The following is a 249152-nucleotide window of genomic DNA, read 5'->3' as shown; positions in this document are numbered from 1 at the left end:
GTGGCAGTTTTTTTTTTCTTGGCAGTCTTTTTTTCAGGCACAGGAGGAGGTGTAAGAGGTTAAAGGGCTTCTGGAAAAACTGTGTTAGTCAATGACCTGTCAGCAAGTGTTGTGTTGTGTCTCAATCCAGTCTCCACCTCTGAAACATCTCATTAGCTAACGCAGGCAACTGAACAATCCTCTGCTGGGTGTTTTTTTCTTTGTGGTATCATCCGGCAGCCCCAGCCTTTTCCTCTGTTCGTAGTCTCTCTCTGTGTTTTGCTGCCTTTTTCATCAGATGTGGAATCACACCTCATGTGTTAACTGTGTTCGGTGCTTCTCCATTTCTACTGTCCTACATCGCCTTCTTTTGTTAGCGGAGGCCTTCAGCGTTCAGATTCACACAGCACTGAGCAAGAACCAGAGCGGCCCATCACTGTTTGGCTTTAAAGCGGCTTGCCTTTTTGACTTTGCCTGGACTTGTTTTCTTACATTTGTCTCTTCCTCCAAAAACTGCTTGTGTGTACTGTATGTGAGAAGTTGTTTACATTGTGGAAACTGAACTGTTTGTGTTTGAGAAATGTTTTTTCTAGAATAAAGAAATTACCAAATAATGCAGTCTTGGTGTTATTCTATAGAAATGTATCTCCATGCACAGTTTGAGACTCAAAGAAGTTAGTCCTCCACAGAATGAAGAAGAACTTGGACAAAAAAAAGCCTCTCTAATTGTGTGTTAACAACCGATTTGTTTGCGCTTCGTGTGCACATCATCTGTTTCCAAACACTAAGCCCTATCCAAACACCATCTGTTGACTCCCATCAGGTTTGGCCACCTGCAGCTTCCACATTCCTGAGCAGCACCAGGGACCAGCTCAGTGCTGAGCTTACCTGTGCACAAAAGGCCTGCACAGACTTGAGAGAAAAAACCCTGCAGTGGACAGAAATGGAACAGCTTCAAAGCATAATGTGAACAAAGATTTACTCCAGCTCAAAGAACCTGAAATGTCTAACCAGTGTGAAGTGACTTATTAGTTTTAAGAGCACCGAAACAAGGATAATATATTGACATGGTATATTTTTCTGAATCAGCTTCCATTAACAGTGATCCAATTTGAGACTTATCCCTTATGTTGGAGCATCAAATTACATGCCAGGAAATAGACCAGACCACCTGAATGTGCAAGGGCTAGGCAATAAGGTAGGTCTGAAATGACAGCAGTGTATTCTAATAAAGAACAATACTGTTAAATCAACTACGTGGGCACCTGCCTCAAAACCTTAAGAGCCTTAAAGAATCCCAAATATCTCCAGTATTGGGATCAATTGTATATGCAATAAAAAAATAGCATCCTTTAGCCCCTCTTTATGTGCTAATTATGAGGCCCACTCTTTCAGATGGGGGTAAAAAATGTTCTTCAGTGACCTCTATTATATTATATCTAAACTTGTTCTAACCCTGTCAGAGCACCTGGTAAAGGAGGTATTGTGTCATATAGGTTTTGATTTGTCTGGACAAAGTATGAAGTTAAAAGTTAAAGCCTCCAGTCTGAACATGGGAGTGACTGTGCTGTAACACGGCTGGTGTGTGTGGAGGTCTGCTGCCAGACTGTCTTGTACATTTTGGGTGGTTTGGAAAAATCAAGCGCTGCATTACGAACAGAGCAAATCCAATGTTTCATATCACCACCTAGTGGTCATTTTGATGAACTGCTTTCGAGGTAATAAAAACTTCCAGGATTGTGTTGAAGCAAACCTTTGGATAATAACTGGAAAGAAACACAAATAGGACATTTTATGTAGCTTCTACAGGAAACCCTAAAAGTCCTACATTGAAAACTTATGGTTTTGGAAGTACTCATAAAGTTATATTTAAATACAGCTCAAGTGGATGTCTAGCGACACATTAGTGAAAGTTAAAGCTACTCCTCAGGGCCTTGATATTTGTGAAAATATTCAGTTATTCAGCTTTCGTACATTAATTTTGGATATTCATGGATATCATTATTCATTAAAAAAAAGCATTGTTAATGATTTTTTGTACATTAGCATATAAAACATTGACATCCAATGGATGGAAGATAGATAATTCTAACTATTCTGCGCTTCTGTATATACTTTATTTTTATTTTATTTTATTCTATTTGAGCTTTAATTTATTTGTATTCTATTCATATTTATATATTTTTCTATTCTATCTCTCTATGAATATTTAGACTACTATACCATCTGTAGTAGCCATTAGTCATAAAAAAACTCAAAGAAAAATCAAAGTATCAAACTTTAACTAAACTTAATCAATGGGTCACTGATGCACCGTGGGGATGTGATGTACGAATGCAGGCAAAAGTTCAGCGATTTCCAATGGTTTATTTTGATCGCAAGTGAGCAAACAAAAGGAACAAAGAAAATCACGGCTCCTGCTGCCTCTCTTACGCTGGTAAAAAAGACAGGCCCACGCTGGCCTTCTGCTACCTGCCTATCTAAATAACTTCAGGTTCCCAAACTTCCTAATTACCAAACAAACAAAAGAAATACTAAATATACAAAAAATCTAAATATACTAAAAAATGACTAGCTAAAAATACATCCAAAAATCTAACTTAAATTACCTATAAAAAGAAGGGTTTGGATAAATCTAACAACTAATACTTCTTATTAATTCTAAAATAAATAAACAACTAAATACAAAAATAAACAAATAGCGCCAACAACATCCTTATAAACACAGAGTTTAAACATTCTCACCTCATTGAAAGTTTCCTTAGTTTGTGAGATTTTATAGGGAGACAAATATCGGTGTGAAATTCGACTAGTTATGATAAAATGTAGCGTACCATATAGTTTGGCTTCTATAAGTAAATACTTTATCAAGACTTGCAAGTGTGAGACATCATTCAATAAAACACAATCCTTGCTGCTATTAACCCTTTTTTATGTTTAGTTCTATGAGGGAAATTAATCTATGAATCAAAGGGCAAAAGGTTATGGCCCAGCAGTAGAGAACCTCCTCCTCTTCCCCTGCTCTCCCCTGTTGAGCCCTCTCAGGGTCTGTCGTCACTTTCCAAACAAGGAAACCGTATTCGCGCTATAGCAGTGATGCATTCAAATGCTGTCGGAAATTAGGGACTTGAAAGTTTTGACGGACACCGCACTTCAGAACGGTAGCGTGGCCGAGCGGTCTAAGGCGCTGGATTAAGGCTCCAGTCTCTTCGGGGGCGTGGGTTCGAATCCCACCGCTGCCAGAAAGCTTTTCTATGAAGACAGGGGGATAAATGCATTTGGGATATCCTGTGCAAACAACATAGTCATAACGTCATACCAGAATCTCAACCATGAGAACTAGAACCTTCTCTGGGATGTTCCTCATTAACTAAGGTGTGTTGGCTTGATTGGTGCTGTTTTCAAGGCAGCTGTAAGAAATGTGCCGCCTGGTTTATATAATGATCCAATGATTCTAATCATAGCAAAATACAGGGATTGTGTCTGAGTGGGCAATATTGTTCAGATATGTATACATCATGGTATACATACACGAAAATAGACATGGAAAAGTTGAAAAGAAAATAACAATACAGTTTAACTTTTGTAGGAAAAAATGAATTATGGAGAAGACAGTGCAAAAAAGTTTCTTGTACAAATACATATGAAAGGTTGATATTAAAAAACAGAACTTCTTCACATACAGTGCTTTGTACAGCAGACATAGTATTGTGAGTCTAGATGTGTGAGCAAGGGTTTCTCCTGATGTCTGTGGGAATTTTCATAGTTTCAAACATGATGAGTTTCAGGTTGTTTTCTCTTTTCCTGATCTTATGTCAATATGCAGAGTAGTCCACTGACAGTTGTGCCATCCCTAAAGTTCATGAATTGGGCTAAGAGTAGAGGGGAGAGCACACATCCCAAAGGTGTGCCAGTGCCAAATTTCTGGATGGTGGATGTGATATTTCCCACCCTCATACTGCCCCCTGTCAGTCAGAATGTAAACTTAAATTCTATGAATAGAATTTTTCACGAGTAATTGCTTTATTATGGTCTATTGCATGGTGGCCTTGAGGGGCGAAACACAACAATGTTTCATAAAACTCGTTAACATGTTGCCTATTCTCAACACCACCGGGCTTCTTCATTCCACGATTTGGATATTGTACTTTTAAAGCACAGTTCAGTGTGAGGAAAGTTTTTCCCCACTGGAATTTGAACCCAGGACCCTTGCATTAAAAGGCAGCAGGCCTGTCCACTTTGCCTCTGCTTGTCTCCCTAGGTCTTTTCATGCAAATCTTAATGGTACTTTAAAAGCTTAACTCGTCTCCTCTGTGATGAAAACATTTCATGTTTACCACCAAATAGGTCTCTGTCCAGGATTAGAACCGTTAACTATCACTGAAAGCATGCAATACCAACCACCTCATCACAGGCCTGCCTGGCAGTGCTTATCTAACTGAGATTTACGTGTTTTCATTTAAACATTTCATTGGGATGCTTTAAAAGAACATGTTAGAAAAAACACATGGAAAGCCTCAGTCCAGGATGTGAACCAAGAACCATTTTGTTGATGATCGTCGGTGCTAACCACCACACAATTGACATGCCTGTAATGATCAAAGTTCTTTCCCCAAACTAATCAGAAAGAATACAATCCTGTTACTGTTCCTAAAGTCATCAGGTTATATGTTATCAGAGTACTTTCCAAAGAGTTGTCGAATTACATGTAATCAGAACTGGGAAAAAGGGAAACATTTTGCTTCAGAAGTGATAAAGACCTGATGCTTTTTCATCTGAGATCTGACACCTGACTCCGAGACCTGAGGATGTCCTAATATGTAGGCTACATTACATGTGTATCCTTTATGTTTATTTAGAAACCAGTACTTGAAATCTCTAAAAACTATACCATGGAATGAAAACAGCAACTAAGTTACTCCAAACACAGATAACTTAGTTTGAAATGTTCACCTGGAATTAAACAAATGTTACGTAGCTCAACACGCTTTCTCAGGTTGGGCAGTAAATGTCTGTATGTTTGAGAAGAAACAGGGAGAACATTTCAAACGATACGTATCATTCTTCATTTCAAAAACCTCTAACATGGGCTGAAGATATGGCCATGGGTGCTCAGGTGGAGAGTTATAGCCATCATTACCACCTCTAAATGAACTGCCTGATCTGAGTGAAATGTGCTCTGTGTTTGCTCCACGTTCAACCGTGGAGACACACAATATACAGGTACGGCTAAACCACTGAGACAAACAGAAAAGAGAGGGAAACTCATGATCTGACATCAAAGCAAAAGTGGTGAGTAACTGGAGCATTGATAGAAATGTAGTGGAGTAAAAAGTACAATAATTGTCTTCTGAATGTTGTGGAGTAAAAGTAATATGTTTCCCCAAAAAATAATAATCAAGTAAAGTGCAGATACTTAAAAAATGTACTTAAGTACAGTACTCAATTTAGTACTCAAGTAGTCAATTTACTCTGTTACTGTCCACCACTGGTTATTTAGTTTTATATAGAGGCCTACTACTGTAGTGCTTATTTTATTTCAATACAACTTTAAGATGAAAAAGAGCTCGACTTTGTTCTGTTATAATAACGATACCTTAAACATATGTCAGAAATTATAGTTTACAATGTGTGTATTTATTTAGAAAGGTGATGATCGAAAGTGATGAAGTAACCCAGATTGACCTTTTTTTTTTTTTTTTTTTTGAATATTTTACAATATTACAAACTCTCAATGAGGATGGTAAACACAGATTACAATCAATTACAGTGCAATTAACAAAAAGGGAATAATTTAGGAAAAAACAAACAAAATATTGTAAAACAACAAATAAGGTGCATCAGGGCTACTGAATGAGTCAGGCATCCAAAAGCAATATAAAGAAGAACAAAGGCACAAAAAGAGGCAATCAAAGTTCAGCGTAGCAAATAGCTGATTGGTCAGTCTGTATATAGAAAACAGTTTGGGACAAGGGGACATTTCATTTCAATTTTCTTTCCATGTTTGTCTGTTATAAAAGTGGGAAAAGATACACATACATACAAATATACACATACCTATATATATAAATGTATACATATATACATATTTCAAATTAAAATAATAAATTATGAGCAATATCTAAATATATATTGGTTGCATTTTTTCTCCTCCGCAGTTTTTTCAGGGTCGAAAAAAATAACGTAAAACCATTTACCCAGATTGATCCTTGAAATCCAGTTTGAGGGTGAATGGATACTCTGATGTCGGAGTTTGGGAAGAGCACGCGAATGCATCTCAGTTGGACGACGGAGAGCAGAGGAAAGAAAAGGGCAAAGAAGGGACCTGTAATAAATTCAGCCTCTCACTCTTGGCGCCAATCCGATTTAAAGAGAAAAACTGAACATTTTCTTTTGACATTTTCATCAAATCTGCGCCGAAGTGCTGCTTCTATCCCAGCTATCGGTGGGTGTTGTAGCCAGTTAGCCTCGTTAGCACATTATCTATCATTGTCATATTAATCTGGCCCCCTTCTTCTCCCTCAGAGAGTCACGATACTAATAACTCAGAGAAACAGGGACAATAGAGCTGCTTCTGCGGGGGCATCCACAACAACACACCGCTGCAAAATGGGGGTGAGTGGACTGTGTTTCTCTGATTGTGTGAATGAAATGTGGATGTTTGTGTCTCGTTAATGTGTGATGAGAGTGAGAGGAGAGGAAGAAAGAACAGGGAGAGGAAGACAGACCATGGTGGATTGATTTAGTAGAAGGTGGTGGTGGAGCTAGCTGTATAGCATATTGTGTGGTTAGCCTGAGCGCACTCTCTCCATTACAGGATATTTTTCAGCATTATTTCTGTCCTTATTACAGTCCTTCCCTCTGCACACACTTAACTTCTGCTGGGCCATTGTTAGTGAGCTAGCTGTGTTAACCACTTAGGAATGCCACAGACATGATGAGTGCTTTGCTAGCTATTTACCTTCCTGCTAACAAGGGAGGCTGCTAATCCACCAGCCCACCTGGTTATCATTAATCCAGGCTATGAGTTCACATCGACACCAGCTAGGCCCACACTCATGCCTGAAAGCTGTGCCCTAACTTTAGCCAATGTTTACTCAGCCTCTGCGAGCAGACATGAGTTTATCCTCCACTTTCACCACCTAATGCACGTGTTCCCATAGTCTCAGCTCGGTCTGCAGCCCCCTGTCTGTGCTTGGTACAGAGGTACAGAGGTACAGAGCTAATGCCTGAAGTTGGAAAGGAAAGACATTCCTTCCTCACATAGTAGTTCCCTCTGCTGCTGAGGTCTGGATCTAACGAAGGGATTTAGGTAATACCTGCTTGTTTGTTCAATGCTGGTCCATGAAGCATTAATGCACTATCTGAGGGCTGCACAGAGCATACACATCTTTAAAAGCAAACTCAAGACCTACCTTTTTAGTCTCAAGTTTCATTCTTATAACAGCTTTATTTATTTATTTACTAACTAGTTCAAAATTGAGTCACTTTTATTCTATTTTATTTATTTATGTACTTATTTATTTATTATTATTACTTACTTACTTTCTTTTAATGGTTTAATATTTTAGAGTTTTATTATCTCAGAAATTTACCTTTTCAGTCTCGCTTTTAACTGAGTTTCATTCTTATAACAGATTTATTTATTCATTTATTTATTATCTAGTTCAAATTTTAGTCGCTTTTATTCTATTTTATTTATTTATGTACTGATTTATTTTATTTTTGTAAGTATAGCTTATTTTCTTTTAATGGTTTAATATTTTAGTGTTTTATTATCTTAGAAATGTATTTTATTTTGGTGATTTTAATTTCCTGTGTTGAGTTTTAACATCCTATTTTACCTCCAGTTTTTCCTCATTAAGATATCATGAGAGCGTTTGTTCAGCAACATTTTATTTATTTATTTATTATCTAGTTCAAATTTTAGTCACTTGTATTCTATTTTATTTAATTGTGTACATATTTATTTATTTAGCATTTATTGAGCGTTTCCTCTGTTCGTTCAGCAATTTCTTTTTTATTGTTTATTTTATTTTCATTGTTTTTATTTCTATTGTTGCATATATTGTGTTCTTAACCTCATGATGGTAGGGTGGGTTTGGGGTTGGGATCTTTTTCTTAGTTTATTCTATTTTAAGTCTTTTATGTTGAGCACTTTGTGTTATAATGTCATTGTATGAAAAGCGCTTTATAAATCAAGTATGATTGATTGATTGATTGATTGATTGATCTGCACACTGAAAGCTTGGAGAACATATTTCTGAGAGTCTTGGCCTATATGAGAGACGTATCAGGAGGTAAAGGGCTACAAGTGATTGTAATTTATATCAATAAAACATCACTACATTATATAACAAAGCCTAGGGTAGCATTAGCTTTTGTATAACCCAAACATGTCTTATATAAATATTTTACACAACAGGGATAAGCAGAAAATCCTCATATTTGAGTAGCGGGTTCCTGTTAAGTGACTTAAATGATTAATTTGTTGAAGTCATAGGAGCTTATTTTCTGAGGTTAAGCAACTTCTTCTTTCAGATCTGTCAGGACAGACTTCAGCTAGACAGAAGAAAAGATTATATTCCCTTCTTCTGATGCTGTGTGAAACTCCTTTCTAACGGCTGTGGAGGAGTGCCCTGTCTGTTGCACAGCACAGATGCAGTCAGGGTAATTTGTGTGGCTGCACCATTGCTGATACTTGCAACGGAAATCAAGCCAAGAGCAGGCTCAGTAAGAGTATCAGTTTCAGAGATTTTTTCCAATACTACAGTCTGACACTGAGAGCTATATGGATCATCAGCGAGACAAACACACCCCAGTTTCACTCAGTTTCACTCAGCACTGGCGAATATTGCTCATAAAGCTACTGATATGAATACGGATGCTTTCATTTTGCAAACCCGCTGATGTCATCTTTCCTTTGGTGTTTTTAAAACAAGATTACGATCATGCTTATCATACAAGTAAGACGCCTCTTTAAGGTAACCTTTTTATTCATAGGGTTGATTTCTTTTGCTGTGATGTCTCTGATTATTTGTCCTCAGGCTGTCCTCCTGTGTCCATGTTGTCATGTCAACATATGATATTATCTGCTCTCAATGAGGTGTTAGCACACGCGCACTCGAGCAAACAAGCTAACAAATAAAACAAACAAAGCTGCTGAATCCATACACCTGATTTCACATGCCAATGTCTAACCTTTCTAAGTTGCGTTGAAGAACTCAACTTAATTTATATTGCACCTTTCATACATATAAACAGAAATGGTAAAATGGTAAAATGGTAAAAAGGCATTATTATAAATAAAATACTTAAAAAATAAGATCAAATAAAAGCAATACAGTAAAATTAATAAAATAAATAAGAGCGGAAAGAAAAGTTACAAATAAGGTAGCGTTGACAAGATCAGATGATAACGGGGAATAAAATGGATAATTAAATAAGATAAATAAATGTTAAAGCAATGATTAAAATGATAATAATGCAGTCTAGGGCTAAAAATGAATTACTCTAAATTAAAAGCTAGATTAAAAAGAAAGAAGGGAAAGACAGTCAAAATCATGTTTAAAAACAAAAGAAGAAGCTGGACAGCTGTTGAATTTTTCAAAGTTGGCCCAAAGTGCACTCTTGCCTATCTTGGACACTGTGATGTCTCATGAAGACGTCGTGCTCTCTGACAGGCCGGCCTCTTTGCTAAATAGATGAAGTCATGTAGTCTTTTGGTTTAACATGAAAAGGAATTGCAGCACTTTGGTACAGAGACACAATGAAGACAAGTATCACGTCTTAGCAGAGCCAGAAAGCCTTAAATTATATGAGCAGCCTCACAGTGGAGATCCAGATGAAAAGGACTGCTTTGAATCTATAATTGATTACATGGGATTGAATAAGAGAGAGGATTTCCAATAAATTACATCAAAAGAAGAATCTTTGATTTTTTTCTTGGAGTGACAGCATGGTAGAGGATTCTGAAGCACAAATCTGATTCATGCTTTATTTTAGACTTTTTTTAATTTAAAAGATATAAGTAATTTTCTGTCATTGAAGGATGATCCACTTAAATGGTGTAGAAGAATAACGGTCTTGTTTCGACACATGCTTGATATATTTTCCCATTATTTTCTCCCATCTACCTCCTCTTATTTCATCCATTCTTCTGTCTTCCACACGTCTGCTACCACTTTAACATATTTCGTCACTCATCCTTTCCCTGTTTGTTTCCTGTGTCCAGAGAAAGTCCAACAGAGCAAAGGAGAAGAAAGCCCGGCGTCTGGAGGAGAGGGCGGCTATGGATGCTGTTTGTGCAAAAGTGGAAGCAGCAAATAAGGTAATCCTGCTTTCAGACTAACAGAAGGAGCTTTACGGCAAGGTATTGACACATTGCAACAACAGGTCCCACAGAAAAGCGTCGACCTCCTGGCCTTTCATGCGTTGATTCAGGCTTTCCTCTGGATTCAAGTTGCAGCCAGGCCCAGCACAGCTCTGAAAACCCCCCTTGTGCACTGCGGTGTTTATCATTTGTAAAGTTATAGTCACAGTCATGGGTCAGTGTAATGATACTAAACACCAGGGATGCCTTCATTGCCCTGAATAAACCAGCAGTTGAAAATCACATGACAGGAACAGCCAAATTCAGCGCTGTGTTTATTCATGCATCATTTATCAACGTTTCTAAGTTTTCCACAGCTGACAGCCTCTGTAGTCTCAAGGTGGGCTTCAGTTTTAGTAAACCCTACCCAACACAAAGCTCACTTGCCTTGAGCTGAGATTTATCCCCCTTTTGAGCCAGCCTTTCCCAGGACTGCCTGCTCTCCTTACTTTTCTGTGTCACTTTGTCCCAGAAAGGGCCACTCTGCGATGCATGCTGTTCTCTCTCCCAGCTCTCTCCCTCTGTAGATGTGCCAGCAGCAGGAATGTAAGAAATTCTCCCAAAGTAACATTTGTATTTGTTTATGCTGCAGCCAACAGAAGTGAATCTTGACTTAGATTAATGCTTCAAGAGAACAAATACTGTATTTGTTGACTGTTTTAAAAAGTATTTTAAACACTACTGAGGGGGTTTTCCGTGGCTTTAAAATAGAGAAGAAATTGGCAGACCTATTGGGCACGAGGCCTAAACAAGAGTCTCTTTTGTCGTGGAAAAAGTCAAATGACTTATGAAGGAGTTAAATATAGACGCATAGACTTCACATCATCTGTTGATGCGAAGCCTAAACTTGCATCCATTTGTATTATTATTATACCCTCCCTCCTAATACAACTGCATAACTCACATCTGTGCTCAGGGGCCCAGTATCTCATTGTGCATTCTAGAAAAGGGGGATATGTAATTTGAGATAACTCATGGGGCCAAAGTGCAGCTGATTTTGTGGGCAATTACTCTGAGTGACCAAGGGAGCCAGAACACTGGTAGCCCTACCATTTTTCAATCAATCAATCTTTATTTATATAGCGCCAAATCACAACAAATGTTCTCTCAAGATGGTTTTACAAACATAGCAGGTCTAGACAGTACTCTGTTAAATTATTAACAAAGACCTAAAATCAAGACAGGATAAGATCCAGTCCCCTCTCATCTTAATCCACCATGAGCATTGCACCTAACAGTATCTAGCTAGTTACAGCTGCAAGGACAAACTTCCTTTAACAGTCAGAAACCTCGAGCAGAACCAGACTCATGTTAGACAGACATCTGTTTGTTTTACTACCTGTGGGAGTCCCATTTGGTCTATTCAGATCTCAAGCCATGAGCATCACACCATGCAGTATTAAGCTAGTTACAGCGGCAAGGAAAAACGTAATTTTAACAGGCAGAAACCTTGAGCAGAACCAGACTCATGTTAGACACACATCTGCATGTTTTACTACCTGTGGGAGTCCCATTTGGTCTACTCAGATCTTGAGCCTGTTACGCTCTCATCAGGAGGACAGTTTCTGTTGTAGGTCCTGCAGTAGTAGCAGAATGAAAAAGTAAACACTGCAGCATGCAATCGCAGTGTTCTAAACATGGCGGGTCCAATGAACACGCTTCAAATCAATCAGAAACTTGCAGCTCCTGCAGCTTGCAGACCCCCCCCCCATGGCCCAGGGACTTTCGAAAAGTACTACCCCCCTAGCAGGGTTTTTTTAGGGGGGAGATTATCTACTGGTCGAAATGCACGTAGCTCTGGGGTAAAGTTCCTCCGGTTGAAAAACGCCCTTTATCCTCTGTAGTGGCGTTTCCTCCGGATGCCAAAGCCACGAAAGAGCTGTGGGCACGATAATTTATTTCAGACGCAAACGACACGAGAGGTGATCCAGTTTGAATCTTTTAATTAAGCATAGCAAATAAAAGTCACATGTCACATGTCGCATGGTAAAATAACTGTATGCTCTCGCACCTGGCACAGCTCTCTGCTCTCACTCACTCAACATGCACCAAGTGAGTCACTCTTTAACTGACAAGGGAGCCAATCACATTCCAACAACTCTAATTATTGTATTGTGGCTCCTACATTACCGGCCCCTAATGGTTAAGCAGAACGATTAAACATTATCAATTAACATAAATACTAAGAGCCACTTAATCTATGACCAAACTAACTCAAACATATAGTCATCAATCTTCAAAGAAACGTACACTATGATGTCAAATTCTTATTCATCAGTCCTTTTTCTCAACACCTCTTCGTGTTGTCCTTTGGTGTTTACACTGCTTCTTGTAGCAAGCACACTTTATTTACAGGTCTTTCCAGCACACTGGTTTTAGTCTGCAGCTTCACTCGGCGTACAGTTCCACTGGAGTCAGGTAGGGTTTGGATTATCCTTCCCAATGTCCATGTGTGTCGTGGTGATGACCCATCAACAACAATCACCACGTCTCCAGGGCTGAAGTTTCTCTGCTGTGTGGACCATTTCTGGCGCTCCTGAAGGAGTGGCAAATATTCACGGGTCCATCTAGTCCAAAATAAATCAGCCAGATATTGTACTTGCCTCCAGCGTCTCCTGGCATATTGGTCATCCTTGCTGAAGGTCCCAGGTGGCATGTTGGGCTGTACTTTCATCAGCAACAAATGGTTGGGTGTCAATGGCTCAATATCAAGTGGATCATCTGAGATGCTTGTGATTGGTCGTCCATTGATTATGCTTTCAACCTCACACAGGAGGGTTTGAAGACCATCATCTGTGAGAGTCTGCTCTTTCATTAGGGCACCAAGAATCCTGCGTACAGTACGTATTTGCCGTTCCCAAACTCCTCCTTGATGGGAAGCAGCCGGGCTGTTGAAAATCCATTTTATGCCTCTTTTGTGCATTGCCTTTTCAATGTCAGATTGGTCCAGGTCTTCAACGGCCTCTCGCAACTCCTTTTCTGCACCAACAAAATTTGTGCCGTTGTCAGAGCGCATGATGGAAACCTGCCCTCTTCTGCTTGTGAAGCGTCGCAGGGCGTTGATGCAAGAATTGGTGTCAAGACTGTCTGCTATCTCTATATGCACTGCCCTGATGGTGAGGCAAGTAAACAACACACCGTACCTTTTGACAGTACCCCGTCCACGTTTTACATCAAAGGGTCCAAAGTAATCAACACCTACGTTTGTAAAAGGTGGTTGGTCTGGTAAAAGACGATCTTCTGGCAGATTTGCCATTTTTTGTTGTCCAACTTGGCCTCGCAGTCTTCTGCAGACTGTGCATTGTGATATAAGCTTGCGAATGGCTGAGGTTGCTTGAGGAATCCAAAATTTCTGTCTTAGCTGTGACAACATGTAGTTGCGCCCACAGTGTCCAATCTTTTCATGAACATCACGCAGGATGAGAGTAGCGACTCTGGAATGCTTAGAAAGGATTGCTGGATGTTTTGCATCCACTGGCATCGCTGATTTGTCCAGTCGTCCTCCAACTCTCAGGATGCCGTCTTGCAAAGTGGGGTCAAGCTTGTACAGCTGACTATTCTTCTTGATGGTCAGATTACCATGGAGAGCCTTCATATCCACAGGAAACCACTGCTCTTGACTGTGTCGGATGATTTCTGCTTCTGCAGCCTTCAGTTCTTCCAAGGTCAGTGTTTTCTTTTCCATAGCAGATCTGTACTTCTTCATTTGCTGCCGCACAAATACCCTCTGTTTCTCTTGGTTTTTCTCTGACTGACTGATGGAGCATTGAAACTCCTTTCTTCTGTCTTTCAGGTGTATCAGTGTTTCCTTTGCTCTCAGAATCCATGCAACTGCTCTTTTTAGTCTGTCCCAACTAGAGTAGTACTTCAGCAGTTTGTTTACAGGATCTGACTTTTCTTCAGCTGTGATGGTATTTACTGTGATACCCTTGACCTCTGTGTCATTTTGCAGATTTGGTGTTGCATTATCTGGTCTCTGTGGCCATTCACTTTCTGGCTGGAGCAAAAAATATGGTCCGTTTATCCATGTTTCACTTTGCAACAATTTCTCAACTTTCATGCCTCTGGTGGCCTGATCTGCAGGATTGTCTGACGTTCTGACATATCTCCACTGCACAGAACTTGTAGCCTCTCGTATGAGAGTAATCCTATTTGCCACAAAGGTTTTAAAGCGAGCTGTCTCACTATCAATGTACTTGAGTACTGTCGTACTGTCAGTCCAGAAGATAGACTGCTGCAATGGGATTTGCATCTCTTCTTGCAACATCTTGTCTACCTTAACTGCTACCACTGCTGCAGTTAACTCGAGCCTTGGAACAGTGACCTGTTTAAGTGGAGCCACTCTTGACTTTCCCATCACAAGGGAACAGTAGGTTCTGCCTTGCTCATCTGTTAACACAAGATAAGAGGCTGTACCATAGGCACTCTCACTTGCATCAGAGAAATGGTGCAGACGTGCTTCCACTATGTGCCCCAATTCCTTCGGCTTAACACACCTCTTTATGCTAAAGCCTGCAAGGTGAGCCAGATCTTCCAACCACTTCCTCCATCTTTCAGCTTGGTTGCCAGTAACTATGTCATCCCATCCATGCTTCTCCTTACACAGGTTCCTCAAGAGAAGCTTTGCAGGAAGTACAACTGGAGCCAAGAAGCCAAGAGGGTCGTAGATGGAGTTTACAACAGAAAGGACACCTCTTCTGGTCATTGGCTTGTCTTGCAGCTTGATGCTGTATGCAAATGCATCCTCTTCTGTGTGCCACTTTACACCAAGTGCTCGTTCAGTGGATAGAGCATCATGAGTCAGATCAATATCTTTCAGATCGCTGGCTCTGTGTTCTGCAGGAATGGATGATAAGACCTTTCTGCTGTTGCTGACCCACTTCGTAAGGTTAAACCCTCCTTCCAAACACAGGTCTCTAAGGTTCTTAATCAAAGCAACAGCTTCTTCCTCAGTGGATACAGATTTTAAACAGTCGTCCACATAGAAGTTGTGCAGTACTGTTTCAACTGCTACTGGATCTGCCGTGTCCTTTCTATCCTCTGCCGTTCTGTGCAAAGCATACGAGGCAACACTAGGAGACGAAGTTGCTCCAAAAAGGTGCACAGCCATCCGGTACACCTTCATTGGTGCATTCAGATTACCATCCGGCCACCACAAGAACCGCAGCAGGTCTACATCCTCATCAGGAACTCTCACCTGGTAGAACATCGATTCAATGTCTGCCATCATCGCTACTGGTTCTTCTCGGAACTTTAGTAAGACCCCAATGAGCGTGTTGGTGAGATCCGGTCCTTGCAGTAACTGACCATTCAGTGTTACATCCTGAAATGATGCTGTGCAGTCAAACACCACACGGATCTTCTTTTTCTTTGGATGGTACACCCCATGATGTGGGACATACCAGACCCTGTTGTCTTTGCGGTCAAGCTGTTCTGGAGGGACTTCAACAGCGTAGCCATTGGAAAGTATGCTCTCCATGAAAGCCTTGTAGTCTTCCAGGAACTCACTGTTCTTTCTCAGTTTTCTTTTCAGGCTAACAGCTCGTTGCTCTGCCACACAGTGGTTATTTGGCATCTTGGCTGTTTCATGTCTCAGTGGAAGTCCTACACAGTAATGTCCTTCCTTGTACTTGGTAGTTTTCTGCACTGACAGCATGAACTGTTTGTCTTCCTGAGACATCTCTTCCTTGTCATCATAGCAACGCTCTGGGAAGTCAGTGTTGTACTGTTGTACTACTAACTGTTCTATTTCCATCACTGAACTTCGGTTGACAGTGTAATGAGTTGCTCTATCCATGGTACCATTGGTCTCACTGTTCACAGGTCCGCACACCATCCAACCCAGGACAGTCTTCACAGCATAGGGCCCATCATCTTGACTGTTAATGATGTGCCATGGCTCGATTGCCTTTGAGTTGTTTGCTCCTATTAGAAGACCAACGTCTGCATCAATATGTGGTAGGCTTATTTGGTTCAGATATGGCCACTTTTGCAGATGTTGTTGACTTGGGATGTTTTCTTTCTGAACTGGGATGTTGGAATGTGTGAACACCTTTGGTAACTGGATGTATACTGTCTCTTCCAGTCCACACACTTCCAAGTCTGAGATCCTGTAACTGCTCATAAGTGTTGATTCACCTGGTGCCTTCTGGCTCATTGTGCTAAGCAAGATCTGAGTCGGCTTTCCTTTCACATTGAGTCTTCGTCGTAACTCCTCTGTACAAAATGTGCCGGTACTCCCAGGGTCTATAAAGGCATATGTCTCTATGGACTTTCCACCCTTTTGGGATCTCACTTTCACTGGCACAACTGATAACAAACATTCTGTTTCTCCGGCCCCAGTATAGCCCACTATTTCTTGAGCAACAGACTTTGAAGCCCCTGAAACTTCCTCCTTAGTGATGTTATCATCTTTCGTCAACACAGATGTGCTCTTGCTTGCTTCTCTATCATCATGAAGGATGTCTGGATGTCTCTGTGAGCACTGTTTGCACACCAGTCTTTTTTTGCAGGTCTTGCTCATATGGCCTTGTGTTAAGCACCCAAAACATAGTCCCTTTGCTTTGAGGAATTCAACACGATCCTGGTGGGCTAGAGCTTTAAACTTGATGCAATGTTCCACTGTGTGACTCTTCTGACAGAAAAGACATGGTATTCCAAAAGCGTTAGCGTCTTGAAATGAACTAGCCTGCTTTGTTGTTATATCCAACTTTTTCTTTTCTGCTGACACGTTGGTTGCAAAGCTGCTTCCTTTCACTCCACTTTTCACAGTATTCCCTTTGTCTTTGTCTTTGACTCTTCCGGCTGTAGATGTGCGTAGATGGGTGTCTTGGAGGTCTCCAAAGAGTGGATCCATAGCTATTTTTGCTTGACGATCAACAAAGAGAACAAGATCTGCAAATCTGGCTCTATGTCCTCTCCTTTCCTTGATGTCAAATGCCACATTTCGCCACTTATCTCTCACCTTGTATGGTAATTTGGATACCACTATTCTCATGTTTGTCGGGTTATCCATTTCTTCCATAAACTCCACATCTTCCATTGTATTACGACAGCCAGTCAAAAATACTGCATAAGTGTTCAATGCCTTTCCGTCTTCAGACTTGATTGGCGGCCACTTTAATGCCTTGTCAATGTAAGCGCTAGCTATCATTAGCTCATCTCCGTAATGTTTTTGAAGCAGTCTCTTTGCTTCTTTGAATCCTCTTTGCGGAGCCATATGTTCACAACTACGCACAAGCTCTTGTGGTTCTCCTGCAGTGTACTGTTGCAAGTAGTACAGCTTGTCCTGATCGCTGTCAGTCCTCTGTTCGATGGCTTGTTCAAAGGATCTGATAAAAGATCTGTAGGCAAGCGGATCACCTTTGAACACTAAAACGTCTTTAACAGGCAGCTGAGCTTGTTTCTGTTGGCTAACTAGCATCTCTGTAATCATATTTTGCTTCTGCATTACTTGAAGTATGCCGTCACTGCTGTTGTTACCCTGGTGACTGTCAGTGTTGTGTGTCTGTCTTGTCCTCACTACCTGCGGCTTTGTAAGTTTCAAAGGCCTTGATGGAATCTTATTCGTATACGAAGGTACGGTAGCAGGTTGAGGATACTCCTGTTCCTCTTCCTCTTCCTCTTCCTTCGCTCTAAGTCCACCTACTACATGTGATCGGACATAGCTGTTCATGCCATCCTCTGATTTCTCATACTCTTTCAGTACTCTTACTTGGGCTCTTTTTTCTGCAATAGCTGACTCTAAAGTAAGTCTTTCCAGTTTGGCTTTAATTCGCGCTTCCTCCAATTCAAGCTCCTGTTTCGCTTGTAGAGCTGCAGCACGCTCCACTAAGACAGCTAGTCTTGCTTCTTCGTTAGCACAAACGGATGACCTGTTAGACATGACAGATGAGCGTCCGAGAGTTGAACCCTTTTTTCGTAAAGATTTTCTACCACCAACTGTCACTTGTGATGCACTATCCTCAGGGCTCACCTCATCGTTAACATCTTCATCCTGTACCTCGCTATTAACATTATCGTCAGCTGCATTGTCTTCGTTTGTTTTGCTTTCACTCAAAGCATTCATCCACTCTTCAGTTTCTTCTTCAAACTGTTTGATAACCAACATCTTAGGCTCGAACCAGTTATTGATGTCAGCATCCAGTTCTTCTTCAGGCAGAAGTTTTCCCACTTGCCGGTTAAGTTCTTCAAACTCACAAACAAGAGTATTGAAATCGTTGGACATAAAGTCTTGCACTTTTCTCAGGTTGCCAGAATCACTCCTCAAACTCTCAATTTCTTTCCTTTTGCCAGTTATCTGAGCTAAAACTCCTCTCCTGGCTCCAATGAATCTATGCAATTTGTCCTCCAGTGCTCTCTCTGTTAGCTTAACAGTCCTCTTGGATTCAGTGTCGACAGCATCCATAACTTCCTTTTCTTCAGTCATACTTTCAGCAAAACAATGCGTAAATTGCATGCATATCACAAAAAAAGGTATCTCCACTTTTTACATTAACATGTGCATGACAACTTCCGAACACGCAGAGTCTTCTATGGCTTCCGTCAAGGCAAGCTGTTTTCTTTGTAGGCAGAGAAATCCACTATTAAGCTTACGTTAGCACTTTGCATCAAATTAGCATCATCACTCTTCATACACTTCAGGAGTTGAAATCAAAACAATACTTTTGTTACCTTTCCTGGTACTTTAGCTCAGTTGTTGGCGGAAGTCTTCCACAAAAAACTCACATGCGTTAGTGAAAGTCCAGCTTTCCTTCGAAAAAAGTATTCCTTTCCTTCGAGCAGTTATTTTACTTAATGTAGTGGCGTTTCCTCCGGATGCCAAAGCCACGAAAGAGCTGTGGGCACGATAATTTATTTCAGACGCAAACGACACGAGAGGTGATCCAGTTTGAATCTTTTAATTAAGCATAGCAAATAAAAGTCACATGTCACATGTCGCATGGTAAAATAACTGTATGCTCTCGCACCTGGCACAGCTCTCTGCTCTCACTCACTCAACATGCACCAAGTGAGTCACTCTTTAACTGACAAGGGAGCCAATCACATTCCAACAACTCTAATTATTGTATTGTGGCTCCTACATCCTCTTTGTTTGGAGGGCAGAGGTTTTTCTGCCTTTACATTTGGAAACAGATGATTCCTGAATCCGAAGAGTAGAAGTGCACCTGGAGATATGTTCCATCAGCAAGTAATCTGCCTGCTGTTTTATTTATGACGTTTTTTGTTTCCAATGTTTAGACGGCTCAGTTTTATTTCCTGGAGCACACAGTGAACTCCTTTGATGTGTTCCTTTTTCTTGCCAATTCCATGAATCCAAAGGAAAAACAGCTAATCCGAATGTATTAGTTGGATCAAAAATACAACATAGAGGCACATTCAAAGCTGCAGTCCCATCATCTATTAAAAAGAACTGTCTTGTGGTTTTGAAAGTCTCTGGAGCTAATTTTGCCCCTTGTCCTCACAGCTTGATGACCCACTGGCTGCCTTCCCAGCCTTCAAAAAGTACGACAGAAATGGGTACGTATCACTTTAAACGCCTACAGAAGACTTCTTCAGTATCTCATGGAATACATATTGTTTCATTTTCTCCATGGGGGGGAGAGAGGGGGTCCGATGATAGTGTTTATACCTGTGATAAAAACAGCTATGCATACATATTTGAGATGTTATGACCTTGTTTTCTTGTCCCCATGTCCAGGCTGAACCTGCAGATAGAGTGTAAGAGAGTGACCTCGCTCAACCCGCTGTCGGTGGAGTGGGCCTTTGAACTAACCAGAGCCAACATGCAGACACTGTAAGAAGTCTGTTCTGTCCTGTTTCCTTTTTTAAACCGTAGATGAGGAACACAGAGATGAATGGAGGGACTCACAAGATATGAATGTTAGATTATAGTTCTGTGAAAAGTGCAAACAAGCCAGAAATTCTTAGAGTGCAGGACAATTGGAGAGGGACATCAAACAGCTACAGAGTAAGTTGTGGATCACTGAAGAGCCTGTGGAGAGGAGAAAGAGGAGAGGCAGACAGATTTAAGATTTAAGCAGAGATATGAGAAGGTCCCCTCTTTGACTTTGACTGAGTTTTACTTTTGTTTCATTAACAAATAGCACCAAGTCAGTCAAAACAAGATTTGTTCTATTCAGGGAAATGTCTTTTCTGAGTTGCACTGACGGACAGAATCAGGACAAATGTGGGATTAAATGTGTGTTGTTGTTTTTTCAAATCTCCAGGTACGAGCAGAGTGAATGGGGATGGAAGGAGAGGGAAAAGAGGGAGGAGATGAATGACGAGAGGGCGTGGTACCTTCTGGCCCGTGACGGCGACTCTGCCCCCGTTGCCTTCTCTCACTTCCGATTCGACGTGGAGTGCGGGGAGGAGGTTTGCTATTGGTACGCCACTGATCTAGGAGGATTTTGATTTAAGATAACACAGCAGCTTTTATTTTGAAAATTCCTTCTTTTTATTTTACAGCGTGTTCACTCTGATCTGACTTGTCATCTTTTGTCTTCAGCTATGAGGTTCAACTAGAAAGCAGAGTGCGGAGGAAAGGACTTGGCAAGTTCCTTATTCAGATACTTCAGCTCATAGCGAACAGGTAAAATGTTTTGATCATTTCTTCACCACTTAGTGACAGGAGATGAGATAGGATCCCAGTGTGTCAGTGTGCCAGTTCCCCTGGCATTTTAAGCCTATAGCAGCATAAATAAGAGCTGGTCCAAGCCTGATCTAGCTCTAACTATAAGCTTTATCAAAAAGGAAAGTTTTAGGCCTACTCTTAAAAGTAGAGAGGGTGTCTGCCTCCCGGACCCTGACTGGTAGATGATTCCAAAGGAGAGATGCCTGGTAAATGAAGGTTCTACCTCCCATACTACTTTGAGAGACTTTCCGTACGACAAGCAGGCCTGCATGCTGAGAGCATAGGGACCTAGATGGGTAATACATCACTATGAGCTCTTTAAGATACAAAGGTGACCATTAAGAGCTCTGTGGATCAGAAGAAGGATTTTAAATTCTAGTCTAGATTTTATGGGGAGATGGAGAGATGTGCTCTCTTTTCCTACTTCTAGTCAGTACTTGAGCTGCAGCATTTTGGACCAGCTGAAGAGTCTTTAGAGACTTATTAGAGCAGCCTGATAAAAGGGAGTTACAGTAATCTAACCTGAAAGTAACAAACTAGTAGACTAGTTTTTCTGCGTTGCTCTGAGACAGGATGTCTAATTTTTGAAATATTGCGCAAGTGATAGGACTTCCAGATTACTAACAGAGTTGCTGGATGCCAGACTGATGCTGTCTAGAGTCAAGGCTGAATTATTGAACTAATCTATTACAAAATCAAGTGATAAAAGAGTAAAATGTTGAAGATTTTAACACTTGGTACAACCCTGAAACCAATATCTGATCGACCACATGAACAAGTTTAAAGAGAGAAAATGTTTTGACTAAAATTAAAGACTGAAATATTTATTTACTAAAACTACAAAAGGTTCAAATGTGACTAAAACTAACAGGCACTTTGTTCTAAAGACCAAGACTAACTCCACAGGTCTCTTTTAAGGAAGCTGTCTGACATCATTCATGTGTTTTTCATCCACTCTCCTGCTCTTTGTGTTCAGTACGCAGATGAAGAAAGTGATGTTGACGGTTTTCAAACACAACCATGGGGCTTACCAGTTCTTCAGAGAAGCTTTACAGTGAGTACATTGCTGCTATCAAGGAGAAATTTAAAAAAAAAACTGGAGAAAAGGGTTTTTTTTGTTCATTCTGATGTCAGACTTTGAGAACAGGCTCATCTGATGTAAAGAAGCAAAACTGCTGTGTATTTGTTTCTGTAGGAGAATGGTTTCCAGGACTTATTGGCTGAAAAAATACGTATTTCCACAACTCAACAACTTCTATGACACTTCCTATAATTAGGCCTTGGTCCTTAAAAGTCACTGCATAATTATTGTCATCCCTTTTTTAAATAATGCTTAAATGTGTGCAAGAAGTGTTGTCGTTGTTTTTGACCTCAGTCTTCCTAACGCCCCTCCTTTTCTCACTTCCAGGTTTGAAATAGATGAAACTTCACCGAGCATGTCTGGGTGCTGCGGCGACGACTGCTCTTATGAGATCCTGAGCCGGCGAACCAAACACGGCGAGGCCTCGTCTGGACACACCCACGGGGGTGGGCACTGTGGGGGCTGCTGCCACTGATTGGCTCCAGCCTGCCACCTTTTATGATTGGTTTAATGCCAGCAACTTTCATTTGTGGGTGTGTGTGAAAGCTTGAGCTGCCTGCTACTCTGCAGACATTTTTTGAGTTTGGATGGCTGTAGAGTGCCGTTAAAAATGAACCAATGGTGAAACACCTGGCTACAGATGTTGTCTCATCAGGGGGAGAGATTTATGCTTTTATTTTTTTGTATTCCTGCGACAAAAGCAGTATGCAGTGTGAGCTTTCACACACAACTTCTGTTTTTTCTTTCCTACGTCTTGTTTTAATGTCCACCATCTCCTCTCATTCTCTTATCCCAGTCTAAGATGACAAGTTTTTCAGAGTCTAGATCAAGCTAAGGCATTGCCAACATTCTCAAACACTGCTCTCATCCTCTCATGTATTACACCTTACTGGATCATGTGCAGCACCTCTGACCTAAATTGGCAGCTGGCTCAAGACAATAATAAAGAAACACACCACCTCCTGTCCAAACTACTCATGCCCAAGATCGGATTTAGAAGTAGATGTCTGTTAATCATGCTTTCTATTAGATATCCAATAATGCTGAACTGATATTCAGCTAGTACAAACCCCTGATTTCTCTGGGACCTCAAAATGAAACTACAAGCCTGTTTGGGCTGAATGCGGTCCTCTTGGACTCCAGAAAACCAGCCTGAGAAGCCGAGCTGTAATGTGATGTAATGGCTGTTAGAGTTGCGAGTGACATGCATATAGCATGTGACATGCAAGTTCTCTAACAAGATCATTGCAGCTAGCGCAAACTGCAGGGTTTTAAATCACAGCAGTCCACTCACTACTGTTACAAGAGTAGTCTGCTGTAAGGACCGTCTCTTCATTCAGGCGACACCAAAATATAGAAGTATCTCATGTGCTTTAAAATGTTTCAGCCTACGAGACGAGTTGTCCAAGATTGCCTTTTTTAAAGTGTGTTAGTATTTACAATTTAATTGAAGTAAAAATGTTCTCTAAAAATTTGCCTCAAACCATGAAAATAATCCCAGTGTGTCTATGTGGCTCGTTCAGGTGTTAAATGCGTGTGGGCTAGAAACATCACTCAGAGGATCACATCATGAACTACAGCTCTGTGTTCTGCCTCACAGCAGACACGGGGCTCTCAGGTTCATGAAGGCTCCAGTTTTTGTAAGATTGTATCCTCCACCCCACTCTCCTGATCCTTGTGCCTCTGTTCTCCCTCCATGTCCTAAAAGCGCTGAACCTTCACTGCAGGCCTGTTTACGTTACTCTCATCTATATCCATCTTGTAAAATTGCATCACCCCTGCTTGCCTCTTCTTTCACTCGTTTCCCAAGAGGTACTTATGATAAACAAGTAGATGTTGACGCTAGGTTTTGCTGTATTTAAAAAAAGAAAAAGAAAAAAAGAACTAAAACCATCATCCATCTCTTCTCTTATCTATTCTGTAAGCATGAACAAATCATATTGATTTAATACGGACGAGGATTGGTAGGAGAAACCTCTTCCTTTGTGGCCATTTGAAGCTGATGAATGCTTTTAACTTGGAGGACAGACCGTAGATTGGGTGTATGAATGATGGATTGATTGCAGGACACTGAAAGTGTTTTGTTTTTTTTTTTAAGGTTGTTATTCCTCTTCTTAGTTGTCAGCTATTTTCCCGGCCCTCGGTTACGGTTTGCATGAGAATATATTTTCTAACTGAACTCGTAAGTCAAAAAACAGGATTCCACAAGAGTAGTGCTGCTTCTGAACTTCGGCATTACTGTTTGAACGCTTTTGTTAATCCTTGAATATGTGAATATTTCATACAACTCTCACCATCATGGCAAGGTACACATATGTGGAAGGGGTGCTTGTATGGAATATCAGAGTAATGTTGGTGTGAGTCAGCACAAACTCAATACTGTAAGATTTTGGTAAAGTTGTGCTCTACACCTCCTGCCGCTCTTTTTAGGATTTAAAATGCCACCCTTAAAAGACTTCTGCCACCACTTTGCTCTTTTCAATTTCATATCTGTTTACAAAAAGCCCCATTGTATTTTTTGACAGTTTTAAGTGGGAGTAGGCCGGGTCAGGAGCCTTCCCCTAACTCTTACTCTCTAGGACTCTCCTCAGAGTCTCCTCCTGGGCTGGCTGTAAAGACGACTGTTTCTGATGTGTCTGTTTGAGGCTCTCGGAGCGTTTTGTAATGTTTTTTTAGGCAAGTTCTACTTAAATGTTACACAAAGTAACGCTGCAAAGAATGTGACACGCAGAGAGTTTCTTAGACCGACCTAAATCTGGCGTAAAAGAACAATTATCCACCACCCACGCGAAAAACCTTCAGATGACTAATCCGGTTCTTGAGATGAAAGTTTTGGGTTGGTTCCAGAATAAGCAGGGACAAAAAAATAACAACTGGAATCGTAGTATTTGGTTCTCATGCTTGTTTACCCATAAACAAAAAAAAAGTTTAACGACATATTGCTTGTTTTAGTGCTAGATTACCTTCTGATAAGTACAGTAAATCATTTTTGTACTGCATAGGTTACAAGAAAAAGAGGACGTTGTACATAGTGGTAGTATATCAACCGACTGACAGTCTCTCTCTCAGGTTAATCAAACGTAATCAAACCTCATCTGTTACATTGAACAGCCATGTTGTCAGTTAGCTGTTGGATCGGCCAAAGCTCTGACTAAAAGTCAGTTTTTTCGTTTGTGTGTCATTTCATAATATTCAAAGAAACTGATTTAAAAGCATTGTCTTAAATTTAAGTGGTTATAATTCTTATAAGTTGCATTAATTGAAAGGCTGCTTATCCCATCTGAAATAGCTTAAAAGAAAAAATATGACGCAAAGTTAAAACTGACCCTGGATCAGTGCTTTGGTGTTACATTCATTCCAGACAGATGGGCTTTCTTTAAAAAAAAACCAACTCATTGGCAGTAAAACTGCTTCCTGAACAATTCTTGAGTTTGAAAATGAGCCAAAACTTCAACTGTTTATTTTAAGTCAATGAGTGCTTTCATTTCTGGAAAAGGTTTCATCCCCTCAAAGTCACAGGTTTCTTTCTCTTGGTCTTTTCTCTATGTATATAAATATATATAAGCTGTTGTGGATCCATCTTCATTTTCATTTCTTGGCCTTTTACAGGGAAGACACTTTTTTAAACATGATGTTAAAAAAACAGAACTCCATGTTTGAGAGTGAGTGTTACAGTCCTGTCCATAAACGACAATGAAAGGGAAAACTGAGTCATTATGCCTTGTCAGTGTTTTATTTGTATGTAACAAATAAAGGAAAGTTGTTTGACTTTTCAACAGACGCCTTGAAGTTTTTTTTTTTTTACTAATATACTGATGTTTGACTTGTGTTTTTTACAGGATTATATTAAAAAAATGTAATGTGGTTTCTGGGCTGGAAATATAATATTTATTAGAGTTCTAAAAGTTGAAACAGGGAAATGCAAGAACATTTTAAACACTTAATTCCTGCATCCTGGTGAATATTTTTGTGACCAATTGTGGTGGAAATTGAAATATGTAAAAGTAAAACACAAAACTATTATTTACCTTTTATATTATTGATTGGATTACATAATTAACATATAATCAACAACAAGGGCATCCAGAGGGCACTTCTTTTTTTTTACATTTTACACGTTTGAGGGTCATGCATAAGGCACTTTTTACACATATGAGGGTCATCCAGGGGGCACTTTTTTTATACTTTATACATTTGAGGAGCATCTAGAGGGAACTTTTTTTTAAACATTTTATAAATTCTGACTTCTGAGATTACAGTCAGAGTTCTGACTGTAATCTCAGAATAATAAAAAAGTATATATTGCCCCTTATTTTTTTATTTTTCCAGTGGCCCTAGTCCTCTTCCGTAGATGTAAGCTCCAAAATTAAGAAAAAGTAAAAGATGGTGAACACTATAACTTAGGATAACAATGTATTTTGGAAGAAACAATTTAGCAGGTTAATTATTTAACCTTTCCTTGACTTTACTTTTTTTTTTAAACCATAACACCAAACTTCGTATTTTCTTCATGCATGTTTTGCGAAAATTGGCTTCCGGATTAAGTAGTACGCCTGCGGAACTATTAGTACTTCATGAATTCTTCCGGAGCCTTTACGGTGTTGCACCAAAACGGGAAGTTGTTGGTACGTTGCTGCAAAAAAAATCTGTTCTCTCCTGAGCGGAATGAATGGATGTTCTGATGCACTAAGGTGCCTTTGCTCACATCTCTCCAAGATGACATGAATCTTTAAGCTCGTTTATTGACCCTCACGCGTTTGTCTTCCACGTTCTCCCTCCTTTGGTAAGAGCATGAAAATGTTGGGAAAGATATTTCATGCAAAAACAGATTATTTACCCTGCATAGCTTAGCTTGCACTGATTTATCATCAAGTGTGATTTGATTTTTTGGGAATAATGTTGACATATTTTCTGTTTAGACCTTCACAGTTAGCCTCAGAAATCTAGTATTGGTGAATAGGGATGCTAACCCTCCTAGCTAGAAAGGTGGAGAGCTAAATGCTGAACTGTGGCACTTTAAAACACCTTTTTGGTCCGTGGAGTTATAACCACCATTCCCCTAAGCAAAATCTACAAACAGTGAAAACACAGCTAGAGAAATGTCCTGTGACTGGTCGTGATTTATATTCTGTCTTACTTTCTGTTGCTCCGTTTGTCAGGGCACCATGGCCACAAGGATGAAGCTGAAGCTGAAGACTGTGTTTGTGCTCTACTTCATGGTGTCCCTCATGGGTCTGGTCTATGCGCTGATGCAGCTTGGTAAGTGGTCGCCACAATCCAGACTTGATTTCTGGACATTAGCTGTGTTAATGGCCTCAGAGGAGTTTCAGAGAAAGGAGTAAAAGGGAGAATTGAAAGTTAACAATCTTTGATGCTGAGAGTGTCAATAGAAATGAAAACAATAACTTCATAATATATTAGTAAAAGCACCTAAAATAACATGTTACACCTGTCTGCCTGCACAGTAAAAGGGGGAGATAGGATCCCAGTGTGTCAGTGTGTCAGTGTGTCAGTTCCCCCAGCAGTCTAAGCCTATAGCAGCATAACTAAGAGCTGGTCCAAGCCTGAGCCAACTCTAACTATAATCTTTATCAGAGAGGAAAATTTGAAGCCTAATCTTAAAAGTAGAATCAGAATCAGAAATACTTTATTTATACCAGGGGGGGGGGGGGGGGGGGGGGGGGATTCAGTCATTAGTTGCTCCTATACACGATAATTTATACAAATACAATAATATGCTGTGTAGAAACTAAATACATGGTTGAAGTCACCAGAGATCAGGAAGAGGGCACTCTGGTGGTCTGTCTGGAGCCTGGCTATGGCAGTGTTGAGAACGTTGGATGCCGTAGTCGGGTTGGTAGAGGGGGGGATGTAAACAGCTACCAGTCTGACATGTGAGATCTCCCTGTGCAGACAATATGGTCGGAGGCCCACAGCACTCTCTGTGCTATCCCGGTCTGCCCGGACAGTCAGGAAGCCGTCAATGGAGGCGCTGTGGTCGGAAATATCCTAATGCAGCCACGTTTCCGTAAAGCACAACATGCTACATTCCTGAAACTCCACCTGAGAGAGGGTGTCTGCCTCCCTGCAAATCAGCCCCTTTGTATCCAAACGTGCCTCATAGCAGATTTTGTTTGGTTCTCAAACAGCAGCAGCTGTAGTGACATCACGAGGAGGAATGTTATCACCATCTGCAGAGAGTTGTAGCAGCTGTGGCATGAGAGGTCAACTGCTCATGCGTTCTTGTGATCATGACAAGAATTCCAACTCTGTGTGACCTAACATTAAATTGTCTGTTAATGCCAATGTCAACATTCATTTGGATAGCAACACTATTATAGTAATCAAGGGTCAAATTAATCAAGGCTGTCTAAGGCTCAACAGGCTCTCCAAATGTTTGGGTAAAATCATTCACTCCAGAGACAAAGCTTTAATAGACTGTGAAACGTTATCACATCTATTAAGTCTGGACTTCACAATAAACTTGAAACGGATATTATCACGGTCTCCTTTGCAACAAAATCTATTGCTCAAGAAGTGGAGTCCACAACATACTGTATAAAAGGGATGCAACGGAAATATAATGATTCAACCCCAAGCTATATTTAGAGAAATGAAACCCTCCCAGGGCCTCACAGCAAGAAGATTCCTGGTTCGAATCCCTGGTCGAGCTGGTGCCTGAGTTTGCATGTTCTCCCAGTGCATGCGTGGGCTCCTCCTGCTTCCTCCCACAGTCCAAAAATATGCTCACCATGTTAATGGATCACTCTCAATTGCCCGTAGGTGTGCGCGACTGGTTGTCTGTCGCACCATCTTAGCCCTGTGATAGTTTGGCGACCTGTCAAGGGTGTACCCTGCCTTTTGCCTGATGTCAGCTTGGATAGGCTTCAGCCCCCCCGCATCCGTGAATGGGATTGGCGGTTAAGACAATGGATGGAACCCCTCCCAAATGTTCAAGAAACAAGGAAAACAAAAGGGACTAACCAAAACAAGGAAGGAACTAAGGAAGAAAAAGAAAAAGAAAAACTGATGACTAGACTTCCTGAAGTCTCCACCCCGAACTAACACAACAAACAAAAATATCAAAATCCAGCTGTCTAAAACATATTGTGGAGAAACACACCTAACCCTGCTCATCCCTGTGCTGCTCAGTGTGTCAGAGAACTACCCGCCTGCCCTGACACCCTGTATCACCTCCCCCTACCGGAGCACTAATAACACTCAAAAGAGGGAAGAGGTAGGAGGAACCAGAAAGACAGAAAGACAGAGCTAGAGAAAGATGAGCTGCACATAACCAATACTTTTCCTCCTTTCAGCTAATATCATGTACATGTGCAGATAACCCATCTCCACAAACAGAGAGCAAATATATGGAACTGCAAAACGTTCTGGTTATAATGGAACTTCAATATCATAAGTGCAACATTCTAATCAAACAAATATCAAACTGGTGATCTTTGATAAGAAGGATTTACAAACACAATAAAACTAACAACTGTGTGTTTCATCCCTCTGCAGGTCAGCGGTGTGACTGCACAGAGCATGACATGCCCAAAGACCGTACCATATCCCGGCTGCGGGGGGAGCTGCACCGTCTCCAGGAGCAGATGAGGAAGTCTGAGGCGACCAAGCAACCCCAGAAACAGCCAGCAAAGCCGTCCCAGCCCACCATCTTTGTGATCACCCCAACATATGCAAGGTAGTATCGACCTGTCTTTTACCTACTTCATCCTCACCCTCCCTCTTCACTGCACATTCATAAACAAACACACACAACTTATGATCTCTGTGTGTCTCTGTCCAGGCTGGTGCAGAAGGCAGAGCTAACTCGTCTTTCTCAGACCTTCCTCCATGTTCCTCAGCTCCACTGGATTGTGGTGGAGGACTCGCCACACAAGACACCACTGGTGTCTGACCTGTTGGTGAAGAGTGGTCTGGCCTACACTCACCTACACATGCCCACTGCCAAGGACCGCAAACTGCAGGAGGTTGGCAAAGATGTCAGATTTATAGACCCAAGAGTTATATCAACTGTCTGTTTTTCTTCTTAAGTTTGTTTATATGAATCCTGACTCTTGACCTCAGGGTGACCCGAGCTGGCTGAAGCCTCGTGGAGTTGAGCAGAGGAATGAGGGTCTACGGTGGCTCAGAGAAGACCGAAGAGCTCAGCCAGGAGGAGACAACCAGCAGGGAGTGGTTTACTTCGCTGACGACGATAACACATACAGCCTGCAGATATTCGAAGAGGTGGGTGTCAGAGTGTGAGATTGTTTAGTTACGTGATTTGCAGCAGTCAGTGTGTGGGCGTCGAAGAGAAGAGGGACTGGGGCTTAGTTTGTTCTCACAGTTTAGAGATCCTACAACGGAGGAAGTGTCTGGTATTAATGTACCGTGTCCTCTTATTTCAGATGAGGGACACCGTGCGGGTGTCTGTGTGGCCTGTTGGGCTAGTTGGAGGGATGAAATATGAGAGACCTGTGGTTGAAGGAGGAAAGGTAGGTGATTTCAAAGCCACTCTTTGTTAGATGTGAAACTATAGGATTATTTATGAGATCAGCAAAACTGGAGAGATGCTGTTTGGTTTTATTTAAGAAAGATATTATGAAACCTTGTATCTCGAAAATGAAAGCTTTCCAGGAAGTAATAAAACACTTTGTTTTTCACATAATTAAATACCAAATGAGATTCAAAGACAAGACAAGTAGCATTGATTCATGCATAAAAATGAAAGGTTGCAGGCTTAGCCTAATAATACAGTTGCGCGCCCATTTAGAGGTTTGCCTGGGTTCGATACACAGAAAACATGTTGATAAAAAATATGAGATTTTTTGTTATACTGAAAGCACTAAGCATAAATTAAAAATAAATAAAAGTAATGCTTAAATTGTCCATTTTAACATATTTTCCAAAATTCCAGAGAAAACCTGACGGTAAAAACATTATAAAAAAATAAACAAAATAAACAAATAAATAAATAAATAAATAATCTACCAGCAAAATTAATCACAACAAAAATAAACACATTATGAGAGAACCCTGAAGAGGCGATTATTACAAAATAATGTTAATACATATCAAGATATATTTTCTTTTGTTGTCATAAAAAAAGATTTCATGTCTTGATCAAACTATGAAATTAAGCTCTTAACATTTAAAAAAGTCACTCTGTTGAAAAAAGAAAAAGGTTTGCAGGTGAAAGCTGCTGAAAAGCAGTTAAGAAGACCTTGAGTTAGAATTCTCATAGAGGTAGAGACAAGTTGAAGGCCGCTATCAAAGCAACCTGGACTTGGATTAACACCTCAGCAGTGCCACAGACTGATGTGTCTATGCCACGCAGCATTTATGCAGTAATTAGTGGTTAAGGAGTCCCAGCCAAGTATTTGGTGTATGAATGAACATGCTTTTTAGAAAATGGGCCCTTAGTGTTATAAAACCTTTTTTCAATTCATCTCAGCCAGTTAGCCAATTACACCAGATCTGTGTCCAGTGTGTCTCCACTCTAACACTGCACCAGAGCTGATAAGTTTCACTTCTAGTCAATGTCTTTACTTCCACTAGCTCTGGCTACATTTCAGGATGCCGGAGCACGACCATCAACCAGTACAGAGCAGATCAAGCTGGACAGGAAGTCAGGCACTGAAACAACATTCAAACATCCGGTTTATTTCAGAATCAAACACTCTGTTGTCCCCAGGACGTATTTTACTACAACTATAACCACAAACCGTCATAAGTCAAGCCAGACCAGGAGTCAACAGTTTGGGAAAATCTTCGCCTCAGTAATTACTTCGTGGAATCTGTACTCTTCCTCAATCTGTCCGATGGTCGTGCTCCATGCTGCGTTCTGAAAAACACAGCCAGTGGGTGTTTATGTATTAGGGAGCATCGGGCTACACAGTTTTGGTGGAAGTCTGGCATAATCCAAAATCATCTAAATAAATGTAACATATTTAAAAATGAATTTTAATGCAGTTCCATGTCATTAAGATAAGAATAAAGTTTACCGTTTTGAATTCCAGTTTGAAAAAAGATTTTCATGATATTCTTAGTTTGTGTGATGCACCTGTATATGTTTGATAATTCTTCTAAGGTGGTTCGCTTCCATACCGGCTGGCGTCCCAGTCGCCCCTTCCCCATGGACATGGCTGGCTTCGCTGTGTCCCTCAAACTGGTCCTAGCCAATCCAGAGTCTTGTTTTGATGGAGAGGCACCAATGGGCTTCCTGGAAAGCAGCTTCCTTCAGGGTTTGGTTACCATGGATGAACTGGAGCCCAAAGCAGACAACTGTTCCAAGGTACAAGAGTCTATGTGCAGGTTACAGAGAGAGAGAGAGAGAGAGAGGATACTTTACCGATGTTATGATATGTGCAAGAAAGTTAGGATAGAGCAGATGATGCATTATCAACAGAGTATGTACAAAGTTGTATAATCCATAGAAGTTTCACCGCGTTCATCACCACGTTCTTTGTGTTTGTGTGTTCTGTAGGTGCTGGTGTGGCACACGCGGACAGAGAAACCCAAGATGAAAAGAGAGGATGCGCTGCAGGCTCAGGGACTTGGTTCAGACCCTGCTGTGGAGGTCTGAGGAAAACACACACACACATACCCGCACACTCTAACACATTGTAAAGCGTACTCTGCTGTTTAATGCTGCATATGTAACTGCGTTGTAAATACTGTACAAGAGAAAATATTGTTCAGAGTTTAACAAGAAGTTTACCTTGTTATGACTCTGTTGTTTAGTGTTGGGTAGTAAATGTAGGTGTGTTGAATGAGTGTGTGTTGTTACAACTGTGCTGGCTGTATATTAGTGTAAGTAAAAGGTTTTCTTTGAGTTCAGTGGGTAAAAAAACATTTCTGTGTATGGACTCTGGAGTTTAGACCCCTGCCTGATGGGGGCACCAGTGTTAATATTGGCTACGTCATGCTGTTACATCACTGGTACATTTTTGTTTAAAGATGGAGGCATGATGCATCTTATTACAAACGTCCATTCTAGTGGATTTTTACATGTTACTTGTTGTCGATGGAATCCTTCCGTGTAACTCATTCCACTTTGATATTTTGAGTAAACAGAGTCTGTCTCTGTCTTCTGTTTGAATCTGATCCGTTCCAGTTGCAACTGAGCACTTTATTCATGCATGGCTTTTGTTATTTATTGAGTTAGCCATAAAGACAGCATCATCATAGACATAATACTTATCTCTTCACAGCCTGTCTAATACACATGTTTGCGTTTGCTGTCAGAGTAATAGTATCCTGCAGAAAGGTAGTAGAAAGGTGCATTTATGTGACAATAATCAATACACATAATAAGACCCCACATAACTAACCAACTGATAAGAAATATGCTAAATAGTTGTTGCCTTATATTTAGTATGCTGTCATGCACCTGTGTTACGGACGCAAGTTTTGCAACTGTGCAACAATATGCTGCAACAATAAAGACATAACAGATACATAGAGGCAATGGTTCCACACCCGCTGCGGCTTTAGCATTAAGCTCAGAGCTCAAATACTGGTTTATGATAGCATCATAGCACGGCAACTAGTAGACATAGCCGGCATTTTATTGTGAATATTTTTAGACTTGCTTTTAAAAACATGGAGCTTGGTTTTGAAACTCTAACTATGAGGACAACACTACTGAATCTCATATCAAATCTTTATGCAATAATCAGATACAAAAACAAAGCTGTTCATACATTTCAGCACTGATGACAAGAAAAAGACTTGAATTTGCCTTGACAGGCAGGAAATCCCTGGTACTTTACAGCAGCAGTGTTTCTCTTATACATTTTAAAAAGCAGCTTTTAATGTAAATGAATCTACCTTATCTGTACTTGATAATCAGTTGTGACCTTCTCAGAAGTTAGAAGAAATAAGATCAGCATATTATAATAGCTCAAATAAGTGCTCCTCAGCTACTGTTGTATGATACTGTAAAAACATCTAGTGCCTGCTTAGTAATTAGTGCCTGCAAGTCAATTCTTTACCGTTGTATAATATATTTATTACTGTAATATTGTTCCTACAATGTACAATGTGATCATGTCTATCCTTGGCCTTGACAATAAACTCAGATAATGTAAAAAAAACAAAAAACAAGTTGTGCATTGGTCTTTTCTAAACATCTAATGCAACACAGGGCCCTACATCATCACTGCTACACTAATGCCTGCTTTAATAGAGTAACTCCTTACATAGACCTTTCTCGAGTCCCTGAGCTCCCTTGTTTCGTAGGTTCCTCTGAGACCCTGCTGTAGACGTCCTGCTGCTACGGATGTGCCAGACTCCAGCAGCAACAGCTACTACTATCCGTTTCATCACTATCACCGCTCTCAGCCTCTCTTATTCTCCTCTATCCCTCTTTCCAACCCCAACTCAGTCAAGGCAGATGTCTGTCTGACATGAGTCTGGTTCTGCTCGAGGTTTCTGCCTGTTCAAAGGAAGTTTTTCTTGCTGCTGTAACTAGCTAAATACTGCAAGGTGCAATGTTCATGGTGGATTAAGATGAGATAAGATTGAGTCCTGTCAGTAAGAGGGGACTGGATCATATCCTGTCTTTATGTTGGGTCTTTGTTAATAATTTAACATAGACCATCCAACCTCGAGCAGAACCAGACTCATGTTAGACAGCCATCTGCATCTGGAAGGGGAGGATAAGAGAGAGAGAGAGCGATGACATTGATGAGATGAACAGTAGTAGTAGTAGTAGTAGTAGTAGCTGTTGCCGCTGGAGTCTGGAACGTCCACAGCAGCAGGACGTCTACGGCTTCGACTCAGAAGAACCTACGAGACAAGGGAGCTCAGGGACTCAAGAAAGTTCTATGGTTGGTAACTTAAATGGGACAGGGAGAGTTAAAGTAAGTGATGGGGGAAGGGGGGTGAGATAGGATCCTAGTAAAATAAAAACAATGTTAAAGTTGTGAAACTGATTTAAAAAAAAAAAAAGAAAACATGACATACACACATCAGATAACCTCAACAGGAAAAAAACCAAACAATCTCTACCCAGTTAATGGCTGTCAGCTCTCTTATTCGTGCTTTGGCCGAGCCCGAACTGGAATAAACCATTGGGAGTTAGAGAAACCAGAGAGTAATTATCTCACTGGAACAAAACTCAAACAGTAAATAATGAAGATATTTCAAAGTGGGAAATCAAATCCATTTCAAAATACACAAATCATAATTAAAGATTTACTCCTGTTTGTGATGACACAATGAACTCACTCATCAAGAGCTCCACACTGACCAGCCAGGCACGGGTGGCCTCCCTTAGCCTAATCGCTCTACTGTGGGGGAAAGTGGGTCACGTGAAAAGACATGGGGAGAACTATTTTCACAACGCACATCAGTATTAACTAATCCCATTTCTACACCGCTGGCAAAGCCACCAAGGGCAGTTACGGGACACTTTTGCACGTGTACAGCAGAACCTGGGATCAAACCCCCAACCTACCAATTAAAAGAGATCCAGCTCCTCCATTTAACAGCCGCCCAAATACTAGAGGGAGTTTATGGTTCAAAGTGATGTAAGGAAGCAGACAAAAAAGGAGAACTAAGATTTGACAAACAAGTGGCCTCATTCTTGAAATAGTCAGATGCTGGCACTCTCGTGTGTCCCCATGAACGATGACTCACACAAGAGATGGACAGAAATAAAAATTCCTGTTATAAATCTTTGAAACTTGATCATTAATAAAAGCATTGCACATTACATTATATGTCTAAAGAACACAAAGAGACTACTGTCAAGGCAAAACAGCCTGAAAGCAGAGGGGATGAAGGACCTAGCAGACAAGACACTTAACAAGATGTGGTCATGTTGGGTGATAATCCCTTTAATTTAATCCACATTTCAGCTACTGTAGATGAAATGTTACAATGAGAAGCTATTCGTTTGTTGCAGGTGGTCCCTTACTTTCTTCAAATTCCTTTTTCTTTAGCGCACCATTTTTTAAGTGTGTGCTAAGCTAGTTTAGAACTGCTGACTCAGTGCTTTCTTCAAAATGAACCATCTGTTCTGTGTGTTAGGTTATACTTAGCAGTGTCACACTTTGCAGACTTGTCATACAGTATGTCTGTCTCGACCTCTCCCAGTATCACTACATCAAAATCCTGACTGATTGTCCAACAACAACAGATCATAATCCCTAACTTGTTCCTGCTTGTCAGTCACGAGCAGGAGGCAGTGTCCGGCAGTGTCATCAGTGGTTATCCATGTGGTTAAGGATTTTCTGACCTCAAAACAGCTGCCGTTTTTACAGGACATGTGATTGACAGCTGATCCACCCACCCAGAAAGGAGGTTGCCTGCTCGGTGACCATATATGGAGGGTTAGGGATTTAAAAGTCTACCTCATCAACCAACAAACACCCACACAGGCCTTGTGAGAAGAAGGGGCACTTGGAGATGAGTAAGAGGAGCTGAAGTCATCAAGTCAGACACACACCATCATTTGATCCAAACTGATTCATTCATTGACACACAAACACATGAACCTAGGGACTAGACTGCTTGTCACACTAGAAAGTCGTTTTATTGCCGTAACTTAAAACTATCATCATCTTCTCTGTCATGCTTTCACCCTCAAATAACTCTTATCTCACTCCACATAAGGCATTCCCCTCTGTTGATGTCTCCTAGTAGTGGCACAGTATGCATATGTACTTGTCTAGGAAAGTGTGTGAGTACTGTACCTACTGGTGCTGACTTGTAAAAAAAAACGGGCATGTAGATAATTACCAAACACACACACACATGCAGCTGAGCAGCTCACACTCCCTGTCCCACCCAGACACACTGTTTACCATTCACACAGTAAGATAATATTTAGTGACCAAGCTCCTCCATCTTATCTGCACACACATGTTCTTTCCACCAGGATACAATGGCTCATCATGAAGAGTGTTTATGACACAAAGTGTATGTAGAGAAAATAACGCAAATAACTATGACAAGCTTCAAATAAAATAAAATCAAACATAAACATTCATTAATCATCCCATACATATACATACGAATATTTAAAAGATGTATCCATTAAGGAATGCAATTATAGGTTTTTTAAACCATTTATGTATAGTTTGCGTTATTAATGGGTTATTTTCATCTATAAAGACATGTATTGTTGTAATATTCTTTAAAAAACAAAATTAAAGGGATCCCTACCAAAGCTGTAACATACATTTACATTTAATTACCCTATTATCTTCTAACATTCAAAACTCAGCTCAAATCTGAGCTTTAGTTGACTGCAGTTCATCGAGGATCCACTTGAGGCTGGCTCCGGAAGTACCGGAAACCACATACACACCAATTCAAAAAAGACGATCTTTACAGCAGAAATAAACATGTTTACAGCCTGGTAAAAAAGATGAGTGTAGTCTGGATAGCTAATTTCTCGATCGGCACAAACAGTACAGGGGGGTGAATTTTTTTCTAACGCCGCAATTTCAAAGATATTGAGATTACGAGTCTTCCAATGAGAGGCACAACTGACTTGATTGACAGGCGGGAACACTTAAGCTGTTGGCTAGGAGGCTCAAAGCCCGCCTCTTTACGTCACAATTGCTCAACAGCAGCAATATGGCTCTCGCTGACGATTAGCCTAAAACAGCACTTCAGAAACAGATGGGTGACGTCACGGATACTACGTCCATATTTTATACAGTCTATGTAACAAACTGATGCTAGCTTTAGCTGACATTTTAATATAAATGATAATTGCCTGTAAATATAAGCACATGTATGTTTATAAATGCACCAGTTGAAGAGTTAAGTTTTAATCAGGACCTTTTGTTCACAGCTTTTTTAGTATATCCTTTTTTTTTTTTTTTAACACTGGCTTAGCTAAATGCTAACCCCAGCATCCTAACAAACTGATCTTACTCAAGAATAATCTTGTTGACCATGTTCACCTAGTCAACATGGTGTTGCCCTTAATTTGGTTCAGTAGTTGCGCAAGCTGGCGGTAATGTTACTAGTGTAAAAGGCATGTAGGGGATAACCACAGTTAGATGGAATATTCAGCTCTGTAGAGCTCTTCTAAATACAGTATGTAAAACACAAATTAGCAGCCAAACAACCCAAATAAATTGGTATGAAGGTAAATTTTTTGCTTTGATTTTTCATTACTGTCCTGGTATGATTGGCATATATGCACTATAAATACATTTGTTTGTTTTTTTAATTTAAAAAAATCTCTCCTCTTAACATAAAGCCTGCTCACATAAGGACCTCAAGTATACCTTACATACACTGTGACCATGTTAAGTTTTTTAATTTGCTTTGAATATTTTTATGATTAACCATCATTGTGGTGTGGACACATAGGCTGTTGAAGTTACATTAAATGCTGAAGTCAGTTGAACACTTAATCTTAAAGATTATAGATGAATCTTGAGTCAAATATCTGGGCTGTGCTTTCGGTTAATGATTGATCACTTCTGATGCTAGAACAGGATATTTTGTTTATCCTGATACTTGTGTTAGAAAGTTAATGTATGTTGTAGGATGTTAAGAAGAAAACTATGTGAAGGTGAAGGGGAGAGAGAGAGAGAGAGAGAGAGAGAGAGAGAGAGAGAGAGAGAGAGAGAGAGAGAGAGAGAGAGAGAGAGAGAGACAAAGGACCCTTCATAGTCGGAGTGATTTGCCGTGTGTGTGTACGCTCTCTGTGCGTGCGTGTGTTTGCCTTGGTGACGACAGAGCTGCAGGTTGGGGCAGGGTGGGAGTATGACGCTGCGTGTGAGGGGAGTACCCTGAGCTCTCAGCTCTCAGTCATTCACTAACACACACTCAGTCACACACAAGAGGTATTGCTCACTGGTGCTGAGAGACACAAACAGAGAGGAAGGAGACCACAGCAAGAAATCAGGTATGAACTGCATCTTAATATAATGAAAGTTTCCTCTGTCTATTTTACTTGTTGCTAAACTTTAGTTATTTTTGAATATACTAATGACATGTAATTACTCAAGTAATAAAATAAGTAACAACTTTGTTGTTTCTTTGTGTCTCATTCTCTCAGGCATGTTTTGTACCATTTACTGACCTGCCTGTTGCTATGATAACCGTTTTGTAGACTTTTCTATTCTCTCCGTCTGTTGTCATTTAATACTTATGCACATCTTCTGTTGTCTTTCGTCTCTGCCTACTTTTCATCTGAACCCTTTATTTCTTTTTCAATTTACCTTCATTTTAAAGATCACATCTCATTTTTTTGTATTATCTATGAATTTGATCCTGTTATGTAAGACACTTACACCTGTTTATGTCTTTATCATTGAACCACTTTTATTATCAGAATGACTTCAGTGAACTAATTTTAAGTGATATCATTTTTAATTCACAGAAGTCCCAGGAAAGCTTTTGTTTCAATCTGTTGGTGCTATCTTTTAATTAAACATTGCCAAAAGGCAGGTTTACAAACTAACACAAGCCTATCTTTGCACTCTTAATCACTTTCTGAAAAGGACTGTAAAACGAATTAAACTAAATTAACATTTCACTAAAAAAGGTTTGCTTCCTAGGAGGAAAATACTTGAAATGTCTCTCTTGCACAAACAGATAAGAAGCTTAATATTCAACTTATAACCAGCTGTCTTGTTAGCTGGACTACAGACAGGTGGAAATGTTCAGTTGTGCCTGAAATCATTCCCTTGTTTACTTGATTATGCAATTGTTGTTTATTTCTTCTATATAGTGCATTATGGTATGTAGTGCTTGGTTAGTGATCACATTGAACCCTACTTTTCATTATGTATGGACAGTTTTTTTTAGAGTTAACCAGGGTATGATAATTCTCACTTAACACTGGACCAGCACTGTAATGGCAAACTTGCTAGATAGTGGACTACACAGTGATTAGTGAAAAACCTCAGGCTCACATCTGAAACTAAAACCTATTGTTGTTACACTTGTTGTTGCATTAATTAAACAGGTAAAAAATGTTAATAAGTAAGCTTCACAGGTGCCAAGAGGCAAATATGTAACCTTTGCACTGGCTGTTTCTCCTGTTTTGAGTCTTTATGCTAAGCCAAGCAAATTGGCTGCTTGTGTTAGTTTCAACACATTTGTGAACAATGAGCATTACAGTGCATGTGAACATTTACATATTTATGTACACACTCATTCATGCAAACATTTTAAAGCTAACACAAGGCTACTTTGTGTCTTTAACACACCCAAAGAGACATTGACATGTAGACAGGTGGAACTAGGGATTGAAGTTCAGATAAGGCGATGATCTCCTTGTATCAATCTTACCATGTAACTCTTGACTTGAATAAGCATACTTTATTGTTATTGTTTAAAGAAACAGAATAGAACACAATATATCGTAGGGTTTAAATCAACAAGTAAGGTAGAATTAAAATAGTAAATATGTTTATGTCTTCTAAGGATAGATCAAAAGTATCCTCAATGTTTATTTAGGCTTAAAGGGTAACATAGATCACATTGGAGAATACTTGTAAATATGTTCCTCTCTTCTAAAATGAAGATACTGGACACTTAAATGGAGTGGTACTTGTGCAGACTTGTCATCTTATGTAAGGTTGGATTATTAGGATTTAAAGGTTAATTATCACTAAATCTAAGTCCACATCCCTCAGTGATTAAAACATACTGTTTTTAATTTCTGGCAACACCCAATCAATGACATAATGTGGTTTACCCTCACTGGCTGATTAAAACAAACCTGCTGTGATACAGTCTCTCTGTTAACTACCATAAGTGATTAATTTGATCCTTTACTTTAACAGAAGGCTGACTTTGATAATGAGAGATCAAGAGTCAATATGTAGTCATTGATTTTGCCTGATGTACAGGGTCCAACTGGTTATGTCAGTGTCAAAGTCTGAGTCTGTGTGTGCATGTGTATGTTTGTCTTCAGTCGTAAGTACATTGCGTCTTTAACTTTGACATTTAGTTATCATCACAACCCTGATAACACTGACTTTGACCTGCAGCACAAACACACATACAACATGTTCAAGTTGAAAACAGAACCTCTGATGTTCTTTTTCTTCCCTCTTTTTTTTTAATACAGTGTCTGTCACCTATTTGAACTTTTGTTCACATGAAAATCTCTGAGAGCTACACGAAATGATTAGAACTGAGTGTAACAGAAGGAGACCCAAAAAGGGTAAGGTTTAGGGAAGGGTTATGTAACAGAATTAAACTCTAATCTCTCTTGCTCCTTCACTTTCAGAGGTTACAGAAAGAAGAGTACCAGACTGTCAAGAAGGAAAACCTGAAAACATGACGATTGGTAAGAGTTCCAGGAAAAGTTCTGTGAGGAGCTCCATCAGGGCACCAAAGTTTCTTGACAAAGCAAGTGGCTTTTACGGCCGCCTGGATGAGCCTGAGGTTGCTGGAGAAGAGGAGGAACAGGGGAGATGGAGTGTAACAGAGGAAAATGTCAGAAAGGACATTTCTGAGGCAGATCAGAGGGAAGAAATCAATGTATTTGACTTCAATGAGGGGATGATGGAAGATGACGGGAAGACTCTCCTCCAGAGGAATACCAGTCGCCGTAGCAGCAGGTGGAGAAGAAGCTCCAGGAGGAAGCAGAAGGAGGGTAAAGCAGAGGAGGATGCAACCCAAGATAAGACACCTAGCTTGGGCACAGAGAGTTCGTCTGACCCGCATGTCTTGGAGAACACTGGGGGGATGATGGAGGTGGAGATGGAGAAACTGAAGAAGATGGATGAAGAGAAAGAGCAGGAAGGACGAGGGACGGAGCCCACGCTTGTTCACTTCACAGTTCGAGAGGATAGGGACGACCAGGTCCTGATCAGGGACAAGAAGAGGGGTAGAGAAGAAGAGGGAGAGGAGGAGAGGAAGATGAAGAGGGAGCAAGAAGAGGGGATGAAGATGGTGAAGAGGAACTCTGTGAAGAATTACCGCAAGGTAAGAGGAATTTAAAGTGTAGATATACAAATTACAAACACTCTTTGTGTGTTGTTGAAAAAAATAAGCAGCTGCTTTTTGTTTCACATTAACATGAATTCCATTCAGCTCTTCCCAACCTGGTTAAAATTTAAACCCCTCAAGGTTACGTAACTGTGTCCACAGAGTTTGTAGAACAGAGGGCTAAAGTTCTCTCACATCATCCTTCACATACTGCACACAGGGCTATTAATCACCATGGAAACTATCTTCTTAATTACAGACTTCCACAAGGGTCAAGGTACGGCAGCCATCGGTGCATGTCACCAACCCATTAGATAACTTCCTGTGATAGGACTTTTCCTTTGCGTCACATTTAACAACATGAAAAATGAAACCAGAACAGAGGTTTATCTACCAAGTCTTGGCTGAGCGTAGTGGGAGCACTGCATGTACTTTGACATGATTCAAAGGCTTCTTAAGATTTTCTGCTACCATTGAAACACGTGCACTGAGGTGACATTCCTGTGCCTCCTATATCGTGTCCTTTGATCAGTGGAACCAAGTATGCCCGTGTTGACCCGCCCTCTAAGATCACACCATAAAAGCATTCCACTGCTGTTAACCAATCAGCTCCCCCTCTTGGGTCACAGAGTCTGACCTCCTGTCAAGCAGAGGACGACTTTAACAAGGAAAATAAGTTATCAACCTGTGTGCTATATCGATAAATTGGCAGCAATTTGAAGCTTAATTTCTACATGCTGACAAAATCACCTGTTACTATAGCATGAGTCTCACAGCCAAATTATTTTAGATACTTTAGTTTAATCAGTTACTAGAACCAAATAACTCTAAATAACTTTAATTTCTTTATTTAGCTAGATGTATAAACACAGTTTAGCAGACTTTATACAAAGTAGTAAATGCATCACTTGTATTCCTATAATCAGTATTAAACTACAACTTATGTGAAGTGTTACAGTGGAAGGCAAAGGAATTCATAAGTCACAAGACCCACATTCTTTGCACCTTTAGCCACGCTTGCTGCATGGCTTTAAGGATGGAGATGTCCTTTGGTTGGTCCCTTTGTGCAGACACTGGTGGCTAAAGTTACAGCAGCAAACAAAAAGGTGAACAGTACAAGAATTTCAACAAGAATATTTAAAAAAATGTTCATCATAAGAACTGATTGTCATGGCAGAAAGCATGTTTGAAGAAAATGTACTTGACATGTATTTTAATTTTCAACTTTCACCCATGTTCCATCTGTTATAACGGACACAGGCTGTATGCCCTGTAATGCAGCCTGTTGCTGAGTCCTGAAATGACCCTACATTCATGGAATGAAACAAAATTGCAGATACAATTTTAAATCTGTATCTTGCTTTCACTAAGCTTCTCTGCTGCTCATTTTCAGGACGATCAAAACTGACCATCCTTTCCTCCTGTCCCCACCAGGCCTTTGACCGAGCTTTTCGTCGTGGCTGGGAGGCTTTCATCACCAACCTCTACAGTGTCACACTCACACCTGTGACATCATCCTCATCGCAATCTTCATCTCCTGCGTCAAAGAAGAAAGAGCAGCACTGCTCTGTGTTGGCTGAGTTCCAGTAGACCAGGAGAGCATCATGAACAATAAAATGAATCTTATTCTAGTATTTTGCGTAGTATTTAAATCATGACTATTGTTTTGCGATGGACAATTCGGCGTGTGTGACACTTACTAATCCATCAATGTGGACTTTTTATGTCACATCTGAGTCATCCACAAGGCCTCATTAATTACTCATGTAGGTTACTGAGTCTTAATCACTTCTCATAAAGTTTACTGCTTTATCTTATAGTGGTGCACAGTAATTAGCACGAACACTGCAGGTACTTCGTTTTTTTTATTGTAGCCAAGCTGTTGATTTTACTTTGAAGTCAATGGGACTAGTGTGAATAGAAAAGTCTGGTCTTCGTCTGACTGAGTACGGCTGCTACTGGCTCCCTACTACAATGCTGCTGATTTCACACTTCTAGTCAGCATTGCAGGAATGTCTTAACAGCTCAACCTCTGAAATCAGGTCCACTATTAAGAGCTAGGTGCACTGATAATCTTTGCTTCCCTGTGGTTTGGCACTGTGACCCAAGTGAAGTGTTGATGTGTAACCAAAGGAATGGAATTTTCCGTATGGCTATGACTGATTAGTGGACTTGATGATGTGGAAACACTTATTTCTGTATGTTAATCAGTGCCGTTTACTATGGTTTGTTGGCTAATCAGTAATCAGTCGTAGTAAATGACAGGAGGAGACACTTGAGATTGTGATCTTTGCACCGTACAGATGCACAGATGCACATGTGTGTGTTAATATCTGGAAGAGATGGAACATTTCATCAGTATTAACAGTATTTACAGTCTATGGTATTAACCGCATTAAATGGAGATTTTCAATCAGTGTGTGAGCAGAAATACACAAAATCACTTCTAAGTTGAACTAATGATGAGATAGTGTTTCACCCTCACTGTGTGTTCTGGTGAAGGTATTTAACCTGAAGGAACAGAGCAGGAGAATGTATGTTTGAGATGTATATGTTTTAATTTGTCACTACATTGCAGCTGCACAAAATGGTTTTTTTTTTAAAACATCCTCATTTGAAAAGAAAAGTTGGCCTAAACTATCACTCATTGGCTAACTAAAGGTACAAACACATAATAACCTACTTCAGTGCTAATGCAACTGTGACAAGAGTAGATTATACTGTATGACTGATTCAGGAGATTTATGTTATGTTAATTGTTTACGATTGCTTAAATTAAAAATGATACCCTTTCATAGATATGTTTTAATTTTCCTGTTATCTGCTGTGTATTTGTTCTAGTATTACTACAAATGTACTGGGTAATTATTGCAGACAAGACTGAAAAGGCGGGAAAACTTGTTTTGGTTGTAAATAATGATTGTCACATGATATATATATATTTTTTAATAAAAAATCCTTTTGTATCCTAATTGAAGCTTCATGAATATCAAGAAGCACTTCTCTGTGTCAATAAAGACTTAATTTATTGTAATGGTTGTGTCCTGATTTGGTTTTAGGTTTATTACAGTAAAAATGATCTTTCATGATTTAAAGATGTGGATATATCAAGATGAATAACAGGTACGACATGCAATAAGCCACAGTGTGTAAATCCCATGGTTTGCGTTGTAATGAAAGGTATACAAAAAATTAAACATTTAACAATAGTGGAGTAGAACATCAAGTGATTGGTTGTGAAAGTGGGGGTTATTCTGTTTATGAAAATATAACTGTAATTGGATTTGCACAACTTAAAATACCCCCCAAATAAGCTAAATAAAAAGATGCAGCATAATCAGTTTTGAGTAGGCCTTTAACAAAATGTTGTCATGTGAACAACATGGTCTTATTCCATCAATCAAGCTTCATTTATATAGCACCTTTCACAAAAATAAAATGAAATTCAAAGTGCTATACAGCAATTGAAAAATAATAATAATAAAACAATTAAGGAACAAATCTAATATATCATAACTAAACATAAAGCAGAAATGGATATAGAAGTAGAGACTAAGTGGAGACTGATGCACATCGATTGCAATAAAATTTATTTGAATAAACAATAAAGGGAAATAGTTAAAAAATAGATCAATAAAAAAATAAAACATGACCAGTTAAGAAAATAAAAAAAGGAAAGATAAAAGTCGAAGATAAAAAGAATAGCAATAAACATAGTAATAATACAATAATGATTGAATCATTAAAAATAGATAAAACAATAGAATATTGAAATAAATACAAAATGATAAATTCGAAGTAGTTATCCAAAGAAAAGCCTGCATAAAATTATTTAATGAATCTAGAGGCGAGACAATGTGATTCAGATTTAATAATCATATAAACTTTCAATAAAACTCTTAAACTGGAGTGTGTGACCGACAGACTGGTGATTTCACACATGCAAAGCCATCAGCAGTATCTTTGCTGACACCTCGTGGATGCAACATGCACGAGGAGGCAGCATTGCTTGGCGGAAATGACGTAGAGAACTCTGGGCGGGAGGGAGGAGCCTTTAAGGCGGGGGTATAAAAGCCGAAGGACCCAGTCAATCCTTCCACTTCCTCTCCAACTCTGCCCCAGGTAAGATTGAACCCTTTACATTCTCCTTTACTAAGGTCAAACTTTTGAATATGATACTACTTTTTGTAAAGTCATATCTCAGGCATTAAATAATAAACCTGCACTTAGAATGATCCATTTAAGCTTGTCACCGAGCTACATGGTGTTTAAGCTAGCAAGTGTTTTTGCAGAGTACCCGGTGCTGCACCCACCCAAACTGGTCACAATCCTTCACCATCGACCAGCAAATCACTAATATATCACCTCACTTCTGATTTTAATAACAACTACAATGTGATTTCTTAATGTTTATCACATTATTTTTTAAAATCCATTCATTAAAAACGTGTCACAGACTCTTAAGAAATGCTAGCTGAGGCTGCACGCATCGTCTCTAAATGATGAGAACTTCACAGACCTGTACTGAATTACTGTGATTGCACTATATCAATCTGATGTGAGACGTGTTTGTGGCTTCTCAAATATTCGTGATAACTTGTGCAGAACTTTGCACACTGCACGGGGTGGTCACGTGTTAGCTAGTCGGGAAGTCCACTAGCAAAGCATGATGTAGCATTAATGTCCTGTTTTGTCTTTTTCCAGATGACGAAGAGAAGTTTTGAGACTACATCCTGCCAAGGTAATTATTCAACACCACGTGGTTCTTTATACAGGTAGATTATAAAGTTCTTAGTATTGGAAAGGCACAACATGTGCACATGGAGCCTCGTGCTGCTGTGATGTTTCATTTGAACTCTCTCACTGAAACCTTTTTGAGGAAAATGTCTCAAATTTCTGAGTAGCATGAAGCACCTGAAGTGAACATGTCTGAATGAATCGACTCCAAGTAATATTTTCTCCTGTCTTTTACAGGTGCAAGTCGGCACTGGGGATGTTCAAGGTGATTACTTGATATATTTTGTATTGAAATGTTATCGTTTTAATTTTAAGGAGCTCAGTGCTGCAGTGATGAATCCCTGAACTCTCTCTTACCGAATCAGCCTTTGAAGAAATGTTCTTTACCAGATTCTGAGTAGCACATTCAGGTTTTTTCTAAATGCAGTATGAAAGGAAACAAAATGGCTTTCAAGCTCTGTTGCTAAATTTAAGCTTTATATTCCCTCAGTTTTTCATGACTGATCAAGGAAGAGAAACAAAGTACAGTGGCAGGTGAGAAAGCTAAAGATTAAAAAGATGAGCTCAACTCAAAGGGCCTCATTTGATGAGTTTTTAAAAGACAAGCATATGCCTGACTTTTGTGATGCTAGAATTTAAATCTGATCAGCCCTACAAATATTCAAGCCATTCATGTGTAAAGAATGTTTAACTCACCACTCTTATTTCTCTGTAGGTTGACCTGCACTACAAACCTGATGTACTCGTCGGCACTGATGGTCTGTTCCCAAAGGTGAGCAATTTAAAAATGTGGTTAAGAGTTGTAATAGTGGGGAGTTGGTATGATGATTACAATTAAAGACAAGCATATGCCTGATTCAAGTGATGTCAACCTTAATCTGACTGCCCTCAAATAAAACTGTATATAATATTTCACATTTAAGCCTGTGACTGACATTAGATGTTTCTTTGCCAGAGGGGAGATTGACCAGAAACTGGGAGGATGCTGTGTGGGTGTCTCAAGGTGAGTCTTACAAAGAAGTTTGTGATTTGAGCAGTTGCCAGAAATGCCTTCCCTGAAGTGTAGTACAATATTATATTAAATGTTTATCAGTTTTGAAATTAAAGGCAAGATGTTTCTGGCTGTTTGAAAGGATGAAATGGGGTAAAACCCATCAAACACCTGGACGACTAATGTCACATGGCAATTTGTCACCAAAGCCCTGATCAAACATTTAAATGTTAATGCTGTAAATATTTTATTTTTTGCTCTGTACTGAAGATCTGTGTTCTCTTACAGCCTCTTACATGGAGACATGGAAGATGGAGGTGCAAATGGAAGTCTAACAGGTAAGATATTTCAACTGGTCTACAATTTAAAGGTTCCCTTCTATAATGCAGTTCCAATGATGATCATACTTAGCTCACTTTGAACCGATGTGAAATGACACGAACGACTGAGTGACTGCATCTTTAAATTACGTTCCTGTTCTAGTTTTCAATTTTGGTGCCATTAACATGTGAAGTAAACTCTTCCTCTGCATCAACAGATGATTGAACTGCCCCAGCAGCATGACGATGACTCTACTTAACTGAAGGTAAGCTTCCATCAGATGTGCAATAACATACACTGGAGTCCCACACTCGCTGTATATGATGAGATACATTTGGAATCTCGTTCGTCTGAACACCTGTTGAGAAATGGAATATCTGACATCAGTGGGAATGAATATTTAAAATATGACCTGACACAATCTTGTGCTCAACATGTCTATTTGTTTCTACAGGTTCCTGGATTGGGCCATTTCAGATGCTGCTGCTGTCTCACCATGAAATGTTTTCTGAGGTAAGTGACACTTGGACCTGAATGACATTACAAACCTCATGATGCTGGAACATAGACAGCCTTAAGATGTCAACTGATGGATGCCAGCAGCTTAATGTTTCCTTAGTGATGACACCCGCAAGCGTCTTACGCCTTGTGTTAACGCCAGAACCTGAAAAGGTGGACCCACTGGTGTGACCATGGCTGGAAGGGGAAGACCTGTTGGGGTTACCAACAGTCTGAATGGAAACATTTGACACCTACTGTGTTGAATTGTGGACATCCCTTAAATAAAATGTACCGAATAAAGGGCCTTTCAAGATGCGAAGTCCATTTTTTAAGTTGCTATAACCTTAAGTAAATGCACTGAGTGTATCATTTCTGTAAACCTTTCTTTTGTCTACACCCATTAGGATGAGGTGCCTGGTAAAGCCTCTATGGGGGAGCAAGATGACCTGGAACACAAGGATGTACACAAGTGAGGAAGGCGTGATCTCTCTATAAAGGGTCCAGATGCTTGTGAATTTAGGTAGGTACTTGATCTCTGCATTCAAATCTATCCTCACGCGCACATGATGATTTCCTTATTACCGCCCCAGTCTGAGAATTCATGACTGATTGGTATCCCCTCTGATCGTACAAGAAATAATAGTTTTGTCACTTTGATCCAACTAGAAGAACTAACAAGTGTTGCTTTTTTGCAGGTTTCCCAAAGCTGTTCTCCCAGGTTTGCTGTGGGGTGCACACATCTGTGAATGCAACAGGTAAAGAGACTTAACAAATCCCATATCTTGGTTTTGAAGTGCAGAATCTTCCCAAATTTCTGAAGTGATGAGTTCCTTATTACCGCCCCAGTCTGAGAATTCATGACTGATTGGTATCCCCTCTGATCTTGCAAGAGAGAACTGTTTTGTCATACTGATCAAACTTGGAGAACTAAGAAGTGTGCATTTTTTTTTATTTTTTTTTTTACAGGTTTTGCAAAGCTGTTGATCTCCCAAGATTCTGCTCTGTGAATGCAACAGGTAAAGACACTGAGCTAATCTGAACATTCCCACATTTCTTGGTTTTGAAAGACAGAAGTTAGTGTCATTTGTAAGCACATCTAGAAGTGATGAGTTTCTTATTACCGCCCCAGTCTGAGAATTCATGACTGATTGGTATCCCCTCTGATCATGTTTTGAAAGCTTTATTTTTCTTTCCAATGGTACCATGATTATTAAGACTTGTGTTTTTGCTCTCTTTAGACTCTTGATGGATCTGCTTCCAGCATCTCTTGGCTTTTTGGTAAGAATCAAACACCTTAAAATAAAAACACACACCTAGAAGTGATGAGTTGCTTATTACCGCCCCAGTCTGAGAATTCATGACTGATTGGTATCCCCTCTGATCAAACGTTCAATCCTACACTTGCATGTTTAAAATGAAGGCTGTTTCCCAATTTTAAAACCCACACGTTGTCTTTACAGATGGACTGGACCTCACCAAACACAGCTGCTGTTCACGGAAAGCTGAAGGTCGAAGCCAGTACGAGGCCCACCCTGTACAATGTCCTCTGTATTTCCAACTGATGTAATTTGTAGGAGTTTCAAATAAAGGCTGAAGTACAACATTGTGTGGAAAATTTTGTAAGTGTGTGTATATAAATTTGGGCAATTTTAGATGAAGGGGTTGTTTTATTTGGCACTTAGGTGGAGTAGAAGAAAATTATTAGCTGAATCAGTTGCTGTGCAACATTGTCTAGCGCCTCGATCTTGATTTCTATAACCTTGATTTGAGCATTTAACAAATCAAAACTTGGTGCCAAAGGGGGCTGATTATGACTGCAGTGATGCAGGGAGAAAAATGTCACTTGGCTAATTTTCTGATTCCAATAGTTCCAAAGGCTCCTATATTGAGACATGAACCTTAAGTCAAAACAGTAATATAGGAGTTCCTAGTAAACTTATTTGGAAATGCAGATTCACCATAGTGAATTGCAAGACATGAACCTGTGTCATCCTTTTTGTGAGTAGGCAAAGAGACCTAACTAACCCTGCAAACGCCGAACACACATCAGTCTAGCTCTATGTATGTAAGTATTAATTCTGGTACTTACAGTGGAGTTGGGTACATGTGGGAGATGGCTGCCTTACATGAAACCTGGTTTAAGGGAAAGGTTAAAAAGCAAAATTGGCACCTACCCAACTCCTGGTACTCAGTTTAGGGTGAATTTAAATGTATTGACGCAGCAGTAAGAAGTGGGTCTGTGGCTCCTTGAGAATTTGTTAGCAATTGTGTTGGAAATTGAATTATAAAGGGAAATTCAATACTATTTTTCTGAATTGATTAAAATAAACATAATTTACTACATGGGCAACAAGATTGCACTTGTGTTTTACATTTAATTCACTGGAGGGGCATCCAAAGGGCACTTTGTGCATTTAATTCAACAAAGAGGAACCCAGAGGTCACTTTTTAATTGTGTAAGGCATCCAGGAGTACTTCTTCACAATGAGTTCAATAAAAGGGCATCCAGAGGACTTTTTTAATGTTTTGTATATCAAAGGACATCCAGAGGGCAATGTTTTTTACATTTTGTATGTTTGTGGAGTATCCAGAGGGCATTTCCTATGCGTTCTCCAATGAAAGGGCCCCTGAGAAGGAAATTTGTAATCAGGTCCCGAGCACCGACAAGGTCGGCGAAGGCCCTCTTGTAACCCTAAGGATTATTATTCTTTATTTCTTTCGTCTAACTTTTGAATCCCCAATTTACTTGACTTAACGTGGCCAAAAAGCCCCCAAAAGTTGCACATGCATCAGGCCTGGCCATTGGCCACAGGGTTTTAACAGTGAGAGCAGTGGGAGACACTGTTGAAGATTCACCTTGAAAATTTGATGTAGTGTTTGAAAGGATACTTTAAATTGTAATATTTACAGATAACTATCAAAACGTACAATTAGTTGTTTAAGTATTTCTGACTTCCTCAGAATAAAACCATTGAATATGTTTCATTTATTCTCTTAAATTGTTTAATACATGCTCACAGTTTCAGCCTAGGCAGCACAGCAACACCTGCAGCACATCAGGCTGTGGCGTACATCAGGCAGTAGTGCACATCAGACGGTCGTGCACATCAGGCGTTGCTTGTACAAGGGCCCGCACACATCCGCTTGCAGTTTTAATGTTATATCTAATCCAAGAGGGCAGTTCAGCGTGGTTTCTGACATGAGGCAATGTTTTGTCATATTGCTGCACTGTTAAAAAAAAAGGAGTGCAGAAACCAGATTGAAGAGTGATGCATTTATTACAGAAAACATTTGAGCAGAAGATACAAAATGTAAAACAAAACTAAACAATACTGTATTCTGTAAATAATATAGGGTCAAAAAAAGTTTGATAGTTAATAGTGATGAAAGGTGGAAAATAATGGACTTAAAAGAATGATTAGACACAGTCATCACATATAGACCAGTTGTTCTGAAGACAATCTGCCCTCTGTGTAATCACTGTGTGGAGGTGCAAAGCTTACAGCCAGCACTCTTCAGGTGGGGACTCAAAAAAAAAAACCTTTATCAAGTGACATTGTTGTCTCTCTTCTACGTCGTCTGCAACAGATGCATATTACTTGTGCATCTTTAAGAGATTTTTAAGAGATGTATGAGAGCTCAACCGCTGTGAAGCAGTTAGAAAATAACATTTTATTTCTTTGCGTTGTATTCTATAGCCATGGTCCCCAACACTGCTGCTCTCTCATTTGCTCGTAGGAGCTGTAGGTTCAGAATATGAAAGCACATCTGTAGTTTTTCTTGAGCTCTTCAATACTTTTCAATACTACTGGACTTAAAAATGACAGACACTATCATTTTATCGTACACTGTATCAAAAAGTACTGAAGTATTGAATTTTAACTATATGTATTAATGAACTAAAATGTGACATTGGTATACGAGAGCACGGAAATTGCATTCAGGGTTGGATTAGTGTTGTATACAGACATTCTCAGTGTTGCATGTCACCGCAGCTCATCAAACAAAACACTAACGCTGCATTTGAACTCTTAAGATCTTCAGAATCCAACAATGATGCTGAAATCCAGTCACAGTTCTCCAGCTAGAAGTTTGTTAAATAAACAAACATGGATAGACAGACTCAGTCTGTGGTGAAGATCCTTGCAGCAATATCCTCTAAGAGCCAGTCCACTCCCGCCAACAAATTATCTCCTGTTACTGCACTGCAACCCATGATGCACCAGTGGTGACTTTTGATCTGGTCCAATGCCAGCGCCTGCAGGAGACACACAGGGAGAACACAAACTGTGAGATCAAGATTATTTCACCTGTAATCAAACATTTTACAATGACCGATATTAAAACTTCCCCCAAAACATCATTGAAAAAGAAAAAGAGAAATCACTGAGATGTGGATTCAGATCTGACCTCTTTTATTGCCTCTTTGGACAGGGCTCCTGGCAAATCCTGTTTGTTGGCAAACACCAGAAGTGTTGCACCAGCTAACATCTGCATGAGGAAAATAAATATTTAACTACTCCGATTGGAATTATAACGCAACAGCAATGGCAGATTATGTGCAAACCCATCATCAGGAGAGGTAGAGTGGAGCAACAAGATATGAGAGGTACAATTAGCATCCTTTAATGTATGTGTGTGTGTGTTGTGGTGTGGTGTGGTGTGGTGTGTGTGTGTGTGTGTGTGTGTGTGTGTGTGTGTGTGTGTGTGTGTGTGTGTGTGTGTGTGTGTGTGTGTGTGTGTGTGTGTGTGTGTGTGTGTGTGTGTACCTCCTCCTGCAGCAGTGAACTGAGCTCCTGCCTGCAGTCCTCCAGTCTCAGTCTGTCTGCGCTGTCCACTACCCACACCAGCCCATCTGTGCTCTCAAAGTAGTTCCTCCAGTAGGAGCGTAATGACTTCTGACCCCCTACATCCCAGATATTTAGTTTAAACCTAATAGAGAGAATAAAGAAAAAACAACATGAGGATTAGAGCAAAGTACAGCCTGATGATCAATCAAGACTAGGAAACGAACGGTCGCCTAAATGTGTGTGTGTGTGTGTGTGTGTGTGTGTGTGTGTGTGTGTGTGTGTGTGTGTGTGTGTGTGTGTGTGTGTGTGTGTGTGTGGTGTGTGTGTGGTGTGTGTGTGTGCGCGCACTGGTTGCTCTTAATGATAGAAAAATCTGAATATCTTTACTAAAGCCCGTTTTCACAACACACATTCTGAATTTTTATAAGAGGAAAAAAGCCCAGGTGTCACTCATACATTTATCATGGCCTCTGGTCCATCAGTGTTCCAGTATACCATTGTGGTGTAAGAGTGAGTAAATATAAGCATTTTTCTATTAACTTGACCAATAACTCTTGCAAATACAGCAGACTGCACTCTACAGATCCTAGATCAGATAAAACGGCAGATCATGTGCCAATCACACCGCCTGTCATCCAGTTACAAGCCCCCTCACACGCATCAGTTGTATACAGCTCAAATGCACCAAGTCCTGCAAAAAAGGTGGAGAGGATTTTCTCTCTGATGGCCATTACATGGTCAGACTAAAGAAACAGCTGCAGCACAGAGCTGATCAAAAATGAACTTCAAATATCTGTAAACTGTGACTTGTCATGTAAGGACTTCTCTCTGGCTGTGTAAAAAGCACAAAAGACTGCTTGAGTCAGTCAAGAGCAGCAAAAAGTATCCATGGAAAAAGTGCATTTGGTGACTCCTCTTTTGCATTTCATTTTTCTTTTGCCTGTTTTTTGATGTAAAGAGCAAAATGTGGTTTCTTTGAGGTTTAATCATATGAGGTTACATAATGACACAGTAAGGATTAAAGGGAATATACACACTTTCTGCATTTCCAGTTGAATCAGAATCAGAATATATGCTGAATTCACACATCATGCTCACACCACCATGGCACCGTGCACCTGTCCCTTATTTGGTAGTGAGAAATTTGACAACCCTATATAAGTCCCAGCTGTGACATACTGTGTGCATGCTTATGTGTTACCCTCTGTGCTCCAGCGTTTTGATGTTGAACCCCAGGGTTGGTGAGATGGTGCTGACGTCCTCTCCATTGAATTTCTTCAGGATGGTGGTTTTCCCTGCGTTGTCAAGGCCTCTGCAGGAACCGGGTTAAGGATGCTGACATGACGACCTGCATCATTGAAGTGTGTTCTACTGGACCCACAAAGGGATCCAGGTATGGTTTGATTTCTAACCATGTAAAGTTGTTAATTCAGCACCATATGCGCAAACACACTTACGAGCACACAATGTATATCATTGAACCATTCACAAAAACGCACTGTTGTTATTGACACTGATAAAGAAAAGATAAGCATGCTACTGATTTCCAGCTAAGCTACTAAACACATCGTTACAGGATACAACATCAGCAGCCGCATTTCCCGCTCCTTCTGCTTCATCTTCTTCAAAATCGTCAGTAAACCCATCGTGTCGGCGTCCTGCGTAGCTTCAGTTATATAAAAAGACGGCTTCTTATTATTTAGAGTTATGTTTTAACGATATTCACCATTATTTTCAGCGTTGTCAACCCGGAAGAGGCTAAATTTGCTAATCCCGCCCCCCATCAAATGTGATTGGGCGGTTTCAGAAGCGAATTCTGATTGGCTGTTGAGGCATTTGAAGCCAGTTGATTGGTCACGGAAAATGTTAAGGCGCGGCTGTGTTCCAAATGTGCTACTGGTATGTGGACCGTGGTTTTGGTGCCCCCACGTGGTTATTGTAGAGAGATAAACATGGAGTAAAATGAATCTTGTTATTTTCTCTATGTCTCTTTATCAAAAGATTCACCGAGTATAGGCTGTAGTAGGTTTAAAACAAACAAACAAACAAACAAACAAACAAACAAACAAACATATAATCCAAGCAAGCAGGGGTGTCGTAGTGGGGGGAAAAGTGGGACTGACTACCTAGAGCCCAAGTGGGGAGGGGGCCTGAAATAAAATATGTGTTCTACTAAACTTTTTATATGTTCTGTTATAACTGCAATACGATAACTAAAATTGTCTGAATAAATAAACAAACATTCAGAATTCCCTTCTGGAAAAAAGGGGAGTCTCTTCCTGTCAACTAGATTGACCTGCTCTGTGAGATGCTCATCTCATGCCTAAAGTGGGGAATAGTCATATTTTTATAGCATCCAGTGTGGCTGAATCTGACTGAAAGTACACTGTAGGTTTTTAGAGTTGTATTATACTTCATGAGGTTAGATTATACCAAATAAATGCCCCCTTGTTGTTATTCAACAAGTCACTTGGCTTCAAATAATCTTGTTTAAAGAGGTAGACAGTGTGAAGGTCAATATTGTACAGTTACATTTGGAAAAATTATTAAAATAAATAATATTGATATGTAGCTTAGATTTGAGTCAGTTAACCAGGATAGTTTTAAGCGTATATTTTTGTTTAATGCAAATAAACCAGCATTATAGCAGCAATGTTATATTTTGTAGGGTAGGCTGTGGTGATGGGGCCCACTGAGGTATCTTTTCAGGGGGGCCTGCAAGCACGCGCAATGATGCAATACATTTTCTACAAAGAGGTGTTTGAGAAGACAGTGTGGAAAAAACACTAAGTCCACAAACTCCGCGGAAAAAGGGAGAGGCACCCTACTGCAGGCAAGATGGCGCCGCCACAACATCCACACCGGAAGTCCATACCGGAAGTCCATACCGGAAGGGATTCTTTAACCCCCTCTCTACCCAATGCCGGATGCTTCGAACTGGAAGTTTCTTCTTCGTGTAGCGTATTGATTGCATTAGTCTGTCGCTGCTAAATCAATTAGCAGAAAGCTAATTGTGATAGAGAGAGTGAGTGAGAGAGATCCCGCTGTGTATGAAGAACAGAATAATGTAGAGTGTTAGTGTGTGTGGGGGGAGGGGATGAGAAGGAAAAGACTGTAAGTAAGAGGGAAAATACACTCAAGCTGTACACAGAGATCTATATTCACCACAAAAACAACAGAGGCTCCCCAGAAATGTGTACTGTACATCTATCATCAGTGGCTGACAGTGGTGCCTCAAGTTGAAATATTTTAGTCCTAATATTCTATGTTGATTTGGAGTTTGTAATAGTAAAAGTGCATTGTTCTTTTTCAAGTACAACATTATCAATACAAAAGGGTTAAGACATCATACATATAACATTAAAAGAACATAAAATAAAGTATAATTCTACATTTCAAGTAGGGGTTGGATGGAAAGAAACAGTAGCTATGTATACATTTGCAGTTTTTCTAGTCATTCTAATTGAAGGTTCCAACTTCAATGTTTTCATGGACGCCAAATAAAGTGATCTTGTTAAGACATTGGTGTACATGCATCAAGCATTCAATCTGAATAAAACTGTTTGACAAGCTCAGAGTGTTTACGCCCATCTAATGTCTCAAAATAGAAGGAGAAACCATTCCCTCCGTTTGTTCTTGTGGTTAATGAACACCCCTGTCACTGTGTCATTGTAACGTGTTACAAATTATGTTAAAAAAGAAACAGTCACCACACACCTCTACATTTTCCTCCTCCACTCGCCCCTGCACCATAGATAACATTCTGCTCTTCTCTCGTGACTGTGGATCTACTCTGGATCTGTATTTCATTCATTCATTAATCTATACATGTGATCACATAGGCAGACAGCATGCAAGGTAATTTGGAACAAACACTACAGCAAACTTAGATAATGTGACAAGTCCCCATGGAAAGAGACTCCTGCACGCTGCACAGTTATCATAATGAACCTGTGGGGAACAGCTGTGCAGGAAGGAAGAGGGGTCACTGGGGGAATCAGTCAAAGGCAAGCAGGTGTGCAGGGGCAGGACACACACCACAGGTGAGGTACAGTCAGGCTAACACAACATAAAATAACATATGACCCAGACAAAACAAGAGAGGCATATGCAGATGTCATCATGGCAGCATCATAATCAGCTTTAAGTATTTCAACACACACTCGGAACAAAAGGCTGTGCATGGCTGAGACGTTAACACTATAACTTAGTGATTCGTGCAGGCTTCTAAGTAACTTGAATTCTCAACAGCCTATACACTTTTGGAGTCAATCAACTAGTCAATAATACTGATACGATTAAAATGTAAGTGCAAAAAAGTTCATAGAATTACGCGTAAACCTACGTGTTTTTGAAGGCTTTTATTTTGCGTTCACGTTCCTGTTTTTTGAAGGCTTTTATTTTTGTAACTTCTGGTATGGACTTCCGGTGTGGGTGTTATTGCAACGTTTTTAGCTTTGTAACTTCCGGTATGGACTTCCGGTATGGACTTCCGGTGTGGATGTTGTGGCGGCGCCATCTTGCCTGCAGTAGGGTACCCTTGGAAAAAGGTGTTTCTTCAGCAAGACTGTGTATAAATTGATCAGTGCGTGGACAATAAAGTGTTTTTTACCCAAAACTCAATGAGATATGCTCTTTTCACAGTCAGGGATTTATTATAACAGAATAAATCATTTAAAAAATATTTTGTTTTTTGAACATTATCCGATTTGTGCTTTAATGTCTTCATTTCTACTCTGATGATGTTCTTTTCTAAATACAAACTAGATAAATGTTTTGATAACTTCCTCCGTGAGAAGAACTGTTTTGGTCTGCATCAAATTGTGATGACATCAGCCACAGCCAGTTTGTATTATACTTGTCAACCATTTGATATTTGTCCTCCCGTGTTGTTTCTACTTTGTCAATGAGATACAGTCTAAAACAACTATTATTTTTACCTTACACTGGAACCTTGCATCATTTCCTGTCGAAAACCGGTAAATGCTGTTGGCTACTATTTGGGGGCTTGTCCTACATTTCCTGGCAAAGACGATTGAGAAATACCCTTCACGCGAAGGGGGCGCGACCTTTTTCAAAATATGGTCATCCGGTCCTGAGTTGTTCCCATCCCAAAACTCTATTTCCAAATTCATTCATGGTGATGCGTTCAAGTAGAATTGTAAATACTATGAACATACTGAGGTTAACCATTCATTCAAAGCGAGACAGCATAACTTGATCACAATGGAAAATGTTCAGTTTGCATAGCTATATGAAGGCCTATGTAACAAACAGAAGCAAATAAGTTGAAAATGATAACAAATACAAATAAAGCAAAAAAATAAAAATAAAAAAACGATAAAGGACCCTATTTGAGATTTTCTTAAAAAATGAAGTGGGCTACAACAAATAGAAAATGTTCATACCAATGTGTTGTTTGTATTTATTTTATTTTATTCAAACATTTACACATTACATACAAAAGATCAACGTAAACGATTGAGGCAAGTGATGTTCTTCTTGTATAAGATAACACAATAAGTAGATAAGTGAATGAATGAATAAAAAACAAACAATACTGCCTGATTGTGATGACTGATATATGTAAATATATATATATATATATAATTTATTTATTTTTTATTTATTTTTTACATTTGGGTCTGACTCTCTTATTTTCTTTATTATGTGTGTAATTGTTGTATGTATTCTGTATTGTTTACACAATATTTTTTGAAGTACTAGTGGGTTGGGTTTGTGGGAGGGAAAAAAGGGGGAAAAATGGAAAGAATGGAAGTCTTCTGTACCACATTGTAGCTACCGTCCCTTTGCTACCTGTGAAACTGCTTCCAATAAACATTAAATAAAATAAATAAATAAATAAATAAAAAATAAACAGAAAAGCAAACAGAGTATTGTATGTGTTTATTATGTTCGCCCCTTGCGCATTAATCGAAGTTTTAAAGGTTATTTTTTCCCTCGTTATAATCTAAAACATTTGTTATTGAAACGACACAGACTCAGAGAAAGAAACTCGCATAACCTACGGCACTTGAATGCAGCATCGTTTCCGCACATTTGCCTTGCAATGGGTCAATTTAAAAGAAAGAGAAAATGAAAGTTGTACCGGCTCGCGTTGCATCATTAGCCGTCTGAGGCTCGTGCACCCGAACGCATCATCACACCCACCGGCTCAGGAATTCATTCCGAGTAACACACTTTCAGACTCAACAAGTTCATTAGCAACCACTTGACTTTTGCATAGCTTCCTAAGCAACCAGCACTCTCGTTCTCCCACTCCAGGTTATTCACAGGTTATTTTAAGCTGTACTCAGTCGCACTGGTGTCGCGCTAACTCCAGGATTTGAATGGCACCGGTTCTACTTGCGAATACACCGTTGATCCTGGCTGGGTGAAGGTCAGTCGGTCCAGCCTAGTCTTCTGTTCAGGACGAGATGTCCCCGTTATTGATGGACACCGGCTACGAGACCATAAGCCCCAGTTCCATGTCAGCTGAGGAGAACCACAGCAGCAACGCTGGTTCGGTAAGAACACCTTCTCCATCACAAATCATCCAACCACATCATCATCATGCCAAAATAGGCCTTAAACACATCATGTTAACTCATGAGATGTATTAATGTCAAAAGTGCAACTAAAACTATATCAAGAAGATAGTGTGGTTAATGATGGGGAATGGGGAAAAAATCAAGTAAACTGACCTTTCATATTATTATATACTACATTTATCTAATTTCTACATTTATTGTTGTCTATCAAATTAAAAGCAGGAATTTACATTTTTATTTATTCCACTTTTATTATAATAGAAAAAAACTATTCAAAGGTCAACCAAGCCCACAATTCAGCATAATTCAGTACGATAGATTATCTGGTGGTCACCTTCATGGGGAAATTTTTGGCTTATTGCAAAGTCTCAATTTCAGTGCCAGTCATACACATTTCACATGTCACTGAATCTCTTTCAGTTTCTTTCTCTCTTCTTTCTCAATAATGCCTAATTAGGACCAGAGAGTCAACTTTAGGGTTAAAATTTGCCCGAAGGTGCCTTTATTATGTGTTATTTATATGAGTTAAAAGAGTGCTTTGTATTTCAAAGTTTCAAATTACTTCCTACCTCCTAATAAAGTGGTGCTGTTATATTTGGCACCACTTCATCATGTCTGGAAAAGGATGGTCATTGGTCTTTAGCCTTGTGTTTGTATTTGTTTTTTCAGCTGCTGAGCAGCATGAACATGGTTTGTGGTTTATTACATTTTCGTTCACTCAAAGGGTTGAAAATCAAAAATAGTCTGACTTGTAGCTTTTGTTTTATGTTGCTTTGGATGGAAGTAAATGTAATGCATGCTTGTTACTGTGTGTTTTGTACCATTTTGAGTCAATTTGATCAGTAAAAGTTTAACAGTGACGAAAAAAATATATGATGCAACCTTACTGACATGACAATCTTAAATCTAAACTCTGTCGGTGCTCATCAATATACCTTTAATATGTTATTGACTGCTCCTTATTTTGATATCACACGCTACTTCACAACTTCCCGCTTACGCTTGGAGACCACATGCGTTTTCATGTGATAAGTATATCTCATGACCCCTGTGAGCTTTCAGAACACTCCGTGTCAAGAAGTTATACATGTGTCTGTCTTTGAGGAAAGCTGCTCTCATGACACTTCTTCACCGATTGAACACAGAATGTGTGTCATTAATCTTAAATGGTTATGGTCACATGTGTCTGTTAAATCTTTACAGGAAAGAGACGGAGAGGGAGAACAGGTGGGGACCAGAGGGGCCAAAAGACAGGAGAAGAACAGAAACGCTGCAAGGAAGAGTCGCAAGAAGCAGACAGAGAGAGCAGACGATCTTCATGAGGTTCAGAGCATTCACTCCTTATCCTCATTCTTTTGTCTCCTTCCTTACATCTTCATTATGACAGACACAGACACAGACACACACAGACACACACACACACACACACACATACACACACACACACACACACACACACACACACACACACACACACACACACACACACACACACACACACACACAGACATTCAATTTGGCTAGTCAGGTTTGTGTCTTGTGTAATGCAACAGCATGCTCTGAGCCGTTTCTTGTAAATACTCTGACTTAGGAGAAGGGCTTTCCCTCTCACTGCCCTCCCCATTGGCCCATCCTTTCACACACACACACACATACACACACATACACACACACACACAGTCCCGCCTCTGTTTGTGCGCCAGTGCCTCTGTGCTGTTCTTTCCCTAAGGATCAAATTCCACAGGTGGTGCTCCACCGCACATAATGAACTTTCTGACACACAAATTCCCATTTTTGATTAGATTAAATAAAATGAAGCATGTTCTGATTAAGAAACTTTGTAAGATGCACCTATTTATGAATATTTACTTCTTAAGTTTAATACTTTAAATATTTTATGTCCTCTAAAATTACTTTTATGTCTCTGAACATACCTTTAAAGGGATAGTTCAGGTTCTTTAAGGTGGGTTATGTGAGGTACCTCTCATAATAAGTGTACTATGCAGAATAGATAACTACACAGCTCCTGTTAGGACTGCTAGGAGCTGAGCTATATACTGCTGCAGACTAACATGCACTTTTGCTACAAGAATCCCAACCTGTAAAAAAACATTTTTAGTGTTTTCTATATTATTTTAACATTTTCATTGTGTCAATGTTACATGTTTTATTTTGAGACTTTGTTTTGAACTGTACAACTGCCCTGTGTTCTGCACATTCAATGCACCATATCAGATAAGCTGAGGTGATTAGAAGGAACAACTTTTAAAAAAATGTATGAAGCTACAAAATGATTGTAGATTATAGAACTTTTCATCTATAACATCTATAAAAGTTACCCGATGGTGTAAACTTTTGGTCGTTTGGTGAGTTCTTTGGTTATTTTTTTTCTATTTAGCTAAAGCCTTCCTTGTGGTTGTATTCAGTAGTGCTCTATTGCAAGAATGTAGCAGAATAATTTATCCTGGGTTTTGCATAATCCTCTCCAAAACAATAAGCGGTGCAGACTTTTAGTTGTTATTTACATTCAGTAGAGCTGTCTACAGCTGTTGTAGACCATTATCACTGAACAGACCTCAGTGTAATAAAAACAAGTAACCAGGACACTTGTTAAAACAGTGCAGAGAAAAATCCTAACTATCCCTCAATGACTCTTTACATTTGCTTTCAAAGTACTTTGAGACTTAAAGACTAAAAAACAGACTTTATGTTTGGTAAATGTACAGCCTTTAAACAGATGTAACCAAACACAGAGTTTTGGTTGTTAACAGAAGAGAAAATTTATGTTCTGTAATATTTTCTTTGACAAAAATATCAAGTACTACCCAATAAGTGGTTTAGCGAATAACCTGCTGTAAAAGTGCAATACCTTTTTTACTCCTCTGTGCTTCTGTTAAGGTTTGAGGTGTTGAATGTGAGCTTTAGAGGTGTGGAAAACAGATTTTGTTTTTCTTAAATGCTGAATTAAGCTAATCACCCAGCTCAACTAGCTTTATTTGAGTGTCTGGACAATAGTATGGCATTAGCTCAATGGAAAACAACTTTCATTTTGTTTCCACTAATAAATGCCGCTACCTGCAAGCTGCAATCACTGATAAAACATTGTCCAATATTTTTTTCCTATATTGTCAAATATATTGTTATCGCAAATTTCCTGAAAATATCATGATATAATTATGAGGCCATATCGTCCTACCCCTACTGGACATAATGTTGCATTTACACATATATTTACATATGAATATATGTATATAGAATATATATAGGGGCTGCAGGCTAGAATCACACCCACACTGCTCGCTATATGGGTGTGCAGTTTAACCACTAGGCTAAATCCGCACCCATTTTATTCTATATTAAATATATGTGTATGGAAATAATTGTTGTATTAATATTTTCATGCAACTCTCAACAAGAAGGTCAATAAGTTGTTTTGCAGAATTAAACTATTCATCCAACTCATCCTATGTTAAAGTTAATTAGGTGTTTAGTTTTATACCTTTACTGGTATGTAAGCTTAAAACGACATCCGTGTATAAATAGTAATATTTGACAAAGCATCATTTCATTTGATAATCATTGCCATTACAATGCTCTAAGAGGTTCAAGGCAGCTGAACAATTACTTTGTTTCTTGGTCATGCCTTCATTTTTTTTGTCCATATCAACATAAGAAAGTTAAAATAATTGTCTACTAAAATCCATGACTATGTCTTGATACAAACACCCATACAGTTTGTTGTAGGACTCTCATAATGACACCCAAACCTGTAGTGTAAGGTAAAGCACAGAATGTAAAGGCCGAAGATGTTTCTGTTGGATGTCAATTACTCTATTGTCCTCTTAACTCTTGCTTGTTATAACCAGGTGGATGTGTGCTTTTTAATGATTGATGAATTGATGGGTGTGTGCCTTTTTGGAAGAAGTCCAAGCTTTCACTTTGTCTTTTACTCTTTCTGTTCTGCTCACCGTGTCCTTCACTGTAATTTTGAAGAAGCTTTGTTGCCACAAACTAATTCGACTCCCTGAAAATACAGCTAGTGTCAGCAGTGTCTGGTTCAAAGTGCATGTGAAACACAACTGCATAGAACTTGTGTCGCGACCATGTCTCAGTACCTCTGGGACCGCATAAAGAAGGTAGTAAAAATTCAACCTTACAGACAGGGAATTACTTTGCCTGTTCATGTCTGTACTTCTACAGAAGAGGATTAGGGCTACTGAAAAAGAAAATGTAAGGGGGGTTAGAAAACATTTTTTAAGTTGTTTTTGCTGTGATTAAAGTCAGTATTCTGATTTATTTCTCAGAAATCTGAGAACAAAGTCAAAATTCTGAGATGAAAGACAGAATTATGAGATCAAAGACATAATCTTGAATTTTTTCTCAGAATTCAGACTTTTTTTTCCCTCAAAATTATGAGATTAATAAGATAAGATAAGATAAGATAAGATAGTCCTTTACTCGTCCCACAACGGGAAAATTCAAGTGTCACAGTAGCAAAGTACAGTGCAAAAAAAAAATAAAGCAAACAAGAGCCTATAAAGTAACAATTATTAAAAAGTTATTAGCAATTAAAATTAAAATTAAAGAGTTAAAAAAATGAGCATATCTTACAACATATATATATATTATTTATTAATGTCAGAATTATGACTTTTAAACTCGGAATTCTCAGATCAAAGTCAAAATTCTGACTTTTTCTCATAATTTTTATTTTTTTTCTCCAAATTTTGAAATTAAAGTCAGAATACAGATTTTTTTCTCAGAATTAAAAAAGATTACACTTTAAATGTTTTTGTTTTATGCTTGCCTCCCTTCCAAAAAAATGTGTTTTTGGTGGCCCTAATCCTCCTCCTAATTTCTCTTTATAGATTCTACATTAAAATGTGGTACATCTTGCAGCTGAAATCTATTCTTGATCAAATATGCTTGACTCTGTGTCGCAAAAGCCAGTCAGCATTTCTATTTCCTTAATTCCTGGAAAACATAAAAAATGATCAATCCCTCCACCTATTCACATGCAAGCACTGCATTTTGTTTCTCCTCTTGAGAACAGGCGTGATAAAGCATTCATTTGTACTTATACATTTGAACTGTGGTGTTATAGTAATGCAAGTAAATCACAAGCAAATCTATTTATTTTTGGGTTCACTGTAGTGAGACTTTGTGAAGCCTCTGTATGGCTCTGTATTTACAGTGAAACTAAGACTTATCAGAAACAAACGAGTAGGCTATACTTTGATGAGCCCAGAAAGGTCTGCATTTATCTTGCAAATGTATCTGAAGAGGGGAATTTTGCTTTGTCTGATCTGAACCCGCAGTCGCTTTACAAGTTGCTAACTGGACTGTTAACAATGGAGTGCATGGGAAATGGAGTCTGCTCATAGTTAGTAATCACTAAGGCCATAATATCATTTTTTCTGTACAGCAATGTTGGCAAAGTTGGCCGTCGTCCCAGAGACATAAGTCAGATGATAATAGATGGTTTCTGATCCTGGGGCATTTGTGCTTAAGGGACATGAATCATGGCTGTTACAGAGAACAACTGTTTTCTGACTGCACTTTAACTTAACAAGACCATAAAAGCATGAGTTCGGTTGATGATTAACCAGAAGAAACCTGTTCTTTATGTCTTCACTACACCAGATTTAATCATGTTGTTTGTACATTTACAGCCAAATATAGATTCATCTCTGTACTGATCAGTAGGGAGTCATCTCTTTTGCTCAGCACCACCCACCTATTAGTGCTAATCTTGCAGAACTGTCACATTAGGGCAGTGTTTGAGTTCTCCTTTGAGGTTTTGACTGAAGCCACTCATCATCCGCTCTGTGGCTGTCGTGCTTTCTGTGAGTGTCATTAGAATAGCTTGGCTGTATTGTTTTATTAAAGCACAAGGCAGGCCTGGTGTTGATATGTCTTTAATCAGTTTTTATGGCTGAAGATGGCCACTCTTCGGGATCATAAAGATAAACCTGACTCAACTCATAATTAGCCATTAGTCATATCTGACCCCCTCATGTGCACCTCTCTCTTTTCTCTCCTCTTTATCTCTGTCTTACCTGGCACCACTTTTTTTTCTCTCTTCTTCTCCCCCAGGAGTTGCAGAATCTAGAGCGATCAAATTCAGCCTTTCAGAAGGAGATCGCCTCGTTGAAGAAAGATCTCCACTTCTATACGACGGCTCTGGAGCGCCACCAGCCTCACTGCACCCTCAAAGCCTCTAAATCCAGCTCAACAACTCACCTCTCAGTTCCCCCTTCAGCTGAGTGTGAGACCGGCTCCAGGCCTCTTCAAGCCTCAAGCTCCACTCAAGCTGCTGCCCCCTCACACTCTACCCCCTTAACCTCCACCCTTGAATGTGTAGACAGCTCTTATCGTTCATCCACAATCCCTCCTCCGACAGCTTCATCATTAGATTCATCTACAGTCTCATCTGCTCAATTCTTCACTCCCTCCTGCTCAAAAACTGTTCCTTATTCTTCCCCTTTGTCCACAGTCCCGTCTCCTCTCTCTTTGTTTTGTGAAACTCTTCCATCCCTAATCACATCAAGGATGACAAAAGCGTCAACCATCTGCACCAGCCTGATTTCAAGCCCAGTCCACTCCAGCTCTGTCACCACACCTGCTCAGCCTAAATCTAGGAAACGCTCAATCCATGCAAGTTCTTCATTTTCAGCAAATGCTTGTTTCTCTACAAAGCCTCCTGATGCCTCCCCAATGAAACAAGCCTCTTTTCAATCTCCTTCATCAGATGCAGTCCCCACTTACTCCCCTTTTGGTTTGGAAAACACAGGTCAAACATCACAAGGATGTCCCATGAATTTATCACAGCTTCAACAAGGTAACAACAATGGAAATCCAGTGAATCCAAGTCCAATGTACTCCCTTTCACCATCAGCTTTTCAAGATCCTGGTCTGCAGTTCCTCTCAGTTTCCCCAAATCCTACACCTTTGCTTTCCCAACTCACTGTCCCAAGTCCCCTTAATGCACCTCAGACTACCTCTATCAGCTTTGAAGGACTGCTTTCTCAAACTTCACTTCAAACTTTAGTGGATTATCCTGTGGAGGATTCCCTTTCTGAGCTCCTGAACATCAATGAGTGGATACTACAGTAAGCAGGACTAGTAGCTAGCAGCACTACATGTCACATAGTACAGACGACCAGATACCCTGTGAATGGATGTTTAATAATTTATGTATTTCTATATTTTAATGTTATATTCAGATAAATAGTTACTAACTTTGGAGTTATTTTCAAACAAGTTGAACCAAGTGGTTCAAAAGACAAATCTGATTACTGAGAACTTTTTCTAAAACAACAGGGCAGCTTACTAGAATTGAAAAGATTTCACAGCTATATCTACATCTATAAAATGCAGGTTTTATGATTTATAAAAGACATGCTTATTTATCTGAAACCAAACTGAAAACGACCCAAGGGACGGGTCATATGAACATGTGAACTGTTGCTCATATTTACCCTTTTTCTCCTTAATGGGGTGCTTTAGTGATTTCGTAGTGCAAGTAAAACTTCTATCTGGAGTCCTATATTTGTACTCCTATAGCCGCAGAACTATCTAACTTTGTAATAACAGGCCGAACTCTCATCAGTAACAAACTACATGTCTAAAAAGCTGCTGGAGATCAAATGTTAACCATATATGAAATCGAATCCAGCAGTGTCCAAGTTTTTCATTTTGAAAGTCTCAGAGTAAGGCGTTCTGCCTTCCTGGGTCCACAGATGATGCACTGAAGAAGTGACTCAATATTCGATTAACACAGATTGTTATTTCAATCAGGGTGGGATACTCACTTCCCTGCAACTTCAAGGAAATGTCCTTGGGAGACACGCCCATCTGGGCCAAAAGCAAGTTGCTGTACGAGTAAAAATATTAATAATACATGTACCACACCTGCCCAGGCAACATGTTACAAACACCATAACTTCCTTCTTTCCTTTTTACTCCATATGCACCCCATAGAAATACTCACTTCACACATCTCACTTCTCTGGAAACTTGTTTATGCAATGCATGCACTACTTGCATGGTGAAGGTCAATCAATAAATCAACTTCCTTTAACAGGCAGAAACCTCCAGCAGGACCAGACTCATGTTAGACAGCCATCTGCCTCAACTGAGTTGGGGTTGGGAAGAGGGATAGAGGAGAATAAGAGAGAGAGAGATGATAGTGATGAGACGGATCGTAGTATTAGTAGTAACTACTGTTACTGCTGGTGATTTCATCACCTGCCAATTCCCTTGGAGTGAATTCTCCTGACCTTTACTTGATGTGTCCATGGATCGGCTTAATCTTACCTCTTGCGGAAATTTCACAATGTTCATAGGAAGATTGCAGATTAAGTCTACTTAACACTTCAATCATTTGCCTTCACACATAGTGTTCACCATGAAAAGTTCTAGCAATGTTCAGGGTTTAGTGCATATGTGAATACAGCTTTAGTCATTCCTACCTAAACTCTAGTTCAAAATGCCAAAAAACTAAAACAGTGCATTGTGGGTCCTTCGTGGTCAAATCTTGCTATGATTGCAGACACAAACATGTGACAACTTTGAGTCACTGAATGATCAAAGGCAGATAGATGTATCATTTAATACATTGCATAGATTTTAGGATAACCTTGTATTAAGATTGTAAAACTTGAATTTTTAACTATGTGTTTTGACCATAGATTGTATAATTAATGGATGTGGTATACGTGACATCACCCTTCTATTTCTGAAGCGCTTTTGAAGCCGATCGTCCGCGGGTGCCATATTGGAAATGCTAAACTCAACTTAACTGCTGTCGAGGTGGGTTTTGAGCCAGGCTGTAAACATGTTCAATTCTGCTGTAAAGATCGGCTCTTTGAATGCCTGTGTTTGTGGTTTCCTGTACTTCTGCAGCCAGCCTCAAGCCGACACTCGAGAAACTGTAGTTTTTAACACTTCTGCATTGGCTTCCCTTCTTGTGGCCAGAGGTTGCCACTTGGCTATGTCCTACATTGACAAATTACAAGCCTGTACTGATCTTTTCAGGAGAAATTGAAAACATCAGGAAGTTTTCAGGGACACTTGATTGTTCCTTTTGGCTTTTTCTAGTAGAACAGCTGTTTCATATTAATAGTTAAGTCAATGATTAACTATCTATTTCAATTATTATGAGTGGATTGACTTCTCTTTTATAAAAATGTAGTTGGGCTTCTGCACCATGTCTGTATTTCAACTGCATTTTTGTTTTTTAAGGATGATTTATGTAGATTATTCTGCTTTGTATTCACAATATAAACTGATGCATAGGGTTTGCTTTAATAGAGTTTTATCATGTGTTTGAGGCATTAGTGTGTGTGGAGGAGGTATTAACATTATGTATGTTTCATGTATTAGATTAACTTATTTGTGAATGATTACACCTGGTGATGGAGACGTTAAATATAAATGAAAGACATGCCAATAAAGCATTTTTTTAATCCATTGTTTAATTTGCACACCTCTTCTCTACTTGTAATACATATCTATCAGGAGACACGTAAATGCAGCACAGATACATATTTATTACACAGAGAGTTTTTAAGTAATGTTAAAGAGTCCTCAGTTGCCTCAGCAGCAGGGAGATATAATCCCTTCATGGAGTTCAGACACTGGTGACGTCAGTGTTGTCCTGATGATGTCTCTCAAAGCCAATGAAATGATGAAATATAAAGACATTAAGAGACTGGGAAGAAATTGCAGACTGAGAGGTGACGAGGAGGTGGAGGTCCACAAATTTAATGATGGCATGAATGATTAGGAACACAATGTCAGTATAGGCAAACAATGAAGGTGTTACAGTGTCCATTCAGTTATGCCAAGACAAAATGCTAAATCCTGTTCTTTAATCTATCCAGTGGGGGAGAGGTGTAGGAGAAGTAAAACAAGTGTCCCTGGTGGCTTCTGTGGGTGCAATCTCTGTTGAATTGGGAGGAAGGGGATGAACGACCAGTTAGTGCCATTAGACGACTGTTTACGGCTATAGGCCCAAATACAGAGCTACTAGATCGGTCGGTCGATCAATCAATCAATCAAACAATCATTTTTTTATTTGTATAGCACCAAATCACAACAAACATTATCTCAGTACGCTTTTACAAACATAGCAGGTCTAGACCGTACTCTATGTTAAATTATTAACAAAGACCCAACATCAAGACAGGATACGATCCATGAGACGGATAGTAGTAGTAGTAGCTGTTTCCGCTGGAGTCCAGCATGCCGGTAGCACTCGGAGTCTGGAATGTCCACAGCATCAGGACATCTATAGCAGTGGTTTAGAGGAACCTGTGAGACAAGGGAGCTCAGGGACTTCAGAAAGGTCTATGGTTAGTAACTTTAATGGGACAGAAAGAGTTGAAGTAAGGGATGGGGGGTTGATAACTGAGGGTTTTAACTCCCATACTACTTTTAAAGACTTTAGGAAGGATTAGCAGGCCTAGATAATCTTGGTAAATTGATGAGTCATTTCCTAATCTCCTTTTATGATATATTTTGTTTCAGACTTGTTGTCTTAAACTTAGCTCACAGAACATGATATGGATGTGGGGGTTGAGAGAGAGAGAGAGAGAGAGAGAGAGAGAGAGAGAGAGAGAGAGAGAGAGAGAGAGAGAGAGAGAGAGAGAGAGAGAGAGAGAGAGAGAGAGAGAGAGAGAGAGAGAGATTTCCCAAGCATGAGTCAGAAATGAAATACATGTTGAAACACAACACTACAGAACCCCTTTGTTCCTGGATGATATCCTTATGTGCTAGTAAGCAGTCAAAACCAAAACCTTAAGACCTAGCATAGATTTTCCAGAAAAAAATGACATAAACAGATTATTATTCACTTCCCTTTCCAGAGAAATGTGTTGATCAGGCTGGAGTAATGGAGTCCATGAGTAAGACTGATACTGAAGGTCTACTGCAGGTGCCCCTGTCAAAATGGGTTAAAGACAATGAGGCATTCATAACACCCTTAGGTCTTTATTTTTACCCTCTAATGCCCTGTGGATTAAAAATACATAATGCACCAGGGCTGGTTAGTTGAGTTTAAGTAGGAGGAACAAGAGTTCTTTCTAATGATCAACTCCAACACAAAAGAACAAAGAAAGAACTAAAACAGGTTCTTATCATGCATCTTTTAGAAATGGTGAGGTTCTACTGATAAAAAGAATGAAGTTTATCATTTGTTTGTTGCAACTGAGACCCCCTTTCTGCTCCTTAACTTACATTTTTTCTCAATTGCTAAGACACATTTCTCAAAACTCTAAACACAAATCCAAAACTGCACACTCAACTCCCCAAATTCCAAACTTTCAGGTAAAAGCAGTTTGCTCTTGCTGGAAAAAACAGCAATTATTATCATTATTACATGATAAAACACAATAGACAAAAATGCTTGCTGAACTTTTTATTCATAATATCTTCCACAGTAAAGATGTGGAAAAAACATCTTACTGTAAAAATATCCATAAAAAAATATTGTGCTAAAAATAATTTATAATCATCCCAAACATGGATTACTGGAAAATACAGAAAATACTTACTCCTCCTCCTCCTCCTCCTCCTCCTCCTCCTGTATTTGTGTGTAAAGTTTTGAAATAAAAGTTCAAGTGTGTTAACAGGTCAATACAGTTTACAGTTTTGAGAAATGGGTGTGTCTTTTGGAAGATGGCATTTAATATAGGGATATTTAGTTTATTAGTCTGTTTAGAGTCCGAAAGCAATCGAGAAAAACTCTAATGGGAGGGTTTTTGAGCTCCCTCTACTGACAGGCTGCAGTATAGCTCAAAAACAAAAATCTCAACTCCTCCATGCTATCAGGTGGGACATGGGTCAAACTGAAAAATGAAACTACATCTCAAATATAAAGTTTCTGTCAGTAGGAACGTTTTTATGCTATTGTTTTGTTTATGTCTATCTTTCATAAAGGTTTTAGTTTTAATTAGTTGTAAGATGTTGTAAAGATGTATAAAACCACTGTGTGTACTGGATAAGCAGAGTAGAGGAGGATCATCTACAGACAAACATAATGAACACAAAGGCAAGGCTCACTTAACTTTCCATAAGCAAGAGTGTCTGCTTCTAGCTGACTCAAGAAGATGTTACGCTGTAGACTGGGGTTCAGTACTGCAGCTCCACCAGCCAATCCATACTGAGCAGACTCTGGCTCCAAAAAACGTCAACATGCAAATATGACAGTTACTGTGTCAGGTATTTTGATATCACTTTTGTAAGGGGTGCCGTCTGTAAAGTTGTGCATACTGAAAATAACAGCAATAATTCTCCAAATTTAGCTCCAAAATGTCATAAAAATGTAGAGTGAATTTTTAAAAGTCACTTTTTAAAATCAGATTTAGATCAATAATTGTGATCTTCTTCACATTCACTGTTAAATCCAAATGCTAAATGTAAATATAGAGGTTAAATCTAAATGTTTAATATAAATCTAAATGTTGAATTTTAAATATAAATGTTAAATAAAAATATAAATGTTAAATCTAAATGTTTAATGTTAAATCTGAATGTTGATTTTTAAATCCAAATGTTAAATGTTAAATTTACATATTAAATCCAAATGTTAAGTTTTAAATTTGAATTTTAAATCTAAATGTTAAATGTTAAATTTAAATGGTAAATCTAAATATGAAATGTTAAATCTAAATGCTAAATGTTGCTCTGCGATCCTAAATATTTAGCTTATACGTAAATTCACACTGCTGCCTAGCAGAAATATTAAATAAAAGCTTCACAAGCGATATAGATTTAGCAATAGCAACTTAGCTTGTCCGTACCATAGACTGGGTCAGTACTGTCCCTTAGCGTTTTGAAATCTCTTAACGGCCTCTAAAACTGACTTTCCAACATTTTACAGTGGGCAGTCCTGCTAGTAACTCGTAGGAGAATGTGTAGAATTGTTGCTGTTATTTTCAGTGTGCACAACATAACAAAAGGCGCCCCATACTTACGTGCAAAGAGAAGACAACATAAACCATACGGAAAATTCCAGTGATGTCTTAAGGTGTGGCTCATGGGATAGCAATGTTGATATGTCATTCAGCTGATCCACCACTAGTCTATAACAGACTATCCAGGAACTGTTTGACAGACTGCTGTAAAATGTAGTCCAGATTTATACTTGGAGGATGAATCAGGATGATTCCCGACTTATGTTTTTGAGAGTCACCATGAGTTTGGTGTTCAGTTTTGCATTAAATGTATTCACTATTGGATGGATGCAATGACATTTTGTAGTCTGGACAAATACCATAGACTGTATAAAATATGAATGTAGTATCCGTGACGTCAACCATCTGTTTCTGAAGCGCTGTTTTGAGGCCAATCATCGGCGAAGCCATATTGCTGCTGTCTAGCGAGTTTGACATAGAGAGGCGGGCTTTGAGCCTCCTAGCCAACAGCTACAGTGTTACTGCCTGTCAATCAAGTCAGCTGTGCCTCTCATTGGAAGACTCGTAATCTCAATATCTTCGAAATTTCCGCGTTAGAAAAAAAATCATCCCACATTCATACAATGTGTGCCGATCGAGAAATGAACTATCCAGACTACACTCGTCTTTTGAACCAGGATGTAAACATGTTTATTTCTGCTGTAAAGATTGTCTTTTTTGAATTGGTGTGTATGTGGTTTCCGGTACTTCCGGAGCCAGCCTCAAGTGGATCCTAGATGAACTGCAGTTTCTAGCACTTCCGCATTGGACTCATATTTTTAGATCGGAGGTTGCTGCTTGACAAATACATGTCATTTTAAAAGACTGTAATAACTTCTCTGCAACCAGATCAATTTCTGAATTTGTTCAGTACACCACCAAATATATATACAAAGAAAATCAGAGTAAGTATAATAAGTAGCCCCAGTTTTACTTTGTGTGTTTTGCAAATTAGAAAGTCTTCGCAAATAAAGAAATACCTTTGAATTATACAGACTATTTTTAAATTAAGCTGGTTGCAGACTTGATGAAACTTTTGACATTAGCAAATAATCTGTTAGTTACGAGCTGTAAAGATCATGTAATTTATTAACAGCCTCTCTTGTCGTCAAATAGGAAGCGGACCAGCAGGGACTCAGCCACTCACCGGTCTCCCAGTGCTTTTCCCAGAAGGCAACCGGCTGAGCTCATCTGCGACACAACAAACAGTGAGAGGAGGAGGACTATAGGAGGAGAGGATGGGGCGCTAACGCATGGATTACGCACGCCCTTGTTCTGGATACAAGATTATAAAGCTGGAGTGAGTTTATTGCGAGAAGAGCAGAGAGGAGGGTTCAAGCCTATAGCAGCACATACACGCCAGCAATACACATTTACTGCAAGCCAAGGTGTCACTTTGAGAGGGAGATGAAAGCGCGTGGATAATTGCGCTTTTGAGTGCGCGTGTAAGAGAGAGAGCAAGAGAGAGAACAAGTGGCTTAGTGCAGAGAGGAACAATGGATTGGACTTGATCCTCTAAGCCAACTACAACCCCGAGAACACGAATAAACAACACACACGCACATGCGCGCGCTCACCTCAAATAGGAAGCGAGGGGAGGAATGGGGAAAGGGAGGGGAGGAATGGGGAGAGTCAGACTCAAACACCGATAACAGGAGAATGGGGTTGAATATTTCATAACGGGATGAAATAGCAGCCAGAGGTTTGACAAAGCTGATGCAGTGAGAGGCGCTAATGACGCATCTGTTTAAAATTAACCGGGCTTAAAACGCTTAGACATGCTACATAAATAAAGGTAAATAAATAAATAAATCCGTCCTATAGCGTCATCCGCAGTGTAGAGAGGCTCTTTCCTCTCTCTCCTTGCACCAGCGTCAGGCTGAGGTACCAGAGGCAAGGCAGCCGGAGTGAGATGAACAGGAATCCGTCACAGCTTTCAAAGTAAAACTGTACTGATGCACAAGTTTGAAAAAAATAAAAAGAGCCCCAATGTTTAAATCCATATCTTCTCGTTTCAAGGGGAGAATATGTAATGTATGGAAGATCTAGGTTTGTAATTGTATAAATGTTTGAACTATGAAGAAAACAATTTAATCTTTGGCTATTGTGAGCAAATGGAGCAAGTCATTCAATTTTCACTTTATCATAACAATTCATTTTTTCCCTAAATACTCAGAAAATACTACAACCTTAAAAAAGTGTTAAAAATATAAATCTTGTTAAATGTATAATAAATTGCTTTCTTTGAGTTTTTTTGACGTTCACTTTTGGTTCTTCGAAGTTGACTTTGCCTCCTTTTTGTCACTGCTGAGTTCAGTGGCTATGCTTTAATGTTGTTTAATTGACTTAAACAAATGGGGGGCATGTAAGTGTACTCACCCTCTGCCAATTCCACAAATGACCCATGATTGCTCTGCCAAAATATTTGCAGTCACTTATCAAAACTGGGGCCAAATTAGCAATAAAGATAAAATATCTAAACAGAAGCAACATAGAGCAGCTGGCACTTTGGTGTCAAGAAACAACCTGTCTCTCAATTCTTATGAGACAAAATAGATCACTAAAGGTGATACTGCTCAATACTCCCTCCTGCTTCTCATCATCTGACCCAAGCAGAAGAAAATCAGCAGCACCAGAACACTGCTGGTGTGTCCTCAACTGGTTGCACAACTGCACCTCACTGACCAAGATGATAGAACAACATCTGCAGTGCCTATAGGCCAAAGAGAACCAGTCTCCCCTGACCAATTATTCCCACCAGAACTGTCAACGGCATCTTATCATGGTCATGTAGAATCTGTAATGACAGAGGATGGCGTTAGCAAAGTCCATTGATAACATCTCTCCTCCTTACATGTATGACATTTGACCAAATGCCTCACACACTAGCGTCACAAACCGGCCTTCTTACATCCAAACACCTAAAACCTTCACTACCTGTTAAAGCTGTTATTATCTTGTGTATTATATGTTCTGCATTTTTATTTCACTTTATATTTAAAAGTATGCTTCACTGCAAATGAAAGATTCTTTGTGAATTCTGTTCAGCACTGGGGACCAAATGAAAGACAGTTCTGTTAATCTTATGAGCTTCACTTCTGGATAAAGGTGTAATAAATCCCTCTCAGCCCCTTTCTTAATGAATCAGGTCCTATAGAAAAATCATTGCCCTGTCTGTTTATTTTTAAATTAGGACCATGCAGTGCTGCCAGAAGGGTATCATTGGCAACTGACCCAGAGACGTGAAAAAGACCCATGCAGCTACACTGAATGAGTTCAATGAATTGTTGTAAAATTATTCATTGAACATTTCTTGTGTAATATCAAGGCTCCTAAAGCAAAATGTCAACCGTTGTTGTCATGATTTGGATTTTTAGTTTAATTGTTTAGAAGTCTGTTTCCCTGTTGTGTTTTTTTTTTTTTTTTTTTTTGTTCCCTGTGCTCCTTTTCAGAGGCTAGGCGTGGTCACCTGGCGCTGTGCTCTCCACTCACCTGTGATCCATCTACTCCTGATTAGCGGCCTCATATAAGCTCCGATTTTCTCCCCACATTCTGCCAGATTGTTACCATTCCTCTAGTCAGCTCCTTAAACATTGATTTTTGTTGTCAAATTTTGTTACCTGTAGCTTTATCTTAGGCCTAACATTTAGCTTTTTTGTCTCCAGTGCGTCCCTCCACTGAGCCTCAGCACCTCACCACTTACTGCCCAGCCTCAGTCACATCCAACGCCTCTCCACCGCCTCAACCCAGCCAGTTTTGCCACCTCCGTGCCTCCACAATCGAGCCTCTAGGTTTAGTTCTACTCCGTTCATCAGCCTCTTCTTAATAAATCCCCCCTGTCACAACCTCTACCCCCCATCTGTGGTTAGCATTTTGGGTTCAGTTTAAATACTTTGGTACAAACCATAACACATTGTGATACCGGCCTCTCACTGACTCTTTTTGTCGTACTTTAAAAACCTGGTTTGATAAGGTTGTGCTTTTAATTTTGATTAATTTCAATGTCATTTATGCTAAAAATCCCATTATTTGTTGTTATTATCAAATTTTCCACTCTACAAACCACAAGGCCGTGACAGGAACATGCATGAGTAAAGCATAAGGATAGCTTAAGGCATAAGAGGGCAGCTTTTTTTGCATTTCAAGTTCCGCCACAGAAGGAGGGAGAGCAGCAGAGATGATTTTGGAGCAAGAAACTAAAATGGGCTGACATAAATCTAGTGATTAAACAGTTTTCTGCATCACTTTAAATGGAATAGTTTCTTATTTTATTTTGAAAGCCGGGGTCCCTGATATCCTGTACATTCCGGCCTCACTGAGTGCGTCTTTACGCACGTCGGTGAGGCGCTGTACGACCGAATAACGGGATCCGAGAAGGGGGACAGGAGCAAAACGCGTCAGTCTGACAGACATAGACGGGGTGCTATTGTATAACACAGGCCTTCAGTGTTTTTACTTCAGGTTGCTGCTTTCAGGAGAAACGTCTCCTTTCTTTTCTTTTTTCTATTTTCTTCCTCTCTCACCGCGGAGGTAGAAACGGACCTGGCTCGGTGTTGCATCGGCCGCTGGCGGAGGACCTGCACATGTCGGCGCGGTGAGGGACGGTTCGTTTCCCCGCCCTGATACGGTTGGAGGACGGCAGGAAGGGAAGGCTGTGCAGAAACCGCGACCAGAACAATATTATCCACCTTTGAGGAAGGGGAAGCAGGTGCGGCCGTTTTATCAGTCGAAGGAGGATCCGTTAAAACGAGCGAGAAGGACAACAGTGATGCGGCAGCCGAGGTGGGCCCAGATTGATGATTTTATGATATCATCATCCACCGCCAGGACCGATCACTGATTTAATTGATAAGGAGCAACATCCAGGAGAAACTGACCTGGGATCCGTGTTTTTGTTTTTCATCTGGATAAACAGTAGCAGCCCATCGGCGCTTGATTGCAGTGATTTATTCACAAAAGGAGCCGCGTGATCAATTATAGAAATAAACATCCAAATTTAGGCCCATGACTTAGTGTGTGTGACGCCATACAGCAGCAGAGAGGCGTGTGTGTGTGTGTGTGTGTGTGTGTGTGTGTGTGTGTGAGTGAGGAGACGCGCCTGTCTGAGCATCATCTGGTAGCCTAGCTGTTCAGGCTACTCCTCCACGGGGATGGTACACAAGCGAGATTTCATCTGTGCGTGAAAAGCTGAAGATTCAGGGATGCTGCTGATGTTACTGCTGCCATTTCCTGTCCGGCTCTGATAGATAGAGACAGCGAGGCGCACAGCACGGGACTGGACACCGAGAAAATATCTTTCCTTACCTCTCCTCCACCTCTGCACCTTCTTTCCCCTTTCTCTCCCTCCCTCCTGCTCATCTTCTTCCTCCTCCACCCAACATCCAACACCTCGGAGAGTGTGTTCATTCTGATCAATTGATAACCCACTGTAATTCAGGAGGCCACCCACTGCTCCATTCTCTCCTCCATTCGCCTATACATCCTTTTGAGCACCTCTTCACAGCCCTTACACGCGCAAAGGCACGCACTCACTCACGCACGCACCACCACCGCCACCCCCTTTGCATCATCACCGCCACAGCCAACATGGAGACGACCAAGCTGCCTCCAACCAGCCCGTCCTCGCCGACCACCAGCTTCTCGGTGCCGTCCGCGGAGAAGGTGGATGGCTTCCCGCGGAGGTCGATGCGCAGAGCCCGGCAGAGGAGGTCCCACAGCTCGTCCCAGTTCCGCTACCAGAGCTCCCAGGTGGAGCTCACCCCACTGCCTCTGCTCAAAGGTGAGTACCTGAATTACCTCAGCTACCATGGGTCTAAACAGGGAGGTATTTATCATACCGATACTGAAAGGCCGCTTTGAGGGATTGAGAGGTCAGCATAAACTCACTTTTTAAAGTGGGGTGAAACATCTCTATGGAACTATAAGACACATCTTTTCTTTACAGTCTCACTGATCAGCACTGGGGTAGAGATGTATTGATGTTCGTAGTTTCTCTTGATAGTTGTCCATTGATACATATTGTCCTCGCTGCCCTTGTCCTTTGTGACTGATGGAGGTGATCTCAAGAGATTTGATTTATTGTCTAGTATGGAGCTGGTGTGCTTGGGATTACCCTGTGGGCCTTTAACAGTCTGATTTAGGGCTGTGAGAAGCAACAGTTTTTTAACACTAATCAACTTTTTGCTGCTTTATTGACAGAAATATTAAAATAGTCAACATACATATCCATCTGTTGTACAACCAAAATGCCAAATGTGAGAATTTGTTTTACAATGATTTAAAACAGAGGAAACAGCAAATCCATACAGTAGATGTTTAAATTGGGTTGTTTACAGGTTTTTAGTTTGCTGATTGATTATTGATTAGTAGTTTCAGATACATTAATATGTAAGTGGACTCATCTCACACATTCTCTTGATTTTAGTTCTTTTTTGCAGGATATTAGCCTCATATTGAAAGTTAACTGATGTTGAAGCAGATGAGGAAAATTATATTATTATTGTTATTATTTATTTTTTTATTTAACCTTTATTTAACCAGGTAAGTCATTAAGAACAAATTCTTATTTCCAGTGACGACCTGGCAGGAAAGGAAATGACACTGTAGGATGGATGGATTAGTAAGACATGGCCTTGAAGTTGTCCACATTTCACTCAGCATGCCTCTGTGTGTTCAAATATACCCACTGAAGGACTAGTTTTTGTGCTGCAGTCAAAATCCTGAAAGTTAGTATGCTTTCTTCTTGGGCTTTGATTGAACTATAGCTAAGATTTATTCAAGTTCAAATTCATGTCTTAAGAGTTATTTAGCTTGATGTGGAACACTCACAAAGTCATTGTAACACTACTGTTAAGCACATGCTTGTCTTCTTGATTGGTTTATGTGGAAAGAATCTCTCCATTAAGAAATCTGTCTCCTTGACAGGCTGCTGTTACAAATAAGAAAAGCTTCTTAACCAAAATACAAAACATACTTCTGTAACAACATCCACATTCAGACCGGTGAGACTTCCCACGTCGAGGCAATCTGAACTGAGCTTTTTAAAGGTCTCCTTTGCCATCACTCTAACCACAGAGCTGCTGGTACTACACAGAGACCACTTTGATCTATGAGAGCCTGTTCAATATCTGCTCAGAATGAAGGCAGGAGGCTGCAAAGACATGGAACCCATTTCCTTTGGAGTTGTGCTGTTTTGCTGTCTGTTTTTTCTAAAGACTGACCAGCTTAACCTGCAGACTTTGGATGGTAAGAGCCCTAAGCCTATAGCAGCATAACTAAGAGCTGGTCCAAGCCTGAGCCAGCTCTAACTATAAGCTTTATCAAAAAGGAAAGTTTTAAGCCTAATCTTAAAGTAGAGAGGGTTTCTGCCTCCCAGACCCTGACTGTTAGATGATTCCAAAGGAGAGGTGACTGATAACTGAAGGCTCTACCTCCCGTACTGCTTTTAGAGACTTTAGGTACGACAAGCAGGCCTGCATGATGGGAGCATAGCGTTCTAGAGGGGTAATAGGGCACTATGAGCTCTTTAAGATACGAAGGTGTCTGACCATTAAGAGCTCTGTAGAAGCCAGAAGAAGAAGAAGAAGAAGAAGAAGACCCCAGCATAAATTCATCGCACAACTGACATTAAAGTTCCTGTGAGGAGTTTGTATCTGGTTATGAAACAGACTCAAATAAATACTGATGCCTCTTTGAGCACTACAGAAGCAAACAAGCCCATCAGATTGACTGTTTCTGCATAGTTATACTGCCGCAGGGTAGGGTTCAGGAAGTGGATAACAGCAGGCTGCCAAAATAGCCCTTTCTTAAATTTTCCATGACAAAGTTCCTCTGACTGATATTTGGTTGATTGATTTCATTGTTAGAAGAAAGCAGGATACAATTTAATAAAGAAAAAAAAAACTTTCTATGCATTTATAGGTACTGAAAAATGACACAGAAAGTTCCTTATAGTAACTTTATTTTAACTGGATATTATCTTTGAGCCTTTAAATCAATTATTCGTACTATAACTAACATAAATTCAGTTTATAAAAAGAGAAATGGACAGTTCAAGTGCACTTTCTTTTTTTGTTTTGTTTTCCTTAAGCCTTACTTGGTCATACATGACTGCTGGTAGTGATGGGTAAATGAAGCCTTACTAAGAAGCCTTGTCGAGAATGATTTGAAGCTTCAAACTCGGCATAGTTTATGAAACATCTCCTCAGCCCTCTTAAAGACTGAAACAACACTACACCTTGTTTTTAGTGGTAGTTTTGGTCTATTACATAAGAAATAACAGTCTGAGAAGCCTAGAAGTAATAAAAAACTATCTGCAGACATGTGTTCTAATGAACTGCATTTAATATACATACTGTAGTGCAATATGTTACAATTAAATAACTTCAGGTTGTCTCAAAGTCCTAATATTTAACATTACATTCAAAAAAGACGATCTTTGCAGCAATAATAAACATGTTTACAGCCAGGTCCAAAAACGGTTTAAGTCTGAGTAGCTAAATTCTCGGCACACACTGTACGGGGTGATTTTTTTGTAACTCAGTATTTTCGAAGATATAAAACTAACAAGTTTTGCCCATTTAAGGACATGGCTGACATGGCTGACTTGACTGACAGGCGGGCACCCAGTCTATGCTGAAGACTTATAATCATTAGATTTTCTGATAACTTTTATGAGATTATTACTTGATATCAGGTAGAGATTAAAAACTTCTGGCTGTCTTATGTGCAGGTCTTTCCTCTTATTCTCCTCTCTTCTCATTCAACAAACATTAATGAAGCTTTAAAAGTTTCAGTACTGTTAAACTTAGTGAAGCACTTTTTGAAGCACTGGTGACACCACTAATCGCCTAAGTGACATTTCATGTTTGATACAGGCTCCCACACTTGTACTGAAACAGTGTAGTTAGTAGGTAATACAAGCTTCAGAGCTTTGTTGTCATCTGCCAGTCTCTACTGACTAGTCACACCCAGTGGTTAATGTCAGCAACTGTTAGAAAACCTTGATGTTTTGTGTTACCTACTTTGTGGATTCAGTTTACCTCTACTCTAGTGCTGCTCTTGCATAGCTTGGTTTTAGTATGTAGTGCACATTCCCTGTAATCCATAAAATATATGTTCTTGCTACAAAGAAAGTATACATCAAAGATATCAGGATCAATACTTTTGTACCTTTTCCTTTGGTTTTCACAGTAAGCAAGACCTCCCCCCCTCCATCTTCTTTCACCTTTTCTATGTTTGCTTTCTTTAGAGCTGCTCTATTTCTTGTTACTCATCTCTACCTCTTCTTCACCTTGTTATCTTCTTCCTTTTTTATCCCTGTGTGTAGCACAAGGACACATTGTAAGTCCTCGTATATGCCTCTGACCCCTCTTTTATGAGGTTACTCACCGTTTCATGTACCCTGCAATCTCTCCCCATTAACCCTCTATGAGAAAAAGACCTCTCTGCTTTTAGAGACGGTGCAAAGAGTGTGCAGCTGTATGAATGCTCTTATATGTTTTTACATCTCATTTAACCTGCTACGACTTCCTCTCAGGCCCTTAAGCGAGGGGTGTGTGCAGCATGGTAATGGAGGGTTTTTCATTGCAGCTGTATAGTACCTTTGGTTCAGACTTTGCTGTGCATACCTGCTGTAGACACCACAGACAGAAGTCCCAGTTATCACATGGCTGCTGCACCGCTGCGGCACTGATTGTGGATCCCCAGGAGGAACTGGTAGTAAGATTCTGCAGCACCGGCGCAGGAGAAAAGCCTGGTGTGGGGAAGTCTGAAACAGGCAGTATGTAGGCCAAGTGTAGACAGACTTGTGGGTGTTTAACCCTCAAGAGAATCACATTCCCATTGTTAATTTGAACTCCTCCTCCTGTTAACAACAGCACATCTCTTCTACTTTAAACCCTGAGCAAATCTTCTTTCTTGCTAACTGATTGAGTCTAAAAATAACATTATAGACTCAGGACGACATGACATGTAACAATAAGAAAACTGTAAGCAGCATTAAAGGCTAAATCCACAATGAAACACTTGGACACCCACGAAAACAGCTTCTGCAGATGAACGTTGCCTTTTGTAGTTCAGTTTTGTTGTTTGTTGCCACAATAGTTTAACAGCAGGGAATGCATAACATTAAGTGAACCAAATGAACATTTTTGAATATCAGCAAAGAGAAAGAGCTTTAATATTTTGGACCAAATTCAACAGTCAAAACAGGAACACAGCCAATCTGGAGAGGCAGAGTTACCGAGTCCAAGCCACAATTAGTGGATTCACATCTTGCATCTCTGCAGATCTGTCATCAATAGTGTTTGAAACACCAGCTTCAAAAATACTCTTTCCCTGTGATTGACATTTCTGTTGTGTTTGACCACATGAACTAGGTTTATGGAAGCAGGGAAGAACAAAAACAAGCTAAGTCAATGGTCAGTTCCTGAATGCTCGAGGAAACATTAAGCACCTCTTGTAGTATATCCAATGCCAAAAGTTAACACCAGCACAGGAAGCAGACGTTGAGTACTCTTTTTTGTAGCGTGGTGGACAGTAGGGGTCAGGAAATCAGGAGAGTAGAGTGGGCGTTTAGTGTGAATTTTTTAAGAATGCTGACATTGGACCTCTCATCTAAGGTTTTGCAGCCTAGTATTCAAGCACTGCTGGTAGGACAGTCAGATCATAAAGAAGCACTTGATGTGATTTGTTTCATTCTTTTTAGCTGTAGGTGTGTATTTTCAAATGGTTTTAGGAGCACTTCCCAAGAGTTTAAAAAAATAACCCCATCTGTGAGGTAGCATGACATTTTCAATGCTAATGTAATCTAATTTTCATTCACCTAAAGAAGATTGTTCTGCCCTTCTTCGGGTAAAACATTTGCTTCCTAGTAGATATAATTATGCATTGACTTTCCTTCCAGGGTCAGGGCTGATGATCTCTACCTGACCCTGACCTTTGACCCCCCACAGGAGTCTCTTTGAATGGATTTTGCATCAGATCATAAGCATGTTAAAGCTAGAGTGGTGCTTTTGATTCAGATAGAGCAGACAAGCTTTTTTTTTAAGTAAGAATGATAAATTGACGAAAACATAAATGTGTGATAGTCGTGTAAACATCACACTGATCTGGAACACTAAACCAACCATTTAAAAAGCAGCAGGATGGTCAAGGAAGCCAATTAATCAAAAGATGAAAGGTGAAGAATATGTCCATTTAGAGTACTCATGTTTGAACATTGACCTATATACTGTACTTCAACATGCCCAGGCATATCACCCCAGATTTTAAAAGGAAGATCATAATTCTTCCTTTTAAAATCTGGGTCCCAGAAGTCACTGCCTGCCACTGAGGTGACTGGTTAAATCACTGATGAGGGAAGGGTTCCAGTTTAAACTAAAGTCTGTAGTCTGTGACACCACCCATTGGTTTCTGAAGAGGGGATTGAATAAAGGGGGTCACCATATTGAAAATGCTGACTCAACCTACCTTTTAGTCAACTTAGAAACAGACAAAGCATCCATCCGTCCATCAACGTAGCCATGCCCCTAATTCTGTAAATCTATCTGTAACTTTAGTTTAACAGCTTTAAAATGAATGAGTTATAGAAGACACCCAAGGAAAAGCAGTGTTTTTTTCAACTTAATTTTTTCACTCCAGAGGTGGCCGCTTGGTTTGAACGCTTAAGTCTTGCATTGAATTGTTGCTCTACAGGTTATCAGTGTTTGTGGACAGTACTCGGAGTCTGTTTCCCTATTTTACAGTGGATAGTTCATGTCTCTAACAGTGGAAATGACACAGGATAGGTAAGAATTTGTCACTTTTTCCTCTGATGTCTCTTTTATGCAAACATAGCAATCTTCTTATGAATATCTGTTTTCATATGGAAACATTTTTTCATGGATCACCGCCATTTCCATTTAGAGCTATTCCAAGTGGTTTCCTTTTTTACTGTTTCAGTGTGACTGTAGAAAGATGGAGCTTTGATGTAAGTACTGCTGAACAATTTCAGACAGGTCCCCAAATGAGATGATGATTAAGTCGCAATGAGGCACCAGGGCTCCATAAACTAGGAGTTTCTCTGGGACCAAGGAAAATTAAAAGGTTAAATATCTGCAATCACACAGTTACAGAGCTGCCAGATGGGTATCGAAAATATTTTCAAACATTGTGAAAACGTTCCCCTCAACAATATATCTCTGTTGTTTAGTTGTCAAATTAAATAATAGAGTAGGTTCACTTTAGGATGGTATCCAGTAAAGATGGTGCTGGGAGTTAATGGTTCTGGAAAGTAGCCCGGCTTGGCTGTTATCTCCTTTCTGTTTCCATTTGTGAAGAAGTGTATCAGACTGCACTCAGCCAAAATATGATTCAAAGGCTATCTATCTATCTATCTATCTATCTATCTATCTATCTATCTATCTATCTATCTATCTATCTATCTATCTATCTATCTATCTATCTATCTATCTATCTATCTATCTATCTATCTATCTATCTATCTATCTATCTATCTGTCTGTCTGTCTGTCTGTCTGTCTGTCTGTCTGTCTGTCTGTCTGTCTGTCTGTCTGCCTCAATTAATCCATCCATCCATCCATCCATCCATCCATCCATCCATCCATCCATCCATCCATCCATCCATCCATCCATCCATCCATCCACTTATTCTTCCACCCATCCATCCATCCATCCATCCATCCATCCATCCATCCATCCATCCATCCATCCATCCATCCATCCATCCATCCATCCATACATCCATCCATACATCCACTTATTCTTCCACTTATTCTTCCACCCATCTATCTATCCATCCATCCATCCATCCATCCATCCATCCATCCATCCATCCATTCATCCATGTCTATCTTCTATCTGTCTGGCCATTGCCTGTCCTTAAATCAGATTGTCCTCCTGAAATCCTCAACCGTGATTGGCTATTTGCCTTGTCAGAGGCTGCACTTATATTGAAATCCACTATGTAGGTTGTGTTTCACCATGGTGCTGGTAGCTGCTTTGTGTTGAATTTTGTGTGAATTTAGGATCCATGCACAAATTGACCTTGGTTTTTAGCGAGCCCGATAGCTCATCCTATAGCACGTTATTTGTTGCAGATGTATCGATGTTGATTATTGAGTTGATCCTTGGCTTTCTCCTAGTTGTCCTCCTCCAATGTCTTCAATTACACTGCAGTTATCTGTCTAACCAGAGCACACTGTTAGCCCTGCCCTCTTCCCCAGCTGTGATGCTTTCCCCCGGGGTCACAGACACCAGCCAGGCTTCCTGGTCACGGGTGTTGTGCTGTTGCTGGCAGGCTTACCAGACAAAGGTCACGTTCCTGCTTCACATGTAGTCAGCACATAGAGAATCCTGTAAAGATTGATGTCTTATCCACATGTTGAAGACAGTTTACAATGATGAGATCTGGGATGATTTTCAATTAACAAGGAATACTATTATTACAAGTGTCTTTGATAATAATAGAGGATACTGCAACCAAGCAAGGTAGCGACAGACTCTTTGCTCTTGACCTTGAGATATGCTCAGTTTCAAATGTCTCTTAATTTGTAGGCTCTCCTCTTTTCTTTGACTGAGTGTTAAAATGTCACCTGAATCTTATCTTCAAATTGAAAAATAAAATCACAATATAGTGTATGCACTCAGCATGCAATAAGTCAAATGTGAACAGTGCCTCAAGAATACTTGGCCAGCATTTTGATTTGACTTACAGTTACCATGAGTCATCTAAGTGAAAATACATTTGCAGTATTGCTTTATCTGTATTCATGTCAGGAACATTGCAAACTCCATGACAATGGTAATTCATTCTCAATAGCAAGATTGACGCCAGATCACACATCGAATCAAATCAGTCTATAGAATGTATAATTTCAAATCTTCTTGTTGACAATATGGCAAAAATGTTAGTTTCTAAAAGAACTGGTAAACAATGTGGTAATATAGAGTCATATTTTTAATTTTACTAATATAATATTATCATAAGTAACATTTTTAATATTACTCTCCATTAATTGATTCTGAGCAGTCAACAGCAGAGAAAAAAGAAAAGTTTTTTCTGCATTTGTTCAGAATGCCAACTAAAAAATTGACTTTACTGTGAATACGTGTTAAATTTAACGTGATTTACAACAGTAAGCGTACTAATGTTGAGACTTTAATGTGATGGAAACATTTTAAGTTAAGCAGTTTTTTTTAGCTGTATATATAAATCCTTTTTAAGTCAACAGAATCTGCTTTAAATCAAAACTTAATGGTAACTTGTTTTTATCTTCAGTTGTTAGCAAGGTAATAGGTGGGACAGTGTATAGTGAGTGGGTGGTTATTGTAAACAGAATGCCTTCAGGGTGGGTAAGACCTCTCTGCTTCACGTCAGGACCTTGTCTTACTATGTTGGGACTCTATTCCTATAACCACCCGCTCACTTTACATTATAACTGTTCTATTTCTCAACCCTGATGGGTTGAGCCCAGGGGAGGGTCCTGCTCACCTTGTTGGAGTCCCTCCTCTTTGGCTTCTTACTGTTTATTCTGTATTAGCCGTCTTAAAAAGAGCTAACTTTGCTGTTATTACATTAAACTGAACATTCCCACTGATGGTGAAGTAAACAAGGTGAACAGGACCACATAAATCTGTGACATTTAGTTAAGTGACATTCAGTCCTTGAACATTGCTGTATCCTGTACTATGTTCTGTTGTGTGTTTACTTCATGTGACATTTTCAGTTTTGTAGTGTTCTCTGTCAGGGCCTAGAGTGTTTGTGTCTTGAACCTGTCCTGCCCTACTCCTACTGTGTTTTTGTCTTGTTTCTGGGACTGCTTTCTGGGTTTTGATATGATTACAGGTACCCCTCCAGACTATGTGATTGGAGCGGCATCCCTAGCAACATTGCTATAAGCGATGCTATTTAATGACCAATCAGAATCAAGCCATGTAAAATGAATATGAAATGTCTCATTACCAAGGGTAAACGGTATAACCACAGGTAGAAATACCGTCGTTGCATGATGGCAAATGGAAACATGATTACCATAGAACTGTTGTAGTGTTATCACTGCCATCAACGGAGTAGGAATTTAATTACTTTGTTTGAAGAAACAGCTCACTGTTAGCAAAAACAACCTTGATGTAGAAAGCAACATTGTTTTTGAGCACAGAAATATATCTATGGACGGAGGTGTGCTGTGAATAGCATATCTCCATGGATAGGGATGTAGGCTCAGAATGTTTTGACATTTGTGAGTTATACTATGGAGTGAGTCAGTGGTGTCATTTTAGCAGAGTGAGGATGAAATCTTGCAGAGGCCCTGCAGTGAAAGTACTTATTAAGGCCTGAGTGTGTGTTTGTGGTTGTGTAAGCGTGCAGGGTGATCATGGGACACGATCTAGTCTATCTTGAGATCTTGGGGAACATTGTTGAAGCCAGCAGCTATCTCAGCAGGAGCTCAGCAGAGAGAAAACAAAAAAACAGACTTTCTGTTCAGCTCAGTGGGCACATTCTGCTGTCCGCTAAACTCATTTACATCTCACACTCCATTTGTGACCATGATAAGTTATGGAACTAAGCTGACATGACAGGAGGTCAAAAATGAAAGAAAGGTTAAGATATGCCTGTTTAAAAAAAACAAAATTATTCATGAGCTTAAAATAAGGGGAAACACAAATCTGTTTTTGGAAGTCACAAGATGATCATATTACTTCCAATTCATTGAACTGTGTCATAAGAGTAAAATAAAAACTGCACCATATGATCTGCAAAACAGCAACAGATGAAGCCAGAAAAATGTAAAAGTCCATTTTAAAAAGAACAGCTGTTTCTTATTGTCAACTGTGGAATCTTAAACTCATCAAAAATTGATACCTAGCTGTTTATGATTATCTTCCTCAGCAACGTGAAAGCAGCAGAGTTGCAGACCAGCAGTAAGTCTAACTGCTGTTTATAAGTGAATCCAATGCACTCATCTGCTGTTTGCTGATCAAGGCACTGAATCCTCAAAACAGCTCAACAAAATCATCAATAGAAAAGCAATCATATCAAGTTATTCATAGATACAAGGTTTAATGCAACATCCCTCAGTGTGCAAACTAGCATCCGCATGTCTAATTGCTATATTAACCATGCTAAGGAAATATCCCGGTAATTGAATAGCCATGCATGATGGTTTCTGTCCTTGACGTTTCCATCAGTCACAACCAGCAATGGAAGCTTTTCAAAGAGCTACTGAGAGGCTTTGAGTAACTGTCAGGCCCTAAAGGAGGGTGTGTGAGCTTAGAGAGTTAAATCTCTGTCACCTGCATGAAACCCATCGTACCGCTTGGCTTTAGCATTAAAGCATCTCTAATTGTTACAGAACACCCTGCAGATATGTAAGAAGCTCTACTTTGTAATTGAATCAGGCTTTGTTGCACTAAGTGACAGATGGTGAGTTAAACCAGGAAGAATTAAATGTTGACATTTCAGGTAAAGTGATGATGTGAAGTATCACTTTACTTGCTACCTGTTAACATAATGATACATGTTGAACATCAACAAGCAGTCAATCTACTGCGACCACAGTGTCTTGCAGTAATGCTTATTAACACTGGTCTGATTATACTATCAGCCCACTGAATGCTGTTCAACCTGTCAAAGGTGCTCTTACAAGCCTTCTGTTTTCATGAAATGATGCATTTAAAATGCTCCCACTGCTGTCTGTGAAGAACACAAATACGCTCTTGTTTGTGTTTCATAATGTTCCCAAAAATGGGACATTATCACACAGCTAACAATAGGGGGATTAGAAGGAAAACATACTGTGAGACATTTCTGTTATGAAATTTTAAAAGATAACCTCAAAAAACACAATGCACTGAAAGTATCATGTTAAGGACAAGCTGTACCAGTTTTAAAAGGTGCAAATAGGCTGTAAAAATGAGTGGAAACAAAATAGCATGTTGCACAAATGTTCTAATTTTAAAAATAATCCAGAAAGTGTCTGCTTATTATTTTTTTTTATGTTAAGGTCAAGTCATACCCTATATCATTTAAAAGGGCTGTTTTTTGTTCTCAGACTATCAAAGTTTGATCAAATTACCACAATTTATTAACCTTTCTCCAGCTGAATCTGTGGTTAAGATTTTCCAAAATAAACATCAAGGCTACCATTGTGGCAAAAGTGAAGAGGGTAAACATAAGCTACGATCTCAACCACTCATACAAGCTACACCACCTCCGCATCCATCTCAACATCACAGATAACAGAGATAAATGTTGTGGGATTAAACAGCGGCTGCAGTCCTGGCATCAATTCATATTCTCTGCCAAGCATCGTACTGGCCTACAGGCGTTCGATGATGGAGGGGACAGCCTTGGTTTCCACACATTTTACAGCAGCATATCAGGAGCACTGATGTCCAATTAGCTCGACGGAGCATGGCTTGATTCTGAAATACCTGACCTACATGCCCAGAAGATTAGGATATTTTCATGTTTCTTGTTTGACCCAAAGGTAACCCGTTTCCTGGAGTGTCAGATTTTATCATTAAATTGTGGGGGTCTAATTTTCTGTAAACTGGTTTCAAGCAACAGAGGATAAAGGGAGAGTTCTCAGTTTGACTCAACTAACACTTAAACTGCTCTGAATGCTCTCAATGCTGGACCTTATTCTTTCCTACAATAACTGGAGACTTGGCGTTAATCTTTGATGAGGAAGCATTTGGCAGAAAACACACTTTCTTGTGACAGGCAGAGAGCTCAAGTAAAACAAGACTTGTTGGTTATCAGCCATCACTGGATAAAGCCAAGAAAGAAGGATAGATGTTAGCTATAATGTGCATTGTGTATATTATTTTTATAGGTATTTTTGCCTTCATGAGATAAAACAGCTGAGAGTCTGGGAGTATACCCACCAACTGCTGTGATGTGGACTAAAGCCTCTATACGTTGGGGACCTTACCTGCTGGACTAAACCACTGCCCCATGTTGCATCATTTTGAGGGTGAAATATTAATTCCGTCAATTTGCACCAAGGCGCTATTTAACATTTTTTACGGCTCTGGTCTTGTTCAACAAAGAGATTGAGGGTGAGTAAGGCTTAGACGGTTTCTGTTGACCATCTTCACCTCCTGTTTTGGCCATGTATTGGAGCATTTTATCTGTGTTTGTATAATAAAAAAAACTTTTCTGGAATTTGATATGATTTTGTTCAAATGTGTCCCAGTAATGAGCTTACTCATCTCAGTGACTTTTTTAAACTAAAGCATTTATATCAGGGAAATGCTGTGATTTACACATCAATGTCTTAGTTCTGGCACTTTTGCCTATGCCACATGTAATGTAATATCACATGTAAAGAGAATATATTCTGCACATGTCCCTTTTCTGGTCTGGCATATGTCTCTTTGCCCACATTATTATAGAAGTTGTTCTGTAGGTTCTACTTTAAATGTATTGTTTACTGTAAAACAGTAACCTCCTCACACAGACTGTATGAGGGAGATTGAATGACCGTGTGTATGTGCATATGTGTGTGTGTGTGTGTGTGTATGTAAAGGAGAGGCCAGCTTGATGGGCTTGGTATAGGGTTACAGAAGGCATGGAGTAGTTTCTGCTCTATGACTGTCTCAGATCAATTAAAAGGGAGAGTCGGGCTGAAGGGGGTGATGAAAGAAATGGAGTGAATGAGGAAAGAGGAAATGACTGAACATTAAGCTGACAGGTGGAGGAGGAACAGAGGGAGGAGGAGGGACTGAGAGATAAAAGATTTGAAAAAGGGCCGAGGTTATTGCAGGGAAGAGGATGTAATGAAACGGCTCACAGTGCAATAACCACAGACACTGCTGTGTCACTGGAAATAGAGTGAATTCTTAAAGGAATACGCTAATGCTTTGGTAAATAATCTCCATGGCTCAATCACCACGAGTGTCTCCTTCATGTTAACTCATAAATGTGTTCTTGTAAGACAAAGCATAGCTCAGAAAGCAAAGAAAATCAAATGTTTGACATGTAGAGGTGATGTGTTGTTAATCCTGCTGGAGGGAAATTGTTAAGGATGAATTTATTTTGGATTGGATGTTCTACAAAGAGCAGAAAATATGTGCAAATGCTTGCAATGATTTACAGCCTGCTTTTAGAATCACACTAACACCAAATCAGGGGCAAGAAAACTGAGCTTTTATCTTTCATTTATCACATTTCCTTGTATGTGACAAGCTGCAGCAGCAGCAGTGTGAAGAGCACTGCACAGCAAACCAATGGATTATTATTCTACAAGTGAGGGTTACAAAGCTGCTAATCAAATGTTGAAGACGTCTCCAGCTGAGATAACCACCTTCAGTATTTGTTTACTTACTGTCTCCAATTTGTGTTTACATTTGGCACAGCAAGTATTTCATGTAGAGTAGAATTTTACTATCGAAAAACCCTGAAAGTCATTCAGCAGTCTAAGAGAGTTCAGACTTTCAGATAAAACAAGAGTCAAGTTTATCCATGTCTGTCTGTGAAATCTATTTATCGACAGTGATTCAGCTGATTATAGGGAGAGTAAGCACCTAATAACTACAGGCAACAAAGCGTACAGCCGTGAACCACAGTCTGTGACACCCAGGCTCTGTGTTCAATGTGCTGTGTGGTGGAAAAGTATATTATTAGTAACGTTGGATTATTTAAAGATTGGCTTAGCGCACCACTTAATCTTTTGCCATGACTTACCCTTCTCTAACTGCCTTTGTTAAAGAGAAAATTAGATTTTTCTGTCTGTGCATCCATTGAATAGAGCCTGGGAATAATTTCTGCCATGCTTTGAAATCACCTGCCAGCACAATACAATGCTTTTTTTATTATTAAGTAAGTATTCAGAACCAGTAGTGGACACTGAATACATTACAATTCAGTCTTTATTAATTTAGCCATTCTTATTAGGAATGAAACTCTCAGTTTAGAAAGCTCCCATAAAAAAGGGACAAATATAATGGAGAGTTATCACTATTTCATGTTTCACACTCAGAATTGTAGGTTAGTGCTTTGGCCTTAACAAAAGAAAGATAACTGTCATCATCCACACTTGTGTTGTAAGTCCTGTAGTAGTCCTTAAATATTGTGATACTGTGGATTGCTGATATATCAGTGAATAAAAGAGAGTACAAATAATGATATCTAATTGAAAAGTAATAAATAAAAAGCTAGCATGTGTACCTTTAGTTTTGTCAACATATATGGATTGTCCTTGCTAATTAAGGACAGTGAAACTAGCTATCAACAAAAATCAGCACATTATCTCTTTAGAAAGTGGTTGTAGCTAACATGTCACATGTTGAGTACCCTCTCAAAAACAAATAACGTCTCCATCCTCATTTACAACTCCTCTGTCTCCCCCTCCCCCCATGTTAAGAGTCTGGGTACCATCCTCGACAGTACACTGTCATTCCAGTTCCACATCACTAATGTCACGCGGTCAACATACTTCCATCTCCGTAACATCTCTCGCCTGCGTCCATCTCTCTCCCCCAACAGTACATCCATTCTGGTTCACACCCTGGTCACCTCCCTCCTGGATTACTGCAACTCCCTTCTCTTTGGTTTACCTGACAAATCCATCCATAAACTTCAACTGGTTCAAAACTCTGCCGCCCGCATCATCCCCAGAACCCCCTCCACCAGCCAAATCACACCTGTCCTGCAGCAGCTCCACTGGCTTCCCATTAAATTCTGCATCATTTTCAAGATTCTGTTCCTCACTTTCAAGGCCATCAACAACCTAGCTCCTCAGTACCTCATTGACCTCCTCCAAACATAAATACCCACCCGTATTCTCAGGTCCTCCTCTTCCATCCAACTCACCCTCCCACCTGCTCGCTTGACCACCATGGGGTCGAGAGCCTTCAGCCGCTCGGCCCCCTGCCTCTGGAACTCTGTCCCCCTGGACGTACAAAATTCCACCTCTCCCACCACCTTCAAATCCCGCCTCAAAGCTCACCCTTTCCGCCAAGCCTACTCACTTTAATCTATCTCTATAGGACTGGAACGACCCCCCCCCCCCTCTCATTTTATTAGTATTGTATCCTTATTCTAATGTATTTATGTATTTATTTACTGTTGAGTGTTGCTTTTATTATTGCTATGTTGTAAGGTGACCTTGCGTGTCCAGAAAGGCGCCTATAAATGAATTATTATTATTAATCGATATTAGCTTTGTGGGCATTCAACAGACACAGAGTAGCTTTATCATTTACATGGAGTTGTATTTCTATCTACTCTTCTATAAGCTAGTTTTAGTCTCCACTTACTGCTGGGCAAAAGTCTCAAACTTCTTTATGTGCCAGCTTGTTCACTACTAGTATACGCTAGCTGCTTAAGCTGACTGATAGCCACATGCTGTTTTAAAATGTTAATTATATACAAACTTTATTTAACAAACCCTTATATGCAAGTGACAGACAGAATAACTCTTTATGGATATGCATAGCTTCACTGTAGGATGAAAAGGAGAAGAAATATGTAATTTATAGGCACTGTCAGCCACTTAGCTGCTTAATAAGCAGATTCTTTGATAAGCTAGTTGATAACTTTATTGAGGGTAAGGTCAAGAACTTTTAGTACTCGCTCTGTGTTGTATTTTGTAGGTTGATAAAAGCATGTACCCCAAAACAGTACAGCTGCAAGGTATTAAGATAAGATACTCCTTTATTCGTCCCACAACGGGGAAATTCATGGAGTTTAAGCAGCAAACAAGAAGGTGTACAGTACAAGAATATATATGTAGAAAAGAAATGTTCATCAAAGACGACAGATTGGCCATAATTCTCTTGTCAGCCACCACCTCCACAGGGTCCAGGACTGAGCTGGCCTTCTTCACCAGTTAGTTCAGTCTTTCTATCTTGTTTTATTATTATATATCAAAACATTGATCTAAAAAATTGAAAGGTTAGGTTATAAATCTATTTGAAAGTGTTCATCATTACAGACACCTCTAAAAAGAAGAAGCACTGTGTCCTTCAAAAAGAAATTAGTAGTCAGGTACATTCTTCCAGCAACACTGGACCCAAAAACACGATTACTGTCATTTTAGGTTGATATTTTTTTACTCTGAAATATAAGAAGCTAGTCTCTTTTTGCTGCTCTTACTGAGTGCGATGAAAAATGACCATTATATACCTTAATGTGTTGAGATCTCCTGTAATCAGACAGTCAAGCAGGAATAAAAGACATAGCCAAAAATCTTCTAATGTTTTCCCATATTTTTTCATGTGGTCACCTCGGTTACAAGTAACATACTGTACATACAACCCTATCTACATTATACATGATTATACCCAGCAAGACCCATTACCTATTCTTGGTACCATCACCAAATAATGGCTTCTGAGTAGTTCCTGCTCTAAAGCAGCAGGATGATTTGTCCTGTTTTTTCTTGGAAGGTAAATAGCTGTTTACGTTTTCTGTGTTCTTGAAAAATCTAAAGATGGAGCAATGGAAGTGTGGGTTAGTCAGTCATAAGAGATCCCTCCTCGTGTTTCATTCTAATCATGCTGTTTGTAAGCAAGATAAAGGACAATGTCCTGCACCTGTTACCCAGACAGTTTGTTTGGTCATGGATGTATTTATCAGAAGGATTAGATTATTTAGAGACGGACTTAAAGCACGTCACCTAAACCCTTTAAGGTGATATTTATACTGTCCTGACTTCCACACTGCTTGGTGTCTCACTTTTGATTGCTGCTGTAGCTTCCTTTTACTATTTATAACTAATTCTTTCTCCTGCTTTCCTCCCGTTCCTCCTTTATCTGCCTCTATCTCCCTCTGTCTCTCTCTCTCTCTCTCTCTCTCTCTCTCTCTCTTCCCCTCCCTCCCTCCTCATTCTCTTTTCCTCTCTGCGTCACTGCAACTGTGCATTGAGCATGAGTGTGTGCGTAATGACAGAGGTGCAGAGGCGGCTTGCATGGTAGCTAAAACAGAAGCTGTCTTTCTCAGTCACACACACACACACACACACACACACACACACACACACACACACACACACACACACACACACACACACACACACACACACACACACACACACACACACACACCTAAACAGAATAACTGTTATTTAAAGACAAGAGCTGTACTTGCTCATTTGAGAAAGAAAAAAAAATGCCTCATAGAGATTGATGGGTGGAGGGGACGATGGGAAAGATGTAGAGAGTGAGGGGAAGAAAAGAAGGGAGGCACCTAGTGATGGAAAGATAAGAGAGGCAGGAGGAGAACGAAAGGGATGATGTCATCTTTTAACCCTATCCCGCTCCCCTCGCCCTACTGTTTCCTCCCCAGATTCTTCCTCCGCTCCTCTCTGTCTCTGTTCAGCAGAACTATATTTAGATTTGTGCAGCTGTGAATGTGTGTGTTTGTGTGTTGGTGCTGTTGCAGGGTGCTTGGCATTGCTCAGTCTTATATGGTGCTGCTCTTTTTACCAAATGCTGCTCCTCTTCCCCCTTTTGCTGCCACCATCTTTTCGGTGTCACATGCTGTCTTGTCCCTCTCAATGATATGACGTCTTTTTTGGCCAACCTGTCCATCCTCCTTGCATTTAAAGGATGTGTCTGGAGATATTATTTATCGTACTGAGCTAAGGGAACAGACCGAACCTTCAAGGATTTGATCCTACTTATAAATATTCTATGAAGGATATCTTTTCACTCTATTCCTTTTTCACTCCAAAACTATTCAAACATATGTCCCTTGGTGACGTGCTTCTTTACTAAGATGAACATGGAAACTGTTGTTTATTTTGAGACAATCCCACATACATATCTTCATGCAGCAAAATCTTGCTGATGTATCAAATGTAGATTAAGCTACCATCGAAAATAGTGGCTGAAAAATATGCTTTATTTTTTATATTTTTGCACATCATAAGAAGAAGAACAACAACAACAGCAGCAACAACAACAACAACAACAACAACAACAACAACAACAACAACAACAACAACAACAACACTGTGCCTTAAGCATTGTGCAGCCCACTTAGTAAACAAGAGTTATAAAATCCAGCCATACAGATACGTTTCATGAACAGTTCCATAGTTGTACATTTACAAGACATGATGTGTACAATAAAAGCAGAGAAGTATTTCAAGACTTTTCAAATTAGGGACCTTTTCAGATGCTTTTTGAAGGATGATAATTTAGATGCTGGTTGCAGAGATGTAGGCAGATTGTTCCAAAGAGATGGTTCTCTGTATTTCAATGTGTGCTGATTAAGGGACGATACACTTTAAAGGTCCAGAAATTAGAGAGGCAGACTTGGTGGAAATTGAATTTAATATTTGTAAGTATTTTTAAATTAGTGTATAATCACCTGAATACAAACATAATTTTGCTTTTGTTAACTTAGAATGAGCCTTTATAGCTACATAGGAGCGGGTCCCATTCTATGGAGGCCTCCATCTTGTATGGCCATGTTTCTACAATAGCACAGAATGGACAAACTAGTATTAGATTCTGATCGCTAGTTATCGCTTAATATTCTTATTTCTACACACTGTACCTTTAAGTCTCAAAAACTACAGTGAAAGGAAGTAATTTTATTCTTAAAAAGTGTCTAAAATGTTCAGGTATGACCATTCTCTGTAGATTTGAACAACAAATGATCCACACAGTATTCATTATAGTTCATGTAGGAAAGTTAATCATGTACACTGAATTATTAGATTTTTCGGGTGACATTTTTGTCTTCACTCATTCATTCACACTCATTCATTCACTCAACAACTGTCTCCACTTTTACAAAAAGACTGAAAACATATTTATTTTCTCAAGCGTATGAATGATATAATGACTGTTGTGACTGGATGCATGTGCAGCAACACTTGCTGTTTGTTTGATTGCTGTATCTGATGTATGTTGGGTGCATCTATTGTTTTTCTGTTTTTATTTATTCTATTAGGAAAAATGTCTTTATGTTTTTAATTCTCCATGTAAAGCACATTGAACTTACGGATAATGAAATGTGCTTTATAAATAAAATTGCTCTTGCTATTCATCAAACCAGAAAGACAAAACCAAATTTATACCTTAGCGTTTAAATTGTACTGAATAAGTTAACACCTTTGTTGGACCACTTGCTTGTTTCATGTACATTTTTTAACACACAGTTTGGGGATGAAACTTAAAAATAAAAAGCTGTTCAGGTGGTAAACAAACCTGTGGATTTTGTATTTAAATTCACACACTAACTTAATACAAGCTTCTTATAGTAGCAGCTAAGCGAAACAGCTGATCACTGAGGCATTCACATCAACTCAAATCAATCAACCAATCAATTAATTACTCAATTACTCAATTTATTAGTCATGTGTTACTTAAACAGGTCATGGTTACAAGACTTCGTGAGTGACTCCTTCTCACATGTTGTCATCGTGTAATAGTATCTACACACTTACAACTCTTTCATGAAAGAAAAAAGAAATCAATGATATCATGAATCGAACAGAGCAGTTTTAAATTCCTCGCGTCTCTGCCACTATTATCTTGTACCAATAATGCGTAACCTGGATCAGGTGTTCTGTATTAATTATGAAGGGATTCATACTGAATCTATTCATTTGAGGATTTGAAAGAAGGGTGTAGGCTGACAACCTTGTTCAGTTCATATTTGATGGATACAATTTCTCAGATTTTCCATTTGCCTTCACTAAATTGCATTTTAATGTTTCACTATTTAATGGGCTATAAAGTCACACAGCAGGACTGAGTTAATTCAGAAGCTTTCCAAACTACATTCAGGAAATTATCTATCTCTTTATTTCTTCTTTGTGGTACAGTTGCAGTTTGCCTAAGTTAGGCTGTTGGCCTCTCTGTTGTTCAAATGTCCTCTTCATTTTTTGTGATTGCTGTTGTACCACTTAAAGCTGCTACTGCACACTCAGCCCCCCGTGGAGAGGGAATCTCTCACTGAGTTGCCTCTCTTGAGGTTTAAGACAATATTTTCCTAATACACCAGACATTCTTTTTTTTCTTCAGACAGCGCAGGGCTGGTTTTATTGTTGATTTGTGTCTGAATACCCAGGGAGACTTTTTATGTACAGGATTTTCTGCCTTATTAACACGTGAGATAGCTTACAGGTTTGCTCTGGGGTACTATTCGATAATCACTGGCATCTATTCTGCAATTATTCGAGCAGTGACAGCGTCTGACTCGACTCTCATGCCGTTTTTTCTGTGACGCAGCAGGATGCTGTGTATGTTTACATGTCACAGCCATGTTCAGTCTCTGCGGTTATCTGCGTTTATGAATCTCACACCACTGCACACGTATTTCCAGCGACTGTTATTTAATGCGGTTAGCAAACAGCCTTAAGACACTCTATAGCTACCGTCTGACGGGAATACAGTATTACAACCAGACGCGGGTGAAAATTATGAAAATAGTACTTTCAGAATGAGATAATATTCGCATTAACTCTTTGATTTTTAAAGAGTGAACGAATATTCGGACATTCAAAAAATATGTCCCATTCCTAGTTTGCTCTACTTGAAGGGAAGAAGTCTTTTATGATGCTGGTTGTATCTATTTTTTTTCAATGGCATCTGGGTTTATAGTCCTTTCTTTGTTTTTATTTCATTCAGGATACAGTATTTATGTGGAGACGTAGAAATCTACTTTGTCACCTTCCAGTGTAATAGATCCCTCACACCCAAGCCACTCTGATCCGTTCCAACAAAGTGTTAGCAAACCTGATCACGCTAGCAAGACAAGTTATAGTGACAATTTTGGATATGATGTTGCCACACACAACTCATAACTGTAAAGCCTCCAAAATTCCACCATGTATGAGGTACTTGAGTGCATGAAAAGGCACTTAAAGAGCAAAGCACACTCTTGATCTGCACCTCAGTTGTAAAACATCCAAAGCATGAAAACTTGTATACTGACATAAAAACCGAGAGTGCAGTCATTTTATGCATTTCATTTTATCAAGATCAGCGATTCAAGCTGTTGACATTCAAACTTGACCACTCTCTGAGGTTAGTATTTCAAATGTATTAGCAGTTATTAAAATCTGTAACACATCCAGCAAGCATGAAGCAACAGTAGGGTCCATTTGGAAATTCTGACCACCTTGTGAACCAGTTAGTCACTTACTCTGTGTGTCTTTCGTCCTAGGCCTGTAATGTACAGTTAGGTCAAGAGCAGCTGCCTGTATAATGTGGTTGATGTAAGCATTGAGGAAGAATCAAAAACCTGGTGCAGGCCTTTAAACCAAATCAAAGTGCTCCACAGAGATTTGTTTTGTGAGTGTGTCACCATGAAAGACCTCTTTCACATTACACATGGCCACGAGAGCTGCTGAGAGCTGCTTTTAATAAGGAAAACAGTAGAGCTCCCAGTACTTTAGATAATGAGGGGAAGAAAAGAATACACTGGCATATGAATCATTATTTGTGTATCATGCGCATTGTAAAAATAACTTTTAGCTGACGAGTGGCGCTTGAAGCATTTTGCATTTACATTAATTGTTTTGAAACGCTTTTGTTATTGTGTTAATACAACTTTGGAAATGTTGTGTCATGTTGACATTATGAATTTAATCTGAAGGAGTAAACAAAGGCATAAAATGAAACTACTTGCACTTCATGCTGCATTTTAAATGTAATAATCACAGCCAGGCTTGTTACTCATTCAAAACATCAATTTGTCAGAGACATGAAAATAGCTCAGCATAACTGACTCACTCACTGTGATAATGAACTTAGTTAATATTCTAATCACTGCTCTGACATGATATTAAAAGATGGTTGAATGAATGGGTCTGGAGCAACCTGCTTTGACCTAATAATAGCACAGCCATGAAGAAAACTGAAATTCACATCACTCATTATTATATTAGTTTTGTTTCTTCACCACGCTGTGCACTGACTTTGTGTCGTGTTCCTTTCTGGCCTTGGTGTAAGCTTTCTGTACAAGACATGATAAAAGACAGTAAGGTAACATGTTGCCCATTTGCCTTGCCTTAAAACATGCACAGTGGCTCTCTCTGTGCTTGTCATCTCCTTACACTTTTTTTCTCGTTTCTCTCTCCTCACTCTCTCCCACACTTGCTCTCACATGACCCACCAAGTCTCCTCAGTCTCTTCCTCTACCCCCTCTTTTTCTCACCTCCACCTCCTCTTTCACTCGCTGCTCCTGAACATACATACATACATGCTTTTCCTTTCCCTCCATCTTTTCACCTCGCTCTGTTCTTTTTTTCCTCAGTCCCAGCACGGCACATCTTCATACAATTACTTTCCATTAAAAATGGATTAGATTTCACCTTCACAGTCTGTCTACAGAGGGAGAACAGTAAGGGAGGGAGGGAGAAGACAGAGAAGAAGGCTTGCTATGAGAAATCTGTGGGGAAGGAAGGACTAGGAGAGAAAAGACATCAGGGAGATAAGCAAGGATAGAATGATAAATAAATAAGATTAAAGAAAGAAAGGATGGTACTCTAGTAAAGGCATCGAGGTAGAAAACTAATAGAATGATGAAAGGATTTAAGCAGCAGTGACCCAGGAAAGACCAATAAATACAGAGATGTTTCTTGGTCTCATGGTAAATTTAGGCTCACATTTGCTCTCATAGCTAAGTCAGGAGAAATACTTTGCCCTCACATTAACTTCTCACACTTCTTTTCTGGCACAAACAGTCCAAAAACTGTGTGAATGTGACTGTCACACATTTGGCCAGTCACTGAGAAATGGCTGCAATTCAAGAACAAATTGACCGCACACAGTAAAGGACATACTTACAGATGTCAAAACTGAGTTTAAAGTGGGCAAAAGAAAGGTTGAAGAAACCTCAAAGAAAATATTTATGCTCGTTATGTCAGAAATGTTGAATGGAAAAATGAGAAGAAGGAAAACTAGACTCTTTATATACAAACAGCATGAAGTTGCCTGCATTCGAAGAAAGGATAAGTTTGAAACATCTTCCTGAAGAGGCTCTTAGAATAGTCTGACTTGATCTGAACTAAATTGAACCTCATATACACAAAGCTGTTTATCTGTAAGGTTAATTTAATCAACACTATCAAACTGCAACTTGGTTTGGTTGTGTGTTAGGCTTTAAAGAAATCTACCCTCAAAAACAGATATCTTTGATATCAGCATCAGAAGTGTGGAATCAAACCTGGTCATATTTGAGAGGATTAAGACAACATCAATCTAACTAGAGTGTGTCTTGTATCTTGACACATCAAGCAAAGGGCAGTCCTTGTCTAATGTTGCGAAGCTCTGTGCCAGAGGGAGCAGATGGTCCTGGTGTGTCCCAAAGAGGTGAGGCGGCCTGGGGCTGGAAGAGCTCCAGCCTGGCCCCCCTTAACCCTCCTGTTTTCCCACTTCGGGGTTAAGAAGGGTTAAATCTAATCTGTGCCTGCTGTGTGTTGGTGTGTGTGTGTGTGTGTGTGTGTGTGTGTGTGTGTGTGTGTGTGTGTGTGTGTGTGTGTGGGTTGGCGAATGGATCATCCTCTTTCCAACTTTACAGATAGTCTAGACTGCTTCCGTCATTTCATAAGCTGTATTGTTAGGGGCGGCTGTGGCTCAGTGGTAGAGTTGGTGTTGTGGGACAAAAATGTGTCTTTGTATTGCTTGCCATTGCACACTTAAGTCAGTGGTCACACTCAAAGATCAGCTGCTCTTTTCTCCATTCACACAAGAAAATAAAACAAACTCTTTCTGTCTTAGCCACTGTAGCAGGTTGGTTCAAAAGATGGCATTGCTGGTGTGTTGGCCTCATTATTTTAAATTAAATGCCCTAAAAAATGGCAAAATAAACGAATGGCCCTAGTGGGATGAATCCCTCTGACATTGATGATCCCTTCTCCTTATATATTCCCCACTACAATGTTTTGTTGTTTTATATGAAGTGCTCAACAACTTAGATGGACTCCATAAAGTCGGATCCTTTTTGGATGAATTGTCATCAACCTGGTGATCTCCTCTTTTTCTCCACTTTTTATACAAGGCCAATCCTATTTACTGACAATTTTATTAATGTAGGCTGATCTTTATCATGTCAAGTCAGATAATTTTAATGTATGCATTACCCAAACACAATGAAAGTTATTTCAAAGGACTTCCATAATCAATCAATCTTTATTTGTATAGCACCAAATCACAACAAATGTTATCTCAAGACGCTTACAAACAGAGCAGGTCCAGACTCTACTCTATGTTAAATTAATAACAAAGACCCAACATCAAGACAGGATAAGATCCAGTTCCCTCTCATTGACAGGACTCGGTCTTATCTCATCTTAATCCACCATGAGCAGAGCACCTCACAGTATTTAGCTAGTTACAGCGCCAAGGAAAAACTTCCTTTTAACAGGCAGAAACCTCCAACAGAACCAGACTCATGTTAGACAGCCATCTGTCTCAACCGAGTTGGGGTTGGAATGTGGATGTCTACACTATATTATTTGTTGTGTCTGTATGTCAAGGTATACCTCTTATATGCTAACGTGATGCAAAGCTTACAGCAGCATTCAGCTCACTGAATGCTTGAGGACAGTCTGACACAGTCCCAAGCATGACAGTCAACTGTCTTTCTAACCTTCTATAAAGATAAAGCAATCTTTGAAGCTCCCTAAAAGTTTAAAAACTGGCAGACATACTGCCAAACTTCCCAGTTTCAAAGAAGAAAAGTGGAGGTCCTATGGGGTTGGATGTACATCCAAATGGTATGGTTCTTTACTGTATGAACTACAACTTCAAAAGGCAGTTTGAAATATATTTTTATAGAAGGCCGTCTGTCTGTGATGTTTTTTCCAGCTCCTATCATTTTAACTTTCACAGCAGTCAGGACAGAGAAGCTATATATCATTCTATAATAGTGTGGAGCAACTTCAACACTCTGCTGGACCCTAACTAACCCTGGAAAAGAGAATATTTTACCATACATTTCATTGACATTTTCATTTATTTCAATGTAGATTTGCATACTATTGCTCAGACTAAACCTCACACCCATCATACTAATATAGTTCTCTAAAATGTGGATATTTTACTGCTACACCGAGCTATTGAGTCATCAATCATCTGGTTACTCAGGAAAACCCAGCATTCCCATCTGGCTGCTGTCAAAGTCTATAAATCGCTTTTTTGCTTTTTATTATCTTTCATTCTTTTTGTGTAATACTTTGCAGGATTAGCTGTAAAGTTTCCCACACCCCCAGGTCTGCAGATTCAGTTTAAAACTCACTTTGTGTGTTCAGTAATTCAGGGTTATCAGCTATGTTCTCTACATCTGTGAAAAGTGTTGTTTTTGGAAATACAAGGTTTTAATCTGATATCCAGCAGCAGGTTGTTTCATTGTGACGTACAGGTCTGGAGAATGATTCTGACAGGTAATAGGACTAAGATACAACACAGCCCTCTGGAGAAGGTGTGTGTATGCGTGCATGTGTGTATGTTGATTCCAGCCTCAGTCTGTGTGGGTGTGTACAAATGTATTTGTGGAGTAATAGTCTGCTCTTTTTCCCTCATTACCTTTGAGAGAGGATCTTGCCTGTAGAATTCATTTCTGTGTACTCCAACACTCCTACTTTGTCAAACGCTTCACTACCAAACACAAAGCCCCTCTCAGGAAATCCATCTGACTTAGCGCAGAGGAGTCACCTTTTCCGTCCTTTTACCTCTGTGTCTAACATTTCTCTTCTTTCTCCCCCTCTTTTCTCTCTGCCTCTCAATCATCCAGACGCCCCGGTGGCAGAGTTACACGAGCTGTTCTGTAAGAAGCTGCAGCAGTGCTGTGTGCTGTTTGATTTCCTGGACTGTGTGGCCGACCTGAAGGGGAAGGAGATCAAACGTGCGGCGCTCAATGAGTTGGTGGAAAGTGTGGCTACAAGCAGGGGAGTCCTCATAGAGCCTCTCTACCCAGAGGCCATAAAGATGGTAGGAGGGAAGGAGGAGAGGGGAGGTCAAGGGTGGGAATGATGAATTTGTGGATGCATGAATTAGAGTATAAAAATGACAGACATGAGTATGGAAATGCCAAAATATTCAGCACAAGGATGGCGCCCAGATGATGACAAACAATAGTCATAGGAGAGAAGCAAAGTAAATATAGAAAGCCAGAATAATGTTTCCACAGGGGAATCAATCCTCATCATATGAGACACCTGGAACTCTGCGCACAGCAGGGAAATGAACTAAGAAAGACGAATGACAGCATAGATGTGGGAGGGAAAAAAGAAGGTAGACAGAAGGTATTATGCAGCTGAGAAACTCCTGAGCCTGAAGGCTATGAACAACTGTAGTGAGGGAGGAAAGGAGAAAGGAAGAGAGTGATATAAGTAGAGTAAAAGAAAAGAAGAGCTAGAGTGTTAGCAAAGGGTGCTAAGTAGCAATAGGCTGCAGAGATGGCGAGAAAGAGAAGGGTGGACAAAAAAGATAGAGCGGAGTGTGGTGGGAAATGTGTGGACAGCATGACGAAACACCAGAGGTCCCAGAGGATGTAAAATGGAAGACACAAAAGGGGATTGAGGACAAAAATTAAAGCAGGCAGAGTATATTGCTTATGTTAGGAGGTCACTGTGCCCAGAGGATGTGAAAAAGCTGATAGGACAGGGGATGGAATGAAATAGATGGCGAAGGCTTTAATGTGAGGTCATTGAGTTAAAAATGTCCATTAAAGAAAGTTGCAAATAAGTGCACAGGTGAGAGCTAAAGTTGCGGTGAAGTAGATTCAAAGAAGCAGTTCACAGAAACACAATACTGAAATGACAAAGTGAAACGTGCCATAGTTATGTGTCCCTACATTGAAATGTTGTAGAACTTTGGTCTAATCTATACACTGTTACAAAGCTGTTTCATCAACACTCACAAGTATAAAACTGCTTTTTCAAAGTAATAATTTCTTATTTCAAGCATGAAATAAGAAATCAGGACTTTGACACAATTGTATCTCTTCACACAGTTCAAACAGATGACAGCCAAATGTAATCCACTGTTTTATTTTCAATGAAACAATAGAAAATATGTAATACTATATATTACTAGAGTTGGCACAGTACTGTAAACTGATACTTAACATTTAAACATTTAACATTTCAAACCGTTTCAAACAGAAATACTTATATTCAGATAAGTTCTTCCAAATTACAAGGCAGAAAATGATTCTACATAATGAGAAATATATTCTTAACCTTTGTCTTTCCATCAAGAAAAGTAAGTAAATTTGTGTTTAGTATAACTTTGCTGGTTTCAAGAAATGTAATGCCTAGTGCATGTCAATATGTCAAGATAATGGCATTAGCATTTACTTAATTCAAGAATATTTTTTAACATATTGAGCAAAGAAGTCTCATATATTTTTATTTCTGTTAAGAAAAATGCACTTGTTATTAGTGAAAATACACTAATTAATTTTAAGGTATTTCAGGGCTCATTGAGGTTAGATATTTTAACTTGTTTTGGAAAGTCTTGACAAGCCAAATTTTCTTGTTCTGTTGGCAGATACGTTTGATTAGTTCAAGTAAAATACCCCCAATTTTTGTATATTTTTTTCTTGTTTTTGAAGGCTGGCTTTTTGCAGTGTACATGCCGTCAGTGTCACTGATATCACGGCCATACTCTCCATTACTTCTTTAGCATCATATTATGTTCATAGCTAGACTAAAATGCTTACAGTCATGCTAGCTACCTTGCAAGGCTGTAATTAGGCACAGCAGTGATTTGAACTAAATGCTAACATTAGCATGATAACATGCACACAATGACAGCCTTAAAAGCTGTCATTACCAGTCATTTTCTACAGCATGCTAGCTTGTAATTACATTCTGCAGTTAACTGGGGTAAGAACAAATACAAAAAATGAACCTCAGTTTACATTATTTGTCTCTTAGCTGCTACTAGCTAACTGAAATGATTGTTACAGAAAACAAGACAAGGAAGGGAGATGTCTGAAATAAAGCAACATGATAAGAAAATCATGGCGATAAAGGCTTAAAATTGATTAGACAATAAGTAAAAGAGAGATAATTGAGAAATAAGTTGCTAGCAATGTGCCTCAGCCACTTAGGGTTAAATGTCCCAACTGTCTTCTAGAATGACTTGACAATAATGAATGTGAGAAAACAATGATATTTTAAAATCCAAATGAGGTCTTGTCATGTGAACTGAGTCATATACTATTGCAGTAAGAATTTTCAAACAGTGATGATAAGGGACTGAAAAATCGCACAAGAAAATAATGCTGAATCGAGGTGCTGAAATTTACTGCTGTGCTTTTTGCAATGCAGTTTATGCACTAAGTGGCCTGTGGAAATGCATTTGTTGAATAAATCATGATATAGTGATGCTGCATGGCTTATTAATTCTTCCCTAACACCACTCTGCAAACAGCATCAAATATGGCCGACTATAGCCAAAGAAAAGAGTGGTTGAAGTCTTTTGTTTTTGACTAAACAACAGCTGCTTCTTTTGATCAGATCATTGGATATCGTTGTCCAGTACTGCCAACCACATACATCACACACTCTTTAACCTATATCATTACCTTAATTGAGCGTATAGAAGCCTGCTAAGTAGCCATTAAATGCAGGACTTGAAATTGCATTATGTTTAATCTGTTGGATTTTTCCTGGGGGCTGTTGTGGTGTAGTGATAAATGTGTGTATCCTTTTGAAATAGCAGCATGACAAACTCCAGATGAGTCAGAGGATGTTTTCATTTATGTGTTTTGCTCTGTTATGACTTTGACTGTTCTTAAGCAGCTAAAAAAAAAGCTCAAGTAAATAATTTAACACTCAATTGTTTTTTTCTTACTCTGTGAAAACTTTGTCTGTGATTTGATTCTTTCTTATTTATCTTTTTCCTGCCCCCCCCCCCCACTTTTCACCTTTCTTTATCCACATCTCTCCTTACCTCTCATCTATTTACATCTTTGCCACTTCCTGTCTTTTTCATCACACCCCTCTTCCTGTCCCTTTTCCTCTTCATCTCATTTGTTGTTTCCAGATCTCTGTAAATATCTTCAGGACTCTCCCACCCAGTGAGAATCCAGAGTTTGACCCAGAGGAAGATGAGCCCACACTTGAAGCCTCCTGGCCACATCTGCAGGTACATTATTCTCATAAAAATGTATCTTGTGGTAAAATTGTGGTTGTGTAGTTTAAACACCTCCTGTAAAAACAAAAAGAGAAACAGTACATTTAAAGAAAAAGGTGTTCACTTTGGCCTTTCCCTAAAAAAACTGTTAGAACTCAGGTTGAGCACTTGCTTAGTTATTAAAGCAAAACAGTGCAGTGTCAGTAACAAGCATGAAAAATGAGCCTTACTATGTATAATACATCATACTTTTGGGGGGCAGATAAAGCCATAATGCACACAACTCCCACCTGGTGTTGCTGTTAATGCAGTATTCAGCATTATCTCCATGTAGACAAACTGTACTAGAGAACAGGTCCTTTGGATCAGTAAGATCTGCTTTTTATAGCAAAAGTAAACCTGTTATATCATCCTCAATCACAAAATGGTGCTGTAGCCAAGAGGATCAAATCATCTAATGACATAAGATGTTTGTCTGGATAACACAAGTGCTAAGTCCAGTTCCTTGGAGATTTTGTCCGTCTTGCTCATTAGGGATATTTTGTTACAATTTTGTCATAAATTGAGCATAAATGGAACAACTTCTTGCAGAGCTGTCCTTTAAGAGTTCTTACACTAAAATGTTTATAGAGGTCATTCATTGTGGCCATTTGAAATCATCATTCTGCAATTCTGCCTACAGCAGAAAGAATAACTTCATTATGTTGAAGATTTTACCTTATTGATAGTAACATTCGTTTTGCAGACTCAATCAATTTGTATAGCACCAAATCACAACAAACTTTGTCTCAAGACGCTTTCTAAACAGAGCAGGTCTAAACCGTACTCTATGTTAAATTATTAACAGAGACCAAACATCAAGACAGGATAAGATCCAGTCCCCTCTTACTGACAGGACTCGATCTTATCTCCTCTTAATCCATGAGTATTGCACCTCGCAGTATTTAGCTAGTTACAGCGGCAAGGACAAACTTCCTTTTAACAGGCAGAAACCTCGAGCAGGACCAGACTCACGTTAGACAGCCATCTGCTGAGACCCAGCTTGGGTTGGAAAGAGGGATAGAGGAGAATAAGAGAGAGAGAGAAAGCGATGATACGAATAGTAGTAGTAGTAGGAGCCTTTGCCCCTGGAGTCCGGTTCCCCGTATCAGCTGGAGTCTGGCACGTCCACAGCAGCAGGACGTCTACGGCACGACTCAGAGGAACCCATGAGACAAGAGAGCTCAGAGACTTCAGAAAGGTCTTGTTAGTAACTTTAATGGGACAGGGAGAGTTAAAGTAAGTGGGGGAAGAGGGGTAAGAAGGATCCCAGTGTTTCAGTGAAACTCTATTTATTTCTATTGTCACTATAACGGTTTACACTTTGAAAGTCGCAACAGCGCCTTTGCACTTACACATTGCATCCACAGTGGGGTAATAATGGTGTCCTAGTGTGTGATTTCCCTTTGCAGTATGGCGTCATAGATGCACAAGAGGCACAGCAGGAGTGCTACATGTACACACTCAGACATGTGCACACAGCACTGTCCCACTCCTGCTAGGAAGCTATAGATTGCTACCGTCTCACCCCTGTCATGCCTCTGTTAGTACCTCTGATGGCAAATCTGTGGGAAAACAGCCTCACCCCACCATTCCACTTCTGGGTGTCACACACTGCAGACAAGGCGAAACAGGAGCATAAATATCCCGCCCCAAACTGGCAATCTTTTAGCAGATTTTGAAGCCACAGCTACAGCCTGCTAGCTTAGCTAAGCCTTTACACCAAAAAAAAGGATGCAAAGTAGTTCCTGCTTTTTTTCTGCCTATTAGCACCTCCAAAGCTCACTATTTATATCTTTATCAAATAATGTCAACCTGTCTGAAAACTGAAACCAGCTCTCTTCCTTTAATGCTCCCTACTTTAGCTAGCCACAACTAACTAGCTTAGAAATCCCCCTCCAGCTTCTAACCTTATTCAAAGAGACATTGATTCAGATCTCCTCATATTACTTTTGGATAAAAATCAAAACTAACTCCTTTGAAATATTTCTGCCTGCGGAAAGAGTGTGGATAATACAGTTCTGCATGTGTCCATATTTTTCCCTTTCCGAATCTCTGAAATCTTTTAATTCATGTACTGTCTTCTAATTGATTTGTGCACAAGCATTCTTTTAGCTGAAGTAAGACCTGCTCCCTTTTTTATCTAGATGGTGCAGACATGATGTCTAATAGCTTGCTGTTGTGTCTTTTTTAGCTGGTTTATGAGTTCTTTCTGCGTTTCCTGGAGAGCCCAGACTTCCAGCCCTCCATGGCCAAACGCTACGTTGATCAGAAGTTTGTGCTGCAGGTAATCTTCTCCCCCACTTCAAGAGCCAAGTTGTCAAATCTATTTGCATTTCCGATGCTGAGTGCATTTCTTCTTGATTTGTTGTAGGAATGAATTAAGGGAAAATGTTTATCTTATATTTATTATGCTTTTGGGTTGTTAAGAATATATTTCTATGACCAATAAAATGTTCTTGCAAGAGAAGAAGAATATACAGACCTGGGTAATGATTTAGTTGGTCTTGGTCTTATGTTTGAGCTGGTAAACATTCTTGTTCATGAAAATAGTTAACCCTAGAATTTGGATGTAGAACTCAAAGGCTGAAGAATGATTGTGTTCAGAAATGGTTCTCACGAGCACCATTTTACAAAAACAATACCAGTGTCTGTAATCATTGTGTGTGTGTGTGTGTGTGTGTGTGTGTGTGTGTGTGCGCGTGTGTGTGTAGCTCCTGGAGCTCTTCGACAGTGAGGACCCCAGGGAGCGGGAGTACCTAAAGACCATCCTGCATCGCGTCTATGGAAAACTACTGGGCCTCCGAGCCTACATCCGCAAACAGATTAACAACATCTTCCTCAGGTACAAGCTCCCTTCCACTAGTCCAATGCACAGGCTTCAAAGGTGCTATTTATAGCATTTAATAGTCAATAAACCAAGCATTAGCCAACAAAGACCATCAGCATGGATTTATGAACTCTGCAAAGCGTTTTCCTTTTTAGCATTGTGCATCCCTGAAACAAGTTAATATGATTTCTAAAACTTTAAACAAGTGGTCAGGATGCGTTTTGTAACAAAAGCTACGCTGAAGGAAGTTATTGACGTGGAAGATTGGAAAACATTGTGTTTAGAACTCTCACTTATTGAATGGTTCCCCTTTTTTGGTCATCTTTAAGTCACACATAGCCTATACATTGATGCTGACAAATCATTTCACAGAGGAAGCTGACATGAACAGTTTTCCCTCACAGCTGCTTGAAATTAGAGTTTGTACATTCTAAGAATGGAGCAGAGGTGCCAACACTCAAGAGAAGAGATATACAGTAAATTCATTTTTTTGAGAAGGGTTGTTTTATTTTACGAAGCAAACACTGATTCATTTGATGATTTATGTCTAGCTCAGATGAAGTTGTTTCTTTACACGCATGCCAGCAAACACATCCACACAAGGCATGCTCAAACATGACTGTGCTCATTTGCAGTCATGACACTCACTTAATCAGCCTTCTGCTTCTATCCTGAGAGTTAATTCATTGTGCAGTGACACAAATCTCTTTGAATAATTAGTTAAACAGCTCTGGCTAACAAGACTGCTGTGATGTGTCTCATCATGTTCCATCTTTCCCTTCACCAAGTGTGGTTGAATTGTTTTGTTTGTAGTATAAATCAAGCATAGGAGGGCTGCAGTACGGCTTATAAATCTTCATAGCTTTTATTGTACTTAAATCTTCTCTCACATTATATCATAGAAGAGGTCAAAGAGTTGTGTTTCAGACATGGTACATCATTATATTGATCAATCTCCAATATATGCAAGGGGATTTAATGCATGGGTGATTTTACAGGAAGGAAACAGAATATCCTATTACTTTCTCTAGAATCACAGACCTTCAGGTGCTTTAGTAGAGCTGGAAACACTAAGTTGTTTATCTACTATAACAATCAGTACAAGTGTCTGTTTTGTTTCTGATATCCAGGTTCATCTATGAAACTGAGCACTTCAATGGAGTCGCAGAGCTTCTGGAAATCCTTGGCAGGTACGTGTCCACAATCATGTGCAGTCCAGTGTTGCTGCCTGTTCATATAAGTGCAGTCCATGTACCTTTCTCTCCATTCATGCATACACTTCTGAGTATACTCTGCACACTAGAGGAAAATATACTTCGCAGTATGTGATGTCATGGCCTGGATTTAAAGTTAAGTGTGAACAGAAGCATGCAGTTACACCCACTGTACTGCTCATATTTATGAGACAGCTGGTGTAACCCAGTGACTTAAGCAACTACTAAAAATGGTGAGAAAGCATAAGCAGTACTGCAGCTGCTCAACATAAAAAACTGCTATGCATTCTTTTTTCCTTCATTATCAGTCCATCTTTTTTATCAGGTTAACACAACTGTGAGTGCCAAGCCTGGCAGTGTTACAAACTAGATGTATGGCAGGGAGGGAAATAAATTAAGAGAAGCTGCAAAGAAACCAGAAGGGGGTTACAGACTCAGAGGTTGTGCAGTCTTTTGCTTTCAATGAAGCCAGTTTGAGAGATGTGAGGAGGATGAAAGTGATTTTAACAAAGGAAGCCAAACTGATTAACAAAGACATCTTGTATCTTGCCTATGACATACCCAAAGTAATGGAAAGAAAGATGGTTTGAAAAATGGAGGATGAGTATGTTATTCTGACTCCCTCTTCATTTCAATATTTATCATCTTTCATCTGCTTTAAGTTATGAATATCAACCTCATCTTCATCCATGACATAGCTGGATGCAGGATTGCTAGTTAAGCTTTTAGCGATAAGGCTTAGCTAATACCCTAGTGATAGAAAAAGCAAGCCTTGCTCCATCCTAAGTTTCACTAGCAAGGACCACACCAAAAACAGAATGAGATTTGAAAGATAGTTTATTGCTTATGGATTATTGTATTGATCGATTTTTAAACTCGTAGTCGCTTTGGGGAAGCTTCGTAGGGGATCCCCCGTAGCACCCGGGCATGACGAACCCCCGACGAAAGGAGGAGAGGAGGAGAGGAGCAGAAGGAGAAAGGGAAGGGAGGGAGGGATGTGGAAACAAGAGCGAGAAAGGAGGAAATGGTCAGGTTTGAATTTATGGGAAAACGGAAGAGGCTCCTGAAATGTTGCTATTATCACCACTAAAAAATTAACCATTTATTTTGAAGCTGTTTGTTAACGTACGTGTTTTTTAAATTCATTAAACCACAGATAAGTTAGCTGGGCAAGTTATTAGAGAGATTACCTAATTACGTATCATTCACTGTAGGACCACTTTTAGGTGGCTGTTTTGGGCCAGAGTGATCACAAAGAAAAAACTTAAAATTGTATTGCTCTTCTCATAGTCTCTCCTTCTTTGAAGAACTAAAGTTTAAACCAAGCTAAAATAGGAGCTGACTTAGTAGGAAATGAGTGGCCTTATTAAGCTAGATAGAGGACATGACTTTGATTCTATAGTGTATTTTCATTTCTAGTGATATAGACACTGACAAAGCAGAAATGCCTTCTCAATGGTTTTAACAAGGGCAGACTGCCGGTGTTTGCTTGGATTAAATAACTTGGATTACTCAGCAATGTTAGCTTGCTGAATTAGCCAGTGTGACCACAGAGCAGCTATTTTAGCTTTTTATTTGTCCTTCTCTGAGTAACAATTTAAACGTCTACATCACCTCAGAAGATACTGTGTTAGTTGGCTAGTTGATGCAGTAAACAATGACTTTTCAATTTAATGCTGAGCAAAAAATCCAAGCTATGGCAAGCTAGTTAGGTAGCAAGCTAGATAGGGAGTGGGTGCCTGCTAATGTGCACAGAAACTTTCTTTCATGAAGAGAAAGTCAATAATCCCATACTCAATACAGTTGGATACAGAAACTAGCAATAATATTAAATTCGTTTTTCAAATTTGTGTAATTCTGTTTCATAAACAGTTGACAGCGGATGATAGTTAAGATAAGATAAGATAAGATAAGATATTACTTTATTTATTGAAAAATAGATAGATAAAGATAGAATACAATTTAGATAAATACAAATGTTACAAATGGATTAAATAGTAGTAATTACAGACAGTATTAAAACTGGTTCAGTAGTGACAGGTTGACATGGTGTGATTATGGTTGGTAATGACAGATTAAGCAATATTATAAATACCTGTGGGCATATAATATGACCGTAAGTTGTAGTAAACAATAATAATGTGATATAACATAATATAATATAGAAAGATAATTATATAATGTAGTGTAATATGCATTATAATGTCATCAGCAGTCAGAGAGACAGCATGAGATGAGATGATGGAGTGTGTCAGACAATGCAGGGGTTGTGTAGTTGTGTAGGATTAGCATCCTCTCCCTCTCTCTCTCCCCGTTTCAGAGAATAATCGAAAGAACTAATCAGTGCTCGTCAGTATTTGTTTCTCTTAAGTTCTCTGATTTGTCTTGAATTGAATTTGTCCCTCTGTATTTGTCTTTTATTTTTAAATCTAATATGCCAGAGTCTTTAAATAATCTGTATTGATGTTTATCTTGGAAAAAATAAGAGGAAAAGAAAATATTTTAGTAAGAGTTGTTTCTTTAGTTTTCCCCCACATATAGTGCATAATGAGATTATTACAAAACCCTGATCCTGTTTTACGACCTACAACCAACATTTCACCTGACCTAAAGGTAATCTGAAAATGGACAATGACTGTCAAGGTGTTATAACTCTAGGTCAATGAAGGGGGAAAATGATGCAGATAGAGAATAAAGGGATTCTAGGTGAGAAAAGAAGGAGGAAAGGAGGGATGAGAGATGAAGATAAACAAGTAGATGGAGAGAGGATGAGTGAAGTGAGCAGTGAGTCAGAAGTGGAGGAAGGAGGAGGGAGAGCAGGAGAGGAGAGAGAGGTTTGTATTCATGTTGGTGGTAACAGAGGTATTTTTAGCTCCTCCCACACAAGGAGACAGGAAGAGAGAGATGGGCGAGGGAGGCTGCTTTGTACGTGGAGAAATAGAGAGAGCAAGTAGATAGAGGTCTTCAAAAAAAGGGGTGAGAGGGAGGCAGAGAGAAAGATGAAAGGAACAGCGGGAAGGTTTTTCTGAAAGGATGTTCGATAAAGCAATGCAATCAGAAATGAAGGCAAAGTTGACAGACAGACACAGACAGACACACTGAAGTAGGCACACACAGATACATCTTCCATGTGAACTGACAAATGGGTCAGAGTTGCTAAATAAATGTTTCAAAGTTTAGTTCCCACGCTTCAGCTGCTCACTCTCTTCCCTCTGCAGGCTCTGTCAGTCAGAGTAGTAGTCAGAGCAGACCACACGTTAGTCCAGTCACTTAGTAATGGACACAGTACAAGAATAGACTCTGCCTCATAGATTAATGCACACTCGAACGCAGATTCAAATGGTTGACTTTATGAATAATACCGGAATCAAAACTGGATCATGCATTTTTCTCTTTGATTGACAGTTTTCAGTTGTGACCAAGGAAGAAAGTCTGTTAATTAAATATAGACTTTTTTCCTCCTTGTTTTGTGATAGCAAAAGTTTAAAATGGAGGGTTTTCCAACAAAAACTAAAAACAGAATGTAACTAAAAGCAACCAAAGCAAAAGAAGCATCAAATGCAGAAGTCACTTGGCAAATATAACAACACTAGCAAGGAAAGACAGAAATCTCAAGCAGAACCAGCTTATTGGTGCACAGCCATCTACCACAACTGGATGTGACATTTAACACTCAGCACTTCTTACTGAATGACATTTGAAAAACATCACCATGTTGTTTTTTTTATCAGGAAGAAAGCAAATGATAAAAAGTCATAGAGGGAAAGTAAGTTCAACTTTAACAGTCCTCTTCTCTTCTCTCCTCCAGCATCATAAATGGCTTCGCCCTGCCTCTGAAGGCTGAACACAAGCAGTTCTTGGTCCGGGTTCTTATCCCGCTACACACAGCAAAGTCCCTTTCTATCTTCCACGCACAGGTCAGTAACATTTTCCTGCCTGATCAAACACTGGAATGAAATTGTTTGTTTGAATGGTGGTGGACAAATCTGAGACTCAAACACATGAAATGTAACAGGACAGAAAATGTGGTGAGAAAAATTAGTCTTTACTGGCAAACCATGAGGTCAGTCCAAAAACAAAGCCAAAAAAAGAATTACCAAGGGATTAGGTAAAAATCCAAAAATCATAGAAAAACAACACTAGAGAAAAGCTGACAACCAATGTGGATACACAAAGACAATCTGGTAGGAAAGCATCAAAAACAAAGTATGACCAGAGTTGGCTAATGACATTATGAGGCACAGGTGTGCAGTGAGGACAGGTGTGGCTAAAAACAGTGACACAGGGCCAGGAACTGAATTACAGGGTGCGTTTGTCCTTCAAAATAAAACATGACAAGATGTGCAAAGCTAGCATATTCAATAATGCTTTCTTCTCATCCAAGGTTGTTTATAGAGTCAGATTCTGTTTCTACATGCGCATACAGAGAAATAATGTTTACTGTTGATTGTCTTTTGTGCCGCACATCTGTTATTCCATGTATTTTTGGGTGATTTTGGCCAGCTCTAATGCTGCTTCCTAATTTGAGGCAATGTTCTGAACATTACTTTCACCATATTTAAGCCAAACATCTGCAGCAACAACAACAGAAACAACAGCCCAACACCTAAATCATTATTTGTATATAAAAAATTGAACTGGATGTACACTGGTACACCACACCTATCGAATGAAACCTCAAATATCTTGTGGTTTTGCAGTTCTTCTGCCAAGTGAGGTACACTTTATTAAACGTGACTTCCAATACAATCAAACTGTACCTAAATCTTCAAAATGATCCTTTTTTTAATGCAATTCTTAGTTGTATGCATGCGTAATGATAATATAACCCTACTCTACTGTAAATTGATATCTCTTAAATGGTAGCTGTGGTGAGTGGATACTGCAATGTATCAAATGTACCACTAGAAGGCGCAGTTGAGCTACAAATATAACTGCAGAGAGGTTGACTTGCTGTTGTACACTCAGTTTGTGTGGTTTCTTTCATCTCTGTGTGTTCATGTATAAGTAAATGCGTTTGGGTTATAATAATATTTCATTACACAGATGGTAGCCACTCTTATTGTGTGATTGTGTAGCCCTGCATTTCTATTATTTGATTACGCAGAGGGTACAGCTTTCTTCATGAATTGCTCTCAGGTATAGCTCTGTGTGTGCATGCATTCATCTGTGTGTGTGTGTGCGTGTGTGTGGGTATCGTGTGTATTCTCGGCCTTAGCATCGCTGTGCCCTACATTTCTCCTCCCCGTCTCCCTCCCTGTGGTTCTCACACATACATTATTCACACACTAAAACACACACACTCTGTTTGACAGGGTCACAGGGGATACACTGCGGGTGGACAGCAGTTTTGCACTCAGTGGGCGTGGCGATGCAGAAGTGACCCACTTCTGGATTTACATATTAAAATATAACACATAACACCACAGCAGCACTGTTTATTCATCTTAAAGGTTTCTTATACCATGAGATGAATCCCACTTCCTGTTACTTGTGAAGGAATTCTCATTTATGTTTACGTCACCAGAGTGCAGTAACAGCTGTCAGAGCTATATTGCGCAGCCACCATAATGGTTATACATTACGGTGACGCAGTGCTTTTATATGCAAGGCTAATTTGAGTTTTACTGATTTTCCTGAATTGAAGCCCCCTCCATAAAGTATTTCCCATGATCCTTACATTTTTTGTCTATACTGACAATAATGGTATTCGTTACCTGATTGATGCCTGTGTAGATTGACAAAAATAGTTACAGTAGGAATAAACCAGCTCATGGTCGAGACATGAGCAGTTTATTCTTTTTTTTTTGTGAATGCTAAGATTACAGGACTGTTTGTTTTTTCAAGTCTTAAAGTTGGGTTAACCAACACATGAAAGGTAGACAGCTAACACTAACCAGCCCCCTCTTGTTGATAAAATATAGAACAACATCAACCCAAAGTTTGAGGAGCCGCTAAATAATTCAGCAGGTAGAGATATAAGATTAACAAAACAAACACCTAGAAAATCCTGTGGGAATCAGTCGGCAGCTCAGCAATCTATGCTAACTAGCTTAAACCTTTCCTTGTGAAAGCTTTTTTGCTCTGCTTGCTAGCTTTCAATTCGTAGTATTTTTCTCTCTGGAGTCATTTAAATGTTGAATGTTATGGAGGGCAAGTGTTTTGATTTATTGACTTGTAGAAAAAAGGTTAAAAGCTGCTTCATATCAATACTTAGAACTAGGGTTGCCAACTTTCTCAGTATAAGGGACAGGTGCACGTTGCCATGGTGGTGTGAGCATGATGTGTGAATTCAGCATATATTCATATTCTGATTCAACTGGAAATGCAGAAAGTGTGTATATTCCCTTTAATCCTTACTGTGTCATTATGTAAGCTCATATGAGTAAACCTCAAAGAAACCACAATTTGGCTCTTTACATCAAAAAACAGGCAAAAGAAAAATTAAATGCAAAAGAGGAGTATGACTCACCAAATTTACTTTTCCATGAATACTTTTTACTGCTCTTGACTGACTCAAGCTGTCTTTTGTCCTTTTGCACAGCCAGAGCTTTTGCAGGACTTGGCGCATTTGCACTATATACCACTGATGCGCGTATGGGGGCCTGTGATTGGATGATTGGCAGTGTGATTGGCACATGATCTGCCACTGCCTTTTTATCTGATCTAGGATCTGTAGAGTGCAGTCTGCTGTATTTACAAGAGTTAATAGTAAATATACAGGACAATTGAGGTCCCATATGAAACGAACCAATTTAGCCCAATATACTGGATGTCCCGGCTAATACGGGACAGTTGGCAACCCTTTATACAGGACTAAGATGCACTCAAGCAAGCATAACACCATAAACTGTATAAAAAATGGACGTAGTATTTGTAACATCAACAAATGGATTCTGAAGCAGAGTTTGACTTTCTCTTCATGAAAGAAAGAGTAGCTCCCTCTCTTTCTGATCGCATTAGCAGGCAGCCACTCCCTAGCTAGCTTGTCATAGCTTAGATTTTTTGCTCAGAATTAAATTGAAAAGTCATTGTTTAATGCAGCAACTAGCTGACTAACACAGCATCCTCTGAGGTGATGTAGACGTTTAAATTGTTACTCATATAAGGACAAAAAACTCTAAGATAGCAAATACTCTGTGGTCACACTGGCTAATTTGATGGCGGTCACCATGTTGGAAATGCTGACTCAACCCACCTTTTCAGGCGACTTGACATGAGGTAACTAACTAGGTAGGCTACACTTCGGCCGCTTGTAAGTCAAGTCAGCCATGCCCTAAATATGCCAAACTCATAACCTTATGAGTTACGAGATATATAAAAACATCATCCCACATTCAGTTTGTGCAGACAGAAATTAGCTATTCAGACCAAAATCAGTTTTCATAATTGGCTGTAAACACATTTATTTATGCTGTTAAACAGACTTATTTGCATGGTTGTTTTCCGGTGCTTCAGGAGCCAGCCTCAAACGGACACGTGAGGAACTGCACATTTTAGCACTTCTTCATTTGCTCCATTTCTCAAGACTGGAGGTTGCTGCGTGGGTAACACTTGCGAGGCTGAAACTGAAAAACTTCTGTTCAGTTGTAAAATCAGTTTAATTTTTGTTTATGGCACTATGATTCTGTGAATTTTCTGTTTCTGAAAAATGATACGCATATCCCAAAATATTAGAAAGAGCTAGAAAAGCATCAAAAGGTCAAAACAAATTGAAAGGCAAAAGGCGAATGTCAAATCCCTCTAAAATGACTTCATCCTTAAAAATAGACCCTACTTTGACCTGTCACCCTGACAAATCAATATTAGTAAATCTCAGCCTTAGAAGGACTACAATGGCCATAATCCTTAGCCTAACAACTGCCTCCTACACTCACAAAGCCTGGCCTGACAACAGAATCCAACGCTATATTTACCCCAAGCAGTTTCTCTGATCCCTCACTAATGCTTTAAATAGTCGGACCCATCAGCACCTCTGTCTTAATCTCCTTTTTTTTTTTCTGCTATTCTTTTTATTCATGTTTGCTATCCCTTTTTTTAGCCGAAGCTCCCTCTTTGCCTGTGATTCTGTAACCATGTTGTGGTGCAAGTAAGGGACAGGACAGTTAGGTATATGGAACAAGTGGGACAACAATGAAAAGAGATTTGATGTGAAGAAAAGATGATAGCTGTGGAGGATGTGAAAGCCAGACAGACAGGAGAGAGGAACAGACAGACAGACAGACAGACAGACAGACAGACAGACAGACAGACAATGGAGCTTGAGGTCAGGACTGAGAACAAGGGAAAAAACACAAAGACAGAGCATTTAAACTCATTGTCCTGTCCATCAATATAGAACCCATCCTTTACCGTCTCTAACAATATGATTTACCAATCTGATAAAGTTTTATTTGACAGCATTTAAACTACCTTAACTTGGAGTCAGAAAACGGACGGGTACAGTAACAATGTAAACAAAGAAAAGGTATAAAACAGGACAAAAGAGGAAAGCCACAGAGGCAGGGACAAGAGGTCTAAACTCTATCTCACATTGCCTTGAGGGACTTCTTGTGTGTGACATCACTCCTTCCGAAGTAAACACACGCACACACAGTCTCCGTCGCTACGGTGCCCACTCACCACAGCAACTGCCCCGGTTGGATGGGGCAACCGCAAAACACACACACGTACACACGCACATACGCACACACACACACGCTGAATAAATAGGGGATGATTGCAGATCTTATAAGGCGAGACAAGAGTTGATGTAAAAGTAGACACACACGTGTACACGTACGCACTTCTAACACACATCTTCCCTTGGAAAATGTGTCTTTCCGATCTTTAACAGTGTGTAATCCTGAGGGATAAGTGCTGAGATCCCCCTTGTCTCCTTGACAGCTTCAGGGAATGTGTGATTTTTTTGCGATTTTGTGTGTGTGTTCTAACCATGTCTTCTCTGTCCTTACAGCTGGCCTACTGTGTGGTGCAGTTTATGGAAAAAGATGCTACAGTGACTGAATATGTAAGACATCTTCTTGGTTACTTTTCTGTAATAACTCACTCCACTCGCTTACCAATTTAAAATACAATGTTGTTCTTCTTAGCTTAGTTTTTGCCATCATTTCTCTGTATCAGTACTGAATCGGCATAGCTTGAAATAAGTTGATGAGGCAATACAAATGTGGATACTGTTGGTTTAAAGCTGCACTTAGTTCAACCCCAATTCAATAAAAGTTGGATAGCTGTGTAACTTGTGGATAAAAGCAGGATTTGCTGGTTTGTAAGTCATTTAAAGCCATATTTTGGATTGGAAGTAGTTCCAAGACAACATCTCAAATCTTAAAACTAAACAAATGTATTACATTCTCATTTTAAATTTGATTTCGACAACAGGTTTAAAAAAGTTGGGACATGTTTACCATTATGTCGCATCACCTCTGGTTTTAACAACACCCCTCTAGTTTGAGGAGTTTTGAAAATGAAATGTTTTCCCATTCTTGCCTGATATAGGATTTCTGCTGCTCAACAGTTCAGGGCTTCCTTTGTCGTATTTTGTGATACCGCACATATTTTCAGTGGGTGACTACTGTAGTTGTTGCATCACTATACCTTGGTGATGATGGCTTTTGATTTATAACACCACAGGACAGTTTTTCACTTTGCCATAGTCCATCTTAAATGGTCTTGGGCCCCATAAAGTCACTGTTGTTGGTGGATCATGTTTATCTATGGTTTCCTCTTCACATGGTACAGTTTGAACCTGCATTTGTCAACATTACCACAGCTTCTAAACTCTTTTGGAAGGAAAAATGGGTGTAAAAAATATATAGAGAGAATTATCAGTCCACAGTTTCCCTAAGTTCTACAACTCAATAGGGTGCCTTTCAGCCTATCCCTTTAGTTAATGACACAGTTGTTCAATATTTGGGTAAATTCTCATTAACCTTTTCAAGAGCCAGTACAGATTGCTGCAGTATTGACATATCACCTCTACCGCTAATCACATAACACATTCAAATAACAAATAAAACTGCAGCTTCCTCAGGTCAGCACGCTCTACAGCATAACAATGTCTGTTGTCTGTTTGAAGCAGACGCTCAGGGTCATCAAAGTTCAATGACTCCCATGTCAGAGTTCTGCTACGTGTCCTCTCACTGTTTCTCCTCTTTTCTGCTAATCTGGTCCTCACAGTGCCACAATCAGAGCTGTCAGTCATTGCGATGTACACCATTTTTGGCTCCAAATCAATAGTTAAAGCTAAACTACTCAGGAAAAAAGGACATTTGGACACATCAACATTAGCATGATGAGTAATTCTTAGAATGATAGATAACATGTTTGAGAAACATTTCCTTGACATGTATTTTGATTTGTAAGTCCTAACCATGTCCCACCTTTTAACATGGAGGAGGTTTTTTGATCTATACTGCAGTTAGGGGAGATCGTAATAGTTTGGCTTCACTTTTTGGGAGCTGTTGTGTTGTCCATCATTTTATACAGTATATGCAATATGAAACTAATCTACTTCCAAATGACTTCTCAAACCTCCCATTTTGGATGTTTTTTAGGTGAAATAAATTGAATAAATTGAAGATAGCACTACTAATACAACTCAGGTTATTATGTAGCAAAACAATTCTTTGAGTATTGTGATCCATGTGGTCACATGTGGTCCAGTCAGTTGCGCTGGTCTGAGGCTGAGTTAGAGGGTCTCCTATTACTTTTGTTTTTTGTTTACAAACATCAGTACAGTACAAATGAGGCCCAGTACCAAATCTAATAACATTTTTCTTAATGCACTAGCCAGAGTAAGAAGATGAGTTAATGAAGGATGCACAGATGGACGTCAGCCAGCTATCATGCTGAGCTAATGGCTGCAGTGTATATTTGTACTAATATTCTTCTCATCATCTCTGCAGATCATCAGAGGGCTGCTCAAGTACTGGCCAAAAACCTGCACGCAGAAAGAGGTGAGGCTGCTGTCACACCTGGGTTTCTAAACGGCTCTCATTCATCACTGATCAGATCAGATTAAATTGTCTGTGTTATTAATGACACCTCAGGGCTATCTTTTCGGTTCTGTTTTTATTGTATCTCATGTATCTTTGGTGTCAACATTTTCATATTAGGGAGTCCTGTGCATGTCCTAACAGTATCATGTCCAAAATATGAAGTTACATATATGTGCATTGTTATTTGTGTGTTCTCAGGTGATGTTCCTGGGGGAGATTGAGGAGATCCTGGATGTGATCGAGCCATCTCAGTTCATCCGGGTCCAGGAGCCTCTCTTTAAGCAGATTGCAGCCTGCATCTCCAGCCCTCACTTTCAGGTAACTCCACACCTTCCTATATTCAAACCATATTGTAGTGTTTTAAAGTAATTTCCCTAAAAATGATATTGCAATGCTCGAAAAATAGCCACAAATTACTACAAAACAGCCACCTCCTTCTTTGTGGAAAATACAGTTTTGGGAGCAATTAGACTGATAACAGAACCATGATTGAAAACAGATTCATAATCAATCAATTGATCTTTATTTGTATAGCGCCAAATCACAACAAACGTTATCTCAAGACACTTTTACAAACATAGCAGGTCTAGACCGTACTCTATGTTAAATTATTAACAAAGACCCAACATCAAGACAGGATATAATCCAGTCCCCTTTTACTGACAGGACTCAATCTGATCTCATCTTAATCCACAATGAGCATTGCACCTTACAGTATTTAGCTAGTTACAGTGGTAAGGAAAAACTTCCTTTTAACAGGCAGAAACCTCGAGCAGAACCAGACTCATGTTAGACAGACATCTGCCTCGGCCGAGTTGGGGTTGGAAAGAGGGAAAGAGGAGAATTAGAGAAAGAGAGAGAGCGATGATAGTGATGATAGTGATGAGACGAATAGTAGTAGTAGCTGTTGCCGCTGGAGTCCAGCATGTCCGTAGCAGCTGGAGTCACCCCTGTAGAAAGACATCTCAAAGAATGAGACCAACACATCTTTCTCTTTGTTTGTTTCAGGTAGCGGAGCGGGCTCTTTACTTCTGGAACAATGAATACATCCTCAGTCTGATAGAGGAGAACTGTCAAGTCATCCTGCCGCTGGTTTTCGCCACCCTCTACAGAGTCTCCAAGGAGCACTGGAACCAGTGAGTGGCTCCTCATACATATAAACACAAAACACACCCAACCAAAAAATAAAAAACTTCTGTGTTTGTTTTAAGACTCTAGACATTCAGAGTGTCGCCTCAAACAAAACATGTTAATATTCAACACATGCAATTGTTCCAAGCAACTGGTGAAACATAACATGTGGGAAGCTCCATTCAAGAAAAAAGAAACTTCACTGTCACCAGGCTAAGTTAAGGCTAAGTTAAGTGAGGAATAAGTAACACGAAAAAGTCTAACCTTTCAAGCCACAATGTAGAAAGACTGCTTTGTAACTCAGTCCTGGACTTAAAAACAAACAAACACACTCATCAATCTGTTCCAGGCTGCAGGCAGTGGTTAGTGCTGTTGCTACACAGCAAGAAGGAGCCAAGAGCCTTTCTTTGTGGAGTTTTCATGTCCTCGCTGTGCATGCGTTGGTTCTCTCTGGGCTTCCACCTACAGTCCAGAATTGCTCGTTAGGTTAATTGGTCACTCTAAAATGTCCATAGGTGTGAGTATACACGTGGATAGTTGTTGGTCTCTACATGTTGGTCGCTGTGATAGGCTGGTGACCTGTCCAGAGTGCCTCTCGCTCAATGACAGCTGGGACAGGGTCCAGCCCCCTACAACCTTAAATGGGAAAGCAGCAAAGATAAAAGATGGACAGTCTCTTATAAGGAATTAGAATTGTTTATGTATAATACTGTATTAATATATATTTTAATATGAACATTTTAACTACTTTGCATGCTCCTACCTTATCAAACTTTAAGCCGTCTTTTCTAATCTAATCACATGTTTTCTATCCAACCTTTGCCCGCTGTAACTTGATATTCATCGACTAAAAAAATGTAGTGGTGAAATATTTACATAAATACTTTTGCAGCTTCTGAGAGGACTTTTGGGTTGGTTATGAAAAAGACTGAAATTCATATGGATAGCTGAATATGTCCCACAAAATCAAATGAGACCAACAGTGAGACAATTATTTATTATTAATGTATCACTCATTGTAGCTTTAAAGCAAAGTATAACTACAAGGAAGGATTAATTCGAAAGAAAGTCATGTTGTGTTTTTTCACCACTTTAGTACTGAAAAAAAGGACTCACCATTTTTCTTAACAGCAGTTACTAACCAATGAGTGACCCATGTGTATTTATTTAGGCAGCACAGTGTTTTCCAGTGTGTTAATCCTCCTAAAACAAGCAATTTCTCTTTGACATCCATCTCCTGGTCCATGAATGAACGTTAAGGTTCATTATCTTCTCACTCTTTCCCTCCAGGACCATCGTGTCTCTGATCTACAACGTGCTGAAGACCTTCATGGAGATGAACAGCAAGTTGTTTGATGACCTCACTGCCTCCTACAAAGTGGAGAAACAGAAGTGTGTATGACTCACTCTCCTTTGTGTGTTTATTTGTGTCACTGGATACGACAATGACAACAAGAGAAAGTAATAGAGGCCTCTTAAGTCATGTTTCAACTGAATTTGTTCCATTATCCATGGCATTGTATTTCACATTGTAAGGATCTATCACTTAGGTCATCCTTTGAACATCACATCATCATCATTACCCAGTTCAAACTGAAGATAGTGGATACTCTTGAGTTAAAATTTATGGAAACGTTTGATAATTTAGATTTTTTTTCAAGATAGTGAAAGTTAGACACAGTATAAGCAAAGTGGGCAGAGCTTTGTTAAGAGTTATAATATGATTACCAACATTAAAAAATCTTATGTGATTACAAGACATATACATGAACAAAAAAATACAGTTTCATACAGTGATATTCTGCAAGTTTCAAACTAAACTGGCACCAGATACAGTTGGGGATCACTGGTCTGTGTCTCTCTACAGCAGAGATAGAGTGGTGTGTCTACTCATGCATATGCCAGACACCTAGCTCTGGGTATTGAAATGTATTGTACAGTACCTGAAACAGTCTATCCTACAGATATGACAACAGGAAATCATGTTAGATCACTGGGGTATAAAAAAAAGGGATTTTCAGAGAGACTGGTCTCTCAGAAGTAAAGATGGGAAGAGGTTCACCACTCGTGTGACTGCAAATAGTCAAACAATTTCAGAATAATGTTCCTCAGCGTCAATAACATCAACAGATTAAACCAATTAGACATCTCTGTACAAAAGGGACAAGGTCGAAAAAAATACTGTATATGATCTGTGGGCCCTCGGGCACTACACTAAAAACAAACGTGACTCTGTAGGGGAAATCACTGCATGGTCTCAAGATCACTTCCAAAAACCATTGCCTGGTCAAATATGTACCATGCACAGGCAAAACCATGTATCAACATGATTCAGACACACTGTCACCTTAGCCTGAGCTTATTTAAGATGGATAGAGGTGAAATGGAAAACTGTCCTGTGGTCTGAAAAATTAAAATTAGACATTCTTTTTGGAAATCATGGACACGACATCCTCTGCTCCAAAGAGGAGAGGAGAGAGATCACCACACAGTTCAAAAGCTAGCATATGTAATGGTATGTTGATGCATAAGTGCACATGGCAAGGTTATTTTCCACATCTGGGGCGGCATCATTAATGCTGAATAATATATACCAGTTTTATAGCAACATATGCTGCTATTCAGACATTGCCTTTTTCAGGGAAGACCTTTGCCAAACCATATTCTGCACGTATTACAACAGCGTGGCTCTGTAGTAGAACAGTCCTGGTGCTATACTGGCCTGCCTGCAATAAATGAAATGTGGGGATTAAATGATTTGTTTCCTAAGTTAGGGTTGTAATAAAAAGGGCCCAAGCACAGATCCTTGAGGAACTCCAGCAGTATAGGTTTTTGTTGGTGAAAAGTCATTACCCAAACACACTTGGCTTGTTTTGATTGACATGATTAACCCTTGTAGTTGGAGAGATCAAGTTATGTCAAAGGCCTCACATACATCGATAAACACTGTCCATCTGCTCCTCCTTTCTCACATCAGCCTTGATTCTTTGAAGGAAATAAAGTCATTCAGATTCAGGCTTTGTTTTGCTGTTTTTTGTTTTTCAGAACAGTGGGGAATATACTCTCTTCTAGACTAATAATTTCACTTAGAAATGTACTTACTAATATAACCTAATCTGTTGCCAAACCTACTGGATAAAAGTTTGGCATTTAAGTCGGGTAAGTTCTCTGAATATGCTTCTGGGGCATAACTTTGGAAATCTGGCTAAGAGTGGTTAAAGGGTCCTGTTGAGAAATTATGTTCTCATTGTCTTGCCATAAATTGAATTCTTCCATTTTGTTAGCCCTTTTTCGCTCTTAAGTTACTCCCCATCTTCCTCGTAGTTTATGATTGCACAACTTATTAATTTTTGCCCAATCAGTTATAATTGGAAATCCATATTGAGGGCAAGTCTTTGGCATCACATTTTTGAAAGCACCTCCAGGAGTCTGTGGTCTGCATTCTAAAATGAAAACAAGGGACCATGTTCTTGCCCTCCTCTGCCTCTCCAGGGAGATGAAGCGAGAGAGGGAGCGTACAGAGCTTTGGAAGGGCCTGGAGGAGTACCAGGAGCGCCGGATGCAGATGCTCACCGAGGCTGCCAGGAACCAGCGCAACCTCCAGGAACGAGGCGAGAGAGGGGATCCGCCTACTCCTTCATCCCCACAGACGGCTCACTCCGACCAACCTGAGCCCAAACCCAGTGGGGCCTCCTCTTCTTCCTCTGGAGGGGAGAGCGCCACCTAGGTGTTGCCCTAATGTGATGGGATAACACAGGGGTTAGGGGACAGGGAGAAGACATGAGGTTGATGGTGAAAGTGTTGGGAGCAGTCAGATACAAAAAAGGTACTCAAGAAAACCACTGTTCTTTTTATCTCGTATCATAGAGGAGGTGGCTTTAGGTCAAAGTGCACAATCTCAGTGATCCAAGGTAAAACCTTTTTTTCTGACAGAGTTGTGTGAAACTGGTTCACTTTTTGCTGTACACACATTATGTTCAGATCTGAAGATAACTATTCTCCGAAAACGCAGAGTGTCATTAAAACGAATGGCTGTTTTACTAAACTGCAGGTCAGTACCCAAAATTGGTAGCTGGCCTGCTTCAATCGGCCTCTAAATAAGAGATGAAACTTCTCTTTTGGTGCAACACAAACCAAGTTCAACATGTGTCTAACTTGTCTTGATATTTAACCAATCGAGTCAGAGTCTGAACCGTGGCCTCGTATTTATCTTTTGGTAGGAGATGCTTATTTCATGTGTGGATAGCACAATCCATTAATAAACAAAAGAAGCAATTTCACACAAATGTCCCAAAACTGTTGCCGCACAGACCAGACACACTTACCCTCACATGCACACAAACAGGAGGTACATATTTACTGTAAATATGAGACGACAGAGCTAACAATAGAACGTGTATCCAGGTCATGCAAATCTCACACACCAATAATCAACTGATGCACCGAGTTTCTTTTTGAAACACACATGCAGACACACAAAAACACACAACACACACAGACACAGCTGGTTCTGGCGTTAACTCTTCTCCCATCCTGTCGGGTTCCACCAAAGGACGAGCCTAAAGTCCCTTTGAGGTTAAATAACCACTGATGAAGATGATAATGATATAAAGTACAATACTGTTCCTTCTTCTTACTTGTTACTCTACTACTACTACTCTACTCTACTCTAAGTACTACTGATGATGACGATGATGATGATGATGATGATAATGTTTTTATATATATATACATATGTCTCTGGATATTTCTGTAGTGTATAATGGGAGAAACACTAGTGTAGCAGAAACCATAAAGGGGAAACCCGGCTGGAATTCTACGTTCGCATCACATGTTAACTGTTTGAGGCCATAATGTGAATGCTGGAATTCAGCGGTATTCTCCTTTAACAGACCTTAAAGAGGGGAGGAATGAACTGGGTTAGCTGTTTTTCTTTTCCTTTGAAATTTTGGATCTTTGTGGTGCAGAATGTGTGCTAAAAAGGGAAATTTCATTGTAATCCAAAAACATTCCATATTCAAAAGTTTTTTTTTTTTTAAGTATGCCCTGTGGAGACACCAACTTATGTTGAAATGCATTACTGCTGAAACACACTGTTTGTATCCTTTGTTCTGAATGCATTTCTTTTCTGACTAAGCATTTTTTAAGCTAAGTTTTTGAAAGTTTTAAGTGCAAACATTAATGTTTTATTTGCTGGCAGTCATCTTCCTCCCAGCCTTTGTTGATATTATGATATGGTCTATGCACATCACCACCACTAACTGTTCTTAAGTTGAATTGGATCAAAATAGCATACAGTACATGAATCTACTTCCTATGTTGTCATACATGTTTCACATAAAGTACATTACAAAACTAACGGGGACCCACACAATAAACTCTGCAGGGTACGTTTAATTTTGAGGCGTCTCACAAAGCTGATTCTTTTGGATGAAAGTTTGTCAAATGTCCTCAGAAGTGAGGGAAGAACTCCAAACTTGAACCAAAAATGTGTCTGAGCAGACTCGTACAAGCAGAGATAAGATGGAGGAATAACGTGCACCACAAGTGTTTCAGACTAAAAGAAAAACCCAGTAATCCAGTTAGACTTCTGACCCGTGATGTCTGTTCCTTTAGGCTCAGCAGACCTCATGCTGCTGGATGGCGACGATGACGATACATTTTTTTCAGTGTGAACCAACAACAATCAGTTTATTCTTGTCTGATCATTATGGTAGAGTGATGGAAGAAAGAGAGGGGAAAAAAACTGAAAAAAATTATTTTAGCAATATTTTCATTCTTTCAGGATAATCTTTGTGGTTTTAGGGGGTTAAACAGGAAGTGGGCGTCACACTCAAATGTTTACCTCCCACTCTTGTTTTTACTCCTGTTGCGTCCTTGATATTCACATTGTCTTAAAGGTACTTTTCTGTGTACATTTCTTTGATGAAAAATGACTTTTTGATTTGTAATTATGTTGTTTTTCTTGTTCTTTTTGTATGATCTTGTTCATTTTGTGGAATACTGATGCTATTTATTTTCTATTTGATCAGGAAATGTAACTTTATTTGAAGATGATGGTCAGGTTGTGTGTGTGTGTGTGGGTGAGTGTGTGTGTGTTGGTATGTATCCAGTGAGTGAATCAGTGAGCAGGAGATGTGTGTAGACAGAGTGATAGAGAACGAGAGAATGCAGTTCTCTCTTTGTTCCTTTTTCTCTCTCTCTCCTTCTCTCCTTCCTGAGGGACAGGGTTTGAATCTGAATGTATCGTAAAACGAATCGATTGTTTTTTTTTTTCTTTTTCTTTGATGCTTGAGGCGCAGAGCTACCTGTCGGCTACTCGTAACCAAACATTCAAAAACCCTTCAAACCAGCAGTTTCAAACACTCACTTTAAATCATGCCTGAGTCAACAAAGCTTTGAAACCCATTTCACACACAGCTCTAAGATTGGCATTTGAATGTTTGAGCTGATAATGAGTATTTAATCTTTGCAAGAAGACTTATTAATCTTACAGTGGTGCATTTCTGTCTCCTGCCCAAATTTCCTGGACTTTTTAGTGGATCTAAATTTTGATACCTTGATCTGATTCTTTCAGGCTGCAGCTACACCTAAACTGCCTTTGCTGATCTATTCTTTCTGACTCTGATTGTTGACACTACAGCGTTCTGTTTGATTTGATTTGCAGATTTACCATCCAGGCTATAAATCCCTGCATCGTTTTACAAAACTAGGTTAAAAAAAAATTGGTTCAGAGTCTACTTACTAATGTTTTCTGGAGCTTTAAAACACATGTCATTTCTGCATTATCCAGGCTTAGCAGTCATCACATGACTGAAGTACTGAACTACGGTCAAGTAATAACTGATGTTTGGAATGTACCGTCACATAGCGGCTCCTGAGAAACCTCCATGATAATTGTGCACAGTCAATCTGCTGATGAAGACTATTGAAAGCTCTGGAAAACGCTGGAAACCAGGATCCTGAGTTAAGGTTGTGACACATTAGCGGTTTGCAGCCTTTTACTTTGGAGCAAAAATTAATGTCTACCTGCTTTTTTGCCTTTGTGTTGAAGTGAGTCACAAGCAGTTAAACCAAAGAGTGTTTTCCCTTCACAAATTGTTTTGATTGTAGGGTTCTGGGAGGTTAAAATGCATTTAAAAAATCACAAAAAAAATCTGAAGAAGATCAGAAAAATAAAAGACTTTTCATTACTTTTTACCCTTGTTATTTGTGAAGGGACCCTGACCCATAGGTTGGGAACCACTGACATAAGTCTCCTTTACCGTGGTGGTAAAGACTTATCTAGCTTTTCTTCTGTTGCTGCAGGGGCATAAGACTGCATATATAAATTTGCATTATGCATGCTCCTTACACAAGCTCTGTGGCAGCCAAAGAAAATACGCTGATGTATTAGGTGTAAATGCAGCCTCATTCCAGTCAGTACACACCTCAAAACCTGCACCTGCAGATCATCTGGCTTGAAGAGAAAAGCATCCATTTAGTCAGATTTCAAACACTTTTTTGATTCAGGCAAAACACACAAAAAGACAACACAACTGAAAAGAGACAAAACCTGACCTCGCTGTCATAAAACTCAGCTTACTTATGATTTTTGTTTTGGCTAGCTTCCTCACAGACCCTCTTGATTGTTACTGTCAGTTGGTCAGCTAACTCGGGAAAACCAGAACCCCTACTCCCACTGTTCTAAACTTCTCAAAAGTTCCCGATCATCAGTGATATTCTTCTTTTTTTTAAATTCTGCTGTACATTCTTCAACTGCTCCAAAAAAGGAAGCAAGAGAGGAGAGAGTGTTCATAGAGAGCTCTGGTATCACCTCACAGACAGCCATCAAATGCTGTTTTCATTCACTGTCACATTTCCTCTCCACGGCTGTTCTCACGCAGCATAATTTAAACAAATGATTTAAATCTGAGGGGTGGTGTGAATGGATTGGATGAAAGCAGTCAGTAAAAATAAAAAAAAAACAGAGGAGGAGAAAGACAGAGGAAAGAAAAGACATAGAGTTAGACATGATAGAATGGCAATAAGTCAGAGCAACAGTAACAGAGTGAGAATATAATGTTACCGAAACCTACAACCGCATTACGTAGCAATTTCACTGAATTTCTAGATTTGCACTGTCTGCCCAATGGTCTGTGTTTGTTGTGTTGAAGAAATACCTTAGAGAAGATGACTAAGATGATGCAGAAGAAGAAAAAGATGTATATTTTGGGGACCAACACAGCGGTGGGGGGGTTTGAATGTAGAGAGGCTTACTACTGTACGTAACATTACAGGGGGTGTAGAATGGAGAAAAAAACTATGTGCTAAAAATGAAACTTCACTTTGAGAAAACACTCGGGGAGTCTGTGCTGTTTTTGTGTCAACTCTTGATTCTTGACTTGTCATGTTGATAATCAAAAAATATCAATTTATCAAAACCTTGATCGATCTATCGTTCTATCGATCTATCGACCTATCTATCTATCTATCTATCTATCTATCTATCTACCTATCTACCTATCTACCTATCTATCTATCTATCTATCTACCTATCTACCTATCTATCTATCTATCTATCTATCTATCTATCTATCTATCTATCTATCTATCTATCTATCTATCTGTCTGTCTCGACATCAAACTAGCATAACAATTGCATTAGCCCACTGTAAACTACTGGGCTAGCATAAAATTGAAAAGCAAGTTAGCGCCTAGCACCACATAATTAAAAAAACATTATGTTTTACAAAGATGATGGAGTTCAGAACAAAGCCAAAAGGGAGTGAGAAATGGTCCAGGTCAGGTTGAAAACATGAATAAAATGAGTTCAGCTGACAATTAATAGTTTAGTGTCGCTCAAACGCCTATGAGGTGATAGTATGTTGGTGTTTGATGTGTTAACTGTCCTCCAATCTCCTGAACATTTTCCAATGTGGCTTTACAGCTAAGAGGCATTTGTCCAGATGTTTCAGGCTAACATTGATTTTCATTAATTGCTATCTTAGCATCATGATCAGCAGACTCATGAAACTTGCTTGATTTGTGAAGTCCATCACAAATAGCATCAAGTCTGCTAAAGAAACTGGGATTTCATTGAACATTCTAAAGCAACAGGGATTTATGAAAGTTTTTTAGGGGTGTAAAGTTAAGCTAAGTTTTTATCCGATGCTGTAAAACACAAACACTAGTTTGATATAAAGTTCAGTAGAAAAGAGGCTAACTGAAACAAGCTCAGTATCATCTGCATAGTGCCTTAACTTTAAGATATCCAGGACAACTGTTGTTATACTCAAAGCCAAAGCTTTCTTTAATAATCTGGTGCCAAAGGTTTAAAGATTTTCCAATGAGTGTTTAAAAAGTCTTGTCTTTTGTATTCATGCAACCAGCTCTTTGTCACAGTAAGTGTCGGCGAAGTGCTGATAATCCTCGCATCACAAACTGTAGATCACAGCCACAGTTACACACACACACACACACACACACATACACACATACACACACGCACAGACGCATGCACGCGCGCACACACACACACACACACACACACACACACTCAGAGAGAGATACAGACTGAGTTTAAGAAAACATAGACAAGCATCAGTATTTTCCAGGGAGTCTCCATTATTTCTGGCTTGGGGTCTCTAATGGTTTTTCATTGTAATTGCTATGATGTCAGAGTGTCCGTCGGCCCTAATGGCCTCCTAAAAACAACAACAAGGACAGATTGGTTCCATTCACTGGTTGTTGTCCGAGCAGAGAGACACAGAAGTCCAGCAGCTCAAAAATCTGCAAGATCCTCAGCTAAAAGGTGAGAAGTGTTTATTTCTTAACATCCATGAAGTAACATAGTTAAGGCATGTAACATTTAAATATAATAATACTTGATTTTTAAAGACTTTTAATCCTGGAAAAGTCTAGTTGAGAGTAATTTACATTACATTCAGTGTAGTTTCATAGCCAGTTTAGAGTCAGTGTGCTCACAATTTGCAGTGTGCTGGTCTCAGTATTTACACAAAGTGTCTGTCTCTTCATGCAGGAAGAACTTTTATATCAGTGTTGAATTTCTTAAGGGAAGTTAAGCATTCTGCAGTCTGGCTGGGATGAGGTAATTTAAGTTTCAGTGCAGTTATAAGAGTTCTCTAGATGTGCAGAGTAATTGAGCAGATGTCTCTAACAGCATTAAAGGAATTATTCTTGATTCTGACTGAGAAAGAAGAGAAAATATGCCCATATATGTGTGTCAAAATGAACAGTGACATGGTCATTTATGTCATTAAACATGGCATAGTGCCCTTTTTATATGTGTTGGTTTGAAAGTTTGAGTAAATTACTCCATTAAAATAAACATTTATTCACAGTGTATGGGTCACGGGTATTATTGCAGCAGTAGCCGTACTGAGCACTGGGGGGAGTTGTGAGTTGTATTGAACATCTAACAGCTTTTGAAGATCAGTGTTCCCTCTTTTTGTCCTTTACTGGAAAAAATACCTTTAGAGAATCTTAACATATCTAATATAAGAGAAGGAACTGAATGTCTTCTGTCCTGACTCAGTTAATTGAAGTTTAAAAAATGACTTCACCAATATCAAACTACATGTAACTTTAAAGGTTAACTTCATCCCACTTGGTAAAATTGATATTATTTCAATAATATTCTCTTTTAATTTGTTTTCTCCCAACAATTCCCAGCATGCATCTCCATCCCATGTCCCTCTCTCTCCTCCTCCTCCTGGTTGCCGGGGCAGCCGTGGTGTGTGTTGGAGTGACGACCACGCTGCAAGGTTTCCGAGGCTGTGCAGTGAGAGAGTTCTCCTTCGTGGCCCAAAAGCCTGGCTGCAAGGGACTGCGTATCACTACTGAAGCCTGCTGGGGGCGCTGTCACACCTGGGAGGTAACATTCATGAACAAAGACACATACTGTAACAGAACATCGTCATGTGTTGGAATCCTGCACTTTCCCAGCAAGTTTCGGGAATTGTTCTGCATTAGATACATGATTGATGAAGCAGAACCCAACCCAAACCAGAAGAGACTTGATGACCAATGCGTCATTGTCACATTAAATACTGAAGCCCCTCCAAGCAGGGTGAGGTTACCTCACTTTTATTGTACCACTCTAGTTTTACGGGATCTTAACTCTTGATTTTAGAGATTGAAAAAACAACTTTCAGAAGCCTTGTGATGGAAAAAGCTCCAAATTAGCAACAACTCTGTCACATGAAAGAATGACAGTATTTGAGTTTTCACAATGAACATGGTTTTAGAATTAAAAAACCTTAACATATCATGATCAATGATCTGGTGGCGACTTTACAGATCCAAAAGCCGCCAAGAGGTTGAGGTTGGGCCTAGTATACTGTCTGACGCGCCAAATCAAAAAAACACTGATGTACAAAAAATAAGTTTAACCTTTTATTAATGAAAAAAATCAACTTGTGATAACGTGCTCAAAACTGATGATGAAAGTGATAACAGTGATCAAAGGAAATAGTGATCAACAAAAGATGCGGCCACCCAGCTCAACCCCTCTCTCCCACTCCAAACAAAAGGAAACAGGTGGCTTAAATGAGTAGGATATCCACGCCCTTAAAACATGACCTGCAATTTACCTATTCAACTGACCACACAATAAACCATATTGTAAACAAACAACAAAAATAACACCACAAAAATATACAAACAATAAGCTACCCTAAACCTCAAAAGTAGATATAGAAAACAGCTTTTAAACCATTCATTCATGGCTACAGAGTTAAAATGACAAAGGCAATTCAAACAGATAAAATTATCCGTGTTAAACTAACACAGAAATAAGCTTTCACTATCATGAAAAAGGTAACATGAAGTCTTCTTTAGGTTTAAATTAATTTAACAGATTTGTTGTATTTTTTAACAAGCAGGTTTAAAAACTAATTACTGTCAAACATCTGTGAATGAAAATAAACTTTCATGATGACCACAGCTGGAGGCAAACAGTCTTTTGACTCTTCCGACACAAACTTCAGAACCTTTGTTATATTCACCTCCATTATTCTTTGAAACCAATGTCTACTTAAAGGACATGTCTATCACTTGAGAGTAAAGTAACATGTAGTCCATCTGTGTTGTTAACCCTGCAGAAGCCTGTCCTGGATCCCCCCTACATCCACCGTCACCACCGAGTGTGTACATACAGTCGTACACGCCACATGACCGCCCGCCTGCCAGGCTGCCAGCCCGACGTGTCCCCTCTCTACCACTACCCCATGGCCCTGCACTGCCACTGTTCTGTCTGCTCCACACAGGACACCGAGTGTGAGACCTTCTAAAGATCAGGGCACTCAGCTAACAGTGTTATTAACAGTTTTACTGAATGAAGCTGAATAAAAATATCAAACCAAGACTTTTGAGTAAGTCTGATATTTTCAGAAGCTGGAGAAAACATTTATACTGTTTACAAAAGATATCTGACATCAATGAGTATTTGAAATAAAGTATTTATAGGCTGAAGATTGTGCCTATTTATACATGTTGTTATGTACAAAGAGAAATCTTTACACATATTAAAAGGTATGTGCATCATCAGGGAGAATTAAAGTAAGTGAAAGGGGCGGGGATCCCAATGTGTCTAAGCCTATAGCCGCATAACGAACAGCTGTTCCAAGCCTGACCCAGCTGTAATGATAAGCTTTACCAAAATTTAAAGTTTTCAGCCTACTCTAAGATGATAAGGTCCCTTACCTGGGCCCTTTATAGTCTTAGACTGAAGAACTTAACTGTTACTAATACAGAATCAATAGCTACATATTTCAATACATTTCTACCCTAGGAACTTTTATCAGGGACCAGGATTTCTAGGGGGTACTTAGCATGTTTCACCAGCAAGGACCAGGCTCTGAATCATGTCCCAATGAATGCTGGAGAATGCATGCCAGACCAGTAGTTGTTAGTATAACTTTGAAATTGAAACACAACAAAGCTCATCATGACTGTGTATTAATTATATAACAGTGGTGAGTACAAACAAACAAGAAGACTGTGGCGAAAGCATCCTGGAAAACCTATAACTTTGTCTGATTAATAAACTGAGTAGAGTCAGCAGCACAAGCACAGCTTGATAGTCTGTCGTTATTGTTATTATCCTCCTACTCCTGCATGGTTATAGGACCAGGAACATAGAAATGGGGATGTGATGTCACAGTTTTAAGAGGATCAGTGTATCGCACATTTACATGGGGTTACAAGGGGTCGCGTTTTTGAAAAAATCCCACTCTGGATAGTTCCCCTAGCATTTAGAGGACATGTGTTGCTCTGAGGTAGTTACTGTCAGTTTTACCATTAACAAACCAATATGTTAACACAATACCACAGAGAAAAGTGCATGGGATAAAATAAGAAAGGCTTTGATGCTAACTGCAGGATATGTCGTGAGATAGAGCTCGCTGTGAGAAATGTTATTGCACTTTTAAAATGTCTGTAAACCTGTGTGAAAAGTGAAGGCTTTCACGCCAGCAGACTAAATAACCACATTACTAGGGTCTTTAAACCCCTGTGGAAATGCAGACAACAGGAGGTCTGAGGAACCTTTGAAGCTCCTGGTACTTAAAAGTTCCTTATATTTTTGGTGGAAAAGTAGCTTCAGGGGCTGCACGGAGATGCAGTGGGTAGGGCTGTTGCCTCACAGCAAGAAGGTTCCTGGTTTGAATCCCAGTTAGCGCAGGTGCCTTTCTGTGTGGAACTTGCATGTTCTCTCCATGCATGTGTGGGTTCTCAGGCTTCCTCCCACAGTCGAAAATCATGCTCCCCAGGTTGATTGGTCACACTAAATTGCCCATAGGTGTGCGTGTGTGTGTGAATGGTTGGCTGTCTTTCCATGTTGGCCCTGTGATAGGTTGGCGACCTGACATCGGGCTGGGATAGCCTCCAGCCCCCCACAACCCTGAATGGGATAAGCGGTCAAGATGTTGGAAGTAGCTTCAGTGTATACTGATACATATTCCTATCTTTATGTCAGTAACTTCCAGAGCAGTTTAAATGATCACTAGTGAATAGATTGATATCTCATAGAATCTAAGTCTAAGGACTCTGTTTGATGCAAAGTCTACAGTAAGGGATTTAGAGAGTGTAGGTACTACATAGCTCACTGAACGGTAGACGCTATATGTTTTGTGTTCGTAGAGTGAGAAAAATCAAACATTCATGTAACAGATTTTAAAGTTGCAGAATAGAAATTTATTGAAAAAAAAAACGGTTTCATCACAAAACAATACAGTGCATTCTTTCTCTTTTCATTTCATCGACATTTCCAACATTCTTTGGTTTCATCAATAGATATTATTTACAAAATGTCTTTGAGTTCAAATTCATAAATATAAATAAAATTTGTACATTCTTTGGTCTTTTGTCTGTGGATAGTGGTTATTGCAAAGAATGAATGAAACTACCAGTTTATGACATTTATGTTAAATCCAAAGGTTTGTAATGTATTGAGTTTTAATTAATAACAGGTCAAATAGGCTACATAACTGTCTTAAATGTAAAACTGATATGATAACGTCTTCTCAGGTACAGAGTTTGATTGATTAGAAATCTGGACTGTCTGAAGTTGAACTTGCTGGATGAGAAATAGTGGAACAATTGTTTAGCTGCTCACAAAGTCAAGTGTGTCAAGCCTCAAAGCAAAGTAGAAACTCCACTTTTCAGAAAACCTCACACATCATATAAAACATAGCCACACACTCACACACTCACATGAAGACGCACTCACATTGACAGCTCCTATTTGGAAGACATTTTCCTATAAGCAGGGTTTCCCACGTGGACACAGATAGAAAAAGGATTTGTTACTGCTGTATTACTTGGACCTCGTTTGTCAAAGTTTGTACCATCTATCTAACGTAATACGTGATAATGTGGTTCTTAGCTTGGTGCCCATTTGATACACAGCATACTGTCTTCATGTGTCAGTAACGGGACTTGCGGCACATGTCACAACGACAGGCTTTTGCTGTTATGATCTCCATTTCCTCGTGGTGATGACCTTGAGGGCAGTCCAGACGAACTTTGACCTTAGAGAAGACAAGCAAGAGGACATGATGAATTTGTGAAGGCTGCAGTTAGACTTTCTTTTTCCATCCAGCACAACATTTCCCTTTACCTTAGCATCCTTGCTAATAGTACAGCATTGTGAAGCAGAGGTGATGTTGTGAGTGAAGTTTGATGCCACCAGCACTGAGTATCTGGATGGGAAGGCGCTGGACTCGCAGTAGCCCACACAAGCATAGACCACGTGGGTTCCTTTACATGTGCCACGGCGATCACTGCGGATGGTCACGTTGAAGGCTGGAGATCAGGGAAAAAGATAGAAAAAGGGACGCAGTCTTTTATTAAATCAAAATAGTTGTATTGTAATAACTTGATATGAAATGAACCTCTAGGATATCTCTCAGCTAGAATGATTTTGTAGTGCTTCTTATTGGTTTATGTGAAAATAAATGAAGGCTGTTCTATACGCCTGAAAGTCTGAGACTGTCTGAGAGTGTCATTTATTACTTACGGTGCAAGTGACACCCTGGGGTGGGGCCATCATAGCTCCAACCAATGGGAGAGAAAAGTAGCAGGAGTGACATCACTGGAAGGACCAGCAGGCAGAAATGTGAGGTCACACACAGAGACATCTGGATGGAAGCCTGGAGGGACCAAAAAGGAGGAAAGCTGTTACTTTAACTCAGAGTTTTTCAGAGGTTTTCATGAAGTAGTTCCAACTTTTATAAGTAGGTGTTTAAAATTTGAGAAAAAAAGCTGAAGGTAAGTTGGAAAAACGTGAAGACATTAGCACTGTGAGTAGAGGCTTTTCAAAGAGATGCCAGGATTAGAGGTTCACATGTACAATAATTAAAAGCAAATAAATAGAAGATAAATAAAAACACTGCATGAGATTAGGTGATGTGATGAGGTCATGATTATAAAATACTTGGCCATATAGGATAAAAAGGATGAGAACAAGCAAACCTGACTACTAAAACGATTTCTGATAAATCATATACTTGAGCTGAAGAACCTGATCTGATCTCCTCTCATCTGGTAAACCATCCCCCTCTAAGTGTTGCCCATAGCCCCTTACTTAATAGGTGATTTCCCATTCTGCATTTCTGCCTGTGTCACTCAGCTGAGGAACAGCCAATGTGAATAAAAACAGTACTGTCTTTCATTCTCTTTTCAGTCTGCCTCATTTAACAGCTACCTGCTGACACACGTAAGTACACAATGTTAGAAGCGACTCATACAGGCATACGAAAAGGTGAAGGATCTTTTCTTCATCTGTGTTTCCTGCCTCGTGAACACATATAGGTAGGAACATGTACACACACTGTATGTGCACACATGCATGTATGATGTAGGATCTTGAGTTAGTGTCCATTCAAGCACGTGTTCTCTCCCCCAACACGTGTGTAAATAAAGTCATGATTTCCCTGGAATTCGGTGATCCCGACCCTTGACCTCTGAAATGGCAGCTATTTCCAGCTCTGCTTCCCTCCTACTTGAACGTTGAGAATTGCTGCTGTGTTGATGATGGAACGGCCCAGGGGACGCCATTAACGCTGCTGGTATGACCAAATTAACAGGTCAAGAATTGTGTGTGTGAGTGTGTGTGAGGACATTAACCCAGTGTCAGCTGGTGGGGCAGGGGGGAAATGCCCGGCTTTTTCCTCTCATGTGGGGTTTCCATGCCTGAAGGTTTGTTTTTTTGTTGAGGAAAGAGGGTTGTTATATGCGATGGGAGGGCTGCTGTTCAAGACCACCGTGCAGCCAGCACAACATTAGCCCCGGAAAAGTGCTAACCCTTATATACTGATAAATTATACACTAACATATAAATCAAAACTACCAGTGCTAGAAGGGACAAAACGAGGAAAGTGTCTGGTCTTCAGTTCAGTTATGTGAAGATAGTTTCCATCAAAACTAAATGACTGTCATTCAATCAAACTCAAACCAACACAGATTACAACACTTTTGGCAATTTCATGAGAAATTTCATTTTAAAAAACAGACATTTGGAAATTATGAAGGGAAAATATCTCAATATAAGTTATTTATGATGTTTTAGTCTGTAATTGAACTCACATATAACGGACAGCTCAGACTGTGTTCTAACTCTATGGTTAACGCAGACATATATATCAGTAGGGTGGACCATGTGCAGTACTAAATACAAGAGGCTTCATTCTGCAAAGTGAAAGAGCAAACACCTCGTATCATTTATTAATCTGACTTGTATTCATATTTACTAAACAAGGTGAAATGTATTTATTTTTCACCCTAAAGCAACATCACAACTTGTGCAAAATGGTGCTTGGGGAAATGTACAGTCTTAATGACGGGAGCAAATCTTTAGAAAAAAACACAGGCACAAAGGAGACACATTCTGTCACATTGCATCTGTCATGTGAAGCTCCAGTATTATGAATATTTGACTTTTTAAAGGGAATAATCCTTGTCGTTGTATATAATTCATATAACAAATGCTTATTTTTACAGCGATCAAACTGTTGGGACAGTAGAATTCAACCAAGTGGTAAAACGTATGATAAGCACCAAAACTTACTTGCATATTTTGAGAACAAGTAAGTGTTAAAACCTTTTGCATAATTGCAAAGCTTGAAAGCAGTCTTAAGTTTGAACATCCACTCATTCATTAAGGCCAATGTATAAAGAAGCTGCAGAATCAGAACTTAATAAGATGTGAATTTAGGGAAACTGTACACATATTTCAACCTTCAAAGCATTCACTTTAAAAAGGTTAAGGGGGCAATTTCCCAACTTTGTCACTAAATGTTACTTGTGGCCCATTTCTTGTAACTTAAGAAAAAATATTGAAAAATTGATTAAATTAAAGAAGAAACAATTTATTTTTTTAGATAAAACATCAAAGAACAATCACAGGCTCTAAAAGTCTGTTTCACCAACATGCAGACTGGTGTGTGAAAAGGAGCTCACTCTTACCTGAAGACGGACTGTAGTGCAGGAAGTGCAGCTTCTGGAGTGCAGGGCAGGTGTGTTGACTGACAGGTGTGTGTGTCTGTTCTGAGCCTCATGCGGGGATATAAGTAACACAGGTACGAGTGAAGGCACTTATAGCTGTGGACACACCCACAATTAGAGAGCTGAGAGTCGCTGGATCTTTCCTTCTTTTTTGTGGGTCCTCTCTCTCCTCTTTTCTTTCTACCTGCAAAAAAGTGACGCTTTCTTAAAAATGTTCAATTTGCCTTTCGCTTCCTTCCTGAATGTCTTCCTCCCGCAGTGTTACCATCTCTATGTCCCTCCACCTTCCCCCTAATGCTCTCTGTTTTAAACCATTAGGGGCACCGTTGCTGTGACACAGAGGAAAACTAGATAGGTTTTCCATCATTGCACCACCACAATAGTAAGAACACACATCGCTCTACCTCACATGCATTAACACACACAAAGGCATGGGGCCAAATGCATAGATTAAGTTAGTATCCCTGCCTGCCCCCTCCAACCACCCCAAAAAAGAGGAAAGAAATGGGCCTCTTCTGTCACTTGATACAAACTAAGTGATCTATCAAATACACAAAACGGGAGACATCACACACTCACACACTTACAAAAGTCTGCCTGGATTTCCATTTGCGGCTGCAAGCGGAAGGGCAGAGTTGGGTCAGAAGATATTGTGGGTTTGGGTCATCTGTGTGTGTGTGTGTGTGTGTGCGTGTGTGTGTGTGTGTGCGGCACATGATGGGCATTTTGTTGGGAACGCCTGGCTCTGTTTCTCGTCCCCCTTGTCTTAAGCAGAGGATGTCAGCTTAGCAACCACCTCCCAAACTCCTTCGGGTAAAGTGATCTTTTAATAGCCTCTTAGATTATTTGTTGGACATTTGCAGCAGTAACAAACTGCTACATCAAACCACAGATGACCATGATTAGCTCCCTTAAAAAATATCTTTAAACCCCACAAGTGTCTTTTGTTTTCTCTTGCTGAGTATCCATGCAAAACTGGGTTTCAGGGTGAAGTAACAAATGTCTCAACTGGCTGGAACAGCAGGAATCGGAATCAGCTTACTGAGGTTTTTGGTTTTTCAATGAGACTTCCTAAGAAGTTTGGACTGGTTTGGGAATAATCACTGTTGTGGGTCACTGAAGCCCACTGTGACACTGTAGCCCACTTATATTAGGCCATAAAAATAAATGACTCTCCTGTAAAAGAGCTATCTTTGTCCTGACAGAAAAACGGGGCTGGATGTGATCCAGTTTGTGATTCATACTCACGTTTTGCTTAAACTCACTACTCTGTGGTTTGATCCCAGGTGTTATATTCATCTAAGTTAAATTTGGGGTTTTGAGCTATACAAGCCGTCTTTTATTTTTAAGGAGGACAAACTACAGATTCTGGTTTGACCTTTGATCATCTTCCATGAAAATATACAGTTCCCTGAGGAACACCACTGTAATGTAGTCCTGCTGTGTTGAGTCTGGTTCTGCTCGAGGTTTCTGCCTGTTAAAAGGAAGTTTTTCCTTGCCACTGTAACTTGCTAAACACTGCGAGGTGCAATGCTCATGGTGGATTAAGATGAAATGAGTTTGAGTCCTGTCAGTTTGAAGGGACTTGATCTTATCTTGTCTTGATGTTGGGTCTATGTTAATAGTATAACATAGAGTACGGTCTAGACCTGCTCAGTTTGTAAAAGTTTGTTGGGATTTGGCGTCAAAGTATAATTTGTGCTTTTAGGATTAAAGCTAGCTCTAGATTCAAGTAAGCAAAACAATCACAACTTTTAGCATTGCTGCTATCATCACCACTGCACATGGTTTACGTGTCTGTGTAGCTAAAGTTGCAACAACCTGCTCCACTGATGTTTCTAGGTTTGCTGGACAAGTATCAGTCATTGACTATATAAATAATGGACATAGTATCCGGGATGTCACCCATCTTTTCCTGAACACTGTTTTGAAGCCAATCGGCGGCGGCAGCCATATTGGTAATGCGGAACTCAACCAGTTAAAGTGTGACATAAAGAGGCTGAGTTTGAGCCCCCCAGCCAACAGCTACGTGTTCCCGCCTTTAAAAACTTGTCATCTTAATATCTTCTGAACCTTCGCGTTAGAAAAAAAATCACCCCCATACAGTGTGTGTCAATAGAGAAATTAGCTACGTAGAGCCAAGCTGTTTTCTGAACCAGGCTGTAAACATGTTTATCAATGCTGCAAAGATCGTCTTTTTTGAATTGGTGTGTATGTGGTTTCTGGTTTTTCTGCAGCCAGCCTCAAGCGGACGCTCAATGAATTACAGTTTAACACTTCTGCATGGGCTTCATATTTTGAGACCGGAGGTTGCCACTTGGTATCAGTATGAAAATGTCCATGTTGTTTGGCTAATGTAATTAGCATGCTAACTAAAACTAAGGTTTTACTACATTGTTTACCAACGTGATGCTAACGAAAACCAATGGTTTTACCTCACCATACCATACGTTTTATGGTGAAGCTAAATATTCCAGATCAATTATCTGTGGATTGATTTGATGTGACGTGTGTGGTCTAGTTCTCTCCGCTGTTGCTCATGTTAGTCAAAGTTAAAAACCATTGTCAACGGGTTTCGACCAATCAGAATCAAGTATTTCACACAGTGAGAAGGACTAAGAAAACTATAGGACAGATTACAGTTGTCAATTCCTAATTCAGGATATGCTCTGGCTTCCACTGTTGCACTCTCACACTCATTCTCACACTCACACATCCTAAGGAAAACACAATCATCATCTTATGGCCCCTTTACCCAAAACATTCCCAATCTGGTTATGTCAATGGAAAACAGAATGTGTGACATCATCACTTAAACCCCCCCACCTACACTCACACAAAACAATTAGTGTGTTGATTATAAGTTGCATGGACGGCCATAGTGTGTGTTTCTTCTGATTCCATGCCAACCAGAGAGAGAGAGAGAGAGAGAGAGAGAGAGAGAGAGAGAGAGAGAGAGAGAAACTATAAATATGAATGGACTACAACACTTCATCAGGAGAGAGTTAGACATGAATGAACTTTGTTAAACTGAACTTGAGACCCCTCTTGCTCTCTCTCTCTCTCACTCACTCAGACACACACAGAAATATCTCTTGTGTGACTCAGCCGGGTGACTGATGTTTGTATCAGTCAGTGGCCCCGTCATTCTCGGCTGCCGTGGAAACCATGGCGTCTTGAATGACTGTAATATCATTAATGTGTCCACTTCCACTTCGGCCCTGTTATTCTAATCTCAGTGTGTGTACGTATGTAAACGTGTTTGTGTGTGTGCAAATTAAAAGATGTAATTCACGTGTGTCTGTGTAAGAGTGCATGATGCGTGTCTATGTTTTGGATTGACGTTGGGGTTGATATCACTGTCTGTGTCTGTTATTCCAAGTGCTTTATGTGTGTGCGTGTGTGTGTGTGTGTGTGTGTGTGTGTGTGTGTGCTTTATGTGTGTGTGTGTGTGTGTGTGTGTGTGTGTGTGTGTGTGTGTGATGTTTGACAGGATATTGTGTGTGGTCAAAGTGTGTAAGTGGATGTGACTCTGAGATAAATGATGTGTGTGTTATTTTGGGCTCTATGACAATATAAGGAGCGGATTAGACAAAGTTTTCCTGTTTCTAAGATGATGTTGTCGGGTTGACCCATTTACCCCCATGTGCAAACACACACATCCAGGCATTGCCACGTGCATGCACACACACACACCAAACAGCAGTCATAAAAATATAATTTACCCCCTTTTCTGCAGTTTTGATAGTATATAGGAAACATATATATTGTGTATACCTAGCTAAAACACAATCACACAAAGATAGAACACTTAGCTAATTAAGATTGACAGCAGGAAAGTCGAGTTTCCACAAGGCTGCACTCACAGGAGCTCAAGGTGTTCACTTATGTGGACATACAATCACAAAACACACATACAGAACACACAGGGGAGTGGAAATTTAAGCAACAGTGTGCATTGTCTTCAACTTTCACCAAAATAAAGCTCTGGAATGTGTACTTGTGAGTTCATACGACAGACAACGTGGAACCATTATGCTGAAACTTGTTCCTGCTTGTTTCCATTTTGAACAACAGATCCCCAAACTACTGGAGGAAGAACAATGATTAACCAGACAATTATTAATTCAGAACAATTATTCAACAAGTGCCACTGAGACAACTCTGAGTTTAAAAAACACAATGTACTGCTGAGTAGTTTAAATCAGACTAAGCCTGTAAACAAACTTTGCACTGTTCAAGGCAGATTGTTAAAAGTCCTACTGCTTCAGCTGAAGAAATGAAGCTCAGCATCAGTTATCATTCATTCATTTCACTCCCGCTCTCTTTTGATTCTCTGATCAGCTGTTTATGATCATTTATTTAAGTACCAAACAATAATTTCACATTATCTCTATGCACCAATCATCCTTCTGCTTTCAAATTGTAAATCTGCTCTCCTCTCTTCAGCTGTTCTTCATTTCAGTTTGTTCTTCATTTCAGTTTGTTCATCATTGCGATCCTCCGCCATCACAGTCCCCTCCAGTTCTTCTTCTTAACACTGTCCAGGTGTAGCTCTACATAAGTCTATGCCACACGCCACATCCTTCCTACCCACCACTGTTAGTGTCTACACCCATCAGGCGGGGAAATCCTGTAACCCCTCTCCTAACCTCATGACATCTTTGAGTAAAGATGTCATGATGGAGCCAAATTATCAATCTTTACTTATATAGCGCCAAATCACAACAAATGTTTTCTAAGTCTAAGCCTATAGCAGCGTAACTAAGAGTTGGTCCAAGCCTGATCTAGCCCTAACAGCTTCATCTAAAAGGAAAGTTTTAAGCCTAATCTTAAAAGTACTGATTGGTAGATTATTCTGGTAGATGATTCCAAAGGAGAGGTGCCTGATAACTGAAGGCTCTACCTCCCATACTACTTTTGGTAAATGGACTTGTACTTACATAGCGCTTTGTATTCTTTCTTACCACTCAAAGCGCTTTAACACTACTCGTCACATTCACTCTTTCACATCACATTCACTAACTGATGGTAGAGGCTGCTATATAGTATCCATCATTATTGGGTAATCTTATTCATACACATTCACAACAGCGGGATTAATTTGGGGTTAAGTGTCTTGCTCAAGGGCACTCTGGCACGTGACTGCTGGAGCTGGGATCAAACCGCCAAACTTCCGACTGATAGACAACCGACTCTACCCACTGAGCCACAACCGCCCTGGCTCTACCTCAATTACTACTTTTAGAGGCCTTAGGTACGACGAACAGGCCTGCATTCTGAGAGCTTAACCCCAGCCACTGCACACTTCAGTTCCTTCTTTTCTGAACTTGTAAATAAATAATTATTCACTTCAGATTAAATCTATTTGAAAGTCTTAAAGTTGGAGTAAGTGAGACAAATAAATACAAGGAGCTTTAGGAACTAAGAAACACATATAAGAAAGTGTTACAACAGGAGGACACAAATGAAAAGAGGTTGGCAAAGAACAAAAGCAAAACCAACTGTGGCTAGATTAATGATGAAAACTGTGAAGTAAGATTTATTTCAGTTATCCCTATGTGGTACTATGAAACAAAAATGATGTGCCTTTCCTTCTGAACAAAATCAAATATCATGAAATCAACAGCCATGAATGATTTGGAAAAAAAAAAAAAAAATCACTTTCAGTATCAGTAAAAATGCTGACACCCTTAAATAGTGAATTTCACTGTGGAGCAATGTTAGTATCTGTTAAAACCTGTGCAACATTTCCAGAACAAAAGGAGAACTAAAAAAAAGGACACTAATGATGCAACACAGCTACCCATTTTTTTTACACTGCAGAACTTTTACCAAACAAACTAGGATGACTTTCCACCACTGGACCAGGTAGATCCTCCTCTCAGGGATCTTTGACAAACAAGGAGAAGGGAAACACACGGCTGCAAAGAGAGAAATAAAGGAATACTTATTTGCTCTAGGTAACAAAGTTCCCAGAGTACAGAGTACAGAGTACTGTGACTATGCACCCAGACAACAAGACTTCTGAACACATCAGTCATTTATGTGCCTAAGGACATCACCACATCTCATCTTAACTGATATTTCTAAGACTATTGTAATTTCTATGATTAAACCAGCAAGATTTACCCAAGTCGTTTGAGTGTTTGATAGTTTTATTCTGGCAGATATGCAGTATTCGGCTCAGGTAAAATTGGGACCCTTGCAGTGTGCAGATTTATGGATCTGAGCATGAGAAATTGTTAACTGTTGGTGTGGTTATTCTAAATCTGGCTACCCAGACTAAAGGTGTACATGCCTACAACTCACTGTGCCATTGTACCAACCTGGCCAGCCGAGTCAAGATCCCAGGCTTAACAGGTGAACCACCTTTGGAGTCTGAAATTTCTTCTTCCTCTTCGTCCTCCTCCTCCTGTCTCATGTCTGGAGTCCCATTTCCTCTGATAGTGTTGAGACCAGATTCCTGCTGGGGTACAATAGCGTCTTTGGCTCCTTCCTGAAGAAAAAGGTGATAAGAGTAATGGTTAAAAGTGAAGAAAAGATAGATTTTTTCCCCCAGTAGTACAAATTAAGAGCAATTAAACTGAGCTAACACCAACTGTCTTATCATTTCTTTGAAACTGTAAATACTGTGAGGAGGGATTGCTCTGTCCTGACCATAGACTGTATAAATATTGGACATAGTATCCATGACGTCACCCATCTGTTTCTGAGTGCTGTTTTGAAGCCAGTCGTTGGCAGAAGCCATATTGGAAATGCTGAGCGCAACTTAACTTCTGTCGAGCTAGTGTGAGGTAAGAGGCGGGCCTTTGTGCCTCCTAGCCAACAGCTACAGTGTTCCTGCCTGTCAATCTAGTCAGTCACGTCCTTAAAAGGGCAAAACTCGTAATCTAATATTTTCTGAACTGTTGCATTAGAAAATAGTTCACTCCCCGTACAGTGTGTGGCGATTAAGAAATTAGATACTCAGATCTAAACCGTGTTTTGTACCAGGCTGTAAACATGTTTATTTATGCTGTCAAGATTGTCTTTTTTGAATGGGGGTGTATGTGGTTTCCGGTGTTTCCGCAGCCAGCCTCAAATAGACGCTCAATGAGCTGCAGTTTATAACTCTCCGCATGGGCTTCATATTTTAAGACCGGAGGTTGCAGCTTGGTCCTGACATGTTAAGCAAAGGAATGAGATTTGGACCCACATTTTTTTTTCATTCCAGGTTTTTTAAACATGTTTCTGTATGATTTAAAAATGGGCATTTTTTGTCTTTAAAAGGGTCTTCTTGGGTTTTGAAGCCAGTCTCGGAAGACACTGTAGAAGCTTCAGTTTTGTACTTCCAACTTTTTATTTTTCAACTTTGGAGGCTGCCATTTGGCCTTAATGAGCTTAAATGTTAATGCATTTAATTCATAGAGATGTAAAAAAAAAACGTACCTTTTGGCAACATGTAAATAAATAAAAAACAATGCTCAACAACCAATGCTCATCTCAATCTTTTTTAGCACTGGTAGACTTGTACTGGCCCGTCCCTCTCAGAAATACATAACTCATGGGCTGACATGATTAGTTTAAATCACTTTTTCCACCGAAAAATAATTTAAGTGGAAACATTAAAGCCTAGCGATGAATGAGGTAGAAAAAACCCTGTCAGAGTGGACAAGTTTAAAAACTCACAGGATCAGAGGAGATGAAGCGCCACAGATTAAAACAGAGTGAGGCGTGGGTAATTTTAGGACTATGTTGCTAATCAAACTGAAGCACACCACCAGAGACACACAGAAACATGTCCACTCTCCAGCTGATGTAATGCTATTATTAACCTTAATAACACTTGTTATCCTACCTGTCTGCGCTAATGTTAGCCTGGGGCTCCAATAAAGACGGCGATGCTACAAGTGTGTGTTTATATAAGAGGCAGGGAGGAAACGAAAGTGTGTTGTGAGATTGATGTTGGAAGATAACACGTTGGAACCAAGTCAATCTAAACTACTGTGGGCTGAAATGATGGACTCCTTACCTTGACATTAAAGAGAGTGACATATCAGCTAACCTGTGAATTTGATGAGTAAATGATTGAACATTAAAAAGAATCACCTTGTCAACATGTCCGGGTTCTCCTTTGGCCTCTCCTCTAATGCTTAAGTTGTACAGGCGCTGCCTGTTAAAGTTGGACACAGACAAGTTTATTCATATCTTTGAGTGAGGTGATGTCACTTTTATTTGGAACAGAACAACCACACAGTTCTCCTTTAAAAGCGCCTCAATTGTTTGTTAAAATCAAAGACTAAAGGAGACACGAGACTCAGGAAAAAAACAAACACTCTACATCTTTACCCCTCAACAACAACTTTGAAACAATTCTGAAAAGTCAGCTTCTCAATAACAAAGTGGATCAGGAAAGTATCACACTATCATTGCACCATAATATTTCTGCTTGCATACAGAGGCTTTGAAATGTATTCTTATCTTATTCTTCCAGAAGGTTTAAAAGGAAAACAAACCATATTTCTCTTCATGGCACACATACACACATGAACACATGAACACACACACACCTATAAATGCCATCTGTGAATAAGCAGTTTTTAGGAAGCCTCTGATGATACATAATCCTGTCAATATGTATGAGCTTACACACTCCCTCTGTGTGTTTTTCTGTAGTGTCTTTGTTATGACTTGTAAAGAGTAATAGTCAATGTGGTGAATGTAATTCAATGAGAATTGCTCACTGACACTTGATTTCCTGTGAACAGGTAATGATGCTTGAGGCCTTGCTGTTTCCAGGATGTTTTCACAGTTTGTGCATCTGAGTGTGTTTCTGAAGTTAAAAAAAGACAATCATGGTGCGTTAAAATAACAAACAAGTGAAGGACAAGACCTTGTTTGTGTGTGTGTGTGTGTGTGTGTGTGTGTGTGTGTGTGTGTGTGTGTGTGTGTGTGTGTGTGTGTGTGGGGGTGGGTGTGTGTGTGCACATTTTAAATAATCACTTCTGCCCCAGTGATCTGACTGTCAGTGTGATTGAGGTGGCGCCCGTTCGCCTCTTGTCTGTTTCATAACCACAAGAATCCCTGAAGCATCAAAGTGTGTGTGAGTTTTTTTTCCCTGTGTGAACCCAGGGCAGTTGTTTGAATAGATGCTTAGTGAATTATTGAATAAGAACATGTAATATTATTTATACACAGGTGTGTGTAGACACGTATAACACTAGTGTGAACAAGCTGTTGTCCCCATTATCTTCAGCTGCACATTATGTAAAACAACACCTTTAAATCAGGTAGTAATTTATGTATGCCTGATTCTGTCACATAACATCCTTACACTGAATAAAGCTCAGGAAGAAGGATAAGCTGAGTGACTTTGAGTCTGTTTATTTTAATAACAAGTGTGTGATATCAATAAAATTCTCTTGTCATGGTATGTGTAATGTTATACCATAGCACTAAGATACAGTACATAACAATAATGTACCTTTTTTGCAAAATCAAGACTTGAAACTTGAAGTTTAACCCTACCACTATCATCTACTTCAGTCATGCACAATAATTTGTATTGATTAGCAACCCATGCTAAAAGGCTAATTATTAAAAGGACTTCCACTGTGTTTATTAAGACTAAGTTGTTTGTACTCTCTCTCTTATTCTCCTCTATCCCTCTTTCTGACCCCAACTCGACGAGGCAGATGTGTGTCTAACATGGGTCTGGTTCTGCTCGAGGTTTCTGCCTGTTAAAGGAAGCTTTTCCTCTCCGCTGTAACTAGCTAAATACATGCAAGGTGCAATACTCATGGTGGATTAAGATGAGATAAGGCTGAGTCGTATCCTGTCTTGATGTTGGGTTTTTGTTAATAATATAACATAGAGTACGGTCTAGACCTGCTGTGTTTGAAAAAGAGACTTGAGATAACATTTGTTGTGATTTGGCGCTATTTTTAAGTAAATAGCATATATAGTCTTATTACCCAAGAATCTTTGCAGAAAGAATGTTGGACCAAAACTCAAAACAGTGCGCACTATTTTGATGAGAAATAGACCCAACTCAGACAGGCGCACACACACACGCACACACACACACACACACACACACACACACACACACACACACGATCATACAATTGCTTAGTTCATTCACTCACTTAACTTAAAACAGTTTTTAATGAAATAGATAAAAGAAAGATGTTTTCTTTTCAAATGTCTCTTAACAGACATATGCATCACATTACTGAAAATGTTATTTCTTGGTACAATAAAGGAACCTTGGTTTATATTTACTTATCGTTAAACATGTAAAGCTTAAATTAAATAAGATAAGATCATTCTTTATTGATCCCTGGGGGGAAATGTGGTTGTTGCAGCAACACAGACATGGCAGCAAGAGAAGTACAAGAATAATAAGAGTAGAACTATACTGGTATCTGCACAGAAACAACAGTGTAATTAATAATATAAAGAGTGCAATATTTTCTATATTATTTTACTGTGCCTTAATTTTTTTTATAGTTTTTATTGTGTTAATCTAAATGCTGAATTCTTGCTGCTAATGTGAAGAGCTGCTGAACTGCCTTTCATTCTCTCACAACAATGACAACAAATATCTATTCTATTGTATTCTAAAAAAAAAAAAAAAAAGAGTACAAATATAGAAACAATAAAATGACATAAAATACATAAATAAAATTTAGAGTTACATCAGCTGTCACACAAAGGTAAAATAAATAGTTATATTATACAGGGCAGTTAGCAATAAAGTAATGGATTAGCTCTACATTAGAAAAGACAATACTTACCCAGTGCTACAAATCTTGCGCTCATTCTCAAACTCATGGATTAAGTCCTTTAGTATGGCCTCCTCTAGTGGTGAATCTGTTTTATAGCGCTTTGTCTGGGGCTCAGACACAGCGTCTTCATCCTGAAACAAACACATTGTGCCATATATAAAACATTGTATGGGGAGACTTTGTCTTTTTTACTCAAATGTGTCTCTACTCTTAATTTAAGTTCATTATCAAACTCAGGAAGTGAACTGGTACCAGTAGTTTTGGTGGTATTCACCTTAAGAAAAATACATTGCCACAGATGATTGACAAATGTATGGAAAAAAAGTCAAATCTTAATGTAAGAGACAAAATGTTAGTGTAAAATGCAAATATTAATCACCATTTAAATATTAGATGAGAATAAAATAGCTAGTGTGAATTAACGGACTACTACTGGAGAGAGGAGACTTTCATTTTTAAACTCTGATTAACAAAAGCAACCACAAACACTCACTGAGCTCAACTTCTCCTCTGCTGTTGTTCCTGAAACAAGAAAAACACATGCAAAAGATCTATACATATCAAAAATCAGGATGTATTTTGGCTCAACATTTGTCTCTATTGAAAATGATGTATTTAGATTAAGTTGATGTGCTTTTGTCCTCACCTTTTTCCATATTTTTCTCAAGGTAGAGGAAAATAATAGACGGGTAGGCTCTGAGATTATCACCAGATTGCTTGCAAACGGCCTGTGACCCTCCCTCCCATAGCTTTTTGTCTGATAGTTACAGTTAAAGAAACACAGCACACCTGTATTGAATCAGTATTTTGATCGTCATGAGTAGACAATCAACAGCTTCATTCTTTGATCTATAGATGGATATAGATATAGAGGAATTAGCGGAACAGGTAGAAAGCTGAAGGACATATAAAAACATGGCTGAATGCACAAATTGTTGAATGCACTGCAGAGGATACAAGGGAAGACATTGAAGTGGGAACTGGAGAAGGGTTGTAGACTGTCAAGGTTGCCAAGAACAGTTCTGACAATTTCCTGGAATAAAAGGGGAAAAAAGAAAGAGAAATATGAGCCAGGTCACATTTAATCAGGTAGAGATGAATCTTATAAAGATGAGTGTGAATGACAATGATTTATCACAGCTATTATGAATGCTGATGGAGCTGAGCAGTATTCAGAATTACCTCCAGCTCTTGATTGAAGCAGTTACCTTCCATAACTTCCTCTCCACTGATGAAAATATATCATACACATTATGGCATCACCATCACACATTTGTCACATTTACTGTGTTATCATACATTATGAGCTGCTCCAGTTTTGTTACTTATTATACTGGCTGATTATATTGAAGCACTATATATATATCAGAATGCCTTTTTCTGATGCAAAATATGCGTTCAAAGGGCTTTAACAGAATGACTGTCAAAGAAACACTTCAAATAACATCTTCATCCTGGACCCTTTAAGGAATCTAGGATGAGTCAGACTCTTATTATGATGTTATTCCTGAATAAAGATATAACTGTCATGTGGATCCCCTCAACAATGGTGTATAAAGTACTTGAAAGCCATACTTGAGTAAAAGTAAAGATATCTTACTTGAGGTAAAAGTGAAAGTCACCCACTAAAAAAGCACTAGAGTAGAAGTCTTGAAGTAGCTCAAATTAAATGAAATTAAGTATCAAAAGTAAAAGTACAAAGAAACAAAACAGCTAGAAATTGTTGTTTCTATCACAAGCTTTATTAAGTTTAATTCTCCCTCCCTCCCTCCCTCCCTCCCTCCCTCCCTCCCTCCCTCCCTCCCTCAGCTCCCTTCTCCTCTTGCTCCTTTCCTTCCTCCCTCCTTCACCTCTTGCTCCCTCCCTCCCTCCTTCTCCTTGTGCTCCCTTCTTTTCTCCCACTGCTCCCTCCCTTCCTTAATTAAAGTCCACAAATTTGCGGTTCATCTTCAGCAGAAGTTGGTTTTCAAAATTGTGAGAGTTCAGTTGTGCTCTTCGTGGGCTGAAGACAAGTCCTGCAATGCTAACTAGTCGTTGACAGGCTGCAGAGGCAGGTAGAGGTGTGTTCAGCTTCACAGACAACTTGCAGAGAGAAGGGATCGAATTCAGTATTGACAATATGGTATCCATACTTATTACTGCAGTGAGATGATTCACTTACCACAATGTGTTTTTTTAGGTTTGACGGTGAGTTTTGGAATGCGATTATTTTGAGTTTTTTGGGCAAACACAGGAGGCACTTCATCCTGTAAGATGAATCTTTCATCCCGACTAAAGCAAAAAGGTTTTTTAGATATGGCCACGGGCGTCTTCTCCTGAAGCGCAACTAGCAGGTGGAGGTGTGGTGGTATCTCCACTATCACTAGTCGACGAGGCTGCTTCGTTCATGCTGTTGAGACTGATGAATGTTCACAGGCTGTGTGTGGTCTCGCTGAGATGAACACGCACAGTCCCTATGATCCATATATCCTGAGACAATTATATTCACACTTTATTTTGTAGCGTGTAAGTATGATGACAATATAAATGTAGCGGAGTAAAAGTGAAAGTTGCAAAAAATACAGAAACTCAAGTAATATATGAAACTACCAAAAGTACTTTGTTCCTTTACACCACTGTCCCTCGATCCTCTTGTTTTGCAGATGAAACAAATTTTAAAGGAATCACACATCACAGCATGTAATGGTAGCCATTACAGTGTTTGAAAAAAAGAAAACTGTGATGAAAGATCTGTGTATCATGCTGTGAATCATCCAAAGATGAGAATGAAGAACATTTTGCAATGTTTTGAAGAACCAAACCCTGGGGCGAATGGATGCAACACAGATCTTTTTTCCCTTTGCTGGTTTATTTGGTTTATGGAGATTTTAATGTTTCAATCTTTATGTTCTAATCTAGTAAAAAAAGAAAAAGAGATGGAACAAATAATGTGAGAACTTATTAAGAATAAAATGGAAATTATCAACACCATGTGCAGTTTGGTGTACTCCAGAGTCATGTCAGTTTAGAAAGAAAATAAGAAATAGCCCCTTATCCTCAAGCAGTTTTAGTGTTTCCTCGTAGACTGAATAAAAAATGAACGTAGTGTCCGTTACGTCACCCTTCGTCCGAGCCAAGAAAACACCATAAACCACATACAAACCCATTCAAAAACGACGATCTTTGCAGCAATAATAAACAATAATCGCAATAATAAACATGTTTTGCAGCCTGGTTAGCTGGTAACCTGAGTAGCTCATTTCTCTATTGGCACACACTGTACGGGGGAACACCACAGTGCAGAAGATATTAAGATTACAAGTTTTGCCCATTTAAGGACATGACTGACTTGATTGACAGGCGGGAACACTGTAGCAGTTGGCTAGGAGGCTCAAAGCCCGCCTCTTTACCTCACACTAGCTCGACAGAAGTTAGGTTGTGTTCAGCATTTCCAATATGGCTCCCACCTAAAATCGGCTTCAAAACAGTGCTTCCGAAACAGTGCTTCCGAAACAGATAGGTGACGTCACGGATACTACTTCCGTCAATCATACAACAGACTATATAAAAAATGGATGTAATATCTGTGACGTCATCCTTCGTCCAAGCTAGTGTGAGGTAAAGAGGCAGGCCTTTAGCCTTAACAGCTACAGGGTGCCCGCCTGTCAATCAAGTCAGCCATGTCATAATTTGGGCAAAACTCACAAGTTTAATATCTTTAAAAATACTGAGTTATGGGTCGCTGGTGGCCAAGCGGTCTAAGCGCCCCACATACAGAGGCGATAGTCCTTGTCGCAGAGGTCGATGGTTCGATTCCCGGCCTCGACCATTTGCTGCATGTCTTCCCCAACTCTCCACATTTCCTGTCTGTCTTCAAATGCCCTCAAATTTTAAAAAATAAATAAAGACTGAGTTATAAAAAAAAATCCCCCCGTACAGTGTGTGCCGATAGAGAAAAGAGCTACTCAGACCTAAACCATTTTTTGAACCAGGCTTCTGGTGTTTTTGAAGCCAGCCTCAAGCAGACGCTTGATGAACTGCAGTTTTTAACACTTCCACATTGGCTTCATATTTTAAGATCGTAGGTTGCAGCTTTGCAAGAGGATAAAAACAGTATGTGAAAAATGATTTAATTTCTAGTGATAACCGGCTATCTCTGGTGTATCATTGGAACATCCTCCTCGTTTATTTAAAAAAACAAAACAAACAAAAAAATCCACTAAGTTTTGCAACTAAAGCCGATTCTCAAATTAATTCTAATTTCCTGCATACTACTTCTTTAAATTGAATTATTAAATTCATTCCAGCTTTGCAGTTGTGCTTTGTAAAAAGGGAAAACATTGGAGATAATGATAATAATGGACATGAAGTAGAAATGAGATGCTGTGAAGATGTAAATATTCAGCTTGCCTGTAGCTGCTGCCTCCTCTGATCTTGAACTTGTAGATTAGGCTCCCAGCTTTGAAGAATCGAGTTTCAGGGAAAGGGAAGGAGAAGGCTGACAGCATGGGCATGGCTGATCTGAATAATGTGGACAACAAACATGATAAAAATAAACAGTTATCATCAAAGAGTTACCCCATAACAGTGTTGAATTACTTTAGTAAGCTGGCTTAAGCATCATGCCACAGGTTGTAATACTGACTGCATCAATGTAGAAGTCACTCACTTATTCTTTCTGTCAGAATTACCGTAATAACTGGTGTGCGCATCGAATTGATGAGCTTTCTTACAGCAAACTTCAATCACACAAACTTCAACTAGAACCCTAGATCAGACCTCACCTTGCCTCGAGATTAATCTTTGTTTATGTTGTAACAGTTTAAATGTTAGAGGCTAGCGGTTAGAGGCATAGGTTAGAGGTCTTTACTGGCTTCCTTTACTCTTATATTAAAGCAGCAGCTGTAACTACACCGACGCTCACTACCGCCAACTAGCGGTTTGGGGTGTATTTTGTTTTTTCAATTCTGGTAAAATATGCACTTAGTTTCTATGTAACATTGCTGTACCATTATAAAGCATATTGTAGGAGCCATTTGTTTAGGCATTTTTGTAAACCACTAGATTGGTGATGTTTTCCCTGACATTGGTTTATTTTTGAATGCCTGCTGATGGTCACCAGGTGTACAAATTAGGGCATGTAGCCTAGTCTTTTGTTGGAAAGTGAAGGGAGCACAGGGTTCTTACCATACATACATGCATTCAAGCTGAATGAACAAACTGGACAGTGTAAGTCACATTCTTTTCACTGCAATAAATGGGAACATCACCCAAAGGAAAATCTGGTTTTGGACATCAATTTAATTACTCTCTGTATTCAACCGTGCGTAAGGACAACCACATCACCTCCCAAAGTGACTGGAAATGGAAAGGTCAAGGACAGTCACTACATATATCATACAGTATTTTCATATTTATAATTCTGCTGACTATAAATCTATACTTATATATAGTTTTTAATTTTATCTCATCCTGCACTGACTCTCTGGCTGATAATATGTTGTAATGCATATAACATTAAATTATATATTAATAATAATCATTATATTATGCTATGTTATATTATATTATTATTGTTTATTAAAACTGATCATGTTACCAGTATATAGTAATTTTTACTATCTTCATACAGTCATATTACATACACATATAAATGTATTCATCTATACTACTTACAATATGTCATAACCATCTCTTTCTTTTTCTGACCTAGAAAATGTCATTCACGGGTTTGTCACCTCAAGACTATTGCAATGCACTCTATTCTGGAATAAGTAAGGGGAACATCGCTAATAGAAGTGAGCACATAACTCTTTTCTTGCTGACCTTCACTGGCTGCCATTTAATCTTAGAATTGATTTTAAGTTTGTATTACTTGTTTTTAAAGCCCTACATGGTCAAGCACCACCATGTTTTTGTTACCTCTTAACTCCCTATGCTCCCAATCATTGTTAAAGATAATCAAGCAGAATCCTTTTTTATGTTCCCGAATCTCAACTTGTAACCAAAGGGGATCAGGCCTTTAGCTTTGGAACTCCTTGCAAGATGATCTTAGGTTAGCTGAGTCTGCGTCCTCTTTTAAATCTTCACTAAAAACCTTCTTTTTTCGTAAGGCTTTCTCTGAACTGGTGTGCCATTAATACTTAATTTGTTTATTTTCTGTTTATTTTGACTTCATGTTATCACAGTTTAATCAGATTGTTTTTTAATGTAAGTCTGCATGGTACTTTGTAACTCTGTAATTACAACTATTTACACTGTGTGTAAAACTTGTATATACCTTACATTTTTATTCGTATTTCTATTTATCTATTTTTATCTTTATTTATTTGAACTTATTCTCTATTTGTGCTTATGTAAATAAAGTATTATCTTATCGTATCATATTGGACAATACTGAGAGAATACATCAACTTAATTTGATCAATCATCAGTCTGTTATAATCTGTTATGTCCCTAGTCTCACAATGAAATAAAGTATGTTTATTGCCTTTCTGTGGTACCTTGGTATTCATGTTTAGCAGTTTGGAATGAACTTTTTTACTATTTCCACTGATAATACATCATACAGTCTGTGTAATGAACACGTTTGTCCAGGAGATGGCGCCATACACTTGGTAGACTGCTTGCAAGTCTGTGCTTGTAGTGTTCAATCTTCCACAGGCTTTTAGTCACGAACAAACCAAATAAAATACAGCAGGCTTTAAAACACAGAGGGTGTAATGGAACGGAGTAAACGTTGAATAAAAAAAAAACAGATAAATATATATTAAATGAGTGACCCTGCGTCACATGCCCTGCATATTTTCCCGAATATCAAGGGACATAAAAATGTTTTGCTGCTTCGCCCTTAACTCCCCTCGCGCCTTCCGGTCGGTTGGCCTCCTCTGATTGGCTGTTTCTCATGATTCGTTGCGTCAGAGCAAGTGTCACTATGGTGACGGTGGAAACCCAAACCAGCCTGTCAGCCTGTCAGCCTGTCACGTGAGTATCATTGCACCACGTGGAGCGGACATGGCTAGGCTGTAAAGTTACCCTGTAAGTCCGACTGTACTTTAGCCTCATCAGACTTTATCTTGACTCTGTTTCTCAGAATAAGAAAAGACGACAGGTTGTTGGACCTTAAAAATACAGTAAGAGTTCCAAAGGTGAGATGATCATTCAAGCTGCTCACTGTCTTTGTCTTTAATAAAAATACTAAGAAGTTTCTTATTTATTCCTCAAGGATTATAAACCAGAATATTATCTGTAACATTGTTGGCTTCAATTGTGTGGCACACTTCCTTAAAGCTGCTGTTGGTAGTCACAGAGTAAACATCTGTTCAGAGAGAGGGTTTTTGAATGTCATCACTAGCCCTCCCAACCAGATTTCCTCTTAGCCCCCCAACACAGATCAGTGCATGCTAAGGTGATTATTGAGCCTGGTGGGACAGCTCAGGGTGTTTTAACCGTTTTCTGTCCATTGTTGATCTGTAGCTGAAGAATGAGGAGGGAGGCAGAGGACTCAAGAGGTTACAGGATACTGTGGACCAAGGCACCAAAATAAATACATAAAGAAATAAAGAAGTAGTGCAGTCATGATAGTGCCAGACTAGAAGGGGCCGCCCCTTAACCAATCAGGACAGAGGATTGGAGATTAGCTATGATTGGTCTGTCATAATGGGACCAGGGAAATAGTAACATTGCTTGATACAAAGGCATTGGAAAATGCAGAGATTTCCGAAATAGTCCACTTAAATTAATCCACTTACTGATGAGTGCCGATGGGCATTATGACCTTTTCTCCAAACCCAGCAGAAAAAAAGTAACTTTTTTTTACACCAATCCTACCAACAGCAGCTTTAGCTCATGAAATCTCATTTTGTCTTATATTCATTTTCCTCCTATTCACCCCCTTCTTATTTTACACCATTCATTCCAAAGAAAGTACACAGAAGCCCCCCTAAGCCATATCAGATGTCTGCCTCCTCCACCACCCCCTCTGTCCTCCTGAACACGGGGGTTCAGATGCCCCTTCTGGGTCTGGGAACCTACAAGGTGCTGTCTGCTGAAGATGTAGACAAGGCTGTGGATGCAGCTCTACTGGCTGGTTACCGGGCCTTTGATAGTGCAGCCGTGTACCAGAATGAAGCTGAATTTGGGAGAGCTCTCAAGGAGCTCCTGCCCAAACATGGATTAACCAGAGAGGATGTGTTCATAACCAGGTGAAGTATAAGCTCATATGCCTTAAAAAGAGCAAAGCATGGCATTGACTTTGAGGTATAACTATGCAAGGCTGAATTTGTACCTTTAGGATTTGATGAAAGATAAACATATTGATGGAATACACATTCTGTGATTTGTATCGAAGTACTGTCAATGTTTGTCTTTCAAATGTTTAAACTGTGTAATTCTTATTTATCTTTCTCTCTCTTTCTGTCTCCCTGCAGCAAGCTGGACCCAAAGGATCAGGGTAAGAGAGCCATGGAAGGAGCCCTTAATAGCCTCTCTCGGCTGGATTTGGGTTACATTGACCTCTACTTAATCCACTGGCCAGGCACACTGGGTCTTGATGCCACTGACCAACGCAACCGAGGTAAACGAAGAGTTCACATCGAGGCAGAGGGTTTTTTTTACTGCTCCATATGCCCCCTTATTAGATATCAGTATGATGCTTGATGCTCTAGTTGATCCCACTGATCTGAACCATTACTATCACTCAACTTAATTATGGTTTTATAATAAAGTGAAGGCAGATAATGGGTGAAATTGTAGAGCATGACTCCAGTGTTGAGTTAAAAAGAAAATAATGTATTGGAAGTGTTTTCTTTCATAATATTATTTCCTCCATTAAAATTCTGACAGCAGGAAAAACCGATGACATGATTATTGTCAATTCTTTACTGTCACATGATGCCAATTCATGGGTTTGGCTTGGTATGATTTGCTTCTATCTTTTTACTTCCTTTAGAGGAACTTTCGCAACCCCAAATAATACATGAACGACATAAAGGATATCTTCATGTAGAAACTGTCCCTTTGCCACTAAGCTGGACACAGTACTCAGTGTTAACACAGACAGCAGATTGTTCTCTATGGGGTTTGTCAAACAGGTAACAGACTACAGAGACACAACACTGCTGCTCTGCCACTTATAACTCTAAGCCTTCTGTTATCTCAGTGCTCTGCAAATGTGTGCAAACATAAACCCCATCAAAGGCCTCAACAGCTGTTAATGTCCACTGACAACTAATCCAGATGTGAGTAGCTTCTGCTGTCAGAAACAGCAACTTTATTTACTCAGTTCTACATCATGATAAATCCTTTATTTTATTTTGAAATCAAAAATGAATAACTGAACACTACTCTATTCAACTCTCAACTCATTTTTATTTATATAGCACCTTTCATAGTGGAAAATAAAGGGATATGAAATACTTCAAAATAAAACCATGACGATCAAATCATTAAAATAAAATCAGATAAATATCAGAAAATTAATATAAAAATAAAATATAATATAATGATATATACAAAAAATAACAGTAAATAAAAATGATGATAAACAATGGTCATTATGGTAATTACTCCAAGTTGAAAGCCAGATTAAAAGTTGAGTCTTAAGTTTACTTTAAAAAACACCCAGAGAGCTCACTGTTTTAATGTCCAGGGGAAGAGAGTTCCATTAAAGGTGCATAAAAACAGAAAGCTTTCTGGCCGGCGCTTGTGAGAGACACATGAGGAACATTTAAAAGGGAAGCATTCGAGGACCTCAGTGACTGTGGTGCAACATAAAATGACAGGAGATCAGTATGATGTATGGAGGAGCAAGGCTGTTAAGAGCTTTAAAAACAATTAAAATAACTTCAAATCATTTCTAGAGAAAAGTTATTTCATTGAATAAGGGTTATACACTTTACAAGATATAGTTACTGTCTTTAGGTTAGATGTAAACCCTCCCATAACACTAGATTGAAGGTGCCACTGTACAGTTCATCTTCAATGAGGCTGTTCTGTTATATCACCCTTAAGATGATAAGTTTCCTAGTGCCTCTCAATGTTTTGTTCATAGACATAGAATGCTTCCCTTTTAAATGTTCCTCATGTGTCCCTCATAACTTTTGTGGAGAGAGCTTTCTGTTTTTATGCACCAGAACTGTGGAACTCTCTTCTTTTGGGCATGAAAATGGCGAGCTCTGTGGGTGTTTTTAAAGTTAAACTTAAGACTTACTTTTTTATCTGGCTTTTATCTTGGGGTAATTTCCTTATAGCCCTGGACTGTATTATTACCATTATGACCATTGTTTTAGCATCATTTTAATTGATTTTATTTTATTCTATATTTAATTTTTTCTTTGGTATTTATCTGATTTTATTTAATTGATTGATTTTATTTTAATTGATTTCATTTTTAAGTTTTTTATATCACATTCCTCTATCTTGTTTTAGTCGTGTATCATTTTATCTATTGCTGTTGTTTTCTGTCTCTGTTCTTTTGTGCATGCTTGAATGTTTGAAAGGGGCTTTATAAATGAAAATAAGTTCAGGTGAATAGAACCGTTGTTAATTTTGACTTTTCAATTTAACTTGATTTGGATTTGCGTGCCTCTAGTTGTCATGTTGAAAGTGTGATGTCACTTTTTATTACGACACATTTTATCGCATAAGCTTCTTAATGTGTTTGTCCTGAGAAAAAGGAACTAATGCGCCTTCACATGACACTTCTGGTGATGCTTCTCTGTAACGGATGTCACAATGAAAAACAACACATATCTTTGTCACGGTTGGTAGCAATGTGGTAGCATTTAAGGAAATTGAGAGGCTCCCTCCATCTTTCTCTATGTCCAAAAACATAGTGGAAAATATCTGTACACAACACCTTTATGCACATGAATATTAACATCTGTACGCCTTTTGCCAGGAATATTAAATATTTTTTAGACAAACCCGTTTTTCACAATCTGTTTTCTCACTGCCCTCCTCCATTCCTGCTATAGTTGTACATTAGTAACACTGATAATTAAGTTATATTGATATTTGATTCCAGGCGACAGAGCTCAGAGTTGGGTCACACTGGAGGAGCTGCATGCCCAGGGGAAGCTGAGGGCCATAGGAGTGTCCAACTACACACCAGCACACATGAAGGAGCTGATGCAGAGCTGCAAAACTCCTCCTGCAGTGCTACAGGTAAATTCATGTCAATGAAAAGAGGAACGATACATTACAAACCAAAAAGAACAAAGTTTGCTCTTGTGCTTTTCATTTTCAGGTGGAGTTTCACCCGCAGCTGTGCCAGAAAGAGCTGAGGAGTGTGTGCAAAGAGTTTGGAGTGTGTTTCCAAGCATACTCTTCCTTGGGAAAAGGGCAGCTAATCCCTGATCCTGTTGTCATGGAGGTGGCAAAGAACTGTGGACGTACACCTGCACAGGTACAGGCAGCACAAAGACGATTTTAATTAATTTGAAGCCATCCTCACATTTTAAGCAAATGATATATTACTTTTTAGCACATGGTAAAAATTAAAGTTATTGTTCCTCTTTAGGTGCTTTTGCGCTGGGCTGTGCAGCAGGGGATACCGGTGCTCCCCAAGTCTTCAAATCCAGACAGAATAAAGGACAATGCCAGGATTTTTGACTTTACACTGAGTGATGCAGACATGGATAGACTTTTAGCTCTGGACTGTGGGCACAAGTACTGCAGGGACTCAGCACAAGTGGTTTGACTCATCCGTAGTTGAGCACAGATCGTCTTCCATGACGTGTTTTTAGTGTCGCTGTTTTTTCAGTGTTCACTGGCAGTAAATACTGGTGGGAAACTGCCACCCTAAAAAGTTGGAGCTTGGATCACATCATCAAATGACTTTTTAGTTGCCTGTAGTTGTGAATTAGAATTTACTAGGTTAGTGGATGAAGATTCAGGTTAACCTTTTGACTGATATATTGTTGAGTTTACCTAAAATTAGACTATGAAATTGCTCTGTTTATTGTGTCTCATGTCCCATAAACAATGAAAAACCTTTCTGTTGCCTGACCAAATATTGTGTTCTGTTTTATTTAACAAATCATATAAAGTTCCATCATTCAAATCTCTATATTTTTAATTGCCTCATTCCTAAATTACACTTTAACAAATAACATCAGTGTGCTATCTCCCATCAGTATTGCCAATAGATCACCAGACATTTGCAATTAAATCCTAATAACTAAAAGAAAATGTTTAAACCAAATTTTAAAATCATCTATTAAGGGCAGAAAGTACATTCACAACTGCGAATGACTTTGAAACCATTTAGAAATAGTAAGATGATGAAGGGTTGCATCTCTCAAAGTCGACTGAAAATATAGAGCGCCAATCAAAAGCCTGTATAAAACATCAACAATTTCATCGAATGTCCTGCAAATTATACACCGGTTTAGCCCTCCTGTAACCTCAGATTTACTAACATCTTTTATCCTTGGGGTCAATTTGCCCCAAGCAATTTAAACCTCCAGAAACTGATTTTTACCTAGGTTTATGTGTCAGGCACTTTGTTTCTTTGTTGGCTACCTAAATAGCCCTTTAAATTAAATGTATGTCAAGCATAAACACAATTTAAAGCATTCAGAAGGACTTTATTTGTAAAAAATTACATCAAACTGCTGCGAATTTGTCATGCTTTCGTCGTCCCTGCCTTGTTTCTGTTATCAAAACGTATAACACAGGACACATCATTGAATGTCTTTAGAGACATGGTGGCTGGAAATATTTGTCTCAATTTAAAGGTTGGCGGTTCAATCCAAGCTCCTGCAGTCACATGCGGAAGTGTTCTTGGTTATAGTGACCTCAATATCATCCAAAACAACCAAAACAAATGTGTGTAAAATGTTGATATTCCTTATGTTAAATTAAGCCGCAACCTCCGGTCTAAAAATATGAGTCCAATGCGGAAGTGCTAAAAACTGCAGTTCATTGAGGAACTGCCTGAGGCTTGCTCGGGAAGTGCCGGAAACCACACACACACCAATTCAAAAAAGCCGATCTTTACAGCAGAAATAAACACGTTTACAGCCTGGAACAAAAGACAAGTGTAGTCTGGATAGCTCTTTTCTCGATCTGCACACACTGTACGAGGGGTGAATTGTTTTCTACCGCGGCAATTTCAAAGATATTGAGATTGCGAGTCTTCCAGTGAGAGGCCCAGCTGACTTGATTGACAGGCGGGAACACTGTAGCTGTTGGTAGGAGGCTCAAAGCCCACCTCTTCAATCGACAGCAACAATATGGCTCCCGCTGCCGATTGGCCTCAAAACAGTGCTTCAGAAACAGATGGGTGACGTCAAGGATACTATGTCCATATTTTATACAGTCTATGGTTATATACAGCTAAACCAGTCTGGGGTCAAATTGACCCCAAGGAACATAGATGTTTTTGTTTTTTTCACAGGAAATTGGAACATAACATTTTATTTTATGTTTTCCCAGTTATCCCCATTACATTAGGAAAATTCATAAAATATGAAGCCAAAAAAAATATGTTAGTCATTAATTTAGAGATGCCAAACATTGAATGGGGTCAAATTGACCCCAAGGATAGAGGGTGAAGCTGCCTCGATATTGGCTGAAATCAGAGCCCCAGAATAAGACATTGCTCTGGCTGAAGAGGAAGACTTCCCCCTTCCAGTCGCTCTTCCTTCTGTGATTGGCTGGATCTTCCTCCAATCGGCGGCGTCAGAGCAGGTGTCGCTATGACGACGCCAAAATCATAGGCCAAATCCGCTTCAAGTGTCACGTGACTATCAGCTGACCCCTTCCGGAAGAGTGGAGGGATTGTCAACAAAAACCTCTGCAAAGTTATGAGCTGAAAGTTGCGTTTAACTCTTTTACCCGTCACATTTTGTAAAGGACACTTTAGCTTGTGAAAAGTCGACAGGTCGTTTCCCTTTATGCACAAAGGAATCAGCTAAAAGAACCCAATAGGTGAGATATTTCCTGGACGTAGCAAACTGATGTTATGGCATTCCCACCTTTTCATAGTAAGGTCTGAATTAAAACTGCGTCATTAGTTTTATGTTGCAGCTTTAAAATGTGATATTTTCAGCAACGTTTGCCATAATGTAACGGTATAACTTTCGAGATAGTATTATTGTAATATACTTAGTGGCCATGTGATGTTCTGTTGTTCGAACATTGCATTATTGGAGGTTATTGGTACTTAAATGGGAAATTCCAGCGTTTTAACATTGTCGCAGTGAAGTGGCTACATTGGTGACATACAGGTATTATCATAGGGTGTTCTACCATATCATGTAGTTCATTATAACAACCAATATAACGACGTAGCCTATGTGCAGCCTAATTTTTGACATCCCCAAATTCCACCTCAGTATTTATTTGACCATCATTTTACTGCTGGCTTCATTTTGAGGTGAAGCATTCATGTGTCTCAACGACTTTGCAAGACTGTAGTAATATTGGTGCTTATTTCATATATTATAACACTACATCTTTCCTGTGTAGTGGTGGAAAGGGTTAATACAGACTTTCAGAAATTATTCCAATTTCCACGGTGGCCCTGAAGTGCGAATCACAAAGGGAAATCAGAAAACACAACGGCAAATCAGAAACGGCAAATCAGAAAACACTACGACATTAACCAAACCAGAAGAAGTAGGTACCCTCAGGGGACATGACTAGTCACTGATTGGACTGGACTATCTTTTGACCCGGAAGGACATGGTTTACATGTTTTCCAAATATGAGTGCAGCCAGTGACAACGTACATGCTGCTATACAGTATTTCTCAATTGCTAAAACACATTTCTTCCTTTAATAGCAGCATGTACGTTGTCGCTGGCGGCACTCATATTTGGAAAACATGTAAACCATGGCCCTCCGCGTCAAAGGATAGACCAGTCCAATTAGCGACGAGTCATGTCACTCGAGGATACCTACTTCTTCCGGTTTGGTTAATGCCGTTGTGTTTTCTGAATTGCCGTTTTGTTTTCTGATTTGCACTTCAGGGCCACCGTAAACTTCTACACTCAAACACCTAGTGCAATACTCGTCCTGATACAACTGCATGACTGCATTAAAAAAGTAATAGTCTCGTTGTGTCCTCTTCATTCTTTCATCAGAGTTGGGAAGATGTCCACTACCCCTTCTGTCCTCCTAAACACTGGGGTTGAGATGCCCATCATAGGTCTGGGTACATATAAGTTGGTAGGTCCTGAAGATGTCTACCAGGCCGTGGATGCTGCCCTGGTCGCTGGTTATCGTTCCATTGACAGTGCAGCTGTCTACAGGAATGAAGCTGACTTGGGGAGAGCCCTGAAAGAGCTCCTACCCAAACATGGCTTGGGTAGAGAGGATGTATTCATAACCAGGTTGAGTGTAAGCTTACATATCTTTGGAAAAGAGCATTGCACAGTGGTTTCAAAGTTACTCTATTACATTGCAGAACATTTCGCTTTGGAAGATTTTGTTACATAGATATTATCTTTATAAAGATAAATGTTGTTGAAATAAAAGTATAATAAAATATTCCTCAACTGTGGCTCAATTCTCAACAACCCTTCCCTCTCTTTCTCCCTGCAGCAAGCTGGGCCCCAAGGATCAGGGTGAAAGAGCCATAGAAGGAGCCCTTCAAAGCCTGTCTCAGCTGGATTTGGGTTACATTGACCTTTACCTGATCCACTGGCCTGGCACACAGGGCATGGATGTAACTGACCAACGTAACCCAGGTAAATAGTTCAGCAAAGTCAATGTTCAGTCAGTTTTCCTTCAAATACCCAAATACATTTTTGACATGTACTCGAGGGCTGTTTTTACATTTATGTTTAAAATAAATGTATCTAAAGGAACACCATTCTTTATGAATATATAATCCACAAAGTTAAATTCAATCTGTCTTCTCACTGCCCTCCTTAAGTACGCAGTTGTGCTTCAGTTACACTTGTAATGATTTCCCATTAATATTTGATTCCAGGCAACAGAGCTCAGAGTTGGTCCACACTGGAGGAGCTGCATGCCCAGGGGAAACTGAGGGCCATAGGAGTGTCCAACTACACACCAGCTCATATGAAAGAACTGATGCAGAGCTGCAGAATTCCTCCTGCAGTGCTACAGGTAAATGCATGAGAATGAAAAGAAAACAGGTAACAAATAATAAACATCACTGAAAAGGTATTTTCTCAAGCCCTGGTCAGAGGAAAGCTTTTCATTATTTCTGCAGGTGGAGTTTCACCCACAGCTGTGCCAAACAGAGCTAAGGAATGTGTGCCAGGAGTATGGAGTGTGTTTCCAATCCTACTCCTCCTTAGGAAAGGGAGAGCTCGTCATTAACCCTGTTGTCATGGAAGTGGCAAAGAACTGTGGACGTACTCCTGCACAGGTAAAGGCAACACAAAGGCCATCTTAATTAACACATTTTGGGGCCAGCTTCAATTGTTGGGTGGGCGCTTAAAGTTTTCAGTATAAACACTCGGAAACTCTGGTTCCTCTCTAGGTGCTTTTGCGCTGGGCTGTGCAGCAGGGGATACCGGTGCTCCCCAAGTCGTCAAATCCAGACAGAATAAAGGACAATGCCAGGATTTTTGACTTCACACTGAGTGACGCAGACATGGATAAACTTTTAGCTTTGGACTGTGGGCACAAGTACTGCTGGGATGCATCACAAGTGGTATGACAGGCCTCTATTGGAACAAATATTGTCCTCTTGAAGCTGGCTGTTCTTCAGATCTGACTTGCAGTGATGCAGTAGTGAGACATAACCAACTAGAACCGTGAGAAACTACAGTTCAGACACAGCTAGATAATCTGTAATTAGCTTCTTCTGCACTGCAAGAAGACTTTGCATGACAGAAATAACTTGGCTTCTTACTTGCATCTGAACGTAGGCAAAACATTTGACTGGAAACAGTCTATTGCTTTAGTTTAATAATGGTATGATATTTTTTGTTGTCTCATAGTGCTCTTATATCAAACTCTTACAACAAAAGGCCTTTCTTTTCTGTGTTTCGCGTCTGGTACGGTCAGTGAATGACCAATCGTCAATGATTAAAATATAATAACTTGCAAAACTTGTGTGTGCTCTGTACATGAAAATTCACACAGGGGGCTCACTTTAAAACCACTCTTAAAATGATTTATTCAGGACAGCATTAACCAGAAGTTTCACAGCTGTAGAGAAAATACATTTACAAAAGTCATTACAAAATAAAAAGAATTTAACTAAAAAGAAGCAAATCTTAGAATTCAATTTTCTCCATACACAACTCCTGATTCAAGTAATATCAAGGATGGTTGCAAAACTCCAGGAGCCCAGGCAGCTTCCTCATATGAGGTGCGTTCACTACAAAAGAATCAAAACTGAAAACGGCTTCTCCAGAAAAGAACTGCGTCCGCCATCTTAAAGTTTTCTCATACAGCAAACACACCTCATTGTTATGTGCTCTTTGTATTAAAATGTGACAGCAGGCTGTAATGTTTAAGGCGGTATTTGGGCAAACAGACAAGGCTGGCTATGTGGTGCCACATCACAGGTTACAGCATGTTCAAGGCAGTTCAGTACAATATCCTACTCTTTCAATTCCAGCGGAGCATGTTTCCAAGAGAGAGCAAAGCATTCATATCTGGCCCCGAGCTCCCTACAGCATGTTCATATTCTCTGCTAGCTGATTACACAAAATACAAGTATGGGTCTGCTGGGTGGAACTTTCTCACTGTTTTGTGACTTTTTTCTTAACACTTATTCCTGATTCTCTGATCCATATGTGTCAGATATTACATTTAAAAACTGGTTGAGCCACTCCTTTTTTTAAAGCTTCAGTTTAACAATAGGGAATGCGTCAGGAGCTTTACGTCACAAAATTCAAAGAGTCACAAAATTGTTTTAGTCCATAAATGTTTAACACTCATGTCTCCATACTAATCCTAAACTTGGAACAAATCTTAGAAAAGATGTTGCCGCATTTAAAAAAATTCTCTGATCAAAAAATGTTCCTTCACCAAGTTTGGGGAAAGCTATAAAAAAAACAATACATTAACTTTAGCTCCAAGACAATTCATGCAGTCCCTCGGCCTGCACACGCAAGAACTTCACGGTTCAACCCTACCAATCTCATAAGAGAGCGAGACACAAGGAGAACAAACTTATTACCATTTTCAATAATCACATACTGATAAACAAGTCACAAATAACCTCGTGAATTTACCAGGATGAGCAGCATTGCTGACTTTAGTTAAAAAGCGTTCAGAAAAACAGTAGTAACTTTTGTAAAATCTACCGGCTTCAAAACGTGTACAGTCAGCACTCCTCCACTAACTCCTGGTAGATCCCATTTTATACACAATGTCATGTGGATGAGAATGAACACCTTGAATTGAATGTTTTTCATCCTAGCTCGGCTGGAAACTGATTTAACTTTATTGGGTTTCAAATGTAGAGACGTTACGTTACCAGTTTACCCTTCCTGTAACTGATTCTGAATCCCACACTTAGTACCCCTCTGATACCAGTGTGTTAAAAAAAGTTATTTATTGATAATCACTCTATACTTCTGAACCAACATTGATGTGATCTGATTGCTTTTGTTGTTAAGCTAAAAAATAACAAGCTAACATTTGGAAGATAATAAAGGATGGCATCTGATTGGTGCACTACTCACAGATAATGGATCATGGGCGCTATCAATGCTGGTAGTTGTATCGGAACTTCATTAAACCCCTCACACTTGTGTTTTTAACGTGACTACACCCCTACAGTTTCCTTTTCACAGTCCAGAGTAAACCTAGCCACAGGCTAGTGTCGGCTCCTTGTACAGCAGTTAACTCATCCTATCCCACATCTTTAAATATGCACATAACATTTAACACAACAGCCATGGATTGTACACTGCCTATTGCTAGGTTTGCCAAACTCGTATATAAGCACGGTAACTTTGTAATAGAGGAACCTATCAAATAAATTCTCGCTAAACCACAAAGTTTGTTACCTCCCACCCACCCTTTTGATAGAATATTAACAAAATATGTACACATAAAAATTTCAAAGTCTGCTTTCTTGCACATCCGAGGATTTAAAAAGATATATTGGTTTGTGCTTTTATATGTATGTTTAATTTTATTTTATTTAGATAGAATCTAACCCTGAAGTTTTACAAAAGATATTATTTCTGCATCAGAGATTGTCCTTGTACAAGATTGTTCTTCTTTTGATTCTTTTCGACATAAAGCAGTTAGTGATAGTCAAGTACTGTTGTTGAAAAATGAACTGGCTTGCAGGTAGCAGAGCAGGAAGCTGGAAAAAGACCCTAGTTGAATACCTTTAAATAAATCCTTCCATTTTATGTGCTTCCTCTGATGCCTGCAGATTGTTTTGGCACACAATTACAGTGGTCTCCGTTAGCTTGTGTTCATTAACATTTGGAATGAAACAAGCATCCATAACACATTGACATTTCCTACATAAAAAATGCATGGAAGGAAATTCGAACAGCATACACGGTGGCCTCTGGTGTTTAGATTTCAGAGCATTTATCTCACCATCTACAGTATGTTGCATATTTTGATGGGTGAGATAACTACAACAGTGAGCATCTTTAGCTGGTAACCCATAAAATCATCGACTGTCCTAGTCTTTGTGTTTGTAAAATGTGTCATCTCTTCTACTGGTGCTTCATCTCCTCTGGTCTATGGAGTTCTGATAGCTTACAGCCTATCCTCATGCTTGACCATCACCCTTTCACAGTAGGCTGCCCAACAATATCATTAACAGCACAACCAACATAAACACAAACAGATCTGTCCCACTGTAGTTACGTATAAAATGACACAACTGGGATCCAGCGCTCAGTCATCCTTTTTTTGTTTGGATCTCTCGTTTTTGATCAAACAGACCTCTCGGTTTTGGTCCCTCGACTCAGTTCCCACCACGATTTTTCTCTGGGCTTCCCAGTTGCTTTCTTCTCATTTCCATCAATTCTTCCATCACTGGACCTTGTTATCAGTCAAATTCTCTCTCTGAGTGCTTACTCAGTGCGGTGAGTGTGGTTTTCATGGTGGTTGTTCTCTCCCTCGGTCTCCTGGTGACTGAAGAGGTAACTCCACCAGCTTTTAGAGTGGTGCATTGGTTTCGCCGTCCCAGTGTTTCTTACCTTTTTCATCTCCTGCACAAAATCAATAAATACAGTGTAAGGTGAAACATATACTCATCAGTGAAACTAAGATAAGTCATAAATTGGCCCTACATTTATAACCATAAGCTAATAAACTTTAAATCGTAACATTCAGTGTATCAAATTTCATCACACTCAGGATGGAAAGTCTGAATGCGATTGTGAAAGGATCACGTCTTATCTATCTATCTATCTATCTATCTATCTATCTATCTATCTATCTATCTATCTATCTATCTATCTATCTATCTATCTATCTATAATCTGACAAGTTGTTAAGTTTACCACTTCCTGTCTGACGAGGTTTCTGCCTGTTAAAAGGAAGTTTGTCCTTGCCGCTGTAGCTAGCTAAATACTGCGAGGTACTCTGCTCATGGTGGATTATGCTGGAGCGCTGTCAGTAAGCGGGGACTGGATCTTATCCTGTCTTGATGTTGGGTCTCTGTTAATAATTTAACATAGAGTACGGTCTAGACCTGCTATGTTTGTTGTGATTTGGCGCTATACAAATAAAGATTGATTGATTGGTCCCTTGGATGTTGTCTAATGGTGTCTGATGGGCTACTAGTAATGCTGTTTACCTTGAAATACACCCAATGTTCCATACTTTCACTATCTATTGGCTTTTAGTTGCTTATTTCAACAGGAAGCTGTGAAAAACCACTGTCTTGTCAGACTCTTACATTTTTTACCAAGTGCAGGTTTGACCCCTTGCCATGACATCTATAGCTCGTCACCCATCTGACCTTTCAAATCAGTCTTTCATACCCTGATCCCTCAGTCTTACCCCTTTGTCTAGCAGGCTGTCAAACTCATCGCTCATCCTTCGAAGCTGCCGCCCATATTTCTTGGCAGCCCACAAAGCCGGGGGAGCTGATTTTGATCGTCCCCTGAACGGAGCTCCCTCAGTAGGGGTGCCAGCCTCTTCTTCTACCCTAGCCTGGAGCTCTTCGTCTTTAGTGACGGTGTAAGCATGGGACTCTGAGTTCAGCCGGATTCGGCCCGTCCCTACAATGAAGAGACAAGATCAACATAAGGTAACAGGACTCATGACGCATTAAGAAATTGTTAGACGATCAAAATAAAATACAGATGTGTACAGCTTTAAATAGAGCTTTACTAAATGCAAAACACTGCAATTTCATATTAATGTTCTTAAGTATGAAAGAACACAATCAATGTTAGAAAAACGTGTTGATTCATCTAAAATGAAACATAAAGAGAAAGCAGCAGAGAAATGTTGGAGGTATGAGTGGTTTGATGACATTGACTTCTCTGTTTTCATTTGTTTGACCTAGAATAATCTTAATTTCTCTCTGTGCCATAAAAATATAATGACATATAACATCACCAATAAAGAGCAAACCCTTTTGGGTTACGGCTTGAGACACGTTTGAATTTGAGCACATGTTGATGCATTGTACATGTCATGATAAATTACTTGGCGATCTAGAATGCTTAAGCTTAAAGCTGAAACAACAAATGATGCTGATGTCCGAGTGTGCCCATCCCTTATTGAATGTGTGTTGCATACGTGGTTATCAAGAAAGATAAGCATGATAACATGAACCCTATACCTGGATTGATTTTTGATAAAGGAATCTCAAACATCCTACGACAGGTTCAACAACACAAAAAGCTGCTGTAAAGTTCCTCAGGGAATTGTCTGCTCAATATTGAACCAGGTTTCTTTCCTTTAATTCCCCCAAGAGGTATTTTTCAGTTTCCTTCCTACCTGCCAGTCTGAGCTCAGGTAGGGTGAGGGAGTGTCGTTGGGGAAGACGCGGCAGCTCCACAGCTGATGATTGGTTGTTTTCCTCTTCCTTTACCTCCTCTGATGAATCTGACTCATTGTCTGAAATGGTGAATTTAGCAGCCATGGTGACATCTGAAAGGGAACAAAATAGATTAATAAACACTGAAAGTAAAAAAAAAACATTCAGCCGTAAAAGAGGGATTATCCATAAGTAGGTCCACATATCAAGCTCAGAGCTCAATGTTGATTGGGTTTAAGATTATAAATATCAAACCAGTTTCAGTGACTGCTGCCCTGCACCTGACCTAAATGAACTGCACGAGAGGCACGAGGCATGTTGTCCTCATATAGCCTATACAATTAATACTTAATTTCTTTACATGGCTGTTATGTAGAGGTTAAAGTACATTCAAATGACTAAAATTACAGTTTTTCTGTCGTGTTATAGTCAAACAGCACATAAGCTAATTATTCAAGAATCATAAAATGGCATCGTCCATTGTACCGCTGCTGCTGCCCCTACCTAACACACCCAGCAGGATATCTCTCTCGCCTCGCTGTCCCTCATATTAGCCGGTCCAAAGGTATTCACAGTGTAATAACCTGCGAGATAACCAACTTCTTCTGACAAAACTGTGTCGTAAATCAAAACACTTGTTGTTACACCGTAATTGGAAAAGCTAACACACCTTCCTCTCCGGTCAAAACACCGACTCGTCTGTTTTGTTGTTGTTGACTGAAGAGGACAAAAGAAACTTCCTAGAGGGCGGAAGCGGCTGAGTAGCTCTATTAACTACAGACGGCTGTAAGAGAAGAAAATGAAAAGGTTTCCTTACCCGAAATCTTTATGGAGTAAGTCCGGAAAGTGCGAGTGTGTCATTAGTTGGCCTCATGCGGCCGCAGCTGTTGTTTTTGTTATCGGCGACTTGTCTTTTTACTGTACTACACAGTTTAGCTCCGCGCTCACCCAATCGCCGCGCGTCAGTGCACCGCCGCTGCGCGCTGACGTCACTGTTGCGAGGGCTTTGTTTATTTCACCGGGTTACCGTAAGTCACAGTGTAGAGGCGCAGAAGGATTTAATACGGACAGTTTGAGGCTATTTATTCTCATCTAATTGATTTTCTAAACTTAATCAGAACTTGTCTGATAATGCTTCAAGTCAGAGTTCTGCATTCAAACTGTAATAAAGGTTAAAGATACAAGATCGTATGAAATAAATTACCTTTAATAGTAGTAGTAGTAGTAGTAGTAATAATAATAATAATAATAATAATAGTTATAATAATAATAATAATAATAATAATAATTGATAGGACATATATAGCGCTTTTCTGGGTACTCAAAGATGCTTTATCAGGGGTCACATACAGCCCAAGTTGATCTGAAGTGGGCCGGACCAGTAAAATCATAACATAATGACCTATAAGTAACAACAACTCTTAATGTTTCCCTTTGTTTTAGTGCAAAAAAGTAGAAGTAAATTCTGAAAATGTTCACATTTAATGAATTTTCTTTCTACAAAAACAGCTGTTGTATTTATTGCCATGATGAGTCTCATAGTGGGGCCAAATATTTTACTCTTAAAGCCCTGAAACCTGCTGTGAACACACCAAACACACAGGTTACCCATTCACCTGACACAGAGTGTAATGTTTACTGCAAAAGAACAGAGAGATTATAATAATGAAGAAGGTAAAGATGACTATTATGGACCCCTCGCAGCACAATGATTTTATGCAAACCCCAGAGGACAAATTTGAAATAGTAGTTACTGTTATTGAAAAATGGCAGTTAATGTCTGCTCTGTAGTTTTTCCGTGGGCCGGATTGGAACCTCTGGCGGGCCGGTTTTGGCCCGCTGGCCGCATGTTTGACACCCCTGCTTTATATAATGTGCGAAATAAATAAAATAAGTAAATAATAACATTCAAGTAGAATATTACTTTCATTAGCAGAATACTGCCTTAATGGCATATATGTTTTTGAACAAGTATGTTTTAATACTTTTACCTGCGTATTTAAGCGTAAGAAACATTAATTTTATTTAAAATATTTTGATATTGTATTACATAACAGTGCATTATATTTCATAAACCTACCTTTTATTTAGGAATTTAAAATCTTACGGTGACAATAGCTTTGGCTTTCAAATTTAAGAAATAAGGTAAAAAGAAGACTATTTTCCTCATGTCTCTTAGTCAGGAGGAAGGGAAAAAAATTCTACATTAACACTGTGCTCATTGTAATTTTTTCCTGTACTGTTGCGGTAGCCTTCATCTCAGCAGGTAGAGTCACAGACTATTTTTGTTATATAAGGGTTAACCTTGTAAAGAACAGCTGAAAAAATGAATGGAATGACAAACAGATGGATATTAAAATACCTGTGTGGGCCTAACTTGTATTTGGTTATCTGCTATAGTTAAGTTATTCCTCCAAATGACTCTTATCTGTGTTTTTTCCCCTTCATGTGAGTGGGCTAAAGGCCGGTCAAAAAGTAAGTGAGAAAGATTGGAGAACCAATGTTACACAACAGATATGTGAGAATTGTTTTCGGCAAATGTCAAAGCTGATAAAGGAAGGGTGGGGTGAGAAACAGAATGCACACAATACTATTGCATAGTAAACATTACTTTATGACCGCTGTGTAGAGTCATTTTAACTGATTTCCAAAGGTGAACAAAACATCCACCAAACTGGCAGTCCAGGCATAAACATGTATAAACTCCTCTAACAAATTTGCCTTGTCTCATTTTCTTCTCTTTTCTGTCATTTTCTTCATCTTTATAAGATCAAGACAAGCAGAGGAAAGAAAATCTCCACAGAGATTTGTTGTAATGCCATGTATGAGCAGCAGGTGGGGAGGCAGGACAACACACTGAGCTGCTCTGATTATTTTTTCATTGATGTCTGCTCCATTGTGGTCACACGTCTCCTGCCACAGGTAATCTGGTATGGTTTGAGATTAATGGTAAATCCTTTATGTTGAATTTGACCTTTGATTGCATTCATTGATGTGATTACATATTTTTATTCTAAAGATATATTTTTTGGGGCATTTTTGCCTTTTAATGGACAAGACAGCTGAAGAAAGAAAGGAAATGTGGGGAGTAGAGAGCGAGGGGAAGACATGCAGCAAATGGTTAAAGCTGGAATCAAACCTGCAACCTCTGCGACATTGCTGTAGCCACTATGTGGGACACGCGCTAATGGCGCCCCGTCTATACATTTTCAACATGTAAAAATGGTTCCTATGTCAGGGCAGGGGAAACCAAGTAAATTACGTAAACAAATCTATGCCAAGAGTAGGTTTTTTGTCTTGTTTCATGAAAAATAGAATGGATGACATAGGGTTATCTGTCCTGGCTGTCTTTCTTTTGCACTCTTGCATTTTCCTCACATCAAAAGGACAGTCAACCATCTTATTATCTACCATTCATATCTAGAGCTGTCTCTATTCCTTCTCCTCCTTTTCTTCATTCTCCCCCCCTTCCATCTCATGCATGAAGACTCTGTTTTGGGATTATATACGAACAAGCATTTGCAAAATTATAAAGTGTCACTTTGAAAGGAGGAGCTAACTGTGACAGGATTTGTGGTGTTGGGATACGGTTTCTTCTAATTTAGTGCGTTCAAATAGAACTGGGTTTTCCAAGCTTAGACAAACACACAAAGTCTGCACAGTCAGCTTTTCATACTGGTTTAAGGATAGAAGAAGCTCAGGAAAATGACTGTAGAGACCCGGTTCTTTTCAACGCTATTTTTGGAGGGATTAAAGAAATAATACATGGGAGTTCTCTTTTTGGGTGCTGGTTAAAAACCATACCATTATTATTCATTCTAATCTGTTTGTTATGTGAGAGTGCATGCATGTATGACATAGGCAAAGTAAAGCCACATGTGCAGCAACTTAGTAGCACATGAGAGACACTAAGTACCATCCAGAGTTTCTTGTAAAAGGGGAATCATTTTTGCACACATATGAACAGACCCAGAGTGTGTGTTTGTGTATAAATCTGCTGTATTTGACTGTAATCTGAAGGAGCTATACAATTAGCATCCATTTATATCCGCCTGTACCAACCTCGCCCTGCCTCCCTGCCCCTCATCTGGCGGTTATTTTGGGAAATGGAGGCGTATGCACTCCCACACAGTCTCTAAACCACCACTCAGTGTGTGTGTGTGTGTGTGTGTGTGTGTGTGTGTGTGTGTGTGTGTGTGTGTGTGTGTGTGTGTGTGTGTGTGTGTGTGTGTTTGAGAGCAAATGCAGTAACATTTCCAAATGGTTTCTGAAATGTTCCTTCCAATTTACCGTTAGGACACTGCCTGTCTGCCACCACTGCAGCCTCACTCACTGTTCTGTCAAATATTTCCCCCCTCTCTAGACCCTGTTTGACTCTATCAGAGAGATGACGGGCAGGAGTTGAATATTTTGAAGTGGGTGAGCTTAGAGAGAGTATAAAAGAAAGATGTTGTGGGGGGGGAAAAGATAATTTGGATTGCCAGTCCAAAAAAAAGATAAGAGGCACACTTAAAATACCGACAGCATGTTCCAGACAAGCAGAGAAAGGAAGAGAGAGAGACCTAGACTCAGACACTGAAAAAGCAACAGATGAATGATCAAAAGCAAAGGCAGACAAAGAGTTATCCAGAGTGTCTGAGAAAGCAGAGAGAGAGAATTACTGTAGAGGAGAAGCAGAAAAGGTGGCAGTAAATGTAAAACTTTCGCAACACTGCAACAGAATAAAGCAGAGTCTGAGACAGAAATCAGACGACTGGCAGAGGAGTGCAGGGGGCAGGAACATGAAAAAGCAAATTTAACCTACATCAGAGTGCCTGCCAGCCCATTCAACTGAGCCCTTTCGTCACTGCCCTCAGAACATGCTCATTATATACGGACCGCTCCCTAGCTGTATAACCAAGTCGCTCTGTGATCACAAGGCTGACATATGGCTGCGTTCTAATTTAATCCACTCCACCCTTGTGAAGCTGCCGGTCTTACATCCCAGCATTTCTCAAACTGATGTTTAGGACTAAAAATGGATTGCTGACTTTTTCTTCCATGGATAAAAACACAGGGAAGACCAGCATAAGAAAACATTGGATTTAAGACTGGTGCTGAAATCTGTCTCTTCTAATGACAAGTGAAAAATCAGTCATGAGATTTGTGGATCTCTTACATCGTTGTATTTCAAAATGCTAAGTCATTTATATTTCAAAACCCTGAACACTAAAAGACTACTTAACATTTTTGAGACTTTTTTTTGCTAAGAGTTACATAAGTTGCTTAATATCATTAGTAGGTTAGCACATAGGGTTGATATCATGTCACTATGCTCAATAAGAACCTTAAGTTAACCCAAGTTAGCTAAAACTAGCATTAAAACTTTAAACAAGTGGGGAAAAAAAACTATATCCATTGAACAGTGAATCCATAACACAATATATCTTGTTTATTTCGTGTGATCAGAAAATGATGTTTGAAACTAAGCTAGTGCAGATAAGGCAGTACCCATTCCTAGTTATCTAACAGCCTGGCACTAGAGACGTGACATTCGCAAACGAGTCTGTCTTTTGAACGGCTCTTTTAAGTGAATGATGAGAACCGATTCGCAGTTGCGAGCCATTCGTTTGGGAGCCGTTTTTATATGCCGATTGCCCACGCTGCCTTCACGTATCACTTGCGTGCCCCATGAGTCTGAGTTGTCACACTGCCTTCGTGTGAACGACCAATGCCATCTCCAAGTATGAGTTGTCCACAGCACGCTCCATGCACGTGAACGCGCCTATATTCGCAGCTAACTTAAGGGAGGAGATTAGTCAGCGCCGCAGACTGGAGTGAAGACATTTATTTAATTTATTTAAAATTTTACAGTAAAGTTGTTTTGCATGGAAGTTATTTGTAGCCTGCGTAGTTTTTATAGTTCCACAAAGTTTTTTAGGTGAGTGAAAATTCAAAATAGTGATCTCACTGACAAAGCATGGGGATATGGCACCATCTTATGGAATGTTTACAATGCCAAATGAAATTATAATCACTATTTCAGAATAATTCCCACCGTATGTACCTCACTTTGGATAAAAATGTCTGCTAAATAACATTGTAAAATTGTAACATTAGAGTATATATATTGGTGTGATGTGTAAGTTTGAATTATTCTGATCCAAATCTTATCTTATAACTGCTACCAGTGATTGTTTCCTTGATAAAAACGAGTTACCCCTGGTTGACTTCTAAAAATAGATAAATATAAAAATGAGCCAAAGAGACAGTCTTTTGAACGGCTCTTTGAAAGGAACGGCTTCTCAAGATCCGGTTCCCTTCAAAGAGCCATAAATCCCATCCCTACCTGGCACAGAAATGCCTGTTAAACCCCCATTTGGTTTTTAACAGTTTTGTAATGACACATATTGAGCGAAAGAGATGATATGTGTTCATTGATAAGCTTTAAAAGGTTTTAGTTGATCTTGTGACCACTGGTGAGAAACAGTCAAGTTGTTCTCGGTCTTAATCTTTATGCTAGCCTATGAGCTAGGCTAACAACAACTCTTGGTTAAAATGTAATATTCGGTGAACAGAGCAGAACATTTCTTCTCATCTATTTCTTTCAAGGAAGGAAATAAGCATAATTCCCCAAATGATCAAGTATTGTGTAATAAATATAGACTAAGGTAGCATTATAAAGCTGGGAAAGATGAAAAACGTTGTTGCTAAGAGAACACTATCATTTCATTAGTCTTCTAAGGATTGTAACCCCTACCTTGACTTTAGCCAACACACACACACACACAACACATACTAGAGAAGCCTGTTCTCTGGTCATTTACAAGCCCCACACCCTCTCAGACAGCCTTTTCTACACTCTGTTAGAGTATCAATCATGGTTGGTTTGTTTCATGTGGCTGTAGTGGGAGCTCAGGGAGCTAGCTTAGATATTTCCATATGCTGGTCTGAAACATATGTACTCCATATGTCAAATTGAAGGTATACACTTGTACATGTCTTTCATTATCAAGAGCCTGTAGACGGGTTCACTTTGTGGAACAGGATCAGAAGAGTGTTTTTTTTCAGTCCCTTTACAGTTAATTTAGTCCATCAATGAAAAATGGATTTCATAACTCCAAGTTTTTAATCATTCACAGTTTACGTCAGCTAAATAATGAATCATAAAGAAAGCATAGTTAATCATCATAATATAGTCATTATCACAATGCTGCGTTACTGGTCTGCACTTAATTTAGCTTTTGTTGGATAATCAGTACATGTTTACCATAAAGAAGCTTTCAGCAAAACATAATTCATAGTTTCATGCCTCAATTAGTTATCATAGTATCATACGGTACAGTGCTATACATTAAAGCTGTTCCCTAAGCTTTAGGTATTATATATGTATAGATGTTCAAGTCTTTTGTAAAGATAGTAAGGCACAAAAATAAGAATCAGCTTTAATGTATTGGATGAATTCAGACTAAAAATGTTTGGAAAAAAGATAAATCATTTCTATGAGCAGAAAATGTACCATCAGTTTCATTGTTACTGCATCATACTTGACTTCAAAGACTTCAGAAATGTCTTGTTTATGAGGTGTAATATTTGAAGTGGGTTCATTTTAGTTTGATGCGTATGAAGCGGCTCTTTGTTTTCTGAAAAAATGACGACTCTTTCTCTCACTCAGTTTAACAATGGTTCAACTACATGGCCAGCTGGTGCTTGGCATGACCACCGACCTACCCTGTGATTGAACTTGAAGGAAAATGAGGAGGGCGTGTTGGTTTAGTGCAGTTGTCAGAGCAGGTACCCCATTATACTGAGTCTAAACCCTTACTGCAGCTGCCCTGGGCTCAATTCTGACCCTTGGCCATCCCCACTTCCTCTTCCCAATATTTAAAGGGGTCATAACTGTTCCATCCGATGAAGGCAAAGGCCATAAAAACACCCAGAGACAGAGCTAAAGAGATCATTAAATTATGTTTAATCGGGAGCTTTTAAACCTAAACTGATTGATGATAGTATGAGTAATACTAACACAACTGCAAACTAAGTTAATGCTTGTTTGTACATGGTTAACGTTGATATATTTACAACTTTAAGCTAGCATAAGAGAAAGCTACCTAGCTAATTATATAACAAAGCTAAAAAAAATCAATGTTGTGTTCATAAATTCAAGTTGCTGTTGTGAATTAAGAGATAACAGCAACAAGGCCAGAATTTTTATTAGTGGAATGACTCAAAAGTTTTCTAGTTAATCTATTTCTTTACAAACTATGATGACTCTGTTTGAAGCGTGGACAAGATGAAAAATATCTTCAAGTGAACATTTTATGATTTGAATTGCATTGATGGTGAAATGCCTTTATACTATATCTGTCTATGAAACTCTTTGATGTGATTTGTGCATAGCTGAATTCTTTTATGTGCCAATGAACTAAAGTTGCTCAAATGTGTACTTACAAGAAGCTTCTGGCAGTCTTTTCTGTTTTACATACCGTTTTATATAACATACTGCATATTCTCAGGATGCCTGTCAACCTGCCATTCACAAGCACTGCTATATTAAAGCTATAATAATGTTGTTTTTCAGGGCGACACAGATTAGGTCAGGTGCCACTTTTCTGCTCCATGCCTCTGTTTTCCTTTCCATCGCTCACAAGAAGAGTGGGTAATCTATCCTCCTTAAAGATTTTATTTGTGTTGTTTTGACAGAGATGAAAGGCAGGAAATTGGATGGCGAAGCACAACATGGTACGAAACAAGCTGCATTTTCAGCCCAGATGAGCCTACATGGTATCCGCATTAGTTGATTTGCCTTCCTCATTGCCTTAATCCCCCATCCTGTCTGTCTCATTCCACCGACTTTACCCTATTCTTCCTTCATTGTGTCTCCCCTTCCATGTCTCTGCCCTTGTCTCGCTTCGTCCTTTCAATCTGTGCTCTTTTCTTTTAGAATTCTTCTTCCTCCCCTCTTATGTCTCCCCCACGCTTTCTTCCTGTCTGTCTTGCAGTTTGAATTCTCTCCCCCATTTTTTTCCTCCTTCGTGTGTATCTGGGTTGCTGACTGAACTAGTTCATGCATGGCTTGCTTGCTGATGGCGTCATCGCCTCTGTTTAATTGATGTTGTTTGATAGAAACAAGCTGTCTGTTGGACTCAGTCAGGTGGTAACAAAAGCTTAAGAGCCAGACCAGAAATAAGGGCAAACTAAAACTCTAAAGGTAAGTTAACCTTTTTAAGGTGACTGTGATTATGCACTAACATATTTTAGTGTGAAGACAAACGCTTTGCATCACAGTCTTATATTGTGCACAACTTTTCTTTACTCTTGCAGCAGTTTTCTTTGCAAATCTGGAAAAGTGCTGCAAAATATTCAGCTGAGGGAGACTCACAATTACATTAACACAGCAGTGAATTCTAATGAGAACTTACACTAACTGCTGGCTCAAACTAGTCCCAGTCAGCAGAACAGAAATGGGATAAGTAACTGTATCATTAGCATAACAATACAAATCTGCATAAAAATAATAAAATAAAGGCTGTGATAGATGGCCGTCATTACAGGGAGAGGAGTTGGAACACATTTGCCAATAACCCAATGTATTTTTCATCCCTCTCCTGTCCGTCAAAGCCCATTATCTCATTTAATCCAACTGTATCCATGCGGGTCCAGTCGCTGCTGCATTTTCATCAACTCAGAATGCCAAAAAGAAGAATACGTCACAAAGTAATGAAATTATCCACTTCAAAGCCCCAAATTTTGATGTTAATTTGTGATGTGTATATAAAGAAACAAGATGCATGTTCGTACAGTTATACATGTATCTATGCCTGCGTGTGTTACTTTGTTGTATGAATCACAGGGAAAGGTCAGCATTGCTTGAGGGGAGAAGAAACAGAGGAGACAGAAGTGATGAATTGCACTTTGGGACCATTTTCCTTGTAACACCCCAGGACAGGTTATATTGAACCGTGTGAACGTGTGTGCGTGTATGTGTGTGTGAGACAAAGAGGCAGAGCTGAGGTGCATAAAAACAAGTGTGGGTAAATAACAACAACAGAATAGAATGTTGCACAGGTATCTTCTTTGTTTTTCTCTGCATGTGCATTTTATGGATGTTATAACAGTTACCATTGCGACTGTGCACAGTGTCACTTCCCCCTATGACTTTAAAACTTGCTGCAACTTCCCCTTTAAAACTTCAGGTGAGATTATACAACAGCAAAAAACTCACACAAGCTTTGACAAGAAATATGATCCTAGCTGTGGTGATGATGCATATTATCTACAGCATGCATGAGTGATTATAAAGAAGCACTTTTTGTTTTGTTGTTAATATTCAGTTTTAGGTGACAGCTTCAGTAATGCAGGCATCATCCTGTGCATTTTCAGTTTTGCATTTTTATGAATTACAATGAGATCGGGCTGGATACATTCAGAGATTCTGTGTTCGTGTGCCTGAAGTGTGTGTGTTTTGGATCTGATTGGTTTCAGCCCCCTGATTAATCAGCAGCTTTGTTTCAACGCTGATCAATAACCCAGCAGGTTGATGGAGGTGGTCTTCATCTCATTTTAATCTTTGTGTGTGTGGGTGTGTGTGTGTGTGTGTGTGTGTGTGTGTGTGTGTGTGTGTGTGTGTGTGTGTGTGTGTGTGTGTGTGTGTGTGTGTGTGTGTGTTGTGTGTGTGTGTGTGTGTGTGTGTGTGTGTGTGTGTGTGCGCGCATTTGTGAATGTTTGCACCCTCTTGATGTAGCATCAGAGCATTCTGGTACAAATGTATGCACCTGTTCAAAATGTATGTTTCTGTGCCACAGAAGCAGCACTTCATTGAGTGTTAGAGTGTGTCGTAAACACTTTCCGAATTGCGTTTGTCGTTCTTAATGACATGCTATCGGCTAGAACGCCACAGAGACAGATGCTTTGGTGCACTTTTGCAGCCGTTAGCGCTGTTATAAACAGGGGTGGACAGAAACAATCAGCTCGTGGGTGTAACGACATGTGTGTTCCTGTCACCCTATCCCCTGTGTAAAAGCATGTGTGTGGTTTATATTGTCTGGACATGATTGTGTTGTGTATACAAGCAGCCAAGAATGTTCCTTCCTACATTTTTTAGCTGGTGAGAGAGAGAGGAACAGTGTAATCTGGCTGCTCTGCTCGTCATTTCCCTTTCAAATTATCAAGGCTCATTTACTCACAATCCTCCTCATCATCATTTAGTTGTGTTTCACAGCTCCCCTATGGACCATACTCAGCATGACTTACAATTGCTTCAGTAGCCCGACACAATGAGTCTGAGGCAGCTCATGAATAATCAGGAACCAGCAGTGCTTTATAAGGTTAGAGATAAAGCAGAATGGCTTGATTAGTGGGCTTCTCTGTAATCACGTCCAATATTTGAGCTGGCGTAATAGTACATGAGGGGATTCCAAATAGGGATTCCAAATAGGGATTTGGTGGATCCGGCCTCTATTAGCCTTTATTTACTCAAGGTATTATCTATAAACATCTGATCTCACTGCTACAAAATCAAATCAGCATGTGTTAGTGTTTGTGGTTACATTTAGACTGTGGGCTGTATAAGGAAGCATTACATTTCACAGTGCAGGATGTGCCCTCCTTCAGCATTCAACTCTGTGGGTTCCTGTACAGCGCCATGATTTGATGTGGAATTGAGTCAGGAGACATAGTATGAAGAGCGACCTCGGGGTTGTGTTTCATTTAGTTACATCTGGGATGTCAGTTCCATAATGTATGTTTACAGTGTAACTTATGCTGGTTATGTTAAAGCACAGTAAAGTAGTTATCCCCTTATATGTTAGTATGTGAAAGCGGGTTCATTAGTTACATTATGTCGGTATTTGTGTAACAAAAACTATGACCTTTTCCCTAATCTTAATGAACTGTTATTGAGGTCCTAACACAAGTCTGATGTGACCATAGACTATAATACATGGATGTAGTCTCAATGATGGCACCCATTTGTTTTTGAAGACAATTGTCAGCATTTGCCATATTGAAATGCTGATTCAACCTAAATTTGGTCAATCTAGTATGACACAAAGACATGGAGTTGAGGTGGGCCTTTAGCATCTTCGGCAACAGCTACTGAGTGCCCACCTGTCAGTCAATCAATCAGTCAATCAATCTTTATTTCTATAGCGCCACATCACAACAAACGTTATCTCAAGATGCTTTTACAAACATAGGAGGTCTAGACCGTACTCTATGTCAAATTATGAACAGAGACCCAACCTCAAAACAGGATAAGACTCAGTCTTACCCCACCTTAATCCACCATGAGCATTGCACCTTGCGATATTTAGCTAGTTACAGTGGCAAGGAAAAACATCCTTTTAACAGGCAGAAACCTCAAGCAGAACCAGACTCATGTTAGACAGTCATCTAACTCGACCGAGTTAGGTCTGGAAAAAGGGATAGAGGAGAATAAGAGACAGAGGGAGCAGTCAAGTCAACCGAGCCTTGGTTTCCGGTGTTTCTGCAGCCAGCCTCAAGTGGACGCTTGATGAACTGCAGTTTTAGCACTTTTGCATTAGCCTCATATTTTAAGACTGGAAGTTGCTGCTTGGTTGTGTCGTGCCCATGAGTGACAGTGGTGGCTGTGGCTTAGATTGTAATGTGGATTGTCCACTTTAAAAATACAAATGTCTGTGCAGTGTTTTAAAAAAGTCTATCAAGTAAACAACAACCTGGAACTTTTGAATTTTGTTGAAAACAGGGTGAAATCAGGTCTGGACATCCAAGACCTGATTTAAACTATTTTTAAACCAGCTTAAAAAAATGGTTACGGCTTGAAAGTGTTAGAAAACTCAAAATATAGTTTTATGATTAGGGTGAAAGGAGGACAGAAATTATTATTTTATGGTTTTTCTTCAAAGTAAGCCGTAGTACTTAAATTCCCATCTATGCAGGGACCAAATTTCAGTGTGCTTTATTTTTCATACAAATATCATGGATATGTGGACAATAGTGGCCTGTTGGTGTAGGATTGAGTGTAAGTTTGGGTGACAGGTTAGGCAATTGGCAAGTGTGTTGGAGGGCTTAGAAAAGGATGGGTGGCTTTCTATTCATGGTGGCATAACCAGGTGTTGAAGAGCTTAGCCACAGGGATTGCAAGTAGGCGACGGCAGGTGAATTCAGGGTGTAATCAGGGAAAGAATGCAGTCATTCAAATGTAATGGAGGTAGTCTGTTAAATAGGCATGAGTCAGGTAACCTAAACAGTGGTAGTGATTGGGAGATGCAGGTAGACTTGGGAGGTAAACTTGTCGTACCACGGGAGATTGTTTTCACTAATCTGAGGCCTGTCATGGTGCTCTGGTCAAGCAGTCAGTGGAGAGTTTATTATATAGAGCTGACAGTGCCTTGCGAGGACTCAGTGGAGGAGGCATATGAAAGGAAAAAGCTTAAGTACACAGAGTTGGCAGCAGAATCAGAGCAGAAAGGTTGGAAGGTTAGGGTTTGTCCAGTAGAAGTAGGAATGTAGATGGTTTGTAGCATGATCTGCTATCTCATTACTGGGAGAACTGGGAATACGCAGACAGAATTTGAGAAAGACAGTAAAGGAATTGTCAGTCGAAGCAGTCAAAACTAGTCAGTGGATCTGCATGAGGAGGGATAATGTCAGTTGGGGGCCAAAACAGAAATAAGGAAATATTCATTAGGGGGAGGTAGAGCACACAAGCCTAGACCGGTGGGGATGAGTTATAGCCTAGACCGGCATCTCATCTTGGCTCTGCCTCCCCTGTCTTTTAATATCTAGCTGCAGACTCTTCTTGCTGTGATGTGCTGCAGTTCACAATTCTCAAGTTAAAGAACCAACTTAATATTTCATGAAGAACAGCAATAATCCCTCCAGGCGGAAACGGTTCACATGAAAATTACGCAAATGCAATATGGAAACGTCATCATTGTCAGCTCCATGTAGTAGTAAGACAGAAGGCCCTGCTTTTTACCTCATCGCCATAGAAACTGGAAAAAAATATATAGCGTTTTCTGAAGGTATCAATGAGGTTCGTTTTGCAGTATCGTGGTGATGTAGGCAGACACTCCGAGGTGATGGGGGAAGGGTAATAGGCAGTGGATGTGGGAAGCTTTGATGTTGAGCCGAGAGGAGGAAAAACAGCAGAGTTGGGGGAGCTGAACATGGCATGTGGTTAACTGTAAGAATCATTAATGAAAAATCTGTATCTTATATATTTTTAATTAATGAACTCCATTATATCAATCTGAAACAAGCAAGTTGTCTTCAAGAGTGCCAGATTAGGACGGTTAATCAATGACTTGTTGCATTCAGTCTTTAATGATGCATTGATTCTCAATGGACAACTGTATGTTAAAAAAAAGAGCTTGCCCTTTGTCCATCTTTTGTTTTTTTAAAAGGGGAATTATTTTCCTAACCTTTAAAATTGCCTTTTTGAACTCTTCTTCATTTAAAGACAGTTTTAAAATATTTGATCAGGAGCGACATCTCTCCTCGAAATACCATAACACAAAAATGAGAGAGTGAGTTTTCAACCCTGAGCACAATCACATGAATGGGGTTGTATAAGCAACGTGTGACCAAACACAGACATGAACAGTCTGCCGTCAGCGGATCGTCATATTTTACAAAGTCAGAGCAAATTTTTATGTTAGCAAAATATGAAGTTAAACATGCAATCCAGAGTGAAATCAATACAGCTGCATTTGCAAAGAAAACGCAGAGTGTATGCATAAAGCCAGACTTGTTTTATCACTTTCCCATCATTAATGAGAAAAATATCTGATATAATAATGCCTGTTATTCCCTGAAACTGATATGTTGCTCCATTTAATTCTGGTTGCGGCTGTGGCTCAGTAGAGTCTGTTGTCTATCAATAGGAAGGTTGGCGGCTTGATCCCAGCCCCTGCAGTCACGTACCGAAGTCTCCTCGGGCAAGACACTGAACCCCAAATTGTGTGTGAATGTATATCATAGATATATATGTATAAATAATGGACAGAGTATCCATGACGTCACCCATCTGTTTCTGAAGCGCTTTTTTGAAGACAATCGGCGGCTGGAGCCATATAGGAAATGCTGAACTCAACCTAGCTGCTGTTGAGCTAGTGTGCCTCCTCGCCAACAGCTACAGTGTTCCTGCCTGTCAATCAAGTCAGCCGTGCCTCTCATAATGGAAAACTTTTAATCGTAACGCTGTGTCTTCGGAACTCTTATGAAAATTCATCCCCCGTAAGAAGTGAGCATTCTTCCTAATACTGAGAGCCAGGTGTTAACCCTGAAGTTACCTTGATAACCCAAGAAGTTATCAAGTCCTGCTTCATAGTACACCCTGTAGGACTTGTGTTTTTGCATTGTCACTGTTTACAGTCTGGGTAGCAACTTGAGAAGAAAATATAGAGTTGGTGTGATATAGAAACACTTGAAATGGGATTATTATCTGCACTTGTATGCAGATATCTGTTAAATGACATAATTACCAAGCTTTCTTACTGATCCTCCGGTTGTGTAAGGTGCTTGATTTTGATTGGTCAAAACCCCTTGACAATCCCTTAACAATGGTTGTTAACTTTCACTAATATGAGCAACACCAGAGGCAAACTGATCACGCGTCATGTCAAATCAATCCACGGAAAAGAGTTCAAGCACATTTCTCTTCTGCTTGTTGACACTATAAACCGTAAGGTGAGGTAAAACTGTTTGCTTCCGTAGGAATCCATCGCCATGGACCATTAACTGCAGTCGAATCAATGGGGCTATTTTTAAAAAATTGTATACATAAATCATTTTAAATCAATATAGTTATCTTTCAATCAAGGTTTTTTGCCAACGTGTTTGTATTTTATGTTAGTAGCCGGCAGGGGCAGAAATAGAAAAATATTTAATGGGTGGCAGGAGGGGGGCAGTACTTTTTTGAGGGGTGGCAACATGGCAGACGTCTATGTGCTGAATTCATTTAAAAACGTATACTTTGGTCAAAGCTTGATTATTTTTTTTTTTATAATGATTGTTCTGTTTTCTGGATGTCTTTTTGAGTTGATTTGTCCACATATAAAATGAGGGTGTATTCCTGCTTTGATAAGGGGGCGCACCACCCCTTCAACAGGACAACCCCCCTCCCTAAAAATCCAGTTTACAGACAATTCAGTTTTAAGAAATGCCAAAACATATATATGTGAAATGGTAAAAAATTGTTTGAAGTATAAGATATATAAATAAAACATAAGACTAAATATTTTTCCTTAAATGTTCAGATATAAACGCAAATGTAATGAACAGTGTAGGTAGGGGAAACACTGGCTGTTATTGATTTGCTATGTGTTTAAAGATCAGACTGTGTTAAATGATGTAATTTCCCAACCCTAACCTTAACCCTAACCCCAACCCCAACCCTAACCCTAATCATAACCCTAACTCCAGTAATAACCCTAATCCCAACCCTAACCTTAACCCTAACCCTAATCATAATCCTAACCCTAATCCTAACACTAACCCTAATCACAACCCCTAACACTAACAATTAACATATCTCTAACCCTAACCTTTATCCCAACCCTAACCTTAACCCCAACCCTAATCATAACCCTAACTCCAATCATAACCCTAATCCCAACCCTAACCTTAACCCTAACCCTAATCACAATCCTAACCCTAACCCCAACCCTCACCTTTACCCTGGTTCTTGTTCTGTTTGCTTGAGTTTGGTTCTGGTTCTGTTTGCTTGAGTTTGGTTTCGGGTTCTGTTTGCTTCAGTTTGGTTCTGGTTGTGTTTTCTTGGGTTTGGTTCTGGTTCTGTTTGCTTGTGTTGGTTCTGGTTCTGTTTGCTTGAGTTTGGTTCTGGTTCTGTTGCTTGAGTTTGGTTCTGGTTCTGTTCTGTGGATATGTTTGCAGTTTTTCGATAATTTGTACAATAAAAAAGTTTGATAAAAATACTAAACAAAAGTAAGAATAGTTTTGTAACAGAATAAATGCACAAAATTGGGCAATTATAAGGCTGCTCATAAAAACACTGTACATAAAAGGGTTTTCATCCGACAAACCATTGTTTTTTGCAAAGTTAAGGTAAAACATACTGCTACAAAAGATAAATTAAGAGCCGTTCGGGAGTCGAAAGAGCCGGCTCTCTGAAAAGAGCCAAACTTCCAAGAACTAGTTCACTGCAGTCGGTAATTCACATAAGTGTCCGATGAGGCATACCTTTTCTTTGAATTAAATCCTTCCAGCTGGGGTGGCAACAGGAGTGGCAAGGCTGTGTTTTAGGGTGGCACTTGCCACCCTATGCGACCACTGGAGGTCCACACCTGGTAGCCGGGTAACAAAGGGGGTTCACGTCAGGGTCTTGTCCAACCTGTCGGTATTCTATCTCCCATAATTACCTGCTAGCTATACTTTATCCTTTACGTAATTCAAGCCATGGAAATCTTGCACCACAGACAGGAACCAGATTTTACATTTTCATGCAAGATCTGAAAATACAATTTAATATTTTATTGACCCATCCATCCATTGAGACTTTCTTGAAACCTTACATTACATTCACAGTCTGCTTGATATATATGAGCCACTGTGTTTGATTGCTATTGCCAAATTAAATTCTGAATGTAAGGAGACAAAATAACAAACTTGTGGTTCAGTTGTTTCATGTGATTCTGTGCAAATAACAGAAATACAGACTAGTGCCAGTTTTATCCTTTAAAAATTAGAACAGAACATTAAATAGAATTCTTTATCAATGTAATTACCCTGAAGAAGAACATTTCCCCATTCCCAAACACAGACCACTATTATTCATTAATAAAGCCCTTTAATATTACATGCACAACTGTTCACATAATCCCCAGCTCTGTTCATTTCCAGACTTTGGTCTCAGCAGGAGCTATAACAGAAATCTGTGTGGGTGCGCTCCATGTGTTGGCATCTGTATGACTGAACACGTGCCTGTATGTATTGTTCTTTAATGCAAATTTTGTACTTTAATGTGCATGTGTGCGCAAATGTGCTTTTTGTCCAGCAATAAATTTGCTTTTATGTATTTAGCTGGAATGGATTTGGACATGGATGGCTGTGTGTTCTCTCAGCATATGTAAAAGTTTGGTTTGTGTGTGTGTGTATGTGTGTGTGTGTGTGTGTGTGTGTGTGTGTGTGTGTGTGTGTGTGTGTGAGTGTGAGATGTCCCCTTGGGGTGTGAATTAGCTTGCGTAGTAAAGGCCATGCTTCACGCTGAGACAGAACTCTGATCAACTGTGTCGAGAAGACAGATAATGCAAAACTACTCTCCCCTCCCTCATTATTTACACAGACTCCAGCACTCCCTTATGCTCCCACTCCTGCTCACAAAACCCATCTGAGCTGCCTCCATCCTCTCTTTTCCTTCTGCTCCCTCCCTCTACATAATTTCTTGTCCCCTCTTCCAATGTTCTCACTGCCCTTTTCTTCATCATCCATCTCTTCTCCCTCCTCCATGTCAATGGAGGTTTCTCCTCCCCCTCCTCTTTAAAGAGGTGAGGCTTATCATACCCACTCACCTATCCAACCCACAAACAATCTAAACAAATGCCTCTTTAAAGTCTCTAGTGAAACCAAGCAGCAACCTCTGCTCTTAAAATATTAAGCCAATGTAGAAGTGCTAAAAACTGCAGTTCATCGAGCATCCGCTTGAGGCTGGCTACAGGATTCACAATGGGTGAATTTTTCTTATAATTTGCTATTTTCGAAGATATTAAACTTATGAGTTTTGCCAAAATAAGGATATGGCTGACTTGATTGATAGGCGGGCACCATGTAGCTGGTAGCGAAAAGGCTAAAGGCCCGCTTCTTTATCTCACACTAGCTCGGACGAAGTTATGTTGAGCATTTCCAATATGGCACCCACTGAGGATTGGCTTCAAAACAGCGCTCAGGAACAGATGGGTGACGTCACGGACATGTACATTTTTTATACAGTCTGAGTGAAAAACACTCACTCAACCAAATTTAAAAATTATTCAATGGACATGATATTTAGACTTCTGAAAACTGGTTTTGCCTGTTTTCTAGTAAAGATTTTGAAGTTTTCTCAGGTAAACTCCAAGAAATATGGCAAATAAAGATTGCAACAAAGTTTTCAATATTGATCAAATTCAGTGCTATCAGTATTTATAGACCAACACTGCGGGCAGATTGAGGGGTTCCTGATAATAACAAATGCCTCAGGATTAATTCAGTTCTTTAGTTACAATGATGTTTCGTAACATATGTTAACGTTGTCTTGAAGCTTTTCAGAGCACACGTTTTTTCAGGGGGCTGGAAGCTGAGCTGCCACTAAGGGTTATTATATCCAAGGTTATTATCTTGTCAACTTTATTTCGTGTTTATGATAGTGAGTTTTTTTCTTCTTCTTTTTCTTACAGCAGTTAAATTACCCTAACAGGTCATGTCTTCTGCACAACAAAAACACTGAATAAAGCAGTTTTACTTAACAGATCAACATCCCTCCAAAACTCTTATTATTTTTGGCTGTCAGGTTCTTTACAGTACCGAAATGATCAACAGAGGTGTCCTTCTCAAAACAAATGAGCTGGGTGAATGTCCATTGAGGAGGCTGCTGGCTGAACAGCCACTTACATCCATACAATTAACCTATTTTTAGCAACTTAAGTAAACAACTGCCTCTATTGAAAAGAAGTGTCAATACTTCCATTGTTTCCATTATTGTTCTTCCCTTTTGCAAAAGACATTCACCTTCCTGTCCATCAACATTTCTCTCAAATATAATTTGTAATATGGTATCACCATTATTTGTTAGTGACCTAGACTTTTTAGAAAAGTTATTTGTTAACATTGGTATGGTATTTAACCATTCATGTCAGGTACATTGGCTAAACAATATTTTAGTGTTTATCAGCATCCCACCTCGATTGCAAATGACGTTAAACCAATCCATCCATTTTCTTCTGCTAATTCATTGTCCGGCCACTGAGGCTGCAGTCAAAGCAGACAACTTTCTCCCCAGAAACATTTTCCAGGTCCTCCTGGGAAATCCCGAGGTGTTCCCAGGTTGATTATCTAATCCCTCCAACGAGTTTGGGTTTACCCCTGGGCCTCCCAGTTGGACATGCCCAGAACACCTCTAAAGGGAGGCGTCCAGTAGGCATCCTTGATAAATGCCCAACCCACCTCCACTGACCCTTTCAACACGACCCTTTCCACTCTGAGCTCCCACCTCTGGATGTCCAAGCTATAATATATAACACTACCTCTATGGCAGAGCCCAGCCAACGTTAAACCTGACTCTCCTAATTGAAAGCGTATGAACACATAAATAGAAAGACTTCTCAACACAGAAACTGGGACCATCCGAGGAGCACAAGAATGCAAAATAGGTATCATGAATGTATTTAGACAGCGTAAATAAATGGTACTCTTTGTGTGTGTACAGACTTCATGCCACAACTGCATAAGTCAGTGCCCCAATCAACTCCAACCAGAAAATGCCAGATCTGCCCCTCAAAAAGGATAATGAAAAACGGAAATGACATTCCACAAAAGGAGCTCTCAAGCTCTCAATTGATCAACATTTGATGGTTCATTGTGAAAACCAGCAATGATGTGAGCAGTGGTTGGCCTAGCCCTAAACTTTGCCCACACCTCACATCTTTTGTCATTGTCCTTCTCTGCTGCTTTAATATGTTGCATTACTTCTGTTCCTCTTCTCTCCCCTCTCACCTCTCTCCCCACCAATGATCTATGTTTATCAGTGATGCTGCTTGGAGTGCACGCTCCTTTGGTTCACATCCCTCCCAAACACACACTTAAACACGGGCACGAACACACCCGGTAATAGCTGTTGTCTAGCTCTCTGCCATTTCCCTCCACTCCTGCTCACATCAGCGCATCCTTCCGTCCATGGTCCATCCATCTCTTTTTTTCTTCCCCAGTTCCATCTTTCTCTACGTCTTCCCCTGTCTTGTTGAGAGAGAGAGAGAGAGAGAGAGAGAGAGAGAGAGAGAGAGAGAGAGAGAGAGAGAGAGAGAGAGAGAGAGAGAGAGAGAGAGAGAGAGAGAGAGAGAGAGAGAGAGAGAGAGAGAGAGAGAGAGAGAGGGCGTTTAGAGCGCGCGCAAGTGAAGTGCGCGCTCTCTGTCGCCGCCGCCGCTTCAGAGGAGGAGTCGTTTATTCAGCTGCTGAATGAGGGACGGAACGGAGGGAAGGATGAACAGACAGAAGCGAACAGGATGAGTGAATGAATGAATGAACGGATCCCAACCTGGGCTTCTTCCAGAGTACAGAACCGGTAAGAGGACGTAAACAACGTGTGTAATACTGTTGCTGCTAATGTGAATTATGATTTGTTATTATTGTTTTTGTTTCTTTAATATTCAAATGGGAGCTATGTGTGTTTCAAACGAGACAGTCGGTGTGGAAGAAGTGTACACATACATGATGTGCGAGGTGCAATCACTTTGACAGTCGGTTAATTGCAGCGGGTGGTGTAATTTCCACAGATCGGTGCATGCGTGCGTAAATAAGGAGCACACAACCTGTCAGTATGATCAGGGGGGAGGGAGAGCTGGAGAGAGGATGCAAGGAAAGGGAAAGTGATTGCAAAGCATAGGTGTAAACCGCGGATGAATGCACGGACACCGGACAGCCGAGCGTGACCGGGGGTCTCTCTCAGGTACGACACCGCAGAGCCCTGCCCTGTCCGGGAGACGCCTTCAGCACGTACCACTCCAATTAAGACGCACGGTCTCCACTTATTTATTTGAGATAATGCCTTGGTGGGAAAACGCTGAGTGAAAGCTGCAGAGAGGATGTGGACCGCGCATGAATGTGCAGCTGGCAGCCGGTGAGGGAGGATGAATGCAGGGTCAGGGAGAGTGAACACACCGGGGTCTGGAGGGACTGCGCACCGGGTCAGGGTGCACTAAGGGGATGAATGGTCACTGCGGGGAACAGTAGCCCAATGGAATATCAAATACAGACAATGAGGCCCCTAGGTTAGTTCAGGGAATAACGATGATGATGCATAGGTTTTCTTTCTCCATATATACATATTTTTCGCAAGGTACTATGATCTATACTATTCTTAGTGCTGGTGATGATATTAGTAGTGCTGTGAGATTTGAGATGATGGTGATATTGATATATATGTGTTTTATAGTTTTCTTCATTATTATGATTCATTACAATATTTAAGCCCTATACAAAATGATACAACGTGGCAATACGTGTATCACATCGCAATGTGACTCACTACTGTATTGAATTTAATCGAATCGTGCACCGTTGTGTCATTATGTCTTACCTTTTCAAATTATGCTATATCTTATTGCATATGTTGTATTTTAATTGTTCTCTGCATTCCCTCTACATTGGTCGTAATATTTGCATATGTGCTGCCTTATCATCAGCTTGTCAGCCATTTGTAGCCTGAGGCACCCTGAATTGCATTAACTTGAAGAGGTTTCAAAGGCAGCAAATAAAGTTTGATTGACCGATTGACAGTGGTGATGACATATGATGAAGATGAATGTTGATGGTATTGATAATCAGGAGGATGGTGATGGATATAACAATGAAGGTGATGGATTCATCTTTTAAAGTTGGTATTGATAAAGTAGTTGATGAGGAAATTTGCTAAAGAGTTCATAAGTGAACATAATGGCATGAAATATTGTGATAATTGCTCATAGTGGTGATTTTGATGATGATTATAAGTATGGTGATAATAATGCTACGTAGTGAGGATGATTGCTGTGGTTTTAAGCTCATTTGGATTAAAGCAAAGCTGCATTGTGTTACATGGTAAATGGACTGCACTTAGTGGCTTTTAAATAGGCAGACCACTCAAAGCGCTTCACGCTGTGATGACGTTGATAATGGTTCCACTGACAATGACACTGACAATGATGGTGTGATGGAAATTTCAATGGTGATGATTGTCGATTTAAAAAATTAGCTGAACTTGAAATGAGGTAGATGGTGATGGACTCGATTCACAATGGTAAATAATTAACAAAAAGAGATGCCATGCTCTCAATAATTCAAGCACTCAAGCTGTCCGAGGAAATAGGCTATTCTCATTTACATTTCTTAAACCATTTTTTAAGCTTACATCAGCAACAATAAGTCTTTGTGTTAAGCAGCTCTGATGCCATTGAGCTGACAGTTACACTCCAGTATGCATTTACGAAAAGCTAATACGGGCCATGTCTGCAGGGTAGTGATACATGGGGCAAAAATTTGGACCGTCAGACATGCAAAGCTATTTTCAGCAACTAACATAGGGTCAACAATGTAGTTAGATGTTTCCTGCCAGCTAGATTAAATGATTAAGAGATTAAAGAAAAGTTAAAAGACTCTTTTTTGATTTATATTTCTGAGAAAGATGTCTTGTTTTATAGGACATGGCAGAGGAATAACTTTCAAGCATTGATTCTATACTTCTGATGAGTCTTTGTAAATCTAAATCAGTGTCAGAGCTGTTAGTTGAGAGAAGACACGTTGCTTTATTTGCTTTTTAGAAACTCAGTCACAGTCACAGTGTGTTTTGGGTTTTCCTGTCATTCCTGTTGGTTTTATTCCAGCTGTCCAGTTATTCATCTAAATTGAGCTGTGACTGTAAATCTCTAATGACAAGGCCAAAGGAAACAGGTGTTTGCAAGGAAAATAACATACATTTATTCATTAGTTTGTAAGAGACCTAATCCTAGAAATGTCAATATTGACAATGATTTGGTCAGGCTGCAACATTTATAGTTCACATAGAGATATGTGTGTTCTTTATGGAGTACATAATACATGCTGCCTCAGTACCTGTTTAGTCCCTACATGTTTGTTCAAGACTCTCTCTCTCTCTCTCTCTCTCTCTCTCTCTCTCTCTCTCTCTCACTCTGTGGCTTCCCTTCCTGCGACTGTAACCTCAGCTAATCCATTAATGACTTAGACAACACACTCACTTCTCCGCTGGAAAAAGGTGGTAACCCACAACTTGGCCTCTATTCTTGTCCATGTTAATCTGGTTATGTGTATCACTGGCACTGGTCTCTGGTGACTTGTGTCATTCCTGATTACTGACCTCTGGGATCCCGCTACTGTCAGCATAGCGTGTCTGGCCGGTAGCTGGGAGAGACAGGAAAGTCCCTTTGGTCATAATCCTCTTCTTTCCTTTGAGTGTGTACGTGAATGTGTTTGTGTGTGTGTGTTACATGCTGTTAGTAGTGCCATTGGGGGTTGTTAGCCCTGGAGGTGGATGCCTTGTGTTCTGAATGGTGAACTATGAGGAAGCTGATGTTGACAATGATGGGGAAGTTAAAAAGAAGAAGAATGTATCATGTTGCCAGGAGCATATAGGCTTCTATAAAGATTACTACAGGAGAGCTGGTGTTTGAAAACACTTGAGGCCTCATAATCTTTTTTCCATCAATTTCTTAATTAAACAGTTGATCAGGCCATATACTGTATTTGGTGTGCTCTTGAATATACAAGAGCAGATTGTCCTTTGAGGTTACACTTCAAACCTTTAACACACAAACCAATTATTTTCTATTCCCTGCAGAGCTAAAACAGTTCCTTGATTGCATTACCATTCTTGATTCTGAAAGTCAGAGCCTGATATAACCGCCACTTTTTTGTTCCTTTGGTGGCCATTGGCAGCAGGGAGTTTAAATGTGTTTAATTGGCTTAAGTGGTTTATAAATTCTAAGTTGTTATTAACTATTTTTACAATATATGATAAGAAAATCAGATAAAATGAAAGGAAAAATGTTATATTAGCGTTATTAGTAAGGTGGAGCCATGGGCTTGGTGTATGCAGGCTACTAGTGCGCTCCATTTCCCTAAGAAGTCAGATGTCGTAGCTGGGAATGACGTCAGATCCGAGTGGAGCCATTAGCTCCTGTTGCTGTTAGCATTGTTAGCTAATTCCAAGTGAACATCACATCGACACCAATAGTTGGTTGGCAAAAGCATCATGACAGCATGTCGACCAATAACACTTGCACAATGCTAAAGGTCTAATTCATTTGATTACACGCAACAAGACAAAGCTGCAAATAAACACGATTGAAAGAACAGTTTTTTTTACTGTTGATGCAAGAAGAAGCCATCTTGGACTTGAATATTTAGGCCACTGAATGCTCCAATTTTATGAGTAGAAATACCAACTTCAGAGAGTGTTCTGGGTGATATAGCCGTCGGGCATCTCATACTTTCTGAGATCAAATGGAAAGAACCATAATAACTAGCATCAAAGCGAACAGAGAACGTTAGCTGTGCAAGCTAGTTCCTGTTAGCTAAATCACAAAGAATTGTTGTTGGTTTTTCTAACAGGAGCTAACCATAACCAGCTTATCTTGAAAGCAGTTGTTTAGCCAGCAGAGAGGCAGCGTTTGAGACCCTTGTGGGGAGAGGGGTATTATACTCTTGTCTTACATGAATCTATGACATAAAAGATGAGATTAAATTCAAAATTGATGTCATAAAAATCTGTTCTCAAAGCATGCCAAAACTTTTTATATTGGTTTAAAACTTACCTGCACCATTTGCTTTCTAACTGTCTTCTCAACTACATTTTAATGAGCTTTTTCTTGTTTATGGGAGGTGGCATATATACTAATGATGAAGTGGCAGTCCAACATCACCTTTCACCTGTTTGAACTGCTCCTTTAATCAGGGGAATTTCCTGAGGCATTTTAATCTTAGTGCAACCTTACTGTGAGTCCCACCTTAAGGCTTTAAAAAGCATGGCAACCTGCCTACAGGTTGATTAATTAAGTCCCTATAACAATAGAATGTAAGGACAGTGATAGATCACTGGGTTCATCTCCTCTGGCTGTGACACAAAGTTGCTGGCCTATCCTCTTTTATTTTATGTGCTCTTTGACATTCATAGTAGTGAGTGCCCAAAATGCTGCCCGCTCTGCCCAAATGCCACATCACATAATGGCAACTCAAAACTTGCTGGACTAGAGTCAATGAATGAAGGCCATACTGACATAGTGTCAAACGAGTCTATCAGACCCAAAAGTTTACAGCCAGTGAAAATCTGATGATATAACATGACATATCATCCAGTATTTCTGTGGACTGTTTGGAAACTCTTGATAATACAGAAAAATGCACTGTCATGATGTGATCAGAAACTTGATAAGTGTAAGATTTAGGTAATGCACCTCGACCAAGAATTGAAGAAAATGTAATACTCTGCTTTAAAAATCCATATTCATTTACACAGAGGGCTGCAACAATATATGTTTGGATGCATCACCCTCTGAGATAAACAAACCAATAAAAATGAGAAGTGCAGACCGGATATTGCTCTGATTTCACTCATGGGGCCAACCAGGTTGGCTGGGCCTCTCACATCATTCATTCCACTCCGTTTCCAATCACTCCCAAAGCATCACTTTAGGGATTCATTTGACACATTTATTGCCAAACGGTGTGATTTCCAAGCTGGGCAGCAGTTTGTGATGTACCAACAGTGATCTCACTTGCACAGCAGACTGATTTGGCCCTCACACTTGTGTATCTCACTTAGTCCTTCAGAGGTAAAGTGGCAGATGATGAACTGAGTTGTTAATAGCCTGTAGTATGAATGCAGCATGTACCATTTTACTCTGTCCTCATATTGACCAAATTTGAGGTGACAGTGAGATCCTGTAGTATTACTTTCATATCTATCTGTTGTTTGTGTTGTACTACAACAGGTAGATTTGTTGTTTTTTAATTCACTTCTGTTTAGGCTCGCACTGTAAGTCTTAAGCAAAGTATATTTTATCATGTTGTACAGAGGTAAAGCTTTGTTTCCCTCTATTTAGCATATCAAACAAGGCTGCTTAACCATCTTGAAAACCAAAAAGTTTTTCTAAATAGATATTTTATAAAAAGAGTAAATAAATCTGTGAGTTTGAAAGGAAAACCTGACTAGAAGTAAACAAATATCATGCCGCTGCTTCAGCCTTGTTGCTTTTGGCACATGAAGCAAGAGTTAGCTTGTCAGAGAACATTATGATAATAAGTAACACAGCCCTTTCTCTGTTATATTATTGTTTTTATGCTGATTTTTTTTATCTTCAGTGAATGAAATATTTGTTAGATAAAAGTATTTACATGGCTAGGGATAGAATGAATTAAAAAATATTTTAAATGGTGATATGTCTTCTGTTGAAAATACCTTTTTACTCACATTGTCTGCGGCATGGACAGTAACAGCTAACTCTACAGCCTTCTGAAAATATGCAAATATAGTTGCTTCTACTCACATTAAACTGAATATTTGCCCTGATAATAAAATAAGGCGAGCGGGATGCATGAATCCTGCAATGTCTCCCATGATAGAGATTGTCTGCCTCGTCACAAGGGTAAGACAAAATATCACTACATCAATAAATCGGTTTCCTGATACAGTTATTCATTATTTAAGTTTTAAATATTGATATTTAAGTTTTTTAAAAAAGCACTTTGAACAGAAGTCCCCGTCTGTTTGACTCGCCTCGCCTCTACTACTTGACTCCTGGGGGTGGCGATTTTAACATGAATGAAGGCAATGTCAACGGAAATTAATTTATCAAACAAGAAGTTGACAGCGGGATCGTTTCAGATAGTAGTAAGAGAAGTTAAGCCATTTAAGCTCCTTGTGCTGACATAAGATATAATGTGGAGGATTAGTTAGTCCTCCAGAGTTGGTTATTTGGGCTGCACCCCAATGTTCTTTTCTTCATAGCAGAGGTCTGCTATAGAGAAATAACAGGTCACTTTAATCGATGTTTCAATGCAATGAGAAATCTGAATCAAGTAAACGGATGGGTCGTGTTTTAAACACTTTCTCTCTTCTGTCCCCTGTAAGCGCTTTTACATTACATGTCACAGTCACACATTCACACTCACTGATGGCAGAGGCTGCTATGTAAAGCCCCCATCAGCATTAATTAATCCCATTCACACACGGATGACACAGTTTGGGGTTAAGTGTCTTGCCCAAGGACACTTTGCAATGTGCATAGTGGGACCTGCGATCAAGCCCCTGGCCTTCTGATTACGAGATGACTGACTCTACCACTGGGCCACAGCCGCCCCTTAAGTATTTATCATCTGTGAAATAACATAAGCTAATATTAGCAACAAAAAGTTAAAACCAAATGAGCCAATAGTTAGGCAATGTGTTGAATTCATCAATCATTCATTTTAAACCTTACAAGCTCAGACTCAATTGTAAGAATACAAAAGTTGCATTTCCTTGCTTCACTTTAACCTTCTAATGCCCCTCGAGTTCATAATATTTAAGCAGCAATCTAATTTTTCCTTCAATATTTAAAATACAAAAGTTCCCTGTTTAATTTTTAATTTTTAATTTTTAATGATGTTGATATTCCTTTCTCTCCTGGTGTTTGAATAATCAGACATGGGGGACATTTGTCAGGACCCTTGACCAGAGGATCTCATTTTTCTTTAGAGATTATCTTCTATCCCACTTGACTTCTGCTGCACACTGTCATCTCCACTGTCCTTGAGTCTACTTGCCGCTACAATCAAGCTCCAACACAGAGACGTCCAAAAGAAGTGCTCTAACAGCTGCACACATTCTCTTGCACGACTGTCCTGTAACTGACAGACTTGCATCTCCAAACAGACAAAAACAAAACAAAACAAAAAAAACTTGATAGCGCCCTCACTGCTGTCCCGCCAGATGATGTTTAAAGATGAGCAGGGCATTGATATGCAGAGAGGCTCACCCTGCTGCTGCTGCTAAAAATAGAAAACACCAAGGTGGAGGGAACCATTTGTTTTACGAGTAACCCAAGCCTATGACACACACACTCTGTCTGGTGTGTGTGCGAGATAGTCGCAGTGTCTGTGAGAGAGTCTTCTTCTGTGTCTGTAGCTGTGTCTGTGATCTGACTGCCCCGGGCCAACCGTCCTAGAGATGAGTTTATTGTTGTCATGGCTTTAAATAACATGCTGGGGGATGGCTTGATGCGTGGCAGCATGAGAAAGTGCTAAGTGTAGAAAAGTGACTATGTTGGTTTCAGTTTCTGAAAGATAAAGGAAGAGACAGAAGGAAGAAAAAAAAAGCCACACTGTCCTTTTCTCAGTCACTCTCCAAGGCCATATTCTACACAATCTGCTCCTTTGAATACATGAACGGGACGCACACTGTGAAATGGACAATCACAGATGTATCCAATCAGCTGTGAAAATGGGATCAGATGAGGAATCTATTGGCCTCTAAAGCTTCCCTTAGTGGAGAGGCTTGAAAAGGCACCCTGTAAAATGAACAGTTGCATAAAGCAACGCTTGTTCTTTTTAAGGAGGATTCCAAAGCATCAGGCAACATTGAGGAGATTGAGTTTCCCTGGAGTGGCTACTCGCTGTCGAACAGATGAAGCAGTTGTTTCTGAAGCACAGATTTAGTCCCTGGTGGTTTCCCTCTGACTCCCTCTACCTCCTCCCCCCTTTTCTCTTCTCTGTCATTTTTCTTTCTCTTTCCCTCTCCACCCTGTTTGAACAGCCTCACTCTTTAATTTTCAGCTGTCTCCATGTCCATCCCACTCTCTCTGACCTCCCTCTGTCTCTCTCTTTCTACGAAAAATGGCAATAAATTATACCATTATTTGGTGCAGTTACTCACTTTACACAATACTTCCTTTTATGGAATATCCTTTTTCTGGGACTTCAAGCATGTTTGTGTAATTGGTCACACCATAGACTATAAAAATCTATAAAAAGATCCCCAAGAATGAAGCCAAAACAGAACATGTTGTTTTTCATTAAAGTTCTTTGAAATTGTTATATAATCACAATGTGTTCATTTTCTGAGAATTATCCCAAATTGAGTTATAATGCCATGTTGACAATTGGAGTTCTGTGGTGCTGTGTGCACTGGATCAGCAGAGTAATGGCAGATAGGGGAGAGGAAATATCATGAAACTAAAGAGTATTTGAACTTTTCATAACCACGAGTGTGCCTCAAACTGAATAGACTTTGGCCCCATTGAAGCCTGATTTTATATTCCTGCGTTGAATCAATGGTGTAACCTACGCCGTAGGTCTGTGTAGCTCCTGAACCTACGCAGAGGCTTATGCATGTAACCGATATGCACCTCCTCCGAAATGTAACTACACGTCGAATCCGTCGACTGAAGCCCTGTGATTAGTCTGCTTGGCGGCATTGCATTACCTACATTTACAGCACTTCCAGGATCCCCGCACATCGGCCGTGTATTTCATCTCCTCCTCTCTATTCTTCCCTGTAATCAATGCTGTATGATAAACAGCAACATGTATCAGCTGTAAATTAACATAATACGCTTGGGGCAGGAAACTAGCCACCGGACTATCAGAGAGACCACACTGCACTCAAGTGCTTCGGCCGAATATTGCTGCACAACACGGACAAATCAACGCACAAGTATGTAGTGCTCATGTCTGTGTTGACCACCGCTACAAAGGGTCGATGCAGAAGTATAAACCAGCCTTAAAATCACCAGTGCAACATGTCAGTGCCTGGGTATTTTGGCTTCACTTCTCAACAGGAGGAGGTGTAGACATGCCATCCATCTTTATAAAAAGCCAATGTATGATCACAAAAAAATGTTTGAGCTATAAGGCTTTGAAAATATTGATGCCTTTCCTGTTGAAACACAAACATTCTCTGCAGTCATTTTTATAAAAAAAACCATAAGCAAGCAACACTGTGATTTTAGGGAAAGGCAGCAATTAAAAAATCATTAACTGGTGCCCTTCAAAATAAAAGTCTCCACACACCTGGCATCATTATTGCTAAAACATCTGTACCTTTATTAGTCCCAGCCTGAGCCCCAGTCCCTTAGTGTAGTGGCATCTTTATCATATTGTGGCATATAAGTAGTAATTGTTTTCCTGCCTTAGTCATCCAACCTTGCAAAGCAGATGGATTGGCCCGATTCCATGTCTGTCATCAGGCAGATCCATTTTGCAAAGCTTCAAGATGTTATCTTTGATTCTCGTCAGCATCATTTTAGGAGAAAGAGATGAGAGCTACGGGCAGCAGTTGGTCTATGAAAGGAGAGTTTACAAGTTAAATTATGGTGGCGTGTGAAGAGATTAGCATGGATGCAGCGATTGCCGCAGTTTGAACAGAACTGGACAACATTTTTTTATTAAAAGAAGAATACATTTTGTTTACAAGAAAGGAAGGAATCATGTGTTGACATGACAAGGGCTGCCTTGAACTCACGTTATGAAGTTCGCGCTCCTATTGCATCATATGTTTTTTATTAAAGGTTATGCCCTTCGCAGACACCTAATATGGGGTCTTGTGTGTACACTTTTGTAATGAATAGTACAAAGAAAAGGCTTCTAGCCCATAGAACACATATGTGTTATTCAGTGAATTACCAATGCTGAGTATTAGACATGTGAGAGAGTAGAATAATGCCTTCTGAGCTGTGGCTGGTGCCGTGTTTGTTTGATGTGTAGTGCTGTCCATGGTGCTGAAGCAGCTCTCATGATGTCACATTGTTAATTACTCTGCCTTGCACTAACAACTGACTGAGTCTGCAGACTGTTTGTGTATGGAATGGTAAGTTCAATTCTGTTGTGACTGTGAGACTACATGTTATTTTCATGAGCTACTGTGCCAGACTTGTAAATGTCAGGTGCAGCCGTTGGTTGCACGTGTGTCATAATGCTCTCAAAGTTAGTTCAGCTGGACTGATTTGTTAACTATACAGTGAATAAGCCTATAATATGTGGCACCGTTGGTAAAGTTGTGCATGTTGAAAATAACAGCAACATTTCTCAACATTTAGCTCCTAAATGTCTTGAAAATGTAGTGTGAATTTTAAAAGTCACTTTTTATCACATTCAGAGCAATATTTTTTATCTTTTTCACTTTATTTTTGTCATGAAAAATATATTCAAGTTAAACTCACAGTTAAAATTCAGTGTTAAATGTTAAATCTAAGTGTCAAATGTAAGATCTAAATGTTAGATGTTAAATCTAAATGTTAAATCTAAATCTAAATGTTAAATGTAAATGTTAAATGTTATATCTAGATGTTAAATGCTGCTCTGCCATCCTAAATATTTAGCTATTATGCAAATTCACACTGCCGCCATTCAGAAGTAATAAAAGCTTTATAAAGCTACACAGATATCCCAGCCCACATATTTAACAATTCAAAGGGAATTTGATGATTGTGATTGAGCCCGCCCCAGTTACTTTCTTCTGAGAACAATAATCCAATCTTTAAATGTTGTTGTTTTGTAGGATTACTTTTAAACTGCATTAACCTTTCATGAGCAGCACTTTCTAAATGGTGTTCATACTAAAATTGCAATGGGGTAAAAATAACTGTAAAATCTGTACATAAAACTGAGCAGGCATTGTCCTGATCCAACATGCTGGCCTCTCCTCGACGTTGAACAGGTGGAGAATCAAGTGCATGGAAAAGCCTTAACATTACAACTTAACATCCATCAACAATGCATTTGTGCCTGAAAGAAAAAGTCCAAATGTGCATCATGTTTTGTATTTCCTTCTGCTCCGCTGCACTCAGTAGTAGCCTCCGGTCAGCACTAAAAGATGGTTATACACTCCCAAACAACCACTCCAACATACTAAAAGTGGTGAGAGGATATGCTGAAAAAAGGAGGATCAAATTATTCCACATGAGTGCAGTTTAGTTTTTTTCACCTTCACTTTATGAAAAATTGTTTTATAACCACCCAGTCTAGCAAAAAGGGATGAAAAGATCAAATCAACACAATGTTATAAACAATTCTCCTGTTTCGACCGTATTAAGAAATATTCTGACCACTTAAGGGCAGAAAGAGCCGTGAAACAGCATTTTATAAAATCAATAACCCAGCTTGCTCATTCACACACCACCATCTGATGAATATAACTCCAATATATGCTTAGTTTCAGTATTTCTCCAGTCTCCACCCATTCTTGATGGAAAAATCTGTAACATTAGCTGCTAAATTCTCCCATTTGTTCACATTAAATCCACTGTTTGGTGCAGCAGAGGCAGTTCTCAGCGGATTTATCATCTCTAAAAACAGCTGCCATCTTCCTATGGCCTGTGAGAGTGGTGATAGTGATGCAAAACACAGACATTGCCGGGCTTTAAACCAAAACAATGAGCTGAAAGACGCCAAATGGCTCTGTGGTTCTGAGGGGCTCTGCAGAGCTGGTGATGATTCTCTGTGGAAACATTCACTGTGAGTGTGGTTATAGTGAGTCAAAACACAAAACTGTGGGCCTTAAAACCAAAACAAAGAGCTGAAAGATGCTAAAACACTGTGGAGCTGAATGAAGCTGTAGAGTTGGTGATACCTCTCTGTGGATTTGTCACCATGAGCATCATTCTGCTTTTTGTTAATATCAAAATATGCAGTATTGAAGCTTTGGAATCATCCATGATTGGATAGAAATCTCCGTTCTGTCATCTTCTATACCAGTAAAACAAATATAGCTAATTTTTTTTGTTTAGCTGTGTCTACTCCTTTTACTGTCACTTTAATTTCCTTCCACCTCTACACCCTTGCTCTTTTCTTTCCTCCCGTGCCGTCTCTTCTACTCCTACACTGTTTTCTTTTCCCCTCGTCAGGTTTACTCCTGTCTGTCTTTCTCTATCAGTGTCTTTCCTGTTCTGTCCTCTCACATCCCTTAATCCCCCTCTTGGTCTCGCTTCCTCTCCTCTCTCTCCCCTTGGCCTTCTAGCTCCAAATACTCTCCACAGCCTCCTCACCTGTGCCCTCCTCCATCCTCTCCCTGTCACTCCACTCCTGGGTTGTTTTTTTCCTCCGTCCCCTCTCACTCACCCCTCCTCTGTGTTCAATTTCCAGTATGAGTCCCACATATCCTTATTTATGTCTCCTCCTGCCCAGCTCACTATCCCTTCAATCATCAGAGATCTTGCACTGCCCTGTCCTTAAAATGCTTTATCTTGCAATTCCATATTCCATAATTTATTTATCTGTTTTAGCCTTTTCTTTCCTGGCTGTGTATCCCTCTCTAGCCTGGCCTCATCCCCTATTCATTTGTGCGTAATCTGTCACAGCAGCATAAACCCAAACCTTGCTTATGTAATCTGATAAGAGCCGCACACACAAACACACAGAAATACACACACACACAAGCTTCCCTTCCATGTTGCATGCATGACTGCGGGCTGTTTCTGCATGCAATGTGTCTGTGACGGTGTGCTCACGAGTGCATGCATGTGTGATTGTGCGATCTTGCAAGTGTCAGCTTCACTGGACCGGGTGGTTTATATGTTTGTGTGTGTGGATTGTCGTGTCTGGTGATGTATCTGATTGGATTAGAGCAGGGGATGAGGATCAAAAGTGATGGAGCAATAGATGGGATAGGAGTCAAATAAATAAAATGAAGCAGGGTGGACGGCAGTTGCTCCTAAATACTCATAATCCACTCTGTTGTCATGCTATAACAGTCCAGTCTCTCTGCTTGGCTTTCACGCAGTGGTTGCACATCTCCAGCTTTTCTATCTCTTTTTCAACTACTGCTGTGCAAATACAACACAATGGGCAGAGAGAAGAGATAATTTCTTTCCATAAAACTGCTTTAGTTTTCCAATTCTTGTAGTTTTCTTTATGTTTGTGGATGTTTTATATCCACTCAAAGCCCCTGAAACCTCCGAAAGACTGATTTCAAAAAGGACATAGGTGTGTTCTTCTTTTTCTTTTACTCCCTGAAAATAATAGCCTCTTTTAAAAAAAACACTTGGACATTGAATGCTTTCTCTGCCTCCCTGTGTTGCTTGTGAAATAAGGAAGGCCAGCACAGATTTTTTTTTTTATCATACGAGAAAACATCGAGCTATTGAAAGTCTCGGTTCCATTTAACATCATTAGTTTTACCACAGCTCTGTTGCTCCCATTTCCTGAGCACAAACAAATCAAACACGCTCCTGTTATCCATCTGCTCTGTTATCAAACTGCACTGCTACTTGGCATGACTCACAGACACACACACACACACACACACACACACACACACACACACACACACACACACACACACACACACACACACACACACACACACACACACACACATTTGCATTCACTCACACAGTGTGCCACACCTCTTTTTGGCATTCATCTGTGGGAACAGTAATTTCTCATCACCGCATGGGTATTTACTTTTGAAATTAAAGAAACAGAGGGGAGAGACAGCAGGCGAGTGCCAGCTCTTATGAACATGGCTGAGTGCAGAGCCAAAGGACTTGTAAAGTGGACTTATTTCTTAGCTGGAGGACAGCAGTGAGGAGCCAGTGGAGCGGGAAGAATGATGAAGATGAGAGAACAGATAAAGAAAAGTGAAAGATGAAGAGAAAACAACAAAGGATTTCACCACAGTGGGAGATAAAAAAACAGTAAAGACAGATAGGGATGGAAATTAATTGAACTGAATCCAACAACCACAAATATGTCCCTTGCAGTGCAGCAGTAACATTTTGCACATATGCGCCCTTCTTGCAGCAAATGCCCCGTCCCTTGATGTTACCATTACTGACACTCTGATTCTAAACAAGTCATCTTGACTTAATCCTTTGTTCATGATGCTTCCTCAAAAAAAAGTCACAGCTGGTCCCCTCAAACTTGTTTTCTTTTATTGTTTGTTGCTAAAGCTGCAAGTCACCCGGAGTGAACGTTCAGCCACAGCAAATAACCGTGACATAAAAGCTTTTCGTCGAGGTGTGCCGGTATCCAGGGTGAATGTAGTGTAAACACTCACAGTCACAATGTGAGGATCCCTCAGGATGACTGCTGTTTAGACTGTGTGTGTTTGTATGTGTGTCTGTGTGTGTGTGTGTGTGTGTGTGTGTGTGTGTGTGTGTGTGTGTGTGTGTGTGTGTGTGTGTGTGTGTGTGTGTGTGTGTGTGTGTGTGTGTGTGTGTGTGTGTGTGTGTTGGATAGGCAAATAGTGCTCTACTGTATACGGCTATGTCATGGAAAGTGTTGAAGCATTGTCATGATTTTTTTGTTGTGAGCTCCGTGTGAGTGTATTTGTATGTGTCATTGGGCCCCAAAGCAGAAAATCACACTTAAATAAACAGCCTGTGACGATGTGTGTGTCCACGTGCGTGGCGCTAAGTCACTGTAGCAAAAAAAGAAATCCATATAATTGAAGGAACTCTATAGAGCAGCCTGCATAGGAGCATGGTGCACTTTTGTGAGTAAGCTAAGTTTAAATGTTCACTCTCAGGGTTCATATTCATTTATTTATACATGATAAGTATGTGTGTGCGTGCTCTTTAGCTATCTAGCTCCCTCAGGCTCTCTGCTATCCTCTCTGTGTGTGACATTAGCAAGGGACAGAAGCCTGAGCACCATGCTGCCAGTACCTCTCAACATCATACACACATACACACACAGAGGGCCAAAAACAAACAAACAGAGGCTGGCAGATACTGGATATGAACATCTGCAATATGGCTTACGCTCGGGGAGAGCACAGTGCATGTGTGTGTCTGTGTGTTTGTCCGCAAGAACAAAACAGATCCACTGCTTCCTATCCATAGAAAGCAGAGGGAAGATTACAGTGATTGTGAGTTGCATAATACCATACGTGTAATATGCATTATGAGATTGCATACATTACATTATGAGGATTATCCAAAGCCACAGTTCGAAATCTGTCAAACTGCCAGGGCCAGTTAGACAGAAGCACTCTCACAGCATGCTGTCCACAGCTGCATGGAGCCTATTATACAGTTTTATGTAGTTTGAAACTCATTAGAAATTATAAACACCTGGACAGTGTGTCAAATCAAATCACTACAGACATGCCTGAAGAGCCAGCAAACTCTTCACATGACAGGTCATGATTAAATAAACAGGGTAACTATATAGTAAAGTGATTAACGTCCTTCTGCTCCGATTCAGTACACATACATCAAGCAACTGCACGGAAATCAGCCAACCAGATTTGAGTATAATGCCGTCATATCATGGTTTAATTCATGATAATGGATGTACATAAGCAAGTGATCCAAACTAGACTGGGGTCACTGAATGAGTCTTTAGGAATCACATCTAGTCATTGAGATCATCACAGAGGATCCCAGTCTCCTTCCCTCACAAAGGACTGTAGAGACAGATTTAAACTGAGACACATGAAAGGTGGGATGGAAGTGGAGGGAGCTGGGAAGCTCGAGGCGGACAGCAAGATGGGTTCATTATTAATTTGAAAGGGCCAAGGTACTGGGCAGAGAGCTTGGGAGAGTCTGTGTTGAATGGGATATTTTTTGAAGATAACCAAACTGACCTGTTGGATACTGAGGGGCAGGGACTCTGTGTCTGTCGGCTTGGTACCGAAGGCAGCATTGAGGAGAACAAATTGAATTGAATGGCAGCATATTATTTTCTACTTTACAAAGCATTATTCAGAAGCTTCATACAAATCTTTTCATTCTTAAGTGATGAACTTACAGTATATGTTTTACCACACATGCTAAGTATGGTCCACTTTTAGAAAATCCATTTAAGTCCCTAAAAAATCTAGTATTATTTAAAAAAAGCAGTAAAAAGTAAAAACCTAGGACAAACTCTCATCACTGCAGAATAGAGAGAATAATGATATCAATGCTGACATTGTTGGTGCCAATTATGTTATTGATGATGATCACCCAGTGTAATTCTCTCAACTCATTTTGATTTATATAGCTCCTTTCATACATTCAAGCATGCAGCTCAAAGTGCTTCACAAAAGAACAGAGTGGAAGAAAACAAAAAGTAAAATCTTTACAATGAAACAAGAAAAGATAAAATCAGATAAATACCAGGAAAATAAAATAATATTAAAACATATATTTAATATAATATAATAAGATAAAATAAAATAAATACAAATGATGCTAAAGCAATGTTCATAGTGGTAATAATGTGTATAAATCTGTAAAAAAAAAGACAGCTGATCAGTGAGCTGCATGCGGAAGAATACGTATGAACTGCGTCTGAGAATAGTGCAAGAACAAAAGGGGCTTTCTGATGGCAAAGTGAAGTGCTGAAAAATTTCCAAATAGAGCGTAAAAATACGCTGAGAGTTGTGATTTGGCTGGAGTTTCTTTTAAAAGAAATTAGCTAAGTCCCTTCTTAGAGCTGACCCTATCTGCAGCGGTTGATAATCTAGATACTTGAACCACCCTGAAGTATAAATACCTCTTACATATGAAATGATAAGACCACTCAGGTGCACCATCAACAGGTTGGCAGCAGATACCTGTGGTACTGAGGATGTGACAGACAGGCTGTGTGAAAGGAGAGCTTCCTCTGAGCTCCATGGACCCTTTACTGGTCTTAAAACGCAGACAGTTTACCCGGGACCGGATCACCTGTACATGAAAACATCAAAGTGAAGACAGGAGAAGACAGACAGCCTCCATTCTGGTTCTCCAGATTGTTTCTCAACAAAGGGGCTGAGCTGACCGACATCCTCTGTTGGTAACACACTTATCATTGACAGGTACCTCATACAACCCCACTTTGAAAAAACCTAACTATCCCTTTAATCTTGTTTCATTTACCGTGTGTAATTGTGTTACTGTGTGTTTATGGAACAAAGGTTTGTTTTCATGTTTTCTTTGTAAGTGGGTGGGTTCAGGTCTAAATCCCAAATTAAATCCAGGTTAGATTATTGTACATACTTTGTGGTCAGTTTTACTGAGAGTCCCTTTCCACTCGCTGGGTCCATTTAGTTATTTTCCCCTATGATCCCAGATCACGTCTTTATAAATGTGGTGTAGTTATTAACCTCCAGCTCGAGGGCCTTGTTAATGAAGTTAATTCTCTGATGTAGACATAATCCAGAGGTAGAATGAAACATTTATACTCGCTTCACTATTCATCTGTCTGCTGATACTCCATCAGACCTCTCTGGTCTTTACAGCCTAAAGGCCCCACTGACACTTTTCTCATTTCCTCCACTGTATCCTCTGTGTGCTATTAGTCTTTTCTCTTATAGTCTGCTCAGTTATTCTTTTTCTCTTTCTATCCATAATTATACTGCTATTTTTCCTCATTTGAATCTCCCTTTTCCTTCCTCTCTCCTAGCAGCCTCCCCTCCCTATTCATAGCTCTGCTCCTCTCTGCCATTACAAGCGTGACAATCTGTTGCTCGCTTGGATCTCAAACGCAGCTTCAAACATGCTTTTAGATGGATCAAAGTAGATATCAAGCCCAAAACACACATTTAAGCAGGCGCGCACACATGCAGGCATCTCATGCGTGCATATCCACATTCTCACAATGAAACCTGTTGCAAATGTCTGGCTTCAAAGACTAAAATAGATGTGGTGTCCTATGTTATCTCTAAAATTGCACATGCACACAAATCCGCCCACTCAAATGACACACATTAGTATGCATAGCTAACATGCATCGAAATGTATGAAAGTGTAAGTGAAAATATAGGAAGAAACCCATGTGGTTTCCTGTGTAAGAGAACACAAAATTGGGTGTGCAGCTGAGTGTGTGATTGCCTGTGTAATGAATGCTTGTTATTCTCAGATCTGCTGGTTAAGTAGGATGTCGGGGAGGGTCGAACACTTCAAAAGCTCTTTCATGCCTGCTTTGGTGCAGGTCGCATCGACCTCTGGATCCGCAGATCGATTGAGCAGCCTTGATTTAACTCATTTGGGGAAGCAAGAACTCCCTAATTGAACTTTAGAAAGCACACTCACACATAGGTTTAAAGGATGTGAGAAACTGGACAGGCTCCAGTGGGAATGGTGTTGTAGTCATCAAAATCACCAGTCAGTTCTTCTCATTAGTCATTTCTCTATTTTACATCTTTCAAACATTCTTTTGAGTTATTACTTTATTCTTAACCTTCTATTTTTTATACTTCTGAGTTGCAGGTAAAATACTATTAAATTAGCCATGAGGAAAACAACACAGTAGGAATAATTGATGAGGTGGAAAGCATTTTTTGAGTTATTTTTCTAAATGACAGCACTACAAGTTTCGCTACATGAATTTACTTTTTCACCTTTTGAGGGCAGTGAAACAAGCTCTCATCACCATGGCAGTTATGTCACTTTCCTTCTGGCTTAATTTTGGTCTCCACCAGCTGTCTAGGAGAAATACCCAAGACTGTACACCATGTGGACATTTCAGGGAATTAATCTATGTCCAACTTTGACACAAACACAATTTCATCATGTTAAGCTTTGTATTTCTGTTTTTTAGCAATTATACAGAGCAATGTTTCAGAAGCAGAACAACACCTGAACTACGTTTTTTTCCACTATTACCAGAAATCTAAACCCAGCTCTCTTTTTCTTTTTCACTCTCCCATTGTGCATTATGTCCCGCCATTTTCTTTCACTTTCTTTCTCTCTGTTTCTTTCTGTCCTCTCATCCAAAGGACCCTGAGGGGTACCTTGTGGCGTGTACCGCGGTGGATCTCTGAAACAGTCTCTCAAAATGCTGACAGAAAGATCTTCAACAAATCCAACTTCAGCGTTTTGACTCGATAAAATGTTTGATCCTATTCCATTGATGGTGTGGTCCTTGTCAGTGAAATGCAGGACAAGAAGTGTAAAGTTAGCTAACCAGTGTTTTTGGTTGTCTTTTTGGACAGATAGAGAGATGAGAGATGGATGCTAACCCAGAGACTGAGGATGAACTTGTGAGATAAAATTAAAAAACTAACAATAAATAGCTCAATAGTAAAAAGGAATTGCAGAGATGGGTAGTAATTATTTTGTTTTTAGTTACGAGTCACACCTTTCCCTTAGTAATCAGACCTATTGGATAGGGATAATATAGAGGGGTGATTGTGTAAAAATTCAATCCAGACAGGATGAGAAAAAGACCCCTGACAAAGCGGAGGGTTCTTGTCTCATCCTCTGCTTAACATTTTCTGTAAGATATATACAAGATCCTCTATTTGAGTTTGCGCCTGTCACACCTGCATCACTGGTTCTTGTAGAGCTCTTGCTGTGTCCTTCTTGGTGTTTTTCCACCTCTGCACTGGTCTGCACCCTCACCCCAGACAACGTTCAGGCAGCCAATCAGCGCACAACTCATTACTGCTAGCATCCTCGACCCCTCAGATCTTTGAATGGATAATGATGTTAGAAACTGAGAGGCTGCAGATCCTCCACAAAGGCTGAAATGAAAACCTTGCTTAACAGACAACTAGGGCATGTTGTAAACAGCTGAAAAACACTTTAAAATGGGATTTTTAAGACTATCCGCCCTGTTATTTACAGATGCTATCAGTAACTGGTGTTTTTGCCACATTGTAGAAAGAAAGAAGTGAAACCTCAGGGATCCCACGCGTCCTGGAAAACCTGGAAAACCTGGAAAACAGTTGACCAGTTTTCCAGTAATGGAAAAACACCTGGAAAATGGGAGAAAAGTAAAATGTCCTGGAAAATCACATATAGTCCTGGAAAATTATTCCAACATGGCTGCGTTTGACCTGACCTGATTAACAAAACACATCCCCATTCATTGAAAGTTGAGTGCACGCTGTGCTGGAAAAGACAGCGACACTGCGCAACTTTTTTCACATCTTTTCTCCTTCACTTCATAATCATGAATTCACAGAAAACGGGGGTATATTGTTTATGTTTTATGGTACATTTGGCTCAATTACCGTACTCTAGCTCAGTTGTTCTCAAAGTAGGGTCCTGGGACCCCTGGGGGTCTGCGAACCATAGCCTGGGGGGTCCGTGAAATAATTTGAATACATTTCTAGTAAATCATAAAATTGTGCTGTGTCATTACAAAACAGCATACACCATTGTTATGATACCATTTATGGCTCAAAGGGATATGTGAGTCTTGCTACAGTTAATTTTCTGAAAGCGTTTAAGATCAATTACTTGAAAAGTATAAATGCTGTCATGTTGAGTCCACAAGGAATGAAATGACCCTCTGTTTTAAAGTATACAAGTGGTATTTACTTGATTCAAATTGAAGTGTTATCTGTTTATCACTATGGTACAGGTCTGAAGTATTTGCGTTGATACATTTTACAATACAAATAGTTCCAAGGGCATGAAAGAGTGCAAATGGTAGTAAGCATATTCTTTAGTGATGGGAAGTTGGGCTCTTTTCAGAGAGCCGGCCCCTTTGACTCGGCCCCCAAAGAAGAGCCGGCTCTTTCGACTCCCGAACGGCTCTTAATTTAGGATATTTTGTAGCCGTATATTTTACCTTAATTTTGAAAAAACAAATGGTTTGTGTTGAAAACCCTTTTACGTACGGTGTTTTTATGAGAAGACTTATAATTGCCCAATTATGTGCATTTATTCTGTTACAAAATCATTCTCACCCTGATCCTAGGGTTAGGGTTATGATTAGGGTTAGGGTTGTGATTAGGGTTAGGGTTAGTGTTAGGGTTGTGATTAGGGTTAGGGTTAGGGTTAGGATTGTGGTTAGGGTTAGGGTTAGGGTTGTGATTAGGGTTAGGGTTATGATTATGATTAGGGTTGGGGTTAGGGTTAGGGTTAGGATTGTGATTAGGGTTAGGATTAGGTTTAGGGTTAGGATTGTGGTTAGGGTTAGGGTTAGGGTTAGGGTTAGGATTGTGGTTAGGGTTAGGGTTAGGGTTAGGATTTTGGTTAGGGTTAGGGTTAGGATTAGGTTTAGGATTAGGGTTGTGATTAGGGTTAGGGTTAGAGTTAGGATTGTGGTTAGGGTTAGGGTTAGGATTGTGATTAGGGTTAGGGTTAGGGTTAGGATTAGGATTAGGGTTAGGCTTAAGGTTAGGGTTGTGATTAGGGTTAGGGTTAGGGTTGTTATTAGGGTTAGGGTTAGGGTTAGGGTTAGGATTGTGATTAGGGTTAGGGTTAGGGTTAGGATTTTGGTTAGGGTTAGGGTTAGGATTAGGTTTAGGATTAGGGTTGTGATTAGGGTTAGGGTTAGGGTTAGGGTTAGGATTAGGATTAGGGTTAGGATTAGGGTTAGGGTTAGGGTTAGGGTTGTGATTAGGGTTAGGGTTAGGATTATGATTAGGGTTAGGGTTAGGGTTACGATTGTGATTAGGGTTAGGGTTAGGGTTAGGGTTAGGATTAGGGTTAGGTTTAGGTTTAGGTTTAGGGCTAGGATTAGGTTTAGGGTTAGGGTTGTGATTAGGGTTAGGGTTAGGGTTAGGATTAGGGTTAGGGTTAGGGTTAGGGTTAGGGTTGTGATTAGGGTTAGGGTTAGGGTTAGAATTAGGGTTAGGTTTAGGTTTAGGTTTAGGTTTAGGTTTAGGGCTAGGATTAGGTTTAGGGTTAGGGTTGTGATTAGGGTTAGGGTTAGGGTTAGGATTAGGGTTAGGGTTAGGGTAAGGGTTAGGTTTAGAACCAGAACTAAACTTAAGCATACAGAACCAGAACAAACTCATGCAAACAGAACCAGAATCAAACTCAACCAGAACCGAACCAGAACCGAACCAGAACCGAACCAGAACCGAACCAGAACCGAATCAGAACCCTAACAGAACTGAATCAGAACCGAACAAGAACCAGAACCAGAACCGAACCAGAACCGAACCAGACCCGAACCTGAACCAAACCAGAACCGAACCAGAACCGTTCCAGAACTGAACCAGAACCGAACTGGAACCAAACCAGAACCGAACCAGATCCGAACCAGAACCGAACCAGATGTGAACCAGAACCAAACCAGAACCGAGCCAGACCCGAACCAGAACCGAACCAGAACTGAACCAGAACCGAACCGGAACCGAACCGAACCAGAAACATACCAGAACTGTACCTGAACTGAACCAGAACCGAACCAGAACCGTACCAGAACTGAACCAGAACCGAACTGGAACCGAACCGAACCAGAAATATACCAGAACTGAACTAGAACCGAACCAGAACCAAACCAGAACCGTACCAGAACCGAACCAGAACCGAACCATAACTGAACCAGAACTGAACCAGAACAGAACTGAACCAGAACAATACCAGAACAGAACCAGAACCGAACCATAACTGAACTCAAGCAAACTGAACCAAAACCAGAACCAAACTCAAGCAAACAGATCCAGAATCAAACTGGAGCAAACATTATTAATGTCCTCAGGTTGGCATTGAGAAAAATCCGATGCCCCAGCTTGGATGGGCTGATCCGATTTCTCCTCTCAGTGAGTATTTGCCCGGTCTTCAAGAAGACTCTCTCTGAAGGAACAGAAGAAGCCTGGATACACAGCCTCTCCTCGATCACCTGTATCCTATATCCTCATATATGATTGGCCGCATGGCCGCCATGCTGACCAATCAAAATAAAGTTCTGCTGTGCGCAGAGCTGGGGCTGAGCACTGTGAGAGCTAAGCAGAGGATGCTCGATGCGAGCCGGCTCTTCTGATTCACTATAAAGCATCGGCTCTCAGAGCCGCAGCTTTTGATCATGACACATCACTAATGTGCTTAATCTGTGTTACAATTATGAGGGGGCCTTGGACAACATTCTCACCTGTAAGGGGTCCCTGGCACCAAAACGTTTGAGAACCCCTGTTCTAGCTAGAAGAAGTGCAAACTCCCGATAGTGAAAACAAACAGAACAAAAAGAGCGACACAGCTGCACAGAAACTCCACGTTGTAGACATCGCTGATCATGATAGACATCGCCATGCAGGAAGACAGATTACATTTTTTTAAATCTCTGAGAGATCTTCAAATACAGAGTGTGTCTTTACACCGGTGCGATTTTTACCGAGTTTACGGTAACTCAAATAAAAAAACGGGACACTTGCTTTGTTTTATATCGACCACTTAGCAGGATGAATATCATGATTAAGCAGGTATATTTTGAGTCTGAGTTGAGTTGAGAAACATTTGTGGCCATTTTTGTCATTCAGTTCTATTTAGGTCATTGAAGCACTGATCCTCTGATCATTATTATTATTTAATTATTTCAGTAAGACAGCTTCCTGATTCCTTTGCAGGCTCTTATGTTTTTTTCTTAGCTCATTTTATATTTTTGAGAAAAGAGAAAGCTGAGATGTTGCCCATCATTGTTACTTGGTTGCACTAATAAAGTGACGTGCTGTACATCTGTGGTTGCATTATTCTATTATCAATTTGCCATCATTTTTAAGTATGTAAGAGATGATTTCATTGATAGCCATAGACTACATGTCTTTCAATGTAGACTTCCACTGAGAGGAACATATTAGACTATTTAGGAACTAAATTAGGAACTAAATTTAGACAGTCATACCAGCTTGATCATCAATGAAAATGTCCTGGAAATGTCCTGGAAAATGACCTCTGGAAAAGAGTGGGAACCCTGAACCTCCACTGATTAATTACATATGATGTGTGTGATCTGGTTGTCCCTATAAGTTGCTCTTATTATCCAATATTAATTTCTGTTGTTATGGGGTTTTGAACCTATCATTGATCAGAATCAAGTATTTAACACAGCTGGGTGAAGAATACTAAGGAGTAGAGCTTTAACATTATGGATTTTATTTTTAGGTACATTATTATATACAGTCCACCTCAGTTCACCATGAAATCCCATTACACAACTAAAAGAAATTGAAAAATGCTTGACATAATCTCCCAAAATGAACATCTTTTCTATTTTTTAAAGGTACATTATTGGAAACTTGGCTGTGAACATGACTGCTTTGAACAGTGGGTTGTGCTCAAGGACACACTTTCCAGCTGTCTGCTCCAAAAATCCAGCTTACATCTCTGAAATCTTAAAAGCTCGAGAGCATTTTCTGAAAACTGCTCAGGTGTGCTCTTACATTGCCATGTATTGATATCTAACAAATACAGCAGAAGATTATCAAATGGTTACAATTGGAGTAGTAAGCGTCTTTGAACTGACTTTTACTACTTGTACCATATTAAGTGAGAACGGAAATCTGTGAGGTCAGCCGTCTACAGTATAAAAGCTTCTTGTGTTGGTTTGAAGTGGATGCTCACAGTTCATTGACTGTTCTGAGTGTTTTCTATTCCCTCCTCCTCTGCTCTGTTAATCTGTTGCACACATGCTGCAGGACCAGCATTTATGTGTTTGGCATTTTACCCTTGTTATAGCACTGAATAACAAGTTAAAACTAAACTTTGCAGCAAAAATGAACACCCCAGATTAAATCAACCTAGAAGATTTAACTACATTGACAGAAACCATGTTTAAGAAAATGTATTTGAAGTGTGTTTTGATTTTATAGTTTCAATCATTAACAACTGTCCATATGTTATCTGTTAAGGAGGGAGCATTCTGTATAACCTGTACCGCCCAGTGTTAATTTTGACATCTATTTTAGATTTAGTCTTAGTCTTTAGATAAAATGCCTGTTAGTTTTAGTCACATTTTAGTCTTTTCAGCCCTTTATACTGTAAATCTAATTTTAGACGATGAAAACTCCAAACATTTTAGTCTTTGATTTTTGCCAAAACATTTTATCTCTTTAAAATGCTTAATGTAGTTGATCAGATATTGGCATTGTCAATATTTCACTCTTTTAATTTAAGTAATTTAGCCTGTCCCTGCTAAAAGTCAAAAGAAAACATTCTTGATGTGACCATGAAGCCCATATTTTGATCTCTTGATTCATATAAAAATGCCATGAACACAAAAGGGCTGCATTGCTCTTTTATGACGGTCCCTGAATGTATCTGCAGTGACAGGTGCACTGGACAGACAGTTCACAGCACTCTGGCATGTATCTGCATCTTTGATGGCAAAACTGGAACAAATCAAGCTGTAGACGCTGAGCTTTGTACGGCAATAACGGCAAATGTGAAATAGTAATCAGACGTCCCTCGGTTGTCTTTGTTACTAACGCACACCAGGAGGCAAGATGCATGGAGGAGGGGAGAGCTGGCTCACACAGCACACCTCCTGCAGGTAGTGACCAAGCTAATACTGCACCCCTCAAATAATAACTCAGTCTGTCACAGGAGAGCATTCCTTTTATTTTTAAGGATTAGATGCACAGCGGGGGAAAACATGAATTTTCTGTCGGTTTGTCACTAACGTTTTCATCTCGTCATTGTCTCGTTAACAAAAACAAAACATAAGTTTGTCAGAGTTTTTATTATCTGTGATGCACTTTAGTTCGTCATAGTCTTGTTTTCGTTACGAATAAATGAGTTGTTGACGAACATTTATCGTCATAATTTTTGTTAATGAAATTAACACTGGTACTGCCGTAGGTCAATATTTGGGTCAGTATGTTTTGGCTTTGCTTTTGGGGAGCTGTCAAGTCATGCATATTTTTGTGCTGTTTATGTTTAGTTCTGTAAGCCCTTTTTAATGAGGAAAATCAATGCAGTTTTTTTCTCCTCTCCACAGCTCCACACATGAGGAGAACAACTGCAGCCCTCCACAGCATCAGATGTTGAACCTTCCTTAAGGTACTGTAGCTCTAAATCTTGACATTGTGGAGAGCATTACTTATTCATGTTACATTTTTACACAGCCAGTCTTCACAACAAAGCTAAGAAACTTGCAGTCTCAAGCCCACACATGGTGTTAACCTTACTGCTACCTTTGTCCCCCTGTGAACTGCTCTCTATTCTCACGGATTGATCTGCCTCAGGCTTTTGATCACAGGCAGCGGTATAACTCAAATTTTGAAAGAGAAACCACAGAGGCAGAACGTTGATTTGAATCAGATTTACTCTAAAATCTTCTGTATTCATGCCGTGCGTTTCTATTGACCTCTGTCACCATCTCTGTCGAAAGGCGTCCCGATTAAATGCAAGAAAACATCATCGGTTTAAGGACAGGAAGGCAGCCGGGGGGATTGAACTCAACTTATTTCACTGAGGATTTACTGATTTCTTTTGTCTCTGTCTTGCTTGGGCTTTCTCTCTCTCCTTGTCACACACAAAATAAAAATAAACACACGCGTACAATCACCCACTCCTCTCATACACATAATGATAACGTTTAAGGCTTTTGTATCTGATTAACCGCCATGGCAACAGTATTGTACCTACTTTCCTCTCTCCTTGTGCTTGCTTTTTATTTACCCCTGTGTCTGTCTTGCACACACACACACACACACACACACACACACACACACACACACACACACACACACACACACACACACCGAGAGATTATATTTCCTTTCTCCTCAACAATACAGCCATCTACATTCACACTGAATTGGATATTATTGGAAGTGACATACTGCTGATGCACACTCACTGTTGCTTAGATTTTGTCCCTGCAGGATGTGCTGCCGGATTCTGCGTGATTATCCGTGTGATGGGTATTTTTGTATCTTTGTGTGCGTGCAGAAATAACAGCTACTGAGATTGTGGGTGAAACCATATGAATGAGTGTCTTCTCGTGGCTGTGGCAGGTGTGTAACCTCTTCAGGGCAGAGTAATGACGTTAAAGAGTAGTGCTACATTTATGCGTATGCTCTAGGGGCACCATCATTAGGTAACATGGGATTGTAATGTTGGCCGCATTAGTGCAGAAGTGAAGCATTTGTATGTGTGTGTTCTTGTGTGTTTTAACTGTTAAGCAGGTGAGAAGAGTTCAAGATGTCTTTAAGCAGGAGCAGATGGGAACTCAAATGTTATTGGAGCGTACACTACATGATTCATTTATGCTTTGTGTGCGCATGGTTGGTGTGTGTGTGAGTGTGTGTGTGCATGTGTGCGTGTGTGTGCTGTTTTGCAGCTGATTGTGTATGTGCGATAGTCACCCTGAGGGGTTTATATAAACACAATTTCATACCAGCCAAAGCATAAAACAGTAAGGGATGTGAAGATGTGCGCTACACTAAGAAATTATTTAAAGAATCACTCTCTTTTTCTGCATTCACCTGAAAAAAGCAAACAAGACACAGTCATCTGTGCATCAAAACTTTTAATCCAAACTTCTGACAAAAGAGGAAAGGAAAATAAAATTTGTTTTTGTACAAAACATCCATCCCTCTATCCAAGCTTGCTTAAAAGCCAGGCACAAAAACTATTTTACTGAGATTGTATAAAGTAGGGATATCAAAAGGTTGTTTTTTTTAATCACAAGTATTACTGAATTTCTGTAGACATCCAGGATTAACTACATTTTATTATATTTTTGGGCATTTTTGCCTTTAATGATAGGACAACTGAGGAGGGAGGGAATGTGGGGAGTAGAGACTGGGAGAGGACATGCAGTAAATGGTCAAGGCTGGAATTGAGCCTGCGACCTCTGAGACGAGAGCTATAGCCTCTGTATATGGGGCGTGCACTGAGACTGCTAGGCCAGTGGCGCCCCAATTAACTGCATTTTTAATTGTATGTTTAAAATTCTGCTATTTCGTGTATCAAATGAATCTCTGATACTTAGCTCGTTAGTGGTAGCTCATTTAAAATACTTTGGTAATATTCTAATTCTGTTTGACAAAGAGAGGATATTACTTTTGACTTGTTAATTGAGGCTTTTAAACTGAAATGTGCCACTCCAAAGCGCAGTGTCTTAATTTTTCATCACATCTGCAGAAAGAAGCAGGAAGACACAGCAGTGGTTTAACTAAAGTGTGCTGAAAGGGACAAAATAGCATGTAATAAAAAGTATGTTAATATGGGAACTTGGTCGTATGAGGATTAACATATTCTATGTTTGGACAGCCTTAAGTTTTGGGTGAATATTATTTCGCTGTCATTTATAACTTGTTCTTGGCCAGTGATGAGATTTAAGAATGAAGTCCAAACGTCTTCGTTATAGCAGAGTACATTTCCCCTCAGATTTATTAAGTATGCCTTCTTTCTCTGACTCATGCCAATCAACAACACTTATCAGTCTAGCCTGCAGTCAAAGACGGCATTTGCTTTTGCTGTTTCCTCCTGTAATGTGCCATGCATACAAACTCATACATTAGCACCCTCCCCACCTGTGGAGGGTCCCAAAAAATGTACATGCAAATAAAACACAGAAAAAAAGATCAAAACATTTAACCAAAAGTAAAATACTGTGGCTACCACAGCTCAATGTACAATATTCAGAAGATTCATTTAAGTTTGACCTTTTACCCCTCTACTTTGTTAAGCAGTTCCATTTTTTATGATTATTTTTCATATATTTTAAAGCAGATGGGCATTTATTTTAAGCATTCAAAATTCATTTTGTAAAAAAAGATTTAACTAAACACCATCAGCAGTGCTGTTCTCCAATCTGCACTTGAAGTATGGATGTTTAGCATTTTACACTTTAGATAATAATCAGCAGCTAACTTACATTTGTTCGGCATCTGCTTCAATTTCATATGAAATATGTCTCTCTTCATTTAGGAGTTTCCTTCAAATGAAACAGACTTTCAACAAAGACTTCCACGATTCAAACATTATGCACTTGATAATACTTGCCTCACTTTTGTAAGAGCATATTGTCTTTCTGAAGTTTTTTGTTAGTTTTTATTTTTTTTACACTTTTAAGATAAGTTGACAGCAGGGATGACAGATAGTAAGGAGAGAGAGGGATGGGAATGAAATGCAGCAAAGATTTCCTCTTGGCTTCCAAACAGCGATTTGATGATTCTTGTTTGCTGCCTTAAACCTCAGGCCGTGTGCTGGCCACTCTATCAATTATTTAACTTTTTATCTCTGTGCTCTTGTACACTGTCAATCCTGAGCTTTGGAGCCAGTCAGCTCTGCTACTCCAGTAGTTCAGAGAGTGGGTGAGAGAGAGTCTATATAAAAGTTGTGAGATATTCAGCTTTTGGGTCTAATTTAACTTTACAGGACCTGGGTATGAGCCAAGTTGCACCAATGTAGCTTGTTAATTTTGTCATTTTTCTGTGGCTTTCTTTCCAAAGGTTCATTCTGAGTTCACTTTCTCCTCAGAGCTGTGCAGATTTTGTTGATTTTTGGATGAATTTATTGAAAGTCGTCTCGAGCCCATGTCCTCTGGTCGAGAATAGGTTGAGATACTTTCCTGCCACAGCAAACTGGAGAACATTAAATCAAAGTCGTCCTGAAGGTGCTGGGTGGGTTGGATATTGCTCACAGCGGGGATGGGGATTTGAGACTTGGACAAAATCAATAACAACTCGAGAGTGGTGGTGTTGTGGTGGAATATCAATCATGGTTTCCAACTTGTGTGACTCACAAGCTTGCGGAAGATCCTAGATGTGACAAAACAACTAAATATAACCTGACAAACTGACACTTGGGCACATCATTTTGTGTTATTGTGTTTTTTAATGAAATAGACTCTCCAAAGATCACATTGAACACCTTTTGGTGATTTATTTAACCATTTCTTGGCACATTTTATTCGTTCTTTCCATCCCCATCATACTGAACAGACATGTGTTTGGCAGAACTAGAATTGTCCTGATACTTATGCTAATGCTTTTAATACCATCTAAAAGGTAGCATCTGTTGTTAGCAAGAACCCCCATCTGTGCACTGACACTATAACTCATATGCTAAGAATAAGATCAACTAAAGATCAGTTCCTTAATGCTTTAAAACAGTAGCCTGAACAATAAGCAGAGTAGTACAGTGGTGTCATTTGGAGATGGCGGCGATGTTAGTTGGGGTCAGCATTTCTAATATGGTGACCTCTAGTGGTGTAATCAAGGGAGGGGAGTGGGGGCAAGTAGGGCCCTCATGTCTGGAAAACAAAAGGCTGCTGAAGAATAAAACTTTGCAAAACACCCTCTCTGGTAGCCTTTCAGTGGAAAACAACTTAAAATATATCTTAAAGCTGCCCCTCTAGTGGCTAAAACATGACGAAGTGCCCTCTAGATGCCCTTCCCAGTGGGTGAAACATAAAAAAGTGCTTTTTGGGTGACCTTCCCAGAGGAGTTATCACCACAAAATACCCTCTGAATGCCCTTCCCTGTGGATACAAAGTTAAAATTGCTCTCTAGATGCCCTTCTCAGAGGATTTAACATGACAGAGTGATCTCTGGATGCCTTTTCAGGGTATATAATGTAATAAAGTACCCTCTCATAAAGGAGTCCTATGTGGGTCGAATGCATAGACCATATAATAAATGGCAGTAGTATCCGTGACTTCACCTATCTGTTTCGGAAGCGCTGTTTTGAAGCCTGCATAGGTTTTCTTCCTTCTTCATACCTATGTCTTTATAAAGGAAGCATAATTTCCCTAAAGTCTCCTTCACACCAAATCAAACTAATCTGCTAATTCAGACTGTGAAAGCTCTGAATACAGCAGCTTCATGCAAACAAATCTGTTTCTTTAAAGCTCTTAAGCAAAAACAAGTGAGAGAGATTTCAAACAAAGCTAGTCCATGAAGAGTTGCTCATAATTTCCTGATTTATTATGTTATGTTTTTTCCCTTTTATTCCTTGCTGTCAATCCATTAAACGATAATAAGCTAACTGTCACACTTTCTGAGAAAAATGTTAATACAATCCAGGGTTAATTGATAATAGCTTTTAATTTTAAGTCTGACGCTGGTATATCAATCTTCAGCACCAATCATTAGTGAAACTATAGGCATCAGACTCAGTGTCACAAAGGAACATCTTTAGGAGTGTGTAGGCTCCTGCTGTGACGTGAAGCGTTTGTCTCTGCCTTCTTGCTTCTGACAGTGGTTGCCAGTGTGGTGCCAAAGGCGAGATCACCAGCACCCAGTCTCATTAAACGACCTCTGACTGAGCAAAGCATGCACTGAACACTGCTTGTAAGGGGCTCGACATACGGTAGATTCTTCACAAGAATATAGATGGTTATATCTCTCAAAAATTATCACGCAAAAGAGTTACAAAAACAGATTTACTTAAAGAAGACAAGTGTGAAACAGCAGAGGACATATGAATCTGTGGTATTAGAAAGTGAGTATGTTTCTGTCAGGCTGCACAGTCTGCTGGTCTTGTCAAAGCAGAAACATCAACATCAGATGTCTTGAAGTCAGTTCTGGCATCTGCTGACCCACTTAGCTGCTGATATTGAGCTCCTGTGGGTACAAGAGTCCAAAAGGGAGGGAGGAGTTGCTAAATAATACCAGCTCTTATATCCGTACTGATGGCAATGTCAGAACTGTAATTTGTATATAAAGATTTTAACTGCTGCATTCAAAGCTACTATTGAAATTTGGAAAACATTATTTTTGTCTTTCTTACCAAGAGTTCATGATTAGCTAGCTTAGCAATTGAAGGTTAGTGTGGAAAACAGCTGGTAAGGATCTTCCAAGGTGCAAAACCAAACATAGCTACATTAATAAAACTCACTTATCGATTAAATTCATCAAAAAAACAGGACTGTTCTCTCTTTGACCTCATGTTAGTTGTGTCAAATGCAGTCTTTATGCTAATCAGCAACAGAATCAGTGGTATTTGAAGGGTCCAGATGAATATTTCAAAAGAAATAAGAGTAGTATCTTTAATTTTCTTAAATGCATTATCATGCCAGGCTCAAACCCAAACCCTTTCTCACATGCCTTAGGTGTCTACATATAGATGCACAAGGTAGCATCTGTTGCTTGCAAATGCAGCAACAGACAGCGTTGTTTTTCTACCTATCTAATTTTCACAGTTAACATGGAGCAGTCTGTTGGCTTGGCTTAGGCTTAAAAAACAGATACTAAATAAAGAATATCATTATGATGTGGGTTCACATTGGTCTCCAGGACCTACATATTTGCGAGCCCAATGACCCCAAACAAGCGTTTTCAGTCTTTTTCAGGGCTTTACAGTGAAGTCCTGATTCTTAAAAGGAGTGCAGGCTATTGCGCATGATAAACCTGTGCAAATGAGTCAAAATGACATAATCTAATTCACATAGCATATGCAAAAGGTTACATGCTCCCTAAACTGCAAAAGCGACTCTGTGCACTGGTGTCATTTTAATACATTTAGATGAGCTATTATGCATCGTTTGGGGGGTAAAATTAGCCTGTGTCTGTCCAACGAACCTTATTGCGTTAAAGCTCTATTTGCAACACTGGCACTAACAGCCTTGCACAGTACTTTTTTTCCCTGTCTGCTCAGAGTTGGTGGTGTCAAACTCAAACTTTTAAGTGATCTTAACATCATTTTTTTCTCTGGATGGTCTGAATCTAAGAGACATGCACATAAAGTCAGTTAATATCACTACTACCAGTATGGTGCTCAGCCCCACTTATACTGGCAGGCTGTCCTCATGTATGGAGATGGTGTTTTCTTTTTATCCTGAAGAGCTGCCTTTGCAGGCAATGATGGCTGCAGGGAAGAAGCTTTGTTGTGTAGTAAAACATGACAGATTTGAACTTAATCAGAATGAGAGCTCACAGTGAAAATATGCACAGCAGAGTGGCGATGCTGATGGTCCATTTAAGACGCAAAACAAGAGTAAACTGCACAGAGCTTCAGAACGTGAAGGGCTTTGTGTTGGAATATTATTAGCTATATATGCTTTAAGAGTCAAATCTTGAGCAGGTAGTGGAGCAAGTGGTGCATTTATTTTGATGTGAGCAGCTGTAATCCATTCTTGGTAAAATACCCCATTAAGGTTCTGGAGAGTACTCATTGAATCTGTTGTGACAAAGTATCAGTATTTGTAGCCTTGGATTTGAGAATGCGTGGGTGTTAGGGTAAGTATATGAAGTGCAGTTAGACCATTAAGCAGTTATTTCCAGTACAATTTCAGTATATTATTAGAACATTCACAGATGGGTTTTTCTTTGCCTGCCTGCCCAATGAACAAATTGTGTTAAGTTTTCAGATCATTCATATCAAGCCAAATGTAAGTATTCATCTAAAAAGCACACAGAGAAGGTCAGCCAGGTCCTAGCAGAGTCAAAATCCCAGTTGTGAACAGTGTCTAAAGACAGATATGAGTCATCCCTGAGGCAGAATAAAACATCTTTGAAAACATTTGGTGCCCACCCATGCAGTCTGTTTTAGTGTTTGAGCTCACACGGTCTCTCTGTGTTTGCGTGTCTGTTGGCAATGCATATTGGCCAAATCGGCAGTCACCTGCAACAGTGAGTCACTCACTCACCCTCGACTCAGTACGGTGCCATTTAGACAAGACTGCGACACACTCAGAGGTGTGAGAGTGTGTGCATGCACTCATTTCACATTTCAGTATGTGTTTTTTTGTTTTTTTTTCCATCTCTGTGCCTGGGTTGCATAAGCTTTGTGTCTCTGTGCTGAGAGCACAGCGGTACTTTGCATGCACAGTCTCTGTGTGTGTGTGTGTTGGTGAGTGTGTGTATGTGTAGTCTGTGTGCTGATGTGTGTCTATATTTTATAGTAAGCTCGGTGTTTCCATTTGACCTTTGGAAATCCCATGGTCCGTCACACACTGTTGCTTCACTATAGATCCACACACAGATCATTCATGTGTGTAAATGTCTATGTGTGTGTATACTATAATGGTGTGTGTTCAAACCCTGAGAGAGAGACAGAAAAAGGTAGGGGGAGAAGGAATGAAATTACATAAATGTTTAATTTCAGAGTTGGAGTTGTGCAATTTTGATATAGTTCATGCATAATTTATGGCAGTGTCATGAATTGAATAAAAGAGAAGAGTCAAAGGGACAGAGACACAAAGAGACAGATGTTAAAGTAGTGTGAGGAGCAGAGATAGAAAAGTCTGACCAGCTGGTCAGCTCATATTCAAAGGTCAAAGGTCATGTAGACACTCAAAGATTTAATTAAATAACCTTTTAACCACTGTATAATAGGCAGTGAATGTGTGTGGTGGTGTTATTACAAGCAGGCCCCAGCCATGTGCATATGGATCCTGGCTCTGATCATTATCAGAATCTTAGCACTGTTTCTCCAATGGGATCAATAATGAATACGTGAGTAGGTAATTGAAATGCCATTCCTGTAGGGGCGAGAGGTCAGTCAGATTCAAATGAGCGCCTGAAGGCAAAATATTTAAAATGTCTTTTTACTACCTGCTAATCACAACAATATTGATGAGGCTGGGTCTTTAGTCTGTGTGTCCCTGATTAATTGGTTCTTTTCTTAGAAGCTGTGCCCTGAGGTTCTTTGGTTTACTCATCGACTCTCTCTTGCATTCCTTCTTAAATTGGTTTCTTTCTTGATTATTTTTCATGTATTATTTTTTCCTATTTCTTCATTGAATGTTTGGCCTCCCCTTAGTTATTAGACAAATGCTTTGCTTCACTCTTTTTGTGCTAAGTTGTTTCTTTGATTCAAAATTCAATTTCTGTGTCTTTTTTCTGTCTCTTTCTTTGGTTTTTATTTATTTATTCTCCTTTGTTATTTGGTTCCACCTTACCTGGCATTATTCATTGGTAGTTTTCTTCTATTTGTTTGTCCTGATCACCTAAATGAAAGGCTTCCATTAAAATCTTCATACTTGATAAAACTAGTACAGAATTGTTTTGGATCTAAATTCTTCTAAGACTCTTTTCCCGGTGTTGGCATAATTAGTAATTCTGCTCAAGACTCACCCACAGTGTAATTTGCAGTCATGTTCCAAAGATGCTTACGTGTGCAGATGGTGCTGTTTTATGGCTTTGCTTGGTGTACAAATCAATAGAGCCACAAAGAAAGAAATTGAGGTGAGGGGAAACAGGATGTTTTGGAGACAGATATGACATGTGAGCAGTTGAAAATGAAAGATGGTGGAGACGCAAGGCAAAATTGTCATCAAGGGAAGAGACGGAAAAAAAGGAAATGCCTGGCAGGTGGAAGTAGGTGAGGGATGGAAGGCTGGGTGGTGAAAAGAAACTGATAAAACAGGCTCAGAGATGTAGGAAAATAAAGGAATTGGGTGAAGAAGAAGGGGAGAAGGTTGCCACTTCACAGCAGGATGACTGACTGCAGACTGATGTGACTGGAAGGGTGAGAATGTGGTGAAGGAAATGCAGATGACAGCTTAAGGTGAATAGGTGACATGATGGGTACAAGAGGTAAAGGAGCGGTGAAGAGTACCAGACTTAAGTTGTTGATGCAGTGTGTGGATTTGGGAGGAGGTGCATAGAGTAGGGAATGAATGGATTATTTAGAGTTTTCCTGGACCCTCCCCAGAAAGATTTTGGACCTGGTGGCAAGAACCTTTCGACTGGGTGTGAGCGCAAGAATTTTGACAAAGAGCCAGGGGGATAGAAGACTGAAAGTAGGGATGTTTACATTGAGAATGGAATAAAGATTTCACAGATATGCTAGAGAACTGATGGCTACAGATTGGACCATGGATAAAGTGCTTTACAGTCATTATTTGCGGATTTGAAATTGTGCTAACGTTGACATGATGATGCTAGCAGTCTTCTCCCTGTCAATCACCTTTCGTATTCAAATATTTGAAAAGTCTGTCCAAAGTTTTGATGTTTTTTGTGTTTTTTATGTAAACCTAAAATGTTCCAAAAACGTTTCTCAGCTGATGACTTGCTAGCTAGCTGTTGTTGCTGGCTAACTGTATCATTTGATTATTGAAAGCATCATGTGTTATATGTCCCTGTACAAGAAGGGTAAAGAAACACTGATCTAAAACCTACTGTTTTGCTATAGTGCATTCATGTTCTAACCACTGGACTCTCCTGCTGGGCTTTCCAACTGTTAAATAGAAGTAAGTAAGTAGGTAAACTTTATTTAGTATAGCACCTTTCACACACATAGCAACAAAGTGCTTTACAGAGAATCAATGTTGAGAGGACAATACAATGAGCAATAAAAAAGATAATTAAGAAAGCAGACAAAATGACATCAAATTAAAATAGAAGGCCGAAAGCCATAACAAACAAATGTGTCTTAAGCTGCTTTTTAAAAGTCTCAGTTTTAATGAGATGTTTTAATGAGAATTGTAAGTTTGTGGACAATTACATTGAACTCTTAATTTTGCAGGGCACTATAAATGTTCATGAAAAGATGAGCTCAGGCTCTTTCTTTGCTCCATCTGAGCTCAGCTTGAGACACAAAAACAGAGTCTGACAAAGACAAATGGATGAGGTTAGATTGAGACAATTGAGAGAGCTCCCTGATTTCTCCACCTGAGCTCAAAAGGAGTCACAAAACTTGAGAAATACCAGAGAATCATTTCAGATTTTGACGAGATCTCCTTTTGAACTGAAAGGGGAGACTAAGCTGAGGCATTTTGAAATATTTTTCTGGAGCAAGAATGAGAAACAGGAGACATAAGCTATAGTCTCATTTTGCTTTCAAACAGATCTCTTTTTTGTCTAGGAGACATAAATGAAACACTTTTGAGATCTCCTCTCTAAATGTATTTTCCTATGGGTCTTCATGACTTTTCATTCAATCAATCTTTATTTCTATAGCACCAAATCACAACAAACGTTATCTCAAGACGCTTTTACAAATATGGCAGGTCTAGACCGTACTCTATGTTAAATTATTAACAAGACCCAACATCAAGACAGCATAAGATCCAGTCTCCTCTTACTGACAGGACTCAATCTTATCTCATCTTAATCCACCATGAGCATTGCACCTCGCAGTATTTAGCTAGTTACAGCAGCGTGGAAAAACTTCCTTTTAACAGGCAGAAACCTCGAGCAGAACCAGACTCATGTTAGACACACATCTGCCTCGACCGAGTTGGGGCTGGAAAGATGTTCTTGGCAGCTATTGCGTATTTCAATTTTTGCCCTTGGTAAGTTTTGACCTTGCTGCTCTGCTCACCAGCAGCATGCAAAAATCAAAGACATCCAGCCTTATCTAGTGTGACAATTCAGACGGATCAACATCAGGGGCTGAAATGAAGGTTTCCCAAATTTGTCACAGGAGGGGTGGAACAAAAGAGAATGGTTTCTTTAAGTCTTATTACCTTATGCACGTTTGTGTGTGTGTGTGTGTGTGTGTGTGTGTCCGTCCGTCCGTGTGTGTGTGTGTGTGTGTGTGTGTGCATCCATTTGTGTGTGTGTGTGTGTGTGTGTCCGTCCGTGTCCAGGTAAGTGCTCCTCTAATAGGCAGTCACGGATGAATAGAGTGCAGGAAGCTTAAGAAACCTCCAGTGCATATTCCTATTATAACACACACTTACTCACAACCACACGTGCACACACCGCACTGCTTCATGTGTGTCCAATAAAAGCTTTCGTCTCCAGTGTGCACATTCATGCATGGAAATGTAGCAGTGACATTGCCGTTTAATCATTGTTGAGAAGTACACAGAGAAAAATGTGAAGTTGGTTGTATATTACATTTAATAACGGCACCCCAACATGTGGCTGCACGAAAGTTATTCAAGCATCGACAACCAGGGCTCAGGGTGAGAGAACCACTGCAGAGTTTGAATCCTTAGACAATCTGAGGTGTCTGGAAAAAGACTGAGACACACACATACACACACCTTGCCCTCCTTCAGCAGGCACCATCACACTGTCCTTGAAGAGGACACTTATGTCCCCCACTTGAGTCCTGACTGAGGCCGACATGCAGAACTGTGTGTGTAAAGCTGAATGAAAAAATGTAACTGTGCTTAATCAACCCTATAAAGACGAAGGTTAAAGTAATAATGTATGACATTTTTATATGGATGTCCATTTTGTTACCCTATGCTTCATTTACGTCCCCATTCACAACAAAAATAAGTGTTCACAGGATTTAGACATACAGGAAACACATAAACTAATATTTAACTGTCATTTGTAAAAAGAAGAAATGATAAGAGATAGGTAAAAGTGAAACAGTAAATTGAACCTTTAACCCCCAGGGCAACAATCATGTTTGTATTTATTCCATTGATCTACCCCTTTATACGACTTTAAAGCTCCTTTGGGGTTTTTGAAAATACTGAAATCAATACTGATGCTTCTTTATGAGCCACAAAAGCAGATAAGAAAATCTGTGACAACATGACCTATTTTTATATTGTAAGTATTTATGACTGCATTTGTTGCTACAAGTCAATTTACAACACACATTCAACTTTTTCCACAGCACATGTCATGATGAGTGGTGTGTTTGGATTTAAAAACAAATCTTGAAATGAAATCTGAATGACATTTTTTTTATCAGAAACACTTCTTACACATGTAAACAAGATCAGCAAAGAGACAAAACATACCACTCCATCTAAAGAGGGTGCTAGAATCTGCTAAAATTTTGAGTGCTTTAGGAGCGACGTGTTCTTCTGCCTGCTGCCCAATGATCAGCTAATCATGCCTGTGATGTGAGTCAATGAAATATTGTAAATTTTTATACTTTTGCATCTCAGTTTGACATCATTTTAAGCAATACATGCTGAACATTAACCTTCTGACAGTAACAGCTGACCAGCATCCCCTATGGGTAATGCACTTACTATTGACAAGTATCTCATTTCAATCAGGAGAGACACAGTTTGAAGATTAAAGGTTATTTATTACAACTTAATGAATAATGAAACTTGACAGAAATCTTTGGCATAAGGACTCTATGGGGATACTTTTGTGAGCATAGGATGTGTGAATTTGGCAGCAGAAGAATTCCCCGTAGAGTCCAGACACTGGTGGTGGTGTTTGATGAATCCTAGGAATTGAAGACTTGCAGAGACCAGGTGAAGATGGTTAGGTGGAGGGGTGTGCACCATCAATGCAAGAAGGAACTAGCTGGAGAGAGAGACACATTTAAAAACACAGCAGAAAGTTGATAGGCTGATGATAAGGGCGTGCCACTGAGCTATTGGATGACAGCCACCGCTGATTAACCAATGACAGCCCCGGAGCATGCAATTGGAAGCGGGTGAGCTGTTGAATGAGGGAGAGGAGAGTTAAACAATTGCTGTGGTTGCTTTTATAGTCTTCCTGTCTGAACTTTTGCTAGAGCTACATATAAACCCATTTAAAAAAACCAAACCTTTCCCTTTAACAGTTTGAGACAAGACATCAAATGAATGAGTATTCAAATCAAATTCTAAACACCTGTATTAGTGTCCAAGCAGTCATCACTAAAACTGCAGAGGCTCTAAGTGAAATCGACATTGGCCTGCTTTAACATCACCTTTTTGGTAAGCTGCAAAGATGGAAATTCACTAAAAAATCTGCTCATCCTTTTACTCTTGCAGAAAATGTATCTGACATTTTTAAGCTTAAAAGAGGGAGAGCAGGGGTCTATGGAGAACAGGATTTATTTACAAACTGATCTACCTTACTGCTTCTTAGTTTCAGGAGACTGATGCATCAGGCGTGATATGTAGAAGGCATATAAAGGAAAATGGCTCATTTTGCTCATAGGGGAACATAACAAGCAATATATTGGTTGTAAGTAGGTTACAGGAGTTGGTGTATGTGTATTGTGATCCTCTCACAAACAAAGGATGCTAGCTCTCTAAGGGGACTGAGCAAACGAAAAAAGCTCAAAGATTTAGTACTTATGTGTTTGTCCTCCAGAAAGCATTTAAGCGATCACAGCTTATTTATTGTTTTCTTGAGGCAGTAAGTTTGTTGAACCATTTCTTTGATGATTTTTATTTCAGCACCAAATTGCACTACTACACTAGCACATACATTAAGCGAAGACATGTCTGTGAGTGCTTTACTTTGTCACTTTGACACTTTGAGCTAGTACAGAATTAGGTCTCTTTCTCCTTGGAAAATTGTCTACTGTTCTCCCTGAACCTATGGATGTTGGATTATTACACTCTGTGCAGTTAGCATGAGCAATGATAAACAACACTTCAACAGGAAAACAGTGGCAATGATGACAGAGGACCTTTTAGAGAATCAAAGGAAATGGTATCATTGTACTCCTTGAGCTGGTTAATTAATACACAAGTCATTGTATTAAGAGCAGTGTAGGGACACAACAACAGCGGGGCCTTCCCAGTCTCCACAGCCGCACACTTGGATGTTTACACTCCCCCAAAGGCCTGCATTTATTATTTCAGTACTGGTAATTTAATGCAGTGCTTGGATGAGAGCTCGGGAGACTCGTATATTATACTGCAGGGCAAAGACAAGGCGACACAGTGGAGATTTGTTGGGGAGCTATGTGAGAGAAGGACATCTGCATTTTAATTGATTTCTAGCTGGATATTTTTAAATTTATGTGCAAATAAATACATTATTCATGCATACTAGTATGTGTGTGTAAAAGCAGTTGGTATTCTTGATACCTGATATGACAATTAATATTAATGCTGTGTTTCTATAGTAATGGCATGTGCGGTTGTGAGCTGATTCTCAATCGGAGCACTGTTTGTGTTAGAGGTAATGTTTAAGTCAACTATTTGCAGTAATATAACACAAGATGTCAAAAGCTGTGCCTTTCAGGTGTGTGTGTGTGTGTGTGTGCGTGCGTGCGTGCGTGCGTGCGTGCGTGCGTGCGTGCGTGCGTGCGTGCGTGCGTGCGTGCGTGCGTGCGTGCGTGCGTGCGTGCGTGCGTGCGTGTTAAATGTGTCCTGCAGCTAAGCCAGATGGTAGTGTCAAGTACAGACCACTGAAATCAACTGCTCTGACATCACGGCCCCACAGACGCACGCTGTCTGTGTGTGTGCAGAATCACGTTTGTGTGAGGACCAAATCATAAGGTCAGGGTGACTCAGAGACTTACTGCACCTGTTAGTCAAAGTCTCTCTCTAACTTTCTTTCCCTTCTTTTCTCTTTGTGTGCAGCAGAGCTGGTTTCACCCATGGCTGCACACACTCATTGAGCGTGCTCAGCATAATGAAAAAACACACTCTCACACACACACACACACACACACACACACACACACACACACACACACACACACACACACACATTCAGACACATGCGGGCAGCAGCAGTAATTAACAGCGAACTGCAAGAAGCCATTATCATTACAGGAACGAGGTGGGATCAGACGCTCCCACCTACATAATGGACAATTAGTCTCTGCATCGTCATGTCGCTGACAGAAAACTCTTTTCAGGAATGGAGGAAACATTGACTCGCTCTGTGCTGACATTTTTGTATCTTTAGCAAAATTTATGTCAACCTATTCTCTGATAAATGGCGGTTGTCAATGGGAGTCATTGCTGTTATTTGGAGCACAAAATAAGGGTCACCTAGTGTCTCATTTTCTTTAAAAATGTTGGGGCACTTTTGAAGATCATTGTAGATAGTTTCACTTATGAAAACTTTTCTTCTAGAGAAAAGAAGATATTTTTTTTCAGAAAAAGGCCAAATTTTAAAATGACTTATCATTATTGGCGGCATTTCAATAAGAGTTTGAAAGGACTCCACAAAGATAATTGTAAGATACATTATCAAATATGGAGTATACGAGTTCTCTGAACAGTCAGATGACAGTATGCTACTATAATCACTGAAGGTGTGTTTCATGTTCACCGACCTATTTCAGACAGACGAGAGGCTGATAATGCTAATTGGGGCAGTGGCAACTTGCTAGTACAACAGATAGTGACAGACAGGTTTTCACAACATACCAGATAATCTGACCTCCTCACTCACTTTTCATCGAGCGAGCTCCTTTAATTCTTGTTTCCAGTAAGAAAACAACAACAGGTGGTGTCGTCTATTAAGGGTAGCAGCATGCAGACGCTATCAATTGTATCTCCATTTCCTGATGATTGAACCTCTGTCGGTCCGTTCTTCACATCTTACGTCACTGGAGGCTTCATGCTGATTGGCTGTCATGATGCGAATCATTTGCTGAACATCAGATTTCACAACCCTCACGAATAAGGGAACAAAGCAAGAAGGGCCTTGAATGTGTCACTTATTCTCATTTGTCTAAATCAAAAACTGTCCTTGCTACTTCTGAAGGACACAAGCTGATTTGTAATTTAAAAAAATGCTCCTTGCATGTAATTAAATAGAAAACCAGGCAGGTAAAAGAATCAAATCAATGATTTATTAAAAAGTCGCACTGTTGGTTATTAGCAACTTGCTTACAAAAAAACAACTACATATTACTTGATTGTATAATGCGACAGACTCTGTGTTGAGCCTTGTCCTGCTTGGATGAAAGCATTCTCACCAGCACACCGGCCTGCCTGCCAAGTTACTCAGCTGTGCTAAACAACAACAGCAGCAGTTTACAACAGCAGGACAAATCAAAGCCGTGTAAACACAGAAAAATATCAATCTGAGAAAAAGAGAAAATCTAAGTGGGTTCTATAAATGAAAAGTCAAGTTCAGACCTATCACTACAAAAGCTTTCAGATAAGGTTCAGAGGCAAGGGAAGTTTATTTATAAAGCACTATTCATACAAAGAGCAATTCAAAGTGCTTTACAGAGTTAAAAACAAAAAAACAGAACAGTAACAATCAACAAAAACATACAGCAAACACTATAAACATTAAAATGTTATATGTGGCCAGTTATGTTTGATCTACTCTCTCTCTGTGTACTTATGTAACTTGATGTACATAGTAAATAGTGTTAGAGTAGACCTGGATTTCTCTTTGGCTCTTGACCTTCGTCTCAAGAAATATTTAGAGTTGTGTGATTGAAGATTTGGTTGGGCCCTGACTATTTTCTTGCATTCTGAAGTTTGGGAAAAGCTCACCTATATTTTCGGAATAATTACATAAAGTCAAAATCAGTAACAATCATACACTGCAGAGCATCTTTTGATGTTAACTTCATTCTTCTCTGCTTGATGAGCTGATCCATCAGCAAAGTATTCTAAAGGTTACTTGAGGTGATCTGGTTCTACTTCCTTCTTGATTTACCTTAGTCTCTTGTGGCTGCAGGATTGATTCCACATTGTCACGGTGTAAATGGGTAATCTGAGATCGAATGCATTTTGAAATTAAACATCCCGAGCTGGCCTGCTAGCCAGAGATGAATGCATTAGAGGCAGACAAATTGGGTGAAATTGTCCCCCCACCACCGCTCAGTCTGGGCTGATGGAGCCACTACAAAAAGTGTGATGGCCAAACTGTCCTGTCTGAAATTGATCCCTGCCTTCTGAAGAGTCTTGAGATTCTGCTTGAACTAAACATTACATATGGTATCTAAATAGTATTGTAATTCATAGAACAATCCAAGTATAATGTGGTATTGCGTGTTGTATGCTCCACCATATAGATGATTGGAGGGTTTTAAGGATTTCGTGCAGGATGTAGCATCTTACCAGAGGCTTATATATGAGTCAAGACTGTGTGTGTGTGTGTGTGTGTGTGTGTGTGTGTGTGTGTGTGTGTGTGTGTGTGTGTGTGTGTGTGTGTGTGTGTGCCTGTCTTTGTGGTTGTGTGTGTATAGGATTTTTATTCCTCCTCAAGGTTAAAATGGAAATCCACACCGTTCGTATTAGTCAGGCTGTATATCTCCTTGAGCTCCTGAATTCTCCTCCTTTTTCAAAGCTATCCCTCGTTTCTTTTGCTCCATGCTGCATTTGATGCTTTCTCCTACATTCTTTTGTAAACGCCATCGTAAATATAAACTGTTGTATTCTAATCTTCTCTCCTTTCCTCTTCTCCCCTCTGAGCTTCTCCTCCCCTCTTTGCAGCCTCGCCTCTATTGATTGCGGCTCTTCTTAATTAACAGAATGTATTCTAACAAGCCAAACACTGATTATCTTGTTCCAGTCATAGATACAACCTCCTGCGATGCTTCATGTAGACCTCCAAACACGAGGTCAGTATAATCAGACTGTACTCAGACCACAGTGCCTCTTCATTGCACCACTGCTGATGTGTGCTACAGCGCAGCAAGAGCTGTAGCCCCAAGAGATTTTGCACCAAACGGCTGGAAAATTAGAAGGCTTTGCTGCCAACTTTCCCTGCACACAAAAGCATATCAAGGGATAAGCTGAGGGTTCTTGAGCATATGGGGCTTATGTTTCAGAAATGTCTTACAAAGGGAGGTTCCTGGAGGAGACAGGGTACATTTATGTGTGTGTGTTGGTGGTCAGAACAGAGAGTCTCCTGCTGTTTTTCTTGTGATGCAACACTCAGTTGCTTCAAGCTTCATCACATCACAGAGGAGAATCTCTATATTTTTAGTTAGTTATTGCTCTCTGACATGACTTTTGTGCACCATTTACACTTTATGTGTCTTGGATAGCAACCCAGAATAAATGCAGTTCTCATCCAATACAGGTTTTGTCAAGCTCACAAGATAAACTCATTGTCTGTTCTGTGTATGTGATGGAAAACAATCAGATGTTTATTGACAGCTCAGTATCTTTGAGTAGAAAACAAAGGAAAAACACTCTGACCTATGACCCTGCCGCCCGCTCACCCTTTGTCATGTCCTCTTCCATGTAAATGAAACAAACATCTATTGTGTCATAAACTGCTTCTTTCACTGCTTTCTTTATTGGATGTCCTGCCAGCAGACTATGGGTCTAAAATAAATAACAGCAAGTGAAAATCACTGTAAAATCCAAATGCTAAATGTTAAATCTAAATGTTAAATATAAATACCAAATATAAATGTTAAAAATATAAATGTTAAAGGTTGAATCTAAATGTTGGATAGTAAATCTAAATGTTAAATGGTCAATCTAAATGTTGGATAGTAAATCTAAATATTAAATGGTAAATCTAAATATTAAATGGTAAATCTAAATGTAAAATGTAAGTGTTAAATGTCACATCTAAATGTAAGTGTTGCTCTGTGATCCTAGATATTTAGCTAAAATGCAATTTCACACTGCCGCCTAGCTGAAGTACCAAAATAAAAGCTTTATAATCGATACAGACTTAGCAATACCAACTTAGCTTGTCTGCACCAATCTTTTGCAATCTTTTACTGGCCTCAAAAACTGCCTTTCCAATATTTTCTGCTAAATCAGTGCTCATTATGGATGGTGGGCAATTCGGCTAGTAACCTGTAGCAGTTAGTACTGACAGACTATCAGGATATGTGTTACTTTATGAGGCTTTTATTTTGGTTTTCCGCTTGCAGCAGTGTGAATTTTCATATTAGCTAAATATGTAGGATCGCAGAGTAACATTTAAGATTTACAGTTTACATTTAACATTCAAGATTTATATTTATATTTAACGCTTATATTTCACATTTATATTTATATTTATATTTAGCATTTGGATTTAACAGTGATTGTAACTTAAATATATATTTTCACGACAAAAATAAATGTGAAAAAGATCAAAAATATTGCATTAAATGTGATAAAAAAAAGTGTCTTAAAAATTCACACTACTATTAAGTTTTGGAGCTAAATGTGGAGAATGGTTGCTGTTATTTTCAGTGTGCACAACTTCACAAACGGAGCCCCATAGCCATCTAAAATCCAACCATGCACATTTGCTTTCAGAAACATGTTAGTAGGAAAGTAGTGCAGTTTATATTGGTCCTTTTAATCAATTGAATTAGCTGAAGTGTTGTAATCACATGCGGGCGTTTGATGTTTTTATGAATGCACTCTGAACATTATTCTGTACTCAAAGTAATAGTGCCTTAGGTCAATTTTTATGTCATCTTACAACTCATGTGTCATGCTAATTAGCAGATTATCTTCAGAACTGACTCATGTACCCGGAGCAACCTACTGTGTTGAAAATTGGAGCGGATGTACCCGTGTAAAAAGTACAGTTAGTCCTTTAGTGTCATCTTGCCACAGCCAAGGAAACTCCATTAGAGCCCATTAGTACATCACAATTCAACATGTTTACAGCCTGGTACAAGACAGGGTTAATTTGGAAGCTATTCTAAATTAAGTCTAAGTCTTAAGACATAAATGCTTATCAGTTTTAGTCACATTTCAGTCTTTTTCTCTTCCATATCTGATTATATTTTACAACCTTGAAGTCCAGTTTTAGACTAAAAAGTCATAACAACCCATTCCAGGGGTTCCCAAACTTTTCAGTCTGCTTCCCCCAAAATAAGTGTGCTAGAGGCTGGCGACCCCAGCTTACCCTACAAAATGGTTAAGCTAATTGGTTACATTCAGGAAGTAATAGAACAATTCAAAAACTTACATATTTAACGCTAATTTTAAAAAGGGTAGAAGCAGTCTTCATGACTGTCACAGTGATTTGACATACAATATTTAATAAGCAGACACACAGGTGATGTCTGTGTGTGTCTGTGTGTGTAATACTGATTTAAAGTGTAAAATGCTTCATTTAGCTGGTCTGCAGAAAATGAATCTACCCATGCTGCAATTCAAGGTGATCAAGAGTTATGCTTAATGGGGCTGATTTAACTGACATTTGTGAGTGTAGCGGTTTCCCATGTGGCTAGACTTTGGCCTCAACTTTACCTCTTGCTGGTTTTTAGTGAGCCCAAAGTTTGCCTGAGTCTGTAGTCAGTAGTTCCAATATTGGGACCCCATCTCCTGGTGTCATGATGCTGCTTCAGAAGCCAAGTTACGTCTGAAATTAGTCCATATTTCACACAGTCTATGCTCATATGGAGTCATTTGCTGTAAGCCTTTGTTAGCATTAGTTCAGTTTAATGTGTCCTGACAGCTCTGTGGTTGTACTTGTTGAAGATGTGGTTTGTTCAGCCTTGTTTCATTGTAGTTCACAGACCTTTCTGTTAACAATTAAAAAATAAATATGGAAGATTACATTCAGGCATCCCTACATTCTTACTGAGGTAACACAGACTAACTACACTGCTTAAGTCTATGCCTTTAATCCTTAACTCTTTATCAAATCCTGCAATGCAATGTATGATTAAACTAAAATGCTCTTACGAGTCACCCATGGGTTAAAGTATGTTGGAAACACCTAACAGTACTTCCTCTGTTAGGCAATATGGCAGAGTAGCTGCAGCTGAAACTTGATGTAAACCCTCTGGTTTCTAATGCCTTAAGAAACCAAGCGATTATTTGATTTACAATAATATGAACAACAGAGTTTGCCCTTTAGTTTCACAAAAACATATTTGTCTTTTTTGACCCTTAATTGGAATCAATGGAAAGGGGACAGCAGAGAGAAGCTTGTGACTAATTGTAAATAAAAGTAAATTCATTACTTTGGACTGTACACTTAAAGGTATAAATGGATCCTCAGGATGTCTGAATGAATCTCTAAGCCTCTCTTTAAAATCTCAGAGGGATGTAAAGCAGTATTTGGACTTTCATTTAAGTCTTGAGCTCTTCTCTAAGCAATGCTCATATAAGTTGCCCGGCTAATCCTTCCACTGAGCTCCCCAAATAGTCAATGAAGACAAGAGTACAGAGTTTAGGACTTGAACTGTGGGTGATAAGGGAGAGGAGACATGCAGAGGAGAGGTGGTGGACATTATTTAAAGGATGAACAATAGAGCATGAATACACATAGAGTAAATTCATGTGACAGTGAGACGTCTCTAGAAATAGTGCCATGTCCCCAATCTTTCACACTGCTGTCTTGTTTCATTTGTGTATGTGTGGGTTTGTAGGTGTTTGACCTTGTGGTAACGAGGTCCATTCAGCAGTTGATTGCCAGGCCGCTCTGACGTCGCTGCTGGTAATGCTGGGAATTGATTCGCTGCCAAGCTCCAGAAATTTCATCTCCCAATCTAAATCTCTCAACCTCTCACTTTTTTTACTTATTTTCTTTCCACTCCTTCTCTCGCTCTCTCTCTCTCTCTCTCTCTCTCTCTCTCTGTCTCTGTCTCTCTCTCTCTCTTTCTCTGTTTCTCTCTCTTTGTTAGTGTCTTCCTGCCTTTCCTGTCCTTTTTCCATCTGGATTTAAGAAGCAGCTACACTCATCTGTTGCTAAAGCCTGTGCTTCAGTGAGTGTATTGTGTGTATTTGTGTGAATGTGTTACCTCTCTAATTGTACCTGTTAAAAGCTTTGCCAACCTCATTGCTTAAGTATGCCAGTCATTAAAACACTGACAGTGAAGGTCTATCCACTGTCATTTGCACTCATTGGGGAAGAACTTCTATGTTTGTGTGTGTGTGTGTTTGGTGCGTGCGTGCGTGCATGCGTGCGTGCGTGCGTGCGTGCATACGTGTGTGTGTGTGTGTGTGTGTGTGTGTGTGTGTGTGTGTGTGTGTGTCTGGCGAGACCATGATTATTCTTTTTCTCATAATGGCAACAGAGGTTCATTCCAACTTCTTACCATTGTATGCCACCACTGTGTGAGTGTGTGTGTGTTTGTGTGTGTGTGTGTGTGTGTGTGTGTGTGTGTGTGGGTGCGAGGGAGTATTTATTGTCTATGCGACAGTAAAATATTGGAGCCCCCTCAACTCCCACTCTTGATATCCCACAGTTTGTATACCAACCCACTCACACACCACACACCCGCCTCTTTCACTGATAATTACAGTTCCCCTTCCCCTTCACAGTGATATGAAATACTATGATGTCAGGTTTGGGTTGTTGTGAGCACAGATGCATGCTCTACACTTTTCCGTGGGTTTAACAATAGAGCAAAGTTTAAAGATGTCTCCTAAAATTGTTGTTGTAATGTGGGCCATCTTTCCAAAGCTTGGTCGACTCCATCCATCACATGTAGCTAGATAATACATCACTTGTCAGTAACTTGTATAACAGAAGGGCTCTCTGTATGCGACCATAGTTTGAGTTTGTCTCTCAAAACTGTTGCAAGAAATAGAAAATGTATTTGTTCCACAAATTAGATCAATCAATCTTTAATTGTATTGCGTCAAATCACAACAAACGTTATCTCAAGACGCTTTTACAAATATAGCAGGTCTTGACCGTATGTTAAATTATTAACAAAGACCCAACATCAAGACAGGATAAGATCCAGTCCTCTCTTACTGACAGGACTCAATCTTATCTCATCTTAATCCACCATGAGCATTGCACCTCGCGGTATTGAGCTAGTTACAGCGGCAAGAAAAAACTTCCTTTTAACAGGCAGAAACCTCGAGCAGAACCAGACTCATGTTAGACAGCCATCTGCCTCGACTGAATTGGGGTTGGAAAGAGGGATAGAGGAGAATAAGAGAGAGAGATGATAGTGGTGAGATGGATATTAGTAGTAGTAGTAGTAGTAACTGCTGGAGTCCAGCATGTCCGAGACAATGGAGCTTGGAGATTCCAGAAAGGTCTAGGGTTAGTAACTTAATGGAACAGGAAGAGTTAAAGTAACTAACCTGTAAATTAACCTGACTATGCTAGATTAGGGTTTGGCCCACCCAGCTTGAGAACCTTTCAATCTGCAGGATTTGTTTGTTAGTTTGTTTGTTTTTGGCATTTTTGATGGCTTCTTGCTTCATTTCTTTTATACAAAACTAACAAGTACAAACAGTACCAACAGAGAATAAAACCTTGCACCTTTGGCTCTCATTATTATTATGAAAATTCGACAAGTGTAGCATCATGAATAACAGTTTATTTGAACACCCATTTAGGGTTATTAAGTGGTGTCATAGGGGTCACTGATGGTGTATAACAGCGTATGATGTAATTTCAGGAACACAGAATATTTATTTGTGTTTTTTAACAAGTGCAAAATCCACAATAGTTTTATAAATAGTAATGAATGTTAATTACCCAGCTCTGTTACATACTTTGTTCTCATTGGTCAAAACTCCATAGAAACAGTAATTAATCCTCAACAGCAAAGCGACACACACAGACAACCTGATCACACACATCACATCTAATCATCCCCGTAAAGGAGTCTGGAACATTTCCCCACTGCCTGTTGACACTGTGGCAAAAATGTTCTGTTAGCATTCTGAATTGGTAAACACTGCAGCAAAAGTATTAGCTTTTGTCTCAGGGTGGTCTTGAGAGTCAATAAAGAAATGACAGTAACCACGCACAGATGTGAGAGCAGCCTGAGAAGCTACTGGGCCCCAACCATCTCTGATAGGGGAGAGTGGGGCAATATCCTACTAGGGATCCAGGCAATGGCAGCAGATCTAAATGCCTCTCCAACTTCAAAGTTACTACAAAATAACTTAAACCATGATGTATGATAAATCATGTAACACAGCTGGAACAAATCTATTTGAGATTAACCTGCAAAAAGCTTTGCCCAAACAGCTACAGAGGCAGACCAACAAGGTTAAATGGGGTTTTATTGATTGCTCAGGTGAAACTGATTAGAGGCTGGCATGCTTGAGCAGCAAGGCAGGTGGGGAGTCTTTGGCTTGATGTTTAAGGCTGGCTGGTGAGGCTGGCGGCAGAGGTTCTGAGGAGGTGAATGCACTGGTAAGCTGGTGGTACTGTGAGATAGGCTTGAAGGGAGGCTTAAGACTTGGGTGGTGAAATGCTGGGCGGAGAGGCACTGGAGCTTGGTGACTGGAGGCACTGGAAGCAGGGAGAGGAACAGAAGGGAAGAACAAAAGGGATACAAAAAAACCTTTCTTCTATCCAACAATGTAGAAAACAAGATTTTTTTTTAAAGTGGAAGAGGAGACAAAGGTGACAAACCAATAACACCATCATGTCTTATAGAGGGTTTCTTATTGAACAACTTCCCTGTATTGAATTGAATACCTTTGACCGACTGTCATTCCGAAAAAGATCATATCACAGCGTTCATACAGGATTACTTTACACTTTAAACAACCCCAGTGTGTACAAGGATCATTGCTTCAGCCTGTTATTGTAATCTCCACTTAACGGTCTAATTTATGAGGAAACCATCTTATCTAATTGATTTAGTTAATGTCATCTCTATATAATCTACTAACGTTACTCTGGTTTCTCCCATCTGGCTGACACACACATACACACTCACACTAAGTGCATCACCCACTCATTTCATAGTCATAATGATAATGATAATAACTTTCCTATCCCATTAATCACCGTGGTAACAACACAATGGCACAGGGCATGTTCAGTATCTTCACCACACTCCCTGTTTTCTCCCTTTCTTTGAGGGTCCTGTCTTCTTGTTGAATATAGAGGTGAAGGACGTGTGCTCCATTAACACTGCACTCATTTAAAATGCTTGAATCAGATCATTCAGTATTTATGTCATGAACTTCAGGTTTGAATTGAATTAATCTGCAGTTGAAGGTGCGCTTAGTGCATTTTTTATTTATTTTCTAAGTCATAAATAAAATTGTCGATCAAAACAAGTTGCTGTGTAGTTTGCTGTCACCTTCTGGGTCCTAACTTTTTCACATTTTCTTTTTTTTTTTTAGTTATATTTTTCCTTTTTGGATATGACAGCTGAGGAGAGAGGAAATGTGGGGCAGAGAGCTGGGGAATATATGCAGCAAATGGTAGAGGTCAGGATTCGAGAACTATAGACTCTGGCTGCTTGGAAACCGCCTACGCTACTAGCAGGAACTACATACTGATTTTGCCAAAATTCAGTATGTAGTATGTAGTATGTGAACAAGAGTGATGTCTACTGATTCGGGAAAATTTCACAGTATGCATCGGACCAGTCTGCCTCACGTATTGTTTCTCAAAATGCACAGCCCTCGTTCCGGTTTTTCTTTTCTCTTTTTTTTTGACAGGGGGAACTCAGTTTTAAGGTGCTGTGAAATTCATCAAATTCAATATAAACAACTTCTTCTTTTTAAATCATAAATGGATGCTAAAGAAGTAGTTTCGCTATCAGCTCGACCGTTGTTTACTTCCACTTTCCGAAACCGGAAATCCAGTGACGTCTTGCCCAGCATACTGCAACACAGATCGAACAGAACAGTCATTACTACATACTACTGTGTAGTAGTATGTACGTAACAGGCCGTTTCGAAAACAGCCTCTGTCTATGGGGCACGCGCTGAGGCCCGATCTACTAAAGGTTTGCGTGTATAAAAACAGGTGCAAACTTGATAGCGCGCGCAAAGCTGACGTACTAACCGGGAGCACATGGGATTGCGTCTTTCAAATGACCAAAATAGCACTCGCAAATCATTTAGCGTGTTTGCCTTCATGAATATGCAGAATACATGTAGATCATCGAACGCGCAAAATACTTGGGGAGGAGGATGCAAATGTAATCATTTAACACTTGCAATGTGATTTATCAAACCCTGAAGCAGATAGCGCGCGCTGTATTTGCGTCTATATTTAGCACGTTTTAAAGGCAGGTGCAAACTGGCACTGCGTTACGCACACATGGCTGCGGTCACTGTAAAGCTCATCATAACATCACTTTACAACATGCCTGCAAAAGCATTACTACATGTTTAGTCAATAATAATAATAATAATAATAATAAAACACAAATTCAAAGCAGTTCAGCACCACAGATAGCGACGGCATCATTCTGACACCCACTTTAACTTTTTCAGCTAATGAGAGGACATATGGCCACTGTATCAACAGCTATAAAGTTTAGTAAAATTGGCACAGTGGCCCACATGTTCACATACAACAAAAAACAATATGAAGTACTCGGCCGACTCACCACTGTCTGGACGAGCCTTAAGCTCCGCGGACTTGTCCATGATGCACTGTATGTCCGTTTTCTTTGATCTGCCATTTTCAATAGATAACATGACATGTCCACTCAGTCTATTCTGTCCCATCGTGCTCATCAAGGGTTTTTTAGTTAGTTTTAACTTGGAGAATGAGCGCTCACTGAGCTGCGCCAGGCAGCTCTGCGTAACTCCTCATCTCGTGCTTGCAGCAGTGTGTTGAGGTGAATTGACTCAAACAAAATAGGGCGGTCCGCACCACTTTTGCACTCGTTATCATTTGTGCACGCAGTCTTAGTAGATCACCCGCAACACGCCCAGAAATAGCAAGTGCAAAATTATTATTTGCATACGCAAATTAGCGTTCGTTTTTTGGGATCTTAGTAGATCAGGCTCTTAGACCGCTAGGCCAAGCGCACTCAT

The 249152-nt window shown here is 39.6% G+C and overlaps 13 protein-coding genes, 1 long non-coding RNA gene and 8 other non-coding genes across 36 annotated transcripts in view; 18 read left to right on the top strand and 4 right to left on the bottom strand.

Moving 5' to 3' along the window:
* rcor2 (REST corepressor 2) overlaps positions 1–593 on the top strand; it is a 21614-nt gene extending 21021 nt beyond the window's left edge. Inside the window, exon 14 of the mRNA XM_034676387.1 lies at positions 1–593. This exon is cut by the window's left edge and continues 2237 nt beyond it. The gene's annotated coding sequence lies outside the window, so the exon portion shown is untranslated.
* Positions 594–3139: 2546 nt separating this feature from the next.
* trnal-aag lies at positions 3140–3221 on the top strand. Its single transcript has one exon. It is a non-coding gene; the product is annotated as a tRNA-Leu (tRNA).
* A 2996-nt stretch (positions 3222–6217) lies between these two features.
* Positions 6218–25848, top strand: naa40 (N-alpha-acetyltransferase 40, NatD catalytic subunit). Its single transcript, XM_034676233.1, has 9 exons — positions 6218–6424; positions 6505–6594; positions 10214–10309; positions 19818–19870; positions 20052–20147; positions 20581–20739; positions 20862–20945; positions 21964–22041; positions 22396–25848. The coding sequence occupies exons 2-9, from the start codon at positions 6589–6591 to the stop codon at positions 22541–22543; spliced, it is 720 nt and encodes a 239-aa protein (XP_034532124.1). The 5' UTR covers positions 6218–6424; positions 6505–6588; the 3' UTR covers positions 22544–25848.
* An 810-nt stretch (positions 25849–26658) lies between these two features.
* Positions 26659–33174, top strand: b3gat3 (beta-1,3-glucuronyltransferase 3 (glucuronosyltransferase I)). Its single transcript, XM_034676779.1, has 8 exons — positions 26659–26851; positions 27228–27327; positions 29587–29767; positions 29873–30056; positions 30154–30315; positions 30477–30563; positions 32159–32362; positions 32555–33174. Exons 2-8 carry the CDS (start codon positions 27234–27236, stop codon positions 32651–32653), a joined length of 1011 nt encoding a protein of 336 aa, XP_034532670.1. The 5' UTR covers positions 26659–26851; positions 27228–27233; the 3' UTR covers positions 32654–33174.
* Positions 33175–38872: 5698 nt separating this feature from the next.
* sb:cb1058 (cilia- and flagella-associated protein 251) lies at positions 38873–44991 on the top strand. Its single transcript, XM_034676778.1, has 3 exons — positions 38873–38947; positions 41285–41985; positions 43423–44991. The coding sequence occupies exons 2-3, from the start codon at positions 41335–41337 to the stop codon at positions 43576–43578; spliced, it is 807 nt and encodes a 268-aa protein (XP_034532669.1). The 5' UTR covers positions 38873–38947; positions 41285–41334; the 3' UTR covers positions 43579–44991.
* A 1051-nt stretch (positions 44992–46042) lies between these two features.
* On the top strand, positions 46043–50141 carry LOC117807641. 3 transcript variants are annotated; one of them, XR_004630017.1, is made up of 14 exons: positions 46050–46110; positions 46693–46729; positions 46963–46990; positions 47216–47259; positions 47441–47497; positions 47681–47728; positions 48005–48054; positions 48255–48302; positions 48492–48550; positions 48943–49058; positions 49234–49293; positions 49505–49554; positions 49777–49816; positions 49999–50141. It is a non-coding gene; the product is annotated as an uncharacterized LOC117807641 (long non-coding RNA). The 3 variants fall into 3 exon arrangements; XR_004630018.1 differs by lacking the exon at positions 47216–47259 and having other exon boundaries at positions 46043–46110; XR_004630019.1 differs by lacking the exon at positions 49505–49554 and having other exon boundaries at positions 46049–46110.
* On the top strand, positions 48106–48170 carry LOC117807881. Its single transcript, XR_004630045.1, has one exon. It is a non-coding gene; the product is annotated as a small nucleolar RNA SNORD29 (small nucleolar RNA).
* On the top strand, positions 48354–48423 carry LOC117807882. The gene has a single exon (XR_004630046.1). It is a non-coding gene; the product is annotated as a small nucleolar RNA SNORD30 (small nucleolar RNA).
* On the top strand, positions 48651–48777 carry LOC117807887. Its single transcript, XR_004630051.1, has one exon. It is a non-coding gene; the product is annotated as a small nucleolar RNA SNORD22 (small nucleolar RNA).
* On the top strand, positions 49095–49168 carry LOC117807885. Its single transcript, XR_004630049.1, has one exon. It is a non-coding gene; the product is annotated as a small nucleolar RNA SNORD31 (small nucleolar RNA).
* Positions 49353–49425, top strand: LOC117807884. Its single transcript, XR_004630048.1, has one exon. It is a non-coding gene; the product is annotated as a small nucleolar RNA SNORD31 (small nucleolar RNA).
* LOC117807886 lies at positions 49634–49707 on the top strand. Its single transcript, XR_004630050.1, has one exon. It is a non-coding gene; the product is annotated as a small nucleolar RNA SNORD31 (small nucleolar RNA).
* LOC117807883 lies at positions 49851–49925 on the top strand. The gene has a single exon (XR_004630047.1). It is a non-coding gene; the product is annotated as a small nucleolar RNA SNORD31 (small nucleolar RNA).
* A 1656-nt stretch (positions 50142–51797) lies between the features above and the next one.
* On the bottom strand, positions 51798–55130 carry arl2 (ADP-ribosylation factor-like 2). Its single transcript, XM_034676731.1, has 5 exons — positions 54910–55130; positions 54530–54640; positions 53308–53470; positions 52949–53029; positions 51798–52796 (listed from the first exon to the last, which is right to left on the bottom strand). Exons 1-5 carry the CDS (start codon positions 54972–54974, stop codon positions 52662–52664), a joined length of 555 nt encoding a protein of 184 aa, XP_034532622.1. The 5' UTR covers positions 54975–55130; the 3' UTR covers positions 51798–52661.
* batf2 (basic leucine zipper ATF-like transcription factor 2) lies at positions 54534–74395 on the top strand. 7 transcript variants are annotated; one of them, XM_034676724.1, is made up of 4 exons: positions 54534–54721; positions 59614–59855; positions 61083–61202; positions 65976–68714. In XM_034676724.1, the coding sequence occupies exons 2-4, from the start codon at positions 59766–59768 to the stop codon at positions 66993–66995; spliced, it is 1230 nt and encodes a 409-aa protein (XP_034532615.1). In that variant the 5' UTR covers positions 54534–54721; positions 59614–59765; the 3' UTR covers positions 66996–68714. The 7 variants fall into 7 exon arrangements, with proteins under 7 accessions (XP_034532615.1, XP_034532618.1, XP_034532621.1 ...); XM_034676727.1 differs by lacking the exon at positions 54534–54721 and adding an exon at positions 57358–57371; XM_034676728.1 differs by lacking the exon at positions 54534–54721 and adding an exon at positions 73955–74395 and having other exon boundaries at positions 59305–59855; positions 65976–66720.
* Positions 74396–77160: 2765 nt separating this feature from the next.
* On the top strand, positions 77161–132448 carry ppp2r5b (protein phosphatase 2, regulatory subunit B', beta). Its single transcript, XM_034677079.1, has 13 exons — positions 77161–78617; positions 104543–104739; positions 107806–107907; positions 110129–110221; positions 110649–110779; positions 111895–111954; positions 115787–115895; positions 120935–120988; positions 122886–122936; positions 123177–123296; positions 123987–124114; positions 125400–125501; positions 127602–132448. Exons 1-13 carry the CDS (start codon positions 78425–78427, stop codon positions 127834–127836), a joined length of 1575 nt encoding a protein of 524 aa, XP_034532970.1. The 5' UTR covers positions 77161–78424; the 3' UTR covers positions 127837–132448.
* A 338-nt stretch (positions 132449–132786) lies between these two features.
* Positions 132787–136476, top strand: LOC117807562 (glycoprotein hormone beta-5-like). 3 transcript variants are annotated; one of them, XM_034676890.1, is made up of 4 exons: positions 132787–133492; positions 133771–133902; positions 134784–134985; positions 136214–136476. In XM_034676890.1, exons 3-4 carry the CDS (start codon positions 134785–134787, stop codon positions 136400–136402), a joined length of 390 nt encoding a protein of 129 aa, XP_034532781.1. In that variant the 5' UTR covers positions 132787–133492; positions 133771–133902; position 134784; the 3' UTR covers positions 136403–136476. The 3 variants fall into 3 exon arrangements, with proteins under 3 accessions (XP_034532781.1, XP_034532779.1, XP_034532780.1); XM_034676888.1 differs by lacking the exon at positions 132787–133492 and having other exon boundaries at positions 133599–133902; XM_034676889.1 differs by lacking the exons at positions 132787–133492; positions 133771–133902 and adding an exon at positions 134067–134199.
* A 1822-nt stretch (positions 136477–138298) lies between these two features.
* gpha2 (glycoprotein hormone subunit alpha 2) lies at positions 138299–142196 on the bottom strand (the record flags this gene model as incomplete). The annotated part of the gene is made up of 4 exons (XM_034676720.1): positions 138299–139141; positions 139231–139415; positions 139630–139762; positions 142077–142196. Coding segments are annotated over 4 exons (543 nt in total), but the record flags the coding sequence as incomplete, so codon positions are not given.
* LOC117807419 (membrane-anchored junction protein) lies at positions 142138–157786 on the bottom strand. 3 transcript variants are annotated; one of them, XM_034676719.1, is made up of 10 exons: positions 157536–157764; positions 157277–157387; positions 154070–154115; positions 153845–153920; positions 153534–153644; positions 153381–153409; positions 152897–153018; positions 150207–150270; positions 148445–148614; positions 142138–142299 (listed from the first exon to the last, which is right to left on the bottom strand). In XM_034676719.1, exons 2-10 carry the CDS (start codon positions 157378–157380, stop codon positions 142296–142298), a joined length of 726 nt encoding a protein of 241 aa, XP_034532610.1. In that variant the 5' UTR covers positions 157381–157387; positions 157536–157764; the 3' UTR covers positions 142138–142295. The 3 variants fall into 3 exon arrangements, with proteins under 3 accessions (XP_034532610.1, XP_034532607.1, XP_034532609.1); XM_034676716.1 differs by lacking the exon at positions 142138–142299 and adding an exon at positions 147621–148039 and having other exon boundaries at positions 157536–157786; XM_034676718.1 differs by lacking the exon at positions 142138–142299 and adding an exon at positions 147621–148039 and having other exon boundaries at positions 157651–157777.
* Positions 157787–159774: 1988 nt separating this feature from the next.
* Positions 159775–164880, top strand: LOC117807418 (glyoxal reductase-like). Of its 2 annotated transcripts, XM_034676714.1 has the most exons (7): positions 159775–159850; positions 159960–160014; positions 160790–161070; positions 161296–161441; positions 163893–164032; positions 164115–164273; positions 164388–164880. In XM_034676714.1, exons 1-7 carry the CDS (start codon positions 159801–159803, stop codon positions 164565–164567), a joined length of 1011 nt encoding a protein of 336 aa, XP_034532605.1. In that variant the 5' UTR covers positions 159775–159800; the 3' UTR covers positions 164568–164880. The 2 variants fall into 2 exon arrangements, with proteins under 2 accessions (XP_034532605.1, XP_034532606.1); XM_034676715.1 differs by lacking the exon at positions 159960–160014 and having other exon boundaries at positions 159788–159904.
* Positions 164881–166600: 1720 nt separating this feature from the next.
* LOC117807258 (glyoxal reductase-like) lies at positions 166601–169902 on the top strand. Its single transcript, XM_034676466.1, has 6 exons — positions 166601–166801; positions 167959–168207; positions 168419–168564; positions 168810–168949; positions 169056–169214; positions 169329–169902. The coding sequence occupies exons 2-6, from the start codon at positions 167969–167971 to the stop codon at positions 169506–169508; spliced, it is 864 nt and encodes a 287-aa protein (XP_034532357.1). The 5' UTR covers positions 166601–166801; positions 167959–167968; the 3' UTR covers positions 169509–169902.
* Positions 169903–169941: 39 nt separating this feature from the next.
* On the bottom strand, positions 169942–175756 carry badb (BCL2 associated agonist of cell death b). 2 transcript variants are annotated; one of them, XM_034676467.1, is made up of 4 exons: positions 175591–175756; positions 174734–174886; positions 173786–174006; positions 169942–172989 (listed from the first exon to the last, which is right to left on the bottom strand). In XM_034676467.1, exons 2-4 carry the CDS (start codon positions 174876–174878, stop codon positions 172852–172854), a joined length of 504 nt encoding a protein of 167 aa, XP_034532358.1. In that variant the 5' UTR covers positions 174879–174886; positions 175591–175756; the 3' UTR covers positions 169942–172851. The 2 variants fall into 2 exon arrangements, with proteins under 2 accessions (XP_034532358.1, XP_034532359.1); XM_034676468.1 differs by lacking the exon at positions 175591–175756 and adding an exon at positions 175278–175474.
* Positions 175757–249152: the final 73396 nt, after the last annotated feature.

Source organism: Notolabrus celidotus, chromosome 23 (assembly GCF_009762535.1).
Source record: "Notolabrus celidotus isolate fNotCel1 chromosome 23, fNotCel1.pri, whole genome shotgun sequence".
NCBI classification, from domain to species: domain Eukaryota; kingdom Metazoa; phylum Chordata; class Actinopteri; order Labriformes; family Labridae; genus Notolabrus; species Notolabrus celidotus.
This window is presented reverse-complemented; position numbering and strand designations above follow the sequence as displayed.

Bases quoted from the DNA above. Each gene is read 5' to 3' on its own strand.
- LOC117807562 (XM_034676888.1), top strand. From the start codon at position 133,739: ATGGTTTTTCATTGTAATTGCTATGATGTCAGAGTGTCCGTCGGCCCT. The intron at 133,903-134,783 runs GTGAGAAGTGTT...AACAATTCCCAG, and splicing joins GCAAGATCCTCAGCTAAAAG to CATGCATCTCCATCCCATGT. The intron at 134,986-136,213 runs GTAACATTCATG...TTAACCCTGCAG, and splicing joins GGCGCTGTCACACCTGGGAG to AAGCCTGTCCTGGATCCCCC.
- LOC117807418 (XM_034676714.1), top strand. From the start codon at position 159,801: ATGGTGACGGTGGAAACCCAAACCAGCCTGTCAGCCTGTCAGCCTGTC. The intron at 160,015-160,789 runs GTGAGATGATCA...TTCATTCCAAAG, and splicing joins ATACAGTAAGAGTTCCAAAG to AAAGTACACAGAAGCCCCCC. The intron at 164,274-164,387 runs GTACAGGCAGCA...GTTCCTCTTTAG, and splicing joins GTGGACGTACACCTGCACAG to GTGCTTTTGCGCTGGGCTGT.
- LOC117807258 (XM_034676466.1), top strand. From the start codon at position 167,969: ATGTCCACTACCCCTTCTGTCCTCCTAAACACTGGGGTTGAGATGCCC. The intron at 168,208-168,418 runs GTTGAGTGTAAG...TTCTCCCTGCAG, and splicing joins GAGGATGTATTCATAACCAG to CAAGCTGGGCCCCAAGGATC. The intron at 168,565-168,809 runs GTAAATAGTTCA...ATTTGATTCCAG, and splicing joins AACTGACCAACGTAACCCAG to GCAACAGAGCTCAGAGTTGG.
- LOC117807419 (XM_034676716.1), bottom strand. From the start codon at position 157,380: ATGCCCATGCTGTCAGCCTTCTCCTTCCCTTTCCCTGAAACTCGATTC. The intron at 153,019-153,380 runs GTGAGTGTTTGT...TGTTTGTTTCAG, and splicing joins CAGAGGAGAAGTTGAGCTCA to GATGAAGACGCTGTGTCTGA. The intron at 148,615-150,206 runs GTGATTCTTTTT...CTTTTTCTTCAG, and splicing joins AACCCGGACATGTTGACAAG to GAAGGAGCCAAAGACGCTAT.
- batf2 (XM_034676724.1), top strand. From the start codon at position 59,766: ATGTCCCCGTTATTGATGGACACCGGCTACGAGACCATAAGCCCCAGT. The intron at 59,856-61,082 runs GTAAGAACACCT...AAATCTTTACAG, and splicing joins ACAGCAGCAACGCTGGTTCG to GAAAGAGACGGAGAGGGAGA. The intron at 61,203-65,975 runs GTTCAGAGCATT...CTTCTCCCCCAG, and splicing joins GAGCAGACGATCTTCATGAG to GAGTTGCAGAATCTAGAGCG.
- arl2 (XM_034676731.1), bottom strand. From the start codon at position 54,974: ATGGGTTTACTGACGATTTTGAAGAAGATGAAGCAGAAGGAGCGGGAA. The intron at 53,471-54,529 runs GTAACACATAAG...TCTCTCTATTAG, and splicing joins AAAACGCTGGAGCACAGAGG to GTTTAAACTAAATATCTGGG. The intron at 53,030-53,307 runs GTACACACACAC...TTCCTCATGCAG, and splicing joins GTTCACTGCTGCAGGAGGAG to ATGTTAGCTGGTGCAACACT.
- naa40 (XM_034676233.1), top strand. The intron at 10,310-19,817 runs GTAATCCTGCTT...TTGTCCTCACAG, and splicing joins AAGTGGAAGCAGCAAATAAG to CTTGATGACCCACTGGCTGC. The intron at 20,946-21,963 runs GTAAAATGTTTT...CTTTGTGTTCAG, and splicing joins CTTCAGCTCATAGCGAACAG to TACGCAGATGAAGAAAGTGA.
- sb:cb1058 (XM_034676778.1), top strand. From the start codon at position 41,335: ATGACGATTGGTAAGAGTTCCAGGAAAAGTTCTGTGAGGAGCTCCATC. The intron at 41,986-43,422 runs GTAAGAGGAATT...TGTCCCCACCAG, and splicing joins CTGTGAAGAATTACCGCAAG to GCCTTTGACCGAGCTTTTCG.
- ppp2r5b (XM_034677079.1), top strand. From the start codon at position 78,425: ATGGAGACGACCAAGCTGCCTCCAACCAGCCCGTCCTCGCCGACCACC. The intron at 104,740-107,805 runs GTAGGAGGGAAG...TGTTGTTTCCAG, and splicing joins ACCCAGAGGCCATAAAGATG to ATCTCTGTAAATATCTTCAG. The intron at 122,937-123,176 runs GTGAGGCTGCTG...GTGTGTTCTCAG, and splicing joins AAACCTGCACGCAGAAAGAG to GTGATGTTCCTGGGGGAGAT.
- badb (XM_034676467.1), bottom strand. From the start codon at position 174,878: ATGGCTGCTAAATTCACCATTTCAGACAATGAGTCAGATTCATCAGAG. The intron at 174,007-174,733 runs GTAGGAAGGAAA...TCTTCATTGTAG, and splicing joins ACCTGAGCTCAGACTGGCAG to GGACGGGCCGAATCCGGCTG. The intron at 172,990-173,785 runs GTAAGACTGAGG...GATTTTGTGCAG, and splicing joins ACAGCCTGCTAGACAAAGGG to GAGATGAAAAAGGTAAGAAA.
- b3gat3 (XM_034676779.1), top strand. From the start codon at position 27,234: ATGGCCACAAGGATGAAGCTGAAGCTGAAGACTGTGTTTGTGCTCTAC. The intron at 30,057-30,153 runs GTTGGCAAAGAT...TCTTGACCTCAG, and splicing joins AGGACCGCAAACTGCAGGAG to GGTGACCCGAGCTGGCTGAA. The intron at 30,564-32,158 runs GTAGGTGATTTC...AATTCTTCTAAG, and splicing joins CTGTGGTTGAAGGAGGAAAG to GTGGTTCGCTTCCATACCGG.